The following is a 277484-nucleotide window of genomic DNA, read 5'->3' as shown; positions in this document are numbered from 1 at the left end:
TCTCCAGTCTTTACTGGCTGGTAAGACATCCCGTGGTTCCTTAACAGGTCTGGCTTTCCTACCTGCAGGACTCTGCCTTGCATGAAGCTCTGGTGACCTTGCTGACATGCCAGGCCATTTGTGTTAGGAGACAGCTCCTAAATCTCAGGCTGAGGCCATGCCCTAACGCTGACACCTAATATCTACCGAGAGCTTACTGCGTGCTGGGGACCACAGAAGAGCTCCGTGTGCTTTATCTCTTCACATCTGATCTTCATAAATAGTTAAGACAGGGAGCGTCATCATCCCCACTTTACAGATGAGGAAATCGAGGCTCAAGCCAATTCATTTATCCAGACAGTAAGCAGCAGAGTCAGGATCTGACTTGTAACCAGTGCCTGCCCTCACTTACGAGAGCTACCGTGGGTGACCAAGGGCTTACTTTGGGAAGCATCTGGCAGCTTCCTGTCCCCTGTGTCAGCGGTCCCCACCCTTTATGGCACCAGGGACCAGTTTCATGGAAGAATTTTTCCACAGATGGTGGGGGGGAGGGGGCCATGGTTCAGGCGGTAATGTGAGTGATGGGGAGCAGATGAAGCTTTGCTCACTTGCCCGCCGCTCACCTCCTGCTGTGCAGCCCGGTTCCTAACAGGCCGTGGACCAGTACCAGTCCATGGCCCGGGGGTTGGGGACCCCTGCCCTAGGTGACACACAGGTCATGGCTCAGAACCGTCAAGTTTCTTTGCTATAACTTCTCAAAGCGTAGATTTCTACACAGTTTCCACCAGTAAGGTAGCATGTTCTGGCAGAAAAGTTCATGAGCTTTGGAGACAGACTGAACTAAGCAAGATTCTGGCTTTCTGACTGAGTAGTGACTTAATCTTGGACAAATCACTCTCTCTGAGCCCACTTTCTCATCTACAAAATAGGTGTGACACCACTTGTCTGCAGGAGAGCTGTGAAGCTCTACTGAGATAAGGTAAATAAATAAAGGCTGGTTCTCTCCTCTTCTCTCCTCAGCCAGGAACACTGAGGGGCAGGCAGGACCACGAGGAAGCTCCGTGGGAACCCCGAAGCTCAATAATGCTGGAAACGTGTACTTCCTGCCCGCGTGCAGCTCTTGTGCTCACCAACCGCCTGCCTAGCAATTCTGGCCTGCCTTCCTCACCTTTAGTGGTCCTGGCCCAGTCTGGGTGATGGCCATTCTGATCGGATTACAGCTCCTAGGGGAAAATTCCTCCAGTGAGACTACCCTCCTGGCAATGTCGAAATCTTCTAGTCCTAGAGCTAAACACTTTCAGCTAATTCATCCTAACATATTATTTCTTATGCGTTATTAGTTTGTCAACTAAAACGATCGTGGAGACTGTAGAAATACAGAAAATGTTTGCTATAGTGCTGCATGAAGATAAAACCTATGATTGTGACCTTGTAAAGCTCTATAAACGTATGCCTGTGGATTACACGAGAAGAGACAAAATTAAAATAATTGTGTGAGGGCTGGGGAGTTGTGATTTTCCTTTTTAAAATACTCTTTAATATTCAATTATCCTTCAGTTTACAAAGTGAGCATTTTAGAGAAAATCTGATGAGGATGCTGACTCTTAAGCAGCACGCCCACACCATTCCTGCCCACTGCCCTCATTCTGCCTGCTGGGCCTTTTGAAGGATTCCACTCAGGGGGCTTGGATCAGCTTCCCTTGGCAGAAAGAACCATCCCAGGTTGGAAGGGGGAATTTCACTGGAACAAAGCCCTGGGTCACCCGGGGAGCTTTCCACACAGCATGCAGAGCTGGCTGCCCCTCTGCACTGAGCTCACTTCTGGCTGAAGCAACGAGCTGGCACAGTCGCTTCCCCTACAGTGCCCTCCTGTGGAGCCAGAGAAAGTCAGGCCCGAACACCGGTAACTTAGACAAAACGCTTTGAGGCTTAGAACGGAACCACAAGGTCTTAGAATGAGACACACTGAACATTTACATGTCCTCAGGAGAGAGGCGGGTCCACCACTGGAGACAGGACCAACGGTCTGGGTGGGCTGAGCATCTAAGGAGAAGCAGGACATCAAGGCCAATACCCATCATAAGCAGTGAGCATCCGCAGACAGAGGCCAGGCAGGCAGTGGCGCTCAGCTCAATGTGGCTTTTCAAAGAGGTATTCGAGATCTGGGGCCCGCAGTCGCTGCTCTCTGTTTTTGTTCTTAGCAAAGTCTCTCAGCAGGGCCATGACTTCGTTTTCAAATATTTCTGGGGCTGGTTTTGCTTCTGCAAGAGAAGGATGGGCAAAAAGAATTACGTGGGTCAGTCAGTTGTCAGTTATAAGAATCTTGAAACTCGAAACTCTGGCCTTGGCCAAAAACCACAGTGGATACACAGAGCAGCTCCATTCTTCCTCTGAATATACACGGCAGCCTGTACCGCGGGTTGGCAACCTATAGCAGCCAGTATTTGTAAAGAGCTTTATTGGGATAGCTGCTCTCACTTGTTTACATACTGTCCGTGGCTGCTTCTGTGCTACGATGGCAGAGTTGAGTAGTTGCCACAGAGACCATATGACTGCAAGACGATGACATTTACTATCTGGTCTTCCATGAGCAATTTTGCTGACCCCTGGCCTGTCCAATCTTGGCCGTACTGTTTTGCTCTGCATTTGGTTCTTCAGTTGTTTTCTGAGTACTGTTTTCCCTTCTAGCCTATATACTTCCTGAGGCAGAAATCCTTGGATGTAAGTGACAGTCACTGATAACTCTAGTAAACTTAAGCATAAAAGAATTTACTGGAAAGCTAATAGAGGCCCCCCAAATTAACATGAACCTGGAGAACCAGATTTGCATGGAGAGGCAACAAACGCACCGAGAGCAGAGAGATGAGGATGCCAGCCTCAGGCCAGAGGAAGAGAGTCTGGCAGGATGCTGCTCACCTCCGATCTTTCTTTCCAACCGTGAGATGCTCAGTTAAGGTTCAAATTACAAGCAAAGCCTCCCACTGGGAAACCTTAGGTAATATGCTTTGGAATTACCCTCCTAGCAAGACTAAGTACAATGCTAGGAGAGGGAATTCCCCAAAACAAAGTTTGACTTCCCCTCACTTGGCAGAGAGCCTGGCATCTGTTGGGCCTGGCATCTGTTTTTTTGTGTGTGACAATCAGAATAAGATCAAGGAGGTTTAGGCTTCCCCCTAGGATGTTGAAAGTTAGAAAGAACATTATACTCATCCCAACAAGAAAAAGTCAGATAAAGTAGAACTATCATAACTTTCTGAAGTCATCAGAGAGCTGAGGTCACAGGGCACCCAAGAGAATAAAATCTAAGCAAAGAGAGCCCCCTCAAAGGAGAAAATGGATATGAACACATGCTCACTTGAGACAGGGCACAGGAAGACGAGGCGCTGGGCACAAACAGGTAAGAAGAATTTAGCTAAAATTGTTCATCAACTGCTGAAAGCCAAGTAGGCTAGCCTGAGAGTACAAAATCTCTGGGAGCCACAGACACAAGGAGAATTTGCCCCAATGTGCAGGTTCTTCTCAACAATCCCCCACTAAGTAGGCGCATGACAAAGACTGTGTCCAGAGCAGGAAGCTGGAGACAGCCTCCCTCAGTGATACAGGCCAGGAGGAGGGGAGCAGCCAATACTGCCCGCCCACCCAAAAGAGCATAAGGGCCAGCCTGGCCCTTCCTTCTCCGAAGAACAAAAGCCTCAAGGGGCTGGGAGTAGATCAGCGAATCCTGTCTCCTACAGGGCACATGTGAGGACACATTTGGGCTGGTGGAAGGGTAAAAGAAAAAAAATCCTCTACCCTGATGGGACCAGCAGGATCACTGAGAAAGCCCACCCCCAAGACCCATGGCCACAGGGACCAAAGCTGGACCAGAATAATAGAGAATACCCTCTCTTCCCCAAACCAACAAGCACCAAGTGGAAATCAATAGGTATCTACAGCTGGGAAAGGGCAAGAGCATGGAGAGAGATTTCCTTTGAAGCACAGAAATACAGGAAGATGCACATGGTAACAATAGAGGCTGGTGGTGAACTGAAGGGAACCAAAGCAATAACAAAATCCAAAGTAAGCTTAACTCCTAACTAGGCGGACTCGATTCCCATTCCAACAGCCCGGCAGAAGAATCATGCCCATTTCTAAGCACAAATACCATTTCCCTCAGTTTTTACTGTCTGACTCATGATGTCTAACATTTAATCAAATGTGTCTAACACACACACAAAAGAAAAGTGAGAAACAACACACTGTGAAGGGACAAAGCAATCAACAGAAACAGACTCAGGGATGATGCGGATGTTAGAACTATTAGACAGGGGATTTAAATAAAGTAACTATGACTATTATGTTAAAGGTGCTAGTGGAAAAAGTAGGAAAAATGCATGAACTGATAAGGAGCTCCAGCAGAGGTGGAAATTGTAAAAGTCAAATGGAAATGTTAAAAATAAAAACAGAAATATAGTAGCCCATAAGCAAAATGGACTCATCATAAGATTTAATGGTCAAGGAAAGAATTAGTGAAGTGGAAGAAAGGTCAATAAATATTATCTAATACAAATTACTCAAACTAATACATGAAGAGAAAAATAAGAGTAAAAGACACAAAACACAGAATCCAAAAGCTGTGGGACAATATCAGTCTAAACTAAGTGTAACTGGAATCCCAGAAGGAAAAGAGGAAGAAAATGAGGCAGAAGAAACATATGAAGAGATAATGGATGAAAAATTTCCAACAATAACATAAGGCAGAAAACACAGATCCAAATCCAGCTCAATTCCTAACCAGACTGACTCGATCCTGCATACTAACAGCCTCACAAAAGAAGAGGGCCCATGTAAAGTGCTGAAAGAAATAATCGTGGGGACTTCCCTGGTGGTGCAGTGGTTAAGACTTTGAGCTCCCAATGCAGGGGGCTTGGGTTCAATCCCTGGTCAGGGAACTAGATCCCACATGCATGCCGCAACTAAGAGTTCGCATGCCACAACTAAGGAGCTGGTGAGCCGCAACTAAGGAGCCCACCTGCCACAACTGAGACCCAGTGCAGCCAAGTAAATAAGTAAAATAAATAAATAAATAAATAAAACATTTTAAAAAATAAAAGAAATAATTGTGAACCTGTAATTCTATATCCACTGAAAATATCTTTTGAAAATGACAAACAAAAGCTGAGAGAATTCATTATAGCCAACCTACACTAAAAGAAATATTAAAGGAAGTTTTTCAAGCAGAAGGAATATGATACCAGAGAAACATGGATCTACGTAAAGAAATGAAGATCTCCAGAGATGATTAAAATGAAGGTAAATATAATGTACTTTATACATAATATGTGTTATATGTTACATACATATTTATATATGTGTTATAATTTACATATTTACAAATACAAAATACAATGTATTCTCTCCCTTATTTTAAATTGCTCTAAAGATAACTGTCTAAAGTAAAACAATAGAAATGTAGTGTAGACTTACAATGTAAGTAAAAGTAAAAAGTGGAACAACAAAAGCACAAAACATGGAAGAGAGAAATTGGAGTGTACTACTGAAAGTTCTTACATTATACATGAGGCAGTATACTATTCTTGAAGGTAGACTATGATTAATTAAAGATGTATACTGTAAATCCTAGGGCAATCACTAAAAAAATTATAGAGAGATATAAATGATAAACCAATAGTGGAGATAAAATGAAATTTCAAATACTCAAAAAAAAAAAAAATCCATGGAAACAGAGGGGGAAGAGAACAAAGAACAGACAGCAGAAATAGGAAACAAAAAAAAAGATGGCAGATTTTAGTTCAACCACACTGGTAATTTAATTATGTGTAAATGGCCAAAACACACCAATGAACAGATAAAGACTATAAGACTGGATAAAAAAGAATGATTATATATGCTACCTATAAGAAGCTCAATTTAAATATAAAGACAAAGATAAATTAAAAGAATGGTGTGGTAAGCAGACTTCTAGGTTGGCCCTCAGTATCTCCCACTCCCCTGTGTACAAGCCCTGTGTAATCCCCAGGACTTTGAATATGATGATCTTCACACCCATGACTGGGTTATGTTATATGGCACAGTCAGGACAGGAAAATTATCCAGGTGGTTCTGACCTTATCACGTGAGCTCTTTAAAAGCAGAATTTTCTCCAGCTGGTGGCAGAAGGGGAAGTCAGAGAGATTTGAAGCATGAGAGGGATTCCACGTGAGGGAGGATCTCCAATGCTGAGACGGAGGGGCCATGTGGCAAGAACCCGAGAGCAGCTTCTAGAAGCTGAAAGACATTAACAGCAAGCAAGACAACCAGGATCTCAGTCCTACGCCTCAGGGAATGAATGCTCCCTGAAACCTGAATGAGCTTCCGGGCAGGAATGTAGAAGAGATGATGTTGATTTCAGGCTGTGAGATCTGGGCACAGCTTCTGACCTACAGGACTGTGCGCTAATAAACGGTTGTCGCTTAAAGTCACTAAAGTTTGTGGTAACAATAGAAAACTAATATAAATGGAAAAATATATACCATGCAAACACTAATCAAAAGAAAGCTGGAGTGACTACTATCAGACACTTTGGAACGATCAGCAATAAAGATAGACATTATATAATGATAAAGGACTCAATTCATCAAGAAAATCTAACAATCCTAAATATGTCTTCACATAATAACAGAGCTATAAAATATATGAAGCAAAAACCGTGAGAACTGAAAGGAGTAATAGACAAATCCACAATTATAGTTGGGGATTTCAACACTCCTTATTAATTGATAGAGAGTACAGACAAAATCAACCAGAATGTACAAGACATGAAGAACGGTATCAGCCAACTTGACCTTGTTGATATTTACAGAAAACTTCATCAACAACTGCAGAACAACATGTTGTGCTCAAATAAATGCACATGGAACATTTATTAAGATATACACCTTTCAGGCTTCCCAGGTGGCGCAGTGGCTGAGAATCTGCCTGCCAATGCAGGGGACACGGGTTCGAGCCCTGGTCCGGGACGATCCCACATGCCGCCGAGCAACTAAGCCCATGCGTCACAACTACTGAGCCTGCGCTCTAGAGCCCGCGAGCCACAACTACTGGAGCCCGCGCACCTAGACCGTGTGCTCCGCAACAAGAGAAGCCACTGCGATGAGAAGCCCGTGCACGGCAACGAAGAGTAGCCCCCACCGGCCACAACTAGAGAAAGCCCGTGCACAGCAACGAGGACCCAACACAGCCAAAGATAAATAAATATATTAAAAAAAAAAAAAAGATATACACATTTCAGGCCATAAAACAAATTTAAAGAAATTTAAAAGAACTGAAATTATATAGCATACATTCTGTGGCAACAATGGAATCAATAACAGAAAAATACCTGGGAAATCTGGAAATATCTGAAAATTAAACATACTTCTAAATAACTCACAGGTCACAGAGGAAGTCACAAGGGAAATTAGAAACTATTTTGAATTGAATGAAAATGAAAACACAACACATCCAAATTTGTATCATAAGGCTAAAGCAGTGCTTGGAAATTTACAGCATCAAATGCTGGTAGTGAAACAGAAAACAAAAAACCCAATTAAAAAAAAAGGCAGGAGGAAGATTTAGGGACACAACACCAAAGAGGTATGAATGGCAAATGACTTGAAAAGACCCTCAGGACTTCCCTGCTGGTCCAGTGGGTAAGACTCCACGCTCCCAGTGCAGGGGACCCAGGTTCGATCCCTGGTCAGGGAACTAGATCCCACATGCCGCAACTAAAAGATTCCGCGTGCCGCAACTAAAAGATTCCGCGTGCCGCATCAAAGATCCTGCATGCAGCAACTAAGACACAGTGCAGCCGAATAAATAAATAAATATTAAAAGAAAAGAAAAGAGAAGAGAAGACCCTCAATATCCTTAGTCATTAGGGTTGTGCCAACTAAAACTACAGTGACACATCACTACATACGTCTTAGAATGGCTAAAAACAAAAACAAATTAAACCCTGATAATACCAAGTGTTGGTAAAGATGTGGAACATCTCCTCCTCCCCTCTCACTCCGTCCTGGGCAATCACTGGTCTGTTTTCTGCTATGTAGTTTTGCCTTCTCCAAAATACCATATAAATGGAAATCATACAGTGTCGAGTCTTTTGAGTCTGGCCTCTTTTACTTGGCATAGGAGTTGACAAACAATGGCATACTGCCCATTTCTGTATGGTCTGTGAGCTAAGAATGATTTTTAACTGGTTGAGGGAAAAGAGTCAAAAGAATATTTCATGACACATGAAAATTATACGAAATTCAAATTTTCATGTCCATCAATAAAGTTTGCTATAATGTTAAACATACATTTACCATATGACCCAGAAACCCTTTTCCTGGGCATTTACCAAGAAAAACTAAAACCTACATTCACAAAAACCTGTATGCAAAGATTTACAGTTTAGGCTTTATTCATAGTTGCCTAAAACTGGACATATCCTAATGTCTTTCAACTGGTCAGCAGATAAACTGTGGTACATCCACATGCTGCAATTCCACTCAATACAAAAGAAGGAACTACTGGGACTTCCCTGGTGGTGCAGTGGTTAAGAATCCGCCTGCCAATGCAGGGAACACAAGTTCAATTCCCGGTCCGGGAAGATCCCACATGCCGCAGAGCAACTAAGCCCGTGCGCCACAACTACTGAGCCTGCGCTCCAGAGCCTGCATGCCGCAATTACTGAGCCTGCGAGCCACAACTACTAAAGTCTGCATGCCTGGAGCCCGTGCTCTGTGACAGAAGAAGCCCATGCACCGCAACAAAGAGTAGCCCCCGCTCGCCACAACTAGAGAAACCCTGAGCGCAGCAACGAAGACCCAATGCAGCCAAAAAAAAAAAAAAAAAAAAGAATGAACTACTGATACAACAACATGGATGAATGTCAAATGCACTATGCTAAGTCAGGGGCAAATATTTTCTATAAAGGGCCAGATAGTAAATATTTTACACTCTGTGGGCTTTCTAACGGTTATATAAGCCTCTAGACCCTGTAATATCGTCACACTTCACACTTGGAACCTATAGAATAGCTTCTATTTTAAGGTTCAAATATTGAGTGGAAACACAAAAACAGGAGATGCAGAGTGACAGAAATGGATGAGAAGTCTCCTAATATCTATTCTCCCATTTTCCTTGATAATAGGATCCCCAATTTAGCTGGGCACGTGGAATAGGCTACATTACTTCTTCCTTATGGTGAGGTGTAGCCATGTGACTAAAGTGTGACAGGTGGAAAATAAGTGGAATTATGGTGTACAATTTCTTGAGAAGGATCCATAAAAATGGGGTGTACTCTCCTACTCTTTTTCCCTGGCTGAAATATGGACATGACAGATAGAGCCTCAGCAGCCATCTTGGGTCATGAGGTAGCCCTACACAGGCGGAGGGTGAAGGAACAGCAAGTCAAGAGGAATCTGGCCTTCGTGACTCTGAAACCCCTCTGTGCACTCTGGAGGATCTACCTCTGAACTTCTGTTACAAGAAAGAGAAACATAGTTCTGTCTTCTTTAAGCCATTATTGTTTGGGGTTTTTTTACTCAAAGCCAAATCTAATCCTAACTATACACAGTGAGAATTCATTCCTCACAAAGGTGGTGCCAGAGTGAGACTCCTGAAGACCTCGTGCTATGCAGCCTGAGCTGTCTCTCGTTCCACTGCATTCCTGGCCTGGTTTTCTTCAACCTTCCCTTTGATACTGGGAGCTTCCCGTACAATTCCACTAAATTCCCTTTTTTGCTTAAGTTAGACAGAATAGGTTTCTTTTGCTTGCAAACAAAGAACCTTACCTCATAAAACAAATTTTGCACGCTTTGGAAAAATTTGAAGAGTGTTTGGGTTGAGAGTCTACTACATGATAAAAGAAAAAAAAATTGCCCAGGATACCATTCCAAACTCAAATCAGCCCAAGTCATCCTATTTTTCACCTTATGTTGCTTATCATGCCCAGTACCTGTAGCCCAGTAGTAGATATCCCAGTCATTACTGGGTTCATTAATCAGGCGATCGTAGAGGTTCAGTTGTTTCTCTGTCATGTGGTGCAGATGTGCCTTAGCAAAGAGGCTAGAAACAAGAAAGAAAAAGAAGTTGAAAAGCCAGTCTCTAGTCAAAGAGAAGTGACATCCAGACTCCTATCCCCCTACCTAAGTAGGATGCAGTTTTCCAGCATTCCCCTCTTTCTACTCTCATAGAGCAGCCGGGCTCTTTTGGTTTCTATGGATTCATCAGTTCGCTCCCGCCACGGAGGCAAAGGGATTTCAATCATGTCCTTCTGGGAATCTGTCGGGCTGTCACCTCTGTAGCAGCGTCTGAATGATGTCACTCTGAGTGAAGGAGACACTAGGTGGCGCCTTGACAGAGCAAGCATCTGAAACAAATAAGCCACAAATATCACACTTTTTTTTTTTTTGGCCTCAGCATGCGGGATCTTAGTTCCCCGACCAGGGATCGAACCTGCGCCCCCTGCAGTGGAAATGCGGAGTCTTAACCACCGGACCGCCAGGGAAGTCCCCACAAACAACTTTTTAACAAGGACGACCATCCTTGTCATTCACTCAACACTTACTACGTGCAAAATGCATTTGATCTCCTTCAGCCCTTAAGAAGTTATGCTGATTTTATAATAACTATAAATGGAGTTTAATCTTTAAAAATTGTGAACTACTACGTTGTACACCTGAAACTTATAAAATACTGTAAATCAACTATACCTCAATAAAAAAAAAAGAAGTTATGCTGATACCGTCCCCGCTTTACAGCTTAGGAAGCTGAGGCTCGGAGAGGTTAAATGACTTACCAAGATCACCCAAATAGTAACTGCTGTGAAGACTGGAACCCACCCCTGACTGCAAACATGTTCTTAACCAGTGTCTTTCCAGAACCTCTCCAGCAGAAATATTTTCTCCTTCCTTTGCATTCCCTTAAAATTCTTACAATACGGTTTGCATTCTAATCACCTGCCTGGGTTAAAATCTGAGCATACAGTGATGGTATGGTCCCTAATTCCCCAAAGTCTCCCAATCTAGAGAAGGGCAAAAACTATCAAGACGCAATGAGAAGGTGGTGATGTCAGCAAGATGGTGGAACAGGAAGTCCCACACTTTCCTTCTCCCATGGAGACACAAACTACCCAACAATACACCAACCAATTCCCTTTATGAGAAATCCAGAAACCAGCTAAGAGGCTCCTGAACCTCAGGTGAGCACAAAACCAGCTGCACTACAGCTGGAAGAAAAATTTATGGTACTCATTCAACATAGTCCCTCCCCTTGGCTTAGCCCAGTGCAACTGGAGAAAATTCTCAGCTCCTGGCTTCTCCCTGGGAGGGAAAGAAAAGACTGAAACATACACCCAATATGCAGCCTTTCAGGGGGATGCCTGACTAGTTTCTGTCTTGTCTGAATCTAAGTGTGACGGAAAAGGTGCCAGGTTGGGGGCTGCTGAGAAATAGGTGAGGGTTTGCACTAGCATACACTCACTCGCCATCGTCCCTACCTGTGGCTTAGCACAAAACAAGCAGAAGAAAACCCCCAATTCCTGACTTCTACCTGGGGAGGAAGAGTTAGAATGTGTGTCCTACGTTCCAGCTTTTTGGGGAGCTGCCTGAGAGAATGGCTTCTGTCTTGCCTGTCTCAGAGCACTGACAGGACCCAGCATACTCTAGATATTTGGGGGCCTCTGAAAACCAAAGAGAGCTGGGCGGCTTGCTGCTGCTTCTGAGGACCTATGGTACAGCAGACAGAGGCCAATGGAAAGAAAGGAGGAGCATGCATCCGAAACGCCTGCTTTTCAAGGAGCTGCACAAGGGACTGGTTTCCATCTTGGCCAACCTGCAGCGCTCATGGGACCTGGGATACTCTGAAGCCTGGGGGCTGCTGAGAAGGAGAGCTGGGAGGCTTGCGGCAGCTCCAGAGAACCTGTAGTACCACAAAGAGACACCAGAGGGAGCAAGAGATTATGAGCGCCTGAAAAAAGAAGCCAGCAAATCCCTCTATTTGGGAATCTACATGCACAAGTCTAGAGAAGACATTTCTACACAAAAGGTTTGACAGGCCCCTAGATTCTCTAGCTGGACCGATTGGCAAAGGTCTTTCCTTGTACAAAGTCAGTCCAAAAAGACTGGAAGAGGTGGTTGTTTTTTTCAAATGCATGGATCTAAGCACAAAGTTGCAAGGCGCATGAAGAAATGGCAAAACAAGGCCTAATCAAAGAAATAAAACAAACTTCCAGAAACCAACCCTGGAAACAGAGGTATACGAATTACCTGACAAATAACTCAAAATAACTGTCATCAAGATGTTCAATGAGCTGAGGAAAACAATGCAAGAACAAAATGAGAATATCAATGAAGAGAAATATAAAAAAAAAAAAAACAAAACAAATTTTGGAAATGAAGAATACAATGACCAAATTGAAAAATTCACTACAGGGGTTAAATAGCATACTTGATCAAGCAGAAGAAACAGTGAACTCAAAGACAGTTTATTTGAAACTACCCAATCAGAGGAAGAAAAAGAAAAAGAATGAAAAAGAGTGAAGTACGCTTAAGGGACTTATAGGACATCATCAAGCTGACCAATATAAATATTATGGGAATCCCAGAAGGAGAAAAAAGAGAGAAAGGGGCAGAAAGCTTATTTGAAGGAATAATGGTCAAAAACTTCCCCAATTTGGGGAAAGAAATGGACATCCAAATTGAAGAAACCCAAAGGAGACAAAGGATGCTAGACAGTAACACAAAAGCATATGAAAGCATAAAACTCACTGGTAAATGTATATATAGGACAAACACAGGATACTGTAACACTGTAATGATGGTGGGTAAATCACATTTAATTCTGGCTTAGAAGTTAAAAGACAAAGAAAAAACTATAAAATACGCTAATGGATACACAACAAAAATATGTAATTGTGACATCAATAAGGTGGGAGGAGTAAAAGAGCAGCTTCTGTATGAGATTGAAATTGAGTTATTATCAGTTTAAAATAGATTATAAAATGTTTTATGTAAGCCCCACAATAACCACAAAGAAAACACCTATACACAATAGAAAATGAGAAAGGAACTGAAGCATGTCTCTATAGAAGAAAATCAATGAAACACAACGGATGACAGACAGCAAAAGAGTAAAAAGGGAAACAAAAGCTACAAGACAGATAGAAAACAATGAACAAAATGGCAATAGTAAGCCCTTCCCTATCAGTAATTATTTTAAATGTAAGTGGATTAAACTCACCAATCAAAACACATACAGTGGCTGAATAGATTTTAAAAACCCCACAAGATCCAACTATATGCCTTACAAAAAACTCATTTTAGATGTAAGGGAACATGTAGGCTGAAAGTGAAAGTCTGAAATATATTCCATGCAAAAGGTAACCAAAAGAGAGCAGAGATGGCCTTACTTAAATCAGACAAAATAAACTTTAAGTCAAAACAGTCAAGAGATTTTAAAAGGACATAATATAATGATAAAAGGGTCAATTCACCACGAGGATACAACACTTACACATGCAACCAATATCAGAGAATCCAAATATATGAAGCAAATATTGACAGAACTGAAGGGAGAAATAGTAACACAATAATATTTGCAGATTTCAAAAGCCATTTTCAATAATAAATAGAACATCTAGACAGAAGATCAATAAGGAAGTAGAGGACATGAACAACGCTGTAAGCCAAAAGGGCCAAACACACATATACAGAACATTCCACTAAACAGCAGCAGAATACACATTCTTCTCAAGCACACTGAGGACATTCTCCAGGATAGACAGCATGTGAGGTTTCGAAACAAGTCTTAACAAAAAAGATTGAAATCATACAAAGCATCTTTTCTGACCACAACAGAATGAAACTAGAAATCAACAGCAGAAGGAAAACTGGAAAATTCACAAATAAGTGAAAATTAAACACACTCTCACTCTTGAACCACCACTGGGTAAAAAGAGAAATCAAAAGGGAATCAGAAAATATCTGGAGACAAAAACACATCACAAAACTATGAGATTGAGCAAAAGCAGTTCTAAGAGAGAAGTTTACAGTGTTAACAGCCTATATTCAAAAAGAAAAACGATCTTATGAAACTATGTGAAACCATGACAGATACTAAAGACTTAAAAAGAACAGAGAGACTTAAAAAAAGAGAGAAGGGGCGCCCAGAGGCTGTCGGGCCAGCTCCACCTGGGAAATAGGTGAAATCTGAATTGGGTCTCCCACGAAGACTGACGGTTCAACGATATTACGAGACAGACACACAGTGGGCTCAGGCAAGGGCGGATGCAACCTGAATCTCCCTACGTTGCAAGATCGACCTCTCCTTGGGTCTGCGCTTGCCCTGGGCTATCAGGCAGTTGGACGCTTCTCTCGGCCTCCACTTCAGAGGAAGACAAGATACAATTCTCACTGCGGCCTGCCTAGGACCCTAGAACCCCCACTCGCCTCACCCGCGTAAGGGCCGGGAACACAGCGGCCACCGCCATTTTACCCGACCCGCATCAGAAGCCTGAGGCCCGGCCACTTCCGGGAACTTCCGGGCACCAGTCCCGCAGACAGCGGCTCTGAGGACCTGAGCCGGAAGATACGTCCTCGCGTATGGCGGAAGTGGCTGTGCGTGTGACGCCAGCGGCGGGGGACCTGGGGCAGAGAGCGGTTCGCGCGCTTCGGGCCTAGTCCGGACTCACCGCCGCCGCCGCCATATTCCCGGTAACGGGGGCGCGCGGCCGGGGGCCGGCTGGGCCGGAAGAGGGCTCGGGGACGGCGCTGAGGCGGGGAGGGGGTCGGTTGAGTTTGGGGTAGCCAGAGTTGGCGGGCGGCGGGAGGCGCGGGCCTTTGAGGGAGCGGGCCGAGGGCGTCGGGCCGGGTCTGTGGGGAGGGAGCGCGGCGGGCCTAGCCGGGGGACGAGGACTAGGCCTGGGTGGGGAGCGGAGGTGGCTGGAGCTCCGGGACCCGCAGGGACTCTAGCCGGGGCCGCTTGGGGCCTCGGCAGGTGCGGCGGGCTGTGGCTGCGGGCTTCGCCGCGATCGTTCTTCGCAGCGCCATCCGAGGGCCCCTAGGAGCAGAGGCCTGCACTTCCTTGTCGCGCCCCAGGCAGCTGCGGCGCAGCTCCGGTCGGGCCCGAGGGTGATGGGCAGCGAGCCCCGCGAGCCCCGGTGGCCTGGGAGAGCGAGGGGCGGCGCGAGGCCGGGGGCGGGGCGGGGCGGAGCGGGTGGGGCAGAGCTCGGGCTGCCGGGATGCTGCGTCTCTGGAGACGGGAGGTTGGCAACCAATGCCCTCATCCCACCCTGGGACCTTTATGCCTTCTAACTCTTGTTTCTTTCTGGATACTGCAGTGGCATCTTTCTTACCCTGTCCATTTTCCGGGCTCGAGATCTTCCTTCCGGAGCCATGTCAGAAGGAGTGGACTTGATTGATATATATGCTGACGAGGAGTTCAATCAGGTGAGGGGTCATCGGGAACATTGGGATTTTCCTGTATCAGCTGAGGAATCACTTGCACCAGACTTGCTGTGGTTCCAGGCTATGTCAGTCCTTGAAGATTTTCTAGGCCTAAACACCCCTCTGTCAGATCTAAAATTTTCCCTGTAGCACAGACTTCCAAGATTTCTGACCGTTCTGCTTTACGTTAACTTAAGCCTCCAGGTTTAATTTTAAAAGCTTTGATTTAAGAGTAAATAAAAATTAGGTTTAATAGAGTGATGAATCAACCTGTGGAACTTGCTCCCCCAGGAAGCCAAAGTTGGATGTCAGTCTCTTCGAAGACTAACCAAACTTAAAAATCAGAATTAGGTTTGCTATAGTATTCATGAGGACGATGTTGATACCTGTTCTTTTGAGATTCTCTCAAACTGCCCCGGGAGAAATGTAGTCTCCTCCCCCATAAGGCAGTGAGAGGCACAGTATAAAAGATAACTTTAACGTTTAATTTCAGCTGCATTCCAGTTGTTTTCTATCTTCCTTTCTTTCAGAAGTAGCTTGACTCCAGGCTTGAGAAGTCCATAGGCATTTTAGTGTAATAAATTTTATTGATGAATCTGCTTGTTTGGTGGGGGGAGGTAAAGGTGTTGGACAAACCAGTTACGAAGCAGATATAGACCCAGTCACACACTCTTAAGTTGGATTTGTTGGTCTCTATGTGATATGTCAAGAAATATGATACAGTAATCTCCTTTGAAACAATAATCTCACATACAGTTAATTTCTGAGCTCTTGAGGTCAAATCTCAAGAGTGTCCCAAAATCTCTATTTAAAACTTCCTAATATCTTGCCTGGATTATTTTCAGCACTATTCTACTCGAGTAAGCTGGTTCTTCCTATTGGCATCTTTCAATGACTACATGTAAGGACCTGGAAAGAGAATAAAAAAAGATAGGCTAGGGAAGGAAAGTGCTCTGATTGGACCCTGACTTTGATATGAAGCAACAGAAGAGGTTGATATATGCCATTTCTTTCACTTGACATAAGTTAGTCATTTTCCCATGTCTTCTCAGGCAAACTGAAGTCAGGTACATGTGGCTGCTGATTAACTTAAATACATGAAGATTTTTCTTTAAATTTCAAACAAGTCATAATTATTTATGGATGAAAAGAAAGGTTTAGAATATTTAGTTACAAACCATTGTTTTCCTGAGTTTTTCATATTACTTTGAATCAGACTTTTACTACTTTTTACTTTTTTTTTTTTAGTACAAGATGGCAAGAAAAGAAGGCTCCCTTAGTTGTTTTCAATTATTAATTTAAAAAACTTCTTTTCCCCTAATTTCCTTATCTGTGGGTTGGTAACAGTGCTGCTGATTCACTTTGGGAAATGGGTAGAACAGGGTCCTTGACCACAGGGACATTTGGTCTGAGAAATGAGATTCCATAATTTCTTAAGCAGTGCAGCTTGTAGGTCATAGGCAAGACATAGGCCTCATCCAATGGTCACTGCTTTGTCAAGGTAGAAGTCATTGGCCTCAACAATTTGTTCTCTGGTCTCTTTAGTTAAACAGGACTTTTTTATGGGTCTAAGATAGGCCAAAGATGGTGTGTGAAATCAAGTAGACATATTAAATGGACAGTATTTGATACTTAGTAAGTTGAAGAAAGTATAGATTTTGAATGTCTTATGTCTGGGGGAAGGTCAGGGGAGGGGTGCTTTTTTCCCCACAAGTGAGTTAATTTTTAGCAAAGCTGGTTTTAGTATATTTTGGAGGCTGCTAAAGGAGTGGTAAAAGCTCTGTTTGGCTAGGATTGTTAGAAGCAAGCTTAGACTGAAGGCAGCGAGTACACATTGTGTTTTAGAATGTTATAAGAATGTTATTGATTCACCCCAAGCTTACCCATGCACAAGAACCTTGTCACGTGTACTTTGCTCCCCGGGGAAAATAAGCACTGTTCCTAGATGGAACCCTATCGTGCTGACTCCCGGATCTCTTAAAACATGTGCTGCAAAAGCCTCTTTTGCAGAGCTACTTCACTCCTTTTACAGTTGGAATCTTAGGATTCACAGCTGCTCTCTTAGGCTGGGGAGAACAACTAGAAAAGAGACTGAGAGCTGCCATCCTGCTGAGTGTTTTGTCTCTGTTCTGTTCCTTGTGCTAAGACAGGCACTTTGCACAATATGCTCAGTTTTCCTCATTTTTATCAACAAGTATTTATTGAGCTACTTCTGTTTGCTAGGCACTGTGTTAGAAGTAGTGAGATCAAAGGAAAAAAATGGATTTCTTTGCTCAAAAGAGGTTCCATTCCTGGTGGTTGAGAGCAGTGGACAGTGACGGAAGGAGAGTGTGAGGTGAGAACTGTGGAAATAGTAATTACAAAGCCAAAAACTGGGCTTTGGTTACAGTTAAAAGAAAATTATATCAAATAGGTTGCTTTGAGAAAAATAAATCCTAAGCTTTATTATTCCCCTTAGATATCAGGAAAAGGGCTGGCAGGTAGGAACATTGAGCAGACAGGTGGGGAAGTTCTCATTTAAATTCATAATCATGCAAGTTCTCTTTTGTAGACCAAGAGGCTTCATAAAATAATCACAGTTATTCCTATGCTATTAAACGCAGAATTGTCCCTGGTATTAATTCAGTATTAAATACATACTTCTTTTTTAAGCTCCCTGAAATGAATCCCTTGACATCAATGCCTGTAAAACATTGTATTTTTCACTTAATTTGTAGAATTAGATTTTTCTTTAACTGCGTAAAACACCAGCTCATTTGGTAATCTGAAAGACCTCAGGCCCTATCTGTTTTTCTGTCTTAGCAACTGAAGAGTAAAATGAACTGATGTTGCTAGCAGATTTAAATCCAAACACAACTTGATACATTGTTTCTTCAATAAAATCTTCAGCAGAATCCTCAACAGGTCTGTGCATCAGAATAGTTCCCACAAACTTCTTTGAACTGAGGCTCTGTGGCACAGAGAGACCATTTGAATCTTGTGACAATTTTGCATTCATTGAATCCTTTTGTGTTTCTTAAAGTGGTAAGGTAATCCATCCACCAGGGTCTTCCAGGATTGAGTCTGTCATATTCTCTAAGGACCCCTGAAAGAGTAGGTTGTTTGCCGAGGCTTACAGTATGGGGGATTTCCTGGTGATACGTTTGATCTCTGAGCTGCCCAAGTCTGCATGTCCTCTACCCAATTATCAGCAATAATTTTTGTATTACAACTTTTAGACACACATCTCTGAATCACAGATACTGCACGGAAGGAATTCCAGTTTGGTTCCACTGACCATCCAAGATGGTGTGTTTCCTTATTCCCTTTAAGTTCCATTTCACAATCCTTGATTTATTTAAAAAAAAAAAAAAAAAAAAAGGCACCCTGGTTTGAAGTGTGAAGTAGTGTTGTCCAAGGATTAGAGCGTTGAAGAGGACTGAGTGGTTTCTAAGTTCCTTCTCTACCTTGAACTACAAGGGCAAATCATGCGTAGTACATGAAGAAACAAATAAGTGGTTTGTCTAGAGTTAAGATTGTTTGAGATACAAGGCTGTGAAATATTTTACACATAAAATGTTGAGTTATTAGTCACAGCTTTCTTCACCTTTTTAATTTATTATCCGCCCTGTGCTCTCCAGTGTTAGCTTCTCCCCGTTCTTCACATACCCATCCTTTTTTATGCAAGGTCCTTGTTTATAGGTTTGACTACCTAAAATAGTTTTCCTGTGCTTATTTGCCTCACTGATTCCTTTTCTTGCTTTTAAGTTGCCCCTAAAAAGTTTACTCCCTTTTGCCATTCTCTTTGCGAGATTTTTACAAGGTTCAAACTCCTCTCCTATGTGGCGTCTTAAGAGTATTTGTAATATTTGAAGCTATTTACATGCCTCAGGAAGTAGAATCCTTTCCCCCTCAATACCAGAACAATCCAATAGTATTATCATGGTGTGCATGTTCTTCCCTTGTACTTCAGATAAACTGAGAAACTAAAAGATTGTTTCCAAAAGTTTCTGATGGTATGTAGGTCTAAGAATGCATTTTGTAGTTAGTCTCTTCTCTCTAGTCGAAGTTCAGGATCAGCAGTTCTCATGATGGTATTGAAGGGAGAAAGTTACTGGAGCTTCCTGTCCTGAGTTGCATTCGGGGAAATGATTCTCCTTCAGGCAGTTAAGTTACCTAATACAGGTTCTTTTATTCCCTTAGTATAGGCTCTTTCTTTATTCCTGTTTTTAAAAGACAGCAATGACGTGAATGAGCTATAGTTTCCCTAAAACACTCTGAATGTCTCCCTGTATCTCTCATTTTGGCAGTATCCTCTTTAGCACTGTTTGGATGTTTTAGAATGTTACCTGAAAATATACTTGTCTGATCCTTAAAATAAAAGATCCTCTCTGAGATAATGACATTGCAAAATCTGAAACATTAAGGTCCCTTAGTAGTAGTTCTTGTGATTTTAGGATTTTTTGTATAAGTGTTAGCTTGGGCTGCTGTAACAAAGTAACAAAAACTGGGTGGCTTACAAACAAATGTATTTCTCACAGTTCTAGAGGCTGGAAAACTGAGATCAAGTTCATGTTCTGGTGAGCAGCCTCTCTCAGTTGCAGACTGCCAACTTGTATCCTCACATCATGCAGTGCAGAGCAGAGCAGAGCAAGCAAGCTCTCTTGATTCTTATAAGGGCACTAATCCCTTTCATGGGCTCTACCCTCAAGACCTCATCTCATCTTAATTACCTCCTAAAGGCCCTACTTCCTAATACCATCACATTGGGGAGTAAGGTTTCAGTGTATGCGGGGTGGAATCAAACATTCAGTCCATAACAGTAATATATCACATAGGTAGAAAGTATATTTTGCCTATCTTGCAGAATACACGTTCATATTTGAATGCTTACTATAACACAGCTTATGATATCGGTGCTTGTCCTATTTCCTGACCTTTATATTTTAGAGAACTTCACTGTTTTTGTGTATCATTGGACATCTCTGGTATTGCTCAAAGATGTCTCATATAAATGTCATGGTAATGTATTGGATCCGCATGTCATTTGAGAAATAGAACTTATAATGGAAAATCCCCCTGTTACTCACTTCCCTTTTGTTTTATTTTTTATATTTCTTTGATGGTTAATGGAAAGATGGGATTATGTACTATGAGTTTTAGAGCTTCTCTAAATCATTTGTGTAAATCAAAGAGTTTAAACCAATAACTCCCATTCTTTTTTGTGTTTTGGTTCCCACTTTAACATGCTTTTCCCCTGATTTCCATTTTTAAATAAATATACTCCCTTCCTTCCTTCCTTTCTTTCTTCCTTCCTTCCTTTCTTCCTTTCTTCTTCCTTCCTTTTCTTTCTTCCTTTCTTTCTTCCTTTCTTTCTTCCTTCCTTTCCTTCCTTCCTTCCTCCCTCCCCCTCCCCCTCCCCCTCCCCCTCCCTCCCCCTCCCCCCTCCCTCCCCCTCCCCCCTCCCTCCCCCTCCCCCCTCCCCCTCCCTCCCCCCTCCCCCCCTCCCTCCCATCTTTCTTTTTTCTTTCTTTCATTTTTGGCTGTATTGGGTCTTCGTTGCTGCACATGGGCTTTCTCTAGTTGTGGTGAGTGGAGGCTACTCTTCGTTGCGGTGCATGGGCTTCTCGTGGTGGTTTCTCTTGTTGCAGAGCACGGGCTCTAGGCACATGGGCTTCAGTAGTTGTGGCTCAAAGGCTCTAGAGCGCAGGCTCAGTAGTTGTGGGGCATGGGCTTAGTTGCTCCACAGCATGTGGGATCTTCCCGGACCAGGGCTTAAACCTGTGTCTCCTGCATTGGCAGGAGGATTCTTAACCATTGTGCCACCAGGGAAGCCCTACTCTATTTCTTATTAAGTAGAAGAGTAAGTTTTGTGTAACTCTTGATTTTGGAAATAGCATAAGATGTTGAAAATAAATTTTCATTAGTGTATCTTAGATGTGGTCTTGAGAAGCTGGCCACATTGATAGCAGTAGCAGATGCATCTCTGTGCATTCTTAGTTTGCTTGTTTAATCATCATGTACCTTTTGAGTCTCACAGTTGATTAAAGCTAGAAACACTATAGACTCCTAACAGGGTCTTAGGAGAAACACCTACATAAGTATAATTAAATGTTAAAATTGTTTTACATGGGGAAGTTTTTCCTCCTAGTTTCCTAGAGTAGGACAAGGAAGTTTTGTATATTTTATAAAATATTTGACTGTGGATTGTAAGTAAATTAGAGTAAAATAGAATAAACAAAACGAAAGGTTTTCAAACCCACCTTTGCCAACCCCTCGTCTCTTAGGACCCAGAGTTCAACAACACAGATCAGATTGACCTGTATGATGACGTGTTGACAGCCACCTCACAGCCCTCAGATGACAGAAGCAGCAGCACTGAGCCGCCACCTCCTGTTCGCCAGGAGCCATCTCCCAAGCCCAATAACAAGACCCCTGCAATTCTCTACACCTACAGTGGCCTGCGTAATAGGCGAGCTGCTGTCTATGTGGGCAGTTTCTCCTGGGTGAGCATGGGTAACCAAAAAGGCTTGTGGGTGGGCTGGAGGGAGAGCACTGGGAGGAGATGGCATTTTCAAAAACCACTGTTGCACTGTTTTGTGCTCTGATGGGGTTGGGTTTCTTTTTCCTGGGATCAGGTTGGATTGATCTCTGAAAGAGAACTATCCTGAGGACGTACTGGTGCCGAAGAAAGCAATGATTATGTGGGTAGTTGCTTTTTCTGCCATCTTGTTACCGCCCCTGACCCTGGGGCTTTTATGTCTACCAGGGTCATCTGTGGGATGAGATTTCAGAGTGAACACCTTGAACTCTTGGTGGTCATTAGATGGTCCTATGATAATGATGGGTGAGAGGGAGCAAAGACCTTGATAGCTGTAGTACGCTCGGGGTAGGTGGTGATTGTTGTTCTGCAAAAGTTATTGTATAACATGTTTTTGGGCTGGTGATGGGAGGTGGTGTTTTCAAATTAAGAAATGTATATACTGAGGGGAAAGTTGCTGTCAGTGATCAACTCTAGCCTATCAGATCTATAACTAAAAGCTGCTAGTAATCACTGTTTGAGCTGATGACCAGCCAGCCCAAGTGGCAGTCAAAGTTAAAATAGGTTTTAATTTTCTTAGTCTCAAAGATGGGGATTGGGGCAGGGGTGGGTGGTTTTGGAATTCTGTATGGGTGAGGACAATAGGAAAAACGTGCTCTAATTGAAATATTGATGGCCTTCTGGGTTTCCTGTGGGAGGTCATGATTGTGACTAGAATCCTAGGTTTGGGGGAAGGGTTTGGGACATTCTGGGGGAGGGGAGTGTAGCTCTTGACATTTCTTCCTTTTCCATTTTGCCGGCCCCAGTGGACCACAGACCAGCAGCTGATCCAGGTTATTCGCTCTGTAGGAGTCTATGATGTGGTGGAGTTGAAATTTGCAGAGAATCGAGCAAATGGCCAGTCCAAAGGGTGAGGTCTGGATTTGAGAAGCCCCTTTTAGTTTGTAACCATTGGGATGACAGATCTGTACTGTTATTTTGGCCCTGTAATTTAATCCATCCCACCCCTGGCCCAGTGTACTGCCTTGGTTTTAACAAACCACCTTAGAATGGGGACCTAGCTGCAGTGTAGGAGAACATCCATCCATTGAGAGGCAAAGAAAGCTGATTTCTAATTTGAAATAAATAGGAAAATTTTAGCATGACACCTGTTTGTTTTTAGTAGTTTTGTGTGTTTAATATTAGAAAGATTAAAAAAAAAAAAAATGGGACTTCCCTAGCAGTCTAGTGGTTAAGACTTCGCCTTCCAATGCAGGCGGTGTGGGTTCGATCCCTGGTCTAGGAGCTAAGATCCCACATGCCTCACGGCCAAAAAACCAAAACATGAAACATAAGCAATACTGTAAAAATTCAATAAAGACTTTAAAAATGGTCCACATCAAAAAAATCTTTAAAAAAATATATTAGCAAGGTATCCTTGGCTTTACCAGTTTTCACTAAAAGTGGAAGAGAATTTCTGTGTTTCTCTCTTGGTTGTCTAGTAGATTTCACTCATTTTTAATTTTTCTTCCTCAAGGTATGCTGAGGTGGTGGTAGCCTCTGAAAACTCTGTCCACAAATTGTTGGAACTTCTGCCAGGAAAAGTTCTTAATGGAGAAAAAGTGGATGTGAGGCCAGCCACCCGCCAGAACCTGTCACAGTTTGAGGCACAGGCTCGGAAACGTGAGTGCGTCCGAGTCCCAAGAGGGGGTACGTGGAGACCATCTGTATGAAGGGGGGGAAGTTTGTGGGTTTGTTTTCTGTGGTGTAGGCTTGGCCTACGATGTGGAAGAGTTTGAGAGAGGGTGGTGGTGATTATGGGTGGCAGCATGGCAGTAGGTAAGCCAAAAAACAAGGCTCATGTGCTAGGAGTCAGGTAGGTTCAGGTTATGGCTCAGTTTTGCCACTAACTCATTATGTGACCTTGGGCAGGTCACTTTACTGCTTAGGGCCTACTTCCCCATTTGAACTAGACACACGACATATAAAGTTCCTGTCAACTCTAAATTATGTGTTTCTATCTAAAAAATCAAGTGTATAGCAAATGAGCTTAATTGTAAGACATGTCTCTATAAATTATTAAGAAGCAACCACCGTAAAATATAAATATGATGCATAAAGATGGCTGTAATCTTGTCGTAAACATACACTGGAAGGGTGCTCTGTAAGGAATCAACCAGGAGGAGTGCTGGAGAGTAAGAATTTAACAGTGTTTCTCCAGCATTGACCAGGGGGGTGGGTACCCTTTCGATTACCTGCGATTTTAGTTTGCTTGGCAAGTGTTTCCCATTAGTAAAGAAAGTTGCATCATGCTACCTTAGCTTGATGATAGTATGCCTTAAGCTCACCTTATTCCCTTTATTCTGACCCTGTGCTCACCAAGCCACCTTCTGATACTAATTTGGTTTCCCAACTAGGCTCTCCTACTGGGAAGAGAATGCGCTGACCAGCCGACACAAGTATTCCAGTCTGCTTGGCAGTTATATTTCTCATTGTAAATTAATAAATTGTCATTCTGGTTTATGAATCAGTCTCTTGTGAGTTTGGATAGTGTGAATCAATCTCCTAGGGTCCAGTCACCCCTGGGTGAACTGTTAAAATCAAGTTTCTGAACCTGCGAAACCTGGGGACCAACCGTGGATTGTCCTGACCTCAGAAGGTGCAGCCACCCTGCAAGGCCCTGCCTGAAACAGTCAACTGCCATTACTTTCCTTTTACTACAGTGGGGGTATGGCAAAGTTTTCGTTACCCACTTTCTGTCACTGCTTAGGTCCTGCTCTCAAAATAGTGCCTTGTATTTATTGATTGGGTAGTCCACTGGGACCTTGGATAGGTTGATTGAAGGTGGAAATATGGCCACTCAACTCTTGCATAGGAACAACTATGTTCTTATAACTACATTGAGAGCCTAGATGGAAGTGGTGTGAGCTATTGCTCTGGGTTAGAAGGCACATACTTTTCTTCCTTGATAACCTGAATTTTCAAAGTCCGTTGTGTTTCAGAGTCTTTCTATGATTCACGCCTCTTCTAACTTTCTTAAGATGTATAATTTTACAGCTGCGTTGAGCACCTAACAGTCCTAGCACCACTTGGCTGTTTACTCCTTGATGTTACCTTTCTTTGCTGAAGTGATGGTGCTGACTGAGTGGTGTTTTTCTGCGCTGTCATGTTGATGGACTTGGGCTCTGTTAATTCACTAAGTAGCTGGTTGACTTAGTCTGCTTAACACTGGTTGCTACTCTTGGGATTTGTGGCCATAGATACAAAAAGAACCCTTGCTAATGTGGGAACAGTAGCTGGGAAGGTAGCTAACTTTCAGAGGATTACACTTGCTAATACCTCTTCTTTCTTCAGCTTGAGAGAACTCAGGGAAGAAGCACGTTGACATGTGTGTGAGACATGAAAAGCAAGGGAATGCTGTGGTAGGCACTGGTGATATACTGTATTAGAGAAACCAAGGTGGTTGCCAAGGGCATTAATTCCACCATGTGCTTTCATCAGGAGTTAGTGTTCACTAACAAGTTTTTGTTTAAGGAGCACTCTTCTTTCTGTCCACACTTGTCTCCTAATGGCATCTTTCTACCTCCAAGACTCCAAAGGCCATGTGATCACATTCTTCTGTTGGATTCCACATTAACCAGGCTTAGAGTAGACTATTAAATTGGAAAGAGGAAACAAGTTTAACCAAATGACTTGACGGTGTCAGAACCATGTTTCCAGCTGTATACAAACATGTCTGAGCCCCTGTTTTGCACAACACCATACCACCGTTCCACGATGATGTTCCTAGTAGGCTGCCCTGTGGGGTAGAGGGTTTGGGCCATTGAAATGTAGGGGGAGTTTCCCAGGTTTCAGGCATATTTTGTACCAGGCTTTTGCTAGGAGTCCCTGGTGTCAGCTGTGTGCTACCTGCTCATTCTGTGGGCAGATCTTTCCTTGGCTTGTCTCCCATTTTTTCTCATTTAACCTCCAGTCTTCTACTCTTTGTTCTGTGGCTCTTCCCCATCCCAGTTACCAGTTTTGGTACTTGGATGGAGGAAGTGTTATCCATCCCCTGCCCTTCCCTCCCTTCCCCCAAATTCCCTGGCCAAAGAGCCATGACAAAGAGAAAATTTCAAGTATATAGCAGGATAAAGAAGGTTAACTATTACTAGTCTAAGGAAAGAGTCCCTGAACTCCTACCAGAGAAAATGGGATTTCGAATCAGCTTGAATCCAGCTGAACAGTAATGAACATACTTCAGCACTGTCATTTTCTCATGGGTTATTAGGATCCTTCTGCATTTAAAAATAGAAAACAAATCTAAGGGTGACTTAAATGTGAAGCACTGAGAGTTCTAGATAAAGAGCATTCTTTAACATACAGAATTTAGGGTGGTTTTGCTTCCTGGGTTTATGTCTTAACTAGGTTGCCTCTGAGCTTTCTCTCTGAGGCCAAAGAAAAACAGTAGGTGATTTTACCTTCTTTCTCAGCTACCTGTCACCTTCCTTATTATGGTGTCAGATGACTTGCTGAAGGATGACCTGGTCCCGTGGTTATGTTTAAAGGTTGGGCAGTAACAGTAATTCTGTTTTGTTTCATAGGAATACCTCCACGGGCCCACTCCCGAGATTCTAGTGATTCTGCTGATGGACGGGCCACACCCTCTGAGAACCTTGTACCCTCATCTGCCCGTGTGGATAAGCCCCCCAGTGTGCTGCCCTACTTCAGTCGCCCTCCTTCAGCCCTTCCCCTGATGGGTCTGCCCCCACCCCCAATTCCACCCCCACCACCTCTCTCCTCAAGCTTTGGGGTCCCCCCTCCTCCTCCTGGCATCCACTACCAGCATCTCATGCCCCCTCCTCCTCGATTACCTCCTCATCTGGCTGTACCTCCCCCTGGGGCCATCCCACCTGCCCTTCACCTCAATCCAGCCTTCTTCCCCCCACCAAATGCCACAGTGGGGCCTCCACCAGATACTTACATGAAGGCCTCGGCACCCTATAACCACCATGGCAGGTAAGGACTATCTTGTTCCTTTCAGATCTGAGCCAGGCATAGTGGGGTAGACAGTGTTTTAAGCATTTTGTTCTCCCTGAGGAAGTAAGTGAGCACTGAATTCTTGTGTTTTCCCTTGTGGAAACTGTTGTCATAGTATTGAGTCCTGGGAAATAGTTAACTATTAGAGAATGTTTTTGTTTGGTATTTTGTTTGCGTCTTACCTCTCAACCCAAACCATGTCCTTCGTATCCCTTTTTAAGGCAGTTGATTAAATGGAGTGCTATAAGTCACTGTTAGGAATGCTATGAGTGTCTAGCACTGTTGGGTCATGCCAGAATTACAAAAGTATATGACATAAATCCTGTCTTTGAAGAGAACATGAACATATAAAACATGTGAACAGGCTGAGAACCATTTAAGACATTATACAGGAGAGCATAGTTAAATAGCATAGTACTCTAGAGTATGGTAAAGTTAACAAGGGGTGTGGGCAGTCAGGAGTGGTATTATTTCTGTGTGCAGCCGAGATTCGGGCCCTCCGCCCTCTACAGTGAGTGAAGCAGAATTTGAAGAGATCATGAAGCGGAACAGAGCAATTTCCAGCAGTGCCATTTCCAAAGCTGTATCTGGAGCCAGTGCAGGTAACTCATCCTTACCGTTGCTGCCTTCTCCTTACCTTTCGTTTTTCCATTGTTTTGTCATTTCCATTGGCAAGAAATTCAACAAGATAAAGTTGGAGCACTAGTAGATTCTCAAGAGTGGCACATTTTGAAAAGCAATATGGTAACCTGGTTTCCTGGCTTTTGGGGAGCTCCACTGGTGCTGTTTATTTAGCCTGTGTCTAGACCTGCCCCATGAAAACCAACTTAGTGCCTAGAATATAAATAACTAATACTATCTCATTGTGGTGTTTGTTATAGAATGAAATTCCTGCCTCACGGAGATCTTCATCTCAGTCGTTGATCAGTGGATCTAGTGTCTATGTAATGAGTCCAATGCCAAGTGTAGACCTTGGGTTTTTAGAACTGATGATGATGGTGGATATGGAATCTGATTACATTTGGGGATCGAGGCAGAGCTGGTGGCCTCCATGTAACCTATCCTAGAAAGGGACAAGTCTGTTGGGTGTCAATCTTAAGGCATAATATACTCTTAAACTAACTTTTGCCTTGCTGTCAGTATTAAGTGGGCAGAACCAGAAGCCATGCCTTTGAGAGCCAGGGGAACAGAACCTTTGGTTCCTAAGAGAAGAGAATATAGGAAGTTTCCGGGTTCTGGTCCAAGTTTCACATTATAGCACTAATCATATTCACTTCCTTCCTGTGAGTTTCCTACATGAATGTAAATATAGATTGTCAGATCTCCTAAGAAATAAGTTAACTCTATTATCGTCCGTTTTCCATAATTTCTCATCTTTGACTACAAAATTTGAATGCAGAGTGGACGAAAGACAGAAAGTATGTATATTTTCTCTCTTTTTTTTTCCACCAGAAACCTTCATTGACATCTGAGTAAATCTCTTTAAATTAAAAAGTAATCTATGCTCATTGTAGCAAGTCAGATATACAGAGTATAAAGAAAAACAATCATTGTTCTTCTCCACCCGTTCCTTCACACTGAGATGATCAAAAACTGAACCTCTGTCTCCTCCCTTTGTTTTGTTCTCATTCCAGTCATTCAAACCACAAATATTTATTGAATGCCTACAAAATAGGCAAAAACTCCCTACTCTGGTAGAGCCAAAATCCTGGTGTTCTTAGATCTCCACAGAATTGCAGGTCCTTCACAGTCTGTGTTCTGTTCTTAACTGCCTTGCACAGAGGAAGCTCCCAGTCCTCGCTGTCACTGGACCCCTGCCTGGTTTCATGCTTTCCTTGCATTGTCTTGTCCTTAATGCTAAGAAAGCTTTAGTTTGGAAAAGCATTGTGCAAGTACCCACCCTGACCACTATCCTTGAGTCCAAACATTGCTCAGATGTGAGGAATGAAGGAGCTGGTTCTTGATGGCAGCATAATTAAAAATATGTGTGTGTGCATATATAATATATATATACGCACGCACACACACAACATACATGTCTTAGATATCTGTTACTTGTATGTATATATGTATTTGGTTATAGATTTAAAATAATCCAGACAGAAATGTGCAGTGTTAATAAATGAAAGGCTTCTGTACGAGGACCATCAATAAGACCACCTTGTACAATTTAGTGTCCTTCAGATTTTTTTTCTGTGCATGTAGCAAAATATATATGTAATTTTGATTGTTTTTACAAAAATGGAATATTGTTTCACAGCTTTTTAAAAATACATTCTGGACATCTGTTACATCAACTAATACCTAACGTTTATTGAGCCCTTACTGTGTGCCTGGCACTGTGCTAAGTGCTTTACATGGATTGCTTTGTTTACATACAGATTTACCTCATGCTTTTTAACGACTATGTAGTATTCTGTAGAACCAATGTTCCATAATTTATATAGCCAAACCCTACTGAAGGAACTTTAAGTTGTTTTTGATTCTTTAATACAACAAACAATGCTGAAACAAACATTGTTTAAATTATATACTTGTGAACAGAAGTAGAAAATTTTTAGATGTGCTGGGTCAAAAAGTATGCACATTGTTTATTTTAATGGATGCTGTCAGATAGCCCGCAGACAATGGCGTGCCGGATTATACATCCACTAGCAGTATCTGAGAGTATCTGTCTGATTCCAGACCACTAGAATATAGGTGCCATACAGTTTTATACCTGCCACTTCTGCCTCATCCATTTTACCGTGGTTCTGTGGGACAGCTAGTTACTCTTGGTTTGTGTCCTCCTGAGTTCTCCTTTTCATCAGTTAGTTTACTGCCTCTGCTCATCCTTGGCCTTTCCCATCCATCCCCTGTCAGGGGATTACAGTGACGCGATTGAGACGCTGCTCACAGCCATTGCTGTTATCAAACAGTCCCGGGTCGCCAATGATGAGCGTTGCCGTGTCCTCATCTCCTCTCTTAAGGACTGTCTTCATGGCATTGAAGCCAAGTCTTACAGTGTGGGTGCCAGCGGGAGCTCATCCAGGTGAGTTGATGATTGCTTCAGCAGCCTGCCAGCCCTGAGCAGCACTCTCCAGGGATTGGCAGGGGGAGGAAAGGAGCCCAGGGTATCTGGCAAGGACCTGGTTGAAAGAGCAGACCTAGCCCTCATGTCCTTAAGGGGAAAAAATTAAACGTTTACATTAATAAATGTTGTAATGCCTGAAATCTGTGTTTGGTGAGGCAGTGGGCTTATTTAGGAAGAAAGACTGATGTAGTTCAGAACATGGGCTTTGGAGCCATACATTCTTGGATCTGAATCCCAGTCCTGCTCCTAACTACCTGCATGACCCTGAATATGAAAGTTACTCAACTTTCCAAGCCTCATTTTTCTTATTTTTAAAAAGGGGACAATAGTAGTACTTACCTTACAGACCTGTTGTAAAGATTAGGTGAGATAATGCATGTAAAGCTCTTAGCACTGTGCCTGATACGTTAGTAAGATCTCAACAAGTTTAATTGCTATTAATTTTCCAAAAAAGACTAGGGGCCATGATAGAGTAACAGAAGAGTGGTTTAGACAAATAGTAGAAGACACCAAAACACAATACTCTTAGAAAGAATGGGGTAAGCCCTCTGAGTGAGGCTGAAAAGGATCCTTCTAATAGGAAAAGACATCGGTCCCGAGAGAGGTCACCAAGCCGGTCCCGGGAAAGCAGCAGGAGGCACCGGGACCTGCTTCATAACGAAGATCGGCATGATGATTATTTCCAAGAAAGGAACCGAGAGCATGAGAGACACCGGGATAGAGAACGGGACCGGCACCACTGAGAAAGGTGGGATGAAGCCCCATTGCTGGCTGGTTGATGATCTCTTATGAAAGAAAAATTATTGATAGTAAAGATTTCTCTCTCTCCTTTTAAAACAAGAAAAGGGTATGGGAAGACTTCCTATTTAGGTAACCAAAAATTCAGGAGGGAAGGTTTTCTGCTTGTTGGTGAGGAGTCTCACCCTGAAATGGACCTGAGACTAAGCTATTTTTGCTTGTTTTTTGACTGCTTTCACCTGGTATCTGAGACAACATGGCATAATGGCTAAGAACACAGTGTCTGCAGGTAGATGCCAGGTTATGAATTCCAGCTCCTCCAGCCATATTACTTTCTGTTCCTCAGTTTCCTCATTTGTAAATGAAGATAATAAAAGCAACTGTCTCATTGGATTGCTGAGTATTCAGTGAGCTAATCCATATAGAGCATTTAGCACTCATAGTACCTGTCACATAGTAAGTTCTCAATAAATGATAGCTATTGTTATTATCATTGTTATGTTTTATTTATTTATTTATTATTTATTTATTTTCTTTTTGGTTGCGCCGTGTGGCCTGCGGGATCTTAGTTCCCTGACCAAGGATCGAACCCGTGCCCCGTGCATTGGGAGCACGGAGTCTTAACCACTGGACCGCCAGGGAAGTCCCTCATTGTTATACTTTAACCCCACCAAACTTTCAAATGAAAAAATCAGGAAAATTGACCAAGACAGAAAAGTAAGACCATTGCCTACTTGTAAGTTTTCAAGGTGCAACATTAATGATTTTTAAGAATTAATATCTATTAAAAAGATTTTGAAAATCAGGATACTTTAGTCAGAGAGGAGAAAGCTGATCTGAAAAAAAATTATCTTTAAAGCTTTAGAGACTGTGGAGGATATTTCAGTGACAGGATATATTTGTTTTGGAAAAACTTACTAACAGTGATTTTTTTTTTTTTTTTTTTTTTTTTTTAATAAAGCAAAACAAAGGCAGGAGAGTTAGGGGTGGGGAACTATCTTAACTCAAGTAACTGAAAAGTTGAGTTAGGCTTGGCTGGTTCAGGGGCTTCAGCTCTGTTATTTTCATTCTCAGGCTCCAGGTTACATCCCACCAGCTTGGCAATCCCAACTGAAAACAAGCTTCCAACAAAGATTGTTTCTAGTATATAAGCAAGCAAGAGCAGTTGTTGACTCTGTTTCTTTGGAGATCTGTAAAAGTAGTCGAGACTCTGGCGGGGATGGTATGTTTGGTTCCTGAAGGCTATTGCATGACCCAGGTGACTTTGGGGTCTCTTCTCAATTTTGTGGCTTCACATCAAGTACATTAGGATAATGTCCTTGGTGTTTGGCTGATTCGGTTGGTCTGAAGTAATGGTAATTGTGGAAGGTGAGTAGGAATAGTTCTGCTTGGTATCTTTGGGGTGGATAGATGGATGACTGGATGCAGAAAGGAAAAGAAACCCTCCCCCCTTCTTGTGAGTGCCTGTAGTTCACAAGCGGTAGCTGGACTGTAAACTGTTGCCTAGTGACAACCTACTAAACAAATAAGAAAGGAGTCTTGTTATGTTTGGCTACTGCCCTCTACTTTGTTGTTTGTCATCTGCCATTAAGCGGAGTTTTAAACAGCTTTGGCCTAATTGAGTCTCAGGGAGTGGGCAGGAGGGTGGGTAGAGTGGGTCTGTGATGGATCTCATCCCTCCTGTAGCAGTAGCAGCATTTCCCTTGTTTGAGCTAGCACAGTTGATAGTGTTGCTTGTACGTTCAGTATCAGTCACCACCCTCCCCCAATCCTGCAGCGCCCCCGTGTGTGTCCTTTGGAGCTGACTAGGGTAAGAGTGACGAAGGAGGTAGTACTTGGTCTGTGCATAGCATGAATTATAATCTCTGGGGCCACATAGGTTAGTAGTCGGAACATGTAACTGCATGTCACTGTTCTTGGCGGCTTTGCTCCTAACAGCCTTTTGATAGAAAAATTGTGAGATCCTCTGATCATTAGAACTTTGGGGATTGAACATCTGAACCTGAGACTTTAGCTGTCATCTTGCTTCATTTTTTTTCCACCTGTAAAATGGGACTTTTCTTCCATTATGAGGATGATTCAATTTGAAAAGCTCTGAAAAATCCTATAACCCAGTAGTTCCCAGAAAACAGTCATTTGGCTGGTGCAGGCCTGTGACAAATGAGGAAAATTAACTCTTGAGGCAGGTTTTCCAGTTCCCCACTTTTCCTAGTCACCCCTTTAGATATGTTGGTTATTCCTTCTGGTTAATTAGTCCAAAAGAACTGAATTTGACCCCCCAAAAATGTCCATTTCTCACATTCTCATCCTGGGATTCTTAACTTCATCTGCAGTTACCAAGTTGTGACTTAGGAGATGTCACGTTGAGGAGATGGTGCCTGGGCCTCATTTACCTTGATAACTTTGCAAGCTCTGAGTACAATACCTTTTAGTTAGAAAATACTAGTATTTATACTATACGGAGAGCTGTTCCCTGAGAGCAAAGGGTATGTTCCATCTAGGGGCAGCAAAAAACAGGAGCCTTTTTTGTCCATCTTTCCTCAGGATGGGCACGACCTCTGGGACCTGAAGTCTGATTGACCCACTTTGTCCTCTGTCTACATTCAAACATTACCAACAACATGGAGTGATAACCTCTGAGAATTGGGTGCTGTTCAGTTGACCCCTGAGCGGTGTAGGGGTTAGGGGAGCTGACCTCTGCGTAGTCAGTAATTCGAGTATAACTTTATAGTCAGCTCTCCATTTCTGCGGTTCTCCATCCACAGATTCAACCAACCTCAGATTCTGTTGTACTGTAGTACGTATTTATTGAAAAAAATCCGCATATAAGTGGACCAGCGCAGTTCAAACCTGTATTTTTCAAGGGTCAACTGTAGTTTACTTCTGATGCATTAGTTATCCTCTGAGTCTTGTTTTGTAGCAACAGTTCCCAAATTACATCTCTTTTGCCGTATATGTGTGTACGCTTTGCAGTTTGAGGATATTCTTAGGTTATCTGTGGCTTCGACTTTTTGTAGTTGTTGGCTGCTGTCTCATTATTTTAGGAAATTATCCTGCTTGAAATATAGTCATTCTCACCTCATTGCTATCCTCCTGGTCCAGTGAAAACTGAGCATTCTGTTCAATTTTGATCTAATGCAAAGATTCGGAAACCCAAATGGTATGAAATTGAGGAGTCACTGAGGGTTTTAGTTTTCTCTTACAGAAAATGAGAAAGATACCTGCCTGCATAGATGTTTAGAGAAACCAGAGGCCGTGACAGATTCTGAGGACCCCCGGGTGAAATGGTGCCATTTCAGAGTGTAGAAGGATCAGGCAGCTTATGGATGTATTTTTTCTTGCATAGCTCCTCCAGGTTACAGAAGTGCATACATTAAGGGTGAGCATTTATGTATAGGCCATGTTGCCAGTTTGGGCATTAGTGGAAATCCGAAGCCTGAATTTAATTCCCCCTTTTCCTTTTCGCTATCAGTTCTATTTTGTGTGGTAAGATTGAGCAGGCCACCCCCTGCAGATTGATGTTACAACGTTGGAAAGAGGGCTGAGTGTACTGGGGACCTTCAGTTAGATCGAGATGTGACAAGTGGCTTAACAGTCCTTCACTGCTCAGCAGAAGTTGTTAACCGTGCTTTTAGTTTTCTTGGATGGTGACTACTGATTATCTTCTCTGACCTCCGTGCTCTGCTTTCTGCTCTGGCCTGACCACATCACTCCTGCTTGGTGTTACTATGCTTCTTGGCCCCTCACCCACACCTGTCATCTGGGGAGGACTTAGAATCTCTTGAGTGGTGGTACTTGGAACATCTCTGGCTCTGTGTGTATGTGTATGCTGCTTTAAAAGAAGGAAAAAAGTTTAGTTTTCTTGTGTGAGTACATGCTCCCTGCAAGGGCCTCTTGGGTATTTGGGGGTTAATGGATTTGGTTATGTACACACTTGTTTTCTTACCATTGTACTTCCCATTTCCAGATTTTTCCCCTTCCCCTTAAGGTAAGCTATGACTTGCTCAGAATAGATTTTCTGAAACAGTATTTAAACTCACCATGCTCCCTTAGAGCAACTTTTCTTGAAATGTAGTAGTTTCCATACTTTTCCAGCCAAAGTCTCCTTTTCAGTCAAACTGCTTTGATGCCTCATTTCATTGTCTATGTTTTTCCCCCTAACCTTAAAGTAAAATGTTACTCCTATTTCCTCTGTTCTCCTCCAACCATTCCCTCACTACTCACAGTGCCAAACACTTCCAGACAGTTCTGCTGTCTTTTACTTTCCCAGGCTTGCATTCTCTCTGTCTGCATCCCCTACTTCATACGTTTTAACTTTAGAAAATGCCAGTATAATTTATATAAGCCCCTGTTAATCAGAAAGTAACCTCTAACTTGTATTTTCTTTCTTCTCTTCTGATGTTCTCATTGCAGGAGTCTGGTTGGAAGCAAATGTTTTTTTAATGGACTTGCATCTCCTCACCTTGATCAGGACTAAAGGACGGAGGCCGCTCCACCCCTTCCCCTTCCTCCAAGCCCCTAACCCCTTCCAGACACCCACAGGGAATACCCTCTGCCCTACAAGATTGAAGATTGCCTGGCGGCCCTCCCAGTCCCACTCCTGTTTCCCAGGGTAAAGAACCTAAAGACTTCATGTGGTTGGGAGGGTGGCAGACAGGAAGAAACCATGTCCAGGTCCCTGGTCTCCATAGAGAACGGTGCTTTGTCCAAGGAAACGTATGAGTTTCTGATTCTCCAGGAGCAGTTCAGTGGTGAGGTTGATGGGAAGACACCCTTCCCAAAGAAAACGGATCCTCCCTGTGGGATCTAGGAGAATGACTGGGTGTGCCAAAATATGCCCAGGGTCCTGCCCTCAGCACTAGGTTTGGTGGGGCGAAGAGGGTCCAAACCCCTTGCTAACGTACCACTTCTTTAACTCCTTTACCTTCCCAGCCCTTTGAGGAGGGACCATGAGAACAGAAATTACTTTATGGAAAGCTTCTCCTGTTCTTGCTTTTCCCTCTTACTTATTGACGGTTTGTTTCCCTGACCTCCCAGGGGGCTAAAACCCTTTTAACTCCCTGCTGCCCAGCCTGCTCAGTGGACTTGCCCCTCCTAAGCAGAGAAGGCCCATGAGGTTGCTTTCTGCTGGGGAGCCTGGCAGAGCCAATTACCACCCTCTACTGCTTCTTGCTTGGTTGCCTCTTGCAATAACCAGCTCCAATAGATGTTCCCTTTCCCTGGGGCTTTTCCATTTCACATGTGGAGCCCTTCCCCCAAGAAGGCTGCTTCCTTGTTTTAGAGGAAGGTACTGCCATTGGGAGTCGGGGACATCGGACCTCAGCAGTGAAGAACCCTTGTGAAATACTAGGAGTGGGGAAGGAGGCAAGTTGGGCAGGATATGGCCTACTTCCATAGGCTTTTCTTTTTTCAGGTTTGATGTGAGCATGGGCTTGCATCCTCCAGGTACATACTTTTACTTATTGTGGGATAACCTGGCACTAGTAGGTAAAGTCACAAATTTGGTATTTTTTCACCTTTTGAATTTTGACTCAATAGCTCCCCTCGCTCTGCCTGGAGGTACTTGCTGCCTCGCATAAGGAGCAAGGAAGAAGTGGAGCCTGACTTTAACGAGCTCAGCTCAGAATTCTAAGGACCACCACCCTGGGGGCCATTTTCCACACAGGCAAATGGAATTGCTTTTCCCATAACATCCAGATTGTGAGGCGCTGCTGCTCAAAGCAGCAGCAGCAACAGGGTCCTGCGGTACCCACGGGGCGACGGATGCTACTTCCGCGTGCATCTGTGGGGCACGCGACATCGAACAGGAAACGTGGCACGTGGGATGTAGGGTCGCTGGAGACCCTTCTGGCTCAGAGGGGAGACTGAGCTGGACCGAAGCCTGCACGTTTCTGACATAGCCCTCGCTCAGTCACTGAGGGAGTCCCCCAGGGTTGGAGAGGCACATTCCCTTGGGACAGAGGCTACAGGTTTGTAGCTTTTTTCCCCCTGTCCCCCAACCCCATCCCCACCTCCACTTCAGAATATGGCACCCCGCCCAGCCGGCCAAGCGTTAAGTGATGTGCTTATCCTCGAGAGCAGCTCCGGGTGTCTTTTTAATGTAGAGAAAACCAAGTAAGGTGACAGTTTAAGGAGAAAAAAATATATAGAATACCAGAAAAGCCGTTTACCCGGAGAATTTTTTTCTCCCCATTTTGTTTTTACTCAATGACACAATTTTTAGTTTTATTTCCTGATAGCAAAAGGAAAAAAACCCAACCCTCAAAAAGGCCAAGGCCCCGTCCCCCTGTTGTTGGTGATTTGTTTGTCTTTCCAATAGGTTGAAAATTGTGTAATAAACTTGATGACACTGTCAATCTTTTATACTGCATTGTATTTTTTTTCCTTTTGTAACAAAATATTTTTAAATAATAAATGGGGTGTGAGCTGTTTCACGGATTCTGCATTGAATAGATTTGTTGAGGTGTCTGGGACATGGGTGCGGGCTGCTGCAGAGGCTTTGGGAGGGGAGTGAATCCCCGAGTTCTCCGCTGGAATTGCACGGTGGGCGTGTGTAGTGCGGGCGGTACACCACCTAGGAGACCTCGTGCGAACCTTTGGAGGTGCCCCTTGAGGTTTAGCTTTTTTCCCTTAGCCATCTAAACAGCCTAGTTAATTCCAAGTCATCTTTTATCCTTCCAGGTTCCTAAGATTTATTCTCAGAATAAATGTCCTACCTTGTACAGTTCAATTCCGATGTCATCAAGTTGATAAAGGGAAGAGTCCTCTGCTAGGCGTTAGAAGATATGCTGGCTAGCGCCTCCTTCACATCTAAATCTGTCTAACCATGGACGAGCAGTACAACCTCAGTCTCTTTCGTTTGTAAGATGAAAATGATAGCTGTTCTGCCTTCCACATTGGGATGTCTGAAGAATCAGATAACAAATGTGAACGTGTTATGTAGACTGCACTGCTATCTAAATATAAGGAAGTACAGATTAGAAAGCTTAGCAAAGGGCTTCCCTGGTGGCGCAGTGGTTGAGAATCTGCCTCCTAATGCAGGGGACACGGGTTCGAGCCCTGGTCTGGGAAGATCCCACATGCCGCAGAGCAACTGGGCCCGTGAGCCACAATTACTGAGCCTGCGCGTCTAGAGCCCGTTCTCCGCAACAAGAGAGGCCGCGATAGAGGCCCGCGCACCGCGATGAAGAGTGGCCCCCGCTTGCCGCAACTAGAGAAAGCCCTCGCACAGAAACGAAGACCCAACACAGCCAAAAAGTAAATAAATAAATTAATTAAATTAAAAAAAAAAAATTAAAATAATGTTTAAAAAAAAAAAAAAGAAAGCAAAGTGTTGCAGGTTAATCCTTGGGATTCCTGAAAGCTGGCTTTTTAAAAAGTTGGGTGAACAAGAGGAGAGTCAGCATAATAAAAAGATGAACCAGCAACCAGATGACATATAAAATGTTACTGAGACCAGTAAAGGCAAGAGCAGTATAAAAACAAGTAACCCTTAGTAGAAGGGAAATTCCCTGAGGGTCTATGATGTTATTAAACTTGAAGGAAAAAAAATAGTTGGAGTGCCTCTCAGAACTTAAACCAGCGTTCTCAAGTTGAGTTCCACGGTTGCCTGCATCTCAGTTATGTGCCATGCTTGCTAAAATGCCTTCCTGGCTGCATCAATCTCTGAAGTCTAGAAATCTCCTTTTTATGCTCCAGATGACTTACGTAAACTAAAGCGTGAGGACTGCTACTTTAGAGAAGCAAATACATTCTTGAGTTTCTCCTAGGGGTTACCATGGCAGTATAGGAAGGGAATGACCTTTGGGTCACCTCTGTGTTCCTGAGTGCTTCCTGAAATGAGCCAGACCTCAGCCCCTAGAGACCACCACTGCAGTCATCTGACAGTTCTAGGCATGAGTGTGGGTATCCTAGCAGGCCTCTGCCAGCTCTTGTGACCAGGGCCTGCTCCTTGGCTCAGTCCTCTCACTGTCCCAGAATGTTAGTCCTTCAGGTGTGTATGGGGTGTAGTGGCTTCCCTTGACACTACAGTGAGTACAGCCTCTGACACATTAACCCTGAAAGACTAGATGTGCTGATTCCCATCCTCCACTGCCTCAGTTTCTGTTGTATGATGTTCTACTCTGGTGTGACTAACTGCATCCACACAGCTGGCTCCAACAAGCATCAAGAATAAGCATTTATGGGACTTCCCTGGCGGTCCAGTGGTTAAGACTCCGTGCTTCCACTGCAGGGGCCACGGGTTCGATCCCTGGTCAGGGAACCAAGATCCTGCAAGCTGCACGGCGCGGCCAAAAAAATAATAATAAAATAATAACAGTAAGAAGAAGGAGCATCTATGGAGCCACGCCTGGGAAACACAACGCACTAAGCTTCCAGATACCCATGAAGAAAATGCAAGGACTTCCTGTTCTAATCTTAGCCCCATTTTCAATCATTCATTCTTATACTCACGTGGTACCTGTTCAGGAATGGAATTTACTTGATCCAGATTGAGACACGTAAGACAAATTAGTAACCAGTTGTATGATGCTTGGCTATGTTACTTCCTCATCTCTAAACCTGCCAAGCTGGGGATGAGATTAAGTTGATCTCTAAAGCCCCTTTGAATTATAAGCCACCTCTAAACTTTCAACTGAGCCTCCCATTCATTTTTCTGTGTTGCTGGGAGGGGGACCTTAACCAATGAAACTCTAAATGAAATAGAGAGGCCATGGAGAATGAGTTCTTCTCCAGTTTGATGCCAGCGATTTCTTCAAAGCAGGGCTAGACAAAAAAGCAGTGTGAGAAGCAGCAGAAAATTAAGATATTAGTGGGATATGTGATTGAAATGTCAGGGAAGTTCCTATTGGGTTTTTTGTTACTGTTTCATGCTTAATCAGACCTATTAATCGTCTTTGGATGGACCCCAAAGGCAGCTCTTAGGCAAGGACACGGAGGGTTAGGAAATAAGAAAAAGCATCAGTGCTTTGGAAAGTGGAAACCTACATAGGATGAGAATGAGCCTGATCACAGGAAATCAGCAGTTAAAAACCAGCATGACATTCTTAAAGGCTAATTAGTTTTTACTTTGAGTAAGAGCAGATATTCTAGGGTTCATCTGATAGCAGATGGGCCATATGGCTCAAGGTTTCCTAAAGTGGCTTCTGTTATGGCTTCTTGGGGCTAAAGAATGGCTGCTATCATGCAAGATGAGAAATAGTTTTAAAGACGGTTACTTGGAGAAGGGAATGATTCACTCATTTAGGGCAACATGCCTCCAGCTTAAAGAATAAAAGTATGTGTTCCTTTTATATTAACTTGAAATTTTAAAACAAATGACCAAAAAATATTGGTAAGTTTAGAATATGTTCCTTCCAATTACTCATGCCTCATCCTGGAAAGATGACAATTATATGAAAGAGGAATGAGAGACAAGATGCTGGCTTTGGGGCACAGGTGACGAATGTGAGCAGTCAGGATGACAGATCTGAAGAAGACACAGAAGCTGGCAGGGCCTTTAGGGATTAATTGAGGCTGGAGCTGTGGGAAGAAACTCAGTGGGACACCTTCATCACTGCCTCTGCGTCCACACTGAATCACCAAGCACAGCCGAGAACAAACCGCTGGGATAGTCTCTACCTTCTCTTAAAGCGGAAGAAACTCTAGGGACGGGTGCCGTGAGGAAAAGGCTACTACAACCTCCGCCACAGAAAATACATCTTTATTATAAAATAATGTTTTGTTTCATAATCAGAGTAGAAAAATAACACTATGAGCTCCAGAGAAAGTTCTGGAGCTCAGTCTCTGAGAAATGGGATGAGCGGCTTTTGCATCACTCTGGGAGCACACCCTCCTGAGGTGCCCCGTGCTCCTGCAGGATGTGGGGCACAGCACACACACGGAGTGTGCAGCTCAGGTCCTGCTGGAAGCCCAAGGAGCCTACACGGTCCACACAAGATGCTCTGGCCACGATGATCAAAGAGGAAAACTTGAGGTCAGAAGGGAATTAATTGGTTCTGAGAAGGGCCAGGATGGCGACAGCCTTGCCCCTCCCTATACCGGAGTGTAGAAGAGTCTCTTGGGCTGATGATCCCGGTTTAGAAGATGGTGCCCAGTGGCCTTATGCTCGGTTTGTTCCCCAAGGTGTCTGTGCTGAGGAAAAGCTGCAACCTTTCCCAGGACAACGTGACCCACCGTTTCTCACTGGTATGGCTAAAGTACCAGAGGTATGTGTGGTCTCAGCCTGTGAGGGCTGCTGGCTGAAATTTTTGTACTTCAAATCCTGTCCATACTGATGGCAGAAAGAAAGAAAGAAACAAAATGTTAAAAGACCAGTGAATAAGAGCAGCTGGCTGGAACTGTTCTATATTCCAAGCCTCTTGGCCCCAAAGAACGAGGAGAATATCTGCCCTAAGTGGGAAAGGCAGTCCCACGGACACCCTTTTCGCCCTTAAAAATCCTCTAGACCCCTCAGGCTTTAGACAAACAATGAATCCCCCCCTGGGATGGGAATCCAGCCCTCAGGTGATGAGAAATGGTCCCTCAGCAGCAGTACCTGGAGAACGCAGCCAGGGTGAGCACCTCAAGCAGCAGCTCTGAGCCACAGAAGAGGAGCAAGATGCCGTTCATGATGGCTTCCAGGCGGAGCACGTAGGTCTGCAGCAGCAGGTAATAGGAGGCCATCATGGCAGATGGGAAGGTCAAGGCCATGCTAATACCAAGCGGCATCTTCCGTTGGCAGAGGTTTCCCTTTGTACCTGTCAGACACAGCCCATGGAGTCACCTCCAAGTGGCCTGCTTTCCTTGGCCTCAGAGGAAAGGCAGGTGGGATGGGATGGGCTGGCAAGCAGAGGAAAATGCCCCTGAATGGGGGTGTGTAGGTTTATAAATGCGGCCCCACTGTGTCAAAAACTAGAGGCTTAGGAGCAGCTACAGCATTGCAGTCATTGGCCGAGAGGTCCTGCTTCCAGCCTGGCTCCCAGGCAAGGGACAATGGGCTCTTTATTTGAGGAAAAATTTTGTAAATCATAAAAATAATATATAATCATTGAAAACTTTTCAATTAATGTAGAAAATACGGAGTTCCCTGGCAGTCCAGTGGTTAAGACTCCAGGCTTCCACTGCAGGGAGCATGGGTTTGATCCCTGGTTGGGGAACTAAGATCCCACATGCCGTACGGGGCAGCCAAAAAATAGAAAAAAATATATAAAAAATCATTTTAGAAAATATAGAAACTAAAAGACCACATGACTCAGCCCTTAGAGATAGCCATTATTACAGAATGACGTATACTGTTTCAGACTTTTTTATGTGTATGGTCACATATTACTATTTATTATTCTAAAAATAGAATCATACTCTGCATACTGTTTTGCAACTTATTTAACCATTTAACATAGTTAGACATCTTTCCACACATAACTACCTTACCCTTTTTTAACGGCTATGAACAATTTCACTGAACCAATGCCATAATTTATTTAACTAATCCTGTAATGATAGATGTTTAGGTTGTTTCTAATGCTTTGATGTTAAAAAATACATGGCAGGGGCTTCCCTGGTGGCACAGTGGTTAAGAATCTGCCTGCCAATGCAGGGGACATGGGTTCGAGCCCTGGTCCGGGAAGATCCCACATGCCGCGGAGCAACTAAGCCCGTGCGCCACAACTACTAAGCCTGTGCTCTAGAGCCCGTGAACCACGACTACTGAGCCCGTGTGCCACAACTACGGAAGCCCGCATGCCTAGAGCCTGTGCTCCGCAACAAGAGAAGCCACAGCAATGAGAAGCCCGTGCACCACAACGCAGAGTAGCCTCCGCTCACCACAACTAGAGAAAGCCCGTGCGCAGCAATGAAGACCCAACACAGCCAAAAATAAATAAAATTTAAAAAATAATAAATTTATAAAAGAAAAATACATGGCAATAAACGTTCTCATACAGATATCTTAGCATATCTGTAGAAGTATCTGTTTTTTTCAACCAGTTTTGGAAGGGAAATTGTTAGGTCTAAGAATACGAATTTTACCTGGTAAAACTATTAGCAAAAAGGTTGTACTAATTTATATTCCCAAAGGGTGTGGGAATATAAATACCCACAAGAGTGTGAGACCATAGAGACCTGTTCCTCACAGCCACTAGAATACTGGGAATTTGGAAACCTTTTTAATCTGATGGGTGAAAATGTTACCTTGTTTTTTCAATTTGCTTTTTGTTAGTGAGTCTGGGCATTTTATCATGTGTATTGATCCTTTGTAATTATTATGTGAATTGCCCATTAGCGTCCCTTACTAATTTTTTCTTTTTTTTGCTAGTGATTTTTTTTTTTTTTGATTTTTACTGGAGTATAGTTACTTTATAATGTTGTGTTAGTTTCTACTGTACAACAAAGTGAATCAGCTATACATATACATATATCGCCTCTTTTTTGGATCTTCTTCCCATTTAGGTCACCACAGCGCATTGAGTAGAGTTCCCTGTGCTATACAGTAGGTTCTCATTAGTTATCTATTTTATACATAGTATCATTACTGTATATATGTCAATCCCCTTGCTAATTTTTAAAACTAGGTTTTTTTCTTAGCACTTTATGTGAACCTTCTTTATCCTTTGTTATATGTGTTGAAACTATTTTTTTCCCCTCAGTGTGTGTTTTAACACCGTTTTCAGGGATGAGATATTCTAACTAATAAGGGCTTGCTCTGTATTTCTGGGGATATAAAACTTGTCCTAGAGAAATCCTCATTCAGAGAAGTGGAGGGGATCTTAGTGCTGACCTGTGCAGGCGTCTACTGCCCTGGATAGGCGTCTACTGCTCTGGACATGGAGTTACAACTGAATCTATTCTCCCAAGCAAACCAGTGAGAGGAACCAGGAACTCTTGTAGCAGCTAGACAACTGGGAAGGAATTATCTAATATCTCATGTCACCACCTACTTCTGGCCCTGCAGAGCAACAGACAGATAAATCCTGACCCAAAATATGAAGCAGCTTGAAACTTCAGAGAGGGAGTAACGGGATATACCACCAGATCCAATCTCTTATGGTGAGCCTAGGTTATGTATTGAAACTTTTCCTTGTTAATCAGGTTACAGATACCAGCTCGTCTCATATAAGGAATGGAAATATTCTCTGGACAACACTCACCAAAAAATAGTCGAATTACTTCAATTCCAAGATAAAGGAAGAGCATCACCACATCCAGTACTAGATTGGCTGTTGGATATGGTAGCAGGAGACCTGCCAATACAAAAGTCAGAGCTTGCAAACAACATAGAACAGTACACACAAGAACTCCCACACACCTGGGAATAAAGAGAACACGAGTCTTATCAGCTTTCCATGAACTACTTAGTGAGATGTGGGCAGGATCTGTTAACCTGCTGCAGGATCTGTTAACTCCTGGTGCGGCTACGTCTGTTAGAAGCAGGCTCATTATTACGGGGTTTTACTCCTAACTCGGAGAGTCTATGGGGACTCCGCTCTCCACAGTAATCAGACGTACATGGGTACACAGGCTGCTGAAGGTCACCAATGGGCTTAAAGTGGAGTTCAGCAAAGAGGTGATGGGGGAGAGTCAGAATGGAAAAGCCCACATTTCCCAAACTCAAGAAAATCTTGCCGAGGGGCTTCTTACTAAATCATTCTCAAGGAAGTCACCTGATGAAGAGACTTCCACCGTGCAGCGAAGAGGAGCCCCGGGGGGCAGAAAAGAATGAAAAACAAGAAGGCTTTTGGTGGCAGCTGGCTCTGGGCTGAAGTGGGGAAGGGATGTTGGGGCAAGGGCAGTCAAACCCCAGGCCTTACCTTTATACAGAAATACGAAGAGTTCCAGCAGGAAACAGGTAGCATAATACCACCCGTTCAGAAAGAACAGGATTTCCAGGGGGGTGGAGGACAACCGTTTACCTGAAAATATGAGCACAGAGAAAAGAGATGGGCTGGAGGGCAGCTCAACCTAAGTTATTTCAATGGTTCTGTGTCTAACTTGGAGGAAACACGAGGTCGCAGCTAGTGGAAAGGGCCACTTGGGGGCACTTCTGATTGCTGATGAGGAGTGCGTGTGTATATACGGTGTGGAGGGGGGTTTCCTTCAATCCCCTTCTTTCCGGAATACCGTCAAACTCGACTCCTTCGGCTTTGGGGCTGAAAGTCAAAGCCTCTCTAAGATCTAACCTCGTCACTATTTGGGAAGGGAAATTGGGGCTCAGAGACCAGCACTGGCCTGTTTAAAGTCACGCTGCAAATTCGCAACTGAGCTGGCCTAGAATAGGCCCAGCCAAGGATTTGGGGGTATCTGAGACCCGCACCTCGAGACCTTCAGGCACTCAGGGTGGGTGAGTCCGCCAAACCCTGCTCCGGACAAGTGAGGAGTGATGTCCCTAACACCCGAGAATGAAGGGTTTAGGTCGAGCACTGGGAGAGAAGGTTGGGGGGCGGGTACTGAGGAGAGCAGGACCAGCGACTCACACACCTCCGGAATCTCACCTCGCTGCGCCATCTTCAGTCCCCATGGAAACTGCATACGCGGCTACAGCTACTCCTGGAGCAGCGAGGCGTTGCCGGAAGCTGGGGACGGAGCGGCCCTCAATTCTGGCCTCTCTACCCGCCTACCTCACTCTATGGTTACGTGGTGCCTGGGCTGTCTCGGTGCCGTCCGCGCGTGCCAGCAAATTGCTTTCGCTGGGGTTTCGGCTGCCGACTTGAGAGAGAATAGTGGCCGCCCACCGAGTAGTTGTCCTCAGGACCCCGGGGGCGGGAGCGGCTCTTGGGCTTCCCCATCCCAGGTTTACAATGAGTCGTCTGAGTGTAGCCAGTAGTGGTAATGTGACCGCAGGATTGGCAAATAGGCCCCGGCCCCAAGATTCTCTTTACTAACAACGGTCTGAAAATGAGAGACGGTGTGCACGACAGTGCTATGCAAATGCGCGGTGGGGTTTGGGGTCTTTTGTCTAGCAAGCAGTCTTTTTTTTGGGGGGGGGGAAGGGTAGTAGGGGGTTTTGTGCCTCCGATTTATGAACCAGGTAGTTAGCAGATACCAAAATTAATCGGAACTAGAGGCTCCTTTCAAGGAGCGTAAGTGAGACAGGAAGATGAAACATGATCACCAGGTGACCCGTGACGTGTATGGGAGTTGAGAAAACAAAGTACTTTGTGTCTGGCGTAATTTCATTTAGCATGTTTTCAAGGTTCATTCATGTTGTAGCATAGATCAGAACTTCATTCCTTTTTATGGCTGAATAATATTCGTGTGTGTGTGTGTACGCCACATTTTGTTTATCCATCTGTTGAGAAGTGGACACGGATTTCAGTCTTTGGGCTAGAAAAATGCAGTGAACATCGTTATAGAAGTATCTGTGGAAGCCTCTGTTTTCAGTTCCTTTGAATATATATCTAGGAGTGGAATTACTGAGTGTTTTGGTAATTGTATGTTTAACTTTTTGAGGAACCGTCAAACTATTTTCCACGGTGTCTGTAACCATTTTAGATTCCACCAGCACTGAACAAGGGTCCCAATTTCTCTGCGTCCTCACCAACACTTTTTATTTTGTTTTTAAAATTGTTATTATCACTATCCTAGTAGGTGTGAAGTGATACCTCATTGTGGCTTGGACCTGGGATCCTTTGCTGGAGTGCTTGCACCTGGACAAACATCTCCCCAAGCAAAAGAATACAAAGAAACTATAAGGGACTGAAAATAACTGCATGCATGCACGGTTTGGACAAATTATGAACAATAAGATACAAAAAGGCCAAAACCCAACTGCTGCTTTTGAGTTGGGGGGGGGGCAGAAGCAGGGTACTGCGCATGATCCCTGCACACAGCACCACCGAGGGGGTAGGCAGACCACCAAAGCCACCCCTCCGGCCGGACCCACCCCTACCCTCACCCTATTTAAGGAACCAGCTCACTCACGCCCCCTCTTTGGGGAGTGAGCAAGGGCATCTGTTTCTTGTTCTCACTCCCTCATGCTGCAGCATGAGTTCCAGTAAAGCTTTGCCTAAATTCCTCATCTGGCCTCTTATCAATTTCTGTTGATTAAGGAGTTCAAGGACTCAAGTTGGTAACAGCTGCACCAATTTACATTGCCACCAACAGTGCAGGAGGGTTCCCTTTTCTCCACATCCTCAACATCGCTCGTTATTTGTTGTCTTTTTTTTTTTCTTTTTTTGGCAGCATCAGGTCTTTGTTACAGGATCTATCTACGTCGCGGCATGAAGGATCTTCCAGTTGCAGCATGAGGGCTTAGTTGCCCCGTGGGCTTAGTTGCCCCGTGGCATGTGGGATCTTAGTTCCCTGACCAGGGATCGAACCCGCACCTCCTGCATTGGAAGGCCGATTCTTAACCACTGGACCACCAGGTAAGTCCCTGTTGTCTTTTTTTTTTTTTTTTTAATTAATTATTTATTTATTTATTTTGGGCTGTGTTGGGTCTTCGTTTCTGTGCGTGGGCTTTCTCTAGTTGTGGCAAGTGGGGGCCACTCTTCATCGCGGTGCGCGGGCCTCTCACTGTCGTGGCCTCTCTTGTTGCGGAGCACAAGCTCCAGACGCGCAGGCTCAGTAGTTGTGGCTCACAGGCCCAGTTGCTCCGCGGCATGTGGGATCTTCCCAGACCAGGGCTCGAACCTGTGTCCCCTGCATTGGCAGGCGGATTCTCAACCACTGCGCCACCAGGGAAGCCCCTGTTGTCTTTTTGATAATAGCCATTCTGACAGTTGTGGGGTGATATCTCATTGTGGTTTTGATTTGCATTCTGAGTGACTAACCTTTCAGACAGTGCTGTACTCCTAGCTAGTTGGGGTGGAGGCGAGGGTCAGTAATTGTTTCTTCTGGGCTGAGAGGAGAAGCAGCAGAAGCAATTCCCTGAAACTGGGGAGAGTAATGTGCATGGAGGAGTCCCACCAGGAGCTGTGAAAGTCTGAAAAACTGGTGAATTTATATCTGAGCTCCTCCCCTCCCCTCTCCTCTGCGCTCTGATCTCCACTTGTGCCTCCTCTTGGAACTGAACTGCAAGCCTGGCGGGCTTTCTTTAGTGTCAGCGGAGCAAGGCACACAGCAAGGCTGGGAGGGGTGGAAAGGGCTCCTGGAGCCAGCACATCTGCCTCCACTGCCTGCTAGACAAGAGTTAGGCAAGTTCCTTCTGTGAACCTCAGATGTCCAACTCTAAAAGGAAGGTGGGCCAGCTGTTTGTTTCTGTAAGTAAAGTTTTTGGGGGGAACACAGACACACCCACAGATTTACATTTTGTATACAGCTGCATTCATGCTATAGGCTTTCATGCTAAGTTAAATAGTTGCAACAGAGACTGTATGGCCCATGGGCTTAAATACTTACCATCTGGCCCTTTAAGAAAAACTTTGCTGGGGCTTCCCTGGTGGCGCAGTGGTTGAGAATCTGCCTGCCAATGCAGGAGACAGGGGTTCGAGCCCTGGTCTGGGAAGATCCCACATGCCGCGGAGCAACTGGGCCTGTGAGCCACAATTACTGAGCCTGCGCGTCTGGAGCCTGTGCTCCGCAACAAGAGAGGCCGCGATAGTGAGAGGCCTGCACACCGCGATGAAGAGTGGCCCCCGCTTGCCACAACTGGAGTAAGCCCTCGCACAGAAACGAAGACCCAACACAGCCATAAATAAATAAATAAATAAGACTTTAAAAAAAAAAAAAAAAGAAAGAAAAACTTTGCTGACTCCTGTCGTAGAGGATGGCAAGGATTAACATGCCACAACTCCACAGGTGCTACAAGTAGGCAATAAGATTGAATTACTCATAGCACAGCAAACAGCAGGAGCATCATCATGGCAGCCTGTTTCTCCAGTACCCAAGTCCTATGAGCGACACAGTGAGCCCCAGTGGTGGTGCACACAGTGGGTTATGCCACATCTGAGGAGCCCAGGGCCAAGGGCTCAGAACATTTTTTAGCAAGCAGCAAATAAGCCAGGCTCCCCCTACTCTGGGGCAGGGAACAATTACACTGTAGTCACACTGTGGTGGCCTTGGCCTACCTAATTGCCTATGTGCTCAGTGTCAGGAGACAGGCCTTTTGTTTTGGAGTTTTCAGCAAAAACAACACGCAGATCATTGTTGCTTTTGTTGTGGTCATCCATTTACAATGCTTGGTGTCAGTCTATTTATCTCTTGTAAAAATAAAATACAGTGTGTGTGTGAAAAAAAAAAAAAAAGACCCAGGAACTAGGAGAAGGAAAAGGTTTATGATGCTTCTATTTTTAAAAAAAAAATTTCTTTTGACTTATTAGTAAACTATAAAGAAAATTGAAAAAATAAAAAAATAAATAAAATAAAATGGATAACCAACAAGGACCTACCGTATAGCACAGGGAACTCTGCTCAATGTTATATAACAACCTAAATGGGAAAAGAATTTGAAAAAGAATAGCTACATGTATATGTATAACTGAATCACTTTACTGTACACCTGAAACTAATGCAACATTGTTAATCACCTATACTCCAATATAAAATAAAAAGTTAAAAACAAAAAAACAAAAAAAACAACGTGCAGGGGCTTCCCTGGTGGCGCAGTGGTTAAGAACCTGCCTGCCAATGCAGGGGACACGGGTTTGAGCCCTGGTCCAGGAAGATTCCACATGCCGTGGAGCATCTAAGCCCATGCGCCACAACTACTGAGCCTGTGCTCTAGAGCCCGTGAGCCACAACTACTGAGCCCACGTGCTACAACTACTGAAGCCCACGCGCCTAGAGCCCATGCTCCACAACAAGAGAAGCCACTGCAATGAGAAGCCCGCGCACCACAACGAAGAGTAGCCCCTACTCGCCGCAACTAGAGAAAGCCCACGTGCAGCAATGAAGACCCAATGCAGCCAAAAATAAATAAATAAAATAAATAAATTTGTAAAAAAAAAAAAACAAACATGTGCAGGGATGCTAGGGCCCAAGGCAGGCTGCCTCTCCCAATATCCAGTGCCCTTGGTAAATCAATTATTTCTAGTAGGCTTTTGTGATTCTTTTGGGTTTTAATGTACATAATATCACATTATCAGAAAGTATAGTTTTACTTCTTCCTTTCCAATCCCTGTACCTTCAATTTCTTTTTATTACCTTATTGCACTGGCCAGGACCTTCAGTATAATGTTGAATAGAAGTGGTGATAATAGATATTCTTGTCTTACTCCTAACATCAGGGGAAAGTATTTATTTATTTAATAAATTTATTTTATTTTTGGCTGCATTGGGTCTTCGTGGCTTCGCGCGGGCTTTCTCTAGTTGCGGTGAGCAGGGGCTACTCTTCATTGTGGTGCTTGGGCTTCTCATTGCAGTGGCTTCTCTTGTTGTGGAGCATGGGCTCTAGGCACGCCGGCTTCAGTAGTGTGGCATGTGAGCTCAGTAGTTGTGGCTCTCAGGCTCTAGAGTGCAGGCTCAGTAGTTGTGGCACACGGGCTTAGTTGCTCCGCAGCATGTGGGATCTTCCCGGACCAGGGCTCGAACCCATGTCCCCTGCATTGTCAGGCGGATTCCCAACCACTGCGCCACCAGAGAAGTCCCTGATACATTTTATTGATACTGTCTCTGCATCTGTTGAGATGATCATATGCTTTCCTCCCTTTATTCTGCTAATGTTATGAATTACATTGATTTGCAAAGGTATAATCAACCTTGCCTTCCTGGAAAGAAACCAATATGGTTGTGATATTGAACAGAAAAGAGTTGACATAGCAGGCCTGAGACCGCTATCCTTAGAAAGTCCTACTTGCAAGGTTGGCCTTTGCCTGGGTCTGGGAACTTGTATTTCAGAAGGGTTTCCACCAATCCAAAGCGGCTCACTGTCTCTAAAATGTTAGTACAAACTATGTGGTTTATGCTGAACACCTGCTTCCTTCTGGAGTCTGGAATTTTGGTACATGCTAACTATTCTTAGTTTGCAGAGAATTTTTATCATGAATGAGTGTTGAATTTTGTCACAGATACAGCTAATTAATGATCAAATGTTTTTTCCCCTTTATTCTACCGATTTGGTGAATTTCACTCATTGATGTTTAGTTTTTTTTTTTTTGCTGTGCCATGCAGCATGGGGGATCTTAGTTCCCCGACCAGGGATGGAACCTGTGCCCCCTGCAGTGGAAGCAGAGTCTTAACCACTGGACGGCCAGGGACGTCCCTGATTTTTAGATGTTAAACCAACCTTACATTCCTGGGATAAACTCCACTTGGTCAGTCTAGCTGAAGATTAATCAACTAACTTTTCAAAGAATTAACTTTTAGTTTCGTATATTTTTCTCTATTATTTACCCATGTTCTGTTTTTTTCTGGTTGTACATTTAGCCTTCTTTCTTTCTACTTACTTTGGGCTTAATTTGCTCTTTTTCTAGTTTAACGTGAAAACTTAGACCGTTGGGTTTTAGATCTTTCGTCTTTTCTAATGAAAGCTGCATCATATGCATTTAAAATGTATTTTCATCACGATGTAGTTCAAAGTACTTTCTAATTTCTCTTATGGTTTCTTCTTTGATCGATGATTATTTACAAGTGTATTATTTAACTTGTAAATATTTAATGGTTTCCTAGTGTGGCAGTTATCAACATATGGCTCCTCAGCTCCAGATAAACACTTCGGTACCTGTTCTGCGGTAATGGACTAGACTGGAAGCACTTCTCCATTACAGCGAGCACAGTGTTAGGCTCTGTCAGTAGAGGGCCCTGGATGGACGCTGCGGAAGAAAGGGGCTTTTCCTCCTGGTGCCAGCGTGCTGTGTTGTGATTTTTCTTGCTCCTGCTGCACAGCCTGTCAGAGGTGCATGTGTGTGGGGACTTCCACTGGTGCTCTGCCCCAGCTGCATGCCAAGGGGCTGTGGGGCTCACTGGTCTCCTAGGTGATCACCTTGCCTCTGCCCCACACCTGCAGCGGCATCCTGATCCCCTGTGTGCCCCTGCCCACCAGCCTTGGCTTGCTGCACCCCAAAGGGTTGTTTCCCAGGGATTTTCTGGTGTGGACACCACACTCTCCAGACTCTGCCTCTGCAGCAGTGCCCCAGTTCCTCTGTAACCCGCCCACCAGCCTTGGGTCACTTCATAAAAGTGAAGTTTCCTGGGGTCCTCCCAACAGAGACATGGTGTGTTCCTCAGGGCATTCTGCACAGCATTGCATCTGACCAAGATCCTCATTTCACAGCAAAGGAAGTGTGGCAGTGGGCTTATGCCTGTGGAAATAACTGGTCTTACTACACATACTTTGTCACCTGGAATAAGGTGGTTTAATTGAAAAGTAGAACGGTTTACTGAAGACTCAGTTATGGCACCAGTTGGGAGACAACACCCTGAAAGGATGGGGCTTCTAATTTACAGAATGAAGTATGTCTTTGAATCAGAGACTATTATATGGTACTGTCAACCCCCTGGCCAGCACACATGGGTCCAGGAATCAAGGGGTGGGAGAGGAATGACTCCTCTCACTATTATACCTAATAACCCACCCACAGAGTTTTTGCCTCTTATCCTGAAAAATTTGAGCCTGCTGATTTGGAGATCTTAGTTCCCAAGTGAGTAATATTCCATAAGGGGACACAACAATGGTACCACTGAATTGGAAAATGAGATTGCCACCTGGCCAATTTGGGGTCCTTATGCCACTAAACCAATGGCCCCCCCCAAAAAAGGGGAGGGGGTTCCAACCTACTGGTTGGAACGACTGATCTGAGTCCCAAGGGGAAATTGGGCTGCTGCTACACAATGGAGGCAAGGAGGACTATGTCTGGAACCCAGAGGATTCTCTGGGGCACCTATTAGTATATCCATGGCCGCCCCCAGAAGTAGGACTCAGATCATTTAGGAATGGGGGTTTGGGTCACTCTACCAGTTAAAGATCCCATAGCAGCAGCAGAAGCTCTAGCTGAGGGCAAAGGAAACACGGAATGGGCAATTGAAGAAGAAAGCCATGGATATTAACTATGACCTTGTGAACAGTTACAAAAGTGACCAATTACAAAAACGAGGGCTGTGGCAGCTTTGTGTATGTTTCTTTGCTTCTTGTATGCATGTGTTTATTTGTATATACTGACCATTTTCTCCTTTTTACCTCTCTATTTACAATTTGTTGGAGGTCAACTTTATAATTTTTTTTTAATAATTTATATTTTACTTATGTATACTTGGCTGCGTTGGGTCCTCATTGCTGCACGTAGGCTTTCTCTAGTTGTGGCGAGTGGGGGCTACTCTTCGTTGTGGTGCGCAGGCTTCTCATTGCAGTGGCTTCTATTGTTGTGGAGCACGGGCTCTAGGCACACGGGCTTCAGTAGTTGTGGCACACGGGCTCAGCAGTTGTGGCACGTGGGCTCAATAGTTGTGGCTCGCGGGCTCTAGAGCGCAGGCTCAGTAGGTGTGGCGCATGGGCTTAGTTGCTCCACAGCATGTGGGATCTTCCCGGACCAGGGCTCGAGCCCGTGTCCCCTGCATTGGCTGGCGGATTTGTAACCACTGCGCTACCAGGGAAGCCCCAACTTTATAATTTAATCTTTAGGTAATAGAATATTTAGTGGGACCAGGACAAAATTTGTGGAGTCATTAATATAGTCAGTGATGGATACAGTGACTGTTGGGACTGTATGTCTTCTCATTTTGGGGGAGGAGTGAGAACGTCACTTTTAAGAAGGATAGATATATGTTGTTAGTAGGAATATGGAAGTTCAAATATGTGTAGAATGGTGCATGAAAAAAGATGGACATTAGCTCCACATTCACCTGCAGAACCTGTCCTGTGATAGCAGTACTGGAATCAGCATTTCTCCCTTACAGTGAGCACAGTGGTAATCTCTATCAGTAGAGGGTGCTGGAGGGATACTGAAAGAAGGAAAGGGCTTGTCTTCCTGGCTCCAGTGAGCTCCGGTTTGCTTTTCCTTGCTCATGCGCCGTGGTCTATTAGGGGTGCAAGTGCGCTGTGTGAGGGGACATCTAGAATATCGGGTGATGCTCTCCTTCAGCCACATGCCAAGAGAGGTGCTCCCTCGGCAACCTCGCAAACCTGGTCCACACCCGGTGACCACTTTGCTGTGGCCCTCCTGTCAAGGATACTGCATGCTCCAGGCCTTGTACCCATGGCAACTCCCTAACTCTGTGCCCTTGCCCCCTCAGCCTTGTTTATCTATGCCCTGGATTGTTTTTCCCAAAGCCCTCCAGGCATGGACAGCGTGTATGCACAGCGGTGCCCCAGTTCCATGTGTCTGTTCACCAACCTTGGCTTTTCTCCCCAGAGGGTAGATTCCCATGGTCCTCCATGCCCTGCGTGGACATCATACACTCCAGGCCTTGAGCACACAGGGCACTCCAACTCTTTTGGTGCACCTGCCCAACAGCCTTGGCTCACCTGTGCCCTGGACGGTTGTTTCCTGGGATCCTCCCTATGTGGAAAATGTGTGCTCTGGGCTTGGTGCCTATAGGTTGTGTCCCTACGTTCCCTGTGCGCCTGCCCATCAGCCTCAGCTTGCCTGTGTCCTGGAGGGTTGTTTCTTGTCTGGCAACTGTGAACCAGCTCTGGCCTGGGCAAACCAGTGAACCTGTCCACCACCCAGTAGGCTGCCATGAGGCCTGAACCCCAGCCTTGGGGGTGGGGGACCTATGAAGTTTGTCCTCAGCCCTCAGGTACCCTTTTAGAGTTCTCTTTACATTTTTATAGTTCTCCTCGTATAATTTAATGATTGTATATATTAACCCTGCCATGTTTAAATTACTGGGTGGTTCTATCTCCTGATTGGACTTAGACTGACCCACCAAGCTATCTTACTGTTACTAATTTCTAACTCAATTCCATTATTGTCAGAGAACATACTCTTTTTTTTTTTTTTTTTTTAAAACCTGACTTGAGAACCTGCACGAGGAGCTACTTTATTTTTTTTTTTTTTTAATTTTTATTTATTTATTTATTTATTTATGGCTGTGTTTGGTTTTCGTTTCTGTGCGAGGGCTTTCTCTAGTTGCGGCAAGTGGGGGCCACTCTTCATCGCGGTGCGCGGGCCTCTCGCTGTCACGGCCTCTCTTGTGGCGGAGCACAGGCTCCAGACGCGCAGGCTCAGTAGTTGTGGCTCACGGGCCTAGTTGCCCCGCGGCATGTGGGATCTTCCCAGACCAGGGCTCGAACCCGTGTCCCCTGCATTGGCAGGCAGACTCTCAACCACCACGCCACCAGGGAAGCCCGAACATACTCTTTATCCTTTTAATTTATTCCTTTAAATGTACTGAGAATTGTTTTATGGCTCAGCATGTGGCTTATACCGAATAGTCTGTGTACTTGAAAAAAATCTGCATCTTATATTCATATGTATTATAAAAAAATTAATAGGAAAAACATTTAAAAATAGTCTTTATATTTACTCAGATACTATTTCTGATGTGCTCCATCCCTTTCTGAGGATCTGAGTTTCCCTCTGTTATCACTCCCCTTCAAGCCAAATAACCCCTTTAACATTTCTTACAGCGTAGGATTGTTGGCAATGAATTCTCTTAGTTTTATCTGAAAACGTCTTTATTTCAACTTCTTTCTTGAAGTATAGTTTTGGTAAATTTAGCTTTCTGAGTTGACCTTCTTTTTCTGGTAGCATTTTAGAGATGTTGTTACACTCTCCTCTGGCCTCTGATTTCTGGTGAGAAGGCGGCTGTTAATTGTTGTTCCTCTGTATGTGGTGTGTTGTTTTTCTCTTGCTTTCAGGATTTGCTCTTCATCTTTAGCTTTCAGTAATTTGACTATAATGTTCCTAGATGTGGCCTTTCGGTGTTAATCAAGGTGGCTTTGTGGAGTATCTAAAATCTGTAAATTTCTTTCATCAAATTTGGGAAATTTTTGACTGTTTTTTAAGTATTTTTTCCTGCTCTCTTCCTTCTCTTTGCCTTCTAGGACTCCAATCACATATCTGTCAGACTGTTTGACCTTAACTGGTCTGTGAGTCTTTTCTAAAAATTCTGTTTTCCTTTGTCCTACAGCATGGGTAATTTCTATTGGTTTATCTTCTAGTTCATTGACCCATTCTGTAATCACCTCTTTTGCTGTTAAATCCATCCATTTAATTTAAAAATTTTCAGTTACTGTGACTTTTATTTCCGACGTTTCTATTTTTCAAAAGTCATTTGTTTCTATGCTCAGGTAGGTAGGTTGCCTATCTTCTTATTCACTGAGAACATACTTTCATTGCTGCTTTAATATCCTGGTATGTTAATTCCAGTATCTGGATCACCTCAGTGTTGGTGTCAATTTTCAACGTTAAACTGTGGAGACTCTGGTTTCTATTATTTGTCTCCAAAGAGTGATGGTTCCTTCATTAGGCAATTAGCTTGGGTGGATATACAGTGCAAATCACACTTATGGGGTGGCAGCTCCAATCTTAGTTTAGATTTTCAGTCTTTAGCTGAGCTGCCTTGAGTCTGATCGGCACATTTGTGGTCCAGAGTTTGGGCAGAGATGTGGGCGGACAGAACTTGGGGATTCCCCTCTCTCTGGCTCTTCCCTTCTGAGACTCCCATCTTTCCCTCCAGGGGCTTCAGTTGCCCTGGCTCAGTACTCGTACTGCGATTTTCCGCCAGCATATTGTACCTACCACTTTGTCACCTGCTAAGTTACAAGCAGCAAAAACAGGGAACTTTCTCTGCACAATCCTCTTCTGAGTGTGAACTCCCCACCAAACTTTCTGCTTCCCTTCATTCTCCAGTGTCTTCAAGTAGCTGTTTTTCGTATTATGTCCAGATTTTACAGTTGTTGTTTGTGGAGGGGTCATTCCCAAGCATCTTACTCAGCCATTATTAGAAGTCCATAGGTGTAGTTTAAATATTTAATCTATTTCCTCCATATTTCCCTCTATTTCTTGAGCGTATCAATCATAGTTTAAACTCCTTGTCAACTTTCTCCAATATTTGGCTCACCTGTTTCTATTTTCTACTTTTGCTCTGGTTTTAAATAATATCTCTTGACTTGCTAGTAATTTTTATTAGATCCAGAAATTGTGTATAAAAAAATCAGAGCATCTCTAGATGTTTTTTCTTCCACTCTTTCCTCTGCTGCGCAAATAGGATGGGGGCCGATCACCTTAATCCACTCAGGGACTACGTGGTTTGCAGCTACACTGTGAGTTTGATAAGCCTCAGTCTACCTGTTTCACCTCCTTCCTAGTAAGGAGCCCCCCTGAGCTTGCAACTGAAGCCCTGTGTGTTCACCAGTCCCCTCCCCCTGGTGGGTCCTGAATTCTAATCATCAGCACAATAAGCCTGCCAAAAATTCGATTCTGCTTTTCAGAGGTTTGAGGCTTAGCTTTCCATAGCCTCTGGCCCTACACAGCTTCAGAATTTGGTAAGTATCTTGAACAGAAAATGTGTTGTTTTTAAGGCTCTTCCAGTCCCCAGCTTTGTTCCTCCAGTGTCATGAGAGCACTAAGCTCAGCTGGCTTCTCTGGTCCCCGGCTGCAACCCTCTTGTCTGGGCAATGCTTGGATTCTCAGCCTCTTGCTCAAACCCAGAGTCAGCAAATGCTCCCAGGGGAAAATGTGCTGCAAACTGTCAGCTCACGTCTCTATGATTCGCTCTACTTCAAAATTTTAGGCCCTTTAATCCTCTTTCCTTCAGCAATTCTCTAAGGCCTTTTATAAAGACAATTTTTATATTTTATCTGGTTTTTCTAGTTCTTGAGTAGAGCACTGGGCAGCCAGAAGCAACTCCATGCTACTAAAAGTCTCTAAGCACTTTTAAAGTGTTTATTTTCTTCCTCTGATCTTTGAAAACTGACTGTCTCCAAGCAGTCAATTTATATCACAACTTAAAAATATATTCCTGGGCTTCCCTGGTGGCGCAGTGGTTGGGAATCTGCCTGCCAATGCAGGGGACACGGGTTCGAGCCCTGGTCTGGGACGATCCCGCATGCCGCGGAGCAACTAAGCCTGTGAGCCACAACTACTGAGCCTGCGCGTCTGGAGCCTGTGCTCCGCAACGGGAGAGGCCGCGACAGTGAGAGGCCTGTGCACCGCGATGAAGAGTGGCCCCCCGCTCACCGCAACTGGAGAAAGCCCTCGCACAGAAACGAAGACCCAACACAGGCATGCATGCATGCATGCATGCATGCATAAATAAATAAATAAATAAATAAAAAATATATATTCCTACTGCTAAGTGAAAAAAAAAAGCAAACTATGTTATTGCTTATTCCCCATAATCACAACTGTGTATAAAATATGAATACATACTGTCAAAGATTTGAAATAAATAACTGGGGTTGGATATGGCAGTTTTTTTCTTTTGTAAAAATGTTTCTGAAATGTTCTATTGTCTATAAGAGGTATGTAAGTAAATGTAGATTGTCAAGGAGGGGAGGGAGAAGGAACTCGGTGGTTGAAATATAGCCGTGGGAAGAATAACTGCATAGAACTTTTTATAACTTGAATTTTGTATCCCATGAATGTATTAACTATTAAGGAAAAGAAAGAAAGGAAGAGAGGGAGGGAGGGAGGAGGGAGGAAGGAAGTAACACCACCCCTGCCCCGAGACTGCTAGGGCCACAAAGTGCCATTTATACTGTGAGTGAGGAAACAGGCATTTGGTTGTACTCACTAGCTGCAGACTACAGAGAACGGCCTAGCCCTGATTCCTTTTGGGACACAGAAAATGGCCTATCTTTCAGGGATTGTGATGAACAAAGGAGATTATAATATTCCTATTAAGAGCTTTTATGAAAATATTTTAAAAATTGGGCTATTAATTGTCATTTTTTTGTACAGATGAAGGTATAGTTAAGTATAGACAGTAGCTTTGTTAGGACTTTTTAGATCACTTCTTCCAATTATAGGATATGGGATCTTAGGTATTTTCTTTGAACGCTGTACCTTTTTAAAAAAATAACTGATAAATCTGGACAGCATGGCTGATTAACTAGTCTCTCTTTCCCCAGAACTTCATTCTAGCCTCCTAAACCAGGGGTCAGCATACCATGGCCTGGGGGCAAATCTAGCCTGTTTTGTATGGTCCTCAAGTTAAGATTAAATTTACATTTTCACATGGTTGAAAAAAAAACCAAAAGAAAAATATTTTGTGACACAGGTCATTCATTTATGTATCATCTCTGGCTGCTTTCATGCTACAAGATGTCGGAGTTGAGTAATTGCAACGGAGGCCACACAGCCCTCAAAATCTAAAATATTTACTATTTGGCCTTTTACAGAAAGTTTGCCAACTCCTGGGCTAGAGTATCTCCAAATAATAAGTTTCACAGAGCAACTTTCTGGGGGGGTAGACTGACTGAGTTAATGGCCCTCTCTGTATCCATGTCTTTTTTTTTTTTTGTATCCATGTCTTCTGCCAGGAAACTTTGTAGCACTTTCCCAGACACTGGGCTCAGTCACATGACTTGCTTTGACCTATGGGGGTCTGGAGACACAATACAAGTAGAGGCTTGAAATGGGATTGCACCCTAGGGCTTGTTCTCCAGCTCCCCTGCCACTGTCTGTAAACAGACCCAGGCAAGTCTGCTGGAGGATGTCATGTGAAGCAGAGTCATTCCAGCTGAGGCCAGCCTAAGTTAGCCAAGAATCAAGGATCTCAAGATCATCACACATGCCTGGCTGACCCACAGCTGACCACAGACACATGTGCAAGCCCAGGAAAAATTACCCAAACCCAGACAGATCAGCTGAACCCCGACTCAAGAGCCACGGAACTGTTTATTGTTATATGCCACTTAAGTTTGGTGCTGGGTCTGTTACACATTATTCTGGCAGTAGAAAACTGATACTATGGGCACACAAACTTTTAAATTTCTTTTGCCAAAAGAGTCTAGGGAACATTTTTACTCTTCTGAGGGCAACTTAGCGCCCTGACAGGGGGAGAGATGAATAAAACACAGAAGTCTGGAACTCCAGGGATGGGCGTGGGGCATCAAATTACATCCTGAATTTCATCTTGTACTTACAGTGGGATTCAGTAAATATCCGTGTCTGCTCTGTGGCTCAATCTGCCACTGGACCGAGTAGATGCTAAGGCTGGGACTTGGCACGCCTCTTAGCCACGAAGAGATCTAGTGAGGCAGAGACTCCATCATTTATGGGAAAGAATTTACTTCCTATTTATAAAATGTAGAAAAAGTACCTTGGGTATAAAATCTAAATGTCTGAGGTGTGATCAGTCAGGAGCCCAGAAAAGTCACTCTTTGCATCCTTCAGTCATCAGTGTGTAGTGCAAACGGAACAGGGGCTGGGAGTTCCTCCTGTACCAGGCTCAGTGGAAAGCTTCCCCAGGATAAAGCCACAGAGCCCTCTGTGAGGAAGAGGGGTAGAGAACAGGAAAGGAAAGGGGGCAGAACTGCGGCAGGAGGCCGGGAAGGGATGATGTACGGGAGTCTGTGTTAGGGAACACTTTAATTTGCTAGAGGGAGGATCTTCCTTCTCAATTGCTGAACACAACTGGCCTGGGCCTGTCCGAGAAATGTCAAGCTGCTTCCTAGTGCACAGGGCTGACCACCCCCTCTGCAGAGCCCCAAATGTGGCTTCTGTCAGGAAGGAAAGGCGTCCATCAGTGTGACAAGAAGTGGTCACCTTCGGACTTGCATGAACTCCTTGCGCAGCCATAAGGAGTCCTGGTAGAAGCGAGGATCACCCAGTCTCACAGCTGTCTGTTTGTAGAAGTAACAGTATAACACTGCCGCTGTGGATAATAAACAGAAAAGAAGCCTCAGGGATGCTCCTGAGTATTTGTTTCAGGGTAAGAACATAACCGGACGAGGCTGAGGGGCCCTGCTTCATGATTTCCCAGTGACTCCCAGAAAGGGCAGAGGGCAGTGGTCGCTCCTGTTCTTGGTGTGGCTGTCCCACTCATCCCATGCTGGTTGTGATGGGCTGGGAAGCCAGGATCAAGGCCCTGGCTGCCAGAGCCACAGGTGGGACCAAAGTGAGGCCTGAGGATGCTCTGGTCCTTACCTAGTCTCTGGAATACAAATAACGTTTGAAGTCCATCTGTCCAGACAAAGCGGTTGGAGTTTTTCCAGCGTAAGTTCTGAAGGAGACATGAGTACACAGAGAAATGTGAATGGCTAGATGAGGCCCTCACATCTCCAACTTGGTTAGCTGCAGAGATGCCACCTGGTTTAATATCAGGCTAATCTCACCCCCGTTCTTTCTTTCCACAAGCCCGAGGAGTGCTTCTCAAAGGAACCTCAAGTTCCCTTTTTTTGCTACAGAGGGAAAATTCTTGTAACTCTGAGGGAGGAAGTTTGAACTAAGCCATTTATTCCCTTTCATCCCGTAGCCTTTGCCAAGGAGAAATGATACACATTATCTCAGGAGTTCAGTATGGTCACTGTCTTGCCTTGGAAATCTCAGGCTCAGTTCCTGTCAGATAAAGGCTTGGTGCACTCAGGGCTTAATCAGATTAACAGCTTCACAGTACAAAGCCAGGACTATTTTGGCCCCAGGAACCAGAGCAGAGACAATCCTCTCCGGGAAGCACCTTGAGATTTCGGCACTGCTCTGCTTCTTCCCTGTGAGCTCCCTGTGATTCTCTCTGTGGAATCACAAGGGCAACCTAACGGGACGTTTGGTCTGAGAAGGTACCTTTAGTAAAGAAATGACTAGAGAACCCTGAGGTTTTAATATGTTCCATAAAATGAGTACATGAGAAGCACATGAGATACCCAAAGGGATGGAACAATTTGTGAGGCAGAAGAAATCTGAGGGAATTCCCTGGCGGTCCAGTGGTTAGGACTCCATGCTTCCGCTGCAGGGGGCAGGGGTTCAATCCCTGCTCAGGGAACTAAGATCCCACAAGCCATGCCGCGTGGCCAAAACAACAACAACAAAAAACAAATCCGAAACCATGAAAACTGGATCTGCTCTGAGGCCTATGTTAGAACCAAAGGGAGGCATCTTGGGGGTCGGTTCTCCTAGCGTAAGTGATGGGGATGCATCAGAGGGCATGCAGCACTAAAGGGCCAGCGGCACTCCTGCCTGGCTATTTCCCATGGGACACTGATGCCTAAGAATGTGCTGTACCAACACTCACCTGCCCAAACAGCTAACGATGAAACAGATTCAACTTCCTGTTTTAGCCCTGGCAGGCCTTTTGGGGCAAAAGTGAATTGAATGTTCCAGAAGTGTCCCTGGACTCTTGGATAAGGCTGTTCTTCAACATATAAGGTTGGATAAAAGTGCCTTATGAAATTCTCATGTGTCTAGCTTCAGGCTGGACCACATTCATTTCACCTGTTTCTTATCAAGGACTCTGTGAGATATAAACATCCAGAGATTCTGGGTTCCCACAGAAAAGCATTCCTAGCCCTTTAAGGATTCAGAGCCTCACTCTTACCATGACCCAGACATGAAGGGAGATGCTGAGGGCGAAGTACACAGCTGTCAGGATGATGGTTCCTTTGAACTTATGGAAGAGGAGGTTGACCAGGCCAGCCTGGAAGACGAAGGTGTTGAAGAACATGAGGAAAATGATGATGATGTTGAAGAGGACTGCAATATCCTGGATGCTGCAGACACAGAAAACAAAAGGACAGCCAAATGGAGGCCTGGGGAGGACCCAAGAGCCAGCCCTGAGCCCTAAGGGACACCATGGAGTCTGTCCTTCCTTGTTATATATAGTCCTCTGAAACCCCCCCAGAGGTAGTTTGGGTTTTGGACCCCAAATGACATGAAGCTAAAACTACCCGCTGGCGCCATCAGTTGAGTGGCAGTCTATGGACCAAGGCTTTCCTGCTGACACTCCCAACTCAACAAAGCTCCCAGGCACCTGTGAGAAGCAGCTAGTTTCCTCCCTGTATCCAGAAAATGCCAGCCCTGTCTATCACATAACCTAGTCCTGTCAGACGTTTTCCTCTAGCAAGACAGCAATGCACTTTCCCTCATCTGTGCACGCCTGGCTGCCTTAGTGCCATTCATGTCTCAGTGCAAATGTCCCCTCTTCAAAAAGACTTTTCTTTCACCCCACTACCTAAAGTAGCCTTTCCCTCCCCACCTCAGGTACTTTACATCCATTGTATAACATTTATTACTATTTGAAATTATCTTTACTTTTTAAAATGTATTTGTTGTCTCTCTCCACTAGAATGGAAACTTCATCAAAGGAAGAACTTGTCAGGTTCACCACTGCAACTAGAACACTGGCAGGCTGATGAACACTTGCTGAGTGAAGGAAGACAGTGTCTAAGACTGTGGTTTTCTGTTTAGAACTTGCCTCATGGAGACTAAAAATCACTGTGGAGGGAAAGTGCCAATAGCTTCCATCCTACGGGATGCATATGTTATTAATATGATTATCCTTACGTGGGGCCACAGCAGTGAAAGTGCCGAGTACAGCAGTGAAGACCCCGAGTCCTAACCAGTGGACCGCCAGGGAAGTCCCTGATTACCCTTTTTACCTGACATTTTGTAACCCTCTTTCATGGCACTGTAAGACAGTATTTCTACTCGAAGATGGAGAAAATGACAGTGTCAGCAATCTGGCCCTCATTTTCAATGTGCACTGCTCCCTGTGTCCCAAACCCTTGTTAGAAGTATATCAAAACAGGCCCACGTCTATGGACCACGACACGTCTATAGACCATGGAGCACCCAGGACAAAGTGCAATTTTATTCTCCCTGATATTTCTCTATTAATAACTTTAAAATGCTAAATTATGATTGTTGGGGACTTCAGACTGCTTGGGTTGAGCTGTCCCACCCACTGAACTTACATGAAGAGCACCAGCTGTATGACAGGAGCCATTCGGAGTAGCTCCGAGAAGGAGTTGACAAAGAGGTCATAGGACAGCAGCAGGAACTGCAGGGAGAGCACCAGGCTATAGTTACTGGTCTGGAGCATCTTCCTTCTGCTATCTTGGGCCCCCAAGGGCACATTCCACAGTTCCCAGAAAGCAGTCCTAGTACTCTCCCAGGCACTGAGGGAGAAGCTATAGTTCCTCAGAATCAGAGCTGTTTCTCTTGCTCTCAGACAAGGGCCTACTGATGCCAAAAAAAAAAAAAAAAAGGAGGTTAGAAATTCATTAATACATATTTACCGAGGACTTATTATGTGCCAGGCACCATTCTAGGTGCTTGGGATACATCAATGAACAAAACCAACAACAACAAAAAAACCCCAACTAGTCACTCCTTCCAGGGACCCTCACCCTCAAACCTTTTTCCATGCCTGGAACCCTCTAAATGTAGAGCTCTTTCTAAACACTTTTGAGTCCAAAGGAATCTAGGGATACTACACACAGTGACTGTCTGGTCACGTAACAATACTAATTCTATTACTAACTGCAGCAGCAAAACCTTTATATATCACTTACAATATTGCTTACAATTCTAAGCATTAACATTACTTAAATCTCTCAATAACCCTTGCGGTAGAAGACACACTATTACTCTCCCCATTTTACAGAGGGGACAATTGAGGCCCAGGGAGGTAAAATAATTTGTCCAAGTTCACATTGCTAATAAGTGGCAGAGCTAGCATTCAGATCTAGGCAGTCTTGGTCCAGAGCCTGTGCTCTTAACTACTGCACAAAGCTGCCTCTTACATAACTGACAGGTTTATATGTAACTAGGCGGGAAAAACAAACGCTGGCATAGGAGAAGTGGGAAGTGGTGTAGGCAGAAAAAGCTGAGAGGAAACAGTGCTCTCCTAACGTTTATGATTATGGTAGCAACACAGTGGCACCAGGTAAGGGGAGCTGGGCTTTTATTTTCATTTATTCCAAGACCCAGAAGCTGCTTTGGGGGTGTCCTGTGACCCCCTCCAGCTGGATCAAATCTATAAACAAATTTCAAAATGCTTCGAAGTGTTACAGAATGATTAAATTAACATCGGTAAAATGTTACAGTTTACAAACTCTTCATATTCATTTCCTCATTTAATCCTACACCCATCTTGAGACGTAGCGGTTCTTACGCTTATTACCCCACTTTACACAGAGGCTCTGAGAAGCTGCGGAATTTCGTCCACCTCACCTGATGGAGAAGTCCCACTTCAGTGGATGTACGAAGGTGCTTTTCTCTGAACCGAGTCTCCTTATTCATCAAATAATATCGATAGCTATCACCTACATACCAGCACCATGATAAATTTGTCAACCAAGACAATTTCCTTTAATCCTCGCAACTACTCTGCAAGGTGGGAAAGAATTATCCTCATTCTACAGGCAAGGACACAGGGTCAGAGTTCAAGTCGTTCCTCCATGTTGCAGGCGAGCAGAGCCAGGTTTCACAACTAGGTGTGAAAACAAAGCCCGTGCTCTTAACTACTACTTCACAGGCCACCACAGAAGGCTGCTGTGAGGATCCGTTATATAGAGCCGCCCACCGCCATCTCTACGGGAAGGATGACCATCACCTCGGGTTAGGGCAGCGGTGATTCCCAAGGTAATGAAGCGCTCTTCGCAGTTTGTCCACCGCTATCTGCCGCGTTCTCTCTGTCCCCTGAGTAATTTTCCTCACCCTTCCTAATCCACTTTAAAATAGGGCTGCCTTAGCAAAAAACCAAAACCAAAGCAATTAACAAAATTCCGACTTCTGGCCACTTTACCCACTCCTCCTCAGCGCTCTCACCTAGAAGGCCCAACGTCGGTTGTCACGGGGACACCGTCCTGGCTTCCGGAAACCGGTTTTAAATTCCGGAAGTAGATAGCTGACGCGGGCTCCGTCTGCGCCGTGCTACCCGCTTGTCCTCGGCTTTTTCTCCCCGCTCTATGGCCCGCCCGGTCGCCATGTTTGGGCCCCCGTATTCCTGGGCCCGCCCCTCTCTTAGCGTCGCTGCGCCCTGTTCCAGGGCTCCCAGCTGCGGGCCAAGGCGTCCCGCCCACCCGAGGGCCAGCCCCTGGCCAGAGGCTTCGCGTCGGCCCGAACATTTCCGCTTCTACGGAATCGAGGGGGTGGGGGTGAGGGACAGGACCGATCCGTGACGGCGTTCCTGGTTCCTGGAAGCCCGGGCTTGGGGAAGAAACGCCCGCGGAGGAACTGGAGTTAGTGTCAGCACCTTGTCTGCCGGCGACCCCGCGGCTCTGGACTTCACTTCCCAGGCGGCCGCGCGCGGCTGCGCGCGCGACCGGAAGTGCTATAAACCTATAAGGTGATGGAGCGGCCCGGGTAGTTGGCTGTAGAGCGGCTGTGACTGGTGATAGCGGGCGTTTCTGAGAGTCTCTCACTCCATCTCCCAGGAGCCTCGGGAGCGGCGGGTCCGGCGCCGGGTGGCAAGAGGCGGGTCTTGGAGACCACAGTACCCCTGCGTTCCACTGTGGTTCGGGGGTGAGAAAGAGCCCGGGCTGGGAGTTCAGGGACCTGGGTTCGAGTGCTGGCTCTGCTACTGCCTCGCTTCGCGCTGTCGCGATCCCTCGCTCGGCCTCAGTTTTCTCTTTTAGGAAATGGACATCGTTCTCTGTGCCCTTCCTTCCACAGGTGGTGGAAGGAAGCTCTTTGGAAAGCACAGAAGCTCTTCGGAAGTCGCAGTCAGCAGGTGGAGCCCCTCGCCTTAATTTGCACCCAGGGTTAGCTGGGACCAAGGGTTCTTGGTCCCGGCGGAGGAGTCAGGGATCGGTCCCCGGGTTCCTGGAACCCTTCTCTGGACACCTGAGGCCGACCAGAGCGCAGTACGAAGGGCGGGGCTGTAATCACTCTGGTGCTAAGGAGGGCCTTGCTTATCTACCCCCTGAGTGGAATTTAGGGCCCCTCACTCCTGAGTCTCTGACTTTACGGAAGCTACGTTTGGAAGTGAGGAGTCCTTGGAGCACAGGGGGAGTGAACCTGGAGCCTTGTACCAGCTCGGCCACTCACCGTGGCCAAGTCACTTTCCTTCTTTGCGACCGAATATTTTTGATCCGTAAGAGTTCAGGACTTGAGCCCTAAATCTGGTTCTCAGGATTCCTAAAGCCCGCACCATTCATCCGAGAAGTGGGAGCAACAAACAGACTTCCTGTTCCTTCATCTATTTGCACTTCTAAATAACTGTGAAAGGGTTTGGAATAGAGCCTTTTCCTAAGGCTAGGGCCAAGTAGGATATACCCATTTCCTACCCCAGGGCCTGATCTGTTTTAGTGCAGCCTGGGAGAATCTTTTTTGCTAAGGGAGTGAGAAGTGTATTAGGTTGGAGAGTAGACTCCTTAGATCAGGGTCAACAAACATGACCCACAGGCCAAATCTGGCCGGCCTAAATGGTTTTTACATTTTTCAGTGATTGAAAAAAAAAAGAAAAGGATATTTTGTGACATGTGGAAATGATATAAAGACTGAAATTTCATTGTCCATAAATAAAGTGTTTTTGAACATAGCTCATGTTCGTTTGTGAAGGTATTATTTATGATTGCTCTTGCAATACATCAGCAGAGTTGATGACATAGTTGTGACAAACCGTATGGCCTGCAAAATCTAAAATATTTACCATTCTGGCCCTTTACAGGAGTTCGCCGACTTTTGTCTTAGAATGCGTCTCTACAAGTGAGGGCAGAATAGGACTGGTGGGCACATCCTGAAATCTTAGCACATCTTGTTCTCTTGGAATAAATGAGAGGATATTCTTAGCATTTGGATTGCAATTTTCACTGCATTCTTCCTTTTTCTCTCCTTTAGCTCTCTATTTCGAGCAGAGGGAGGGCTCGTCTGTGTACTGTTGGTAAAACATTCCAGCCATCTGTCAGGGAAGTGTCCCCATTGTCTTTTCCAAGTCTGTCCCAGAGCAGTAATCCGGGACTTCTTCTAGGGGGGTAGATGTGGTCCCTTTTGGATTATATTTTCTTTTTTCCTCTTGCAAAGGGGGAAAAAAAAAAAAGTAGATATTATTCAGTGGATTGAGCCTGCTGACCGAGAGCTCCTTTGTGCTGACACTCACTGGGGGGATGATTGAACCTCTGGTGACCTGAAACTTCCGCTGCCCTTACAGGAACTAAGGGGATAACTCTGAGGCTGGGTAGCAAATCTCTGAGCTCAGTAGCTAAGGCAGAAAGCTTCCAGAAATCAGGTGGCATGATTTTCTCCCTCCAACCTCCTGGAAGCTTATTTTTTCCCCCAGACCTCAGATCTTGCTTTCTCAGAGATTACTGCCACCTTGGATCTCTTTGTGAGAGCTCAGCATCTGTTTGTGGTTAGGTGGACACCTGGCATGGAGAGAGCTGGCACGACATGGAATTGGGGCCACTGAGAGACCTGGGCAGCCATGGGGGCCATTAGCTTGAGGTTTTTGGTAGTGGTTAGGATGAAATGCTGTAACAATACTAAGAAAATTATAATACTGTACTCTCACAATGTGCTTACATATATTTTCTCGACCCTCTGACAACCTGTGGTCAAATTAAAAACATGGGCTTTGAAACCGAATAGACAAAGGTTTGAAACTCCCTGCCCACTTACTGGGTCCTATTTAATCTGTCTGAGCCTTAGTCTCCTCATCTATAAAATGGGGATAACTCCTCACGGGGTTGTCAAGATGAGTAGATGGGATCATGTGTGTAAGGTTCTGGTGTGGTGTCTGCTCATAGCTGCCTTTCAGTAAGTTATATCCTATTGCCATGGCTTTCTTTCAGATGAGAAGACTGAGTCCTACAAATATTAAGTGATTTGCTCAAGGAGCCTCAGAGCATAAGAATTGGAGTCCAGGCCACCACTCTGTCAGCCTGCCACTAGGTATAAAGGTGAGGGTCAAGTGTTTTATCTCCTTGGGAGTTCTTCGTGATTTCAGGGGCGTCTTCTCTGTTAGCTGGTTCAGATTGAGGGACCTCAACTGCAGGAAGCCACTGTGTCAGCTTCTTGGCCTGAGTCCACGGGGCAGTGTGCCTGTCTTGAGAGCTGTGCCCATGCTGAAAGCAGGGGCGTCCTGTGGCTTTGCAGACTGCCTGCCAACTCACGCCCACTTGCCTGGCTTTTAAGAGCAGCTGCTTAGGGGGCTAGGCATTCACCATGCCTGAAACCAGAGTTGGTTTCTGAGTTTATCAGGTACACGTGGAAACCTCAAGATAAACTCTTGCTTTCTAGATCATGAGTTCTTGCTTCCTCTTTTCTCCTCTGGACTTTCCCCAGAGAAGAGAAAGCAGAAGTTTCAGGTCTGGAGACAGCTGGGGGCTTTTGCTCAATTAAAGGTGTGGCGAATGGGGACTCTGAAGACCCCACCTTACCTCCCAATGGGAGGATTAGCCCATAGAGGTCACAGTCTGGGGAAGAACTTTGCTGCAGAAGTGGGATCCTATAGCACTTTCTCCCAAGTGGCCTAATAGCAGTGTGAAGATTGTGATTTTTGCCTCCTTACGTTAGAACTGAAGGCCTGGGCATTTGTGTGATCTAGCCAGGATTTTGATTTCAGTCCTTTCTTTTCATGGGGAATGGGGTTATAATTCTTTACCTTCTGGTCCTGTGAGGGGAGACGCATCCTAGGGCTCTGGATCTAGAGCCTTGGCATCCAGCCACAGCAGAGAGGCCTCTCTCCAGGGCCAGCCCTAGGCCCAAGCTGGCTGCACTGTATGCTGCCAGGTGCTGGGGCGGGGCCTCACTCATTGTTCATAACCAGAGATTGGGTTCACCCAGCCATCAAGGCTTCATGGGACAGTGCCCAGGCTGATGGCAGGGGAACCACCCTTCCGGCCAAGAGCAAGGTCAATGTTACCTCCTTTAGCCTGCGTGTGGGGTGCACCCGAGCCAACAGGGACGTGTGATTTCTGCTTCCTCTAGGAGTGCTTGATCAGAATGGCTGTGGGATGGTTTTATCTGTCCGTCATGGCGCTGTGCTCCCTGGGCTCGATGTGCATCCTCTCCACCATCTATTGGATGTGGTACTGGCAAGGTGGCTTTGCCTGGGATGGCACCATGCTCATGTTCAACTGGCACCCGGTGCTCATGGTTACGGGCATGGTGGTGGTCTACAGTGCTGGTGAGTACAGGTCAGCAGAGGAGACGTGGTGTGGCCCGGGCCCGTACAGGGCAGCGCTGTCCCTCTCCATCCTGGCCTTTGTTACTGTCGGGTTCAGGGCTATGGGGGTCGGGTGGGGTGGGTTGTTTTGGGGCCCAGGTGTCATTTGGAGGAAGAAGTCGTGCGAACGGGAGCATCTGAGAAGGGTAGCTTCATGGATACTCTTGGACAGGGGTTGGCGGACTTTTCCTGTTAAAGGCCAGACAGTAAATACTTTAGGCTTTGCAATCCCTATGATCTGTGTTGCAACTACTCAGCTCTGCTACTGTGTTGTGAGAGCAGCCATGGACAACACGGAAACGTGTAGCTGTGTTCTGATAAAACTTTATTTATAGTGGTGGGGGGAGGAGAGAAATAGGTGAGGGAGATCAAGAGGTACGGACTTCCAGTTGCAAAACAAATGAGGCACAGGTACAGTGTAGGGAATGTGGCCAATAATTATGTAATATCTTTGTATGGTGATGATCATAACTAGACCTATCATGGTGATCATTTTGAAATGTACAGAAACATTGAATGACTATGTTATGTAACAGGAAGTAACATAGTGCTGTAGGTCAATTATACTTCAAAAACAAACAAACTCATAGTAAAAGACATCAGATTTATAGTTACCAGGGGTGGGGGGAGGGGGAATTGGATGAAGGCAGTCAAAAGGTACAAACCTCCAGTTTTAAGATAAATAAGTACTAGGGATGTAATGTACAACATGATAAATATAATGAACCTTGCTGTATGTTATATATGAAAGCTGTTAAGAGAGTAAATCCAAAGAGTTGTCATCACAAGAAAAAAGTTTTTTTCTATTTTTAAAATTTTGTATCTATATAAGAAGATGGATGTTCACTAAACTTATTGTGGTAATCATTCCATGCTGTATGTAAGGCAGACCACTATGCTCTACACAAATTTATGCAGTGCTGTATGTCAGTTATATCTCAATAAAACTGGGAAAAAATAAGTAAAATTTTTAAAATTAATGTTATTTAAAGTATTTAATATCAAATATAATTTGATAATAGCATCCATAAGCATTAATTACCTAGGCATAAATCTAACAAAAGCCATATAAGGTTTCTACAGAGAAAAATATAAAACTGTATTGAAATTAAAGAAGCCCTAAATAAATGGAGGGATATACTACTGTGTAAGTGGATTGGAAGACTAAACATTGTAAAGGTGTAAATTCTCCTGAAATCGTTTTGTAGGTTAATTTCAACCCCAAGGTCTCAGTGCTTATTTTTGTGAAAACTGACAATCAGGCTGAATTATCTTGAAATGCAAAGGGCCAAGATTAGTCAAGTAGGTTTTGAAAAAGAGCAAAGTTGGAGGGCTTACTCTCCCATCTATTCAGGTTTATTATAAAGCTACTGTAATTAAGACAGCGTGGGACCTACTGTATAGCACAGGGAACCCTGCTCAATACTCTGTAATGGCCTATATGGGAAAAGAATCTAAAAAATAGTGGATATACATAAATGTATAACTGACTCACTTCGCTGTACACCTGGAACTAATACAACATTGTAAATCAACTGTATTCCAATTAAAAAAAAAAAGTGTGGTAGTGATAAGTGAATAGACAAGTGAGGAAAGGTGGCTTTGCAGAGCTGTGGGACAAGATGTTCTTTTCAATAAATGATGTTTAGTCATATGGAGTAAAAACACTTTATTCACAAAAATCGGCAGCGGGCTGGACCTGGCCTGTGAGCGGCAGTCCGCCAGCCCTTGCTCTAGGGAGCAGGAGGCTGAAGCCTCTCGTGGCAGAGTCAGGTCCTTACCTGAGGGATCTTCTTACTCCTGCCAGACCCATCCTTGCCCCATGCATTCAGAGGCAGGCCTTGGGGCCCAGGTGAGTCTCATTTTCTCCACTTGTAAAATGGGAATAATGATGACATTGATAATAGCAGCTTACCCCGTGTACTTTGGATACATCCTCCCATTTTTGTTCTTACAGGAAGCTTGTGAGGCGGGCTTTATTGTTGCCTCCATTTCACAGATGAGGAAACTGAGATTTAGAAAGATGCCAAATAGCTGAGAGGAAGAAACTGGATTTGGACCTCGGTTATCTAACCTTAAAGCCTGTGTCCTTGACAACTCACTTCAGTTTTGAGAATTCATTTGGTTAGATGAAATAATGAATGTGACATTGCTTTTCAACCTGTAAAACTGTATACAAGTGGCATTTATTATTGTTATGACAGAATGGCAAGTCCATGAAACCTGTTCTACCCCCCCGACCTTTCTTAAATTGAAGTATAGTTGATTTACAGTGTTGTGTTTTCTGGTGTACAGCAAAGTGATTCAGATATATATATATGTGTGTGTGTGTATATATATATATGTATATAGACATATATTTTCAGATTCTTTTCCATTATAGCTTATTACAAGATACTGAATATAGTTCCCTGTGCTATACAGTAGGGACCTGTTTCTTTTATATATAGTAGTTTGTATCTGCTAATCCCAGACGCCTAGTTTGTCCCTCCTCCTGCTCCTCCCCTTTATCATGGTCCCTTCTCTCCCCACTTCATGGCTGATGGCATACCAGAAATGATGCAAGGATGGAAGATGCTGAGGAGCTGACACTGACATCCTAGCATTTCCTTCTTCTCTTGTTGGGAGGCTGTCTGGGATCACGTCAGGGTAATTCCCCTAATGCACGGGTGAGCACAGGGGAAGAGGCCGCGCCCTGGGACTGCTCTCTCTCCTACAGCATCGCTGGTCTACCGCCTGCCCCAGTCATGGGTAGGGCCCAAGCTGCCCTGGAAATTCGGCCACGCAGCCATGCACCTGCTGGCCTTCATCCTGACTGTACTGGGGCTGCATGCCGTCTTTGACTTTCACAACCATAGAAAGATCCCCAATCTCTACTCCCTGCACAGCTGGCTGGGCATCACCACCGTCTTCCTCTTCGCCTGTCAGGTGGGTACGCTCTGTTCTCCTTTGGATTCCCACAGCTGCCAGCTCTGGTTGGGGCTTCACTTGCATCAGCACCAAATATCCCTTGTGCTTACTGCCTGGAGACGGTCTTGCAGGGCACATCCTGTAGGATCGGCAGCTTGAAGGGCTGTGGGAGATTGGTGGTTCCCGAATTCACCCTGTTCCTGCTCGTACCCCTCACACGGCCCACCTGTGGTGCTGGAGCGCTCTGAGCTAACTCTGTCACAGCACGCGCCACACTGACTCTAAATCATCTTTTCCGCCCTCTTCTCTCCCCGCTTTCTGTGAACCAGAAGCAATTCTGGAAGTAGTATCCGTATTCTGATGTCAGCCCTGTACAAATGAGGAGTTTTGTGAGCCAGGACAGGAAGGAAGCAGAGACAAACAAGGATGGCTGGGTTTGCGGGAGACCGGGGATAGCTAAGCATTTCATGTAGGTAACATTCCTACGTTCCTTTGTGTAAGACAAACAGACCCCAGTGAGGAGGCTAGGTGTGGTGCTGGGGCAATGCCTGGTGGGAGGTTTGAGCTGGGAGAGAAGGGCAAAGGTTCACTGATGGGTAGGAGGCACTGGTGGGTGGGATGACCTGGCGTGCCTTTGGTCACACACGGTACAATCAGGTACTTCCTGTGTCCACAGTGGTTCTTGGGCTTTGCGGTCTTCCTGCTGCCCTGGGCGTCCGTGCAGCTGCGCAGCCTCCTTAAACCCATCCATGTCTTCTTTGGAGCCTCCATTCTCTCTCTGGCCATTGCATCTGTCATTTCCGGCATTAATGAGAAGCTTTTCTTCAGTCTGTGAGTGGGACGGGGCCCCCAACTCTAAGGTGGAGGGGAAGGAATAGGGTCTTCAGAAGATGCACTCGATGATCATAGGACCCATCCAAGGGAGGAAAGCTTTTGGGATGGGGCTCATTCCTGATCTGGAAGGTTAATGGAATCGGTCTTTCTTTAGGCTGAGATTGGTAAACTGGTCAGCAAATACTTACCCAGCATCAAAGTGATTTAGAACCTACTCTGTGGCAGAAACTATTCTAAACATCTTAAATTTAATCCTCTAACTGCCCTACAACATTTGTTGTCATTGCCACTTATACATTAGGGAACAGAGGCACAGAGAGGTTTAGTAATGCACCTAAGGGCACACAGCCAGTAAGTGGCAGAGCTTTGTGTTAGGGCTAGAGCCTGCATGCCTAACCACTACCGTTCTCCGTTCTTTGAAGTAGTGGGGGTGCAGTGAAAAGCAAACAAGATTTGAGGTCAGACCTGGGTATAGATCTTGGCTGTGCCATTTCCTAGTTATGTAACTCTGGACAAGTTCATTTCATGTCTGAGAGCTTTAGTTTCCTCACAGGGAAAAAGCATTCTGCAGACACTTGTCATGGCAGAGACTTGGAAAGTATGTTAATATTCCAGGTCACAGCAGGTCCTGGGAAGCTTTTCTCATCCTCTGTTAGTGGCACTGAGTCTCGCATTGGGCAAAAACAGGTACAAAAGTTTCTTGAGCGCCCACATTGTTTTGTCATCCTCAGGAAAAATGGCACCAACTCGTACCCCAGCCTGCCCAGTGAGGCTGTCTTTGCCAACTGCTCTGGGATGCTGGTGGTGGTCTTCGGGCTGCTGGTGCTCTATATCCTACTGGCTTCGTCTTGGAAACGCCCAGAGCTGGGGATGCAGGCCGAAAGACAGGTATGGGGTTTTGGTCTCCCATTCCAGGTTGGGGTAGGGCCGGGTCTAGGGAAGGGTCACCCAGTAAAGACTTGGGCTTTGCCGGGAAGACCAACTCAGTAACGTGGTGGGAAACCAAGTTGCTTGAAGGTGGGGTTAGGCTGGCTGATGGGGAGCACCGGTATCAACCCAGCACCTCCTGGCCGTTGCAGCAAGTGCAGCTGCTTAGGCTCAGGCTCCTGGGGGCCTGTCCACTGGGAGAGGATGGGGGTTACTCCCCTCCCCAAATTGCTGTGGTTTCATGAGGGGAAGTGTAGCCTTATCTTCTCCAAGGACGGGCTTGAGCATGATGAGGGGGGTATGGTAATTTCTACTTCTTCAGCTTTAGGGCTCATCTAGTGGGATGGGAGCTTATCTAGTGGGTGCTTGGTGACAATTTGAGTGCTTGGAGCAGGTTTTGCCTGTTCTTGGCCACGCAGGCACCTGAGGGACATGGTGAGATGGGGTGTGTATTGGCTGAGGGGACTTCCGAGCTTCTCTGAAAGGTGTGGTGGCATGGGCTGGGACTCGCCCTGCAGGTTGGGGTCTGAGCATTTCAGGCCTGGCGTGACTCCTGCAGGTCAGGGGCCATTTTGACGTTATGCCATTAACCTGCGTGCATCTGCCTGTCTTTCCAGGCCCTGTTGCACGGCGGGGAGTGAAGCAGGAAGGGGCTGCCAGGAGCAGTCGGTGGTGCGGTCTGGACTCCTTCAGCTCTGCTCTCCCTGGGGCTCTCGTCCAGTCTCCCCTCGCCTCTGTGGTGGACCTGCTCTCTCCACAGCTTGCTGCCCAGATGCTTTCCTTGGTGGCTTTGGCTTCTCCACCTCTTCTTGGCACTGACTTCTCAGGTCGTTCGTTTACCCCAGGCCCTCCTTGCCCTGGCTGCTCACGCCGCTCCTGCTCGTATGAAGTCAAGCTCGTTTTCCCTCACACCCCTAGGGATGTGGTAGAGAATCCCGAGAGCTCAGATGACCTGGGAATCAAGTGCAATCCATACCGTGAAAAGTGAGGGAGCCGATGCTTCCTCGGCTTTCCCTTGAAGTTTAGGCCGCTGCCCCGGGCCAGGCTTCATCTGCTCTGTTACCTCCATCCAGCCATCTGGACACGAGGCTGGGCGGGAACACGGTGAGGTGATGGAAGGACAGGGGAGAACAGCAGAGCTGCTTCTGCAGAGGGGAAGCTGAGGAGCTGGCCGCTCGCTGTTGTTTCCCGTCGCTGCATTCTGTGTCGACGTGTGTTGTATGTGCCCTTCTAGCTGCTGCTACAACTGGGGCCTGGATCCCGGCCCTTCCCTATGACGGACGGGCGGTCAGACAGCCTTATGAGCCCTGGTAACCTGCTCTCCCAAGAACAGCCTGTCCCACGGAGTAGTAGCAGGGGTGCCTCGAGCCTCCTTTCCTTTCCCTCATCAGGTCCAGGCTTGCCTGCCTGTCCCCGGGCAGGTTCAACCTTGCTCTCTCGGCAGGGCACTTGCTCAGCTATTTTCACTCTCCAGCTTGCCATGAAACGTGCCAAAGTCGTGGTGCATGGTACCCAGCAGAGCCCTGGGAGCTAGGCCACCTCCAGAGGCGTTCCTCACTGAGCGTCCAGGTGCCTCACTTGCCCCCACGATGGCTACGTGCCTGGCACACCCAGTCTCGGGTGTGATGCCAGAGTGTGCCGCTGCTCTTCCGACGAGACTGTGGTGGCGTCTTGCTCCTCTCCTAAGTGTTGGCACTGCCCTCTCCAAACAAGCCCTGCCAGGTCCCAGGCTCCATACTCCTGTGCTTAGGTGACAAGCAGCATGACACCTGGGGTCCCGAGTGGGCCTTACTCCCTGGCAGGGGCCATGAGGCTGACTGTCCACCCCACCCCATGTGGCCAGATGCTGGCAGGAGGACTATGACAGAACTTCTCAAGTGGCTGAAGCCCTCAAAAGCCACTGGGATGACTGCCAGGCACCTTGGTCATAGGACCAGCTCCCCCTCTTTCCGCATGGGTAGGCATTTCACTTACGAAGCTTGATTTTCATTAAACGTGTTTTTAAGAATCAAAGCCTTCTCCGCTGAAATGACACTGTGGTTAAGTGAGTTCTGGGCAACTTGCAGAAGCCTCGGGCTAGTTCTGACCCTCAGACCCGGAAATGGGCAGACCTGAAGACACCAAAGAACCGCATGACTGTCTTCTCGGAATCGCATGTGACTCTTGGTTCGTGTGTGTGTCTTTAATAGTGAATGGCCCTTGAGCACTTGATTATCTTACAAGGAAGGAGATGTTTCCTATTTCATAATCTGAAACACAACACTCAAAAAGGGTAAGTGACTTGCCCAAGGTCACCCAGCCAGGAAATGGCAGAGTTGGGATCCACAGTCCAGGTGCCTGATGCCAGTTTCCTTCCCAGCTGCTGGTGTGTGCATCTGTGCACACTGATAACTGTGCCTTGTGGTCAGGGACCTGTGGTGTGGCTGATGGACAGGGGACCCTGGGCAGAAAAAGGGAAGCCGAGGGGTTGAGGAAGCCTGCAGCCAAGTTTGGGCAAGTAAGTGGTGGCCCCCTTCCAAGTGTGATGAGCTGAGGCCACCTGGTGGTGGAGCAGACGACTCAAGGAGTTGGATGCACGTATCGGTGATACTGGTTAACTCCCAGTGAGTAAGCACCTGGACTGCTGAGGCCTTTATCTTCACCAGTTCATTTGAATCCTTTCCACGTGCCCATGAGGTGGGCACCATTCGGATTTTACAGATCCTAAGAGGCTAAATAATAGGCCTGAGTTTATGTAGCTAGTCTGAAGCAGAACCAGGATTCTAAGTCATATCTATGTCTAAAGTGAATCCATGCCAGTGCCTTTAACTGCCCCCCTGCGCCAAGTATGGGCCAGGTGTGCACCGTGCGGTCTCCACCAGACGCCACGTAGACTCAGCAGCCCCTCCTGCTCTCCCAGGGGCCATCAGTGATGGCTCTAGAGAGACCCATGGGCTGGCCTGGGCACAGTTTCTGTTCTACCGCGGAGCCTTAGAATATGGTGATTTCTTTTCCTTTTGGAGACCCGCCTGCCCATTTGACTCCTGAAGAATCAGTGAATTCTGTTGGTCTAGTGCTGAGAAAAGCACACCCATCAGGTGTGTGTGCATTGGAAGCACAGGAATGGGGACCCCAGTGGAGCTGGCCCAGCTGCACAGACCCTGCCTTTGGGTCTCAGGCGGTAGGAGATGGGAGATGAGCATTTCAGTGGTGGGGTGAGGTCTCAGTCGGGGGCGTTAGTGGGCCCACTTGTTCACACGCTTGGATAAAGGTCCCTTAGAGGAAGCAGCAGCTCTTTTGCTTCAATGTGGTTTATTGGCTTGCTTTTTCACACTCAGTTCAGGTGCAGAAGACCTTTCACAGGGAGTCTTAAAACCAAATTAGCGTTGCCAGTTAAAGATTGTGCTGCCACCTAGGGAAAAGCCTTATCATCGAAGCTCAGAATTGGCTGGGGGCAGAGCCGGGTGACCCTAGGACTCCCCCTTCCCTGAAGAGGGAAAGGTCAGTGACCCACTCTGGGCCTGCAGTTTCTACAGTGGAGGAATTCTGCAGGCTGGTTGAGGAATTCCTGCTGAACTCAGAAGACAGGCCCCGAGGGCAAGAGGTGCGCGGAAGGGCGACAGTTCTAAGGCAGAAATAAGTGACAGTGGCCGCTGGGCATAGCAGTGAGTGAGGCCCTGAGGCCCAGCGAGGCATTCACGCATCCTGGCTCTGCAAGACCTCCAGGATGGCACGGAGAATGGCCGCAGCCGCCACCGCCCCGGGGTCTGGCTGATCCAGGCGCGCAGAGCTGATATAACTGGCTCGTCCAGCTCCAGCTTCCATGTTCCTGGTGGCCTCAGCTGCGGCTTCTGCACTCTGAGGGGTGGGGGTGTGGAGTAGGTTCAAGAAGCAGCCACACCGGGCTTCCTTCCTGCCATGGACCCTGGACCCTTCTGTCCCAGCACCGTCACCAGGGTGGAGAGGTCACATCCCACACACTGCTAGCCAGGCAAGGGGCCACCATTCACCAAGGGCCTGCTATGTCCCAGACCCTGTGTGGGCACCCTACATATCTTTTCAGTCCCGCAGCAACCCTCTGAGGCAGGTGCTCTCCTCCCTTTGTAAAGAAGAAAACTGAGGTACAGAAAGGATATTAACTTGTTCAAGGTCGCATGGAGATGGGAGCCTGGTGGTTCTGAGTCTGTCTCCCTGGGTGGCTGGGCCCAGCCTCACTCACCTTGACTGCCTTGGTCAGGATTTGGAGATTAGCCCCTGGGCTCTTCCAGGCTTGGAGCTCCTGTCCTGCTGCCCACAGAGAATCCAGCTGGACAAGGTGAAGGAGAGGGGCTGAGGACAGGCCCTGCCACTGAGGGTGGCCTGCAGGGCTTCTACGCTCAAAGGGGGAAGGGCTGGGCCAGATACATACCATAGTCCTGTCCCCTGGGGCAGCCTTTCCATACCTGGCAGGGAAGAGAACAAATGAGGCTCCCTGCAGGGAATCACTTTGGGGGTGGGTGACATCAACCACCTCCCCCAGCCCACCCCCGGTCTAAGGCCCAGGTCCCTGGCTCACTTCTGCATGGCCTCCAGGCCGGCATCCATGGCAGCAGACCAGGCTGGAAGGTCAGTCTTGGCCTTGAGCGGCTGGGCCGCCGCAGTCAGGAAAAGGCCATAGAGCTGGGGAGGGCCAGGATGCTGAGCACACGGGGCTGGCCCAGGCCTCTGCCAACCCAGGACCCGTCCATGTCAGCTCTCTGCCCCCGGGGGCTGCCGGCACTCACCGCCCCGGATGAGCCTCCCATCTTCTCCAGTAGCAGGAGGGACAATTTGGAGAGTAGCTGGGCAGGGCTGGCAGGGGGTGGGCCCTCCTTCAGCCACCCCTGAATCGCTGCAGGCAGAGAGAGATGGTGAGGAATTCAGAGACCCACCCTCCCATCTGCCTGGATTCCAACCAAGTACCCAGGCCTCGCTGCCAGCAGGAAGGAATGGGTGCTGGGAGGGGCTGAGGGAACCAACATGAAGAGACTCCCAGGCTCCCTCTATATCCTGCTGCAGTCTGGAGAGGGGTGGGAACAAGTCAGGGACAGGGACCTCGACGGTCACCCAACAGGTGATGATGCTTCCTCACGTCCCTGCTTTTTTTTTGTCTTTTACTGATTTACGTTGATCATGGTTTGTCTCTCCTACCACAACATAAGCCACGAGGGCAGTGATTTTAATCTGCTTTGCCCGCTGTTTTCTCCATAGAGTCGAGGGCAGCACCTGACCTGTGGTTGGCACTAAATACATTTTTCTTGATTCAATGATGCTGGATAATTAAGAACTTTTACCTAGTCTGGTTAGGCTGAGAAAAATAAGAACAGAATGAGTTTCCCTTTAGAATAATCTAAAGTTTTTATTCACTGTAAAATATTACATTTTATTCTGCGATAACAACCTTCCTACATTTGTAGTGTTAGAAGTGTCTCTTTATGACAACAGGTGAAAGGGATGCTAGGTTTTGTGAACGACCTCTCTTGGCAAAATAAAAGTTGCCAACCCCACGTGAGCACTCCAGATGTTTTTGAAATCCTTCTGGTTCATGAAATGCCAAAATGTCACCATCAGTGTGCCACACCACCCCCTCTGCTGCCCCAGGTGGGTCCTGGCACCAACCTCTGGCAGCGCAGCTGTGGGTGGTGCCACAGTCCCCGTCGCCGGCGGCGCGGTCCAGGGCGTTCAGATGTTCCTCCAGGCCCAGGAGGGTGGCGCACACCCGCTCCAACACAAGCACCATCTGCTTCGGGGCTGCGCCTGGAGAGGGAGGACAGTGGGAAGGAGGCCTGCCTGGCCCTTCTCACAGCGGAACGTGACCCATGTGGGAGGTATGGGTGCCAGGGCCCCTCCACGCCCCTCTGCACTCCCTGCACCCTTTAGGCCTCAGGCCAAAGCCCTGGGCCACCCTTCCCAACAGCATGGCTTGTACCTCCTGCAGCAGTGGAATCAGGGGCCTCCAGGGGCTTGGCGGGGGCAGCCCGGCACCGCTTCCGCCCAGTCACCAAGACCTTGGCCACGTTAGGCCAGGCCGAGGCGGTGGTCTCAGCATCTAGGGACAGCAGGATGACTCTCTTAGAGACAGGCTGGCCGGCCAGGGATCAAGTGGGGCCTGGACTCCCCACCTGGTGGCCCAGTTCCCTCCACTGCAACAAGCAAGTACTGAGTGCCTACTGTGTACAAGGGAAAGGGGAGGGTCCCTGGGGGAGGATCCTAATACCAACTCCTTCACAGTCAAGTGAGAGCTGGAGAAGGCTGGGGAAGCCAGAAAGGGCCTCTCCACAGGGTCCTGATTGTCATGGTCAGCCCTGATGGGGTCTCTCCAAGTCCCCTTGGCTCCTTCCAGCTCCAGGGGCCCCTGGCTTCGCTGACCCCAGCTTCCAGGTCTCACCTATCAGTTTCAGGAGGGGCTCATCCACCAGCAGAAGAGTGAGAGAAATGCCAGGCATCTCCAGGGCTGACATGAAGGTGCCCACCAGGGCACGAGCAATCTTCACCCCTCGGCCCTCTGCAGTACCAGAGCATGGAAGTGTGTGAGAAAAGGAGGGAATGACGGGCACTTCCCCCCAGAGCATCAGAGAAAAAAATAGAGTAAGAGAAAAACAAGAACTTTGGGAGTTGGGGTTCTGAGGTCAGTAGGGAGCCGGTCAGATATCCTTGGGGCATCCCTCAGTGATGCCCTGAATGACCACATTCCCTGGAGGTGTCCCTTCTACAGGGGCAGATAAGTAGTCTCAGTTACTGCGTTCTTACCAGGTCCCAAGTACCGTGTTAAGTGTGTTACATAACGTTTAATCCCATTTAATCCTCACAACAACCCTATAAGGCAGGTACTATTATTATCCCCTCTTTACAGACAAGGAAACAGGCTCAAGGCACCCAGCAAGTAAGTGGCAGAGGGACCGTCGTCTAACTTGGGCTTGACAAACGTGTACAGCCCATGCTCTGGACCATTGCAAGATCCTATCTCAGCTGCTTTTCTTTTTCTTTTTTTTTTTTTTTTAATTTCCACCACCACCTCCCCTTCCTAGCTTTTTTTTTTTTTTTAAATTAATTAATTAATTTATTTTTGGCTGTGTTGGGTCTTCGTTTCTGTGGGAGGGCTTTCTCTAGTTGTGGCAAGTGGGGGGCCACTCTTCATCGCTGTGCGCGGGCCTCTCACTGTCGCGGCCTCTCTTGTTGCGGAGCACAGGCTCCAGACGCGCAGGCTCAGTAGTTGTGGCTCACGGGCCCAGTTGCTCCGCGGCATGTGGGATCTTCCCAGACCAGGGCTCGAACCCGCATCCCCTGCACTGGCAGGCAGACTCTCAACCACTGCGCCACCAGGGAAGCCCTCAGCTGCTTTTCTTACATCCAGCTTCAAAGGGTTGGAAGGAAGAAGCTCTGGGGGTCAGGAGGTCCCCTTCAGTGTGGGGCTCACCCAGAGAGCGGACGGCGGCGTCGGCTATGATGCCCAGTTCCAGGAATGACAGGCCACCCAGGTTGTTGACCATCAGCACCACTGAGGAGCCTGTGGGCAGACACGACACCTAGGTGAGACTCTGGGCCCCATTCCCAGAGCGGGAGGAAAGGCTGGGAGACAGTGTGACTGCCCCTCACCGGACTGCACAGGCACGTGGGACATGTTGGAGGAGCTCGTCATGTGGTCCAGCATGAGCTCCACAATCTCGTCGGCGGTCGCCATCTGTCAGAGGGAGCCGGGAGTGAGCTGCGTTGGGGGCCTTGGTCTTGGGCCAACCTTCGCCAGGAAGTCCACCTACCTTTATCCGGTGCACGCCAGCCTCCCCGTGGATCCCTGTGGATAGATGCAAGCACTGCTGACCTGCTCGGGGCCTGGGGATTCGCTCAGTGTGTTCTGGTCAAGGATTTTCTAAGTGCTCAGCACTAGGCTAGGCATGTGGACGTGGGGAGTGCGGGCTGGGGGGAAACCGACAAAATAATGAAAAATACACCATCTCTGGCTTGGTGGTGGAGAGAGCCAGAACTGTACTTTTTTTTTTTTCTAATTTTTTTTTTTTTTTGCTGCCCCGTGCAGCATGTGGGATCCTAGTTCCCCGACCAGGGATCAAACCCACGCCACCTGCACTGGAAGCGCAGAGTGCTAACCACTGGACCGCCAGGGAAGTCCCCTTAACTTTTAACTAGTTAAGTAGCTTAACTAGAGGCAGTCAGAGAGGCCAGCTGAGGCTTCTGCCCATCACTTGGGAAGCACAGGAGAGGAAGAGGGAAGGTTTTGCAGCTGGGGTGGCCTCTGAACGGCTCTTGAAAGAGGGGCTGCATCTTGGCAGGGGCAGGGGTACCTGAGAATGGTGGGAGCACAGGCAAGGAGGTGGGCAAGGCACAGAGCCCCTGTGGCCAGAGCCCTGCGTGTGGAGGGCAAAGCTGGTAGAGATCAGGCATGTTGGGCCAGAAGGGCCTCATGCACCCACTTAAAAATACTAAGACCCCCTAGGCGACGGCTCCACGTGAGGAGAAGGACCAGGTACGTGGCTCCCAGGGCAGAAAACAGGGAAAAACCCAGGGAGCAGGCATGGCTGGACCGGGGAGGGGGCGGAGGTCACAAGCTTACCCAGGCCCAGCTCCACCTCATCGGCTGAGAGCTCAAAGGTGGGTTTGGAACCGGGGACACTGCAGGAGGACAAGCTCACTCCCAGGGTTCCTAAGAGAAATGAGGTATGAAAGGGACGACCGCTGTGCTCTCGGCGTCAGGCAGCAGCAATGCCTCGGAAGCCTCTTCACCGAGACAAGCTGTCAGACTCTTCATCTCAGTGATAGAAGAGAAACCTGGCTCGGGGACCCAAAGCTGCTGTTCTCAGGAGCTCCCGCAGGGAGACCCTCCCTCAGCCCCTGGGGAGTGACTTGGGAGGCCTCCTGTCCTGCTGCCAGGAACCTGCTCCCGGTCCAAGGGGGGCCTCGACCTCCCCTGCCTCCTCCCTGAGCCCTGGGCCGGCACTCACCCATGGCCTTGGCGACCTTGCTCACCCGATCTGTGATCTCCTCCAGCCCCGCACCTGCCTCAGCCAGGGCACCCGCCACCTGCACCCACACAGAGATAGGCCCCCAACAGGAAAGGAGTCACTGTACCACTTGAGGGCAGAAGACAGGCTGGGGCTGAATTTCTAGTTGGGAACAGGGAATCTCTTCATCCTGCCACATCAACCTGGCCCACCATATTTAGGGCACCTGCCAGGAATATTCAAGAATCCCAGAGCCAGAGGAACTTTACAAATGGAGAGATGGGCCCAGAGAGGGGAGATGATTTGTCCAGTGTCACACAGTCAGTTGGTGGCTAGTTTCCCAATTCCTAGCCTACAGTTCTTTCTCCATGGCATATACACCGTGGCTCACTTTACCCACCTACCCACTTTTTCGCCAAGCATCTAGTACGTGCTGAAAAGGGGGAAAGAGACGTCTAAGTCACAGTCCCGACCTTGAAGGAACTCGGTCTGGGAAGGGGTTGGGGAAAGAGACAACACAAACTGAACATGTCATGTGAGGTGGCAAATCCGACGATGGACAGGTGTTATGGGAACACTGAGGAGGGGTCCTAGCGTGCTTGGTGTGGTGGGAGGGAAAACCTCCCAGAGGGAGACGTCAGAGGTGGGCCTCCACAGAACAGTAGGACGTAGCCAGGCCAAAGGGGGGTTGGACAGGGAAAGGATTTTCGAGGCCAACGACTCAGCAGCAGCAAGGCCCCAAAGGTGAGCCACAGCCCAGTGGTACAGGGAACTGGTGTTAATGGAGCACGAGGGGACCACAGGGATGATGGGAGAGGAACTTGAGGGAGGAGGGGCAAGAGTGTGGTGGGCGCCTGACCGAGGAGCCTGGGTTGACTCTGGGAACCCTGGGGGGCTTTCTGTAGGGGAACAACCTGGTCAGATACACATTTTCGAAAGACACCTCTGGGGTGGTGTGGGGAAGAGACGGGGGGGCAGGCAGGAAGCAGGCAGGGGAGCCGGCTGAGGAGGCAGCTGCGGCCACCTGGGTGCGAGCAGATGAGCAGTGAAGCGAGGCTGAGACAGGAAGGGCAGGGCTTGGAGGAGGATGTGTGTCTGGAGGCGCTGGGGAGCAGGGCCACCAGGACGGGGCGATGGTTGCAGGTGGGGAAGGGCAGGGAAGGGGCCGGGAGGATGAATGCCTGGATCCGGGCGGACGTGGTTTTGGGGACGGTGGGGCCCTCCTGGATCAGGGAGTGCTGGGGAAGGAGTGGCTTCTTGGGGGGCGTGGGATAGATGGCTGGAAAGGTCCAGCACCAGGTGCTGCCTGGAGAGACAGGGCTGGGACGGGCTGGCCAGTGGTGTCCCAGGAGGGGACCCTCACCTTGTGTATGAGCACTGTGCCACAGAGCCCACGCCTGCCTGCCTTCTTCAGGACGGTGAAGGCGCTGTCATCCCCGATGACCACCATCTCCACAGGGATGCCCTCCGCCCGGGCCTGCTCCCGGGCCAGGCCAAAATTGAGCCGATCCCCAGTGTAGTTCTTCACGATGAGGAGGGTCCCCACTGCGGGAGCAGTCGGTAGGGCCCCATCAGCACTTGCGCTCCCCACAGCAGCCCCTCCCACATGCCAGGCTTACCTGTGCCTGCCTGGGCCACTGCCCTGATGGCCGCCAGGATGCTGCCCACTGCCGGGGAGGTGAACACGGCTCCCGCAATGACCCCTGTCAGCATCCCCTTCCCTACGAAACCTGAGACAGACAGGTGGGGAGAGGATGTTGGGTGGGGACCTGTCCCTGCAATCCCTGGGGCTCCCCACGCTCCTGGCCTTCATGGTTTGGTGAGCCCTACTGTGCACTTGGTGCAGAAGAGTACCTGCGCTGCTCTCCCCAGATCTATCATCTCCTTGGAGAGGCCTTCCCCGACCTCCCAACTGAAGTAGTCACTCACCCATGCCCAGCTACTCGCTGTCCCTTTACCCTGCTCTCCTGTCTTCACTACCTCACTCACATGATCTGGAATGATCTCTTTCACTTATGTGTTTACCTGGTTTCTGTCTCCCCAAAGGAGAGTAGAAGCTCCATGAGGGCAGGCGCCTTGTCTGTCTGGGTCACTTTTGCACCCCTAGTGGCCAGACAGTGCCAGGCACACAATAGGTGCTCATGAATGTTTGCTGAATGGATGGATGAATTTGCCAGAGAGAAACAGGAAAGATACAGAGGATACAAAGCCTGGTCCCTACTCCTCCCCATGCCCCCATCCCCGAGCTCTCATGGAGAGTTCACATGCCTGGCACTAAACAGGAAACAATCCAGGACTGTCCATGTTGAATGTGAAAATGCACGGTGGGAAGAGGAATACTGCACTAGGCTGGAAAAGTCAGGAAGGCTTCATGGAGGAGGGGACGGCAGGTCAGCTGGGCCTGGGAGGCCAGCAGGATTCACGGAATCACCGACTGTCAGAGCTGGAAAGGCCTGAGAGGTCATTTGGCCCAACCTTGTGCTTTTACAGATGTAGAGACCGAGGCACAGAGAGAGGCCACGACTGGCCCCAGATCACAGCTCAAGGGAGTGGGAGAGCCAGAGCCAGGACTGGGCTCCTGACTCTGGGCCAGCCTCTGTCCTGAACCTCCTAACAGCACCAAAGATCTCCCAGGAGCCCCCCGTCCACTCTGCCCAGAGCCCACTGCCACCTCTGGCCCAGGGTGCTCACCGGCATGGGCGGGCTCATGGCCAGAGCCCCCACCCGACAGTAGTGCCACCTGGCCCTTGAGACTGTCCAGGTCAGAGCGGAGGGCCACACGGTGGCCTTGCAGGAGCTGCAGGTTGGGGTTGCAGGCCACCAGGCCAGCAAGGGCATCATCGGCACAGCCTGCCACCGAGTTCACTAGCTTCTTGGAGGTCTGCGGGAGAGGAGTGGGAGGAGTTTCTGGTAGAGTTGGCAGGGTACCCCCATCCTGCCCAGCCACGTCGCTATGACTAAGACCCCTAGCCCACACCCACCCAGGAACTCCAGGCAACAGTGGTTCCTTGAATTAGGCATCTTTTTATAAGGTGGATGTTCCCATGATTTCTTATTTTGCAACTTCTTATTCAGTAACTAATTTATGGCTTAAATTTATCCTGCAGAATGGTTTTGATACAAAGAAAATGGGGTAACTGGAGTCCCGAGTATAAAAAAATTAATAAAACTGGGGGACTTCCCTGGCGGTCGAGTGGTTAAGACTCCGAGCTTCCACTGCAGGGGGCACAGGTTCGATCCCTGGTCAGGAAACTAAGATCCTGCATGCCGCGCGGTGCGGCCAAAAAAATAAAATAAAATAAATAAAATAAAATAAAATTTAAAACTGGGGCCCAACAGCCTTCTGTCAAAGGAGGAGAAGCTCCAGGTTGGCGCTCCTGTGCCAGGGGAGGGGGCCAGACAGGGCCCACACCCATCTGCTTCCTCTGCAAAATAGGGATTTAATAAACTAGAGTATATGCCCGCTATATAGCAAAAACTGAATGCAAAGGAGCCACTCCCTTCTTCAACCAGCTCTGAAAAGCTGGAGCTAGCTGAATGAGGTCTGTAGACTGTGTGCAGCTTCTGCCTTTGTCCCAAACAGTGAAACTGGTGCCCAATAGGGTCAGAGAGGGCCAGGCTACCAGCACCACCTGGTGGCCTGGGGGAAGCCTGCAGCTGAGCTTTCCCGGAGGCCCCTTCCCCAAGCCTGCCAGAACTCCGTTCCTTCATGCAAACTTTGGCCTTTCCTGGGTCTGGCGGGGCCAGAGCAGTGCCTGTGAGCCACACCTCGTTCTATGTGCTTTTAAGCACATCTCATTTAATCTTCCAACAACCCTATGGAGGAAAATTAGCCCAGTGAAGAAACAGGCAGATTTACATGACTTTGCCCAAGGTCACACAGCCAGCAAGTGTCCAGGTCCACCTAGCTCCAAAGCTGGTTCCATTTTGGCCTTATCATGCTGCTCTCCCCAGGGGCTGAAGGGAGGCTGGGAGTGGCAGAGGTCCTGTCCTAGGGAGGGCACGGGCTTGTGGCTCTCAGAGCCTGCCAGGGACTGGAATACGCAATGAAGTTGAGAGTGGGTCTCAATTCCAAGCCCAGTCTCCAGCACCACGACCCTCCAAGAACGTGCTCCCTCGCCATCCCTGACAGTCTGTCCTGCCTGGGATTTGCAACCATTCCCAAACCAGAGCTAGAGGAGGGCTTGGGGTCCAGTGCCATCCTTGGTTCCCAGTGCCCTGAGGGGATGGAAAAAGAAAGAAAAGTCGACCCGGCAACTATGGGAGGCCCCTAGGACCCTGGTCTGATCAACATCTCACCTTTTAAACTGCAGATGAGGAAAGAGGCTCAGAGAGGTCAAGTCTTTGGTAAAACGTCACACAGCTGGTTGGTGGTAGGCTGAAATTTGAACCCAGGTCTGCCCAGGCCTGTTTTCCTCCAGATCAGTTCTAGAAATGGGCCGGGGGCATGCCCAGGGGCATGCTGAGCCTCCTGCAGTGAGTGTAGATCCCACAAGCCCACACATGCCCAAGGCTCTGGAACAGGCACCAGGTCCTTCTTCACGACTCCTGTGACTGGTAGTGTCTACTACAGAGTAGGCAGCTGTTAATGTTCTAATCTAAAGGCATGACCCAGACCAGGGGCAGATGGGCCCTGGAGGGACTCAGAGGCTGCAGCCACAGGCCTGGCTGGGCCCAGCTGGGAAATGAAGGGAAGTCAGGCCCTGAGACGGAGGATGACCCTCTCTCTTAACCTCAGGAGGCAGCAGCATCTCTTGGTCAGGGAGCAAGGAACTCCAACATGCCCAGGGCTGGCACCCCTACTGCCCCAAGACCATAGTGCCCTTCCTCTGCCCTGGCCCTCATGGGACTCACCATGGTGGGGAGGCTCTGAAGGAAGTTGAGTTCACACCTTCACACTGCTGCTGGAGGATGGGCAATCCCGTGGGTGCTACCGGGCCTGAGCACAGTGGTGGCAAGCAGTATCTGCAGGAGGGGGTAACAACATGAGCTGCTGAAGGCACTTGCAGCCTACTGGCACAATCATGCTTTCAGGGCCCTAGTAATTAGGGAGCTGCCCCAGACTTCGATCCAAGTCCAAACTCTAGAATGTGAGCTAGGGATGGAGAGGAGCATGGGGCTGACCAAGGTTCATGCCTGCACCTGGCTGCCAGAACACTGACTGATCCACGCTGGGCGCACGGCTGCCTTATGCTCAGGAGTGGTGCCCACCTTATCACCAAGCGGCAAAGTTACCCACAGAGTAACTTCATCTATTACACAGGCCTCGCATGCAGTGAATACATTCATACAGATCCTCACACACTTGCTCTTGTCAGTGTTGGGACCACACCAGGAAGGTGACGGCTGAGTCTGACTCCATTTTGCTTTTGGGAAACCGACCCAGAGAGCTCTAGTGATGTGTCCAAGGTCATACTATTAAAAGCCAGGACTCAAACCTATGTTTAGTTTTTCTGCAAATCCCGTGTTCTTTCTACTGATAATTCAGTGCCTCTAAAGCAAGGCAGAAAGTCCCAGATGCGGAAAACCACACAGTAAACCACAATGGCGTTTTAGCTCCTTTCGGTTCAGTCAGGTTCAGAGGTGTCTTGGAGTCATCCAGGGTCTTGGGCTCACTGCATGTGTCTGCAGTGGAAAGAACCCACACCTGCCTCGGCACCTAGCTCTGTCTCTTACTGGGGGATCTTGGATAAACCAGTTCCCCTGAGGCTCAGCTTCCTCATCTGTAAAATGGGGGTTGCCTCCTCTGTGGCCTTGCAGTAGGTGCTTCAAGCCACGTGGTTCTCCTCCTACTCCTTGCAGGGCCTGTCTGATGTGGAGTGGCTTGGAAGTTGCAGGGCTAACTGACTGCTTTCCTGGGTCACTAAGGTTCTCACCAGGGAATTTTTGGTTTTGTGTTTGAGGTCAGAATTTGCACAGCCACGGGGGGACTAATTGTGTTGGGCAAGTGGCCTGCTGGGCCCTTGAAACACAAAGTCTCAAACACAAACACAAGTTCAGAGGGGAGAGGGGAGAGCCTAAGTGCCTCCCCCCGCGCATGCCAGGTGAAGCGGAGTGATCGGTCAATCTAGGGTCAGGGCACGGTTGGGTTTAGAGGTACTGGGAAAGCTAGGGGAAGGGAGGTACAAACCTCGGTTCTAGTCTGGGAGGTGCACAAATTGATGTCACCTTCCTCCCCTCTCTAGGCCTCTGTAGTACCTTCCGGTTCCAAAAGGGGGAACAACCCCGAAGGCTCCTGGAGCAAGGAAGATGGAGTGGACGGGGTCTGGGAAAGGGCGAGGGGCGCGGACTAGGGATGAGGTCGGCGGGTCAGCTCCGGAGGAGGAGGAGGCGTCGGCGCACCTCCGCGACCAGCTCTCGCCCGCGTCCACCACCTCAGAAACCGCCGCTACTTCCCAAAGACCCGACAGGGCGCCCTCATCCGGGTACTCCAAGCTCGTGTAGAAGATGGGCGGGGCCTCTGGGGGGCGGGGCCTCTGGGGGGCGGGGCCTCCCTTGGTTGGCCGCCTCGGCGCCTTGAGTCCTCCAAGAGGCCAGGTGAGCCCGTCCCGTGATGCCCCGCGCCCCGGCCGCTCTGGCCTGCAACGTGTCTCTGGGGCGGAGACAGCGGCGGTGGAGTTCGCTGCGCGCGGGGTGGGGGGGCTCCCTGTCTGTTTGCTCGTGTCCGTCTATTTTTTCGTTTCGCCTGAGTCCCGCTGGGCTGCCCCAGGTCTCGACATGTCGTACAACTACGTGGTAACGGCACAGAAGCCCACCGCCGTGAACGGCTGCGTGACCGGTGAGGCTGCCAGGGCAGGAGACCCCGGTGACGGAGGGAGCTGGGGGGAACCGAGGCCTAGGGAGGCCCGCGGCCCCCGGGTTGCCGCCAGGACCGGGCCCAGGGAATGGAAGGCGCTGGCGGCCGAGGGACCTCCCACAGCCCACGGCTTAAAAGAAGCTGTCTCAACACGCGCCTTTGGGGGAGTAAAAGCTCCTCTTGAGGGTCCCCTTTCGTTCTCGGAGGTCACTTGGCCTCGAGGACAGGGACGCGCCCAGCGGGACAGAGAGTGGAGTGTGAGTTGTTTGTGCGGTGTTGCTTGGGCCGCGAGATTGGCCTCGTGTGGTTAGGGGGGAAGGGGCGGTGATGATGGCGACTTTGGGGCAAGAGCCTGGGAGGTGCAGGAGGTGGAGGGATGTGAGGAATGTCCGTACTCACCCGAAAGAGAGGAGTCCGCTTTGCCTGGGGCTGTTGTTTACAAGAGGGAGCTGTTGGAGAAGAGGGTTTAGAATGGCCCAGCCCAGTGCTGGGTTTGCCTTGTTTGTTTATGCAAGAATTGTTAAGGACGCAAATGTCCAGAACCCGGGAATAATCATCTTGAACCAAGTTCTCAACAGAATATGAAGCCTTCAAACTTGTATTTTTATGTAAATCCGAATCACGATTCCAAAAGAAAACTGTTGTTGGAGAGTTGGAGGCTCTGAAGGAGTGTGGATGGGGTTTTGGTAGACTGCTGGGAGGGCAAGAGGTGCAAACAAAACAAGGTTTTAAGATAAAGCTCTGAGAATTCTCTTGGTTTGATCTAGTCTGTTTGGTAAAGATTTTGTGAAAATTCAAATTTGGACTGAATAGGGAGGAACACTTTCTCCAGCATCCCTTAATTAGAGTATGAGTCGGCCACTGCGATAGGAAAAGTGAAATTCGACGGCACAGAGCCATCTGAAGGGTTTTCACAGTCATTGGCAGTTGAAGGACATGCTACTCTTAGGCCCAGTCCAGTTTCTTAATCTGATGAGGGAAGTAGCGTTCTTGAATGTGTGAAGTGAGACTGAGGATTTGGTGAGAAGGGAGTGAATGGAGGGAACCGGAGAAATATGTGAAGTAAATCGAGAATTCAGGAGGTTTTAGGTAGAAGTGATAGGATCACTTAGATAGTGCTTTGGCTTTAAAAATTAGAGGATCTGTTCTTTCAGGACACTTTACTTCAGCTGAAGACTTGAACCTGTTGATTGCCAAAAATACGAGATTAGAGATCTATGTGGTCACTGCTGAGGGGCTTCGGCCCGTCAAAGAGGTGGGCATGTATGGGAAGATTGCTGTCATGGAGCTTTTCAGGCCCAAGGTAAGAGCTCTGGGTTGGTTGGTCACAGCAACAAAGGGAGAACTATTAGTTGTAGTCGGGTTTACGTTGTTTTATGTCACTGCTTGCTTAGGATGGGTGCAATATTATGGCTTAGGAGAGAAACTCTTCTCTTTTTGAATGGCAGATTTCAATTTATATTCTTATTTTAAAAGCTTCCAAGAAATAGAAAGAGAGATTTGCTAGGGAAAAATTTATCAAGTTGACTTTTTTTTTTTTTATCAAGTTGACTTTTTAGAAGGGAATATTAAAGCAGTTTGAAATGTGGGTCACCATCCTGTGGGTCATCATAATGATTCAGAGAGTAGGCTCTAGAGTTAGGGCAGTACTGGCTTTATTCCTTATTAAGTCTAATTTTGGGTGTCATCTAACCTTTCAGAGCCTTATTTCCCCATCTGCAAAATGGGGATAACAGTATCTAGTCCTCTGGGTTATTGTCAAGATTAAGTGATTCAGTAACAGGACGTAGCACATAACAAGCATTCACTGTTAACACATCATCAAATTATTATTGTTATTATAATTCGACTGTTTCCATCTGTAAGTGAATCTGATGGGGAAGCAGTGGGTTCAAAATTTAAATTATAACCCTTTGAACAAAATACTTTGTTGGGGTCTGTGTTAATAAGTAAGAGAGACTTTGTAGATGCACTTCAGCTTCCTTTGTTCACATTTTTTTTTCTTTTTCCAAGTACTTGGAGGGGATTAGAGGAGGCATTACATTCATCTTTCAGAATTTGAATGGAGTATTGAGATTAGCTGACGTGGAACTAGATGAATACATTATATGTAGAGCAGAGATGAAGAATCATGAAAGTGGACTAGATGTTTACCAGCTTCAGTTCTGGCCTTTCTGTACACACCCTTAGGGTGTGTGCGTAACTAATGTGTGTTACATACTTACCATGGGGTTTTTTCAGGGAGAAAAGAAAATTCTTGAAGAATTTAATATGCTTAAAGAATGATTAAAGGCTAGACAAGTATTCCTGTTTTCAAAAGAAACCTCTTTTGATAGTATGATGTTGGTTTCCAGGGGGAGAGCAAGGACCTACTGTTTATCCTGACAGCTAAGTACAATGCCTGCATCTTGGAGTATAAGCAGAGTGGCGAGAGCATTGACATCATAACGCGAGCACATGGCAATGTCCAGGTGAGGTGGCTGCTTCAGGCTGATGAGAGTTTTCCAGGTAGGGTTGTCATGATTTGGTGAAGAAAATTGTAGTGCTGGGGCAGCTCTTTCTGTGTGATCAGAGAAACAAGGGGAAAACACTAAGGACTTCTGTAGCTTACTCAGAGTCCAAGGGAGAAGGTAATAATTCACTGAGATTCAGTGTTTTGCAAAAAGGCGTACACTGGCATTTGGGCGTCCTGACATGTCAAAAAGACGCCACTAGTTTTACTGCCACTCTTAAAATCATCCTGGGAAGGTGGTGCCCAGCGTTCTCTGTTACTCTAGGTGTTTGAGGTTCTTCCCTAACCCCAGTTTTATTTCTCAGGACCGAATTGGCCGCCCCTCAGAGACGGGCATTATTGGCATCATTGACCCCGAGTGCCGAATGATTGGCCTGCGACTCTATGATGGCCTTTTCAAGGTTATTCCACTAGACCGGGACAATAAAGAGCTCAAGGCCTTTAACATCCGTCTGGAGGAGTTGCATGTTATTGACGTCAAGTTCCTATATGGTTGCCAAGCACCTACCATCTGCTTTGTCTACCAGGTACTGGAGCAGGAGGAGAGAGGGAGAAGCTGTATGGTTTGGCACAGTGGGAGTTCATTTTTGCTAATCAGAATGTCTGGATGTCATGGTAGGGTAGGCAGAAGTGTTTAATGTATTTGTCCTGAAGTGTTTTGAATGATATAATTAATATGTGTCAGGTTTTGGTTGCACCTTGAGAGAAGAAGTACTTATCGTGGAGGCAGGAAGCAGTCTGGGGCCTGTAGCAGGCTTTAATCCTGAGATTACTCTCTGGTTGTGGGCCTTGGAGATTTTATAGGGTGACCCAGTTTATACTTTGTCTCTTATTGGCATGCTAGGGGATTATTAAAACTTAGCTGTAAAGAAATGATCTGGAAATTCCCTTACAAGCAATGAGAAAATGTCTTGGGGATGCTTTATGTGTCTTCCAAGAAGAGGTACATTTTGATCAGCACTCACTTTCTGGTGACCGCTGGCTCTTGACTTCTATTTTAGTCTGTGCCTAAAACTTTCGTAGAGCTGATCCTGGGCAGCTGTTCTCTGGGCTAGATCTGTTGAGGGGGTGTGGGGTGGGGGCAGGGTGGCAGAGCACCAGATTAATATGCTTGTATCTTGGTAATATCTCAGCCTTTTAACAAAGGGTCATACAGTATGAGGTTATTTCACTAGCATGTGGTTGAATAAATGATGGAAGAAAGCTTAGTCCAAATCTAAGTACTGTAGTACTGTGTGTGGGCATGTAAACACTTTTTAAACACTGTGTTAAGTATTGGAAATGCTGATGTATTTTTGTGTATTTCGTAGTGTCACAGTAAGTGCTGTAGTTTTGAGGCTGGTTGATATAAAGTTCATTTGAATAGGTTGAAACCAGTTTAGGAGATTTTGTTTAATCTTATTTACAATACATTAAATATCAGGTCTGAAATAATAACTTGGAATCTCTCTCACTTCTTCAGTTTTGTAAATATCAGGTCATTAAAACATTGATGTTGGTTATTCAAGGCTGACTCTGTGCAGCCTCAGGGCTATGGGTTGTGAATGATCTTCATTTCCGTATGTGTGTCTCAGAGGCCCAAATCCAAACCCCAACTTGAATTTATGGTGAAGTTGAGTCTTACCCCTGATCATTGATGGGAAAATCTTTTCATCAACTAAAAATGAGTTTTTCTCCTGTTTTGTGCCCAAAGGTCAATTTGAAAAATACCACGTGAGGGAGTTCCTTGGTGGTCTAGTGGTTAGGATTCAGCGCTTTCACTGCTGTGGCCCGGGTTCAATCCCTGGTGGGGGAACTGAGATCCGTCAAGCCACGTGGTGTGGCCAAAATTTAAAAAAAAAAAAAGAAGGAAAATACCATGTGAAAGGTAGTCATGCAGAGTGCTTCAGGAGCTGTAACAATGATGAAGATGTGGGCCCTGCCCTGAAACACACTGTCGGATTCCTTCCATAACTTCTTAGAGCTTGGTCTGGCCTTTGATGAGGCCACCCTCCACTGGCCCCATGCCGGCTCTTTTAGTGTCTTAAAGGTGTCTTTGATAGCTCCAGGTCTGAAGTGAGTCATGATTCAAAAAAAGGAGGGGAAGATGGTGTTGACAGTGTCAGGATTGGAGGTTTCTACTGACTTTAGAGGAGCAGCACGCTCTGTTCTTTACCGTCACCCTATCGGAATGCATCTGAGAATTGGATCAAACGGATTTGTTTTTTAGACTGTAATTGATTTTTATTTTTATTTTATTTTTAAAAAATTTTTGTTGGAGTATAGCTGCTTTACAGTGTTGTGTTAGTTTGTACTGTACGGCACAGTGCATCAGCTATACGTGTACATATATCCCCTCTTTTTTGAACTTGCTTCCCATTTATGTCACCACAGAGCATTGAGTAGAGTTCCCTGTGCTATACAGTAGGTTCTCATTTGTATCAAACAAATTTTAAAAATTTGTTAGATGTGTTTCACTTCTCAGTGTGTTTGTTTTTCCTCTTTAGCTATTTTATAAGTTCCTTGAAGATAAGGACCAGAGAATATATATATATCTTATATATGTATGTATACACACACAAATGTACACATATGTACATTATATCTCTGTAGTGGTTAGTACAGCGTGACAAGTTCATTTTTCTAATTTTTAAATCTCTCTTTGTTGGTTCAATTGTTAGAAACAGTTGGCCTCAGCCACAGTCTACCCAGACTATCACAAGCTCAGCTGGTGGCCGTTAGCATGCTGATGGATAAGGTTGGGAAGGCTGGCGTGACAGGAGTGTCAAGATGCTGTGCCTTTCAGGGCCCCTCTCCAGCCCAGGGCACCCTTCGTAGGGACTAACGATTCTACCTTTCCTCACCTAGGACCCTCAGGGGAGGCACGTAAAAACCTATGAGGTGTCTCTCCGAGAGAAGGAGTTCAATAAGGGCCCTTGGAAACAAGAAAACGTAGAAGCTGAAGCTTCCATGGTGATTGCAGGTTTGTTGGGGGATTTGGGAAATTTGCCTCTGCCCCACTTCTGGGCCAGTTCCCTATTGCTCCTTCCTCACTTTCTCTGCCCTTCATCTCAGCGCTCCAGTGCTGTTGAGCACATGCATTGTTCAGCCCTCCCTTATGTCTCCTATCTGTAAATGTGCTTCTCTTTGTTTTTTGCATTTCTGTCTTTGGGATTGTCTTGTTTTTTACCCTTACCCCAAAAGTATAACTTTCCTTTATTTGGGGTGGTGAGGTTAACTAAAACAATGAGATTGATTTGCAGAGTGGCATATGGAAGTTAGTCTCATTATTTTATTGTTGGGCAAAAATTAAAAAAAACTGAAGGGGACCAATAGAGCTTATTTTATCTGGCTCCTTTATTTCATAGATGAGGAAACAAGGCCGAGGGACTTGCCCATGCCTGTGCCTCACTGACAAAGCCTAGGCTGGAATCCAGACATCTTTGCTCTTTATCCTATATTCTTCCCCTAACACTGTTGTGTGTTTCACCTAGTAGAGAAGTTTTAAAACTATTAAGTGCAAATTGGCTCTTCTATATGGTAGCCCTGATAATGGGGGAAATGAACCTAAGGAACAAGGAAAAAAATCTCAGAAACTCCGAAAGAGTGGCAATAAAAATACGACCAGGAGTACAGAGTGGGCAGCCTACAATTTCTAAGACAGTAATCTCAGAAAAAGGTTATCATGTTCCCTGGACTTTGATGTCTAAAAAATGATTATCTTCAAGTTTGCCTCAGAGATAACTGGATCAGTGCCCTTGCTGCCTCAGGGTTTGGCAGGTCCCAAATGCTGAGCATTTTAATGCTACTCTTTCTCCTGCAGTCCCGGAGCCTTTTGGAGGCGCCATCATCATTGGACAGGAATCAATCACCTATCACAACGGTGACAAATATCTGGCGATTGCCCCTCCCATCATTAAGGTGAGCAGCATTCTTCTCCCTTTTTCTTCTTTCTGTTTGTTCCCCCCCTTCCTTTCCCCACCATTTGTCAGAAGGGGATTCAGAGTTATCTGTCACATTATTCACTATGTATATAAGATGTTGTGTTGGTCATTGGGAATACAAAGAGATTGGCTTGGTGTTGCTTACAAAGAGCTTGCTTGCTAACTAAGGGAGAGAAATAATAATCAAAATTTGGTTTATCCTTTCCATTCATTGGGGCAATTTGAAGAACGGAAAAATTTCGGGAATTCTAATGAATGTTAATGTTTTTAGAGCTCAAATCAGGTAAATAATATAGTGAAAAATTTATATAGACTTAAAAAATTAGTCATAAAAAATTTCACCTTAAAATTTCAAGTCATAGAAATGAAGGCTTAAAAGCTTAATTATATTTTCTTTTTTGAGGATAAATAACAAAATCTGTGGTAGTATTCATGGTAGGAGGTAATTAGTGTTAGTGAGGATAAATAACAAAATCTGTGGTAGCATGCATAGTCCAGTCAATACTTACAGCTGCCTCCTCTTTTATGTATTTGTTTTCCAGTAAAATAATATGTGAGTAAACATTTAAAGTATGTTGAGCTCCTCAGAACATTGTCTTCAAAATAAAACGTCCTCATTTTTGATCACACATGTAATGTGAGCTGAGTGGATTCCTTGCTCATGAAGTGGCTGGGTTTGGTAAAGGGAATGGTCTGCTAGGGTTTATTCTCTGGTTGTGGAGGACGCTTAATCTCTAATGACTGTGTCTTCCCTCTTGGCAGCAAAGCACAATTGTGTGTCACAATCGCGTGGACCCCAATGGCTCCCGCTATCTGCTGGGAGACATGGAAGGACGGCTCTTCATGCTGCTTTTGGAGAAGGAGGAACAGATGGATGGCACCGTCACTCTCAAGGATCTCCGAGTGGAACTCCTTGGGGAGGTAGGCCCTGTCCCTACTCTTCTACATTCTCCTCAGTGCCTAGTGACCCCAGATGTGTGGTCCCAAACTGCAACTGGGAATTATATTACTTAACACCCAACAACAAATGCTCAGTCCTGCCGTGGAAGTTGGTTTTTGAATGAGTAGATTCTAGAGACTCTCACAGGCAGTGGGGTACTACCTCCAGTATTAAAAAAAAGAGAAACAAAAAGGATACACTGTAGAATTAAAGGTTAATCTAAGGCTGATTCTCAGTTATGGGGGGACGTTCTAAAAAAGTATTGTTACGAACAATGTAGCAAATATTAGAGGTATCTAGCTATTTTGAGGAGACTGGAGCTGTTGGGATTAAAATGATCATTTGGAGCAGGCACCTGCAAGACAAATTATTGATTTTTCTGACTATAGGGATGTGATAAATGAAAAGTCACAAACTTCAGAGATTTAGGAATGATTGTTTTTTTTTTTTTTTTTTTTTTTTCACATGAAACATTTTATTTTGCATTTTTGTGCATACTACTAAACTATTTTGTGCCAGTAAAATGTCATTAAATGCTTTATTTTGTCAAGAATTGCTTCTTTCAATAATTATACACTTACAGTATTCAATATAATAAAAGCCGTGAAAGATAGCTAGGATTGTCCTAACACCAACGAGGATGTGAAGATTCATCAAAATTAAGCAACTTTCGCAGAGTATCATCTGGGGAAGACTCTTTTCTGGGAACTATTAGATAATCAATTGTAAAAAATGTTTAAAGACTATCCAAAGAAACTTTAAACTGGAAGTGGTAACAAGTGTTTCTCTGTCATATATGGCATTATTTTTTTTTTTTTTTTTTAAACATCTTTATTGAAGTATAATTGCTTTACAATGGTGTGCTAGCTTCTGCTTTACAACAAAGTGAATCAGTTACACATATACATATGTTGCCATATCTCTTCCCTCTTGCATCTCCCTCCCTCCCACCCTCCCTAGGAATGATTGTTGAGTGTGACCTGGGGATTTGAAATGGAGAATTGTTTTGGGAATCATGACTGCAGGCGTGATTTTTCTCAGCACATGTCTGAGAGGTGGGTAGGACGGTGTCTGGATCCCACGTGAAGTCCATTCTCATGTCTTTCATGCCCTTGATTTTCTTTTAGACCTCTATTGCTGAGTGTTTGACATACCTTGATAACGGCGTTGTGTTTGTCGGGTCTCGCCTTGGTGACTCCCAGCTTGTGAAGGTGAGAAGACATTTTCTTCTTTCTGGCTTCTTTTTTGCAGTCTTCACTGCTTCTTCATTAAGTTCTTTCTGTGTTTAGTACCTCTCAGAGTTTCTTCAGTTCATGCATATGCCTACTATCCACCTTTCTATTTGGTTGATTTAGCATCCCACCCTGACTAGCTCTTTGTCCTAAATGTTCATTCAACAAATATGCCAGGCAAGGTGCTAGGTACTATGGATACAATGATGAACAAGAACTAGCTTCTACCTTCAAATAGGTCATAGTCTAATGTATTTGATCCCCTCTAGAATATGAGAATTTGAACCTTCTCTGCAGAAGAATGCATGCAAACATTTTACATTAATTTCCAGCTGTTCCTCTGAAATCCATCCATGGGATGCCAGATTAGCAATCCCTGGCTGGTTAGTGGGTCACCTGTAGCATAACCATGTTCCTTAACAGTTCCCTTCTAGAAGCATCCAGTAGAGCATAAGAAGCATCCGTAAGAGCATAAGATCTTAGAGCATAAGAAGATCTACTAGGGTTGAGTTTCTTTTGGATGATAACTCTCTCTTTAGGGTGGGTCTGGAGCATTCTAGGACTAGCATTGTTCTTTCTTTTTCAGCTCAATGTTGACAGCAACGAACAAGGCTCCTACGTAGTGGCCATGGAAACCTTTACCAATTTAGGACCCATTGTGGACATGTGTGTGGTGGACCTGGAGAGGCAGGGGCAGGGACAGGTAAGGGGGTCATCCTGGAAAGGGATAGTTGGTATGCCCACTCAAACTGTGTCCTCCTCGGTCTGCTTAGCTAGAAGGGGTAGTGTGCACTGCAGATAACTTTTAAGAGCCTCACTCACTAATTCCAATGATGTGAGGATAACTACCATTTATTGAGTGCCTATCTTGGTCTGCCAGGCACTTTACATACATTATCTATGATCACACAAGCACTGTGTTAGATTGGGATTCTTGGCCATTTCAGAAGTGAGGAAACTTAAGGCTGAGGAGGATTAAGCAACTTGTCCAAGGTTATATAACTACTAAATGGCAGGTATGTCTGCCTTCAGATCCTGTGCTCTTTCCAGTAAACTAGGTTCCCAGGGTGGAAACAAGCTTGCTAGGAATAGTGGTAGGAGCCTTTTGCTTCTTGGACTAGGACATCCTGTCTGCTTGATAAATTTGAGAGACTTTGGAGATCAACCTCTGCTAAGTCTGCATCCTCAAACCTAGCTCCACAACAAAGGGTCCTTGGATTTAGGTATAGCTTGTTTACTTTCTGAGCATCAGTCTAGTTGCCCCAGTCTGGAGGGGCTTATTTAGAAACCTTTTCTCTACTTGCAGCTGGTCACTTGCTCTGGGGCTTTCAAGGAAGGCTCCTTGCGGATCATCCGGAATGGAATTGGAATCCATGAGCATGCCAGCATTGACTTGCCAGGCATCAAAGGTACCCTTTTGGTGGACATAGGATGCAGATCTTATTTGAGTGACTTTGGCCTCATTACATGTCATGAAGACACTTCCGGGGGGAGCTAGAGGAAAGCAGATCAAATGAAGAGTAAAAAAAGTCATAATGCCAAATAAGCGGTAGATGCTTAAATATATTGAAAAGTTCCAAAGTAAACTTAAAGAGAATATTGACCAAAATTGGATAATGGAGTAGAGGAATGGTGGAAGAAAGATTACAAGTGAAATTTAATGTTGTTTATGTAAGGGAACTGATAGAATCCCTAAAGAGAGAGGAGACTGAGAATATCATAGAAAGATGTACATGTAAAGGTAACTTCTAGAACAAAAGTACAGATCTTTGTAAATTCCAGGAGAACTATAATAATCAAAAAGATCAAAGAAAGACTACATAGTGAAAGACTTTTATAATATACAAACAGTAAACATAACCAAAAATAATATGACAGAACTGATATCAAACACATGTATGAGTAACTCATGTAGCAGACATCTGATACCAGTAAACATAAATGGGCTAAACTCACCTGTTGTAAGAAAAAGATGATCAGATTGGATCATAAGGCAAAAATTAATTCAAAGTAGTATATAAGAGGCACATCTTAAAAAAAAGTAATTCAGAATATAAAAAAGTAAGAGGATGAGAACATATTAATAAAAAAATAGAGGTTTATGAATTAGGAAGAGATCATAAAACTACAAAACTCAAGAGAATCAACTGAAAAGCTAACTACAGACAATAAGAATTCATGAAGGTAGGATATAAAATTAATGTACTGAAATCAATAGTTTTCATGTAAAAACGCAATTAGAAGGTGTAGTAGAGGGAAAGAGCCAATTTACAATAGCAATAAAAAGATAAAACACCAAGGAATAAGTTTAACAAGAATTGTGCAAAATCTATGTAAGGAAAACTTTAAGATACTCTTAAAGGATTAAAAGGATAGACTGATCAAATGAAAAAGACATGCCAAGGTCTTATAAATTAACATTATAAAGCTTTTTTCTCTGATTTTTATATTTAATGTATTTCAATAAAAATATCAATAGGTTTTTTTTCTTTGGCCTGGGCAAGTCAAAGTCCAAATGGGAAACAGAAGCAGCAAGAAAAGCTAGGAAAACTTAAAAAAGAGCAATGAGACGGGCCTAGTCCTACCAGATATAAAAACGTACTATTAAACCTTAGAAATTAAAAGTGTGGTTTTGGTGCACGAATAGGCAAGAGTCCCATGGGCAGACTCAAATGTTCCGAAATAGACACAACTGGATGTGGGACTTTAGTGTACGATAGTGGTGGTATCTCGAGTCGGTAAGGTAAAGATAATTCTTTTGAATAAATGGTGTTGGGATGACTGGAGTCATTTGGGAAAAGATAAGTTTGGATCCATACTGTGCAATGTATATCTTGCTAGACTCTAAATGGATCAAAGACTTAATGTAAAAAAATGAAGCCATACAAAAGCTAAAAGAAAAAGGTGGTGAATTCCTTTCTAATTTTGGAGTGGGGATAGTCAAACAATGACTCAAAAGTACAGAAGCCAAAAAGAAAGATTAATAAATTCATCAGCATAAAAATAGAACACTTCTGCATGGCAAAAACAAAACACTGTAAGCTAAGTTAGAAGAAATGGCAAATTGGATAAAAACATTTGTAGTTCATCTTATAGGCAAAGGCCTAATCTCTCTTAATTCATAAAAAATTTCTAGAAAGACCACGAAATTTCCTGCCCCCAAATTAGCAAAGTACATGAATGGACAGGTAACAAGCCTAACTTATAATAAGAGAAGTGTGAATCAAAACAAAATAGCGATACTATACTTTACCAGATGCCCAAATCCAAGTTTGACAACGCATTGTGTTGGTGAGGCTGTGAGAAAATGAGCATGCTCACTGAAAATGTCTACGGAAACTACAACTGCATTTAGTGATTTGCCGCGCAAGCCCAATTCTGGGCATCTAGCCCATAGACCTTTATATGTATAAAATGACATAAATACAAGATTGTGGCCTTGTATATTGTGGCAATATACTGAAAAAGGGTCCATCAGTGGGAACTAACTAATAAACTGTTACATCCATACAATTAAATACTGTGCAGATGTCAAAAACAAGAAACTTTTCTGTTCTGATAAGGGCTCAGGCATATATATTAGATGAAAAAACGAGGTGCAGTTTGTGATAGGCTATTGTATATGTTGGCTTGCAACACAGTGTTTACCTATTTTCCTAAATTAAAAAGAATTGGAAGGATAAACTATTATTGTTTACTTATTTGGGGGCTAGGTTGGAAGGAGAGGTATAGGGGTGAGATTTCTGTGTTAAATATTTAAAAAATAAATTTTGGGACTTCCCTGGTGGTTCAGTGGTTAAGAATCCGCCTGCCAATACAGGGGACACAGGTTTGAGCCCTGGTCCGGGAAGATCCCACATGCCATGGAGCAACTAAGCCCGTGCACCACAACTACTGAGCCTGCGCTCTAGAGCCCACGAGCCACAACTACTGAGCCCACGTGCCACAACTACTGAAGCCCGTGTGCCTAGAGCCCAAGCTCCGCAACAAGAGAAGCCACTGCAGTGAGAAGCCCGCGCACCGCAACAAAGAGTAGCCCCCGCTCGACACAACTAGAGAAAGCCCGTGTGCAGCAACGAAGACCCAACGTAGCCAAAAATAAAATTTTAAAAAAAATTAAAAAATAAAAAATAATTTTTGACTTTGAGTCATGGAAATGAATTATCCCATGCAAAATCAAATGAAAAACTTAAAAATATCAGGCTCAAACAGCTTTAAAAATATCTAGCTTCTTCAGAGTCTTAAAGCCAGGGAGGAACAGAGTGGGTATTTCATCTCAGGACTGACGCCAAATTTCTCGCTCTTCCCGTGAGGTTAGGCTGCTCCTTCCTTAGATTGTGGGAGCCGAGTGTTGGTCTGTGCTGTGCCTCTTAATCTTTGATCTTTGTTCCAGGCCTGTGGCCCCTGCGGTCTGATCCTAATCGGGAGACTGATGACACTTTGGTGCTCTCTTTTGTGGGCCAGACAAGGTAAGATGAGTCTGGTGCCAGCTCCAGGTGCTCGTGAAGGTTGCAAGGTGGGGCAGCTGGTCTGGCTGACCCTGGCCTTCTGTTCTGCTGCAGAGTTCTCATGTTAAACGGAGAGGAAGTGGAAGAAACCGAACTGATGGGTTTTGTGGACGATCAGCAGACTTTCTTCTGTGGCAACGTGGCTCATCAACAACTCATCCAGGTAGTAATGGGAGAAAAGGGCGGGCCTCGTTTACACTTGAATTTGATCTGGAGTGCAGTACAGAGTACCACCGGATTTTTGAAGTCAATTTTTATGGCTCTAAAAGTAACGTAAAAAGGCTAGGGAAAAAATTGAAATTACCTAATCACCCACTACTGAGAGCAACTTAACTCTTTTAACTTTGGAGTTGTTCCTTTTAGCTTTAATTTTTCTTTGCACATGTATGTACGGTCGGCCCTTTGTATCTGTGGGTTTCGTAATACACGGACTCAACCAACCGTGGATCAGAAATATTTGGGGTGGGAATTCCCTGGTGGTCCAGTGGTTAGGATTTGGCATTTTCACTTCCATCCCTGGTTAGGGAACTAAGATCCTGCAAGCCAAGGGCACGGCTGAAAAAAAAAAAAATGGGGAAAACAAACTTCAGAAAGTTCAAAAAGCAAAACTTGAATTTGCCGTGCACCAGCAGCTATTTACGTATCATTTACACTGTATTTACAATTATTTACATAGCATTTACATTATATTAGGTATTATAATTAATCTAGAGATGATTTAAAGTACACGTAAGGATGTGAGTAGTTTATAAGCAATTATTGTTTCATTTTATATAAGGGACTTGAGCATCTGCGGATTTTGGTATCGGCTGGGGGATTCTGGAACCAGTCCCCTGCAGATACTGAGGGATGACTGTATATTGTATTTATTCACATTTTCTTTTATGGATGGGATCATTATATATATATTTTTTGGGGGGTGGGCAGGGGGATATCATTTTCACACTAATTATATCCTGTCTTCTGAGACACATTTTTTCCCCGTGTTATAGTAGTAGTTAGTATATACTTACTTGGAGAATACTGAAAAGCACAAAGAAGAAAAAAAACTAGTCATAGGCTACCGTCCATATATGACTTTTGGCAGCACTTACAAGGTACTGATTATTATAACCAGAGTTCTAACTCTGTTCAGATCCTCATTTTTTAAATCTTTCTGTGATATGGGGGGCATATAGCCTTTTGGCACTTTTGTTAGCTGTGAGAGCCTGATTTGTTCGCACCTCTCAACGCCTGGCTGTCTTTTTAAGTTTGGAGTGACCATGATGCTCTTGGTTTTTTGCACACCCTCCTCACCTTTTGAGCCGTTCTCCACACTGAACAGAGTCAGTGATTTGCCTGTGGCAGGTATAGCACTTGAGGGCCTGAGGACTATTGAACTGTCTCTTATCTTTTTATCCTCTTGGTCTTCCTTTTAGGCAACAGGCAGTGGTGGGTTTGGTAAAAACCAGAGGGAAGCTTCTGTCAGTTTGTTGAACAAATGTGGGAAGTGCCCAGTTACTGACTCATCGCTTTGTCAGTGTTTTCTAACTGGTGGCCTGAATACTGGCCCCAACTCACATATCTGTTGTTAAAGGCCTTTCCTTTTTTTTTTTTTTTTTTTTGATTTTTAGAATTATGCTGCTGCCCTGGTTTTATAATTTACACTAGACCAGACCCTTCAAAAGCTGATTTCCTATTTTATACCAGCCCAATTATTACTAATGATGAGTTTCTTCTTTTTTTTTCAAGGGCAGTATTAGGTTTTTAATTAAAATCTTTAGTCTTCCCCATTGAAGCTTCTGAAACACCTTTGTTCAGCCATCAAAAGGACCACATTTTCTGTGTATGAAACCAGAGTTCTGCTTTCTGATCTCTCCCAAACTAGAGCCTTTCCTTTCTCAGAGCTGTGATCCTGCAGCCTCGGCTTGGCATCACACCCTGTCCTTGGTCCTCTAGACCCTGCACTGGGGCTTGAAGACAACCACCCCTCCCCCTTTGGCTCCTCTAGCTTTGAATTACACGTAGACCTTGCTGGCCTTAAAAAAATAAAAAAATACCTTCTAGACCCCAGGACTTCCCTCCAGCTATTGCCCCATCTCCGTCTTCATCTAGATTCTGGAATCAAAAAAGTCTGTCTACACTGGCTGTCTTCCTTCTCCTATCTTCACTGCAGGCTGCCTGATACGACCTCTCCTACTAAATTGGGTGCACATTCCAGTAGCTGCTGCCTCTTTCTTGAGATGTGTCCTTCCTGAGCTTCTGTCTACTTCCCTCTTTTCTAACTTTCTTTCTAACCCTCTAAATGAGCCTTCTCATGTACTTTTTTTTTTTTTTGAGGCCTGTCTTTTTTTTTGAATTTTATTTTATTTATTTTTTTATACAGCAGGTTCTTATTAGTTATCTATTTTATATATATTATTGTATATATGTCAATCCCAATCTCCCAATTCATCCCACCACCACCCACCCCCGGCCACTTTCCCCCCTTGGTGTCCATACTTTTGTTCTCTACAATGATGGGCTTCTTTACCAAATGGAAAGACTAATAACCCTTTGAAGTATTACGTAATCCCATTGTAGTTCATTAGTATGAATAATAGCTTGTAGTGTTTCTGCATCCCCCATAGTGTTTATAATTCTAAAGGGCTTTCCTCTTTAAGTAGAAACTCAATTTTGATAAGTAAGGTATATTGATACATAATAGTGTTATCAACCTGTTTTTTGTTTTATTTCAGTGATGAAATAAATGTATAAAATGTATTCATACATAGTAAAGAACTTGTATATTTTGGATATTTTATTTATTTTATTTTATCTTTTTTGGCTGTGCCGCGTGGCTTGCAGGATCTTAGTTCCCTGACCAGGGATTGAACCCGCGCCCTCGGCAGTGAAAGCGCGGAGTCCTAACCACTGGACCGCCGGGGAATTCCCAGAACTTGGATATTTTAGAGGTCTGATTTTTGGGTTGAGAAAAACAGCTAGACTTGTAGTCGTAGGTCTTACTCCCTCGATACCTTTCCATAGGGTGTGTTACCCAAGCCTTACTCAGAGTGAAACAGGCCTTCTCTTTTTCTGCCTGTAGGTATGTAAGCTGTAAGCTGCTTGAAGCCAGTCTTCTTCAGGGCTTCAGCTAAAAATGACATCTTCATGTAATTAATCATTGCAGAACTTTGGAAAAATATATCTATATGGCAGAGGAGCTTATTCTTAGGGTTCCACCAGGGCAGCATTTACCACCTTCTCACCCCTGTATAGATCCCTGCAGGGGCTTGGAGACATTGCTCTTCTTTCTCTAGATCACTTCAGCATCTGTGAGGTTGGTCTCTCAAGACCCCAAAGCTCTCGTCAGTGAGTGGAAGGAGCCTCAGGGCAAGAACATCAGTGTGGCCTCCTGCAACAGCAGCCAGGTAGTGGTAGCCGTGGGAAGGGCCCTCTACTACCTGCAGATCCATCCTCAGGAGCTCCGACAGATCAGGTGTGTGTTTATCTGTCTGCTCTTTTTGCCCTCCCTGTTCTCTGGGACTTCTTTGATCCTTGGATTCCTTCCTCTGCCATATTCTTCCTTGTTCAGCCACACAGAGATGGAACACGAAGTGGCCTGCTTGGACATCACCCCTTTAGGGGACAGCAATGGAATGTCCCCTCTTTGTGCTATTGGTCTCTGGACAGACATCTCAGCCCGAATCGCGAAGCTGCCCTCTTTTGAGCTACTGCACAAAGAGATGCTGGGTGGAGGTGTGTTTCTTCTAAGGACCTGGGTTGGGATCAGAATCAGAATTTGGAACAAGAACTTAATGTACCTCTTTCCCACAGAGATCATTCCTCGTTCTATCCTGATGACCACCTTTGAGAGTAGCCACTACCTCCTTTGTGCCTTGGGAGATGGGGCGCTTTTCTACTTTGGGCTCAACATTGAGACAGGTGAGACTAGCACTTCGAGTGAGGGGCTCTTCGGAAAATCTGGAGTATTGGAGTTGGCAGAGTTCTTAGCCTCAGGGTGCTGCTTTTGAAGCTTCACAATCCAGCTGTGTGTCCTGTTTCGTTTCTTTCCTTTTTTCTCCGGATGCCGTTCTTTCTGTAGGCCTGTTGAGCGACCGTAAGAAGGTGACTCTGGGCACCCAGCCCACCGTATTGAGGACTTTCCGTTCTCTTTCTACCACCAACGTCTTTGCTTGCTCTGACCGCCCCACTGTCATCTACAGCAGCAACCACAAATTGGTCTTCTCCAATGTCAACCTCAAGGAGGTGAACTACATGTGTCCCCTCAACTCAGATGGCTACCCTGACAGGTGAGCCTCTTTTTCTTTCCTCAGCAAGAGCCAGGAGTGAGGACATCGTGTTGTTTTCCTCAGACCCTCCCCCTCCAGCCCTTTCCCAGTGACAGAGTCAGTGACCAGCTGAGATGGGAAGTATAGAGCAGAGGTTTGCAAATCTTGGCTATGCAGTAGAAACACCTTGGAAGCCTTTTTAAATGTACAGAATTGTTTTTGAATCCTTCTTAGAGTTTGATTTAGTGGATCTAGGGTTGAGCCCTAGATCTGAATCTATATTTTTAGAAAACCTCTTAGGCGATTCAAATGATTAGTCAAGTTTCAGAACCCCTGATGCAGAGATCTTTATGTATACCCCTGGAGCAGGGTTTCTCAAAGTGTGGCTCCTCATGGCAGCCACAGCACTACCTGGGAACGCATTAGAAATGTAAATTCTCAGGCCTCACCCATGGATCCACTGAATCAGAAAGTCCAGGGTTGGGCCCAGCAGTCCAGTTTAACAAGCCTCCTCGCTGATTCTGATTACAGCATGGTTTGATAGTTTGAGCATCACTGTTCTATATTCGAATGCTTTAGTATTAAATTGTTAGCTGTTAAAAATCTCAGCCTGGGCCCAACCAGACCAATTAAATAGGAAAATCTCAGGGGCAGGACCTGGCATGTTCCCCAGGTGCGTTTTAGCATAGAGTCATAGTTGAGAACCACTACCCTGGGGTAAGCTAGCGTAATTCTGCCTTGTTTTCCTTCCCCTTATGGAGTTGCCTCGTAGAATCCTTTCCTATCTTGGGTCTACTCAGTCTAAACCCAGAACCTTCTTTCCAGCCTGGCACTGGCCAACAACAGCACCCTCACCATTGGCACCATTGACGAGATCCAGAAGCTGCACATTCGTACAGTTCCCCTCTACGAATCTCCCAGGTGAGGGCAGGGTAGGGGAGCTGCAGGGGCAGGGGTGCCCTGGGGGTTGGTGTGGAGCGCCTCAGACTTCTCCTGAGGGGGCCCTGTTGCTCTGTACTTGTTCTACAGGAAGATCTGTTACCAGGAGGTGTCCCAGTGCTTCGGGGTCCTCTCCAGCCGTATTGAAGTCCAGGACACGAGTGGGGGCACAACTGCTCTGAGGCCCAGCGCCAGCACCCAGGTGAGGGCAGTGGACAAAGAAAGATGGTGTGAGAGCGGGGCAAACTGTTCTGTAAAGGCTCAGCTAGCAAATAGTTCTGGCTTTGCAGGTCATATGATCTCAGTCACAACTACTCAACTCTGTCTGCCATTACAAAGGCAGCCATAGACAACAGGTGGGCATAGCTGGGTTCCAATAAAACTTTATTATTTATTTATTTAAGAAAAAAAAATTTAATTAATTAATTTATTTTTGGCTGCATTGGGTCTTCATTGCTGTGCACGGGCTTTCTCTAGCTGAGGTGAGCGGGGGCTACTCTTCGTTGCGGTGCACGGGCTTCTTATTGCGGTGGCTTCTCTTGTTGCGGAGCACAGGCTCTAGAGCGCAGGCTCAGTAGTTGTGGCGCACGGGCTTAGTTGTTCCGCGGTATGTGGGATCTTCCCGGACCAGGGATCAAACCCGTGTCCCCTGCATTGTCAGGCGGATTCTTAACCACTGCGCCACGAGGGAAGTCCCAAAACTTTATTTAAAAAAAAAAAAAAAAAGTATTTATTTATTTATTTATTTGGTTGCCCTCGGTCTTAGTTGCAGCAGGCAGGCTCCTTAGTTGCGGCTTGCGGGCTCCTTAGTTGAGGCATGCGTGTAGGATCTAGTTCCCTGACCAGGGATCAAACCCAGGCCCCCTGCATTGGGAGCACGGAGTCTTAACCACTGCGCCACCAGGGAAGTCCCCAATAAAACTTTATAAAAACAGGCAGTGAGCTGGATTTGGCCCCCTCATTAGAGGCTTGAGAAGAACTTTGAGTAAGCGTGGCTGTCAGTGATTTTGCTACTTGGTAGCCTTGCCTGATGAATAATTCCTTTTCTCTTAACATCAGTTTGGGTGCTTTGTGTAGGGTATGGGTAACAGTGCAGTATAATAGGTAAGAGCATGGGATTTGGAGTCTGACAGAATTGGCTCCGAAGTTTATTGCTAGCTGCGTGACCTTGGGCAACTTCAGTTTTCTCATCTGCAAAATGATAATAGTGGGACAGTATGGAGCCGCACATCACAGACCCAATGGAGATGTTAGCTGATCATTTTATTCCACGTATTCTCTGCCTTCGTTGCTCGCAGACGTCTGTGGTGTGGCTTCTTCCCTTAATCCAGAGTAGAAGGTCTTTACATTTTTCTTTTTATTTGCAGTGCTCTCCTGCTCTTCCCATTGAGAGAGGTGAAATCCTGTCACTTTACTAGGGCGCCTGAGTTTCTCGATTGTCGTAGCATCACTGTTTTAGTGCTCTTTAATGCCCTTGGATTCTGGCGGTGTTTTGGATTGCTGTGTCAATACCATATGGAACTTGGATCCTTAGCCTTGGTCCCTGAGTCCTCTTGGAAGCCCTCTGTTCTTTAGGCTCCATGCAAGCGGCCAGCTTTAAGGTTTCCTCGTTCAGACTCAGCCACTGTTCCCTGATCCTGCCTGATGCTCACTCTGTTGTTCCCAGCACCCGTTCTGCTTTTGAGAGGGGTGATGTGTGTTCTCTCTGTTCCCAGGCCCTGTCCAGCAGCGTCAGCTCCAGCAAGCTGTTCTCCAGCAGCACAGCCCCTCACGAGACCTCCTTTGGAGAAGAGGTGGAGGTGCATAACCTCCTTATCATTGACCAGCACACCTTTGAAGGTGCAAATGAGCTCTTTCTGTCATTTTGTACGTACGTCCTCCCTAAGCTAGGCTCTTCTGGGCTCTGCTGTATTCCAGAATTTGATAGACACTGGCAGACCATCCTAGGAGGAGCAGAAAGGGGTGGGGCCTCTGAGTTGGCCATGAGTCCGGAGTGCTGGGCCTCCTCAGGTCAGAATAGGTTGGTGAGGAGACAGGAATAGCAGGAGGCAGATCTGCTTCGAGCCGAGCTGTGGGCCTCACAGAAGTACAGAAGCGTGCTTGCATGGGGGTTGTCAGCCAGTCGCGTCTCTTCTCCTCCCTTCTAGTGCTCCACGCCCACCAGTTCCTGCAGAACGAGTATGCCCTCAGCCTGGTCTCCTGCAGGTTGGGCAAAGACCCCAACACGTACTTCATCGTGGGCACGGCCATGGTGTACCCTGAAGAGGCAGAGCCCAAGCAGGGTCGTATTGTGGTCTTTCAGTATTCAGATGGTAAGCGGACGCAGTCTCCGGCTTTTGAGAGATTTGGAACTGGGAAAGTAAGCAGACTCTTTTAGGTTTCAGTCTCAGTTACGCAGAAGAACTTGGGTTAATTGCTGTGACGTGAGACTCACGATGTTTCTCTTAAGCTCTGGATGATCTGAATGAGTTGTGGAGTATGTGAGCAGAGGCACAAATAAAATCTAGCACGTGTTTCTTCCTTTTGTACTCTTTGAAAGGAGGGAACAACGGGGAGAGGTGAACTATGAATAAGAGAACCTGCCGACCAGAACGAGAGTTAGGAATCCTAGTAGGAATCCTAGGTGTGTTTCCCACTTGGCTGCTCAGACTTTAAGGTCCTCTTCCCAGCGTCAGCACTTTGCGTTCACTTCTACATCTTTTCTCATCTCCCCTAGTCAAGATGGTTCTAAAGACTAGCTGTCAGCCCCGAAATCTCAGATTAGATGGCTGAGATGGAATTTGGTCTCCATCTTGAGAGAGAGATCTGGAGTCTCAGGGTGGGAGACACATCCTCAATGCTGTGTAGAATCACTGCACATTTGGGGTTCACACTTCCAGCGGTGGTTAACCCCAGTGTATACTGACTCTTTATTTCCTGCTTTCAGATGAGTGGTTTTGGGGGCAGGAATTAGAGCCAGAGGGGAAGCATGGGATTCTTTTGATTAGTTAAAGTGTGGGCTCATAAAGGAGACTTAAGAGTATCTTTTTTCCCCCAGGAAAACTACAGACTGTGGCTGAAAAGGAGGTGAAAGGGGCTGTGTACTCTATGGTGGAATTTAACGGGAAGTTGTTAGCCAGCATCAACAGCACGGTGAGGCCCCTCCCACTGGTGTCATGCCTTAGGCCTCACACCACTGTCCACAGAACATGTTTCCCTTGTATTTCTTGAAGCTGCACGTGTATCACGATTTTAAGGATAACAAAGTAGTGAGTATGGAGGATGGGGTTGGGAATATGGGGAGCTGGGGTTGGACCGGACAGCAGATTTGGTTATGTGAAGCCCAATCGTATCATCCTAAGCGCTGCGGGAATTGAGAAAGGGGTAAGAGCTGTGGTCCCTGCGCTTAGAATGTGTCGTGACGTGAGAATATTTCGTCTTTGTGGAACAAAATGAGCCAAACCGCATTATCCTGAGTACGTCCCTGAAATGCTAGGCCTGTGAAATATGCCACTTTGCTTCTGGCATGACCCCACCTCCTCCCTTGCAAAAAAAAATGAGTTTCATGGTCAAATACATTTGGGAACTGCTGTATCCTGTATCTTCTTAGAAGCTTCATGGTGCATCTTATCATATTAAAGGTTCTGAGAAGATCCAGAGTAGAGAGACATTATTTAAATACTTTAGATCGACCTTCATTCCAGAAATATTAACTGAACACTTGCAGTATACCAGGCACTGTTTTGGTAGTTGGGATGTAGCAGTAGACGGAATGGACAAAGAGCTAGCCTTCTGGGGCCAGTGAGCAAATAGAATACATATGTGTACCCAGGACGATGAGAAATACATGGTGAGAAACAGAAACGGGACAAGAAGCCGAAGGAGTAACAGAGCAAGCATGGCAGGTGGTGCTGTTTTGTCCCGTGGCCAGGAGGGTCTTGTTTATGCAGTGGCATTCGGGCAGGTTCCTGAAGGAAGGGAGGGAGCAAGCCATGCCTCGGTCTGGGAGAAGACAAGTGCCAGGAGTCCCGGGCCAGCCTGCGCTCTGTGCTCTGCGCTCTGCGTGGGTGGGCGCTGCTGGGTGCCGGGAGATGAGTCCGAGAGGCAGCAGAGGGCCAGCACTTGCGGAACCTGATAGGCCGAGTGTGTAAGGACTTTGGGTTTCACTCTGAGGGTGATGGAGACCTCTAGAGGGTTCGAGCGAATGAGTGACATGACTGTAGTTATATTTCGAAAAGCTCATTGCGCATGCTGGAAAAGGTCGTAGGGGACCAAGGGTAGAGGCAGTGAGATCAGTTAGGAGGCTCTGGTGATGATCCAGATAGCAGTTGATGGTTGCTGGGAGCAGGGTGCTGATAGAGGAGGTGAAAGGTAGTCAGATTCTGCAGATGTTAGTATTGAGGGGCTCTGGTGATGGATTGAAGATGAGACGTGAGAAGGGAATAAAGGGCGAAGAGTTTTGGCCTGAGTAACAAGGATGGTGTTGCTCTGTACTGATGGGGGGAGATTGTGAGTGGAGCAGGTTTGGAGGGGAAAGGAAAACTGTTTCTTTACTCACAACACTTCTGACACCATATGTATGGGGTTTTTAATCCCTATACCAACCGGTTTTCCAACCAGGCGTCCTATAGTTTAATTGAATTCTGACATTAGCCACCCAGCGTTAGTGTCAGACCTCACAGGTTTAAGGGCTCAGTCCCACAAGACTGTCCTTACTTCAAACCCCAGTCCCAAGTAGTGGTCCCCAAACTTCTGTCTGACTTGGTACAAAGTCAGGGGTTCCCCAAATTCCCCACCCCCCTTAGGTTTGATAATTTGTTGGAAGGGCTCACAAAATTTGAAATGTTTACTTATATTTGGTGGCATATTACAAAGGATTTTATAAAGGATACAAATTAACAGCCAGATGGAGAGGTACGTAGGGCAAGGTCCAAAAGGGTCCTGCGGGCAGGAACTTCTGTCTTCGTGGAGTTGGAATGCACTACCCTCCCAGTATGTGGCTGTATTCACCAACCCAAGAGCTCTCTGAACCCCATAGTTTAGGGATTTTTATAGCTGCTTCTGTATATAGGCATGATCCATCATTAATTCAATCTCCAGCCCCTCTTTCTTCCCCGGAGAATGGGGGTGGGGCTGAAAGTTCCAAGCTTCTGTTCATGGCTTGGTCTTTCTGGTGACCATCCCCCATCCTGTAGCTATCCAGGAACCACCAAGAATTGCATCATTAGAACAAAAGACTCCTATCACCTAGGAAATTCCAAGGGATTTAGGAGCTCTGTGTAAAACATTCCTATTAGGAAATTACAAAGGTTTTAGGAGTTTTATGTCAGGAACGGGGGGCAGAGACCAAATGTATATTTCTTCTTATGTTGCAGTGGGGAAACCAGAGGTTTGGTTTTGAAAATGCTAAGTTTCAGTAGTCATCTCAGTGGAGATGTCAGGTAGGTAGGTGGATGAGAGAGGTATGGGTTCTAGCAAGAAGCAGACTGGAGATACCAGTGTGGCAGTTATTAGGTGGCATGTAAAGCTGAGAGTGGCGGAGATCACCTGAGATCACCTACCTGCTGAGAGTGGGTAGAGGAGAGATCTGAAGACTGAGCCCTGGGGCCCTCCAGCCTTTCAGAGTTGGGGCGAGAAGGAAGATCCAGCCAAACAGAGAGGAGGTGCCTAGTGAAGTAGGAGAGGAACCAAGAAAAGTGTCCTGGAAGCCATGGAAAGAAAGTATTTGAAGCAGGAGGGAAGTGATAAACTGCAAGTGCTGTCGGTGGGTCAGGTAACATAAGGATCGAGAAATGGCCATTGGTTTAGCTCTTTTGGTTGAGTGGTGGGGATGGAACCTGACTGAAGAGGGTTCAACCAGGACGAGGAGGCGAGGACAGCTAGGATTAGGAAACCCTTTCCAGGAGCTTTGCAGTAAAGAAGAGAGTAATAGGGTAGCTACAGGGGAATGTCAGCACAAGAGAGTTTTTAATTTTTTGAGTTAGGAAATACTGCTGTACATTTCTAGCTGATGGCAATGGTCCATTAAAGGAGAGTTGCTGGAGCCATGTTTTGAGTAGCTAAGGGGGCTCTAATGCACAGTGTTGGCTTCAGATGGTGGAAGCAGGTGGAAATCCTCCTTTGGTTGTGTCCATCTTCTGTGAGGTAGCTGAGAGGAAGGTTGGAAGAGGAGGTATTAGAGTATTTATTTATTTATTTATTTTTGGCTATGTTGGGTCTTCATTGCTACGCGCAGGCTTTCTCTAGTTGCGGTGAGCCGAGCGAAGGCTACTCTTTGTTGCGGTGCGCGGGCTTCTCATTGTGGTGGCTTCTCTTGTTGCGGAGCATGGGCTCTAGGTGCCCGGGCTTCAGTAGTTGTGGCTTGTGGGCTCTAGAGCTCAGGCTCAGTAGTTGTGGCGCACAGGCTTAGTTGCTCCACGGCATGTGGGATCTTCCCGGACCAGGGCTTGAACTCGTGTGCCCTGCAATCGCAGGTGGATTCTTAACCACTGCACCACCAGGGAAACCTATGGTATTAGAGTTTTGAGGAGAGTGGAGGAGGTATGAATTTAAAATGAGACCAGTCATGCTGGTTGGTGGTTTTTCCTCAGCTTGTAGTTGAAAATTAGAATTTTACCAAAGTCTGTTTTTGTTGGGTGAGCATGATCGAGGGAGAGAGGGGCAAGGGAGTGGAGAATCCGTAAGACAAGGATTGTGGTGATGGACTCTGGGCATCTGAGAAGTAGTAAAACTGGGGACAAAAGATTCTGGAGTTATTTTTAATGACAGGCTCTTAAGGGGTGACCATAGGAATGGACAAGGTACGTGGGGAAGAGGGGGTCAGAAAAGGACAGAGATCAGGGTATTGGAAGGATCTTCTCTGTGAACATTGAAGTCACTAAGAATTACCGGGGTGTTATGTTAGGAGAGAGTGATGGCGTGGGGGTGGAGACGTGACAGTGGGGCAGTTGTTTGGTGGTGTGAACTTGAGAACTGGCATGTTTAGGAGGCAGGCAGGATGCATGGAAGGCTGTCCTCCCTGCAGTCCCAGTGGTACGAGGGACAGTGGGAGAGAGAATAGCCCAGTTGAGAGGGCCACAGAGCCCTTTTGAAAGATCCACGTTTCAGTTAGACTGACAAGGGATCGGCTAGAGAGCAGGCTGCCTGTGACTAGTGAGCACGTATTCCAGAGGGTACAGTGAACAGATGCAGGAAGTGGGAGGGGTCAGATTATAAGACGCCCGTTGCTGTGTAATAGAAATATAGGAGCCACATGTGTAATTTTAAACTTTCTAGTAGCCACATGAATAAAAGTTCAAAGTAGATGAAATTAATTTTAGTAATGTACTTTATTGAACCCAGTACATCTAAAGTGTTATTTCAACATGTAATCAATATAAAAAATTATTAGTGAGATATTTTACATTTTTTTCATACCAAGACTTCCACATCTCGTGTGTAGTTTACACTTAAAGCACATCTCAGTTTGGGCTTGCCACATTTCAGGTATTTGTAGCCATGTGGCTAGTGGCTACCATATTGGACAGTGGGGATCTAGGACCTGTTGGGTTGAGAGTGGTGGTGTCTGACCTTGGTCCTGACTACCTCCACGGCAGAAAGGGAGGCTGGGAGTATGAAGAGGGGTGTGTGGGGTGTGTTCCCAGGAGCGTGTGGAGCTCTTGGCCTCTACTTTACTCCACTCTTGGAGGACTGGAGGCCCAGCCAGGCTGGGCTTACCCCAGTCTGGGGTGTTCTGGGCTCCCTTAACCCTGCCGATGGAGGTGTGGTAGCCATTGTAATTATTATGAATGACTCTTGGAGTGCATACCTGTGGAGCTAGGATCCTTTGGACACATCTCGAGAAATCATGGCTTAATATATTCTGTCCAGAGTGTCTGTATGTGCAGAGGCCATGGGTGGGGCTGCCTGGACCCTGAAGGGTCTGCCAGGGCTGGGCTGTGCCGAGTATCTGTTCATCTGTCTGCTGATTCTAAAGCATCTTCATTCTTTTGGAGCTGTAGTTGTAACTGAAGAAACATTGCAGTGGAGAAGAAAAAAGGGGTATTTTTTTCCCTTTGGGTGGAGGGGTGGCCACAGACTCTAGTGCTTTAGAATCCTTTAGCTTCTGTTGGACTTTTCCATGCTATTTTCTTTGCTCATTGGGTTCACATCAAAAGGTGCCAGGAATGTATGAGTTTTGAGAAGGGGTTAGAAGAGGCAGTTTGTTGGGAGGTGATCTTGTTCCTTTCTGATCAGGAAATTGGAGATGGATCCTCTTTTTCCAGAGCGATTTCTGTAGGTCAGTTACCAAACTTCAGTCACAAAACCATCTCTTGTCACATGCATAGTATTACTTGCGTTACTGTTTACTTAATATTTTTCTTTACCCTGACTCATTTTCTTATATAAAGGAAAACTTTGTATTATTAGTTTCGTGGGCTCATTCTATTTTCATTTTTCATAAATACGTAATACTGAAATTAAAAACGTTCATGCAAGTTCCACACCAAACCACTTCACATCCCACATTGCACCTGGGTAAATGGTGCTGCAGATGGAGGCTTAAGGAGGGTTCGGGCCCCTCGAGTTGACAGAAGTGCAATGCCTGTGCCAGGTGCGGCTTTACGAGTGGACGACGGAGAAGGAGCTCCGCACCGAGTGCAACCACTACAACAACATCATGGCCCTGTACCTGAAGACCAAGGGCGACTTCATCCTGGTGGGCGACCTGATGCGCTCGGTGCTGCTGCTGGCCTACAAGCCCATGGAGGGCAACTTCGAAGAGGTAGTGGGGCAGGGGGCAGACTGCTCCCTTAAGCTGCGACCCCGAGGGTGTTTCTTGGTGGTGAGGGATAATCAAGCCCAGTGAGGGCAGAAATGTCGTCCCTGGAGCCTACATTCTACATCCATTAAGTGTTCTTAGAAACCCCCAACGTGAGCTCTGAGTAGGCTCCATTTCTGGGCTGAGTTGGCCAGAGACTGTGGGGAGAATCTCTCTGAAGGGGTGGTTGTTAAACACGGGGCAGGGCAGGCTCTTGGCCAAGTCCCAGCAATGGCTTCCATGCAAACTGCTGATTGTGTTTCCTTTTGTACCTTGTCTTTTTTAAGATTGCTCGAGACTTTAACCCCAACTGGATGAGTGCTGTGGAAATCCTGGATGATGACAATTTCCTGGGGGCTGAAAATGCCTTTAACTTGTTTGTGTGTCAGAAGGATAGGTGAGTGACCAGCTGTGGGTATGGTCTGCCAGGATTGAGGACGCTGGGTCCTCTCTCAGGCTCCGGTGCTCCTCTTCACAGAGGGTTAGGGTTTCCATGAGACAGGCAGGCCACAGAGGTGAGCTCTTCAGGCTGGATCCTCTGCTGTGGAGCGGGTGGGCTCACCGGGGAATCTGTCTGCTGCACGCAGTCCTTGTCGGGGCCCCGTCGGGGGGGACAGAAGTCTGGGTAGTGAGTTTCTCGCGTTGCCTCGCAGCGCCGCCACCACTGACGAGGAGCGGCAGCACCTCCAGGAGGTTGGGCTCTTCCACTTGGGCGAATTTGTCAACGTCTTTTGCCACGGCTCTCTGGTCATGCAGAATCTGGGCGAGACCTCCACCCCTACACAGGGCTCGGTGCTCTTCGGCACGGTCAACGGCATGATTGGTAAGCGTGACCTCTGTGGGGCACACCCCGTGCAGGCCTCCTTCCTTAGAGCAGCGTTCCCATTCTGGGGGACGAGGGAGAGCAGGGTTTCGCGGCGGAGCCTGTGGCCAGCTCGTCCTTCCTCGTGCTGCTGCCTGGGCTGCCCTTGGCGGGCAGTGCCCGCTCTGCAGCTCCCTGTTCCCTTTGCTTCCTCAGGCCTGGTGACCTCACTGTCAGAGAGCTGGTACAACCTCTTGTTGGACATGCAGAATCGACTCAATAAAGTCATCAAAAGTGTGGGCAAGATTGAACACTCCTTATATCCTTCCCAGAGGTGCCCCCTTGCTAGGAAGCATGTCCTGACCCAGGCAGAGAGCTGCATTACCCTAAGCGGCCTCTGGAAACTGCTGTCCGTTTAGGAAATGTCTTGACTAGGTTCCCGTGGGGAACAGGCTTTTCAAAAACCTTTTCTTATGGAAAATTTCAAACACACAATAGTGGAGAGAACGGTGTAGTGAATCCCCATGTACTTATCACCCAGCTTCACTGGTTCATCTTGAAAATGTACATTTTTGTTCCTGAAATGTGTCTGCCTCTGGCCTTTCTGGTGTTGCTTGTCAAACGTAAGTTTAGATCACAACTTCGGAACATCCTTTCAGAGATCTTGTTGGAGGCAGTAGTGTCTGAGGACCCTCACTAGAGAGGCTAACGGAAGAAGAGGGGAAAAGCAAAGAATGTGCAAACTCCAGAAGCCCAAGGATCAGCCCCCGTGGGACACTTAGGATCCAAGTACTGCTGGAAGTTTGTTTATTACGGGAGAGAGACAAGGAGCCCGAGGGAGGCGGGAGGCGGGAGGGGCAAGGGGCTCCTGCTATGAGTCTGTGAGGGAGGAGGGAGGCTGATGGGTTGGTTTTTGCCACAACCCGCAGGACTTTCGGCACATCTCTTGTCTTAACTGAGCCTCAGTTTGTTTGTTTGTTTATTTTTGGCTGCATTGGGTCTTCATTGCTGTGCACGGGCTTTCTCTAGTTGTGGCGAGCAGGGGCTACTCTCTGTTGCGGTGCGCGGGCTTCTCATTGCGGTGGCTTCTCTTGTTGCGGAGCACGGGCTCTAGGCGCGTGGGCTTCAGTAGTTGTGGCTCGCGGGCTCAGTAGTTGTGGCTCGTGGGCTCTAGAGCGCAGGCTCAGTAGTTGTGGCGCACGGGCTTAGTTGCTCCGCGGCATGTGGGATCTTCCCGGACCAGGGCTCGAACCCATGTCCCCTGCATTGGCAGGCAGATTCTTAACCACTGTGCCACCAGGGACGTCCTGAGCCTCAGTTTATTAATCTGTGAAGGTCAAGGCTAGACTTAAAGAGTGGTTCTTCCCAGGCAAGCATTCAGTTCACATGGAGCACTTGTAAAAAAAAAAAAAACCATCCATACACGTCCAGGCTCTGAACTAAGAGTCTTATCTGTATTTTGTTTTTATCTATATTTTTTTATTTTTAAATTTGTTTTAGCCTCGCTGCACGGCTTGCGGGATCTTAGTTCCCCAACCAGGGATCGAACCCACACCCTCGGCATTGACAGCACAGAGTCCTGACCACCGGACCACCAGGGAATTCCCTGTATTTTTTTAAATGTTATTTTGACGATTACTCCAGTTAAGAACCATTGGATGAGGTAATAGCTTATAGGTCTTTGAAATTCTAAAACTGTCCCAAAAGCCGTGTGATTTTTAGTTGAAAATGTTGTTTCCTGTTTATCCTGGTGATTGTTTTAGATTGTGGTCTTGTGCACCTTGTACAGAGGTGCACCTTGTGCAGAGGTGGGGGTGACTCATAGTAAGGGTACTTATTTCCAGATAATTGGCACTTTCCTTAACTCACCTGTCCACCTGGAGATCCTTTCATACTGAACGGAAGACAGAACCAGCCACAGGCTTCATCGATGGGGACTTGATTGAGAGTTTCCTGGACATCAGCCGGCCCAAGATGCAGGAGGTTGTGGCAAACCTGCAGGTGAGCTGCTCAGGGTTTAGCCCTGGGCCAGTTTCTCAAGTCCCTTGCAGGGCCGGGCATACCAGGAGGCCGGCAGAACTCCGGGGCCTCCCCTCACTTGGTCCCCACGTGCTAACGGCCCTTTTCAAGTTGTCTTCTACCCACACGGGAAGGTGGGGTCCAAGGGCAAGGAGATAAAGCTGAGGCTCGTGGGTTCCCCCATCAGGCACCAAACACTGTAACTTTAGCAACGAGGGCACATTTGGGCATGTCTGGGATCTCTGGCAGACCCATAGGAAGGGGGCAGGGTCAGGATCCTGTAGGGAAGAGAAGTTTCCATGGTGCTGAGGTTTGGGGCATTGCCCACTGGACATGGTGCCTCTGGGGGAGTATATACTGGGTGGCAGGCTCCGGGCAGCTTTGCTGTCAGCAGACCTTGCTGACCTGAACCCCCAAGGAGAGGTGTGGGCTTCCGACTGTGAGTCCTTCCTCCCTGCCATGGCAGTGGTAGAATGGGGCGCCTCCCTTGTGGTGGGCATCCCCTTCCCCAGGGGAGGGAGAGCACCCTCTCGGCCCTCACAGCCTCTCCTCCTGCCCCTTCCTCGTTGCAGTATGACGATGGCAGCGGAATGAAGCGAGAAGCCACCGCGGATGACCTGATCAAGGTTGTGGAGGAGTTAACTCGGATCCATTAGCCGAGGGCAGGAATCCCCTTTCCCAGGCCCTCTGTGAAGGCTTTGCCCTCCTGCTCTCCTCCTCCTCCCCTGCCATTGTCTCTTGGCCATGGGAAATCTTTCCCTAGGCCAGCTGCCCTAGAATCCACGGCCTACCTGTGTGGAAACAGGGATTTTGTAGAACTAAAACCAGTTCGCTGGAGACCTGGGAAAGGGCTGAAGGTGAAATATTTTCTCCCTGGATTTTTACCAGTCTCACATGATTCCAGCCATCACCTTAGGCCACCAAGCCTTGACTGGTGTAGCCAGTTGTCCTCCTTCCAGGGAGCAATTTTGCAGCTCTTTGGCTGAAAGGAAGCTCTGTGTGTGTGTGTGTGTGTGTGTGTGTGTGTGTGTGTGTGGTGTGTGTGCGTGTGCGTGTGTCTCCCACACTCATGCATTGTCCTCACTATCTTTTTATTTAGGTTGGGGGTGTGGGGAGGTTGTGGGTAGCAGGGAGGAGGGGCGGGAGGGGTTCGTCGTCTTTGAAATGAGAGCTTCCTTTGCTTTCTTCTGTTGCCTCTGAGAGCTTTGGTCTGGAGGGCTGACCACCAGACAGTGGGCTGCTTGAGTATAAAACCTGCAGATGGTGGAAGATCTCCAAGCCACAGCCTTTTTGTCTCTGGGGAACTGCCTTCTTCAGAGGGAAGGAGGTGGGGGGACATGAATTGGTGGTTAGTTTCTGAGTTTTACCTAATAAAGTAGAGTCTAAGAAGAAGGATCCATTTGTTTCTGCTTTTCTTCCCCTGCTCGGCTCTCCAGCATCCCAGTCACTCTGTGCCCAGTTTACTGCAAGCTCCATCCCCTCCTTCACAGCCACTGCAGCAGTCCCTTGTCCTTGCTGCTGGAACATTCCTTTCAAGTAGCGAAATGTCGTCTGTCCATCTCCTTTGTCAGGTGATCGCTCTTGGTGGGATCCCAAGGATGATGGATGTCAGGTTTTTGAAATTCAGTGGTCTTTGGTTGCCCTTGACTCTGTAGTCATCGTTTGATTCCCAGGTGCCTGTGTTAGTAATGTGCGGGGCCTGGGGGTTGCTTGGCCTGCCTTTCCTTATGTCATTTTACAGCCAGTTGTATATGGAACGTTCAGCCAACTAGCCCCCCAGGCACTGCTCCTCATGCACTGCCCAGCTTCCTGTTGCCACATGGGCTTTGGATTCTGATTTTATTTCTTCTGGTTTAATTGAGTAAACCTTTGGTGCCTTAGGTTTGAAAATACAGGAGTAGGGCACATTTGGGGTTCACCCTTCTATCCAGCACACAGAGCCTGTCTTCTTTCAGCTCAGTGGGTCAGAGTGTCTGGGCCCATATTTCCACCAGTGATCCAGTGGGAATAAAGGCTGCTCTGTCCCAACAGTGGAGCAGGGTTGATCCCAGGCATATTGGCTGGCTCCTTTAAGACCAGCCTTTGATACAGTGTCAGGAAAATTGTGGTTTCAAGTTCAAACTGTGGTTTTGAGAGATTCTAGCTTAAAAGGAAAAGAGCAAGGAAGCATCTCTGCTTTGGGGGTCTTCCGGAGTGAGTTTCCTTCCCTGGAGGCATTCCTTGTGTTTCTTTACCGTTCTTTTCCCCTTACTCTCCTGGGGTTTCTGAGGGTGGAGGATAAGGGTCTTAGGGGAAAATATAATCATCTCTCAAAAACCACAGTTTGAACTTGAAACTCAACACTGTGATTTGAATTCTTCAAGTCATGGTTTGAATTGAAAAGGCCTGCCCCCATGCCAGAGACCAGCTTTAATGAGGCAGGCAAGCAACGGTCTCCAGATTGTGATTATTTAAAAAATTTAATCCTAGATGGGAGGATTGACTATAAGGTGCCAAGGTCAGAAAAACAGAATGTGGTGGGATTATTATTCTGATGCTTTTCAGTGGTCTGACCTGCAGCCACGGAGACCTGCTACGTTCAGTAGAAGGTTATTACTTAACCAGTGGCTTCAGTCTTGACTTTGGAAACTGGAGTCCTTGCAGTTTTTTGTTTCCTACAATCTTGGGTATATTCACTCCGGATTGAATTCCAGCAATCCTTTGGAAACTGATGTTCTACTGCCACACTCCCACATCCCCTCTTAAAACCATTAATCACCTCTCCCAGGGTGAAAGGTTGCCTTTGGAGCTTTGCTACAGCCAGCTGGAATGGCTCCTTTCCATGTAGGCGCTGATGAGCTCGCCTCACTCCAGGCCTCTGCACGAATGGACCTTTGGGAGAATAATAGAAACACTGACTCATCACATGACCATTTGGAAGGGTCACAAGCCAGAGGCCTTCTTTCTACAGCCAACAACAACTTGAATCCTCCGCCCTCGGTGGAGGGTCCCTTTTGTAACTGAGAAGCCACAAGCCACAGAACTGGGGAGGAAACACTGAGGAACTAATAAGCGCCCAAACTAGTCCTTGAAGATGAATGATATTAAGTGAGCGATTCTCAGGGTCCAAACTTTGAGAAGCCTCAAGGGCAAACAAACCAAAAGACAAAAACAGAAAATGGTGAAAACCAAACTAAAGACACAAACTTGATGGGAGGAGCAAGGTGAATGCCATAAGGTCGAAGAAATGGGAAATGAAAGAAATGTCAGGGGCTGTTTAGAAAGTTTCTTTCAAAATTCACTGGTAGGAATTTAGTCTTAAATGTCCTGAGCTCCTCCTCCTGAGGGTAGATGAGGATTTTCTTTAAGCACAAACTTGCATCTCAGTCATTGCAGCTGCCCACTGACCAATATGGAGCAAAGCCTGCCAGAGTTACAGGGGTGAGATATGGAGGGCTTGGGGCACCATAAAGTAGTCGAGTTCAGAATGGAGAAAGCCGAGGTGTGCGGAAGTGTGAGAGAAGATGGCACAAGGAGTGCCAGGTGTGTGAAAGGAAACTTGTCCTGTGTAAATGCGTTAAGAACTTGTGGGTAGCTTCTAGGGCCAGGAAGAATGAGCACCTATTTGACATTGAGTGGTGGTCTAGGTAGGAATGATAAGGGCAGTGGTGCGATAGATTTTGCAGGCTCAAGTGAAGGAAGGGCTTTGTTTATCCCTATTGAATAATTCAGGGCTAGATTTCTGACTCTGGACCTTGAAGGTGGGCATTGAAGTACTTTGTAAGTGACAGTGAGGAATGCAGTCTGAGCGGCAGAGGGGGAAAGTGCACCTTTGGATGTTTGAGATAAAAAGGAAAGACGCCCTACGGGTCCTTAGGACTCAGAATGGACATAAATATGCAAGTAGCATTCATCTCAAGATATGGAGGATTTTGGCAACCTACTTGTTGAAAATGTGTTACTTAGATGGGTCAAAACTAACAAGGTGAGATAACAGCCCTAAAGTGAACATCTGCAAAAACTCAACCACACAGGTTAAGGTAAGGAGATCAGCTTAGTAGCTTGTGTTTAATAACAAAGACATGACAACAAAAAGCATCTGAGGCTTCCCTTTACTGTAAACTTTGTTATGAACTAACAGCATCATGGGGTTGCCAAAAAAGCCAGGTAATATTAGACTGTGTTGATAGAAGTATGGCATCTGGAAGGAAGGAGGCAAGAGTCCAGACCACTGTTGGCACACCATGTTCATTTGTGGCCACCAGTGTTAAGGACCTTAGTGACAGGCTGAGGTACCCAGTGGGGACTGCAGAGGTAGAACCAAAGGAACTGGGGTTATTCAACTGGGAAGAAAAAAACACTTCCTAACAAATGGAGTTATTCAAAATTGGATTGGGCTGCCTTTTGATAGGTCTTCATCCCTGGAAGTGTTTAAGCAAAAGCTTGACTGATGGGGTCTGGGCGGCTAGGGAAGGTACCTGCACAGAGCTGAAGGTAGAATTTAGTCAACCTTTCAGCTTTCTCCCAGCTGGATAATCCTGATTTTCATCCGCCACCTGCTCAGCACTTCCCTGCCTACCATCTCTGACTGTGGCCTGAGGCAGCTGCAGAAGGGGACAAGGAGGAATCTGTGGGTTCAAGACTGTCTAGTGCCCCCTGACCAGGGAGCAGGGGGACCCACTGACCGGCGCACCCAGGGTTAGGGTGCAGACCTGTTGGCAGGCTGGCGGCCAGCCTAGAAGTGCTCAGCAGCGAAACAACCTAGCGTCCCACCTTGTCCAGCACAGTCATCTCGGGATCCACCTAGACCAGCAATGCCCGGGGCGCGCAGCCTCCTGCTCCAGCCTTGTTCCCCCCGGAGTCTCTTTCCTCCCCGGGCCTCAGTCTGACGCCCATAGCCCTTCGCAGGAAGCCGACTCCCAAACCCGGGCAGGGGGTGTGGGCCGAGGACGAAACCCCGCCCCCAGGGGTCCCTGATCTTTGCCCCCGCCCCGGGCTCCGCGCCTCCCCTGATGGCCACCGGCGGGCGGGCGGGGGGGCGCCTTTGCCTTTTGTGTGTTTCGTTCCGAGGTGCCAGAGACCCCCCGCCCAGCCGTCCGCCGCGTTCCCTCGCGGCCCCGTGCCCCTCCTCTCGGCGTCCCCAGCCCCCCTGCTCGGCTCCGCGTGCCACCTCGGGGCTCGCTGGTTCGCTCCCCGCGGCGCCAGGAGGAGGGGCGAGGGCCGGCAGCCCCCTCCCCCGCGCGCGGCGCCAGAGCCTAGCCGAGCCGGGGGGACCCGCCGCCGCCGGTCATGTGGGCCGGACTGCTCCTCCGGGCCGCCTGCGTCGCGCTCGTGCTGCCGGGGACCCCGGCCCGCGGCTACACCGGGAGGAAGACGCCCGGGCACTTCGGGGCCGAGAGGTAAGCGCCCCGCGCCCCTCCCCTGCCCCTCCGCGGGAGCGCTATACCGGCGCGGTGCGGGGAGGCGCGGAGGGGCGTCCCGGAGCTGCGGGTCGGGGCGCCCCCCTGGGCCACTGTCCGCGCGCGGGCGCAGCCCAGGAGGTCCGGACAAAGGGACAGCAGCTTGTGCTCTGGGCGGGTGCCCGTTCTGCGCCCCTGGCCGCGGCTGTCCTGATTGGGATCTGGCGGGGGGAACGGAGATCCAGGCGCTAGGTGAGCCGCTCTGAGTCCCGTGGAGCCCCGACCCCTGGCGAAGGGACCCCGGGACGTGCCACCTGGTCTCCGGACTGGCTGGCTTTCGCTCCCGAACGTGCCCGTGGCTCTGCCTAGGCAGTGCCTGGCCAGCCCCGCGGCTCTGGCCGCTCTGAGGCTGGGGGCTTTCCCTGTGTCCAGGCTCTGCGCACGCCGTGGACCTTGTAGCCGCCGGGGTCTCTCTGGGTTATGTTTCGGTTTCCGCCTGTGTGTGCGCGCGGTCGGGGGTTGGGTGTTTTGCCCCTTTGCTCTTTCCCGATTGATGTCGCCCTCCCCTAGCGTTTCCTCCCGGCGGAGGCCGGGCCGCCGCGGGCCGAGCGCGTGTGTGCGTGATGCTCCGAGCGAGGGAACACGGTGTCAGCGGGCGGCCTGGCCCGCGGCCACGGCCTCGGGGGCGCGCAGGGGGGCGGCCCCGCCAGGCTCGCAACTCGCACGTGTGTTCCGCAGCCACCGCCAGTTCCTGCTCAGATCTGCCCGGCTCCGCGGCGTGTCAGAGCCTTCCTGCCTGCCACCTGTCTCCCCGTCACCGCCCGCCCTAGGCTCCTTGGGGTGCTCTGGCGGGGGCTCGGCCCCTGCCCACCTGAGGGTGAGGCTCCACCAGCCTCCCGGGAATCCTTCCATCTGCCGCTTTGGTGGCACCCCAGTCCCTTTGAGAGCCCCATCTGAGGAGCAGGAGCTGCCGCCTTCTCCTTCCCAGGCTGCTGCCCTAATCGCTCCAGCGAGGGCAGCGGGTGAGACATCCCTGCTGCATCCCCCAGCCCCTTCCAGGGCCCCTTCTTCTGTGATGACTTCAGAGAGCGAAAAGGCTCTTGGAGGCTCCAGGGGCAGTTTTCTGCAGACGTTTCTGTTTTGCCATGTGCCCTGAGTTTCCCTTTCTAGAATATTTGTCACTTTTGACACAGATTATTCTCCCGCAGAGCAGACTGGGTCTTTCCATTCACGTCCCCAGTGCCTGCTGCCGTGCCTGGCACATCATGGGTGCTCTATAGACTGCCTGACTGGCAGTATCAGCTTCCAAACACGGGTAGAACACAGTTGGGAAGGGTTTTCTTTTTCTTTTTCTTTTTTAAAAAAAAATTAATTAATTAATTTATTTTTGGCTGCGTTGGGTCTTTGTTGCTGCGCGCGGGCTTTCTCTAATTGTGGCGAGCGGGGGCTACTCTTTGTTGTGGTGCCCAGGCTTCTCATTGCGGTGGCTTCTCTTGTTGTAGAGCACTGGCTCAAGGAGCTTGGGCTTCAGTAGTTGTGGCACGCGGGCTCGGTAGTTGTGGCTTGCGGGCTCTAGAGCGCAGGCTCAGTAGTTGTGGCCCACAGGCTTGGTTGCTCCGTGGCATGTGGGATCTTCCTGGACCAGGGCTCGAACCCGTGTCCCCTGCATGGGCAGGTGGATTCTTAACCACTGTGCCACCACGGAAGTCCCTGGGAAGGGTTTTCTTGTCCCTATTCTTTTGCAGCAGGATTCCCAGTTCAAACCAGGCTGGACTTCATCATCCTCTGCCCAGCCCATCCCAGAACCAGTTCTAGTCATCGTCTCTGTCCCCCTCCAGGCCCGTGCACATGCAGCTCCTGTCTAGAACATTCCTCCATTCTCACCGGCTGCTCCTATTCTCTCTCCAGCCTCAGCCTAGGAAACCTCCCCTGAGCTCCTTGGGCCTCCATAGCCTGTAACGTTCTGGCACTTGTCACGCTATGTTGTTATACCTGGTTCCTTGTCCGCCCCTTGAAGGTGGGGAAAGTGGCTTGTTCGTGGCTGGACTGCCTCACCCAGTCTCGAGCGCACTGGATTCCCCTTCACTCCTTTGGGCAGCTCACCAATGCCCCCTCCCCCATCCCAGAGATGTCACCTGGGGAATGACTTCTCTCCAGCTCCCCCCTTTCTCTTTTCTGTTGGCTTCCCTTCTCAACCTTTCCCTCAACAGCCATTTATTAAGCACCTATGATGTGCCAGGCGCTACCCTTGCTGCGGAGTTGAAGAAAATAGATGAAGCCCCTGTCCTCAGGGAGTGGTAGGGGAGCCAGGCAATGAACAAATCAACAAACTAATAAGTAATTTAATGTCCCAGGAAGTAAGTGTTATGAAGCAGAATAAAGCAAAGTAAGGGTGGACAAGTAGGGCCTCTCTGAGAAGGTGACATAAGCAGAGAGACCTTTTACAGGAGTGGGGGAGCTGTGTGTGTCTGGGGAAGAACCTTCCTGACAGAGGGGACTGCAAGTGCAAAGGCCCTGAGGCAGCCATCCGTGCGGCTCTTCATCCATTGCGGTCTTCTATCCTCAGCTCTTAGACCCTCTTTGCTCTGTGTCCACGTGGCAGGCATCTGTAGGAGACTAGTGTCTGTTCTCTTATACCTTTGTCTTTGTCCTGCCTCCAGAAGGGACTGACTGTCTGAGTCATTTTTCTATGGAAACTTCCCATTGTCCTCCCGGGGAGTGGGAGTGGAGGAGGTCTCCAGAACTGTTTGTTGACTGACGTACTGACTGGCTGGGAGGCTTTCACTGCCCAGTAGGTGAATCCTCCCCTTGGTACAGAATGTGGAAGGTGCTCTCTCCTCTCTTGCAGACGCCGGCTGGGCCCCCACGTCTGCCTTTCGGGGTTCGGGAGTGGCTGCTGCCCTGGCTGGGCGCCCTCCATGGGCAGTGGACACTGCACCCTTCGTAAGTGCCTGTCCCCGTGCCCCAAACATCCTCCACAGCAGGGCGCTCATTCCCTGGGCTTGCCTGAGGGACAGACTGGGGGCCCCAGTCCCCACTCCCTCGCCTGTCTTTATCCTCTCAGCCCTCTGCTCCTTTGGCTGCGGGAGTGGCATCTGCATCGCTCCCAATGTCTGCTCCTGCCAGGATGGAGAGCAAGGGCCCACCTGCCCAGGTAACTGGGGGCGGGCAATGGCTGATGGGAAGAACTCTATTTACACTGAGAATGTGCCAGGCACTGGGCAATTGTGCCCTAGCATATCATTTTCAAACAACCCTATTAGGTAGGCATTCTCATTCCCATTTTATAGATGATGAAACTGAGGCACAGAAGCTAGTGTCTCGCCCAGGGTTACATGGCCAGTAAGTGGCAGAGCTGAATTTAAACTCAGGCCTGTTTGCCTCCAGAGCCCCCTTCCCAGCAGAATTTAGGAGGAGCCGGGGAAGGCGGGGGCGGCTGGGACTGTGGAGTGGCGCATGCTCACAGGTGCGGTGCCTGTTTCAGAAGCCCACGGACCCTGTGGGGAGTACGGCTGTGACCTCACCTGTAACCATGGTGGCTGTCAGGAGGTGGCCCGAGTGTGCCCCGTGGGCTTCTCGATGACAGAGACAGCTATCGGCATCAGGTGTACCGGTGAGAGGCGTGGGAGCAGCGGGGAGGGGGCGGGCGGGAATGAGGTCTCTTCCCTGTCCTCCCAGGACGGTCTCCGGAGAGATGCCAGAGCAAAGCTGAGCCACGAGCAGCTCTGAAGTTTAAGAGTGGGCAGGCAGGCAGGCAGGCAAACACAAGAAATATGCCCCTTCTGCTATCTCACAAATACTTATTGAGCACACCTCATGGACCGGGGACTGAGCTGGGGCTGGGGTTACGAGGGCAGTCCCTGCTCTTATGTTACTTCAGAATGTGAGGCAGGGAGACAAGTAAGGACAATGACAGTCCCCCCATAATGGGGCCATCACCTGTGGAGTGCACAGTGCCAGGGCCCACAGGGGCACAGGGAACCAGACTGGAGGTGGGCTTGACCGCAAAAAGCCTCCCTCAGGAAAGTGACATTTGAAAGATGAGCCAAGAGAAACTCAATAGTTATTTTGTAAAAGTATTATTGGTTCACGATTTTAAAAATTTCCTATGCACAGTCTGTTACTGTCCCCAGAGGCAGCCACCGTGACCAGTTTCTTACCTATCTTTCCAGAGAGCTTGAAAGCCTTTTTTTATTTTTTTAATTTGGATTTTGTAAAAATAACCTTTCTTCCCCTGAATATAAAAGTAAAAAATAACTTCTTTTGGAACATTTGGAAACTAAAAGAAGGGTAGAAAGGTGAAAATAAACCTGTCCCAGAAGTCCCTACCCAGAGATATTTGTTACTAAAATGAAGTTATTTTTTTCCCTGCCCTGTCCCCTGGGTGTGTAGGTGTTTGTGAGTGTGTATGACTGTGGGTATATGTGTGTCAGGCATGCCTATCTGTCTGTTTTATAAAATTGGGATCATACCTTATCTATAGTTTTCGTTCATTATTTTTCTCACTTAACTTTGTCTTGGGAGTAGGAAATAGTCCTTATAACATCATTTTTTTTTCCAGATAAACTATTATAGGTTTATTTAGAACTTAGTTCTCACCTTGAGTATGCAAAATACAAACTACACAAAATGTTCATTTTTTTACTTTGTAGTTTACAAATATACAAAATAGATGTTTGCTTAACTTTATATTACATATTTATTAGGGCAAGGAACTATATAGAAAAAAACATTTGTTCTGCTTAAGGCATACTTGGGAATAAACCATTGTACAAATTATTGCACATCTGAAACCACAGTGCATAACAGACTGTCTGCATAAAAAGGTTAAAGTAAACCATGTGTATTTACCTGACTTAGGTCATAAATGTAGATCGGAAGACAAAAATAGATTTTCCTTGTCAAAGTATGCAGCAGTTTGAGAACTTTGGCCTCATTTGGTACCTTTAGAACCAGGACTCACCAAGCACCATCGTTTAGGCTATTAAAACACATTTTCTGTACCTGAATTTCTTCCTCTTCTTCTAAGATCGTAATAATGGCTTTTAGAAGGCAAAGAGAATACAAGGTGATCTCTATGCATATATTGCATCGAAACAATTCAAGGGATTCTGGTCTTCCCTCCCCCCAACTCACGGATCTAATTTATACCCTGATATCCACAACTTCCAGTCACCCCCTTGGCGTTTTGTAAGTCCAGGAATATATATTCAAGTTGGATTTAGAATTGGAATGATAGAAGATCCAGTCACAGACCCCATCTGTGCTTTGTTGTGTGATTTCCTCATGTCTCCTGATCATCCATTCACAAGTTGACTTGTTGCGAACTTGACCATGATTGTAGTGCTTTCCGGCTGGGTTCCTCCCCTCACCGGGAAGACAGTGTGAAAGGTAAAAAATACTGAATTCTCGTCTGGCAGTGTGGGTCATATCCACTGTTTGGGGATTTTAAAGTGCCTCTTCATGTGTAAGGCGAGGTGGTCCGACCTCGAAAATGCCCGGTCGCGCTAATGGCACTGGAAGGGGCGGTGCCCGGTGTGTTTGCCGTAGTGCCTGGTCAGTTCATCTGAGCGGGCAGGTTTCCACCCACGACCGTCCTAGTCACAGTGGTAAGGTTTCTCACCTGTGTGGGTTCGCAGGTGTGCCTTGAGATGAGAACTTTTCTGGGGCCACGACCTTCTCCCCCTCTTTGGCTTGGGCTCCTGCAGCATGCAGGAACCGGGTGGCATGAGCTCTTGGTAATGGAGCGGTGGGACCTGCGGCTGCATCTGGTCGGGCAGGAAGGGAGGGTAGTTGGGCCCGGGTTGGGGATGGAAGCCTGGGGGTAGTGGCAGGGCAGGATGACAGTCCCTGCTGCTCAGCATACAACATCATTTTGAACGGCTGCAGATGTAGCTGCTATAATCTAAGTACCCAGTTCTGTGCTATCCATCCTTAGCTTGTCTGCAGTGTTTCACTGCTACAAATAATGCTGCGATAAAGAGGCTTCTTCTCAGCCCCTCTGACTATTCCCAGAAAGAGAACTATTGGGTCAAGGGTCCCATGAAGGAGTTTTGGTGCTCGCCTCCCCCCCCCCACCCCTTCCAGAAGGTTGAAGTACTTTCCAGACACACTTCTCATTGCAGAGGCAAACTGGACCAAGGAAAAGCCAGAGACCAATGTCAAAGCAAGTGCAGGGAAGTGGGGCCCTGGCCACCATCACAAGGGGCCCAGTGGGATCGGGTGAATCAGGGTGGGCTTCTTAGAAGTGGTGGGGATGTGGTCCCAAAGGTACCTGCTGTGGGAAGAGCAAGAAAGGAGAACGGAGGTGACCAGCAGGCATGGGGGCCAGGGGGTGGGAGGGAGGCTCAAGTGGGCAGAGTAGACTGGAGTGGGCGGAGCTGACCTCGTAGGTCCTCATGGTTCTGAAATAGGAAGGGCTGCCTTGAAGATCTGTCTCCCAGCCCCCCTCCCCCCTCAGGCCTGAACCTCCCTAAAGCACTACTTGGATCCAGTCACCCCACCCTGGGCAGAAGCCTCGGGACTCCTTTGCGCTCTATCGCTGAGCCTTTACCCACCACCTCTCCAGCTCGGCCTCACACTGCCCCGACGGGAACCTGAGCTTCAGCCAGACTGGGCCCCCGGCGGTCCCTGTGCTTCCCGGAAGCTTCTCAGACACTCTCCACTCTGTGGGCCCCCCTCCTGATGCCTCCTGGTCCTCTCAGCCCACCTCTCTTCCAGCACACACCTGCTGTGGCCGGGCGGTCCCTGGTAGGGCACATACCGCCGGCCGCACGCGGGCCTCTCGTGGCTGTGTGTTGTGGCTCCTACGTTCTCAGGCTGCAGCCATCTGGAGAGTCAGCACTGTGTCTTAGTGACATTTGTGTCCTCGGCAGCCCGCCTTCCAGGTCTGCTGCACGCAGGCGGTGCTCAATAAGCATTTAAGGGAATTTAATCAGCCTTCCTGCCCACTCCCCCTGCCCTTTCAGGGTTGCCCTGCAGGTGGGACCATTGGAAATAGTTCTGTCTCAGCCAGCCTCTCCGTCGTCTGTTCTGCGTGGGTCAAAAAGAGACCTGGCCCCTCGGCTGCTTCTTTCTGGGGGCATCCCTAGAGCTGTATGACTTACCTGGTGCCTTCTTTCTTCCTGGGGTGGGGGCGGGTTCCACCCTGCTGAGGGCAGGCCCCGTGTGGGCACAGGGTCCTCGCGGGGTGCATATTCTCCCCACACCCGAACCACGTTCAGCGTGAGCTATGCAAGAGTGTTTCCTCGCTCCCCAGACATCGATGAGTGCGTAAGCTCCTCTTGTGAGGGCCACTGCGTGAACACGGAAGGCGGGTTCGTGTGCGAGTGTGGGCCGGGCATGCAGCTGTCTGCTGACCGCCACAGCTGCCAAGGTGAGTGGCTCTGGAAGGGGTAATGATGGTGCCGTCGCCACCGCTGCTAGGCTCTGATGCTGAACTCACGGCCCTGCCAGGCCCAACGCGTGCTCTCCAGGCATGATTGCGTTTGACCTTCACCACAGTCCTCTGAGGGAGATGCTGTTCTCATCCTCATATTCTGGACGAGGCTTGCCCAAGGCCATTCTGTCAGTAGGAGGAGGAGGAGTCGGCTTGCGTGCGGCACGTCTGACGCTAGGGCCTTTGCTCCGGACCACCACTCAGTAGAAACTGCTGCTTTCATCACTGTAGGGTAGGGGGGTGGTGGGGGTGAGGGAGAGGCCGAGGGGAGGGCTAGGGTCAGGAGAGCAGACTAACCGGAGGGAGGAGGCCGCTGAGCTGGGGGAGGGCTGAGGGGACGGGTGACACGTCCCGGGGGCTCTGTGGGAGAGCCGTGCTGTGATAGAGTCACCTCAGCCACCTGCCCTGGTGCTGGGCCAGGCTCTGGAGACACACAGCCAGTAAGAAAACATCCTGCCCTCCAGCGACCTCCCCACTTCCCCCACCCCCAGTCTGGTGGGAGGGGAAGGACAATGAGGTTGGGTCGAGGGGCTAAGTGCTGTGGGAACCCAGGGGAGAGAAGGAATCTTTTCTCCTAAGTGAACAGGATGAGCGAGACCTTTTAAAATAATTACTCATTCCTTAAAAATGATTTTTATTTACAGAAATTATGCCAGAAAACATTCTCTCTTTAACAAGGCAGCTAAGACAGAAGCTCCCCTTGATACTGTGGTATCATTTTCTGGGTGTTTGAAATTTTCATAAATTATTTTAAAAGTTTTAAAAGTCATGGCACTAGCCCCAGGCCGTCTCTCCCACTCCCAACCTCTATGCTCCCTAGAGAATAGCCCTGGTGTCTTAGTATCTGCTTGGGCTGCTATAACAAAATACCACAAACTGGGTGGCTTAAACAACAAAAATTTATTCTCATAGTTCTGGAGGCTGGGAAGTACAAGATCACAGTGTTGGCCCACTCAGTTACTGGTGAGGTCTCTCTTCCTGCCTTGCAGACAGCTACCTTCTCTTTGTGTCCTCACAAGGCAGAGAGAGAGCAAGCTCTCTCATGGCTCTTCTTCTAAGGGCACTAATCCCATCATGAGAGCCCCACCCTCAAGACCTCATCCAAACCTAATTACGTCCCAAAGGCCCCACCTCCTAATATCATCACATTGGGGGTTAGGGCTTCAATTTATGAATTTGGAGGGAATGCAGTTCATCCATAGCACTTAGTTATCAATCTGATGAGTGCCCTGCCTGCCTCTCCCCAGTATGTGTACATACACACATGTGCACTTACAGAGATATGATGATAAGAGATGAGTGGCTAACAGTTGTTGAACTCCTGTATTCCCAGCACCATGCTAAGCATTTAACATGCATTTTCTCAATTTCATCCTCAAAATTGTCCTATGAAGTTGGTACTGTTTATTTCCATTTTCCTGATAGGAATACTGAGGCTTAAAGAAGTTAACTTTCTCAAGATCACATTAGAGCTTCGATGTGAACCCAGTCATTCTTCTGCCTGCTTTCTTCCCTTCAACAATCTGTCATGAAAATCTCTTCACATCAGGGTCAATAGACTTGCTTTATTCTTTTCAGCTTCTGCCTGGTACTCTGCAGTGCAGATATCCCATAGTTTACTAACTCTTCTCTTATTGATGAACATGCAGATCGTTTCCAGCTTTTTCCCAATTTCAAACAATGGCTTGGGGAAGCTTTGACAGAGGAGGTAGTGTAGAAGCTGAGTTTCGATGTATGAGTAGGAGTTTTCCAGCCAGACAAGATGGGAAGGCATTCCAAGCAGATAGGAGAACATGGGCAAAGGGGGAGGGCCACAAGAACATGGTGCCTTTGGAAGATGGCAAGAATTTGGGCCAGAGTAAAGGTGAGGGGCAAGGAGAGAGGTGGGAAAGGCAGCCCAGGACTCGTGAGCTATGGTGCTGCATTTTTGCTTGTGGGAGCCTTGGAGGGATTTTAAGCAGAAAGTGGCCTGATCAGAGGTGCCCTTTGGTCAGAATATCCTGGGGGCTCTGTAGAGGGTGGCTTGGGAGGAGCACAGGGAGGGGCAGAGAGACACACAAGGCTGTTGTTATCCTCTAGACCAGAGACAAAGCCCAGGGCACCTGGGCTAGGGTATGGCAGTGAGGGTAGAGAGAAGTGGGCTGGTCCAGGGAGGACTTAGGAGTTGATAGACTGAATGTGGGTGGTGAGAAGGAGAGGGGTTAAGAGTCGGGTAGGGGATAGTGATGAGAGAGGTAGGCAGAGAGGACCACATATTTCCAAAACTCTACGGGGAAATGAGCTCCAGCTGTGTCCTGTTCCCTTCCAGACACTGATGAATGCCTTGGGACCCCCTGCCAGCAGAGATGTAAAAACAGCATTGGCAGCTACAGGTGTTCCTGTAGAACTGGCTTCCATCTCCACGGCAACCGGCACTCCTGTGTAGGTAAGGCAGGGGACCCTGTTGTCTTCACACTTAGGCTGCCAATCAGGAAGACTGGACAGGGCGAGCCCAGGGACAGGGAAAGGTCAACAGTCCAGACCTCCTGGTTCCCTGGAGCCTGCAAGCGCTTGAGCCTTTGCTCAGAGCCTGCCTTTCCCTGGGGTTGGCGTGGCTCCTAATGGAAGACCCCGTCTTGGACTTTTCCTGGCCACATGCCACTTTCATCCTGTTATGTTTCTCTTCCACCCTCTCCCAGATACACCCCAAGGATTCCTCTCTGCTCACCCATTTTCTTGGCTGCCTTTGCTCCCCTTGGTAAATAAAGCACGTTATGTCTTGGTTCCTCTGGTTTAGAAGGAGACCCCTGTTTTCTCCGCCCATTGCAGAAATTTCCAGAAAGGGATTGGCATGTTTGGCTTGAGCTTGGCTCATGGGTTGAAGGTGGGGTCCCATGGGCCTGAAAAGAGACCTTGTTCTAGCAGAGTTGGGTGTTTGTCCTGAAGCCTGCCCTGAGCAGTGTGGTGATTTTTGAGACTCTTTTTTCAGAAGGGCCCATAGCACCCGATGCCCAGCAGTGGGTTGGTGGAAGGTTTGGAGATGAGATTCCCAGTGGGGCCCATCCCCACCAGCCAACACTTAATCATTGCTGCACAGTGCTGGGGTATGAGTCACTGGTGCATCCATTAAATGCCTACTGGATGTATGAACGTTCCAAGGAGACTAGCACTAGATTTCAGCCCCATTCCCAGACATCTGAGTCACATTGGCACCCTGGGGCAGGGAAGGACCCCATAAGAACATGGCAGGGAGACTCCCCCAGCCTTTTGGGGTAAGGGATGGGGGAAGAAGGACTCGGTAGCCCCGATAAGGCAGCTGTCGGTAGCGAGGCTCTCCCGCAGATGTAAACGAGTGTCGGAGGCCACTGGAGAGGCGGGTCTGTCACCATTCTTGCCATAACACCGTGGGCAGCTTCCTGTGCACCTGCCAACCTGGCTTCAGGCTCCGAGCTGACCGAGTGTCCTGTGAAGGTGAGCGCTGGGCCCCGCCCCCCGGTCCCAGGCCGCGCCCCCCGGCCCCAGGCCCCACCCTCCCGGAGCGGGCCCTCTTCCTTCCCCCTGAACTTTTTTTCAGTTCATCTCGTTTGTTATTTCCAACATCCCCCTTTCATCCTTTGTGTCTTCTTCCACTTCTTTATCCATTCTTTTATTTTCATTTCACTGTTTCCCCAGCCCTACTGTTTCCCCCCAAATAGTAAAAGGAAAAAAAAAACAAAACACCAAAAAACAATGATAGAGGAGCATGTGATGTAGGAGTCCCAGTAACCTGGGCTCCGAGGGACACTTTGGACAGTGTGGTGTCAGATCTCTGCCATGATTTAACAGCGTGCCTGTAAACGTCCATATAATGTCGTGTCAATACCGAAGGCATTCTTTCTAGTCCAGGGCCAGTTTTCCATCGTGTAATCGCCCGTGATGGTCTGAGCTCAGCCACCCCGTTTCCCCCTCCCAGCCCAACCTGTTTTCTCCCCGTCTCACTCTGATTTGTGACTCTCTTCCTTTTTCCTATCTCTCACCCTTGCCCCTCATCTGCCTCCTTCGCCACCCTCTTGTTTTCGGACTCTCTCTCTCTCTTTCTGTCTTTCAGACTGTTGGGCAGTTGGTGTCCATCTGCAGGGAAAATGTGCACTGTTCCTAAGTGTGTGTGTGCGAGTGTGTGTGTGTCTCAGGGGAGGCATCCTCTTGGAAGCTGGCCTGTCTGCCATGGGCCCAGAGAGGACCCTGGGCTCTTCCTCCCCCTGAGCCTCAGCCTCTCCTCCCGGGAAACCACATCTGGATGGGAGAGTAGGGGACACACTCCTGACTTGTCAGGAGTAGGGAAGGGTCACTCCCAGGTCGGATCCCTGAGCGCTTAGAGAAGGTCTGCCTGGTTCAGGAAAACCCGAGTCTCCTTTGTGGCCAGCGAGGAAGGGAAGGGAGAAGACTCTGATTTTGCTGCGTCTGAAGCAGCTGGACCTCCCGCATCACCAGCTTGTAACTTCGGACTGCTCGTGGTACTTTTTCATCAATCTTCTCCCGTGATCGTCACCGCAGCCCCATTAGTTTGAGGTTGAACTGGTGGTATTAGATCTATCATGTTGATGAAGAAACTGGCCCAGAGACATTCAGTGATTTGTGGTGGTGGGCCTGAGTCCACGCCCCTCGAATCTCACCTCCTGCCCCTGCTGCCTCCCTGCAGACACCTCTGTGTTTCCGTTTCAGCTTTCCCCAAAGCCGTGCTGGCCCCATCTGCCATCCTGCAGCCCCTGCAGCACCCCCCTAAGATGCTACTGCTGCTTCCAGAGGCAGGCCGGCCCGCCCTCTCCCCAGGGCACAGCCCTCCTTCTGGGGCTCCAGGACCCCCAACTGGAGTCAGGACCACACGACTGCCACCTCCCACACCTGCACTGCCCACGGCCTCCGCTTCTGCCCTGACGCAGCTGCTGTCCACCCCAATGGCCACCCCAGTGCCTAGTCCCTCTCTGTTGGGGACCCTCAGACCTCCCTCACAAATCCAGGAGAAGGTGGTCGTGACCCCTTCCTTGCCCAGGGGCCCTGAGGCCACACAGCTGGCACCAGGGCCCTCTGCCTGTTGGCATCTGGGAGCCATGCATGAGTCCGGGAGCCGCTGGACAGAGCCTGGCTGTTCCCAGTGCTGGTGCGAGGTGGGTGTGAGGGGTCCTCCGGGCTTCCCTGGTCTGGTGTCTGGGGCATTGTGGTGGCTGGAACTCCAGTTTCTGCTTCTAGGATGGGGAGGTGACCTGTGAAAAGGTGACGTGTGAAGCTGCTTGTTCTCACCCGGTTCCCTCCGGAGATGGGGGATGCTGCCCATTGTGTACAGGTGGGAGCTGGTCTGGGGAAGGCTGTGAGTTTCTCACATGGTACTGCCTCTTCCCTTTCCGAGCCTTTCTGCAGCTGAAAGGCTGTTCTCCAACTTTCGTGTGTCACCTGAAGGGTGATCCCTGGGCCCAGCCCCCAGAGCTTCTGATTTAGCAGGTGCTGGGTAAGGCCCGGGAATTTGCATTTCTAACAAGTTCCCAGGTGATGTTGACGCTGCTGCTTCGGGGACCACACTTTGAGAACGACTGGTCTGTGCTCTCAAGGGGAACTTTGGACCTTCCGGGGATCCTTTTTGAACTTCGTTCTTTCATTTATTCCTTCATTCAGCAAGTTTCTCCAGACCCACTCTGCAGTCCCCTCCCCTGCCCCAGTCCCCCTCCTACTGCAGGAGGAGTAATCGTTTATAAATTCTACCCCCATTCTGATTCCCTCCCACAATCTACTGACAATTTTTCATTTGCTTCCCATTGCTGTTAGGATAAAGACCTCAAATCTTAACAAGTCCTTCTGCAGAGCTCCTTAACACTCACCCTGCACGTGAATCGCTGGGAATCTTGTTAAAATGCAAATTCTCATTCAGTAGATGTGGGGAGGGGCCTGAGCGGCTACATTTCTATGAGGCTCCTGGTGATAAGATGCTGAGGTTGCTGCACTTTGAGCAGCAGTGAAAAAGTCTTCCTAAGGGTTAAAGTGAAAATGCAACTTACTGATTTTCTTAATGATAATTGTGATCTTTCACTGTGTCCCTACTGTGTACTAAGCCCTGAGTGTAAATTGCTGTGTACATTACCTCTGAGGTTGTGCATCCTTCCAAGTCCCCTGCAGGGCATGTGGTGGTAGTAGTTCCATTTTACAGTAAAGACAACCGAGTCCCAGAGAGGTTGAGTGACACGTCCAGGTCCGAGGCCACTCAGGTGACAGGCCAGTTTTGGAAGCTGGGGCTGTCTGGCTGCCTTTCCTGCCTTATGGGAATAAAATGCCATGCTTTCAACACAGTTCTGGGTTTATCAGACATAAATGGGACCCTCCCAGGGCACCCTGTGTGGGTGTCTCTTGTAGTTCTCCAGGGGTCTTGGGACCACACCGTTCTGAGTACCTAGATCTGTCACTCCTGGGGCATCCGAGCCAGTGAGAGAAGGTTCCAGGTACATTGTGCCTGGCAAAGTAATGAGACCTCAAGCTTCCTCTACTTTGAAGAGGTCTGATGCCTCCACTCCTGTTTGTCTTTCAAAGGCTGTTTTCACAGTGGCGTCATCCGGGCTGAAGGGGACGTGTTTTCACCTCCCAACCAGAACTGCACTGTCTGTGTCTGCCTGGTGAGCATCACAAGGTCCTTGAAGCCTCGCGGGTGTTTTCTTAACCTTTGGGGGTTTTAGAGGAAGGGGGAAAGACCGGATGTTAAAGGTGAGCTCGTTGAATGGAGGGAGAGTTCTCAGGTTGTGGATTTTGGTCGGAACCTGTGGAATTTAAAAGCGTGGGGGATGGGAAACCTGTAGTCTGTGGAGTCAGGGAGGCTTTTGCTGAGCAGAAAAGAGCCAACAGGCAAACAGGGTCCATCTGTCTAGGAAGGGGAGGGGATGAAACTCCCTCGGAAACTTCCTACCAGGGAGGCAGTTTTTCTCTCCAGGCAAAATATTTGCCGGCACAATAAAGGTAGCCGCGTTGGGAGGGAGAAGGCTCATTACCAGACTCAGCTTGTTAAGAGTATTTTGCTTGAGGAAAATTCACTCCTCCAAGAATAGTTATTAAGTTCCTACCATGTGCCAGACCCAGCCAGAGGCTGTCCCTTGGATTGGATCATGAGCCCCCAGTGCATACCAGGCAGGGACTTGGTATTTTCCATCTAGTTCCTCACCCGAGGCTCCTGGCGGCTCTTCAGGGTCGGCTTTGCAGTCCCCATTCTACAGGTGAAAAGACTGAGTCTGGGAGGTGGCAGAGCTGGGATTTGAGCCGCGGTAGAAAGCCCAGGCTCTGCGCACCAACCCTCACTGCCTCTCATCATCTTTAAAAGCAGCCCTGGTCTGGCAGTGATGGCGGAAGCTGTAATGTACAGGCGGGGGGCGGGGGGGCACGTAGATCGCTACCGCCACCCTTATTGAGCCCTTCCTGTGCACCACACTTGTGAAGTGGCCAAGCGCTTTCGTGCCTGATCACATTTCACTCAATCCTCAGCAACCCCAGCAGAGGTGCCCTTTCCAGCTCATCTCACAGATAGGGAGACGGAGGCTCAGAGAGGTGATATACTTTGCCCAAAGTCACACGACTTGGAGGAGCAGACCCTGGACCTCAGGTCTGGCTGACTCCAAAGCCGGGGGCTTTTTTGTCTTAACTTCAATTTTTAAAAATTGAGTTTTAAATTTAACTTCTTGGCCGGTATTAGTCACTTCGTTCAAAACTCAGATGCACGGGAAGGTGTGTCTGGTGGAGTAACCTCTGTTCTCCACTTCTCAGCATCCTTCCAGAGCTTCTGTATGCCATGGGAGGGAATGCCATGGTGGGGGCAATGCCATGGGGGGCAGTGCCATGGGAGGCTAGGCTCGTCCATTTTCATGAGGAAGGCAGCGTGCTCTGCTCTCTGGTCCGCCCCTCGTCTTGGAAAGGGGGATGTTGGAAACTACACCATAATAAACCCTGGTACTGGGTCCCAGCACAGTATCCTTGTGTGACCATGGTGGCATTTAAAGGTCTTGGATGGCTTCCCTTTTTTTTTTTTTTTTTTAATATTTATTTATTTGGCTGTGCCGGATCTTAGTTGCAGCATGCAGGATCTTCATTGCGACATGCGGGATCTAGCCCTGACCAGGGATCGAACCGGGGCCCCCTGCACTGGGAGTGTGGAGTCTTAACTACTGGACCAACAGGGAAGTCCCAGGATAGCTTCCTTTAGGAGGCTTTCATGTGGGACAGGAATCCTGAGGGTGGTGTGAAATAGGGAACAAGCTGGTCTGTTGGGCCTGACGGTCTACCCTCCCCCAACCGTACCACCTCTCACCTCCTCAGGCTGGAAATGTGTCCTGCATCTCCCCCGAGTGTCCTCCCGGCCCCTGTCAGGCCTCCCCGAAGTCAGATTGCTGTACTTGTGTGCCAGGTAAGGGACTCTTTGTGGGGAGAGGACAGGGTGAATTTATGACAGGGGTGGAGCGGTGTCTTTAGAGTATGTTTTTTTTGGGGGGGGGTGAGTGGAGGAGAGAGGAAGGAGATTGATTTCTGCTTTAGAAACTCAGATCAAATGAAGCATTTCAAAGTGCCTGTTTTAATTGAGCACCTACTGTGTGCATAGTGGTTTGGATGCTAGATTGGGCTCACAGCCCAGCCTGCCCCCCGCCGGGGTTGGTGCCTTTAACACAGACAGGAAGGGGTTTGGGTCCACCCTTGGCGTGGCTCTGTCCCGAGACTGGGAGGGGGTCTCCCCTGCCCCACTAATGAGTTGGTCCTTTGTTAAAATGTGGTTCTCTTTCCTGAGATGACCTCATGGCCGTCACTGCTGGCTCTGGACCATTGCTCTGTGGGGCCCTTGCCAGTCCTGATCTCATTGAATCCGTGTGGCGCAGCCCTGAGGGAGTACTATTCTTAGCCCCATTTTATAGATGAGGAAACTGAGGCTCAGAGAGGTCATCACTGCCCAAAGACACACACCAGTGAGTAAAGGAGCAGAGCTTGAACTCAAGCTTACATGATTTCAAAGCTAGTGTTCTTATTAAATACTATTTTTCCCTTGACTTTTGAAGGCTATTTTAACTTTATTTATTTATTTATTTTTGCCACACTGCGCGGCATGTGAGATCTTAGTTCCCCAACCTGTGCCCCATGCATTGGAAGTGCAGAGTCTTAACCACTGGACCGCCAGGGAAGTCCCGAATGTTATATTATTTTTAGTTAAAACATTTTTTGAACAGGCAATATACTCCCTGTGAGGTAGGAACTGTTAATCCCATTCTACAGATGAGAAAACTGAGGCTTAGGAGAGCTTAAGTATCTTGCCCGTAGTGAGTTGTGTAGCTGGGATTTGAACCCAGTGCCCTCTGACTAAAGCCAGGTGGGCCCTGGCAGGTTTTTAAGGTTGTTTTTACCAGCAGGGATGGGGGATCTTCAGATGAGAGGATCTCACTGAATCCTCCCTGGCTCCAGGGGCTGGCAGCATTCCCAGACCTTGCCGTAGGTGTCTGGGGCCGCCTTTTTTCATTTCTTCTTTTCTCTTACTCTTTAGTTATTCCGGGCTTCCCTTCCTTCTTGGTTAAGGACCTTAATTTGCATGTGGTTCATTCTCTGTCAGTTTTTTTTTTTTTTGGCCGCACCGTTTGGCATGTGGGATCTTAGTTCCCTGAGCAGTGATTGAACCTGTTCCCCCTGCATTGGGAGCTCGGAGTCTTAACCACTGGACGGCCAGAGAGGTCCCTCTCTGTCAGTTTTTAACTACCGGTTTACCTTTAGGTGAGGGTTTGGAGGGGAGCAGCAATTGGGCTTTTGGGTGTGGGTGTGCCGTGGAATATTGTGGGGGTGTGTTTTCTTCCCAGAGACCCCCCCCACCCATTTGCTCCCCCTTTTCTTTAGCTGCCCAGAGACCTTGAGCTGCCTCTTCCTTTCTCCTCCGCAGTGAGATGCTATTTCCATGGCCGGTGGTATGCAGACGGGGCTGTGTTCAGTGGTGGTGGTGACGAGTGTACCACCTGTGTCTGCCAGGTAGGGGGCTGAGTGGGTGGGTGCTGGGGAGGGGCAGGGCACACGACTTTCCCAGGATGCCTTGACCAGGAGAAGAGGAGCCGCCATGCAGCAAAAGGGAAACTGAGGCGGGAAAGAGACTAAAGGGGCCTTAGCATTCGCCAAGGCCTTCCCGCAGTCTCCTTGAAGTTCGTCCTTCAGCATTGCTATTTATAGAGCACCTACTGTGTGCCTGGGACAATGCTGGGCGCTGGGGACGCAGTTGAGCACAAGACAGCCCCAGCCGCCTCCGTCAGGGGCCCACAGCTAGGTGGGCAATGGACAGGGGAGTGGGGCTCTTAACCAGACTGTGGGCTTCAGGGAAGCCTACTCGGAGGGAGGGATGCTAAGCCGAGACCTGAAGGATGACTAGGACAACCCGGTGAGGAGCTGAGACAGGTGTGCCTGGCAGAGGGCACTGCGTGAGCAGAAGCCTGGAGGCGGGAGAGAGCAGGGCGTGTTCTAAGGCCTGGGGGTGTCCATCCTGGCTGGAGCCCGGACTGCGAGAGGGACTGGAAATGCGGCTGAGGCGGGGATCCTGTTTGGGCTGAGTTCCAAGAACAGGGCCTGGGGTGGGCCTCTCGTGTAAGTGGTTTTCTGAAGGAGTGCTCTCGGGAGAGACTGGCTGGGGAAGCAGGCCAGGCAGGGGGAGGGACCATGAGAAGAGGGGTCTCGGGCTGATGCCACGGGGAGCTCTGGAGTGTGAGTGGCACCGCAGAGGTGGGTGTGTCCAGAGGCCAGGGAGCTGGGCTCTTCTACCCCCAGCATCAGGTGGTTGTAGGTACTTCCTTGCTCCCCGGGGAGTGGGGGTGAATGAACCATCCAGGCACCTGGAGGACGTGACCCTCATCAGCCAAGGGCAGTGCTTAGGGGAAGGGGTCTGTGAGGGGGCAGCGATAGCCTCTGCGTCAGTCTCAGTCATGAAGGGCTTTGCCAGCCAGGCAGAGGGTTTGGACTTGGCAGAGCTGCCAAGGGTTTTAAGTGGTGGAGTGATGTGATCGGATTGGTGCATGAGAAAGTTCTCTGGCTGCAGGTGAGAGTGGATTGGAGTGAGAGCAGAAAGCTGTTGCAGAAGTGAGAGGAAGAGATTCTGGAGGCTGCAGCTAGGGCAGCCGGGGACCCTGCAGCCACGCAGCCGGCATATTCCTGGGACCCTCTCCCAGCCCCGCCCCAGCCCCCAGGGAAGGACTCGCCGTTCCTTCCACTCTTGCTCCCTGGAGATTTGTCACTTTTAGGGGGGTGACGGCAGCCTGCCGGCCTCCTCTTTGGCCCTCATTCGTTTGTGCCCCCTGGCTCTCTTCCAGAACGGGGAGGTGGAATGTTCCTTCACGCCATGTCCAGAACTGGATTGCCCCCGCGAGGAGTGGTGGCTGGGCCCTGGGCAGTGCTGCTTCACCTGCAGGGAACCCGCACCCATGACAGGTGAGGGCCGCTTAGCCCTGCATCCCAGGCTGCACCCAGCACCAGGCCTGGATGCCCGAGCCGGGGGAGGCTGAGCTTCACCTGCTGAGACTCTGTGTGTGTGTGTGAGTGCTCTCTATGTGTGTTGAGTGTGTCTGTGTTTGTGTGTGTGTCTGTTTGTGAGTGTGTATATTTGTGTGTTTTAAGTTTGTATATGAGTGACATCTGTGTGTGAGCTTGTGTACATGTGTCTGCGTGTTTGTGTGTGAGTGGTATCTGTGTGTGTGTTTTTGAGTGTGTGTGTCCGTGTGTTTTTGTTGTGTGTCCGTTGTATCTGAGTGCATGTGTCTGTGTGGGAGTGGTTTCTGTGTGTGTGAATGGGTGTGTTTGTGGGTGTGTGTGGACGTGTACGTTTGTGTGCGCGTGCCTGTGTATACCAGGCTCATGTCAGGCAGGAAAATTCACTAACCGAGGGAGCCAGGCGGCAGCAGCAGGCAGCTCTGGGCCCAGTGGGTGGCTGCGTGGACTCAGTGTGAGTGAGCAGAGGCGTCTGTCTGTCCTTGCTGGGTGGTGCTGTAGGTCCCGCGGGCATTCAGGACCCTCCTCGGCACTTCTGCCCACTCGTCCTTTCTCCCCCGCTGTCCCCTGGCCAGGCTGCTCTCTGGACGACAACGGGGTTGAGTTTCCGGTTGGACAGATCTGGTCTCCCGGTGATCCCTGTGAGTTATGCATCTGCCAGGTGAATGACAACCTGCGCGCCTTCAGCTGCTTTCCCCACCCTTCCCCGTCCCGGGCCGGGCAGCCCTGCCCCTGCAGAAGCGGGGCCACCTCAGGCCTGTCCCAGTCTCGCTTCCATGCTATCAAATCCCGTTTTTACAGAAGGGGCTGGGATCCAGGTTGTTCTGTCCTCGGTAGATTTTCAGGATGACAGAGCTTGGCAGTCTGTCTGTCGTAAGAGTGCTGTGTGACCCACCGTGCATGTGCGGGGAGCTGCTGGCCTATGGAGCTGGAAATAGGATTCCCAGGAGCAGGTTTTCGCCGGGCACGGATAACAGAGGGAGCTGGGCAGCCCGAGGCCTAGTAGTTAAGGCCTTTTCTGTGAAATTGCGAGGCTTCCTCCATTAATGTGAGTCACGTGACCTCACCTCATCAGACGTGGGTGAGGGTGCGTGAGTTTGAGAGTCAGATTGACAGGCATGCAAACACAGCTATTTGCCAAGAAAGGCGATCGTTTTAGCTCATGTTTAAGTACGGTTGGCTTTCCTTTCTACTTTAAGAGAGTTTTTAGTCGCTTGGAGCTTAGAGCTTTATTTCTCAAAATGAGGTCCCTGCACTGGCTGTGTCGTTGCCATCACCAGGGTAGCCTTGGTAGAACCTCAAGGCTGCTCAGGGCTCGGACTCAGAATCTGCATTTTAATCCCCCGGTGACTCGCGTGCACATGAGCGCGTGAGAAGCGCGGCCTTCAAGTCCCTTTGATGCGCCATTTGTTTAAAAAAGCCTTAGACCCTTAGAAAACTTGGAAACGTTTCATTGGAATTAGAGTGGGGAGCAAAGTACATCCGCTGCCTTTTTGCTCCTTCAGGACTGATCTAGGGCACTCATATTACAAGAAAATAACACAAAACTTCAACTTCTTACGAAAAAAAAAAAAAGAAACTGTATATGGCGCTTTCATCTTCTGAAAGACATTTCCGGTGGAATAGCTTTCTATAAAAATAGGATTTTATTGGACTCCATAGATTTGGGGTGAGCCAGGGTTTCAGGGAAACTCGGAGAAGAGTTTGGATGAGGTTGTGGTGCAGCCTTGGCTGCTGCGGCGAAGGGACGGGAAGCCGAGGAGACCAAAACCCCAGCTCCGACCTTCCCCCTCTGGGATATGGGAAGGCTTTTTTCTGGAAGGCTCACACCCCCTTTCCCAAGTAGCCGGTCCTCTTTGGGGGACCCCTGCCACCTCCCAGCTGCATCATGGCGCCTCTTAGGGCAGGCTCCGGCCAGTTTGCAGCACTACCGTTTCTTTTGGGGGCCTGTGGGGTGGGGAGGTGGGGGCTGGCATGGCAGGTGGGACCTTGGTGAAGTTCTTCCTCCCTTCAGGCAGATGGTTCAGTGAGCTGCAAGAGGACAGACTGTGTGGACTCCTGCCCTCACCCAATTCGGATCCCCGGACAGTGCTGCCCCGACTGTTCGGCAGGTAAGGCCCTGCCTGGGGGGCCGGGGACGGCATAGCACCACTGGCCCCCACATCAGGGGTCACCCTGTATCAGGCTTCTCTGTGCAAAGCACCACACATGCTTCATCCCTGCTCATCCTCACAACAACCCCATGGGGCAACCCCATTTTAGAGATGAGGAAACTGAGGCTCAGGGACGGAAAGCAGTTTGCTCAAGGGAGGCCCTGTCTGGGTGCTGGAAGCAGATATGAAGATATGCAGAGCTTGCAGCCTAGGTGGGGTGATAAAGGAACATACCTGTGAGACAATTAGAGAACAGGGAGAGGAAATTAAAGTGATCCTTTATGTTTTAATAGTAATTTTCACCTTTTCCATTATTTCAAAAGTGATATTTTATTATAGAACATTTAGAAAATACAGAAAGCAAAGAAAAAAATTAAAAAGGACCCATTATCACTGTTAACTTCATGGTTTTATCTTCTTTGTCTCTTTTTTGTGATATAACATCAGTATCTATATATACCTCTATCTCTATAACATATCTGTAACATGCATCTATATCTATATATCTATCATGTCATAGATATATAGCATATCATAGATGTATGTTATATCTTTTTTCTTCTTTTTTGGCCAAGCCACACGGCTTGGGGGATCTTAGCTCCCTGACTAGGGATGGAACCCGCACCCTTGGCAGTGAAAGTGTGGAGTCCTAACCACTGGACTGCCAGGGAATTCCCTATATATTTTTTCTTATAAAATGTTTCTCTACTGTCCCATCACCTGCTTTTTTTTTTTTTTTTAATAAATTTATTTATTTATTTTTTATTTTTAGCTGCATTGGGTCCTTGTTGCTGTGCGCGGTCTTCCTCTAGTTGCGGCGAGCGGGGGCCACTCTTCATTGCAGTGCGCGGGCTTCTCATTCCGGTGGCTTCTCTTGTTGTAGAGCATGGGCTCTAGGTGCGTGGGCTTCAGTAGTTGTGGCATGTGGGCTTCAGTAGTTGTGGCATGTGGGCTCAGTAGTTGTGGCTTGCGGGCTCTAGAGCACAGGCTCAGTAGTTGTGGTGCTCGGGCTTTGTTGCTCCGTGGCATGTGGGATCTTCCTGGACCAGGGCTCGAACCCGTGCCCCCTGCATTGGCAGGTGGATTCTTAACCGCTGTGCCACCAGGGAAGCCCACCATCACCTGCTTTTATACGTACCAGTATGTGATAAATATCATCAAGGTGGCAGCACTCAGATGGGGCCTCTGTGGGCTTCAGGAAGCAGAGAGGGGAGCTGTAGGGGACCCTCCTGGAAGGTGGGGTTTGGGATTCGACTGAGTGGAGAGGAGCAGAGAGGATGGCCGTGGTGCCTGGCACCCAGGTTGAGTCTCCGGGTCCCTCATCCTGATCCTGCCAAGTGAGGGGGTAGGAGGAACGGCTCCCTTCCCTGGGGGAGAACCTTGAAGTGAAGACACTATGATCCCTTTGCTGAATCCAGCGAGAAAAAAGTCAGCACCCAATCCAGACATATGTTCTGTCCCTTCCCCAACCCCCTGGGCAAGTGTCTAGAGAGGCCGTTGGCCTGACCTTTGCTGCCTAGAAACACCTTGGACTTTCTTCCTGGCAAAGGCCAGCCATCCCCTGGCTGGCCCTCACCACATGCTCTCTCTGGCAGGCTGCACCTACACAGGCAGAATCTTCTACAATAACCAGACCTTCGCGTCCGTGCTGGACCCGTGTCTGAGCTGCATCTGCCTGGTACGACCCCACAGACCTGACCCCTGTCTGCGGAAACTCCCCAGAAATAGCCACCAGCTCCTGAACCCTGGAGGCAAGATCCAGAGACCTCCAAGAGAATGGTCACTTCTGGATCATGGTGAAAGCCGGCTCCCTTCAGCCCTGCCCGGGGTGACTCTTTACCCAGGGCCAGAGAAATACTTTTAACCCTGCCTGGCAAAAGTCCTCTGCTTCTGGGTGACCAGGGAGGGTCTTGGGGGCCTTACGGTATAAAATATGGCCCAGGGATTCTCCCTGAGAGCGGAGGTGAGGAACGCAAACCCAGGACTCTGTACGGAATCTTTAATATACTCACATTCTCGAGCCCCTGCCATGTGCCAATCCCTGATCTCAGCACGACCTGTTAGTCCACGGGGAATCCTATGAGGTGGGTACCTCCATCCCCAGCTGCTAGGTGAGACAACCGGGCACAGAGACCCCGCAACTAGTCAAGTGAAGTGCCAAGAATCAATTCTAGTATCCTGAGTCTGCTTCAGAAAGCACACTTTTACCCCTAAGCCATACTGCCTCTCAGTCTAAATGACAGGAATATCATTTAGTATTTGGAAAATGTGTAAAAAATAAGTCCTTATTGCTTGTCATGCTAGAAATGTTTCATGTCGATGGGGCTTCTTTGCTGGCGGTGGGTGAAAAGGGACGGGTCTGCAGAAAGATCGAGAAACTTGGGGTGAACATCTCTGGCCTCTGAGTGGCCCTGTTCATTCACAGCCATGTGCTTTGGGGAGCTTTGGCTTCTGGGTCCTTCCCCCTAAGTTTTTGGTGCTCAGCTTCCCTGGGAGGTTCATGGATTTGTTCGACAGGTAGCTGTTGACAGAGGAGCTCTGAGGACAAGGCTGGGCCTGGGGGGCTTGCGTTCTAGTGGGAGGACAGACTCTAACTCAGTCTGTTCCCTCACCATGGACCTCTCACCTGACCTTGATGGCTCCGATGGGCACTCAGTGGCTATGTGATGTGTCCTTCACGAGTGACCCATCAGCCCCCCAGAACAAAGGGCCTTCAGCGTTTTCTGTGTCCTGCAGCTGGGCTCGGTGGCCTGCTCGCCTGTGGACTGCCCCATCACCTGCTCCTACCCTTTCCACCCTGACGGGGAGTGCTGTCCAGTGTGCCGAGGTGAGTGGGACCAGCCACCCCTCGTGCAAGGCCCCTGAGTGGACCTTGGCTCTCACGGCCCCTGTCTCCTCTGCCCCTGCAGACTGCAACTACGAGGGGAGGAAGGTGGGGAACGGCCAGGTGTTCACCTTGGACGATGAGCCCTGTACCCAGTGCATATGCCAGGTGAGCTGGGCCTGGGGACCCTGGACCTGCCGGGCCAGGGGCTGCTTCTAGCCTTTTGTCCCTTTGTGAAACTCGGAGCCCCTTAGCCAGTGTACGCCCGTCTTCGGCCTGCCATTCTTCAACTTTAATTACCTGCGGGGATACCTTCGGATCTGATGGTGTCCTCTACCTTTGTTGTTTCCTTAAGGCGGCCCCACTGTGTTTGGCTTCACCTGTTGTTCAGGTGAGGGTCAGGCCCTGCAGCTTCTGCCCCAGATCTTTCCATGGGTCCAACTACTGGTGTAATAGGTCCTTGAGGGCGCTGCTGTGGAGGGGTGAGATGCTCCGGGCTTCCTCACGTGTCTCCTTCTGCTTCCCCAGCTGGGAGAGGTGAGTTGCGAGAAGATGCCCTGCCGGCGGGCCTGCTCGGACCCCTCCACGCCCCCCAGGGACTGCTGCTTCTCCTGTCCAGGTAAGCGGCCTCTGCATCCTGGAGCCTCACCGCCGTCCTTTTCCACTTTGCTCTTCCGCCCAGAAACACAGAACTTGTACAGGGCTGGATGTGAGAAACCCAGGCTCAGAGAGGGAATGTGGCCTGCTCAAGGTCACACAGCCAGCACGTGGTGCGCCCAGGCCCAAGCCTGGGCTTGCTGACCCTCGTCAGTGCTATGGCACGCTGTGCCGTGCCATCTGCCGAGTCTGTTTACTGTTCCTTTTTCTTCTTCATTTCCTCCTTTCTGAATCTCTTCCTCTGCTTTCTTCCTTTTTTAAAAATTAGAATTTAGGGACTGAATCAACTTTGCAGAAGAATAATTGCTGATATGTATTGAGTATCCATTATGTGTCAGGGAACATCATGTATTGAATGTTATTTCTTTTTTTTAAATTGTGGTGTAATTGACATGTAACATTATATTGGTTTCAGGTGTACAACATAACGATTCAATATTTGTATATATTGCAAAATGATCACCACAGTAAGTCTAGTTAACATCTGTCACCCCACATAGTTACGAAATATTTTTTTCTTGTGATGAGAACTTCTGTGATCTAATCTCTTAGCAACTTTCAAGTATAGTATTTCAATACAGTATTATTAACAATAGTCACCATGCTGTACATTATATCCCAATGACTTATTTATTTTGTAACTGAAAATTTGTGCCTTTTGACCCCCTTCAGCCATTTTGCCCACCCCTCTCCTCCCACCTCTGGCAACCACCAATCTGTTCTCAATATCTGTGCGCTCAGTTTTTAAAAAAAAAAGATTCCACATGTAAGTGAGATCATATGGTATTTATCTTTCTCTGATTTATTCACTTAGCATAATACCCTCTAGGTCCATCCACGTTATCGCAAATGGTAAGATTTCATTCTTTTTTGTGGTTGAATAATATTCCATTGTGTATATATATATATATATATACACCACATATTTATCCATCTTTATCTGTTGATGGACACTTAGGTTGTTCCCATGTCATGGCTATTGTAAATAATGCTGCAGTGAACCTTGGGGTGCATATATCTTTTTGAATTAGTGTTTTCATTTTTTTTTTGGATATATACCCGGTAGTGGAATTGCTGGATCATACGGTAGTTCTACTTTTAGTTTTTTGAGAAACTTCCATACTGTTTTCCACAGTGGCTGCACCAGTTTACATTCCCACCAACAGTGCACGAGGGTTCCCTTTTCTCTACGTCCTTACCAGCAGTTGCTGTGTCTTGTCTTTGTGATGATAGCCATTCTGACAGTTGTGAGGTGGTATCTCATTGTGGTTTTGATTTGCATTTCCGTGATGATTAGTGATGTTGAGCATCTTTTCATGTCCCTGTTGGCCATCTGTCTGTTTTCATATGTCTTATTTTATTTTCACAGCAACTCTTGATGATAGATACTATTAGCATCCCCATTTTCCAGGTGAGGAAACTGAGGCACAGAGAGGTGAAGTGAGGTGCTCAAGGTCACACAGCTGGCTGGCAGTAGAACCAGGATTTGAGCCCAGAGTCAATGCTTTTAGCTACTCTGCTACATTGACTCCTGAAAATGATTCACATCTGTTTGTCTTTCTCCATCATGAGTGTTTGTCCATGTGCATCTTTTTGCAGAGGTATAAACAGGACATGGACAACCTACTGTAACACACAGTTTCAAAATATTGATGTAACCCACAGCTGGCCATTTAAAAAAGCTCCCAAATATTATGGTTTGCTTACCCCTTGCCTTTTTGGTTGACATTTAGGTGGTTTCTTTCTTCTTCTTTTTTTATTTTTCTATCCATAATGGACCCACTGTGAAAAGTCTTTGGTCAGACAACTTTTGTTTTCAAATTTTGTGAGTTGCATTCAGACCCTGTGGTTAATAGGTGCAGTAACTAGGTCACAGGGTGTCGGGAGTGGTTTGGTGACCCCTAGGGCATGACAGCACGTTACCAGATGGGGTTCTAGAGAAAAGGGAAACTTACAGAGATGTAGCTGGTGCCCCATATGCCCACCAACTCTACACTGTGTGTTTTGAATTTAATTTTTCCAGTTTAACATGTCCATAAAGTACCTTACCGGTGGCTATTGTACATTTTTTAAACTTCCAGGAAGACAGTGAATTTTTCCACGGATTTGTGGCCTGAATTTCCTCTTGTATAAAATACCTCTTTAACTCCTTTGACCTTTTGAAGAGGACATCCTGTATTTAGGGCAGCTCTTCAGTTCTGTGGATGGAGAGCTGCTGTCAGGACTGGTGGGGCTGGAAACATCCTGATCCCATACAGTCATTATGTTGGGAACTGTTGAGTGATTATAGATTCGACCTTAACCAGCACAAAACCCTCTGCAAGCTGATGGATATTATTCCCCTGCTTTCTAGAGACTAATCGTTAGCTAAGGTGCCAGGCAGTGTATGGAGCATTTTACCTGTATTGTCTCATTTAAATGCCCCAGGAATGTTTATGCATGGGTGCTCTTATTGTCTCCATTTTGCAGATGGGGAAATGGAGGCTCAGAGAAGTTAAGTTTCTGTCTTTTTAAAAAGAATTTATTTATTTTTAAATTTTTTTTTGGCCGTGCCGCACAGCTTATGGGATCTTAGTTCCCCAACCAGGGATGGAACCCGGGCCCCATGCAGTGGAAGTGCCAAGTCCTAACCACTGGGCCGCCAGGGAATTCCCAAGTTTCTGTCTTTAAGGCCACGTTCTAGGTGGTAGTGTCATCGGACTCAGGGCCAGGTCTCTCTGATTCCTCACCCCATGCTCGTTCCCATTCTGCTCTCCTGCCTCCTGATGGGGAAACTGAGGCCCAAAGAGGTGAGATGCAGAGCCCACCTCCTTCTCCTGGGGCACCTGCCTCAGCTGCGTTCACCATGTGTGAACTCGTTTTAAGAAGAAATGCTTTTTATTGAAATACGAGGTGAATTGTTTCCTTTTGATAATTAAAAAAAAAAAAAAAGAACAGCTTTCTTGAGATATAATTCACACACCCTCTAAGTCACACGCTCAAAGTACACAATTCAGTGGTTTTTGGTAAAGTGGTTTTTGTGATTATCCTTTTGATGGTTTATATATATATTTCAATTGAGGTATATTTGATGTACAATATTGTATAACTTTCAGGTGTACAGCAGGGTGATTCACAATTTTAAAAAAAATTATAGGTTATCTTTTGATGATTTTTAAAATGTAATCATTCCAGTTTGTAATGTGTTTACCAGCCTCCGTCTCCTCCCTGATCATACCTTTCTCCAATATTCTTCCTTCCTTCCCTTGTTCTCCCGCCATGGATTAAGCCCTTATGATGCGCTGGCCTCCAGGCTGAGACTTAAAAACAAATTTTTTCAATAGACTTTTTTTTTTAAAGCATTTTTAGGGTCACAGCAAAATCGAGCAGAAGGTTCGGACAGCTCCCTGAATCCGCCCCCGCCCCACGCACAGCGCCCCCTGCTGTCAACATCCCCCACCAGATGGTACATTTGCTACAATCAATGAACCTACTCTGACACATGATTGTCACCCAAAGTCCAGAGTTTACATTTGGGTTTAGGCTGAGACCTCTCAGGCTCCGTTTCATTCAGTCCTCATTGCGTGGCCTATGTGGTCATCACTGTTATTATGATGCCCATTTTACAGATGGGGAAATGGAGGCCCAGGGGAGTTATGTGCTTCACACAAGGTCACACAGCCAGTGCCTTGGTGAACTGTCTCTCTCTGCTCATGGTTCCTTTTGGGTCTTCCCTTCCTGGAGGCAGGAGCCGGCGGGATGCCCCAACCCCAGCTGCCGGTGCACAGGGACCCTCAAGGGACAGAGCTGGGGCACTGTCCTCAGTGCAGCTCATCCCAGACCTGCCTCAGTCGTAGGGAAGAACCATTGAGCATCTTCTTGCCCCGCCCCCTCTCTAGATTCCCTGGAAGAAAGCCGGGGTCCCTCCCCTCGTGGAGACTTTGAGCTCAGCAAAGTGGCCCGGACCCCCCGTGGAGACCCCGAGGCCCTGCTCAACTGCAGCTCCTGCCCGGGGCCCCCAGCGGTGTCACCTCAGAGGCCAGCGCTCCAGCTCCTCCAGCTCCTCCTGAGAACGAACCTGTCTAGCATGCAGACTATACCCGTGAGCCCCTCAGGAGCCCAGGCCTTACCCTCACCCCCTTTGGGGCCAGGGGCCATGTTCCCAGGGGAGCCCGGGGCCTCCCAGCCCCCTCGGCCCTCATCAGGGCCTTCAATCCCTCCAGGAGCCTCCTCTCTACCTCCGGCCTCTCCCGGGGCTCCCGGGCCACCTCCTGTTACTCCAGAGCCCTCGTCCTCAGCCTCTGGGGCCCACACAGCATCCAGACAGCCTTCTCTGCCTGCCACCATCCGGCGTAGAGCCTCAGCCCTTTCCGTGATGGGCCCCAGCCCCTCAGAGGCCCCTGTCACTATCCTCAGGCCTCACAGACTGTCTCCAGCCACCTCCAGACTCTCTGCAGCCCTTGCAGCCACGGCCAGCCCTGGCCCCCAGGAGCCCACCATGGGACCCTCACAGGAGGAGGAGTCCACAGTGTAAGCAGGCCTCCATTTCAGGGCCGTGCCCGGGAGATGCCAGACAGAGAAGACTCTGCCAGAGGCGCTGGGAGCTTGCAGGGCGGCTCTGAGGGCCAGTGAGGCTGCGGACTCCTTCAGGACCCCTGGTGGGGATGGAAAACCCTCAGGGCCCAATGTAGCCTTGCTCCCAAGAAGCATCTGGGATGTGTTGTGAGAATCCAGCAACACGTTCTCCACCGTCAGCATCCTCCCTGGACTGCGTGGGCCGCCTGTCTTCTGAGAAAGGTTGGGGCAGCTGAGTCCCTCCTCTGGAGGAGGAGGGTCCGCGGGGCCTGGGATTCCACTGGGATTGTGCCACCAGCTGTCATGTGTCCTCACCCGAGGTTTCCTGATTAAAATCTGTCTCGGTCTCCCCCAGGCTGCCCTGCTCATTCACTTCTCGCCTTTGGAAAGGTGGGAAAACATCACTGCAAGCCCACAGGTGCTGAGCTAGTGCCCACCTCAACCCCCAGCTTGGGAGAAAAGCCTGCACAGACCTGGGGCTAGATTGGGAGGGGTCTTAGGTAAGTACCTGGTGGCCTTTGATGCTAGGAGACTTCTAAAGTGAGGATGGAGAGGCCTTCGCAGGTTGGGTTCCCTGGGAGGGAATAGTAGGCAGGTGGAGTCTTAGGGCCTGTGCTTAGCTTTAACATCTGTGGGCCGAGGGAGGCAAGCAGGAGGCAGGGGTGGGGCCCGGCAGTGGCACGGTCTCAGCCAGCCCCCTGTGGAGCTCTGAGGCTGGGCTGGCCTTCAGAGTCAGCCTGAGTTGGGGCAAGGGGACAGGGCTTTGTGCCCCCATCTTGGCCAGTAATTCTATCTGTGGGGAGCAGGCCCAGGAAAAGGGTGTCAGCCAAGGCAGTTCCCTGTGAGGGCTGGTGGCTGAGAGCTGTCAGTCAACAACCTTCCCTGCGGCTGGGGTAATAAATGCGTCTATCCTGAAGGGGGCATCTGGACGGTCTGGACGGCAGCCCAGTTTCCATGACAGCTGGAAAGAGGACAGTGCTAGCATTGATGGGGGAAAGTGAGATGGGGGTGGAAGACAGAGAACTATGCTGTCACCATGTCACCAACTTGCTACCCCTGAAACCCAAGGGGGCTGCACCTACACTGGCGCAGGCCATACCCCCCTCGCCTCTTCTCTGCCCTGCTGCTCATCATGTATCCCAGTGGGGAGCGTCCCCAGTGGGCACTGGCTGCAAAGGCCATCTGGGTTATCCACCCCAGGTGTTAGTGTAGGGAGGGGTCCTAATCCAAGCAGGATGGCAGGAATAATGAATTTGGAATTAGGAGCATGAAAACCAAAGACTTTAGGGATGCAAAGGACTTAGAGACCATCTTACTTAGAGACCAGTTAAGACACAAAGGGTGTGATTGAATGAGGTCTGGGGTGCCATGAAACCCATGTTTGAGCCCTACTCGCTGTGACTAGCCGTGAGACCTTAGGTCTCGGTTCCCTCATCTGTATAATGGGATCACAACAGTCCTTCCTCATGGAGTTGAGATGATAGCATATAATACAGACTCCGTTAAGTCTCGGGGCTTTGTGCTTGTGACCTTGTGCAGCCCGCCCAGCTTCATGATGCCACTTGGGATCTAACTTCAGGATGAAAGTGTAGAACACTGACTGGCTCTGCTCCTCAAACAAGCCAGCTCTCGACATGGTAGAGGCTCAGAGTCAGGGCCAATTTTCTCACCGCTATCCCTCTTTTCAATAAAGGATGCAATTCAAGTTTTAATACTAGTCTCCCCTCTCCATAGAACTCAGGTAAATGGTGTTCATTTTGAACATTAAAAAAAAAAAAAAGGCTGGGGCGGGGAGTTCCCTGGTGACCTAGTGATTAGGACTCCGCACGTTCACTGCCAGAGCCTGGGTTCAGTCCCTGGTCGGGGAACTGAGATCCCGCAAGCAGCGCGGCGTGGCCATAAAAAAAAAAAAGAGGCTGAGGGGTGGGGGGCGGGAGGACAGCTGTAGACACTTCCCTCAAGTCGGTCCAAGTATAAAAACATGATTATCTGAGACACTCCCATCCCCCGCTTACAGCTGAGACCACAGAAGCCCAGCGAGGTCAGGAGAGTGTCTGAAGGTTGCACAGATTAGGAAGGCTGATCTGGGTGGCGGGCTCTGGGCTTTGGACTCCCAGTCTGGGCTTTTCCCCTTCAAGTCGCATTTGGTTGGCTTGTTCCGTTGGAGTTGCAGAGAGACACTTGATGGCTGCAGTTTATTCAAGGTGCCAAGACTGCCTTATCTTAGTTTGAGCTCCCCAAGGGCAGACCCGGAGAGAGAGATTTTGATGAGAGTCGCTGCCCCGGAAGGTGATCCCAGAGAGCACGGTGAGGGAGGGGGAAGGGAGACAGAGAAGGGAAGAAAACCAATCAGCTTTTGTTAAAAAGGTCACTGCCATGGGCAATTGGCACCCCTTCCTTCTGCGGACCCTCTGGGAGGTCATGTAGCACACACCTCAGAATTGTCCCCCGAAGGCTTGAGGATGCCACTCTTGTCCCTCTCTTGCTCTTGAGCTCCTGTCGGCTCTCCAGCATGTCCAGCTGGCCTCACGCAAGGATCACGCCTGCCTCCTGTCTGCTCGCTCTGGGCCTAAGAAGACCTGGGGGATGGGGTTGGGGAGGAGGTGCAGGAGCTGCCTCCAGAGCACCCCGTGGCTGGGCCAGGGCTCTCACCACCCACACCGTGGTCACCACAGGCCCTTCTCAGGACCACTGAGGGCAGCTCGGAGCGCTCCTCCTCCCCCTCTCCCCACCCCCCTGACCCCCCACCCCGTGAATAGGTGGTGCCATTGTGACACGTTGGGAGGCCTTGGTGGGACCCAACTTGGTAAGAACATGTTCTGCTTGCGATAAGCCCCAGTGTGACACCCCCTGCCCAGCCCTGACTGGCACCAGGAGGCCAGAGGACCACTTTCAAGACCCCAGATGGGCACAGAGTGCTTTTTTTTTTTTTTTTTTTTTTTTTTTGCCGCACCACTCGGCTTGTGGGATCTTAGTTCCCTGACCAGGGATCGAATCCTGGTTCATGGCAGTGAAAGCACCGGGTCCTAACCACTGGACCGCCAGGGAATTCCTGGGCACAGAGTGCTTTTAACGAATGCATGAGCTGGTCTGAATTCTTAGCAGCCTGGGCTCCAACAAGCAGGTGCGTGTGTGCGGGGTGTTTGTTCTTGGGGAAATACACCCTGCATTTCCCCCTAGCTAGGAGTCCATATGTCGGGTTCTAGGAAGCACTAGAGCAGTGGTCCCCAGCAGTTTGGCACCAGGGACCGGTTTCGTGGAAGACGGTTTTTCCACGGGGTGGAGCTGGTGGTGGTTCAGGCGATGACGCAATCTCGATGCGGAGCGGAAGATGAGGCTTCGCTCGCTTGCCTGCCGCTCACCTCCTGCTGTGCGGTACGGCCCGTGGTTCCCGGGGTCGGGGACCCCTGCAGTAGAGGACGCGGAGGGTGGGCTGGAGCCTGTTCCACAGGGTCAGTGTCACTGGACCTAGGAAATTCCTGACGGGCCAAATGATCGGACCCGGTTCAAGAGACCTGCTTTTGGAGTTTATCAGATAAACGGGCTTGAGGACACACCACAGTAGGTTTCAAGTTAGGATAAACTTTCAAAGGTTTAAAAATGCCTTTCATTAACTTATTTTGAATGTGTAGTACATCCCATCACTAGAAATAAAGACGTGTAAAATTGTTTTAGTGAGGGGTCTCCCCATCCCCACATCCACCGAGGCCCCCCCCACCCTCCCCACCACTTTTGTGGTGTCTGGTTCTTGGGTACCCTTTCTCTGTTTCTTTATTTATGTGCAAGCAAATCTTATTTTCTTTATAATTCAAAGATAAAATAGCATAGGCTCTGTTATCACCCGTTTTTCAGTTTGTTTGTGGTTTTTCACCTAACAGTCTCTTCTCAAGATCTTTCTGTCCCAGTCCCTAGCGAGCATCTTCATTTCTTTGCTCTTCGCAGCTGCGCAGTGGCTCCTGTGCGCACACAGCAGAAGTCATTTAACCATCCCCGGGGGGCGGACATTTGGGTTGTTTCAAATCTTGCTCTTACAAAAGATGCTACAAAGAGTAACCTCGGCCTTACATCATTTTGCACGTGTGCAAGTCTATCTTTAAGATAAATTCCCAGAAGTGAAGTTACTGGGCCAAAAGGTATACACATTTCTCATTTTGATGGATAGTGCCAAATGGCGCTCCTTAGGGGTTGTACCAATGGATGCCCCCTCCAGCGATGTGCAGGAATCCACGTTCGGCAGGGCCTGGGTTCCACAGATCAGAGCAGAGACCTATGAGATGAAAATAACACTCCTGGGGAATTCCCTGGCGGTCCAGTGATTAGGACTCGGCGCTTTCATTGCCGTGGGCGGGGGTTCGAACCCTGGTTGGGGAACTAACATCTTGCAAGCCGTGTGGTGCAGCAAAAAAAAAAAAACCCCAAAAAACAAAAAACAAAAAACACCAAAACCACTCCTGGAAGAGTATGAGTGGAAAAGATGGATTGAACTGAGCTTAGACCCCCGAGGCCCTCAGGAAATGGGGAAAGATGGATGGGGAAGAGGCCTGAGACCGTAGAGAGGGAATGTGAATCCACCTTATCTTGTGGAGCAAAGTGTCAGATCAGATATGTTAACGTGGGGTTTTCTAGTATAAATGAGCTGTCTAATGGGGATCCTTTTTAGATTCTGTCTGGATCCAAGAATCCCAGGGTTGAGGGGCTGTGCTGCAGCTGCCGGGGCTGAGAAGGGGGAACACGGGGTGGGGGGAGGGGATGGGGCCAGGAGCAGGAGAGCAGGAAGGGTCTGGCGAGACCTGGCTGCATCCCTGGGGCCTGGAGTACTGCCTGGGGCATGGCGGGTGCTCGGGGAAATAGCAGAAACACAAACACAGCAAAGAGCCAGGACATCATGAAATTCATCCCCAGAAGCCTGAGAATCCACCTGTTGGTCCCATGACCAGGTATGACTAGGACAGAATGTCAGTGGGGGTGAGAGTGGACCCGTCTGTGGTCTTTTTTTATTTTTTAATCAATCAATTTATTTTTTGGCTGCATTGGGTCTTCGTTGCTGCGCGCGGGCTTCCTCTAGTTGCGGAGACCAGGGGCTACTCTTTGTTGCAGTGCGCAGGCTTCTCACTGTGGTGGCTTCTCTTGTTGTGGAGCACGGGCTCTAGGCACGTGAGCTTCAGTAGTTGTGGTGCACGGGCTTAGTTGCTCTGAAGCATGTGGAATCTTCCCAGACCAGGGCTTGAACCTGTGTCCCCTGCATTGGCAGGCGGATTCTTAACCACTGAGCCACCAGGGAAGTCCCCCATCTGTGGTCTTAACCATGGCCTCTCTCAAATCAGATCCACTCTTTCGTCTTATCCTAGTTGCTTTCTTTTAAAAAAATTATCTTGAGGGAATTCCCTGGAGGTCCAGTGGTTAGGACTCCATGCTTTCACTGCTGAGGGCACAGGTTCGATCCCTTGTCGGGGAACTAAGATCCCACAAGCTGTGCGGTGCAGTCAAAAAAAAAAAATTATTTTGAATTCATCACTCAAGTCAGCAAATATCTATTGAGTACCTCCAATGTGCCAGGCCCTGCTCTTGCTGCTGGGGCTTCAACAGTTAAATGATCACAGTCTCTGCCTTGGTGGATCTGACACAAACACTCCCACTAAGGCATCATCTCCAGCTCTGCCCAGTGCCATAAAGGAAAGGAGGGCCACCCCATGAGAGGGTGGTCAGGGAGGGCTTCACAGGGAATTGATGTGTAAGCTGACACCTGCAGGATGCTAGGAGTTAGCAGGTCAAGAAAAAGGGAACAGCAAGCAAAGGGAACAGTGTGTGCAAAGGCCTGGGGGTGGGGAAGAACTTGGGTATTTGTGGAGGTGGGCGAAGGCCAGGGAGGTGGAAGCTCAGGGTAAGAGGGATTAAGGTGAGACAGGGAAGGTCCATGGGGACCAGAGCATGCAGGGCCTTGAAGCCACACCAAAGATATAATGTCTTATTCCAAGTGCAATTGCAGAGCATTAATGAAAGGTTTGAAGCAAGGGAGGGTTGTGATTGAATTTATGTTTTAAAAAGATTGCGCAGCTAGATAGGGTATAAGTGACATTGGGAAGACCTGGGGCATTGGGTAGGAAGAGCTCACCTCACCCTTTCTTGAGCCTAATATCTCGTATTTATGTGACAAATTACAAATTGGGGGATGATGTGACAAGAATTCCTAAAGCCATCTTGTTCTGGGCACCCGGAAGTCAGTCCGCCTCAGCAGGGAGGCCCAGCTCCAGCGCTCAGGCCGGTATCTCCAGCGGACAGCCTGGAACCCAGCAGAAGCAGGCGCTATGGGAATTTTTCCAACGTGCACGCCGAGGAGCACAGGACTGGAATAGGTTCACCGGCAGAAGAGGAATTGGGATCAAGCTGAACTGAGTCAAAGTGAAACAGATCATTTTGCGGCAGGAGTTCTCAGAGCCTTTGATTGGGAACTGTGCCTTGTGAACCTCGAAGAAGGGCCTAGAATGTGGCCTGTTCCATACTTATTTTGAAACTTTTTCATTGAACATTTTGCTACCAAAACCCATTCTGAGAAATGCTGCTCTAGATATTTCCTGGCTGCCTTTCTAGGGTAGGTTTGCCAAAGGCATGTCAGCTCCCTCTCTCAACCTCTCCTTGGGGAATGGAAAACCATCCTCTTTCAATCACCAATGGGGAAATGGATCAGCTTGGTGTCCTGCACCCAGAGTATTGAGGGGCTCCCAAGGGTAAGTCTGCATCAACCAGCTCACCACAGGACAGCCTGGTAGATTTTGGGGTGTCAGCTTCTCTCACCACTCTGGCCCATGTCTCACGGTCATTACCACCCTGCCTGCCCTACTTAGGAAGTCACCATCAGTGGGCACCTCTCCTTAATCTTTCTCCTTTTCTCCTTATCTCTTCTTGGCTTTGGGGAAAATAAGAAGTTACTCCCTCAACCAAGAACTCAGGTGCTCTCTTCTATGAGGAGGCAACGGGCCTGGCATTTCTGGTCCCCAACTTCTTACATGATGCTCCCAGCTGGCCCAACCGAGGCCCATTCATCTTCCCGGCTCTGTTACAAAGAGTGTGCTGCCACTGGCACTGTGTTTGGTGCTGTCCAAATGCATGTGGTCAGTTCTGTCCCCCTGCCCTGGCATTCTGACCCCAGTGATGTAAAGGGGAACACTGACAAAGAGACGCAACCCCATAAAGCATTTTCCAGGAGGTTATGATTTATTCTATGTTATTGGTGTGACAGGGAACGGCCAAGATTCCACCTCCACAGTCCCAGAGGAAGAACAATCAGGAGAATTATCTACATCGAAGAACAAACAGGCACAGAAACCAGGGCGGGATCTTCCTGGGAAGTGGCCGGAAAGACTCGGGCTCAGGCCACGGGAGCCAGGCCGACCTGGTTGTTGGCCCTGTCAAAGACAGTGTAGTACTGGCGGATGAAGATGTCACCCAGAATCCAGAGCTCTCCGGAGGTGGTGGGGATGTTCATGCCCTGGAATCCGCTGGAGCAGCTTCCCTGGCTCTGGAGGAAAGGAGAATAAAACTGGAGCTGGGACACAGACCCAGCAGTGACAGGCGCTGGGGCGTGAGCATCCAGGGCCATGGTCCCCTGCCAGGCACGTGCAAGGAGGAGCTTCCTGGCTCGTGCCTGGGGACTTGGCTCTTCCTGGCCTGGGATCTGCCTGTATAAGGGGCTTACTGCACTCTTGGTTTCCAGGGATTACCAGACATTATCCAGTGTTTCTGGCAGATGCATACGCCCTGACGTCAGCATTGCAGCTAAGGGCTTTAGGGAGAACTCAGCTGCCGGGAAGGATTTTGAAAGCCCTGGTGACACAGCCTTTTCTCATTATTCTGATCCTGACCAGTGGCAAACCGGATCAGCTGTTCGTCCTTTTCATTCACTAAGTCACTGGGCCAGCAAACTTGGCTGTGTATTAGAATCACCTGTGGAGCTTTGACCCCCCCCCTGTGCCCCACCTCCCACCATGGCTCAGGCCCCACTCCCTCCTAATTAATCAGCATCCCTGGGGGAGGGGCCTGGGCCTCCCTACTTCTTGCTGAATAACATCTACCCACTGGGCAAAACTAGTTTTCCATCCGGCATTGTAATCGAAGGCAGAATTTTCCTGTGGCTTATCTGACTAAAGATTTTTATTTGGTAGAGACAGTAGGAGCATCATAAGCCCTTACCCTATGGAAGCTGTGATTTCTATTTGCCCAACCCTTTGTAGCTTTGATGTGGCCAATCTCGCGTGATTACCCTAACCACACCCTGAGCGTGGGGAAAGCTCTAGCTTTTAGACAAGGAAACTGAGGCTAAGGAAGGTTGTAACTTGCTCAATATCTATGGGCTAGTAATTGAGACCCAGAGCTTGGACTCTGGTGTCCAACTAAAAATCTTCTTTTCACGCCATCAGCCCTTGCCTTGCTTTTTCCCCCTGGGGGTGTTGCATCCCAATTCTCAATCATGCATTTATTTTTGAAGTGTTCTTTTTCTCCAGAGGGTGTCCAGAGCAGATGTTAGCTCTAGCTTGTGGAAGTGCACTTGCCCTTGTGCCAAGGGGGAGTATGTGGCCACATTCTGTGCAGGCACATCTAGGTGGAAGGCTCAGAGCCCCCTTACCTGCAGGATGTAGGCCGTGGGGGGAACAGGGTACTGGACGCCATTGATTGTGAAGACGATGTCGGGCAGGCTGTTGATGCTGGAGCAGCTGATCGCCATCTGGAAAGAGTGAGGATTAGAAAGGCTTTCATCCCTCCTGTGTGGCAGATCCACCATCTGGGTCTAGAACAGGGCAGTCAGGGCTGGACTTACACTGCCATAGGAATCCTCACTGGCTCCAATGTAGCTCTGGATGTTGGCAATGGCATTGGTTGGGCCGGCCAGCAGAGAGGTACCGGTGTCAACGATGGCCTGGCAGCCATTGCTGCAAGCGATGGGCTCTCCACCCATGGTGATGCTGAGGAAGAGATGCAAGTTAGGGTCCCCTGAGCCCCCAGGGAGTACATCTCCCAAGGAGGAACCAGGTGACCCTGGAGGGTCCCTCTTCCCCATCCATTGGCCGATGCATAAAATTTCAGCTTCTCTCATTCACACACTCATTCATTCTATGCATTCATGTGTTCTACAAATATTTACTGAGTGCCTACTCTGTGTTAGGCACAGGAGATGCAAAGCCAAACAAGATGGGTGCACGGTTTCTGGCTGCAGGGAGCTTCCACTCTAGCTGGAAAGATAAGTTATGATCGAGGAGGAGCAGGGAACAGGAACACAAGCCGGGGTGAGGGTGGTGGTGTGGAGCAACCAGGGAAGGCTTCTCAGGGAAGCAGACGCCCAGAGGTTGCTAGGGAGGTGAGGAGTTGGAGGAGGACATCACAGGTAGAGGGGACAGAGGGTGGGGAGTGATGGAGACACTGGAGTGATGGCCAGGTAAGTCCAGCCCTGACTGCCCTGTTCTAGACCCAAGGGGAGCAGGGGCAGGAGTTCGAGGAACTGACGGGGTGTTAGCATGGCTGGGGCAGACGTAGGGTGACCAGTGTGTCCCAGTTTGCCTAGGACTGTCTTGGTTTTAGTACTGAAAGACTGGCATCCCAGGAAACTGCTCACTCCTGGGCAAACCTGGGCAATGGGTCACCCTAGCAGGCCAGCTGGGGGCAGAACAGCCAGAGGATGAGGCTGCCTGGGGGCAGACAGGCTTTGAAGGGGAAAGTGGGAGGAAATGGTTTGAAACAACTTCTCTGCCGTTTTGCCCTGATCCTAGACCAAAAGTGACAGGCCCCCTAAATGCCGAGATGTATGGACAGGGGGGGTCCTCCCCTCTCCCCAGGGATGCTGGTAGATTGTCCTGCCTCCTTGCTCAGAAGGGAAGTGGCTGTCTCATCCTTGCAGAGTGTCTGGGGGTTCCTGACAGCGCTCTTCCTCCTGTGACGTGCCCTTGTCAGGGTCTCTCTGGCTCGGCCAACCTCCGCCTTCTCCTCCTGGAGCACGTTTCCCTGTGCTGCCTGTTCCAGGGGGATCCTGGAATTCTTAGTTAACTATGAGTCTGTAAAGAAATGGGGTCTGGGGCCCATGCCAGGATATTGCCCATCCATGGTGACCTCACCTGTCCACGGTGATCTGCCAATAACCCTCAACAGAAATAGGCACCCAGTTCAGGGTTCCCGTGTAGTAAGAAGAATCGATGCCACCGAACTGCACCACGCTGCCGCTCTCATCATCTCTATGGAAAGTGGAGGGGAAAAGGCAGGAATTCATTTGTTCATTCATTCATTCACTCATTCAACTGAACATATAAACTGTGGGCATTCTAAGAGCTACTCTTGATCGGACTCTTGCCGGTGCCAGGAGCCACGCAGAGTGTGTGACCCACAGGGCTTCCTGTAATCCTTACACCAAGATCCATGCCATAGTCACTATTGTTATTATTATTTCTGTTTTACAGTGAGGAAACTGAGGCTCAGAGAGGTGAGGCAATGTGCCCAAGGTCACACAGCCAGGGAGCCGCAAAACCAAGATTAGAACCCAGGTCTTTCTGGTTCCGAAGTGTTGTGTGGTTTCCACCAAATACTCTCTCTCATTGCTGCGGGGACCTCAAGAGAAATGAATGAATGACAGTGTCTGCTCTTAAGGCCTTGATAGTGTAGTTCATGGTTTGCCAACGTCTGGAGGTGTTTTTGATTGTCATGATTGGGTGGGGGTCGGGGGAGCCCCTGGCGTCTAGTAGGTAGAGGCCGGGGAGGCTACCAGACATCCCAGGACAGCCCCCAACAGCAAGGAATCATCTGGTCCAAAAATGTCAATAGTGCTGAGATTGAGAAACTCTGTTCTAGTCGGCCCCATGTGAAATATCTAAGTGCCCATAAAAGCAGACTATGTTTAAGAGCTGAAACTTGAATATTAAGTGGCCAAGAGGAAAAAAGGATAAAAGGGCCCTCCTGCTGTAAACTGCAGGAGTCCTGGTTACTGGAATATTCGTTGTCTAAATCTCTGCAGTTTTCGGTTAGATAGGGAAACAAATGTAGATGACAATAAGAAATTAATCACTGAAGAACTGGACACAGACAGAACGTGACCCCAACTCACCCAACCCCACCCTGCCTTCCCTGTAAACATCTGACAGCATCTGTGACACAATGAGATGATAGCAGAACAGTCAATAACTAAAGGGAAGCACATCGATGGTGACAAATCGCTTCAAGAGAGAAGGATGTGAATGTCAGAGGAAAGTTGAGTGTCTTGGGAAAGTCGAGGACACACCCTCAGATATTCTGGCATAAACTTCTACTCAGCCAAAATCAAGACTTTGTAATTCCTTTTTCTTAGAATTAACTCATAGTCACACCTGGAACCTAGATTTTGTTAACTAATGGAAGAAACTTGCTTTCATCATTTAAAAGTTTCACTGTTCAAGATGTAAGTCCCAATCAAATCTTCTTTTCATTTTTTGCTATGGACTTTTGGCCCCAATTTTAAGTGGATTCACTTTAAATGGTGGTCTTCAGGAGAGCAAATGGCTAATGATATTTGACTTGTGTAAGGCAAGGTGACAAAGACTCTCGCTAGTAAAATAAGACGAATGAAGGTGGTTCATCAGAGAGGAATTTGGCACCATTCTCTCCAAAGATATACCTTAGAGAGCCTTAGACATTGACCTTTCCAATCCCCGGCTTGCCAAGACTCTCTCCAGCCCACCCAGCCTTCGACAGCCCCCTGCTGGACCAGGTGACCGCAACTTCCTTGCCTAACTTACTTGCTCAGGTAGACGGAGAAGAGGTCTTGGGAAACCAGACCCTGGTTCCACATGTTGTCAAAAACAGGGGTGGCCCCGGAGGAGGAGATGCTGGGGTAGGCCAGACCCAGGATGCCATCGAAGGGAGCGTAGTACAGGAAGGAGCCGGGCTCTGTCTCACTCAGGCCAAAGATCTGGTTGGTGTCGGAGATGCCTCCAACCTGGGTGGGGAAACCAAGATGTTCACAATCAGCTTGTGCTGGCTGAGCACTGCGGGGTGCCAGCCCCGGGCCCAGAGCATCCCTGGTTCATTTCGTGTAGGACTTGGCTTCCGGGGCATCAGGCTGGAAGGAGAGGAGAGGGATTATCCCTGGGAACGCTTGTTATTCCACTGGAAGTAACAGTCGAGGCTGATCTCCAGATGGGCACCGTCTGCAACTTGGTGTGAGAATTTGCTGCGGAACAGATGGTCACCATGTGTTTGTGTTTCTGAAGATCGGATGCAAAGCAGACCCCAGGCAAATCAGAGCCCTTGACCCCTGCTGTGCCCTGGAAAATGGGGGTGCTTGTGGAGATTTTGTGACTCGAGGGGGCCGTGGGTTGGGGGGAGGAGGAAGAAGAGGAGGTGCTAAAAGAGAACTGAGGCATTTTCTCCCTTCTCGCTGCCCCCTCCATAGCATTCAACTTGGGTGACTCTGAGGTTGGCTTCTGGCTCCAGGCACCCACCCCCTTACCACTGCTGCTCCTCCGCTAGAAATGTCTGTGGTGTCTCTGCCACTTTCCGCATGCCCCAATCAGGTTACTTTTGGGATCACCGAGACCCGTATTGCTTGAATGACCTGGTTCTGGGGCGTGTGCTGTCCCTGGAAGCTGGCCCCAGGGCCGGGCAGGACGAGGTGGCTGGCCAGCGGAGGCTCACCTGGACTGTGTCGTATCCAAGGATGCCTGTCATGCTGCCGGTGCCATAGGCGACGGAGAGCGTCTTGCCGGTGCCCTTGAAGGTGGAGGACTCCTGAGGGTTGAAGCGGTTGTGGTTGGCTGTGAGGGCAAGAAGAGACATTGTCAAACTTCAAAAGCTGAGCCAGAGTCATGGGCTGGGGGCGTCTTCCTGGGTGGGTGCCTTGGTTCTGGGCGGGGCTTTGGAGGAGAAAGCTAACTCATCTGGCTAACCATTTCACTGACTGAAGGCCCTCCTGAGGACCCCCCAGGTTAACGCCGAGTGGAGCAGGCCCACAGCTGCCCGTGGTGATGTGCAGCTTCACACTCTCTCTGCCATTGGACTGAAATTTCTGCGGGCTGGAACCACGTGTGAGTCCCCCCTTCATCTCCCAGGGCACCTAAGCCTAGTGCTTGGCACATAGTAAGTGCTCAGTGAATGCCTGTTGAGTGGATCCCTGAGTGACTCCAGCAGGCTTGAAATCGGACCTATTTGAGGCCCCTGAGTGTTCAGGGCTCCTAGGTGACTTGGTGCTGGGGGCCCAGAGAGGGCAGGGGGGCACTCACTGCAGGCAGAACTGGAGCAGTAGATGGAGGGCACCCACAGGTTGGAGGAGCCGGTGTCAAAGATGACGGTGAAGTCCTGGGCGGGGGTTCCGATGCCAATGGTGCCGAAGTACTCCATCTGCCAGGGTGGGGACAGCATAGCTCAGTGACTGGGGACTCCACAGCCTGGCCTCCCCGGGGACTGTCTCTGGGTCATCTCAGCCACCTCCCGCCTTCCCCTTCACTGGCCTCCTTGCCTTTGTCTCTCTCTCCAGTGTATCCATCCTTTAAGGCCCAGCCTGGTCTCCCCTCCTCGTTGAAGTCTTCCCCTATTGCTCTCCTGTCACCCACTGACTATTCTCTCCCAAGCCTCGTTAACACCCAATAATAATCTGCTGTCCCCTCTTGCCTTGAGTGTCTTAGTCTTGCCATCCTAGAGGATGTACACTCTTGGACAGGAGTGGAACCTTACAGCACCCAGACGAGTAAATGCTTAAGCGCTTTTTCATTAAGTTGTTGAAAGGGAGATAAACAAGTCACCCACCTAAAGGCGGAGACCCCTTGAGATATCTTATTCCTAAATCTGGGTGCGTACAATGGGTTTCAAGAAAGGATGTCCTCAGGCTTTTTATTCTTAGTGGCAGCAGTTTCTCCCTTGCCAGCTCTGTCCCAGCTACGCTGATGTGGCTCTTCTTTGATGACCAGCTCATTCCCATCCCAGGGCCTTTGCACTTGCTATTCCTTGTGCTAGGATAATGTTTATTCTAGATCTTCTCATCAATCCTTCTGTGCTCTAGTCAAATGTCACCTGCACCAAGAGGCCCTCCCTGACTACTATATCTAAATTCACCCCTGCCCCATTCTTCTTCTTCCCCTTACTCTAATTAATTAATTTTTCTTTGTGGCACTTGTCATTACCTGGAATTATCTTACGTTCTTATTTGTTTGTCTCTTATCTGTCTTCCCCTCTAGAATATAAGCTCCAGGATCTTTGCTCAGTCACCATTGTTTCCCCAGCTCCTGGCAGAGAGCCTCTGACACAGGGTAGGCCCTTCATAAATATTTGTTAAGTGAACAAAGGGGCTAACTTTATCAAGCTTTGAACAAGCTCTTACCAAGGGCCAGGCCCTGTGCTAAGCACTCCACAAACAAACAAACAAAAAACCCCCAAACCTACATTATTGCATGAATTACTTGAAACAAGCCTCTGATGGTAGATAGTAATGGTTCTGTCTTACAGATGAGGAAGCTGAGTCTCACTCAGAGAATTTAAATGACTTGCCCAAGGACCCATGGCTCGGAAGCTTTAGACCCTAGATCTGCTCCAGGTCTGGCAAATTTCACAGGCTAAGCTCTTAACGAGAGGCAGCGTTGCTTCCTAACCTTGGCCTTCACACAGGGGACACACTATCTACTGAAGGGATTTGCGTCCCAAACAGAAGAGTCAAAGGGATCTTCCTGAAATTCCCTAGTTAAAATGATGCGGTGGCAATTAGGATGGAGACCCTTATCCCAGACTCTGGTCTGGCTCCACCCACTGACCCCCGCAGACCTCGCTTTGAAAATGGACACTGGCTTCCTTTCCTCAAATACACTCTGCTCCCCAGTGTCACAGGGTCTAGTGCAAGTTGTCCCACTCTCTGGGACCCTCTCCTGTCCTCTTGGAACCCCCGCTGTCTCTTCATTGCTCCAGGGAGGTGTCCCTGCCCGCCACCTGCGACACACTCAGTGCGTCACATCCACTGCGTGGCCTCAGCCTGGTTGTACGTGTTACGCTTTGTGAGGCTCTCCTACGAGACTGGGGGCTCCCTGAGGTTCATTCACTGCTGCTTCTCTGGGCCCAGCACAGTGCCTGACACATAGAAGGCGCTCCATCCATGTAAGCACTGAATGAATGAATGAATGAATGAGAGCGACAACTCTGACTGTGAGTTCTCCTGCCCTCCCTGTGCCTCTGAGATCCAGGGAGCAGATCCCTGGGTTACTGCTGCCTGGGGGCTTGGAGCGCTGGCCCATCTTCCCAGACCCCTGGGACCCCCTTCTCTCCACTGGGCCAAGTCCTTGGAGCGGGCCCACTGCCTGCCCACGCACTCACATCCAGGTAGTTCTGAAGGGGCTCGTCGGACATCAAGGTGGCGGCCTCCGAGGGAAAGTACTTGCTGCCTATGTTGTATTGGTGATTCTGCAGAAAGTCCTTCAGCTTGCCATTCTCGATCAGGTTCTGCCTCAAGGACTTCTTTCTGGTGAGCGAGACCCTGTGGCGGAGCATTTGCAAACAGATGGTTTGGAGGAAGAAGAGTAATTAGCCAAGGGGCCTGCTCATGGGGTGCCGTGGAAGGCCTGGAAGGAAAAGAAAGCTGGCTCAAGAGCGGAAGAAGGAAGTCGAGAGGGGAGTTGCTCCCATTTTGGGCACAGTAATGCAGAGAGGGTACGTGGTTGCCCAAAGTCACCCGGCCCAGTGCTGGAGCTGCGGACCCAGCCCGGGCTGGACTGAAGGGTCTGGGCTGTTAACCACATCTGCCGTGTTGTGTCCCCAAATGAGCGGAGAAAGTAGGCTTGGGACGGTTGAAGAGAGAGGAGGAAGGGAAGAGGGAAGAGGAGAAATACGGGAGGAAAGAAAGGCAGTGGGAAGGGCAGCAAAGAGAAATAGCCCCTGGGAAGCTGCTCTTCGTGCAGCGCGTCCCCCAGACTCACTTGTAGGTGGTGCACTCGGAGAGCGCCATCAAGGTAAGCAGGAGCAGCCACTTCATGGTTCTTCCTGGCTCCCGAGACTCCAGAGAAGGGAAGATGGAAAGGGGTACAGCAGCAGGAAGGAGCTGCTCCTTATATACAGCCCAAGTCCTCAGGCATGGCCTTATCAGCCGCTAAACGTCACTCTTTACTCTCACCCCAAACAGAAAGTTTCCTGATAAGATTGTCCCTGCCCTGAGCCATGTTCTGGGAAGTTTCCAGTTGAGTAGCTTTCCACTGTAACCACATCCTGGGTTGGGATGGCCCTGCAGAAAGCAAGTGGCGAAGTGGTGGCTTATTTCTTAAATAATAGAATGCATCCAAACTTGACAAGTTGAATATTTTGACGAAATTGGTCCAAAGTGCACTTAACGTTGAACAGATGTCAAAGGAGCTCCAGGCACCCTGATTTGTCCTGATGGGACAGACAGCTGGGATCCTCGGAGAGCAGCAGTTCTTTCAGTGATAGGCCGTGTCCCTGGAGCTGCTTTCCTCAAGCACGTTCATAGGTCCGTAGTTTGGGACTCAGGACACATTTTCCCCATGGAAATGTCGTTATATGGGGTTGCTGGATGTCTAACTAGCCTATGGGCCTTATTTTGCTCTTGCTTCTTATGGCTGTTGGGCTGAGTCTTGGGAAAGTGGTGTGTACAGTACAGAGGAAGGGGATGGAGCGGAGAGGGAGTGGAAGAATGCTTCCTTTCCTGGAGGAAGCAAACTTGAAACAGGCCGAGTTCGTCTTTGGAATCTGTGCCCCTCACTTTCTGTGCCCCCTTTCTTCCTACTGCTCCTCTCCTACCCTCTCAGTTACTCAAAGCCTCCACCTTTGAGACCCCATCTGGGTCTGACTCCCAGGTGCTCCGTGCTTAAAACTTGGCTGAATCAGCTTGCAGTGAGCAAAGCAATCTGGGGAAATTCATACTAGGGTGTGAATGACTTAGAAAAGTTCTCTCTCTCTCTCTTTTTTTTTTTTTTTTTTTGGCTGTGCCATGTGGCATGTGGGATCTTAGTTCCCTGACCAGGGATCGAACCCATCCCCCCTGCTTTCCAACCCAATGGATTCTTCCCTTCGTGGGGTTTATTCAGTGGACAAAGTGGAGTGAGAACTTCTATTCAGGAATTGTGGCAGAGGGGGGTATGCAGGAGGGAGGTCGCCAGTAGGTGGCGAGACCTGTCTGCGGATTTTGTTCTGAGATAGTATTCCCTGGGCCACCCCTGGTTTTTCCAACATTGGGAGACACAGATTCTATAAAAGCTCCAAATTTCCCCCAGTGCTTCTGGATGAGTACGGAGGGGTGGGGAGTGTGGATCAAGTTTGGGACCAGTGGTGGTTAGTACAAAGCATATTGGCATTTCAAACTCACCCATTAAGACACCTTTGTGCCCCAAATGCGGATCCTTGACCCGTGTTTTCCATTTTCACATCTTTTGATACCTGCTTTCTCTCTGCTCTCTTTTCCTCCCCCTCGAGCGTTTCTCCTTTGATCTACGCTATCACCTGTGGGCGGATCTCAGCCCTTCTGTGGAGGAGCTGGTGGTCCTGAAGATGCCTGCCTAGGTCCTGGGAGCAGCAGATGGAAAGCCTGGCTCAAGGGTCCCTCCTGGAGGGTGGAGGGAGGGGCATGTGCTGGGGGCTCTCCGGGGCCTTCAAAGGTACATGGTGTCTCACGCTGGGCATTGGGTACATGAGTGCTCATCGTGATTCTTTACCCTTTATATATATGTTATGCATATATGAAATTGTTCATGACACTTTAAAAAACATAAAGGAGGATCTGCATACTTTCCAACTTAGAAATGGAGGCAACTGAGGTTGGGTCGAGTAGGGTGAGTCAAGGAACCCTCAGGATTGAGATGTGGGGCAGGAACCATGAAGAACATTACGTGTGTTTTATTCATCTTTCATCTCCCTCAGTGAGTTATATGGTGCGTCAAGTGTTCAACATAGTGTTTTAATTAATCCCATGTAAACTCAGCTTAGTTAAGAGCAATTTGGGAACGTGCTCAGAGTAGGGCCATGATTTTGTAATTGGCGGTTTCTGCCGTTTGCCAGTCATTGCAGTAACTGACACAGAACAACACCGTTCACGTGTTTCTCTTCCCTGGCAGTGAGCGGAGACAGGGGAGCTCTGATTCACTGACCACTGCTCTTGGCTCATTGTGTTAAGTGACGTTATTATCCCCATTTTACAGATGAGGAAACTGAGGGCCAGAGAAGTTGCGCCACTTGCCTGAGGTGACATAGGTAAGAGGTGGTTGAACGGGGGCTTGAATCCGGGTCTCTGTCACTCCCTGTGCCTGCTCCCTTATGTACCCACGGACTGAGGTGTACTGGAGGCTGTGGAAGAATCTCAGGAAGAGCCCTGGCTCCAGGTTCTGGGTTTGAATCCCAGCACTGCCTCTGAATAGCTGCAAGACCCGGGGCTGGTGATCCAGTCTCTGAGAGACTCAGTTTTCTCATCAGTAAAAGGGAGATAAATAGTACCATCAATTCCATGGAATTGTTGTGAGGATTAAACACAGAGCGCTCACCAGCCATACACATACAGCGGCTAAAATGAAAAGTACTGATGAGGATGCTGAGCAAGTAGAACTTTTCTCTACTGCAGGTGGGAAGGCGAGGTGGTACGGCCACTTCGGAGAATAGTTTAGCAGTTTCTTTTATTTTTTTATTTTTTAAATGTTTTATTTATTTATTTTTAAAATTATTTATTTATTTATTTATTTTCTTTTTAGCAGTTTCTTATAAAGTCAACACGTACCTACCATTTGGCCCAGAAACTCCCCCTCCTTGGTATTTACTGAAAAGAAATGAAAAACATATGTCCGCACAAAGACCTGGACCCAAATGTTTATAACCGCTTTTTTCATAATTGCCCCAAACTGGAAACAACTTGATGACCTTCAGCTGGCCCCTGGATAAGTGAACAGTGTATGGCCAACGATGGAGGACCATCAGCCATAGAAACAGATGAACTACGGGATGAATCTCATGGGCGTCATGCTGAGTGAAAGAGGCCAGATGCAAAGGCTACATGTGTAGGATTCTATTTATATGCCATTCTGGAAAAGGCAAAATAATGGGAACAGAAAACAGGTCAGTGGTTTCTAGGGGCTGGGGTCAGAGTAGGAGACTGACTACAAGAGGGGATGGGGGAACTTTGTGGGGGGATAAAAATAGTCTATCTCTAGATTGAACACCTGAAGAGGTAAATTTCACTTGGTGACAATAGCCCAGACACATCTGACTTTACAGCAGGTGAAGTGCTCAACCACTGATGGCCAAGAGCGAAGGCAAAATTGTGTACTAGGCTCTGCCCAAGGCTGTGGAGGCCTTGGAGGGGACACATTAGATTCATTTCAAGTAAAATGATGTAATCCGACTAAAGAAAATGAAAAAGAAAAGAACAACCAGTCATCATCCCTGCTTCCATTTTGGTCCTTTGAACCATGAGTAAAATCTGTCCACGCTCCGTGTCTTATGGCAGGGGTGACAAGGTTGGCAGGCTGAGGCGAAGCTCCAAGGAGCTGGGTGGGGACTGTGAACGTTTCTCAGACCCCTGGGTGCTGGGCCATCCAGATGGGCTCTTTCATTCTATCCTGGGGGTAAGGGTGGGGTGACCAGAGTTCATCTAGGAGGGATGCTCCCCTGGGCATCCTGGAGCTGGCTTGCAGTGCTTGGAGCCCAAGATTAGGCATCAGTTTGCGGGGAACTGCTTGTCTGTGGGACCCACATGGGAATTTTGGATAGAGGAGAAATACGTTTGGGAAGCAGACCCCCAAGCAGACTCCTCAGGCAGTAACCTGCAGGACACATGCACACATTCATTCAACATGTGTTTATTTTGTACCTGCTCTGTTCTGGGTACGCATGTTCTAGTTGCTGGGGGTGCATCCACGAGGAAGATGGAACTAGGCCATGCCTTCGAGGAGTTTGTGGTCAGCTCAGGAGAGGACAGAGGGGGAGGCCCCTTTCCTTTCCACCTGGAGAGGCCTTTGGATCACACTAATGGGAAGCCCTAATGGGACTGGTGAAGATACTGAAGTTTGGGGAAAACTTCATAAGCGGGAGGCTGACACGCTTGATGTCACCAATTCCCAATATATGGCAGACTCTATGATGGCCCCCAATTATCCTCGCCTCCTGGTATTCATGCCTCTTGTAATCCTCTCCCCTTGAACATATGCAAGACCTATGACTTGCTTCTCATCAATAAGATATGGCAAAGCAGATGGGGTGTCACTTTTGTGATTACATTATGTGAGATTGTTACTTGGGTCTTGCCAGCAGACTCTTTGTGTAGACTTTCTCCCTTGCTGGCTCTGAATAAGCAAGCTGCCCCATGAGGAGGCCCACATGGCAAGGAATGGAGGGGGACCTCCAGCCTCCAGCCAGCAAGGAACTGACGGCCCCAGTCTGACAACCCCCAAGAAACTGAATCCTGCCAATGACCCTGTGAGCCTAGAAGATGACCTTCTCCATTCGAGCTTCAGATGAGACCACATCCCTGGCCGACACCTTGACTGCAGCCTTATCAGAGGCCCTGAAACAGAGGACCCAGCCAAACAAGGCCTGGATTCCTGACTCACAAAGACGCTGAGGTAATAAATGTGAGGTGTTTTAAGTTGCTAAGTTTGTGTTAATTTGTCACCAGCAATGGAAAGCTAATACAGGGCTAGAAACCTCCTAGAAAACTCCACAAAGATCCACCTGGCTGCCTCATGCTTTTCTCCATTTGGGGGCCATTTCAGTGTTCTGCAAGGTGGTTTTCTGCTCAGGCAATACAAGTGACCTGAGAAGGAGGGAGTTGACATCATTGGTCTGCTTATCTGCAAACCCCCATCCATACAACCAGGACTGCATTTCTGTGGCTCTTCATGCTTTTCTGAATGCTTTGAGATACATGATCTTTTGAAAACGTATTATTCCTGCATTATCCCCATTGACACAGTTCAGAAGAGTTAAGTGATCAGTGCAGGTTCACATAACTAAGTAGTGACACAGGCAGGACTAGAACCCGGGTCTTAGAGGGCTCTGGTCTTGGGAGGCTCTTGTCCCGGGCCGGGCTCTGAAGCCACACACATCCACCTGGTTTCTGTGCATTGGTTAGAGTGTACAATGGACATTCCGTGATGGCTGCCACCCATCACACCCCAGGGGCACTCAGAGAAGCCATCCTATCCAGTCCCCAGAGGAACTCTTGGGAGGGAAGGTGGAATCCTGACTCTAGGACTGAGCGTTCTTCATGAAGTCTGATGTCAGCCAGGGCTGATCCGTGACTGCCAGCAGGGAAACCACGTAATCTCATTGTGCCAGACTGGCTTGGCAGAAAGATTAGATAGCAACATTTACTTTGCCATTAGCCTTACCTGGCATTTGGCTTTGAGGGGCCTTGGGAACTGCACTGCTAATGCATGGTACCCCCTGCCAAGGGCACAGGTGTTCAGAAATGTTCCGTGAACATATCAAATCAAGCAATGGAAGGAAATCTAAGGAAGTGAATCATGGCAAGGCTGGGACGGAACATTAAGCACGATAAGTGTTACTGAGCTGGTCTGAGAGGCCTTGGGATGGCTGGTCCCCTGGGAGCTTTCAATCAGGGTCTCACCCCAGGCACGTGGTCATCCAACAATACAGAGAACATTTTTCCACTCCCCAGTCCCAGATCTGTGGAGTTTCTCCAGGTTTTAAAAATTAAAATTTTAAGAACATTTTTGGGCCCAGTTATTGCAAATAATGTATGTTCATTGCAGATATTTATAGGTTAATAAAAATTTTTAAATGACTCAACTCCACTACCCAGCGCTATCCACCATTAATGTTGTAAATGAATATATTTACTTACTTACAAAAATGAGGCCATACAATACCGTATACATTGTTTTACAACCTGATATTTATTTATTTATATTCCAGTTTTATTGAGATGTAATTGACATACAGCCCTGTGTAAGTGTAAGGTGTACAGCATCATGATCTGACTTACATACATCATGAAATGACGACCACCATAAGTTTAATGAACATCCATCTTCTCATATAGATAGAAAATTCAAGAAATAGAAAAAAAATTTTTTTTCTTGTGATGAGAACTCTTGGGATTTACTCTCTTAACAGCTTTTATATATAACATACAGCAGTGCTAATTAAATTTATCAAGTTGTGCATTACATCCTTAGTACTTACTTATCTTATAACTGGAAGTTTGTACCTTTTGAGAGCCTTCATCCAAGTCTCCCTTCCCCTAATCCCACCTCTGGTAACCACAAATCTGCTCTCTTTTTCTCTGAGTTTGTTTCTTTGTTTCTGAAGTATAATTGATCTACAGCACTATGTTATTTCCTGTTACACATGGTGCTTTGGTATTTCTATACATTTCAAAATGATCGGCACAATAAGTCTGGTTACAATATGTCACCATACAAATATATTATATAATTATTGACTGTATTTCCCACACTGTACATTTCACACCTGTGACTCATTTATTTTGTAACTGGAAGTTTGTACCTCTTAATCTCTTTCACCTATATCTTTCCTTCTCCCACCCTGCTCCTGTCTGGTGACTACCTGTTTGTCCTCTGTATCTATGACTCTACTTCTGTTTTGTTATGTTTGTTCAGTTGTTTCATTTTTTAGATTCCACATATAAATGAAATCATACAATATTTGTCTTTCTCTGTTTCACTTATTTCACTAAGCATAATACCCTCTAGGTCTGTCCATGTTGTTGCAAATGGCAAGATTTCCTTCTTTTTTATAGTGGAGTAATATTCCATTGTATGTGTGTGTGTATGTGTGTGTATATATATATTGCACATATATCTATGTCACATCTTCTTTATCCATTCATCTATTGATGGGCCCTTAGTTTGCTTCCATATCTTTGTTATTGTAAATAATGCTGAAGTGAACATAGGGGTGCATATATTTACTAATTTCTTAAGTTCAGATGCATTTTAACAACCATGCATTTTACTCCCCACCACATGTCTACTGTTTTTGACATCATATTTTACATCTTTTTGTTTTGTGTATCCCTTAATTACTTATTGCAGCTATAGATGATTTTATTACTTTTGTCTTTTAACCTTCCTACTAGTTTTAAATGTGATTGATTTACTACCTTTACTGTATAATTGCCTTTACCAATGAGATTTTTCCTTGTGTAATTTTCATGTTTCTAGTTGTGGCCTTTTCTTTTTCGCTTAGAGAAGTCCCTTTAACATTTCTTGTAAAGCTGGTTTGGTGGTGCTGAACTCTCTTAGCTCTTGCTTGTCTGTAAAACTTTTGATCTCTCCATCAAATCTGAATGAAAGCCTTGCCAAGTAGAGTATTCTTGGTTGTAGGTTTTCCCCTTTCATCACTTTAAATACATCATACCACTCCCTTCTGCTGAAGAGTTTCTGCTGAAATGTCAGTTGATAGCCTTATGGGAGTTCCCTTGTATGTTAAGTTGTTGCTTTTCCTTTGCTGCTTTTAATATTCTCTCTTTATCTTCAATCTTTGCCATTTTAATTACAGTGTGTATTGGTGTGGTCCCCTGTGGGTTGATTCTGTTTGGGACTCTCTGTGCTTCCTGGACTTGGACGACTGTTTCCTTTGCCAGGTTAAGGAAGTTTTCAGCTATTATGCCTTTTTTTTTTTTTTTTGAATTTGTTTTGTTTTCTTGTCTGCGTTGGGTCTTTGGCGCTGTGCACAGGCTTCCTCTAGTCGCAGCAAGCGGGGGCTACTCTTCGTTGTGGTGTGTGGGCTTCTCATTGCGGTGGCTTCTCTTGTTGCGGAGCATGGGCTCTAGGAGCACAGGCTTCAGTAGTTGCAGCACACAGGCTCAGTAGTTCCAGCATGTGGGCCCTAGAGTGCGCAGGCTTCAGTAGTTGTGGTGCATGGGCTCAGTCGTCATGGCACGCGGGCTCTAGAGCATGCAGGCTTCAGTAGCTGTGGTGCGCGGGCTCAGTAGTTGTGGCACACAGGCTTAGTTGCTCCGCGGCTTGTGGGATCTTCCAGAACCAGGCATCAAACCAGTGTCCTCTGCATTGGCAGGCAGATTATTGACCACTACCCACCAGGTAAGTCCCCATTATGTCTTTAAATATGTTCTCTGCCCCTTTCTCTCTCTCTTCTCCTTCTGGGACCCCTATAATGGGAATATTAGTGTGCTTGATATTGTCCCTTGAACTCTCCTTATTTATTTATTTATTTAAAAATTTTTATTTTCTATTATTTATTTATTTATTTATTTATTTTTGGCTGTGTTGGGTCTTTGTTGCTGCGTGTGGGCTTTCTCTAGTTGCGGCGAGCAGGGGCTACTCTTTGTTGCAGTGTGTGGGCTTCTCACTGCGGTGGCTTCTCTTGTTGCGGAGCACGGGCTCTAGGTGCGCGGACTTAGTTGCTCCGCGGCATGTGGGATCTTCCCGGACCATGGCTTGAACCCGTGTCCCCTGCATTGGCAGGTGGATTCTTAACCACTGCACCACCAGGGAAGTCCCTCCTCATTTCTTTTCATTCTTTTTTCTGTTAAGCTTCAGTGATTTCCACTACTCTGTCTTCCAGCTCACTGATCTGCTCCTCTGTATCATTTACTCTACTGTTGATTCCTTCTCATGTATTTTCATTTCAGTTATTGAATTCTTCATCTCTGTTTGGTTCTTCTTTATATTTTCTAACTCTTTGTTACACACGTCTAACTTCTCAGTCTGTTCATCCAATCTTCTCTCAGTTTCTTTGATTATCATTATGATCATTACTTTGAACTCTTTATTGGGTAGGTTGCCTATCTCCTCTTCACTTAGTTCTTCTTCTGGGGCTTTATCTTGTTCCTTTGTTTGGAATGTATTCTTCTGTCTCTTCATTTGGCCTAATTTGCTATTTTTGTTTCTATGTATTTGGTAGGTTGGTAACATTTTCCAACTTTGGAGAAGTGGCCCTCTGTAGAAGACGTCCTATGCGTCCCAGCAGTGCACTGCCCTACAGTCCCAGAGTTATATGCTCTAGGGGTGTCCTCTATTTGGGCTGTGTGGGTCCTTCTGTTGTGGTGAGCTGACTACTGTGGGTGGTCTGGTAGGTGTGGATGGCCCCCGGTCTAGTTGGTTGCCTGGCCCTGCCTTGTGCAGAGACTGCTGGCCCCTGGTAGGCGGGGCCAGGTCACAAGGCTGCTGGCTGCAGGGCCCTGGAGGTCCCAGGGCTAGTGCTCGCCTGCTGGTGGTAGGAGCCAGGTTCCTGGGTCTCTGGTGGCAGGGGCCTGGGGGTCCCAGAGATGATATCAGCCTGCTGGTGGGTGGGGCTGGATCCTGGGGCAGCTGGTTGAGGGACCCAAGGTGTCCCAGAGCTGGTGGGCAGGGTCAAGGCCCAGGGGATCCTAGGGCTGGTACCCACCCACCGGTAGGTGAGGCTGGGGCCTGGGGCTAATGCAAGCCCAGTGGTGTGTGAAGCTGGGTCTTGGGGTTTCTGCCTACAAGGTCAGGGGGTTCCAAGGCTGGCGTCAGCCTGCTGGTGGGTGGAGCTGAGGCCCAGGGGGTCCAGGGGCTAATGCTGGCTCACTGGTGGGCAAAGCTGGGTCCCAGGGTCTCTGGCTACAGGGCCCTGGGGGTCCTGGGGCTAGTGCTAGCATACTGGTGTGCGGAGCCAGGTCCTGGACCCTCTGGTGGACAGGGCTGTGTCCCAGGGTGGCCGTAGGCTCAGAGGGTCTCAAGGCAGCATGCTTGCTGGTGGGTGGGGCTGTGTCTCCAACTGGCTAGTGCAACCTGATTTTAAAAGAAAAACTAAGTGTTCGTGTATTTTCCAAGTGATTTCTTAAAAGTTTACATCATCATTTTTTAAACTTAAAATATAATATGCACACAGAACAATGCATGTCACAGGGAATAGGTTGATGAATTTTCACAAATATATCCATGTAACTGCTATCCAGATCAAGAAACAGAATGTTACAAGTACCCCCAAAGCTCCCCCAGGCTCCCTTCCAGTTACAAACCCAGCCCCCAGAACCAAGTGTAATCACTGCTCTAACTTCAAACAGCAAAGATTACTTTGGCCTATTTTTGTACTTTAGATAAGCGGCACCATGTAGCAAGCATGTTTTGTGTCCAGCTTCTTTGCTCAAAATTATGTTTGTGGGATTACACCAGTATTGTGTATAGGTACAGATCGGTTATTTTCATTGCTGTATATATTTTTCCATTGTGTAAATATACATTATATTTATCTCTTCTCTGGTTGATGGGCATTTGGGTAGCTTCCAGTGTGGAGTTCTTAGGAATAGTGCTGCTATGAACATTCTAGTACATGCCTTTTGGTGAACATATGCATGCATTTCTGTTGGGTATAGACCCAGGAGTGGAACTGTTGGAGCACAGGGTAGGCAGATGTTTAGCTTTAGCAGAAACTGCTAAACAGTTTTCCAAAGTTCTATCATTTTGTACTCCCACCAGCAGCATATGAAAGTTCCACTTGCTCCACATCCTCGTCAATACTTGGTACGTTTGTCATTTTAATTTTAGCTGTTCTCGTGGGTATAAGGAGGTATCCTCTTGTAGTTTTGATTTGCATTTCCTGATGGATAGTAATGTTGAGCACCTTGTCATGTGCTTATCGGCTCTTTGTATGTCTTCTTTTAGGAAGTATCCGCTCAAGTCTTCTGCCCATTAAAAAAAATTAGGGTGTTTGTCTTTTGTTACAATTTGTAGGAGTTTTACAGCAGAAATTTAATTTGTTAGGAGCCAAATATCTTTTCCTAAAACATTATGTGCACGTGATGCCATTATAGAAAAAGGAGGACAACTGAGTTACTCAGGCAGCAGAGGGGATGAAGACCCACCAGCCCCACAAGACGTCTCTAGGGAACCCTTGGGAATCAAAGGAACACAGTTTGAAAACCCCAGCGCAGTCCATCTCCCTGGGGCAGGTGGAACAAAGCCCCTTCCACCCAGACAAGTCACTGGGACAAGGAGGCAGATGAGAGCCAGTGGCAGTAAGGCCTAGGTGCCCGGGAGCACGATAATGGCTAACATCTATAAAGGCACCTGTGTGATGTGAATTAAGTCTCATTTCAACAACGCTAGGAAGTAGGTACGCCGGTTTTAATGATGGGGTCCAGAGAGGTTCAGTAACTTGTTAAAGGGTTACACAGCTGGCAGGGGGCAGAGCTGGGGTTCAAACCCAGGCTGTCTGGTTCCTGAGTCCACACTTGTGCCTCTTTTGCTGCCTCTTAGAATGTGGCATCCCAGGAAGACACACACACACACACACACACACGCGCACACACACACACACACACACGCCCAGTTTCAGAGCTCCCAAAGCCCATCCCTGGGGTCCAGCCTTGAGCAAATGGAGTTGTTGACCGTGGATAAGGCGACATACAGGCAGTGAGCTCTGCTCCATGAGAGGTATGTAAGCAGAGGCCGAGATGCCATCTAGCAGCTGGTGCAGAATAGATATTCCATACAGATTAATTAAGTGAATGAATGAATGAATGAGTTTCCCCCTGGGGACAGCAGGAGCCTGCTCGCCTTCAGGGACAAGGACCATGGGGAGTGAGAACCATCCTGGGCTTTGATAACCCCAACTCTGTGGGTCCTTGACTAGCGGGGCACGGGGCACTGTGGTCCAAGCTCTTGAGGACAGGCAGGAAGCAGAGAGGAGGCAGTAGTTCCTGGGGCAGGAATATACCCACGCAGAGTCCAGGGAAGGGAAAGGCATAGCCAGAGCCTCAACCCCAACCTCCCACGACCAGGCTGGTCGGCCTTCAGAAAGGGTTCTGACACTTGCTTTGGGTAAAATGCAAGAGAAGGCCTTGGGGGAGGCAGAAATTTGAAACTGGGCCGAGCAAGGGTTAACTGGAAGCAGACAAGGAAATGTTTGGAAACTGGGAGTGGGCTGGCGGGGGATGGAGTTATTAACCAGGGTACGGAAAATTCCTGAGAACTGGAGCGTAACCAAGGAATTGGCTTGAAGTCCCACAGCAGGGACAAAGGGATTCTCAGAAGGCCCCCGCTGCCCCTCGCAGCCCCTCACTCCTCCTCATTGTGCCTCCTCTGAGCTGGACCTGCCCAGGGCTGCAGCACGAACCTACTGGAGATGGTGGCCTGGGTGAACCCCACTTGGGGACGGAGGTCAAGGTTCGTTCTGCTGATAATGGGTCTCACCCCACCGGCCCCCATCTCCTTTGTTCTCCGTATCTCTAACGCCACATTACTCCCTGGTGAGCACAGCTCTGGACCTGATCCTCTATGCATTTTCTGATCCAATCTGATTTGACGGAGGCCCTGTTCTTTCTCGCGATGACCTGGGTCCTGGCTTCTGACTGGTATCTTTATCATGTTTGGTTACAGCGGAGGGAGCTGGGTGTGACAGGGTGGGTATTTAATGCGTTCCTGCTCCAGATGGACAAAGCCATTCTTAAAGCAGCCGGGGGACCCAGCCCTCCCTGCCCAAAGGGCCTGCGGCAGCAGCAGCTTCAGGCGACTTCATGCCTTGGCTGATTTGGGGGATGAGGCCGCAGTCGAAGTGGAAGGCTTTGCCATCTTCTCATGCCCTCCTGCCTGCCTTGCACCACCCACCGTGGCTGGGTTCCTGAGCACCCAGACACCTCACGATTCCTTTGCCTTGTTCATCTCTTCATTCATTCATTCATTCCACATGCGAGGCAGTAAGCTCAATAGAGGTGAATCAGCTGTGAATTTTGCTCTTAACGGGTTCACATCTGAATGGGAGGAATAAGACCCATTTAAAAATCATTGTAAGACAGAAAATGACAGTAATAGTTAACTAGAGCAGGATACTGAAAAGAGACAAAGTGCTATCGGTCATTTAGAAAAAGGAGTTCACTTCCAGGGTGCATCCAGGAGGCTGCCATGGAGGAGGAGGCATTTGATCTATCTTAATAATGTTTGGATTGGAAGTTAAAATCCCCCAGGGGGAATCACATTTTCACGGGGATCTGGACTTGGCACACGTTGGGCTAATGGTTGAGCATCAAACACCCCAGCTGACCCTGTGGAATGAGCTTTGGACCGCTAGGAAAGGTAGAGGAGGGTTCCGAGCCTGGCTGGAGGCTCCGAAATCACATTGCTGGTGTACAAGCAACAGCAGCCTCGCAAGTTTTCGCAGCAGGAGGCAGACCTGTGTTATGGGGAGTGGAGCCCTAGGCCTGCCTCCTCTGGCCCCTTTGACCCAGGCCACGGCCCCCATGGTTGGCTCAGGTAAGGCTGTAGGCAGACCTCTACCAATGGGTCATACGGGCAGGGGTGGTGGATGGAGGGACGGGAGGTGTCACAGTCCCAGTTCAATGCTGAGAGCTGTGACTTGGGCTGGAACAGCTTGCCTTCCAGTCTTCCCGTAGGTCAGCCTGGGCCATTTGACTCCTAGTGGGCGGCACCCTCCCTGGCCTCTGGGCCTTGAAGTATGCTGTTCCCTTTGAATGCGCTTCTCTCTCCTCACCTAGTACAGGGGTCAGAGTCCTTGCAGGAAACCGATGGCCACCCAGAGGTTTGATTGAAGAGACTTAGGGAGGGGTTGTGTACAGGGGTGGGGAGCAGGGTGACCCCAAAGAGGGATACTGAGAGGCACAGGAGCCAGCGGCACTGGGAGGGGGGAGGGGCCAGGGAGGGGGCAACACCACCAGAACCTGGGGTTCTTAAATATCTATTTATTTATTTGGCTGCGCCGGGTCTCAGTTGCGGCATGTGGGATCTAGTTCCCAGACCGGGGATAAAACCCAGGCCCCCGGGCTTCCCTGGTGGCGCAGTGGTTGAGAATCTGCCTGCTAATGCAGGGGACACGGGTTCGAGCCCTGGTCTGGGAGGATCCCACATGCCGCGGAGCAACTGGGCCCGTGAGCCACAACTGCTGAGCCTGCGCGTCTGGAGCCTGTGCTCCGCAACAAGAGAGGCTGCGATAGTGAGAGGCCCGCGCACTGTGATGAAGAGTGGTCCCTGCACCACGATGAAGCGTGGCCCCCGCTTGCCGCAACTAGAGAAAGCCCTCGCATGAAACGAAGACCCAACACAGCTAAAAAAATAAAATAAATAAATAAATAAAGTAGCTATTAAAAAAAAAAAATTATAAACAAAACAACAAAAAAACCCAGGCCCCCTGCATTGGGAGCGTGGAGTCTTAACCACTGAACCACCAGGGAAGTCCCAGAACCTGGGGTTCTGAAGGCAGAGGGATGCAGGGGCTGGGATCACAGAGCACAAGAGTGAGTGTCTGTGCCCTCCCCACCTTCCGATCTCCGCTAGGGCTTCTAGGCCCACCCTAGGGGCCTGTGGGCAGCCTCCTGGGCTCTGAGCAGGGCAGATCCCTGAGAAAGAATCTGGAGGCCAAGGAAAAAAAGGGCCCCTGGTAGCTCCCATCTCCCTTAGGTTTTAGCACCATGCCCCTCTGCTGTCCTGTCCCCCAGCACTAAGCACCTGTGGCCTGACCACATGCAGTGGACTGTGAACCCAGGACAGGGACGGGGTCTTCCCAGCCTTTCATGGCAGCACCTGCTCCGGCCTGGCCCAGAGCGTGGAGAACGTAAAGACAGAGCTGATAAACAGGGGTCGGGCCTTGGTTCAGCTCCTGCCTCCTTGTCAGTGACCTTGAGCGACCTTTCTGTGAGCCTCACTGTCCTCATTTCTAAAACGGGCATTAAAACCTAGCCTGTTGGGTCATTGATAGAATGAAATAGGTCCATAGTTGGCAACCGAAAAATGTAGGGCCCTTCTCTCCTCACTTCTGTTGTGGGAAGGAAAGAAATGTGACCTTGTTATGGTCAAAGCACTAGAACAACATTATGAGAGATGAAATCATTCATAACTTCCCCTTCTTAAGGTAAGTCTTTTTTCTTTTTTAAGTTTTAAATTAAAAAAATTTTCTTGACAAGAAGTTGATTTACAATGTTGTGTTAACTTCTGCTGTACAGCAAAGTGGTCCATATATATTCTATTTCATATTCTTTTCCATTATGGTTTATCACAGGTATTGAATAGAGTCCCCTGTGCTATACAGTAGGACCTTGTTGTTTATCCATCCCGTGTATAATAGTTGGCATCTGCTAATCCCACACTCCCAGTCCTTCCCTCCCCCACCCCCCTCCCCCTCGGCAACCACAAGTCTCTATGCCTGTGAGTCTGTTTCTGTTTTGTGGATAGGTTCACTTGTGCTGTCTTTTAGATTCCACATATAAGGGATATCATATGGTACTTGTCTTTCTATTAAGGTAAATCTTTTCTTTTTTGAATATTCCCTTCATTTTCTTTTTGTTGGCAGGAAACATCTAAAATTTTAGAAAAACTTTTTATTTTTTTAAGTTTTTTGGCCATACCGCATGGCATGTGGGATCCTAGTTCCCCGACCAGGGATCGAACCCGCGCCCTCTGCAGTGGAAGCGTGGAGTTTTAACCACTGGACCGCCAGGGAAGTGCTTAAAAAAACTTTTTGTTTTGAAAATATTTCAAATCTACAGAAAAATTACAAGAATAGGGCCACGAACTCCCATATATACTTCACCCAGATTCACCCATTATTGACATTTTACCATATTTACTCTGTCTCTGCGCGCGCACATACACACACACAGTTACTACATTTGGCTCAGATAATCTGAGTCAGTTGTAGACATGATGACCTTTCCTCCTGATCTTTAGTGTGATTCTCCAAGGAACAAAGACATTTGCTTACAGAACCATAGCACAATGATCAGATTCAGGAAATTTAACACCGATGCAACACTATTATCTAATACATGGCACATGTTCAGATTCCGTCAATTGTCCTAAAATTGTCCCTTTTAGTGATTTTTCTGCTCCAGGATTTTCCCAGGGTCACATATTATTTTTGGCCATCTCGTCACTTCACTCCCCTTCAGTCTGGAATGGCTCCTCAGCCTGCATTTGTTCCTGATGCTGACAGTTTTGAAAAGTGCAGGCCAGTTTTGTAGAACGTCACTTGATTTGGGGTTGTTTGATGTTGTCTTACCGTTAGATTCAGGTTATGTGTTTTTTAGCAGGAATATCATAGAAGCAATGCTGTGTCCTTCTCAGTGCATCATATCAGGAGGCACATGATGTTGATTTGTCCCTTTACTGGTGACATTAACTTTGATTACTTGATGAAGGTGGTGTCTCCCGCCAAACTTCTCCACTGCAGTTATTGGGCTGTGATTATGAAGGTATTCAGCAGGGAGATACTATGAGAATGTATAAGTAACCTGTGGCCCATCTAATCTTCACTCGAAGTTTAAGCAACCATTTCTGCCTGAATCAATGATTGAAATGATGCTTGTAGAGTTGTAATTTTCTGTTGTTTCTTTTACATTTTATTTATTTATTTATTTGGCTGTGCCATGCAGCATGCGGGATCTTAGTTCTCTGACCAGGGATCAAACCCATGCCCCCTTCAGTGGAAGCATGGAGTCTTAACCACTGGACCGCCAGGGAAGTCCGTACATTTTTGACATTGTCATTCTTTGGTAAGGAAGAGCTCTCCTTTCATCTTATTTATTTGTTTGTTTATTTATCTGTTTATATTTATTGATCGGTATGGACTCACAGGTTCTTGTTTTAGTCAGTGAGTTATAATCCATTATCATCATTATTTATTTTCATGCTGAAATTTCCCATATCTGGCCCACGGGAGTCCCTTAAGCTGACTCCTGTATTCTCTTGACACATCCCAGGGTTTTTTGTGTTTATTGGTGTTATCGGCTGAATCATGTCCCCCACCCCCCAACAAATTAATATGTTGAAGTCCTAACTCCCAGTACTTCTGAATGACTGTATTTGGAGGTAGAGATGATTAAGATTAAATGAGGTCACCAGGGTGGACCCTAATCCAATCTGACAGGTGTCATAAGAAGAGGAGATTAAGACACAGACACACACAGAGGAAACACCCTATGAAAACACAGGGAGAAGACTGCTGTCTACACGCCAAGGAGAGAGGCCTTAGAAGAAACAACCTTGCAGACACCCTGATCTCAGACTTCCAGCCTCCAGAACTGTGAGGAAATAAATGTCTGTTGTTTAAGGCACCCAGTCTGTGGTATCTGGTATCGGCCCATGCAGACGATACAGTTGGCAATGTTTATACCTCTTGCTTTTGCAGAGTTGTACTCAGCACAAGCCAATGACATGGTGTTTTCTTAACATTGATTTCACATAAATTTGTCACCAAAATATTTATTGACCATCTATGATGTCCCAGGCTCTAGTTGAAGCACTGGAGATTCATCAAGGATCAAGACAAACCCAAATCCCTGCCCTCATGAGTTTATACTCCAGGGAAGGAGACAGATAATCAAATATAAAGAAATAAATGATACAGTGTGTGAAATGGTGATGTGGGAGGAAAGTGAAATCAAGGGAGGGGGCAGGGAGGGTTGACATTTTAGATAGAGGAGGGGTCATTTGCCTATAGATCTGAAGGAAGTGAGGAAGGGAGTGTAAGTGTGTTTGTGACCCGAGATTCAGGCTGCAAATCTATGGCCACAGTCCACACTCATCACTTTAAGAGCCAGGAGCTGATTTCTTCTGGGTGGTAATTTCCCTGATGTTAGAATCTAGGGTGGTTTCCAACTTTTACTGGTATAAATCAAATCCCTGGGACAATATTTATAACTAAATATATATATTTGGAATCCATTTGTCAAAGTGTGATTATCAGATCTAAATGTGGGAGAGTTGATGTGACAGTGGTTTCATGTTGCTAAATAGCCCTTACAAGTATCAGTAGTTGGAATCAATGGACAGGTCTCCCGGCAGAGTGGTAAGACCGTGTGGAATGTGCCTGCAATATCCATCTTGGCCACTAGATGTCAGTGCTTCACCACCCGTTCCTGGATGCTTTTTCTATGGGAATCAATTTGCTCCCTCAGGCAACTCCAGCAAAGAGAAGGTCCTCTCTTTGTCGGAAGCCTCTGTCTTTTATAGAATAATGCTCAGCTTTACCCTGATCTTAAACGCCATTCCTGAAAAAACTAAGACAAGTATAAGATAAGGGGAAAAACTGCCCATATTGCTACCATCTGTATATATCCACTGTTACACACATTTGGTCCTTCTCTGGTGTACGAGTGAAAGAATAACAGCTCATGCTACTGCGTGTCAGGCACTGTCCTAAAGGTTTTCTATAGATATTAATTTAATCCTCACTATAGCTCTAGAAGGGTTAGGGACTATTCTTTCCTGTATATCTATATGTATATATCTGTCTGATTGAGTTGTATTTCAAATATCATAATTTCTACCATTTAAGGTGTACAGTTTAGTAGTTTTTCATATATTCATGAAGCTGTACATCCATCATCATGATTTAAATTTAGAACATTTTCAACACCCCAGAAAGAAACCCTGCACATATTGGCAGTCAAACTCTACTCCCTTCCCTCCAATTAGAAAGGACTATTCAGGGCTTCCCTGGTGGCGCAGTGGTTAAGAATCCGCCTGCCAATGCAGGGGACATGGGTTCAAGCCCTGGTCCAGGAAGATCCCACATGCCACGGAGCAACTAAGCCTGTGTGCCACAACTACTGAGCCTGTGCTCTAGAGCCCGTGAGCCACAACTACTGAGCCCGTGTGCCATACCTACTGAAGCCCGTGTGCCTAGGGCCTGTGCTCCGCAACAAGAGAAGGCACTGCAATGAGAAGCCCGCGCACCACAACGAAGAGTAGTCCCCGCTCAGCACAACTAGAGAAAGCCCACGTGCAGCAAGAAAGACCCAACACAGCCATAAATAAATACATAAAGAAATAAATTTATAAAAATAAAATAAATTGCATTTCTTTGATTAAAAAAAAGGATTATTCATTTTTAAAAGGTATTTATGTGTTTATTTATTTATTGTAGTAATAACATTTAACATGAGATCTACTGTCTTAACAAAATGTCAAGTGCACAATACAGTATTGTTAACGATAGGCACCAAGCCGTACAGCAGATCTCTAGAACTTACTCAGCTTGTGTAACTGAAACTTCATACCAGATGAATAGCAACTCCACAGTTCCCCCTTCCCTGACCCCTGACAACCATCATTTTACTCTCTGCTTCTATGAGTTTGACTATTTTAGATAACTTATATGGGTGGAATCATACTGTATTCGTCCTTCTGTATTTGTCCTGCTTATCTCACTTAGCATAACGTTCTCAAGTTTCATCTATGTTGTTGAAAATGGCAAGATTTCCTTCTTTTTTAAAGGCTCAATAATATTCCATTGTATATCTCTACCACATCTCCTTTATCCATTCAACTGGTGATGGAGTAAGTTGTTTCTACATCTTGGCTATTGTGAATGATGCTGAAATGCACATGACAGGACAAAAATCCCCTTGAGATTATGATCTTAATTTTTTGGAATACATACTCAGAAGTGGGATTGCTGGATCAAATAGTAATTCTCTTTTTAAGTTTTTGAGGAACCTCCATTCTGTTTTCCAGCGGCTACACCATTTTACATCCCCGCCAACAGTGTACAGGGTTCCACATCCTCGTCAACACTTGTTATCTTTTGTTTTTTGATAATGACCATCCTAATAGATGGGAGATGGTATCTCATTGTCATTTGATTTGCATTTTCTTGATGATTAGTGAGGGAGGAACTATCCTTATCCCAAATTTACAGGATAGGAAACTGATGTCCAGAGATGAACTTATCAAGGTCACATGACTGGTAGGGGCCAGAGGTGGGATTTGAACCCAGGCAGAAAAGCTCCAGGATGTACATGCCTGGCGAGTACGCTGCACTGTCTCCCATATGCTTAGCAAACCTGGGATCATGCTGTTTTGTATTCTGTTCTTTTCTCTCAATGTCATATTGGAATGATTTCTCATAACATTAAATATTCTGCTGAAACACAATTTTAAGACGGTTGGTTGCATGATGGCCTATCTATGCTGTGGACACTTTATGTTTAATGGGCCTGGGATGTCCCAGATTTTCCCTTTTGTAAGAGACTCTGAGGACTACATCCCTGCTTACTTATGTTTGAAGGTGCTTCTGATCATCGCTTTAGCATAAACCTTAGAAGCAAAATTACTGGGACAAAGACTATACATCTTTTAAGAACAAGTCATCTCCAAAAAGATTGTACCAATTTACACTCTTTCAAGAAGGTTCAAGATCTATCTTTCCCTGTTTTTTCTACCTTTTCTCTCACTGGCGGCTATAAATCTCTTTGGTCTGCATTGGGTAAAGGATAAAAGTGGAAGGTGGGGGAAGATTGTTGTTTCGAAGATCAGACTTTGGGACTTACCTGGCGGTCCAGTGGTTAAGAGTCCACGAATCCAATGTAGGCAATGTGGGTTTGATCCATTGCCGGGGAACTAAGATGCCACATGCCATGCAGCTTGGCCAAAAAAAAAAAAAAAAGTTGATGAAGATCAGAATTTATCCTCACGTTGGTAGCACAGGCTACAAATATAGAGCCTCAAGAAGAGTGGGCTCATTAGCAGACACAGCTCCAGCCCTGGCCTCAGGCTCATCTAGGGAAGCAAAGCCTGACTTTTTCTGCTTGGTATTATGGCAGTAAGCCATGCTGACACCATATGTCTCCCGACATGGATGCAGCAGTGCGTTCTAGTGGAAGCATCTATTAATTCATCCATTCATTTATTCAACATGTATTTATTGAGGGCCTACTATGTGCCTGTAACCAGTACTGGAGCAAAAGATTGGAGGAGACTTCCTTCATCTGTACAATGGGGGTCAGGCCCCGCAGGGGCTCATGGGGAGACAGTGAAATGGCATATGTAATTAACCAGAGCTATTATTCTTACTCTTATTGGTAGTTTCTCCCCAATAGAGACATTGCTTATGGTTCCATGAAGACCACTTGGAAAATGAGTTTGACAAACTGTTCACTTGAGTCTCCATTAAGCCCAGTGCATGATATTTACTGTTTAAAAAATAAAGCCATTTCTGCTCTCACCTCTTCCCCCTTTATCAGCTCTGCAACCAGTCCTCTTTCACCCCCCTCAAGCCGATCATAATCCAGTGCCATCCCAGAGGGACCAGGCACACGTAACCGTGGACATACGGCAGATCTGCACAGAGAAGGTAACGGCAAGGCTTAGGGGTGTGTTTCAGGGTGGGGTGACAAGACTGAAGTTAATGCCCCCCTCTCGCCCTACTGCAGCCTTTCCCTGGTCCCTGAAGAGGAAGCCCCTCACTCCTCTGGCCCCCTACCCACACCTGTGTTGTTTTCTCCATCTGGCCCTCCGCATTGGGGGTTGTCTCTTTATCTGTCTCCATGAATCGGTGGTGGGTTCCTAACCCAGCCCTCTATCCCTGGGGTCCACCACAGCACCTGGCACATAGTAGGTGCTCAGTAAATTTGTCCTGAATGAAAAGACGAGGAAGGAAGGGAGTCGTCCCTTTCGCTGATTTGTCTTGCCCGAGTAAAGGCCCATACTGTGCATTGCGTCGGGGTGTGTTTTCCACCTTGTTTATTCTTTCCTGCCCCTTCTCTCATGTGGGTCTCCCTCCACCTCTGACCCCTGCTGTCCCCAGCCTGGGCCTCTGCTTCCAGGTGGGAAGAAGTGATGCTTCCACTCCAAATGTGCCAAACCATGGCAGCTCGAACCAGTGGTTTGTGGCTCTGCCCCTGGAGGAAGCTCAGAAAGGCTGAAGGCTTAGTGCACCCTGGGGCCCCTTTACATGCGTGGCATCCTCCACAGCAGCCTTGGAGGCCAAGGGAAGGAGCATGCTGGGTCCTGGAGGGGTGGGCATGGCTCAGGGATCCACACGGCCCGTCACTTGGGAAGTGGGACTGGAAAGGACACTGCAGGTGTGGGTGGCAGAGAGCTGGTGACTGGGGTGGGGGGACAAAGGGGAACCATCTCAGCTTGAAGGGCCTCACCCAGAACCCCCCTGGAGCAGAAGGCCACTGCCAAAGGACCTCTGAGATGGGAAGAGTAGAATCTATTTTTATTACCCGTTACCATCCCTCGGAATGAGGAGGGGGCGCAGTTGGTGGGGGCCATCACAAACTCCTCCACAGTCTAGAACACCCCCCGCCACTTCCTTTGGGGCTGCCTCGCCCCAGCTGCAGTCACGTGGTGCTGGAGGAGACTGTCAATCACGTTGGGCAGGGCCACGTGATCAAGTAAAGCCAATCATAGTACCCCAAGCCCCCTGCCAGGATGGTTGGTCCAGGGCTGGACACATGATCTGAGGTGGACCAATCAGAGCCCTCCTTGGTATCCTGAGGTTTTTCTGAGCTTCTTTCCTTAGGGATTAGACGCGTTAGGGATATATGTGTAGAAGTGTGAGGGAAGAAAGTTGTCAGGCTAAGAGGATCAAAGACGAGAGACGGGAAAGAGTGAGGGAGAGAAAGCGGGAGCTGATGGCTTCTGATCTCTTGGGTCCAGTCGCTGAGATCTTTGCATCTGCTGTGGTTCCTGTGTCCCGCATCCCCAGTGTCCTTCCAGTAAGTCTCCCCTTTCCTTGAAGCCAGTTGGAGTTGGGCTCCTCTCACTTGTGGTTCAGACTAGGTTCTAGATCCTGCCCGATTATGATGCACCTCCCCGACCCAAAGAGAGGCACCCATTTGTATTAGCACCGTTGAGAATGGAAACTTTTATTCTTTGCTGAGAATGGGGCTTTGCAGAGCACCAAACACGGTCCACCTCCATCCCTGGGTGGGAGTGCCCTACGTGTGAGTGAGTGTGTGTTTGCAGGGCGCTTGATTGATTGCTGGAGCGGCCCCAGCCTTTACACTGCGGGAGCCAGGCCAACCCTGTTGTTTCCCCGATCGTAAACCGAGAAATACAGCCTCAGGAAGACGTCGCCCAGGATCCAGGTCTCCGACCGGCTCATGTTCTCTGTGCCCCCTGCAAAGCTGCTGAGGCAGACGCCCTGAAGGTTCTGGGGGAGACGGAAATGCACACCAGTCAGCCTGAGCCCTTACCTGCCACCCTCTGGGCATCCAGAGCCGGCAGCTTCTCGGTTTTATTTCCCTCCTTTGGTAAGAACCAAGTGGCTCTCTCAGCAGCTGCGGAAGTGGGGTGCCCATCCAAGACCAGGAACGGCCAAGACATGTGGTTGCCATGAGGGAGAGGGGGTGGGGGAGGGGAGGATTGGGAGTTTGGGATTAGCAGATGCAAACTACTATAGAGAGGATGGATAAACAAAAAGGTGCTACTGTATAGCACAGGGAACTCTATTCAATACCCCGTGATAAACTATAGTGGAAAAGAATAAGAAAAAGAATACAAATACATGTATAACTGAGGCAGTTTGCTGTACAGCAGAAATTAACACAACATTGTATATCAACTATACTTGAATAAAATTTTAAAAAAGAGAGCAAGAATGGCCTGTAATTCCCCTCATACTGTGCTGTTTCTTTCCTTCTGACCCATGCTCGCTGTTTTCTCTGCAGGGAATGCCTTTGCTTCTCCCTCTTCCCCACAGCCCGTTCTTAGAGACTGTGATCAGCCCCTCTAGGAAGCCTTCCTGGCCCCACGCTCACCCTCCCTGGCCACTCCAGGCCGGGTTGGGTGACTTACCCTGGTGCTCTCCTTGTGTATAGCCCTCATCACTCTAATCTGCGCCCGGCACCCCTTGGCTCAGCCCCCGGGGGTGCCATTTGCATGGGGTCCAGTGTAGATTTGCCTCGACCCATGCAGGCCTCCTCGTGCCTCCATGAGGCTGGGGGTTTAGAATGACTGAAATTCCCTCTCTTCCTCAAAGCCTTCTTTGAGCCCATCAGCCTCCTCTGAACTCCCATAGGGAGCTGACATTAAGCCTCACCCCTGTGCAAGGGCCACGCAGTCAGTGTGTACCCTTCATTCACGTGAGCGTGCAGCCTCCCCACAGAGGGGTCTGGTACCCCAATGCACAGAGCGGGAACTGGGGCTTAGCAAGGGGATGTTGCAGGTGAGGACTAGGGTAACCATGTAATTTGTCATCCAAACCAGGACACTTTCGAGATGGGAGGGAGACCGTTAACCATCATGGTGGGACCACACACTGAGACTGTGCCCACCCACCCCACTTGTCACTTGGCCTATTGCAGGGATTGCTAGAGCTGACTTTCCGTGTTCATCCATCTGAGGGCTCTGGTTGAACTGAAGCTCTTTGAGGGCAGAGGCCCTTAGTGTTCCCTTCTCCTAGTGCCTCGCACCAGGCCGGCACGGGGTGGTGTCCCATTTATTTCAGGATGATGGAAGTCCCAGACTGCCCCTTACTCTCAAGTGGTTGGTTTTGTGGGAGGCACTGGCCCAGCCACAGGGGCTCCGCGGCATCTGCAATGGTGTGGCTTGGCCTGCAGAGGGCCCCCTCCTGCAAGCAGGAGCCCAAGGGTTCCTGCAATTCCACCAGGGTTGGCCCTTCACCTTTCTGATGTAGGCTTCAGGGGGCACTGGGTAGTTGTTGCCGTTGATGGTGAAGACGATAGTAGGCAGGCGAGACACATAGCCACATGAAACCGCATACTGTTAGAGAAAGAGGGAGAGAGGTTGGCCCAGGTGATCCCTGGTGTGTGGAGAGCCCCGGAGTGACCCTGTGGCATGACCCTTCACCTCGTGACCGACAGGGCGGGCGCCGATGAGCATCTGGATGGTGGTGATCATTCTACTTGGGCCAACTAGCAACGAGGTCCCAGTATCCAAAATGGCCTGGCAGCCGTGGAGACAACCAAAAACCACACCGTTCATGGTGATGCTGAGAGACAGTGGGACAAAGTGGACACCAGGATCACTCTGAAGTCTCCCCCCACGACTGGCCCCCTCCCTGACTGTCTCCCTTCAGCTCATGCCCTGACTCTGTTTTCCTTTGCTCTGGTCACGTAACCTTCGTTGACTTCCTTTCAGTTCCTGAATGCATCAGGCTCTTTGGTGCCTCAGGGCCTTGGCATGTGCTGGTCGCCCTTCCTAGAAGACCCCCATCCCCTTCGTCTAGCTAATTTCTCCTCATCTTCCAGGTTCCAGCTTACTTGTCACTTTTTCAGGGAAGTCTTCCCCCCCAGACTAGATCGGGCTCCTGTCTTGGTCACTCTCTGTAGACTCTTCCTCATTTCTAGCATGTACCGAAGTGGAAATTCATTATTATGTGTGTGACTCGTTTCACGTACGTCTGCCTTACTAGATGTTAGGGCAAGTTGTAGCCTCAGTGCCTCTCTCAAGTGCCTAGCACACAGCGGATGCACAATGTATGTTTGTTGAATGAGTGAATGAATGAAAAAATGGATGAGGAACAACCAGAGCCTTGTATCTGCTGTGTCACCAATAATGGGTCAACCCACACGGTGAAGATGGAGGTTCTCCGGGGCAGCAGATGCTGAGAGTAGGGGTGTCGGAGACACAGACTGCTCTGGGAGTGGTTGTCTCCCAGCAGGGCCCACTCACCCAGCTCAGACACTGAGGCCCCTGGCCAGGCGATGCCTGAGCTAGCCCGGGGGGCCTCCAAAGCACATGTAAGCTTTTGTCTGAGGGTATCACTCAGAATCCCATTAATTATCGCCCCTCGTTCTCAGGCTACTCCTGGATCCCGGCTTCCTGATTCTCTCTGTCACAGCCCCTGCCCCACTGTGTGCCCGGGATGGGGGGTGGGTGGCTATGGGTGGGGGGAGTGTCTCTTTGTATGTGTTGCTTTCAGGTCTCGAGAATGCAGCCAACCTCTCTCCACTGCCAGGGAGTTTCTCCCTAAGGAGACCAGTGTTCCTGGTTTGTCCAGGACTTTCCCTGTTTTGAAACTGGTAGTTTTGTGTAGTGAGAACTCCCTCGGTCCCGGGTAGCCCTAGACAGTTGGTCAACTTATCACAACCCTGTTCAGGCTGGTGAAATCCTCCCTGATCCTCTTTTCACTGCACTTTAGTGTCTTCAAACCGTGCTCCCTGCCTCACAGCGTGGTGGGTGCAGCCCTCTTGGGCTGCACACGTCTCTCTGAACCCTGTTCAGGACCCTGGTCAGAGCCCTGGTCAGGGGCCTGGGGAGATTATGAACCCATGGGTAGTGTGTGTATCTGTGTGTCTGTGTGTGTGTATGTGTATCTGTGTGTGTGTTTTTGTGTGTATCTGTGTGCCTGTGTGTGTTTATATGTGTGCCTATGTGTGTGTTTATATGTGTGTCTTTGGGGGTGGAGCGTATGTCTGTGTGTGTGACTGTGTGTCTGTGCATTTATTTGTGTGTGTCTGCATGTGTCCGTATGCACGTGTGGTAGCATCACGTGGGGTGGCCCTCAGAGGGAGATGCTTACTGGTTCATGGTTATCTGCCAGTAGTGGGGTTGGGACACTGGTATCCATTGGAGCTCTCCTTTGTGGTAGCTGTGGTCCAGCCCGCCAAACATCACCATGCTGCCATTCTCCTTCCGGCTGAGGAGAGAAGGAAGAGGGAGGGCTCGCTGTAGGAGAATAATGGCAGGCACTGTCTGAGGGCTGTGCTTCTCCACCCATCCGAGGCACTACTATGGTCCCCATTTTACAGAGGCGGAAATTGAGGCCCGGAGGGATTGAGGACCTGTCCGAGGTCAGTCACCGACTAATGAGTGGCACAGAAGGGGTTCGAAGCTGGGCAGCCTGGCTGGGCTCCGACCACCCACCCTTCTGAAGAGGGCCCGGTCCCCTCCAGCAACCAGAGTGCTCAGAGATACCCTCCGAGGACACCGTGCCGGAGGGGTCTGGCTGCCCCCTCACCTAGCCTGTCATTGTTCAGAAAAGCCGAGGCCCGAGGGCGCCAAGGGTGTGGGCTCAGGCTCACCCAGGGTTGGCTTCACCAGCGTGTGTGACCTGTGCCAGCCATGGGGCCTCACACTCAGCAGGGCCCTGCGCCTCTGCTATCCCTGTCTTGAAATTCCTAATACTTTTTGAACAAGAGGTCCCACGTTTTCATTTCGCACTGGCGCCTGCGAATTGTGTAGCTGCTTCTGGGCTCCTGGTAAAATGTTAGTGAGGAGGAAACATTCCCGCCATCCCTCTCCTTCCTTCCATATCAAATCCATCAGCACATCCTGTTGCCTTTTCCTCCAACCTGTATCCTGACACCTTCCACTGCTCTCCCTCTTCCCTTCACACCCCCTGGACCAAGCTGCTGGCCCTGAGCTCATGAGCATGGGTGTGTTCCCATAAATCTTTATTTACAAAAACCAGTGGCGAGGCCAGATGTAGCCCTGGGGCCATAGTTATCCTGGGCTAGACTGTCCCTCAGGAAACTTCTGGATCAGGTGGCTACAACTTTTCGTGCAACTGAAAGCATCTTACAGCTGACTTAGGGAGAGGGCTTGTCCAGTTCAGACTTACGTGCTCAAGTAGAAGGCAAAGACAGGCTGAGAAATGAGGCCTCGTTTCTTCAGGTTGTCGAAGACGGGGGTGGTCCCTCGGATGGCGAGGCTGCGGTAGCCCAAGCCCAGGACGCCATCGAAGGGTGCATGCTCCAACCCAAACTGCGACTGACTCAGGCCAAACGGCTGGACCACATCGACAAGTTTCCCAATCTATGGGAGAGGGGAGTGTACCCACATAATGGTTTGGGAAGTGGGGCTGGGACTGGCCTGGGGTGGAGATGCCATGAGCACCGCAGAGAAGAACTGAGGCCTGGCTGTGCCCTGGGTTGACCTCAGATGGTTAGGCCAAGCTGGGACAGGAATTCGGGTTCCATTTGTGCGGGGCTGTGGCTTTTAACTAACACCTGCCCCTCCTGCAAACACTATCTGAAGTGAGTCAAATTCGCCTCATGCCTTCTGTGCAGGTGGGGAAACTGAGGCTCAGGAGAGGACCAAATAGTTCCCACTTGAGGACAAAATGAGTAGAGAGCAGGGTAGTCTTCTCTTTGGCATCCCTATGATCTGATGACAGAAATGGACTGAATTCATTGCAGCTCATCGTGGATTCTGCATCTGCCCAGGAAGACAGAAGCCCATTATACAATGTCGCTGCCAGGGTTCTTATGAAAATTCTGCCTGGGAAACACGCTTTTGGGGATGTGCGTCTGCATGTGTGAGAGAGAGAGAGAATACTCAGGCCCTTTGGGGATGCAGGCTATAGTTTTTACTAGACTCACAAAGGCCCCCACTCGGGGACCCCCATTTATCAGGCCCCTCCCACATCTGTGGCCCCCCGGTTTCCCTGTCTGGATTCCCGAAGCCCTCAGTTCCCCCCAAGGGCCCAAGATCAGTTTTATCCTCTCCCCAAATACCGCACACCTGCATGAATCCTGACTGGCCAGCCCAGTTCCACTGCTTACCTGATGCCTGACCTCGGCAAGGCCCTGGCTTTGTGCACCTCAGTCCCCTCATAGGGCTAATGGAGCTAATCATAGCACTTGCCATGTGGGGTTGCTGCAGGATTAAACGAGTTGTTACCTTGAAAGTACCTGGCACAGCCTGAGGATATAAGAGTGGGTGCTTTTTTCCCCTCTCTCCCTGCTCCCAGCAAAATGAACCTTGAGCAGCTCATGAGCAAAGCAGCTGCAAATCCACACCCCAAGCCACTCTCTGGGTCAGCCATTCTGGGAGTTTATGCGTCAGCAGGGATACTGTCTCCCCAGGGACACAGCACTGTGGGGTGGGCGGCCAGCCACTAGGGGACTTTGGGAAAGACGGGCCCTCCCAGTTGGCCCTGCATCTGTTTTGTAAGCAGCGGTCGTTCCCAGGGCCAGCCCTGACTCGGCTTCTGGTTTCCAGTTACCCGAACAGTGTCGTAGCCAAGAAATCCAACCATCCTCCCAGAGCCGAAGGTGAGGTCGACGGGCCGGCCCGAGAGCCGGAAGGTGGTGGACAAGTGAGGGTTGAAGACCTTGTGTGTATCTGCGGACACAAGAGATGTGTGCCCGTCAGGTGCCAAGGATGGGGAAGGGGGTGGGAGGGGGAGAACAAGATGGGCGGGGGGGCAGGTACTCACAGCAGGGGACACTGTCGCAGTAGACGGAGGGCACCCACAAGTCAGCTGAGCCGGTGTCAAAGATGACCTTGAACTGCTGAGGGGGCGTTCCAATGGTGATGCTGCCCACATAGGCTAGCTACAGGGGCCGGGGAGGGGTGATTTGGTCAGACCTGGCTGCCCTGGCCACCCTCGATTCCCGGAGTACTGGTTCCCTCGAGGTGTCCCGTGTCTCCTGAGATCACTTTCCAACCGCCCCACCTCACAGCCTCTGCTCAGACTGGTGCCTTCATTTGGTTTTTTTCTTTTTTTCCCTCCATGCGGGCTCTTAGTTCCCTGACCAGGGATCGAACCCGGTCCCCCTGCAGTGGAAGCACTGAGTCTTAAGCACTGGACCTCCCGGCAAGTCCCGGTGCGTTCATTTGAGCAGCTACCCAGTCTCCCCTTTAAGGCCCAGCCTGTTTCTTTCTCCAGTTGGCCCTCCTAGGTCACCCCAGGCCACCTCCTCTAAACTCAGACCATGTCCTATCACCACCACGCTGCTGGCCCTGTTATTTGACATGTATTTACTCCTTGCCTATCACTCAGGCTGTCCTATGCATTCTTGATGAAGAGACGAGACCTTTTTAAAAATCAATTACAATAACCATAGTGTTAGATTTTTATGGCGTCACAGGCCATAGGGGCTCAGTAACTTTTTACTGGTGTCCTTCTTGGATCTGCGGAGGCTGAACTTTGTCTGCCTGGGGTTTCAATCTTGATTTGCAGTTGGCTTTATCTTTCGATCAGACATGGCTCACCTTTCATCTGTAACTCAGTGGCTCACTTAGTTCAGGAGGAACAATCTCCCTGAAACTAATGACATATCTTTGGCAAGAAATGGATGTTTACCTGCCACCTGGTCATTGCTGGGCCCAGTTACCACAGACCAAGAGTTGAGGATGAGAATGCCTTCTTCTCTGGGAATGGGGTCCCTATTCCCCAGTGTTTCTGCTTCCTGCAGGAGCCCTAGCCCCAACACGCTGCCTGGCGCCTCCAGATGAACCCCAGTGCCAGGCCAGAGCACCAGGGGGCGCTGTAGACTGCCATCCGCCCAACGCACTCACATCCAAGTAGTTCCTCAGGGGATGAAGAAACAATTTCGGGTCATGAGCGACATTCTGGGACCTGTCGTCATTGTTCTTCTCCAGGAAGTTTGTCAGCAAGTTTTTTTCCCTGAGGGTTTCTCGCATGGTCTTGATCTTTGTTAGAGGGATCCTTTCACCGAGCATTGGGAAAAGGAAACAAAGAAGGGGCAGCAATCAGCTGTCTGTGTTATAGTATGACTGTCATACCTTGCATTGTAATGGCACTGTGTATTTTCCAAGCATTTTTTTTATGACTGTCCTCTTATTATCAGGACGCTATGCAAAGACGATGGCAAATACCTAGGTTTGAATACAGGTTCTGTTGTGTAATCTTGGGTAAGCCATATGACAATTTGGAGTCAGTTTCCCCATCGGTAGGTAAAAACGTGGAATATAATAACCCCCATCGCGCATATAGAATGTTTTGGGTTAAGTGAGATGATGTATATAATGTACCTGATATGTAAGAAGTGTCAACAATGACAGCCATTCCCATTGGTATTGCCATCCCACTGTATCTTTTTCTAAGAAGTTCTGGGATGGAGTCCGAAGGGGGATCATTATCCTCTTTTTACAGGGGAGGAATTTGAAATGCAGGGAGTTTGTGACTTGGCTGTGGTCACACTGCTTTTTAGAAGTAAATCAGCCTAGAAGTAGCCTCCCAGATCTTTCTCCAGGGCTCAAGCAGAAGAGAGGGGTGAGAGAGGAAGCCAGGAGATGGGGAAAAAATTAGGGAAATTAAGAAGCTAGAGAAGCAAGGAAGAGTCAAAGTAGAAAAAACAAAACAAAACAAAAAAACTGAAAACTCAGAGAGTTCTGCATGCACAGAGACATCCAAAGAGGATGGAGAGATAAAAGAGAGAGATACAGAGATGAAGACACAGACACATACACACAGAAATGGAGAGAGAGTAGAGAGAAGACCTAGAAGCAATCACAGGAGAAATGCTGTTCCATAGGACCACACTTACAGTTGCACAGGTTGTGCACTGAGCAATTCCAAGGAGTGCCATTTTCACATAAGTCATGATATGACTGGCACCCCCAGAGTTGTGCAGCCCTGCAGGCCTACCCCAAGACCCTTGGGCCCCATGTTGCCCGTGGCAAGGTACTCATCAATAAGTGAGAGGTGAACTTCAAGACTGTCAGGGAATGATTACATTCCCTTCTAACCCTGATGGGTGGAAGAATAAGAGGATAAGGAAAACCCCCGAAAGAGAGATGATGCCACTTACAGTCCCCGTACTTACATGACTAGGCTCTCTGAGAGGGCCACCAGCCCAAGGATCCCAAGCCACTTCATGCTTCTTTCCTGGGTCCAAGTACTCAGGAAAGAGTGAGTTCTGAGCATGCAGTGGTGGCCAAGAGCTCCTAGTTATATGTGCTCTGACATGCCCTAATTGTCCCCTTTAGGCCACTAATGGATCTGATTAGAAATACGAACCTCTCGATAAAATCTTTACCTCCATCAGTGTCTGTGGGGAGTGGACTTGGAAAATTCTCAGAATACAGAGATTTCTACTGTAATCTCTTCCTTGGGGCTTGGCTGAAAAACCAAACTAAACTGCACGGACTAACTAAGAGTGGGGAGACTCTTGCCAACTTGGAGATAAAACATTGTTAATAATGTGATAAAAGTAAATGCTAGGGGCCATGCTTGACATTGACGATCTCATGCGGTCTTCCGAGCAACTTCATGAAGCATGTGTTGCTGTCCTCAGGTGGAGAGGAGATTGCTAGGAGGAAAAGAGTTCAAATGGCAAAGTGAAGACTTTAGGGGCAGCCCAGTGACATACGAGTGGCTTTACGTAGTGGGACAGATAGCACAGATCAGGGGCACCTAGGATGTCAATCCGCATCAAAGATCTGGGCTAGAGTAGTATTACAATTGCACAGTTTCACTATTGAGAGAAATGTGATACATGCATCCACAAGATGCTTTATATCGTCCAACAAAGGTACACGGAGGACCCTGTGTGCTAGGGTCTGGGTTAGATGCTGGAAAGTTAAAGTCAAGTAAGACACAGGAGGTCCTTATCTTCAGGGAGCTAGCAGTCTCGGGCAGTTCTCACAAACTCATGACCCAGGAGGCAAGAGAAATAAATGGAAGGGCTGGGCGGGCATCAGAGACAGGACACAGGGCAGCACATGCCCTACCACTAGGGGCAGTCTCTCCTCAGCTCCCACCAGCGTCTGCCATCCTGGAAAGCAGGCTGGTTGGCCAAGTTTTCAAGAGAAGTCAGAAGTCTGGATATTTATGTAAAATCCCCTGATTTTAAATGTTAGCAACGAAATTTTTTTTTTTTTCAAAGAAATAGTGTGAGCCAAACCTCAAACAACTAACTGTGTGCTGGATTCAGCCTGCAGGCTGTGCAGGTTTTTATTTCTGGCCGAGAGGTGGGAGTAGAGAGGGGACAGAGAGGGGGTTCAATTCATGTTGGTCGAATGAGTAAGAGACCGAATGCATCTTAACCATGTTAATTTTCCTTCCTTTTGTAAAGAAAGATTACCAGGGTCATATAAACCAATGAACTTAATAATGTCCACTTGCTGAGCATCCGATATAATTCCCCACTAGGATCCATGCCTTGAAACATTTTGTCTAGCAAACCAAGCATGCAAAGAAATAACTTCTAAGTGTCTTATCGGTCAAAGAAGACAAAAAAGACCACTCAGAGCTCCTGCTCAGCCTGAGATGAACAGGGCTACCTGTTAAACTGTTATTCCAGCCAAAGTAAAGATGATGCAGTTTTATGGTTCCTTCCAGGATTCCCAGGGCCTGGGTGTTCCTGCGTGAGATCTATCCAGGCCTGTCCCTTGGGTAGAACAACGGGAGGCTGGCCTGGTCACCAGGTGGGCGATAGATTGGGTGCTGCGTCTTCCTACTCATTTTTGCACATTGTTAAAATTCAGTTTTGGTGGTTCAGTCCCTACGGAGGGGATCTGACGGCAACTAGCAAGTGACACACACTATACCATTTAGCTCAGCAATTCTACTTCTAGGGATCTATCCCAAAGATACACTGGCAAAAATACAAAAAGACATATGTACAAGCCATTCACTGCAACACTGTTTGTAAAAGCAAAAGATTAGAAACTTACCTGTAGTGACCATCCACAGGGGAGTGTTGAATAAGGCATAGGGCATCCGAACAACCGGGCATAATGCAGATGAAGGGAGGCATGGAATGGGTGAGATCTTCAGGGTATACTGTATAGTTTTTTAAAAAGGGGAACCGGAAAAGTGCTTATAATTTGTTACTTTTACACACACATATATGTCAATTTTCAATAAGAAAGAGTGGAAGAATAAACCAAAAACTAAAAAAAAAAATTGTAATTTATGGGGGAGGGGCAGGGACAGAAGTGTGATTTTTCGTCTTATAGTTTGACTTTGCAACCATGTAAATGTGTTACAGAATCAAAAAAGAGATAAACAAACACATTTGTTGAAATTGAGAACTAAGACAAATGAGCCTAATTCTATCAAGTTGGTGACCTAGCCTGCACACAACAAAGCATTACTTAAGTGGCTTTAAAATGCAGAATTTTGACCTACATTCAGAGTGGGATATCTTCCAAGGACAAAGACAAACAAACACACAAACAAAACATCCTCCCTCCAAAACCAAACCAAAAACAAAAAACCAAAGAATCTGAAACTTTATCCAACACCTTATTGTTGGTGATATTGCTACTGTTATTTTGAAAGTATCTTATGTATGTTACAGGTTAAAGCAAGTAAGTAACTAATGCTAATGTTGTCATGAAGCACGACTTCCAGTGGAAGAGAGAAAAGATGTTTACCTATAAAACAAAAAGCTTAAGTAAAACCTTGCAGTCTGAAAACTTGAATTGGAAGTATAAGTTTGTACCAATTAATTATTTTTCTTTCTTTTTTTTTTAAAACCTGTGCTTCCTGGCTCTGCCCTCGGAAAAGCCTAGAAGCAATGGCAACTTGATAACAGTGACTAAGTGACTATCCTGAGGACTAGCTTGTGGCCTCTAAACACCATTTCCCACCAGAGGATCCAGAGATTCTTCAAGAGATGGTTGATTTCAGGGCTGGGCCAAGAAATGCACAAGATAAGCCTGGGAATCTTGAAGGACCAGAAAGGTGAGGGCCTTCAAAGATCACCGAGGGCTGGACAAAAAGTTTAGGAATCCGTATAAAGAGGCCAAAGTGGGACAATTTTAGCATCACATCAAATCAACTGAAACAAAATTAAATACATAAAAAACCATGACTGGGACTTCCCTGGTGGCGCAGTGTATAAGACTCCACGCTCTCAATGCAGGGGGCCTGGGTTTGATCCCTGGTCAGGGAACTAGGTCCCACATACCACAACTAAGAGTTCGCATGATGCAACTAAAGATCCTGCATGCCGCAACTGAGAATCCCGAGTGCCGCAACTAAGACCTGGAACAGCCAAATAAATAAATAAATAAATATATTTTTTTAAAAGGCCGAATAATATTCCATTCTATGTCTCTGCCACATTTTCTTTATCCATTCAACTGTTGATGGAGCTAAGTTGTTTCTTCATCTTGGCTAATGTGAATGATGTTGCAACGTACATGACAGGACAAATATCCCTTTGAGATCATGGTGTTAATTGTTTGGAATGCATACCCAGAAGTGGGATTGCTGGATCAAATAGTAATTCTCTTTTTAAGTTTTTGAGGAACCTCCATTCTGTTTTCCAGCGGCTACACCATTTTACATCCCCGCCAACAGTGTACAGGGTTCCACATCCTCGTCAACACTTGTTATCTTTTGTTTTTTGATAATGACCATCCTAATAGATGGGAGATGGTATCTCATTGTCATTTGATTGCATTTTCTTGATGATTAGTGAGGGAGGAACTATCCTTATCCCAAATTTACAGGATAGGAAACTGATGTCCAGAGATGAACTTATCAAGGTCACATGACTGGTAGGGGCCAGAGGTGGGATTTGAACCCAGGCAGAAAAGCTCCAGGATGTACATGCCTGGCGAGTACGCTGCACTGTCTCCCATATGCTTAGCAAACCTGGGATCATGCTGTTTTGTATTCTGTTCTTTTCTCTCAATGTCATATTGGAATGATTTCTCATAACATTAAATATTCTGCTGAAACACAATTTTAAGACGGTTGGTTGCATGATGGCCTATCTATGCTGTGGACACTTTATGTTTAATGGGCCTGGGATGTCCCAGATTTTCCCTTTTGTAAGAGACTCTGAGGACTACATCCCTGCTTACTTATGTTTGAAGGTGCTTCTGATCATCGCTTTAGCATAAACCTTAGAAGCAAAATTACTGGGACAAAGACTATACATCTTTTAAGAACAAGTCATCTCCAAAAAGACTGTACCAATTTACACTCTTTCAAGAAGTGTTTAAGATCTATCTTTCCCTGTTTTTTCTACCTTTTCTCTCACTGGTGGCTATAAATCTCTTTGGTCTGCATTGGGTAAAGGATAAAAGTGGAAGGTGGGGGAAGATTGTTGCTTCGAAGATCAGACTTTGGGACTTACCTGGCGGTCCAGTGGTTAAGATTCCACACTTCCAATGCAGGGGACATGGGTTTGACCCTGGTTGGGGAATTAAGATCCCACATGCTGCGCAGTGCAGACAAAAAAATATAAATAAAATTAAAAAGTTGATGAAGATCAGAATTTATCCTCATGTTGGTAGCACAGGCTACAAATATAGAGCCTCAAGAAGAGTGGGCTCATTAGCAGACACAGCTCCAGCCCTGGCCTCAGGCTCATCTAGGGAAGCAAAGCCTGACTTTTTCTGCTTGGTATTATGGCAGTAAGCCATGCTGACACCATATGTCTCCCGACATGGATGCAGCAGTGCGTTCTAGTGGAAGCATCTATTAATTCATCCATTCATTTATTCAACATGTATTTATTGAGGGCCTACTATGTGCCTGTAACCAGTACTGGAGCAGAAGATTGGAGGAGACTTCCTTCATCTGTACAATGGGGGTCAGGCCCCGCAGGGGCTCATGGGGAGACAGTGAAATGGCATATGTAATTAACCAGAGCTATTATTCTTACTCTTATTGGTAGTTTCTCCCCAATAGAGACATTGCTTATGGTTCCATGAAGACCACTTGGAAAATGAGTTTGACAAACTGTTCACTTGAGTCTCCATTAAGCCCAGTGCATGATATTTACTGTTTAAAAAATAAAGCCATTTCTGCTCTCACCTCTTCCCCCTTTATCAGCTCTGCAACCAGTCCTCTTTCACCCCGCTCAAGCCGATCATAATCCAGTGCCATCCCAGAGGGACCAGGCACACGTAACCGTGGACATACGGCAGATCTGCACAGAGAAGGTAACGGCAAGGCTTAGGGGTGTGTTTCAGGGTGGGGTGACAAGACTGAAGTTAATGCCCCCTCTCGCCCTACTGCAGCCTTTCCCTGGTCCCTGAAGAGGAAGCCCCTCACTCCTCTGGCCCCCTACCCACACCTGTGTTGTTTTCTCCATCTGGCCCTCCGCATTGGGGGTTGTCTCTTTATCTGTCTCCATGAATCGGTGGTGGGTTCCTAACCCAGCCCTCTATCCCTGGGGTCCACCACAGCACCTGGCACATAGTAGGTGCTCAGTAAATTTGTCCTGAATGAAAAGACGAGGAAGGAAGGGAGTCGTCCCTTTCGCTGATTTGTCTTGCCCGAGTAAAGGCCCATACTGTGCATTGCGTCGGGGTGTGTTTTCCACCTTGTTTATTCTTTCCTGCCCCTTCTCTCATGTGGGTCTCCCTCCACCTCTGACCCCTGCTGTCCCCAGCCTGGGCCTCTGCTTCCAGGTGGGAAGAAGTGATGCTTCCACTCCAAATGTGCCAAACCATGGCAGCTCGAACCAGTGGTTTGTGGCTCTGCCCCTGGAGGAAGCTCAGAAAGGCTGAAGGCTTAGTGCACCCTGGGGCCCCTTTACATGCGTGGCATCCTCCACAGCAGCCTTGGAGGCCAAGGGAAGGAGCATGCTGGGTCCTGGAGGGGTGGGCATGGCTCAGGGATCCACACGGCCCGTCACTTGGGAAGTGGGACTGGAAAGGACACTGCAGGTGTGGGTGGCAGAGAGCTGGTGACTGGGGTGGGGGGACAAAGGGGAACCATCTCAGCTTGAAGGGCCTCACCCAGAACCCCCCTGGAGCAGAAGGCCACTGCCAAAGGACCTCTGAGATGGGAAGAGTAGAATCTATTTTTATTACCCGTTACCATCCCTCGGAATGAGGAGGGGGCGCAGTTGGTGGGGGCCATCACAAACTCCTCCACAGTCTAGAACACCCCCCGCCACTTCCTTTGGGGCTGCCTCGCCCCAGCTGCAGTCACGTGGTGCTGGAGGAGACTGTCAATCACGTTGGGCAGGGCCACGTGATCAAGTAAAGCCAATCATAGTACCCCAAGCCCCCTGCCAGGATGGTTGGTCCAGGGCTGGACACATGATCTGAGGTGGACCAATCAGAGCCCTCCTTGGTATCCTGAGGTTTTTCTGAGCTTCTTTCCTTAGGGATTAGACGCGTTAGGGATATATGTGTAGAAGTGTGAGGGAAGAAAGTTGTCAGGCTAAGAGGATCAAAGACGAGAGACGGGAAAGAGTGAGGGAGAGAAAGCGGGAGCTGATGGCTTCTGATCTCTTGGGTCCAGTCGCTGAGATCTTTGCATCTGCTGTGGTTCCTGTGTCCCGCATCCCCAGTGTCCTTCCAGTAAGTCTCCCCTTTCCTTGAAGCCAGTTGGAGTTGGGCTCCTCTCACTTGTGGTTCAGACTAGGTTCTAGATCCTGCCCGATTATGATGCACCTCCCCGACCCAAAGAGAGGCACCCATTTGTATTAGCACCGTTGAGAATGGAAACTTTTATTCTTTGCTGAGAATGGGGCTTTGCAGAGCACCAAACACGGTCCACCTCCATCCCTGGGTGGGAGTGCCCTACGTGTGAGTGAGTGTTTGTTTGCAGGGCGCTTGATTGATTGCTGGAGCGGCCCCAGCCTTTACACTGCGGGAGCCAGGCCAACCCTGTTGTTTCCCCGATCGTAAACCGAGAAATACAGCCTCAGGAAGACGTCGCCCAGGATCCAGGTCTCCGACCGGCTCATGTTCTCTGTGCCCCCTGCAAAGCTGCTGAGGCAGAGGCCCCGAAGGCTCTGGGGGAGACGGAAATGCACACCAGTCAGCCTGAGCCCGTACCTGCCACCCTCTGGGCATCCAGAGCCGGCAGCTTCTCGGTTTTATTTCCCTCCTTTGGTAAGAACCAAGTGGCTCTCTCAGCAGCTGCGGAAGTGGGGTGCCCATCCAAGACCAGGAACGGCCAAGACATGTGGTTGCCATGAGGGAGAGGGGGTGGGGGAGGGGAGGATTGGGAGTTTGGGATTAGCAGATGCAAACTACTATAGAGAGGATGGATAAACAAAAAGGTGCTACTGTATAGCACAGGGAACTCTATTCAATACCCCGTGATAAACTATAGTGGAAAAGAATAAGAAAAAGAATACAAATACATGTATAACTGAGGCAGTTTGCTGTACAGCAGAAATTAACACATTGTATATCAACTATACTTGAATAAAATTTTAAAAAAGAGAGCAAGAATGGCCTGTAATTCCCCTCATACTGTGCTGTTTCTTTCCTTCTGACCTATGCTCGATGTTTTCTCTGCAGGGAGTGCCTTTGCTTCTCCCTCTTCCCCACAGCCCGTTCTTAGAGACTGTGATCAGCCCCTCTAGGAAGCCTTCCTGGCCCCACGCTCACCCTCCCTGGCCACTCCAGGCCGGGTTGGGTGACTTACCCTGGTGCTCTCCTTGTGTATAGCCCTCATCACTCTAATCTGCGCCCGGCACCCCTTGGCTCAGCCCCCGGGGGTGCCATTTGCATGGGGTCCAGTGTAGATTTGCCTCGACCCATGCAGGCCTCCTCGTGCCTCCATGAGGCTGGGGGTTTAGAATGACTGAAATTCCCTCTCTTCCTCAAAGCCTTCTTTGAGCCCATCAGCCTCCTCTGAACTCCCATAGGGAGCTGACATTAAGCCTCACCCCTGTGCAAGGGCCACGCAGTCAGTGTGTACCCTTCATTCACGTGAGCGTGCAGCCTCCCCACAGAGGGGTCTGGTACCCCAACGCACAGAGCGGGAACTGGGGCTTAGCAAGGGGATGTTGCAGGCGAGGACTAGGGTAACCATGTAATTTGTCATCCAAACCAGGACACTTTCGAGATGGGAGGGAGACCGTTAACCATCATGGTGGGACCACACACTGAGACTGTGCCCACCCACCCCACTTGTCACTTGGCCTATTGCAGGGATTGCTAGAGCTGACTTTCCGTGTTCATCCATCTGAGGGCTCTGGTTGAACTGAAGCTCTTTGAGGGCAGAGGCCCTTAGTGTTCCCTTCTCCTAGTGCCTCACACCAGGCCGGCACGGGGTGGTGTCCCATTTATTTCAGGATGATGGAAGTCCCAGACTGCCCCTTACTCTCAAGTGGTTGGTTTTGTGGGAGGCACTGGCCCAGCCACAGGGGCTCCGCGGCATCTGCAATGGTGTAGCTTAGCCTGCAGAGGGCCCCCTCCTGCAAGCAGGAGCCCAAGGGTTCCTGCAATTCCACCAGGGTTGGCTCTTCACCTTTCTGATGTAGGCTTGAGGGGGCACTGGGTAGTTGTTGCCGTTGATGGTGAAGACGATAGTAGGCAGGCGAGACACATAGCCACATGAAACCGCATACTGTTAGAGAAAGAGGGAGAGAGGTTGGCCCAGGTGATCCCTGGTGTGTGGAGAGCCCCGGAGTGACCCTGTGGCATGACCCTTCACCTCGTGACCGACAGGGCGGGCGCCGATGAGCCTCCGGATGACGGTGATCATTCTACTTGGGCCAACTAGCAACGAGGTCCCGGTATCCACAATGGCCTGGCAGCCGCGGAAACAGCCAAGATTCAACCCGTTCATGGTGATGCTGAGAGATAATTGGACAACGTGGGCACTAGGATCACTCGAAGTCTCCCCCCACGACTGGCCCCCTCCCTGACTGTCTCCCTTCAGCTCATGCCCTGACTCTGTTTTCCTTTGCTCTGGTCACCTAACCTTTGCTGACTTCCTTTCAGTTCCTGAATGCATCAGGCTCTTTGGTGCCTCAGGACCTTGGCATGTGCTGGTCACCCTTCCTAGAAGACCCCCATCCCCTTTGTCTAGCTAATTTCTCCTCATCTTCCAGGTTCCAGCTTACTTGTCACTTTTTCAGGGAAGTCTTCCCCCCCAGACTAGATCGGGCTCCTGTCTTGGTCACTCTCTGTAGACTCTTCCTCATTTCTAGCATGTACCGAAGTGGAAATTCATTATTATGTGTGTGACTCGTTTCACGTACGTCTGCCTTACTAGATGTTAGGGCAAGTTGTAGCCTCAGTGCCTCTCTCAAGTGCCTAGCACACAGCGGATGCACAATGTATGTTTGTTGAATGAGTGAATGAATGAAAAAATGGATGAGGAACAACAGAGCCCTGTATCTGCTGTGTCACCAATAACGGGTCAACCCACACAGTGAAGATGGAGGTTCTCCGGGGCAGCAGATGCTGAGAGTAGGGGTGTCGGAGACACAGACTGCTCTGGGAGAGGTTGTCTCCCAGCAGGGCCCACTCACCCAGCTCAGACACTGAGGCCCCTGGCCAGGCGATGCCTGAGCTAGCCCGGGGGGCCTCCAAAGCACATGTAAGCTTTTGTCTGAGGGTATCACTCAGAATCCCATCAATTATTGCCCCTCGTTCTCAGGCTACTCCTGGATCCCGGCTTCCTGATTCTCTCTGTCACAGCCCCTGCCCCACTGTGTGCCCGGGATGGGGGGTGGGTGGCTATGGGTGGGGGGAGTGTCTCTTTGTATGTGTTGCTTTCAGGTCTCAAGAATGCAGCCAACCTCTCTCCACTGCCAGGGAGTTTCTCCCTAAGGAGACCAGTGTTCCTGGTTTGTCCAGGACTTTCCCTGTTTTGAAACTGGTAGTTTTGTGTAGTGAGAACTCCCTCGGTCCCGGGTAGCCCTAGACAGTTGGTCAACTTATCACAACCCTGTTCAGGCTGGTGAAATCCTCCCTGATCCTCTTTTCACTGCACTTTAGTGTCTTCAAACCGTGCTCCCTGCCTCACAGCGTGGTGGGTGCAGCCCTCTTGGGCTGCACACGTCTCTCTGAACCCTGTTCAGGACCCTGGTCAGAGCCCTGGTCAGGGGCCTGGGGTGATTATGAACCCATGGGTAGTGTGTGTATCTGTGTGTCTGTGTGTGTGTATGTGTATCTGTGTGTGTGTTTGTGTGTGTGTCTGTGTGTGTGTGTGTATGTGTATCTGTGTGTGTGTTTTTGTGTGTATCTGTGTGCCTGTGCATGTTTATATGTGTGCCTATGTGTGTGTTTATATGTGTGTCTTTGGGGGTGGAGCGTATGTCTGTGTGTGTGACTGTGTGTCTGTGCGTTTATTTGTGTGTGTCTGCATGTGTCCGTGTGCACGTGTGGTAGCATCACTTGGGGTGGCCCTCAGAGGGAGAGGCTTACCGGTTCATGGTTATCTGCCAGTAGTGGGGTCGGGACACTGGTATCCACTGGAGCTCTCCTTTGTGGTAGCTGTGGTCCAGCCCGCCAAACATCACCATGCTGCCATTCTCCTTCCGGCTGAAGAGAGAAGGAAGAGGGAGGGCTCGCTGTAGGAGAATAATGGCAGGCACTGTCTGAGGGCTGTGCTTCTCCACCCATCCGAGGCACTACTATGGTCCCCATTTTACAGAGGCGGAAATTGAGGCCCGGAGGGATTGAGGACCTGTCCGAGGTCGGTCACCGACTAATGAGTGGCACAGAAGGGGTTCGAAGCTGGGCAGCCTGGCTGGGCTCCAACCACCCACCCTTCTGAAGAGGGCCCGGTCCCCTCCAGCAACCAGAGTGCTCAGAGATACCCTCCGAGGACACCGTGCCGGAGGGGTCTGGCTGCCCCCTCACCTAGCCTGTCATTGTTCAGAAAAGCCGAGGCCCGAGGGCGCCAAGGGTGTGGGCTCAGGCTCACCCAGGGTTGGCTTCACCAGCGTGTGTGACCTGTGCCAGCCATGGGGCCTCACACTCAGCAGGGCCCTGCGCCTCTGCTATCCCTGTCTTGAAATTCCTAATACTTTTTGAACAAGAGGTCCCACGTTTTCATTTCGCACTGGCGCCTGCGAATTGTGTAGCTGCTTCTGGGCTCCTGGTAAAATGTTAGTGAGGAGGAAACATTCCCGCCATCCCTCTCCTTCCTTCCATATCAAATCCATCAGCACATCCTGTTGCCTGTTCCTCCAACCTGTATCCTGACACCTTCCACTGCTCTCCCTCTTCCCTTCACACCCCCTGGACCAAGCTGCTGGCCCTGAGCTCATGAGCATGGGTGTGTTCCCATAAATCTTTATTTACAAAAACCAGTGGCGAGGCCAGATGTGGCCCTGGGGCCATAGTTATCCTGGGCTAGACTGTCCCTCAGGAAACTTCTGGATCAGGTGGCTACAACTTTTCGTGCAACTGAAAGCATCTTACAGCTGACTTAGGGAGAGGGCTTGTCCAGTTCAGACTTACGTGCTCAAGTAGAAGGCAAAGACAGGCTGAGAAATGAGGCCTCGTCTCTTCAGGTTGTCGAAGATGGGGGTGGTCCCTCGGAGGGCGAGGCTGGGGTAGCCCAAGCCCAGGATGCCATCAAAGGGTGCATGCTGCATCCCAAACTGTGACCGGATCAGGGCAAATGGCTGGACTATGTCAACAAGGTTCCCGATCTGTGGGAGAGGGGAGTGTGCCCACATAAAGGTTTGGGAAGTGGGGCTGGGACTGGGCTGGGATGGATATGCCATGAGCACCGCAGAGAAGAACTTAGGCCTGGCTGTGCCCTGGGTTGACCTCAGATGGTTAGGCCAAGCTGGGACAGGAATTCGGGTTCCATTTGTGCGGAGCTGTGGCTTTTAACTAACACCTGCCCCTCCTGCAAACACTATCTGAAGTGAGTCAAATTCGCCTCATGCCTTCTGTGCAGGTGGGGAAACTGAGGCTCAGGAGAGGACCAAATAGTTCCCACTTGAGGACAAAATGAGTAGAGAGCAGGGTAGTCTTCTCTTTGGCATCCCTATGATCTGATGACAGAAATGGACTGAATTCATTGCAGCTCATCGTGGATTCTGCATCTGCCCAGGAAGACAGAAGCCCATTATACAATGTCGCTGCCAGGGTTCTTATGAAAATTCTGCCTGGGAAACACGCTTTGGGGATGTGTCTGTGCGTGTGCGTGTGTGTGTGTGCGTGTGACAGAGAGAGAGAGAGAGAGAGAGAGAGAGAGAGAGAGAACTCAGGCCCTTTGGGGGATGCAGGCCATACTTTTTATTAGACACTCAAAGGCCCCGTCTTAAGGCCCCCCATTTATCAGGCCCTTCCCACATCTGTGGCCCCCTGCTTTCCCTGTCTGGATTCCCGAAGCCCTCAGTTCCCCCCAAGGGCCCAAGATCAGTTTTATCCTCTCCCCAAATACCGCACACCTGCATGAATCCTGACTGGCCAGCGCAGTTCCACTGCTTACCTGATGGCTGACCTCGGCAAGGCCCTGGCTTTGTGCATCTCAGTCCCCTCATAGGGATAATGGAGCTAATCATAGCACTTGCCATGTGGGGTTGCTGCAGGATTAAACGAGTTGTTACCTTGAAAGTACCTGGCACAGCCTGAGGATATAAGAGTGGGTGCTTTTTTCCCCTCTCTCCCTGCTCCCAGCAAAATGAACCTTGAGTAGCTCATGAACAAAGCAGCTGCAAATCCACACCCCAAGCCACTCTCTGGGTCAGCCATTCTGGGAGTTTATGTGTCATCAGTGACACTGTCTCCCCAGGGACACAGCACTGTGGGGTGGGCGGCCAGCCACTAGGGGACTTTGGGAAAGACGGGCCCTCCCAGTTGGCCCTGCATCTGTTTTGTAAGCAGCGGTCATTCCCAGGGCCAGCCCTGACTCAGATTCTGGTTTCCAGTTACCCGAACAGTGTCGCAGCCAAGAACTCCAACCACCCTCCCGGAGCCGTAGATGAGGTCGACGGGCCGGCCCGAGAGCCGGAAGGTGGTGGACAAGTGAGGGTTGAAGACCTTGTGTGTATCTGCGGACACAAGAGATGTGTTCCCATCAGGTGCCAAGGACGGAGAAGGGGGTGGGAGGGGGCGTAGAAGATGGGCGGGGGGCCAGGTACTCACGGCAGGGGGGACTATAGCAGTAGACGGAGGGCACCCACAGGTCACCTGAGCCGGTGTCAAAGAGGACCTTGAACTGCTGAGGGGGCGTTCCAATGGTGATGCTGCCGACATAGGATAGCTACAGGGGCCGGGGAGGGGTGGTTTGGTCAGACCTGGCTGCCCTGGCCGCCCTCGATTCCCAGAGTACTGCTTCCCTCGAGGTGTCCCATGTCTCCTGAGATCACTTTCCAACCGCCCCACCTCACAGCCTCTGCTCAGACCGGTGCCTTCATTTGATTTTTTTCTTTTTTTTCCTCCATGCGGGCTCTTAGTTCCCTGACCAGGGATCGAACCCGGTCCCCCTGCAGTGGAAGCACTGAGTCTTAAGCACTGGACCTCCAGGCAAGTCCCGGTGTGTTCATTTGAGCAGCTACCCAGTCTCCCCTTTAAGGCCCAGCCTGTTTCTTTCTCCAGTTGGCCCTCCTAGGTCACCCCAGGCCACCTCCTCTAAACTCAGACCATGTCCTGTCACCACCACGCTGCTGGCCCTGTTATTTGACATGTATTTACTCCTTGCCTATCACTCAGGCTGTCCTATGCATTCTTGATGAAGAGACGAGACCTTTTTTAAAATCAATTACAATAACCTTAGTGTTAGATGTTTATGGCGTCACAGGCCATAGGGGCTCAATAACTTTTTACTGTGTCCTTCTTCGATCCGCGGAGGCTGAACTTTGTCTGCCTGGGGTTTCAATCTTGATTTGCAGTTGGCTTTATCTTTCGATCAGACATGGCTCACCTTTCATCTGTAACTCAGTGGCTCACTTAGTTCAGGAGGAACAATCTCCCTGAAACTAATGACATATCTTTGGCAAGAAATGGATGTTTACCTGCCACCTGGTCATTGCTGGGCCCAGTTACCACAGACCAAGAGTTGAGGATGAGAATGCCTTCTTCTCTGGGAATGGGGTCCCTATTCCCCAGTGTTTCTGCTTCCTGCAGGAACCCTAGCCCCAACACGCTGCCTGGTGCCTCCAGATGAACCCCAGTGCCAGGCCAGAGCACCAGGGGGCGCTGTAGAGTGCCATCCGCTCAACACACTCACATCCAGGTAGTTCCTCAGGGGATGAAGAGACAATTTCGGGTCACGAGCGACATTCTGGGACCTGCCGTCAGTGTTCTTCTCCAGGAAGTTTGTCAGCAAGTTTTTTTCCCTGAGGGTTTCTCGCATGGTCTTGATCTTTGTTAGAGGGATCCTTTCACGGAGCATTGGGAAAAGGAAACAAAGAAGGGGCAGCAATCAGCTGTCTGTGTTATAGTATGACTTTCATACCCTGCGTTGTAATGGCACTGTGTATTTTCCAAGCATTTTTATGCATGTCCTCTCATTATCAGGATGCCATGCAAAGACCATGAGAAAGACCTAGGTTTGAATACAGGTACTGTTGTGTAATCTTGGGTAAGCCATATGACCATTTGGAGTCTCAGTTTCCCCATCGGTAGGTAAAAAGGTAGAATATAATTCCCATCGCCCATATAGAATGCTTTGGGTATTAAGTGAGATGATGTATGTAATGTACCTGATATGTAAGAAGTGTCAACAGTGACAGCCATTCCCATTGCTATTGCCATCCCACTGTATCTTTATCAAAGAAGCTCTGGGAAGGAGTTTGAAGGGGGATCATTACCCTCTTTTTACAGGGGAGGAATTTGAAATGCAGGAAGTTTGTGACTTGGCTGTGGTCACACTGCTTGTTAGAGGTAAATCAGCCTAGAAGTAGCCTCCCAGATCTTTCTCCAGGGCTCAAGCAGAAGAGAGGGGTGAGAGAGGAAGCCAGGAGATGGGGAATAAATTAGGGAAATTAAGAAGCTAGAGAAGCAAGGAAGAGTCAAAATAGAAAAACAGAACTAAACAAAAATGAAAACTCAGAGAGTTCTGCATGCACAGAGACATCCAAAGAGGATGGAGAGATAAAAGAGAGAGATACAGAGATGAAGATACAGACACATACACACAGAAATGGAGAGAGAGTAGAGAGAAGTCCTAGAAACCAATATAGGAGAAATGCTGTTCCATAGGACCACACTTACAGTTGCACAGGTTGTGCACTGAGCAATTCCAAGGAGTGCCATTTTCACATAAGTCATGATGTGACTGGCATCCCAAGAGTTGTGCAACCCTGCAGGCCTACCCCAAGACCCTTGGGCCCCACGTTGCCCATGGCAAGGTACTCATCAATAAGTGAGAGTTGAACTTCAAGACTGTCAGGGAATGATTACATTCCCTTCTAACCCTGATGGGTGGAAGAATAAGAGGATAAGGAAAACCCCCGAAAGAGAGATGATGCCACTTACAGTCCCCGTACTTACATGACTAGGCTCTCTGAGAGGGCCACCAGCCCAAGGATCCCAAGCCACTTCATGCTTCTTTCCTGGGTCCAAGTATTCAGGAAAGAGTGAGTTCTGAGCATGCAGTGGTGGCCAAGAGCTCCTAGTTATATATGCTCTGACATGCCTTAATTGTCCCCTTTAGGCCACTAATGGATCTGATCAGAAATATGAAGCTCTCGATAAAATCTTTACCTCCATCAGTGTCTGTGGGGAGTGGACTTGGAAAATTCTCAGAATACAGAGATTTCTACTGTAATCTCTTCCTTGGGGCTTGGCTGAAAAACCAAACTGAACCGCATGGACTAAGAGCGGGGAGACTCTTGCCAACTTGGAGATAAAACACTGCTAATAACGTGATAAAAGTAAATACTACTAGAGGCCATGCTTGACGTTCGTGATCTAATGTGGTCTTCCGAGCAACTTCATGAAGCGTGCATTGCTGTCCTCAGGTGGAGAGGAGATTGCTAGGAGGAAAAGAGTTCAAATGGCAAAGTGAAGACTTTAGGAGCAGCCCAGTGACATACGAGTGGCTTTAGGTAGTGGGACAGATGGCACAGTTCAGGGGCACCTATGATGCCAATATGCATCAAAGGTCTGGGCTAGAGTAGTATTACAATTACACAGTTTCACTATTGGGAGAAATGTGATGCATGCATCCACAAGATACTTTATATCGTCCAACAAACATACACGGAGGACCCTGTGTGCTGGGGTCTAGGTCAGATGCTGGAAAGTCAAAGTCAAGTAAGACAAGGTCCTTATCTTCAGGGAGCTAGCAATCTAGGGCAGTTCTCACAAACTCATGACCCAGGAGGCAAGAGAAATGAATGGAAGGGCTGGGCGGGCATCAGGGACACGGGACAGCACATGGCCTACCACTGGGGGTAGTCTCTCCTCAGCTCCAACCAGCGGATGCCATCCTAGAAAGCAGGCTGGTTGGCAAGTTTTCAAGAGAAGTTAGAAGTCTGGATATTTATTTTTAGTCTGGTAAAATCCCCTGATTTTAAATGTTAGCGACTAATTTTTTTGTTTTTTCAAAAAACATAGTGTGAGCCAAACCTCAAACAACTAACTGTGTGCTGGATTCAGCCTGCAGGCTGTGCAGGTTTTTATTTCTGGCCGAGAGGTGGGAGTAGAGAGGGGACAGAGAGGGGGTTCAATTCATGTTGGTCGAATGAGTAAGAGACCGAATGCATCTTAACCATGTTAATTTTCCTTCCTTTTGTAAAGAAAGATTACCAGGGTCATATAAACCAATGAACTTAATAATGTCCACTTGCTGAGCATCCGATATAATTCCCCACTAGGATCCATGCCTTGAAACATTTTGTCTAGCAAACCAAGCATGCAAAGAAATAACTTCTAAGTGTCTTATCGGTCGAAGAAGACAAAAAAGACCACTCAGAGCTCCTGCTCAGCCTGAGATGAACAGGGCTACCTGTTAAACTGTTATTCTAGCCAAAGTAAAGATGATGCAGTTTTATGGTTCCTTCCAGGATTCCCAGGGCCTGGGTGTTCCTGCGTGAGATCTATCCAGGCCTGTCCCTTGGGTAGAACAACGGGAGGCTGGCCTGGTCACCAGGTGGGCGATAGATTGGGTGCTGCGTCTTCCTACTCATTTTTGCACATTGTTAAAATTCTGTTTTGGTGGTTCAATCCCTATGGAGGAGACTTAACAGCGTGTAGCAAATGACACACACAAATACCATTTAGCTCAGCAATTCTACTTCTAGGGATCTATCCCAAAGATACACTGGCAAAAATACAAAAAGACATATGTACAAGCCATTCACTGCAACACTGTTTGTAAAATCAAAAGATTAGAAACTTACCTGTAGTGACCATCCACGAGGGAGTGTTCAATAAGGCACAGGGCATCTGAACAACCGGGCATAATGCAGATGGAGAGAGGTGTGGAATGGGTGAGATCTTCAGGGTGTACTGTTTAGTTTTTTAAAAAGAGGGACCAAAAAAGGACTTATAGTTTGTTACTTTTACATACACATATATATCTATTTTCAATAAAACTAAAAAAAATTGTAATTTATGGGGGAGGGGCAGGGACAGAAGTGTGATTTTTCATCTTATAGTTTGACTTTGCAACCATGTAAATGTGTTACAGAATCAAAAAAGAGATAAACACATTTGTCGAAATTGAGAACTAAGACAAATGAGCCTAATTCTATCAAGTTGGTGACCTAGCCGCACACAACAAAGCATTACTTAAGTGGCTTTAAAATGCAGAATTTTAACCTACATTCAGAGTGGGATATCTTCTAAGGACAAAGACAAACAAACACACAAACAAAACATCCTCCCTCCAAAACCAAACCAAAAACAAAAAACAAAGAAATCTGAAACTTTATCCAATACCTTATTGTTGGTGATATTGCTACTGTTATTTTGAAAGTATCTTATGTATGTTACAGGTTAAAGCAAGTGAGTAACTAATGCTAATCTTGTCATGAAGCATGACTTCCAGTGGAAGAGAGAAAAGATGTTTACTATAAAACAAAAAAGCTTAAGTAAAACCCTGCGGTCTTAAAACTTGAATTGGAAGTATAAGTTTGTACCAATTAATTATTTTCCTTTTTTTTTTAAAGAAAATCTCTACTTTCTGGGTCTGACCACTGAAAAGCCTAGAAGCAATGGCAACTTGATAACAGTGACTATCCTGAGGCCTAGCCTGTGGCCTCTAAATACCATTTCCCACCAGAGGATACAGAGATTCTTAAAGAGATGGTTGATTTCAGGGCTGGGCCAAGAAATGCACAAGGTAAGCATGGGAATCTTGAAGGATCAGAAAGTTGAGGGCCTTCAAAGACCACCAGGGGCCTCACAAAAGTTTAGGAATCCATATGAAGAGGCCAAAAGTGGGATAATTTTAACATCACATCAAATTGATTGAAACAAATTAAATATATAAAAAGCCATGACTGGTGGCGCAGTGGATAAGACTCCGTGCTCCCAATGCAGGGGGCCTGGGTTCGATTCCTGGTCAGGGAACTAGATCCCACATGCATGTCACAACTAAGGAGCCCGCATGCTGCAACTAAGGATCCCGCCTCCCACAACTAAGACCCTGTGCCACCAAATAAATAAATAATAAATATCAAAAAAAAAAAATAGCCATGAGTTCCAAGTGGTAATATACAACATCTAATTTGTCACTGTGACAGATTGCCAATGCACCAACTCACTATTCTGAACACTGAAAGAGGGAAATAATCATCAATATGTATGCTATTTTTGTATGAAGCATATTTCATGTAACTACAAATAGTCGATGAAGGACTATTCATTTTAATTGAAGAATTCCAGTAATTAAATTCAGAAGAAATGGTAGAATCAAGAAACCACTGTTTTGCAACATCCTAATGAAAAAATGGATCTAGGCAAAGATCATCAATGGATGCTAAAACCATAAGATGAAAGGTCGAAGGGGAAGTTTATAATGGATGGATGAGTTTGGCAACATCAGGACCCACTGATCAATCTCAACATCTATCAAAGTGGGGCAACTAGAAATTATGAGCCTCTTGATGTGATGCCATAAGAAATATATGGAATTACATATGAAATATTCGAATAAAAAGTTTTGAGCTCACGTCTAGATTTAACTACCAGTTTTCAAGGAAATACATAGATAAAGGAACAGAGAAGCAATCCTCTAAACCCAATACTTGGGAATTCTATAGGACAAACAACCCCACCTCCTCCCGCTTTTTAAACAAATAAATGGCGTAAAAATGGGGGGAAGAGACTGTTATTTATTAAAAAACGTAAAAGACAACAACCAAATGCAACATGTGTGTACATTCTCTAGATCCTGATTTGAATAAATAAACTGTTAAAAGGCATTTTTTTGAGAGGATCAGGGACATTTTAATATGGACTGGATATTAGACGTTACTTTTGTTTGGAACAAAATAGCATTGTGGTTATATATATTTTGTGACACGGTAATCTCTTCCTTAAAATACTTCAGCAAAAATGAATAAATAGTAAAAAAAAATGTTAAAGTGAAGGTTTAGATTAAAAAAAACGATTTGTGTAGTCGCTATGGATTGAATTGTGTCTACCTCCAAATTCATAAGTTGAATCCCTAACTCCCAATGTGATGGAATTAGAAGGTAGGGCCTTTGGGAGGTACTTAGGTTGAGATGGGGTCTTGAGAGTTTGGCCCTCGTGATGGGATTAGCGCCTTTATAAGAAGAGCCACCAGAGAGCTTCCTCTCTCTCTTTCTCTCTCTCATTCTTCCTCTCCCTCCCTCCTTCCCTCCCTCCCCCTCCCCTACCACATGTGAGGACACAGCAAGAAGAGAGCTGTCTGCTAGCCAAGAAGAGGGTCCCCACCAGGAACCCAATTGGCTGGCACCTTGATCTGGACTTCTAGCCTCCAGTCTACGACAGCCTGGGCCGACTAAGACAGTAATGTAATTCTTGATGCTGAGTGATGAAACACAGGGTTCATGATACTATTCTTTTTAATTTTTGTTATGTTTGAAATCTTTTTGTAATAAGCTTAAAAAACTTCCATTTGGAAGTTTCTGTCTTTAGTGATACCCTGAGGGGCCCAAGAAAAGCAGACTTGGACAGGCCCCCACTGGCTGAGTGGTGGCAGTCCCCACCTGCTCATAACTCCAGCTCGTCTCGTGTGATCTGACCGTCACCAACCCCCCACCCCACACTCTGGGCTGCTTGGTCATCCAGCTGGACACTTTGATGAGCCAGGTCAGGGCCTGGAGGTAGAAGGAATGAAGACACTTTTAGAAAAAATGGACTGGGCATCCCCCTCCCTGGGGGGGGGGGTGCCATCTGCAGGTGAAGGATAGGGCTTAGGTAGGGAGGGAGCCAAGGAGCGAGGCTGTGGGGATATTTGGAAGGGAAGGAAGGAGGGATTCACAACCAAGTAACCAAGAGGAAGACAGCTTGCTTAGGACCCAGGAAGGAAGAAGCACTGAGAAAAGAATGGTACCTACCAGAGGTCCAGATCCACCTGGGTCTTCCGGTAAAACTTGTTGGAGGGCACGATCTTCCTGCTGGAATTCCTGCTCTGGACATGGAGGTGATAGAGCTATACTCCCTGCTGGTGAGCCCCGGGAAGAGGGACAGCCACACCCAGGGGCCCTTTGATTACACTCTAGCTGTTGGCATCATCCCAAGCTGGACAGCAAGACGGCAGCTCATCCAAAGCATTTAAAATAATGTCTAATTTATCTAACCTTCCTGGCATGTCTTGTACCCAGAGTTCCTTTAGGAGAGGTGATTCATCAGCCTAACTTGGGTTTCTACTGAAGTCTACAACCTTCCCAGTTGGTAACTTTTGCTTTGTAACTAACTGATTTCATCCCACAGAACCTGAGTGGCAGAATGTTCCAGTGGGCATGGCGCCTAAGGTCCTCTGGCTCACAGCAGCTGTGTGCCAACTGGTCTGCCACTCCCCGTTCTGAGTCCAGCATTGCCAGACATCGTCAGGCAATCACGGCACCCTGACTACCAGATGTGGCCTCAGCATCCTGGGCAATGGGCACCTCTCAGCCACTTGTCCACTAATTGGCATTGACCTTCAGTCTGGAACAACTGCTCTGGAGCAAGTCTAGTCTCCCCAATCCCAGAGATGGGGAAACTGAAGCCCAGGGTGTATGACTTACCCAAAGGCTGCAGGCAAGTTAGTGAATCGCTGGGACCCAAGGCCTCTGGTTCTTAGGCTGGGAGAGCTCCGAGCAGGGAACGATCAGAGAAAGCGCAATTGCAATCCACTGCTGGGAAGCTTTCAGAAGTCTGCAGGTGCCAGAGCGGAAGTCCTTTCCCCTTCTTCCTCAAGTCTGGCTCCGCTTCTATCACCAGACCTGCCATTGTAGCAGGAGGAAAGCAATACTGGGAGCTGGCTCTGCTGGGTGCCAGGCAGAGTGGGGGCACCCCCAGCTGGAGTGGCACCGGCAGGCAGTCGTACAAATAACGCCCGACTCACGCCCAGCTCAGCAGCCCTAGGGCTCCCGCTTCTCGTTCACCCAACACAGACCCTCGCGAGATTGGGTAATATTGACCTGCATTCACAGTGAGGAGCATTTTCTGCTCAGCCCTTTGGCAACTTAGACGCAATGTCTTACTCTTTCTTCAGGGAACACCTGGCTGAGAGAGGCTGGGCGTGCTCAGACAAGCTTGGATTCAAGGGACTTGTTCCCTCTTTGATGCTCAAAAAGACCTTGGAGCTTCGAAGGCCTTGACAGGGGATGAAACCACTCCTGTTCTATGGGGACTTTGCTATACGGATCTGGTTAGAGAAAAAGGACAGATGCACAGGGCAAGGCTAAGCATCCCTGGGTACCAACTGATTGTGACTTGAGTTCCAGCCACCCGGCCTCAGGGTCAGGTGCTAATGCTGGTCCCCATGGCCACCTCTCGAGAAGGAATGGAGGAAACAGATTTTGCCCAGAGAGCAGTGTGGTCTGGGGACACCGCGATCACACAGGGGAAGGTTAGACAAGAGCGTTTACTTCCCTCTTGGCTCTATCAGTGCCCTGGGGATTCCACCAAGGAGGACAAGCAAACGGAGGGGGTCAGAGTCACTGGTGGTACCCCTGGCACCTGATGCCCCTGGTGATAACTGTCTCGTCTACACAGCCCCGGGCCCAGAGCTGACTCAGCCCCATGACAGCTCTGGGGTTTCCCTTCTGGAGAGGAGGGAGAAGGCTCGCTGCTGGTAACTCACAAGTGAATTGTGTGATGAGGTCATGGTTGGTGACCTGTGGCCTAGGTTCAACCGTGAAGGAAGATTGAAGGTGGAAAAGTAACCATTAATTAAGCTTGGTTACCTTGGGCCTTTGCAATGGCTATTTCCCCCATCTGGAATGTTCTTCTCCCAGCTCTTTTCGTGGCTGGCTCCTTCTCAACAACTAGTGTCATTTCATATGTTCCCCCCCCCCACCCCCTCCCGCAGGGAGGCCTTCCCTGGCCACTCAGGGCCTGTGAGTGGTAGAGCCAAGATTTGAATCCAGGTCTGTCTGACTTCAAATTCCAGCCGCTCTTTAGTCCTGGGCTTGGGGGACCAGGAAGTGATGCAGAGGAGACGAGAGTGTTGGGGATGGAGGGGGTGACTGGGAAAGGATCTCATCTATTGGGAAATATTCATTCCTTCAGTGAACCCTTCTTCACGGTGCTCTAAGCCAGATCCAGAAAATCCTCGCTGCGTAGATGGAGCCTGGAGGGCAGGGACAGCGTGTGGACTGTGCCAAGAACACAGATGCTGGGCCCAGGGGGAAGGTGGCCTGAAGCCTAGTTCATGATCTTTTGCCACGAGCCAGTCCCCTTGGGAGCTTGTCCATCTGGAGGGCCAGCTTTTTCTGAATGGGCTAGCAGTGGCCTTGTAGTTCAGGAAACAAAACTTCAGAAAAGAAATGTGACCAGGCTGTAACGGAGACATGCTCCTGGCGTCCTGGGAAGCGGATGCCTAATGTTGCCTTGGGTGGAAAGTTAGGAAGGCTTCCTGGTGGAGGTGGCAACTGAGCTGTGTCTCGATGGATAAAAGGACTTTGCTGAGTGGGTGTGGGGAGGAGGGAATGCCCATCAAAGAGGGCAGCACTGGCATTGTACTGGACTCCAGGGATTGTCAGTCACTTGGCAAGCTTAGCCCTAAGGGATATATTATATTAGTCTGGGCAATATGGGCAGTAACAAGCAATGCCCAAATTAAAAATAATAACTTTTTTCTCTTACTCTCTCTGTCTGTCCATCATAAGTTGTCTGGGGCTCTGATTGGAGACATCTTCTCCCGGGGATGCAGACTGATGGAGACGTCACCGTCTGCAATGTCACTGTTTGCTGTGGCAGGAGGAAGGGCGTGTGCCAATTCATGTGCCGACTATCGTGAATGAAAAGTGTTGCCTGCCATATCAGTAAACAAAGGATGCTGCAGCCATCAAGCCATCACATTACAGCTGCCCCCAATGGTGAGTCTTGAGGGAACTCAGGAGGAGAAAAAACAGGATACTTGCCCTAGATAGCTAAGGTGCAGATCAAAGGAATGATTTTAATGAGTCCAGACTCTTGCACCTTCCCGTACATCAAAAAGCACAAAATTCCTTAACTTGAGATGTTTGGTTTCCTTTAATTAACAGTAATCCTTTGATGTTCCAACTACCTGGTTTTTGTTGCAAAAACTCCTGTCTATCCTGGCTCCTCCTGTACCTCTTCAGAGTGGTCCCTCTGAGCCATCTGAGAGGCTGCCTCCTGGGCTTGAAGTCCTCAGAAAGTCTGCCAAATAAAACAGAATTCTCAACTTTTAAGTTGTGCATTTTTTTTTCAGTTGACACAATCAAAGCATTTGCCAGGAGTGACCTGTGTCACTGCTACCTACATTTCACTGGTGTAAACAAGTCATAGGGCCACACTGAATTTTGAGGGAGTATGGAAGTGTAATCCAGCATGAGTTTAGGACGAAGACTTGAAAATCTGGACAACAGCACTAATAATGCACAGGACAATGTAGAAAAGGAGAACGAAGAGCGGGTCCCAGGGGCGGGGTGGGGCCTTGAATACCACGTTCGAGAGCATGGGATTTATCCTGTGGACGATGAGGATCTTTGAGTAGGTGAGTGAAATGTCAGACTGCAGAGAATGGAGGAGAAAAAAGGAAAGAGAGGCTAAAACATCAGAAGGATACAAGAGATGAAAGACGTTAAGAGGAAGGAAGTACATTAAAAAAACCCAGAAGCTGTAGAAATGGGGCAGGGGGAGCATTTGGACACTGAGTGAAGGTCATGGCTGCTAGCTTCCAACCCTCCATTTTGGTGGGAAGAATGAGCGTGGACAGATATTTTGGAGGGTTGTTTGTGCTGGAGAGTCAAGACTTTGGCGGGGGCATAAGGAACCACCTCAAGACTCTAAAAGTTCTTCATAAAAACAAAGGACTAGACTTACTCTATGGTGAACTTTCAGAGTAGAACAAGGACAAAGGTTAAATGGGAAGAAGGCAGATTTAACTTTAATTTGATAACAACTTCTGTCTTTAAGTTACCATTGTTATTCCAACGGTTTGCCAAGCACCTTGCAGAGATAGGGGTGTGTGTGTGATGATTGGAAATGTTAATTTCCTTCCTGTTCTCACAGCGGCAGGAAAGAAGGAATGGAAAGGTAATACTCTAGGCCAGGAGGAGGGTGGTAGTTAAAAGCTTTGTGGTGTTCTAGAACTACATTGAAGGAAGCTCCCACCCCTGCTGGTGTTTGGAAGGTGAAGTTAAATGAAGTTAAAAGGGGAGATAGGCAGAAAGAGTAAGTACCAGGATGGAAAGGAGGAGGAAGCTCTCTCTGGGGAAAGAGGGGTGGTCCACACTGAGGTTCGTTCTCCTCCTGTCACGTCTGCAGGATGGGGCAGAACTTCTGACCAGAGGTCGGTGGGTACTGTAGTCTGATCACTGAGCATGTGGCCTTCAGAGGAGCTGGTGTGATCCCCTAGGACTGGTCCTTGCTCCAGCCCAGGCCTTGGGAGGGGCACCTCTGTGACCTGCCCAGAGACAGAGGGCACTGGTATGTCATCTTGCGGCTGGGGGATCTGATGGAGACACCACAGTGTCTGCACAAACACACCCCCCCCTTCATTTTTTCTTTTGACACCACAATAGTCTGGAAATCTCAAAGGATTCTATGGAGGAGTGAAAAGAGTGGGATATAAGTTCTCTCTGGCCTGGAGGGGAGAGAAAATTGAACTTGAGTTAAAGATAAAGGTATATGACATGGCTTACAAAATGAGGATGAGCAGAGCATAGCACTTAAGAATGCAGGGCTTCCCTGGTGGCGCAGTGGTTGAGAGTCTGCCTGCCAATGCAGGGGACGCGGGTTCGGGCCCTGGTCTGGGAAGATCCCACATGCCGCAGAGCAACTGGGCCCATGAGCCACAGCTACTGAGCCTGCGCGTCTGGAGCCTGTGCTCCGCAACAAGAGAGGCCGCGATAGTGAGAGGCCCGCGCACCGCGATGAAGAGTGGCTCCCACTTGCCGCAACTGGAGAAAGCCCTCGCACAGAAACGAAGACCCAACACAGCCAAAAATAAATTAAAAAAAAAAAAAAAAAAAAAAAGAATGCAGTGCTGGAGCCAGATGGCCTGGGTTTAAATCCCAGCTTGGCCATCTACTAGCTGTGTGACCTTGACAAGTTACTTACTCTGTTTGTGCCTTACTTTCCCCATATTTAAATAGGGGATAATAACAGAACCAAATGTTAATATGTGTAGGGTGCTTCGATTCATGGTAAGTGCTACATGAGTTTTATATGAAGGTGTTGACTGAAAAAAAAAAGCACGATGTGAGAGTTGTGAGTTAGGTTTTATTGGGGGCAAAGTGAGGACTATAGCCTGGGAGACAGCCTCTCAGATAGCTCTGAGGAACTTTGCCGAAGAGGTGGGTGGGGGGAGAGGTTAGTATATATGTGATTTTGGTGAAGGGGGTACGTGCAGTCAAGCACACATTTTGGCAGAGACTTGCTGCTAGTCACGAGGAGCAGGCGTCTCCGTTAATGATTTCAGTGCTTTTCTAGATACGAGAAGATGCAAGAAATCGGGCTCATAAAATCTCTTCCTAAAAATATTTATCTGAAGGCTTGTTCTGTCAATTTTCCCAGAGCACAGAGTGCCTCATTCCTGAGCTCCACCCTGAACTCCTTTCAGGGTGTGTTGAAGGTCAGCGACTTCAGTGGCTAGTGACGCCATCCTTGTAGTGCCAGATGGCGAGTGACAATTTTTAGTTGGCAAAGGTAAGCATGTATTTTGGACTCAAATTCGTACCTGTTACACCTGCTTTATGTGGGGAGCTTGTCCGGGATTTAGGAGCTGCCTCAGTGTCATGTAATGATTTGAGGGAACATCTGGTTCCATCTCTGGCTTTGCAGATGAGGAATCAAGGCCAAGAGAGCTGAAGGAACTTGGCCAAAGTCACTCTAGACCAAGGAATTTAGTGACAAAACAGGGACTGGAACTCGGGCAAGTTGGAGTCGTGAGTCAGCCTCTTGCCAGCTGTGTGATCGCTGTGCGGGGCTGTCCAGCTGTGGGATGAATGGGCTGCTTTGTGGGCCTCCAGGCCTGAGTGGGAGCCGGTGGAGGCGGTCTAACCTCCAGCTGGTCTGGGGGCTGCTTGGAGGAAAGGCCGTTTTTTCCTTCTGACATCCAGCTGGCCTGAGGGGTTGGGGAGCTTTGTTTGACCTCCTGGAGCCTTATCACAGCTGATGCCAAGGTCAATGGGGATGAAAGTGGGGGGCGGCTGCGGTGTGACACCAAAGGGGACCCAAACTAGAGATGGAGCCTGGCCTGTCTTGACTAAGCGCTTTATCAACAATCACACCAGTTCCTGCATCTTGCTCTTAAGAAACTTGTGCGTGTGTGTGTGTGTGTTGGGATGGGGTGGGGTGGGCAGGGATTTAAATGCCATGGTGAGATGCTCTCCACTGGGGTGAAATGCACCACTGCTCCAGCTGGTGGCTCATCCTGGTTCATCAGAAATGGTTTCCTCGAAACAGAAACAGATTCACAGTCTTCGAAAACAAATTTATGGTTACCAAAGAGGAAAGGTGATGGTAGGGGGAGGGATAAATTGAGAGTTTGGGATTAACATGTACACACTACTATATATAAAATAGGTAATCAACAGTGACCTACTGTATAGCACAGGGAACTCTACTCAATATTCTGTAATAACCTATACAGGAAAAGAATCTAAAAAAGAATGGGTACATGTATATGTATAACTGAATCACTTTGCTGTACATCTGAAACTAACACAATATTGTAACTCAACTATACTCCAATATAAAATAAAAATTCAATTTAAAAAAAAGAAAAGGCTTCCCTGGTGGCGCAGTGGTTAAGAATCTGGCTGCCAATGCAGGGGACACGGGTTCAAGCCCCGGTCTGGGAAGATCCCACATGCTGCGGAGCAACTAACCCCGTGAGCCACAACTACTGAGCCCACGTGCCACAACTACTGAAGCCCGCGCGCCCTAGAGCTCGTGCTCCGCAACAAGAGAAGCCACCGCAATGAGAAGCCCATGCACCGCAACGAAGAGTAGCCCCTGCTCACCACAACTAGAGAAAGCCCACGCGCAGCAACGAAGACCCAATGCAGCCAAAAATAAATAAAATTAATTAATTAAGTAAAAAAAGAAAAAAGAAAAAAAAGTAAAGATTTCCTCTAGAGACCAGACAGGGCTCTTTCCCCTCGAGGGATTCCTGATGTGATGCTGGAGAGGGCAGAGCGGGTGCATAACACCTTGACATCATCTGGGATCGCATTTTTCCCAGCTTTGGTGTGTTTTACTTCTAGTGGCCCCTTTGACTTGTCTTTGGAGGATCTAATACAAGGGCCCCTAGACACTGCGTGGCCGTTAGTTGAAGCCTGAGAGGTAGGGGCCTGTGGGAGTGGGAGAGCCCAGCTCCTTATCCTTGGGTTAGGGCATTTTGAAGGCACAACTTACATTCCAGAGTTCGCTGGGGGAGCAGGCTGGAGCTTCCCTCTCCAAGACTTGCATGAAATCACAACCAGCCTTGGTTTCATCCCTTTTCCTATTCTTGCTTCCTCTGTGCCCTCACTGGTTTCTCTGGGAGCAACTTTGAAATAAATCACTTGTACATGAAACCTCTCATCATGCGCTACTTCTGCGGAGGCTGACCTAAGATGGTCCCTTCTTCAGGCAACCCACTGAGACCCCGACTGATATAGGTTCCCCTCCCAAGTGTTCCTAGAGCATCTTGAAGCTGTCCCTACCATGTGGCTTTGCCCTTGCTTCATTTTCTGAAACCCACACTAGACCACGTGTTCCAGAGGGCAGGAATCTCACTTGACTCACTTGTAAGTCCATGTAAGTAGATCTTGTCTCTATCCACCAGACTCCAATTGTCAAAACAAGACTAACACACAGATTAGTTATTAGGTTATGGGTATTAGGTTACAGGTTCAACTGCTGTAATCAAAGCCTAAATAACACTGTCTTAAATATAATTTCATTTCTCCTCCATGTAATAATAGTACAGGTCGCTCCACAGTGATGGGGACCCGGTTCTTTCCTGTTGCTCTGCCATCTTCAACATGTGATATTCACCTCTGGTCTAATATGGCTGCTCCGGCTCCTGTCATTACATCTGCATTCCAGCTAGCAGGACAGAGAAGGGGAAGCAGGATGTGCCCCTTTCCTTAAACGGCATAACCAGAGGTTATAAAATTACTTCCACTCATTTGTCATTGGCTACAATGAAGTCACAGGGGCACTTTTAGGTGAAAGAGAGGCTAGTATATGGACTTTTTAGCTGGGTGGCCCTAGACTAGGGGTTTAATTACCAAATGAAGAAGGAGACAATTAGGAGTGCCTGTTATACCCTCCTGTTGCAGTGAAGATAAGCTGAGTTACACTATGAAGACATAAAACCCCCAAATCTCAACGGCTCAACATAACTAAGGTTTATTTCTCACTCACATCTCAGGTGGGTGGGCAGGGAGCCCTGCTCATCACAGTCTCTTGGGGAGGAAAGCAGATGGAGGCTCCCTCTGGATGCAGGGGAAGGGAGTGTGTGGCAAATTGGACTCTGGTTCTTAAAGGCTTCCACTTGGAAGTGACATATCACCTCTACTCACATTCCATTGGCCAAAGTAAATTCCATGGTCATGGCAAAGCTGGGGGTGGTGGGTACATAGAAGGGCAGGGGCAGTGTGACCCTACTACAGAATATTTATGATAAGTAACAATGGCCACCACCCTTCATTCATGTGCCTATATTTTGTTCTTCTTTGCTTCTCCCCACCCTGCTCCTCAGCCTTTTTTGGGCTGTAGATACGGATTTGGATGAGATTATATGAGAGGACATATATTAGGCTGTTAATTAGTGGGGAAACCAAGCCAAGAAAGAAAGAAAGAAAAAAAGTCCAAAAACTATAAGAAAGCATGTTTGTAATCACAATTTTGCATTTATACAAGATTAGGTGTATGTGTGGTTTATGCATAAATTTAATAAAATAATAAAGGAAAGAAAAATTTAAAATATAAATTCATTTACCAAACCCAACAAAATAATAATAATAAAACTGTACAAGAGTAACCACATAGTAGTATCAGGTTTAAGTTTGGATGCACGTTACAAAAAACCTAAAAGAACCATAACTTTAACAAGATAAAACTTGATTTTTTTTTTCTCCCACTTAAACAAATCTGGAGGTGGGCCATCCAGAACTTGACTGGTTTCCACCTCCAAGGTCACTTCATGGTCCAATACAACTGCAGGAGTTCCAGCCATCACATCTGAAATCCAGACAGCTGTTTAAGAAGAAGGCGGGGAAGTCAAAGAGACTCATCTCCCAGCTGAATCAGCTCCTTTAAAGCAGCCTTCCAAGAAATCCCTCTTATACATCTGCTAATATCACAAAGTCACCAGTCATGACTAACAGCAAAGGAGATTGGGAAGTGCAGTCTTTTAGCTACTGGGCACATTGCTATATAACAAAATACATTCTATTTTTAAGGAAAACCCAAAAATGGCTAATTCTGTAAGCAGCTACCAGCCTCTGCCTCAGAGACACAAAACCTTTCTGGATTGATCAGGCCAAACTACTGGGCATAGTGTGGGAGCCAGGAGGAAGGAGTAGGAGTGAGAAACCGGCCAGATGGATCTGACTTGTGAGTCAAAAAAAAAAAAAAAGAAAGTCTTCACTGGAGATCTCCTGAAGACTGAATTGGGGGTTATACATACCACATGGCCAAACTTCTTTTGAAAACTGCTTGTCCAACTCAGTTCCCAAATCTCTCTCAATATCTTAGCTTCTTAAATATCTTGTCTTTGTTACCTCACATTCTGACCTACCTGTCTGCCATCCTTACTTTTGTTCACATCACTTCTCCATTCAGTCCACCAGCATAATGAAATCCAGTACTGAGGAGCTAAACAAACACTTTTTAGAAGTGGGTAGAAACACAATGACCATTTCTACTTTAACATTTTTTGTTCCTGATCAAGGTCGTCTGAAGGACTGAGATGTCTTGGAATAGTGAGATCCCTTGTTTCCTCTAAAATCCCAACCAAGAATGTAACTTCCTTGATGCTGGAGATGGTGTGTTTACTTTTGTATCCACAGGTCTTAGCAGTACAGGTATTCAGTGAATGTATGTGGAATGAATGAACAAGAGAAGAGAGTAAGGAGCTGCCTTCTCTTTCTCTCCCTCTCGTTTTTTGCATGTATGAGGGCCACTCTGAATTATGAATGACATTGGGTATAACCGAGGCATGGTATATGGGGACATAGGTGCAAGTGATAGGGGACAAGGATCAAAGGGGGTGGGACTAGAGCCAGGGGAAGCTGAAAAGAGCCAGAAGTGGAAAATAGGAAGAAACAAGGTAGGAAGAGCAACTTTTTCTAATGCCACCTGCCTCAGATGACTTGAATCTCTTGCCATGTTTCCCCGCCCCCCTCCTTTGCCCTAATTCTCTATCTTTAGTTATTCAGAAGTGCCAGCATCACCCTCCCCCTGCCCCACCCTAAGATGACTTGGCAGTGACCCAGCTGGTTCAGAGAGCAGTTTGTCATTTCCTCTCAACACCCTCAGTGGAATCACTGTGTCTGTCACATTCACAAGTTATTATTGTCATTGTTTTAGGAGTTTCTAGGATCTGCATAAAGAGATGTATAAAATAGTCTTTGCCTGTCCTTATAGAAGTTGCTATCTAGAGGGAGTGAATGTTCAATTACAGAAAAATGTAGTAAATGCTAAGAAAGGAAAAAAATATTGGGTGTTTGAAGAACATACAAGGGCGGACACTTACCCAGTCTTGGGGGTACAAGAAGGGCTTTCCAAAAGTGGAGTCTGAGACCTAAAAGAGGTGAGTGATAGGAAACCTAAAACAACAGTGGCTTACAAAGGTGGTTTATTTCCCTTTCCTATAATAATCCAGAGGTGGGCATCCAGCAGTGTCATGGGGCATGGGGCTCCATGGTGTCAGGACTCAAGCTCATTCTATTTTGTTGTGTGGTCAGGTATGGCCTCCTGTCTCATGGTTGCCTCATGGTTCAAGATGACTACTCTAGCTCCAGCTTTTGCACCCACATTCCACGGTCCAACACAGTACCAGTAAGTGAAAGGACTGCTGAATATAAACTCAAGCTAATCCATCAGTAGGGTCTTCTAATTTTTTACCCCCAAAGTAATACAAATACAGGATTAAAAATTATATAGCACAAAAGGGTTTATAACAAAAGGTTAAGGTCATCTGCCCTGGCCCTCCCCATCCTCTAGGAACAGTTTCAGCCCAGCTTTCTGGCAGCTGCTGTCAATGGGAGCCACTCTGACATTATGTTCAAAGTGAAATGTTTGTAAAACCAGCCATGGGATCCCTCAAAATAGTTACTGGTGTCTCAGAAGGGTCAGTACCTTGAGACTGCCTTCCTCACTGATCCCTTCCGTGGTCTAACAGGTGACCTCTCGTTGGAGAAGGGTGATCACCTGACCCAATGGCCGTTAAGTCTTAGGAGGCCTGGCAGCCTATGAGGAGGCAAGAAAGAGTAAACTCTGCCCAATAGGGGCTAACGGTGATTATCTTAGCCAATCAGATCCACTCTCTCTAGAATTTGAAATAGAAATTTGACACTACTGAAAGTGTTACCACAAAGAAAAAAGAACAGAGTCAAATAAGAAGAACGAGACCTAGAATATTGCTGTTCCTGGCACTATCACCACCCGTGGATTTTATTATTATGTGACCCAATAATTTCCATTTTGCAGAAGCTGTGTGAGTTGGGTTTCTGTTACTAGAGACGATGGTCTTAATTCAACATCCCAATAAGGTTTTGAATTTGGGTGGCACGATTTCCTTGGTCTAAGAAGCTCTTGTTCTGGGGTCCCATTTTTACAAAGCTGCAATTTATGGACGCTGCTGAGAGGCAGACAGGGAATGGGCTTCATCTCCAGGCCTGGTTGCCCAGTACAAACTGCCTAGAGAAGAGAGCGCTAGCATCAGGCCCTTGCTTCAAGGCACCGGCCTCATGATTCTGCCCAAGTGAGGATGCTTAAGGCCATCTGTTATTTTTAAAGCACTACCCATACAGAATGGACTAAATGTAACCTAGGGTCTCGGGAAACAGGTTACTTTTCGGGAAGCTACCCAAGTGTTGTTTTGAGGAGCCCGCCAGTTCCAGACTGACAGCCACTGCTGTTTGCCAGGGGACACTTAGGACTGCGATCACTCCAGTCCCGGCGTGGGGGTTTCGCAGGCTGAGCTCAGACCATCTAGGGAGTCCCTCGGTGCTGGGATTCCATTTGTTTCCTTTCGGGTCTCCTTTGGGCCACTTTGAGCAACACCCCCCAAGGCCGAGCTCTCTTAATACAGGAGACCCTCTCCAGCCTACCAGAGAATCGGCAGACGCTTGCGCAGGCGCACTCGCACAGGGCGGCTTGGGTTCCGCCCAATGGGCGGTGTCCTCTCTGGGGGCGGGGCAATGGCCTGCGAGGGGCGGGGCCGGGCTCCACCATGCGCTGAAGGGATCTCGAGGGCCTTCCCGTGGGTGTGGTCCCGGGTGGCAGCGAAAGTGTGTGTTGCGGGGACCGGGGGACGGTGTCGGGGTAACTCAGAGGCCCCCGGCGCGCACAACGTGCTGCGGGACGAGTGGCGTGGACCCCAGCTCCCAGCGCCCGGACGTTGGAGGGGGGGGTCACATCCGGCGGGAGGGGGCGGGCCTCGTGGACCCCGGAAGTGTGGGCTCCGGCTGCGATTTAACCCGCGACGGCGTTGGCGGCGACGGCGGCGGCAGGGGTAGGTGAGAGGGGTCCGGGGAGGGGCAAGGACGGGGATGGGGGCGGCGCTGGCAGTTGCTCCCGGCGCGCCTCCGCCTGCCCGCCTCACCTGGCAGAGGCTGGTGATTGGGCGCGAGGGGCGCGTGACTCCAGCGGAGGGCCGGAGCCCCTGCCTCTCGCAGTGGGAGGGCGGGAAGGAGGGAGGCATTGCACGAGCTCCCCGCGCAGGTCGCGCCTCCAGCACCCCCCCCCCCACCCGCCACCGCCACCTTTCACCCTCCACCCCGTACTTGAGCGCCCTGCTGGTCACACTTCTGGTGACGTTAGAGCCAGTTTGCCCATTGTATAGGCGGGGAAACAGCCTAAGAATGGGGTCTGACTTGCCAGAGGGAGTCCAGCGGCAGAATGGGGTCTGAGGGACGCTCTGGTCTTTTAACTCTCTGGGCTGTACCCTTTCTCCAGGGCAGTGAGGTTGTGGCTTTTCAGCCTTGATTCTGTTCTTATCCTTTATTCTGGACCCGGACTTGGGCTGCCCAGCATCACTGACCACTCCCTAGTTCTGGGCCTGCTGGGTACAAAGGTCATTGGTGTTTGTGAATCTCCAGTGTGTGCCTGGTTCCTCCTGAATTTAGAGAGCAGTGGTGTGTGTGTGTGTGTTACTGGCAGAGTTGACTCTACACCTCAGGGTTTCAGTCCCTGAGACTAGGCAGTGCTTTCTCAGCTACACAATGTCTGGGCTCACTCACCCTGGGAATGTCCACTCTTAGCTCTGGAAACTTAAGGAACTCACTTCCCTTCACTTCAGCAATATCCCAGTAGTACTGTTGCTGACTCAGGCCTTTTCCACCCTCTTCATTGGCTCCCTGCCTCTTACCCAGGAGTCCCATTTCCTACTGGTGCACCCAGGATGCTGCCACCTGACTGTCAGGCTGTGACTGTCAGCCCTAGAGCTGGAAGTGGTGGTGACCAAGGGATTTGGAAAAGAAAGACTTTCTTTGGCTGTTGTCCAAAGCTGCGACTCTGTACAGGCCTGAACTCTGGTTCTGGATGGGAGTGAGGACTTGGAGTGAAATACTGGACCCTGAAGTGAGAGTTCTTGGCCGTCATAATGTCCAGAAAAGCTTTTTTCCTAGATTATCTGAGAAGTCTGGCTTGGTGCCTTTGTAGTTTCTGTTAGGTAGAAATTTTTCTTTGTAGATTTCATCTGGGCAGCTTCTGGTGGCTGTGTTTTTTTGTTTTTGTTTGTTTGCTTGTTTTTAAGGTAGCAAAAGCTCTGATTTCTTGCTTGGCTGCCATGTGCTATTGGCAGTGTTCTGGGGGCTTTGTGAATATACTGGATTCTGGGAACACTCAAGGTAGGTGGTGAGCCCATTTTGCAGATGAAGTAGGTGGGTAATAGAGATGTTAGGTAGGGTGCTACGGCCAGTAAATGGCCAAGTTAGGATTTTTAACCCGTCAGTCTTATTTCCAAGCTAATGTATTTGCTGGATGTTAAGAATCATCTGTGATGCTTGTAGAGATACAGAGCCTCACCTCTGGATATTCTTGCTTAGATTCTGGAGAGGGACCCAGGAATTTGTATTTTTAACACTTGCACTGGGTGATTCTTACTGTAAGGCAAGTTTGGGAAGCACTGCCTTAAGGAGTTTGTAGATTTGCTGAGCTTGGAAGTGAAATTATTTCTAAGGCTTGTTATTTTTTTGCTTATTGCTGTGTAATTTGTTAATCTGCCGTTAAAAGGGCATTGGGGGCTTCCCTGGTGGCGCAGTGGTTGAGAATCTGCCTGCTAATGCAGGGGACACGGGTTCGAGCCCTGGTCTGGGAGGATCCCACATGCCGCGGAGCAGCTAGGCCCGTGAGCCACAACTACTGAGCCTGCGCGTCTGGAGCCTGTGCTCCGCAACAAGAGAGACCGCGATAGTGAGAGGCCCACGCACCGCAGTGATGAGTGGCCCCCACTTGCCACAACTAGAGAAAGCCCTCGCACAGAAACGAAGACCCAACACAGGCAAAAATAAATAAATAAATAAAAAACAAAACAAATGTTCAAGTACAATTGGTGTCTTAAAAAAAAAAAAAAAAAGGGCATTGGGGTAGCTAGCTGTATGAATCATCTCTTGAACACTGTTGGCCAGTCCTAGTAGGGTTTTTCCAGACTGACCTAATCAGGTCAGCAAAGACCTTGTTTTAATCCGATTGGATTTCTGTTCGGAAATTCTTTTAGTTTCTCCTCAGAGTCTGGAGTTTTCAGAAGGTTCCAGTTCGTTCCTGGATAGTTGCCCCTTGACAGAGAGATCTCTGTAAAGGCGAAAGTCTGTGAGGTTTTGGGAGCTTTAAAGGCATGTTTATTTAGCAGGTGTTTCCTCCACTGCATTTCTCTCCTCTTTCAGTGGTTTATGTCAAAGGCTTGAGCAAATACCAAACAGTTTTGTTTATTGTGATTTAGCTGGGGCTGACAAGTGGAGTCCCTGGGGCTTAGGATGGGCCAGACAGGGGAGGAGAGGGGACACTGAACCATGGAAGTCAAACAGATAACCCAGGTCAGTTATGCCTAGCATTGAAGACATGTTAAGTACTGCTAATTTATCTGCTCCCTCCTGGGCAGAATTAGAAGTAGTGAAAGAGGCAAAGTCAGCATTATGCTGTTACTTTATTCTTCCTCTGTCCAGTGAACACTGATTTCTAATTTAATTTCTTTGTAAACAGAGGATGTACTTTGTATGCTTTGAATCGTTTTAATTTACTGTTCCATACATAAACATTTTGGGGTGTTATGTTCTTTTGATGAATTGACCTCCTTTATCATGAAATGACCCTTTTAATCCCTGATAGTATTCTTTGCTCTGAAATCTACTTTGTCTTGTTTTAATATAGCCAGTCCAACTTAAAAACAATTTAGTGCTAATGGATTGATATCCAGAATATTTGAAGAATTCCTACAACTCAACAGTGAAAAAACAAACAACCTGATTAAAGTGGGCAAAGGACTTGAATAGACATTTCTCCAAAGAAGGTATACAGATGGCCAGTAAGCACATGAAGATACTCAACATCACTAGTCATTAGGGAAATGTGAACCAAAATGACAATGAAATACCACTTCACACCCATTAGAATAACTCTTGTTAAAAAAAAACAAAAAACACCAGAAGTATTGGCAAAGATGTGGAGAAATTGGAACCCTTATTTATATTACTGGTGGGAGTGTAAAGTGTGCAGCTGCTGTTGAAAACAGTATGGCAATTCCTCAAAAAATTAAAGATAGAATTACCGTATGATCTAGCAATTCCAATTCTGGATATATACCCTAAAGAAGTATAAGCAGAGACTCAAACAGATATTTGTACACCAATGTTTCTGGCAGCATTATTCACAATAACCAAAAGGTAGAAGCAACCCAAGGGTCCACTGACGGATGAATGGATAAACAAAATATGATACATGCATACAATAGAATATTATTCAGCTTTAAAAAGGAAGGAAATTTTTGACAACATAGATGAAACTTGAAGAAATAATGCTAAGTGAAACAAGTCAGTCACAAAAGCATAAATATTGCATGATTCCTCTTATATAAGGTCCCTAGAGTAGTTAAATTTATAGAGACAGGAAGAATGATGGTTGCCCAAGGCTGGGGGAAGGGAGGAATGGAAGTTTATGTTTAATGGGTACAAAGTTTCAGTCTGGGATAATGAAAAAGTTCTGGAGGTAGATGGTGGTGATGGTTGTACAACAGTGTGAACGTATTTAATGTCACAAAACTGTACGCTTAAAATGTTTAAAATGGTAAATTTTATGTATGTTTTACCACAATTAAAAAAAATTGATAGGGATTTTTAAAAATTAGTGTGGTATATCTCTTTACATCCTTTTACTTTTGGACTATTTGTGTCTTTATTTTTAAAGTGGGTTTCTTGTAGGCAGCATATAGATGAGTTTTGCATTTTGTGAAATCCAGTCTTAAAAATTCTGCCTTTTAATTGGGATGTTTAGACCATTTACATTTAATGTGATTATTAGTGTAGTTGGGTTTAACTCTCAAGGTCCTTCTACTCCACCATCTTGCTCCAGATCATATGTTTTAATTTAACATGAGCATGTCACTTGGGCTGTTTCCCTTGCAGTTCCCTCTGACAGCTGTGCTCTGAGTCCAGAATGTGCTCTGAGTCTACTTGTTGGGTAGACATCCTGTCAGAGGTTCCTCGGTGGGGTGCAGTTGCCTGAGGGGCAGGCCTTGAATCTGAGACACATGGGGTGCTGGGCGCTGGGCCCTGGTGGGCTCCATCTCTGCTTTAGAGCACAGTGTATGGGGGATCTGCTTGCGTCCGGGGCCCAGGTTACGTCTCCTACCCGGGTTTGCATCTGAAGGGTTAACGACTCTAGCTGGATTATCATCTTGCTGCTTGTTTTCACTCTGTTCCATGCTCTTTCTTCCCATGTCCCTTTTTTCCTGACCTCCCTGGGATTGAGCAGTTTTTATGATTCCATTTTATTTCCTTTGTTAGTTTATTAGCTGTAACTAACTGTTTTTTTTTTTAAAAAGTGGTTGCTTGGGAATTCCCTGGTGGTCCAGTGGTTAGGACTCAGCACTTTCACTGCCGTGACTCTTCACTGCCGTGACTCTTCACTGCCGTGACTCAGGTTCAATCCCTGGTCGGGGAACTAAGATCTGGCAAGCTGTGTGGTGCAGCCAAAAAAATAAAAAGAACAAGAAAAGAAAAAGAAAAAGAGTGGTTGCTTTAAGATTCGTAGTACGCATTTTTTTTTTTCATTTTATTGTGCTTCACTTTATTGCGCTTTGCAGATACTGTGTTTTTTTTTTAATAAATTAAAGGTCTGTGGCAATCCCACATCAAACAAATCTGTTGGCGCCACTTTTCCAACAGCATTTGCTCACTCACTTCATGTCTCTGTGTCACATTTCGGTAGTTCTCGCAATATTTCAAAGTTTTCCATTTTTATTATATTTGTCATGGTGACCTGTGATCAGTGATTTTTGATGTTACTACTGCAAAAGATTATGATTCACTGAAGGCTCAGATGAAGGTTAGCATTTTTTTAGCAATAAAGCATTTTTAATTAAAATTATCTATTTTATATGTAATATCGGCCGCTATTCTTGATCACTTCAGGCAGGAGGGGAATTCTTTTTTTTTTAACGTCTTTATTGGAGTATAATTGCTTTACAATGGTGTGTTAGTTTCTGCTATATAAAAAAGTGAATCTGCTACATATATATATACATATATCCCCATATCTCCTCCCTCTTGTGTCTCCCGCCCACATAGTATGCATCTTTAACCTGTCACAATCTATCATCAAGTGATCTTGTACATCACTTTACACTAACAATAGTATACTCTCATTTCCTCCCTCCTGGCCTTTATGCTGTTGTTGTCACACGTTTCACTTCTATGTGTGTTATAAATCCCGCAATACATTATTACTGTTTTTGCTTTAAACAGTGAATTATTTTGTAAAGAGGTTAAAAAGAAAGGAAAAGCTCTTTTATATTTACTTTTTAATATATATTACATGTTTATCATTTCCAGTGCTCTTTATTCCTCTCTGTAGATCCAGACTTCCACTTCGTTTTACATTCCTTCTGACTTGAGGACTTTTAAAAAACATTTCTTATTCTGCTGGTCTGTTGGTAATGAATTCTTTTAGCTTTTGAATGTCCGAGAAAGTCTTTATTTTGTCTTTGTTTTTGAAAGATATTTTTCCTGGGTATAGAATTCTAAGTCAGTTATTTTTCTTTCAGCATTCTAAGATGTGGTTCCAGTGTCTTCTGTCTTACATTGTTCTATGAGTAATCTGCTGTTGTTCTTATTTTTTTTTTCTTCTATTCTTATGTGTCTTTTTTCCTTACGGCTACATTTCTTTTATTACTGGTTTTAAACAATTTAATTATGATGTGCCTTGGTGTAGTTTTCATATTTCTTGTGCTTGGGTTAATTGAGTTTTTGGATCTGTGGGTTTAAAACTTTCATCAAATTTGAAAACTTTTCAGCTAGTAATTCGTCAGGTATTTTCTCTGTTCTCTTCTCTCTCTCTTTGGGGACTCCAGTTACATGTATTTTAGGATGCTTAAAGTTGTTCCACAGCTCTCTGATTCTCAATTTATTTTTTCCCCCATCTTTTTTTTTTTTTTAATTTGTGGTTTGTTTTGCGTCGTTTCTATTGCTCTTTCTTTAAGTTCACTGATCTTTTCTTCTTTAGTGTCTAATCTGTTGTTATTTCCACCTGTTATACTTTTTATCTCAGACATTTGTAGTTTCCATTTCTAGAAGTTTGATTTGGGTCTTTTTTATATTTTCCATGTCTCAACATTCTCAATCTTCTTTAGCATCTTGAATATATGGAATACGGTTGTAGTAACCATTTTAGTGTCCTTCTCTGCTAATTTTGTTATCTGTATTTTTGAGTCTGTTTTACTGATTGATTTTTTTCCTCATTATGGATCATATTTTCTTGCTTCTTCGTATGTCTGGTAATTTTTGATTGGATGTCAGATGTTGCGAATTTTACCGTTGGGTGCTGAATATTTTTGCATTTTAATAAATATTCTTGGCATTGTTTTGGGACACTGTTAAGTTATTTGGAAACAGTTTGATCCTTTGATGCCTCACTGTTAAGCTTTGTTAGCTGGGACCAGACCAGCCTTTAGACCAGGGCTAATTTTACCCACTGCCAAGGCACTACCCTTTTCAGTGCTCTACTGATGTCCTGTGAGTTAGGAAGTATTTCCACTCTGGTGAGTGGGGACACAGATTAGTCTTGGCTCAGTTTGAGGCCCAAGGATTGTTCCCTCTAATCCTGACCAGTACTGTAAACACTCAGCAGAAAACTGGAGGGGGACCCCCTGCAGATTTCCAGAGTTCACGGTGTAGCTCTCTCCTCTCTGGTATTTGACCCTGTGAACTCTGGCTACCTTGGCCTCCCTAGATTCCCAACTCTCTCTTCCCAACTTGGGGAGACTGTCAGGCTCTGCCTGGGTACCTCCTCCCTATGCCATGGCCTGAAAACTCTCTCTAGGCAGTAAGTTGGGGCAATTGTAGAGCTCACGTCATTTGCTCCCCGCTCCCATCCCCTGCTCCCACCCAGGAATCCATCCTCTGCTGCCAGATATCCAATATCTGAAAACTGTTGTTTCATTTATCTTTTCTCGTTTGTAGTTGTTTGAGGCAGGAGAGTAAATCTGGTCCCTGTTCCTCTAAGTTTGCCAAAAAGGGGAGGTTCCCGTGCAGTCAGCACTTGCTGAGCACCTTGTGTGTGCTAGGCATTGACCTCGGTGCTGGGATGCAGACATGAGTGAGACGTGCACTGGGCCCTTGGGGAGCTCCCAGTCTTGCTGGAGAAACATGCTGATTCCTACGTAGTAATTGCTGCGTGGTACTTACAGGGCACAGTGGGAGGGCAGGACGAAGTCTTTGGGAGAAGGAGCAAGGAATGCTTCCCAGAGAGCTGACAGTGAAGGATCAGCAGGCAATTTCAAACTAGAGAAGGTGTAGGAAAGAAATTTTAGGCAGAGGGAATTGTAAGAGCAAAGGCAGGGCAGCAGAGCTGGGAACTCCCAGAGGGCAGGATCCTTGTTGTATTGATCTTTATAGAGGTGGAATATTTGTCAGGTGATTGGAAGCATGTTGTTTGTTCTGGGAATAGGTAGAACAGAGAGTCAGGATGAAGTCCGCAGCCTATGGGGGAGAGGAGGGAGGTCTAGCCGGAAGGAGAGGCTCGGGGTCTGCTGGTGCAGGGCCTTGTAGGCCAAGCCAAGGAGCACAAGATTTTGAATGTGATCCTAAACACTGGTTTGTTTTTGTTTTTGTTTTTTTGGCTTCATCAGGTCTTAGTTGCGGCACGTGAGATCTTTCGTTGCGGCACGGGCTCTTCGTTGGGGTGCGTGGGCTCCTCTCTTGTTGTGGTGCGTGGGCTCCAGAGCGCATAGGCTCTGTAGTTGAGGCATGTGAGCTCAGTTGTGGTGCGTGGGCTTGGTTGCCCGGCGGCATGTGGGATCTTAGTTCCCCGACCAGGAATTGAACCCGTGTCCCCTGCATTGGAAGGTGGATTCTTAACCACTGGACCACCAGTGAAGTCCCAAACACTGGGTTTTTTAAAAAAAAGTTTTCAGCAGGGTGCAAGAGCTTTGATCGACTGTGTTCTCCGGAGATTACTGGGGGATGTGGAAGAGGGCTGGCGAAGGCTGAGTCTGCTGGAACCAGGCAGGCAGCTGCTGGAGAGGCTGGCTTGTGGTGGACGTTCTGCACCAGGATGGACACGAGTCCAGAGCTGAGTGCGGCCGCTGGTACGGCATTGCCACCTCTAGCCTGTTTGACGATAGCCTTTGTACAGATTCCTGCCTGAGTCCAGAGTAGATTGGAGGAGGCTCGGGCCTGGTTTCTCTTTTTCTGTGGCTACACTGTTGCCCCCCACACACCTGCCTGCCTCTGCTGGAGCCAGAAGTTCGTAGGGTCAGACATTGCTGGCAGGGGTAGGGTCTGGAGCTGTCCCGCTTTATACTAGCCTAGAATGGCCCCAGATCAGCGAGGAAATAGAGTCTCATCATCTCGGACTTTGAACAGACACGCTTGAGTGACCCCATACAGACTCCTGTTATTTGTCCTGAGTGTGTCTTTGGCTTGACCTTAATCTTGATCCTTCCTTAAAGATGGTTGAACCTATTTGGTCAGCTTGATCTGCAGATTAGAAAGTGTGGGGTGGGGTGGAGGACTGACAGCTGCAGTGTGAGATCCCTTCTGAGTCATCTCAACAGTTGGGATGGAGGAGAAACAAATGGAAGTTCAATGGGAAGAAGCTTAGGATGGTTTTCTTTTCAAGTCAGAGCCAGGGACCAGACAACGAGGAGGCTTCTCTAAGTGGCTGGGTTGTGTTTTACTGTCAGGAAGTTTCAGGAACAGGCTGCTTGTTAGATGACCTGTTTCTTGGCCATCGTCTTGATTGAAGCTGAATGCTGTTGATCTGAGTTATATCCAGCCATCTGAGTTCCGTCGCTCTGTTGACTGATGTGGTCTCTGGAGGAATCTTAAGTTTTCTCTCCTTAGTGTCCACGTGGGAAGGGCTTGAGTTTCAGAGGTAGGAATGGGCTGAGTGTGTGAGCTTAGCCACGGTGATGAGAATCATGACCCTTTATTGAGCCCAGCCTGAGAGCCGGGCATTAGACTTCCTGGGCACTAACTCATTTCATCCTTATAAAAGTTCTCTGTTACTGAAGAGACTGATGTATGGAGAGATTAAGTAAGCTGCCTCTGCCCTTTCTTGCTTCGTCTCCCAAAGACTCGTCCTGTCCTGTGCTCTGTGAGTACACGTAGCATTTACTACGCAGAGCCCTCCTTCCCTCCCTCTTTGCCCTGCTGGTGAGGCATCACAGCTGCTGGTGAGGCATCACTGCTGGGGGCTTGGGCAGGGGATGGGGCGGGGAGTGTTGGGATTAGCAGAGGTGAGGGGTTAGGGCAGTGGTTTTCCAGCTGCCTTTTGGCAAGGTGCCTTGGGGGCCCCCTTGAGGTCAAGGGGAAGACTGAGCTGGGAGAGTAGGGCTCTCCCCCTACCCCTTTGCCCAGAGCATGGCCTCTGTGATCTGTTCCGTGCGCTGGGGGTTTGAAAAAGTTTCGGAAAACAACAGGAGTGGGCACACCAGGCAAGTGGGAAAAGAGGATGGCGGCGGCACGTCTTGACAGCATGGCAGGCTGTGCTTAGATGGCTCCCAGCTGGAGGGTCAGGTTGGGGGGAGATAAGCAGAAGAGGGAGGGAGGGAGGGAAGAGATGGCTAGCTTCAGGGAAGGTTGGAGGGAGTTGGAAGCAGTGTTTTAAAAAAAAATGAATCCAGAGGTGCCTGGCATATTAGAGGTGGGAAGACCCACTTGGAGTTTGTGGAAGGGCCGGGATGGATGCACCTAAAAGACATTGGAGCAACGACTAGATAAAACCTGGTAGTGGACATCAGAGGTGAGGGAGATGGCCTGGAGAGTTAGAAGTTAGGGTGAGAAACTTGAGGGTGCTGATGGAAGTGGAGGTTGGGAGGGGAGTCTAGTTTGAGGAGAAAAAAGGTGATGCGAGTGCCCCCTGCACTTGGCCCCGTAAGCGGCTCGTCATTCTGGGGTCTTGTCACTTGGGGGCCTGCCTCTGGGAAAAGAGGTGTCAGGTGGAGTCATTCCGTGAACTCGAGGAGGATTCGCTCATGTAAATATCAATGTAAAGATGATACTTTCCTTCGAAAAACCTTGTCCTGAGAGATTGTACATCCCTCCCGTAGATGGGCCCCCTGATACTTGTGGACCTTTGTTCAGATTGGTCCGGAGCCCGTTTCAGAAAGCCACACCCTTTGCTTCCCTCTGGGACCTTTTCTTTCAGAGTTCTCCCCCACGAGCCTAACTGGGTGCCTGGCAGGGTTGTCAGGCAATATTTTACAACAATAAGTTTTAAAAAGGTGTGAGAATGTATGAATTGATGCTACCTAGCTCTTGCTTGGTGGTTTTCCTAGCACCTCCAGAAGGTTTCGTGTTTATTTCTTGTTAAGTCCTCGTAACCAGCCCATGAGGTTGGTAGAGTTAGTCCCATTCTACCAATAAGAAGCAGAATTAGGAGGCTGAATAACTTGCCCAAGGTCATGTAGCTAGTAAAAGGTCAAGCTGGGGTTTGAATCCAGAATACTGGGCTCTCAAGCCCTGAACTCTTTCCACTGCTTTTCACACTGTCTTAACTGTTCAGCATTGGGGGCTATGGAGGGAGCTCCAACTCCAATCCCAACCCCAGAAATTCCTTAGAAAGAATGAAAACTAAAAAAGTCTCCCTTCTGGAGCACACACACCAACTTTTCAGATTGTTGGGGCAGGTTAATTCGACGGTGTTTTGGGCCAGGTGAGAAGCGCATGATGGTTGGTTTGCTTTTATCAACTCCTGTGGGAAGTTAGGTGACTGAAGGCCTGGTTACTTGATCGCGTGGCTGGAATCATCCTGGGAAAAGAAAAATAGATCAGGTCAACACGTATTTCCTCATTAAGCAGCAGGCTTAGAAAGGTTTCTAAGGCAACCACAGGTGTTTCTGACAAGAGGGGTGGGATGGGGCCAGTTCCGTATAACATGTGCAGATTGAACTGTGCAGGTTGCTATGGTAACAGCTTCTTATGCTACCATAGGGAGATGTGGGAAACTTACAAGAAACCAAAGGCCTTTGCAACTTTCCTTGCAGTGTGATTTCAGGCTTGAAGTAGCTGGCAAGGAAAGGTTGGCTGGTAACGGAGAGGAGGGGTGTAATTGGAGCCAGTGCTTTAGCTCCTGGTGGAGTCAGGAAAACGGAAGCGCCTGGCTCAGTCACAGTTCTGTGTCATGGTTCAGTGGTAGCGGTCATTTTGCTTGACTCAATATTGAGCCCCGGGGGTGTCAGGAGTTGCCTCTAATCATCGGATTGCCCCCCCCCCCACAGGAGGCAGAATAATTAATACTTGTTTAGGGCGCAGGAGCTTGCAAAGCCCTCTCAGGGCCATTTGCTCATCCCAGGCACACATGCGATCCCCAAGGTGGGATTATCATCATGGTGCCCATTTTCCCGATGAGGAAACTGAAGTTAAGGGACTTGATCAAGGTCACACAGCTAAAAAGCTGAGGAGCCAAAACGCAAACCCAGGGCATCAGTCCTCAAATTCTGTGCGTTTCTACTCTGCACCCAGCCAGGAGAGAGCTGGCACTAATTGTTTAGGCAGAAGCAAGGGACAAGGGGTGCTGCAAGGCATCTCTAGGACTGGTGCACCTTAACTCTGATCTGAGCACCCTCACACTTAGAAAATGCTGCGTTTTGCTTTCAGTCTTTACTTTTTTTTTTTTTTTTCTGAGTTTATCCTTGCATAGGATCTGATATCAGTTGAAACTATTTGTTGTTGAGCTGAACAGTCCCGGGATAGATCCCTGTTGAGCAAGAGCCATCAGTACCTTGCTTTCTTTTCCACCTGTTGAGGTCAGATCTGGGGGGCTGTCCTGAGGTGAGCGCTCGCCAGCATCCTCCCCCCACCGGGACATTCTGCAGCCTCCCCCTCGGGGAGTGGTGAGGAACGGCACCGCTCTGGCCTGGATCCACTAGGGGTAGTGTAGTTGCCTCTGGGCCTCACTATCTTCCACTAGATCGTGTTCGCCGTGTCCGAGGTATGCGGAGCTCGATTTCGTCAAGATAGAGAGTGGTGGAAAGAAGTCGAGGCCAAGAGACGCAAGCAGCAGGGGCCAGTGGCTGGAGACTTCGCGTCCCCTCCCAGTGGTGTGTGGCTTCCCAAGGCTCAGGGGCTGCACCTGGAAACTGCCTCCTTGGTTCTGGCTGGCGCTGCTCTAGCTATGTCAACCCCCGCACAGTGCTCTGTGACAGAAGGTGGGCTCCAGGACACCTGAGAAATGTCTGTCACCTCCCCCCTCCCCTCCCCCCACCCCTCCTGTGGAATCTCTCCTCCTCGCATGTGTCTCTCTTGGAGGGTATGGTGTTGATTTCAGGTGACAAACCACAGCCCACCCTGTGTTTGTTACAACTTTGAATTGGTTACTGAAATTTAAAAGTGGGGAGATGTCACAGGGATCGGGATTTCTAGCCTCCTTTGGAGACCCGGCAGGTCTGGCAACGCTGGACCCACCCTCCTACCTGCAGGAGGTGCCTGAGCTGGGCTGGAGCCCGTGCTTTCAGGAGACACGGTGTCTGACATGCCTGCCTGGCCTGTGTAGGCATCTGGGTTTGTGACCTCTGTGGAGGTGAAAGCTGCAGAGGAGACAAAAGAAAGGAAGGAAGGAAGGAAGAAAGGAAAGAAACAAGAAGAGAAAGAAGGAAAGAAAGAAAGAAGGAAAGGAAAAGAAAAATGGGAAGGAAATCTAAAAAAGAGGGGCTATATGTATACGTATAACTGATTCGCTTTGCTGTGCAGCAGAAACTAACAACATTGTAAAGCAACTATACGCCAGTAAAAATTAATTAAAAAAAAAAAAAGAAAAGAAAGTTTTTTTCCCAGGGGTTGTTAGTGAGGAAACGGTGATGCATTTTCTCTTTTTGGTGGAGGGAACGCAGATTAACGCCTGCTCGTTTCCCACCTCGGTCCCGGTCTGATCTCCTTAGAGTTGGTGGTGTCGCCCCGCAAAGAGCTGTTGTCTCTATACCTGTGAATGCCGTGCAGCTGCCTCCCCCTTCTCAGCCCTCCTCACCCCGTCTCCGGCCTTGAGCATCTGCAGTAGCTCCCACGACGGCCCGGCTGTCGCCTGCCCCTGACCTTCTGATTCCTGTCCCAGCACGAATGGCTCCAGCGACGAGGACCTGTGGGCTTCTCACGCCCCCAGCCCTCAGAGCTGACCCCCTCCCCACTTCTCACTCTGCTCTCACCTGGATTCACCATGATTTGTTGTGAAGTGTTTCATTTTTTAAAACCAAACTGAGTTCCTAGAGAGTTAGCACCAGTTTTTACATAAGGCTGTGTCTGACACATAGTAAGAAGTCAGTAAATATTTATTTCCATCCCTCTGCGCCTATTTATCCTTCCTCCCTTTATCTGGGGCCTTGCCCTGTTCTTGGCATATAGTAATTGCTCATTAAATGTTTATTCAGTGAAGCAGGAAGAAATGAATGAAGGCTGAAAAAGTAGAAGCAGCCCCGTCCTCGTATCCCTGTGTCTCGCCCACCAGCTGACTGCCTGGCTCTCTCCCTGCCTCTGGCTGTTTTTCTGCAGGCATTACCCTGCGCTGTCTGTGTGCCGGCCTCTGCCGGGCCCTGGAAATACAAAGGTGAACGAGAATTCTCCTTGCCTTCAAGGAGCTTGCCTCTCCTCACTTCAACTCTTCTCCCCTGGGGCAGACCCCGGGTACCACCCGAGAAGTACCCATCATCCTCCTGGGCACCGTGGTAACTGGGAGGGGATCCAGCTCAGGGCCTGAGTGCCCAGGGCTGAGGTCGTTGGACTTGTCAGGCCTCCAGAAACAAAAGTGTATGGACTCTGCGTCCCTAAATAGCTTCGCAGTAACCCCCCAGTTCTCTCTACTTGGTGGCATCCCTGGTGGTCGGGGCCACTTTGAGAAGCTCTGGTTTGGATTTTTTCTGCCACCTTGGATGATCCAGAAGCAGAACACTGACGGCAACAGATGCCCAGACTTTGGGGGCACCTGCTTCATGGGCCTTGGGCAGAATATTGTCCTGTTCTCACCGCCCCCAGCCTCCCAACCTGTTTTTCAAATTATGAGAATTGCTTGTTGCTCTCAGCCTCAAGCCTCATCCTTGGGTGACGCAGAATCAGGTGATGTCTGTGGCCTTCTGAAAGAAAGGCACCGGTAACTTCCAGGGGTGGACAGTGCTGTGATAAATCTCGTAAGATGGAGCTTGCCCGCTCCTCGGGCCTGAGATGTTGTCAGCGGGCACAGATGTGAGCCACCTCCACCCGGGAGGCAGGCACCGAGGAGGGCCCAGGTGATCGGTGACTTGCACGGGCTTGTAATCTCTGCATCTTGGACGACCTTATACCTAAACTCTACCCTCATCGCTCCCCTGTGTCGTTTGTGAAATCAAAATACCGGAGATGGGAAGGGACGCTGGCCTCTGGTGGTTCGACCCCGAGAGTTTGTAGGACCTTGGGCAATACAGCCGTTTATAGGACCTTGGGCAATACCCTTACTGTTTCTCTCTGGCTTTCATTTCATCTCTGAAGTAGGGGTGATTATGCCCTGTGTTCACTTTACTTACTAGGCTGATTATATAAATTAATGGGAGAGTTTGCAAAGGGCTTTGAGCTGTGGGACCATCAAGGTCCCATTTGACAAGTAAGGAAAATTGAGTGGGGCACATTTGGGTGCGGGATCCTGAGCACACCTATTCCAGAAGAAATGGGGGCATGTGGCTCTTCCACATGCCAGCAGCCTCTCGTGGAGCAGTGTGAGTGGAGGCGGCTGGGTGGGCAGAGTCTGGTGGAAGGTGCAGTGGGCCGGGTCAGGGCTCCTAGCTCTGGTGTCCCCTCTCTTGTCTCCATAGGCAAGTTACATGCCACTCTACCTTAATTTCACCACCTGTGAAATGGGCATCGTAGAATTGAGAGGGATGTTGAGTTAGAAACCAGAAAAGGTGGAATAAGAAGAAAAGCACTACAGCCCACATCCCACTATGGCCGAGTACATTTCACCTGAAAACTCGCTATATGGAAAGAGGTCCGCTTCCAGTAGTGTCGAGGACTTCGGAATATGCAGGCTGATCTTGAGAGTTCATTCTAATGACCTGCATGAAATGAAGGTATTTCATACCTGAAGTTCTTGAGGCATTTCAAACATGCATGGCCTGCTTTGAAGTCTGCAATGAAAGGGAATTGACACAGGAGAGAGGCTTTTTATGACCACAGGGCTGAGATGGTCTTTCTTCTTTCTGTATTTGAGAGTAGCCCTCTTTCCCAATCAGGGAATGGCAGAGATAGTCATTCCAGAAGGGTGGAGGAATGCCAGGTTCAAGGCTTTGGCGCATACCAGCAGAATGGAATCCTCTTCCCTGGCCCGGGGGCCTGATCCAGGGAGATCGTGGTCTAATTAGGGGAGCTGTGGGTTTCATTCCTTGCCCGTTTGGGGTGAGTTCTCGCTGTCTAAAAGACACGTGATTATCCAGATCACCAGGTAGATAGATGTTTCAGGGATTTTTGCCGCGAGGAGTTTATTTTTTTGTAAACAACAGTTAGTTTCTTTTCTTTCTTTTTTTTCTTTTTTTTAATATTTATGTATTTATTTATTTTTTGGCTGTGTTGGGTCTTCGTTGCGGCTCGTGGGATCTTTCATTGTGGTGCATGGGCTTAGTTGCCCCGCGGCATGTGGGATCTTAGTTCCCGGACCAGGGATCGAACTGTCATCCCCTGCATTGCAAGACCGATTCTTAACCACTGGACCACCAGGGAGGTCCCACCACGAGGAGTTTAAAGCCATCAAACAGAACCGGGTGTGGGGCTTCAGCTGGCAGAGGAGCGTTATCATTTGGGCCGGTGGTTGGAGGGGAAGGCATCTCGGGGCCGTGTGTAGTGGTACAGGGGGTCACACACTTCAGCACACCCTGGAATCGTCTGGGGTGCTCCCTTGCTTATTTATTTCTTGATTGGCCACCATTCTTTATTGAACACAGGAAAGTCCCGTTTCTTGCTAAATATCTACAGTGACTTATTACCAGACTTTGATGAGTTACGTCCTTGCCGCTGCCCCTGTCCTTGTGGAATCAGCAGCCTCACACAGGTTTTAGCAACATCAGGGACTTTGTGTGACCTGGGACTCTCAGGCCCAGGGGGAAGGCTTGGCAGCTTTGTCTTCACAGACTCACCTGCGAACGCCCACGTGCACTACAAGTTCAAGAAGGGTGGACGTGCACACCGGATGCACAGGGGCATCAGTACTACCCTTTGGTCAGCCCCATTAGTACAACAGTTCAGTATGTTGTAAAATACTTGAAAGTTTTATAAAGATTTTGTTTTGGTGACTTTAATCAAAACATTTCCCTTTTGGGGAGGCGGGGGGAAGTGGCTTGTGAAGGCAAGCCCGTCAGGGAAGCCAGGCCCCTCAGGGGGCTGCAGGGTGGGTCCTACATCAGCACCTCCTGTGCAGTCAGATGAGCTCCCTGGGCCTTCTGGGCTGAGAGGCCCAGCGTAGACCCCCTCAGCCTCGCCCTGCCTCGGCCTGCATGCAGCGCGGCTCTCCTGGTCTGCTCGAAGCCTGACGTTGTGGCGGGTGTGCTCGTCGTATGGATCTCCCCGTGCAGGTGGCAGAGCTTGGGCTGTCCTCTCCAGACTGTAGCCCCCACGTTCTGCTGGTCAGTCTGGACACTGTGGTGGCCTCACCTGGTGGCGCTCAGTGTCAGGCCCTAGGCACCTGAAGGGTAGTGCGTGTGGGGTCCTGGCGGAGACTCGGTAGAAACGGCACAGGGGGATTGAGCCCCCGATTCTCATCCTGCCTCTGCAGGGACTCGTTGACAAATCCCTTTCTCTCCGGGGTCTCTGCTTTTCCTCTGTCAGATGAGGCTACACTCACCTGAGTGCCCTCAGAGAGGAAGGGGCAAGAGGATGACAGTTGCTAAACTAGCTGGACACAGGTAGCTTAGTAAAAAGGAAAACTTCATTAAAAATTAAATTAGTTAAATTATTATGCTAAGTGAAATAAGTCAGGCAGAGAAAGACAAGTACTGTATGATTTCACTTACGTGTGGAATCTAAAAAACAAATGAACAAGCATAACAAAACAGAAACAGAGACGTAGATACAGAGAACAAATAGGTGGTTACCAGAGGCAGGGGTGTGTTGCGGGGAGGAGAGAAATAGGTGAGGGAGACTAAGAGGTACAGACTTGCAGTTGCAAAATAAATGAGTCAACGAGTATAAGATGTACAGTGTGGGGAATATAGTCAATAACTAAGTAATATCTTTGTATGGTGACTGTGCGTAACTAGACTTACCCTGTTGATCTTTCTGAAATGCACAGAAACAAATTACTATGTTGTGTAACAGGACTAACAGTGTTGTAGGTCAATTATATTCAAAAACAAACAAACATACAAATAAACTCATAGAAAAAGAGATTCGTGGTTACTAGAGGCAGGGGGGTGGGGGAGGGGGAATTGGATGAAGGCAGACACAAAGCACAGACTTGCCATTATAAGATAAGTAAGTACTAGGGATGATAAATAGATCATGATAAATATAATTTATAACAATTTTATAGGTTTTTACTTATAAAAGTGTAATTTATAGAGGCAACATGATAAGTATAATTAGCACTGTATGTTATATATGAAAGCTGTTGAGAGAAAATCCTAAGAGTTCTCATCACACACAAAAATTTTTTTCCTATTTTTAAAATTCTGTATCTGTAGGAGATGATGGCTGTTCCCTAAACTTCTTGTGGTCATCATTTCATGATGGATGTAAGTCAGATCATTACGCTGTACACCGTACACTTATACAGTGCTGTGTGTCAATTATATCTCAATAAAACTGGAAAGAAGGAAAGGAAGGAAGGAAGGTGAGAAGCTTTCTGGACTAGTTAAGGCACTACCACTTCCTGGCCTGGTGACCTTGGGCACCTCTCAGAGCCTCGTCTGTGAGGTTGGATAATAGCGAGACTCACTGTGTAACGTGGGTTTGAGGGTCCTGGTAACGGCAAAGACCTACGTAGTGCTCACTACGTTCCAGGTACTGCCGTTTTACAGGTGGAGAAACTGAGGCACAAACATTAAATAACACACCTAGTAAGTGGCAGAACCAGGCTTCAAATCCAGGCAGTCTGGCTCCAGAGTCCATTCTCCTAACATCTAGGCCAGTGGTTCTCAAAGTGTGTTCCAGGGACCCCTGGGGGGGGTTATCTCTGAGACCCTGTCTGGCCACCTATGAGGTCAGAACAGTTTCCACAACCTAAGACGTTATTTTTCTTTTTACTCTGTTTCTCAAATGAGTACACAGGGGAGTTTTCAGAGGGTTCACGACACGACATCCTTCTGATGGCTAGTGTGTGTGCTTTCATATTGTGTTTTTTAAATCTCTCACTTTAATTTTGATACATATATCAATAGCTAAAATCCACAGAAATGAAAACTCTTTGGGGTCCTCCGTAATGTTAGGAGTGACAGGTGTCCTGAGACCAAAAGGTGTGCCATTGGCTCTTGAGGCTGCGCGGCCTTAAAGGTGGTCTCATCGAGCATGGATGTGGTAAGTGGTTGGGGAGAGTTGGGGCCCGTCCTGGGGAACTGCGGCTCTACGTGGGGCTCTCCCACCGGGTGTGCGGTGGGCACGTCTGGACCTCCCAGGGCCCTCGCAGATGGCGCTGCTGAGCGTGCTGTTTGTGTGCAGCCAGCCAGCTGCCCACCCTGGAGCTTCCATCCTCAGTCCAGGAGTATCTCCGTGCTCAGCCCTGACTGTGGGAAGGAGCAGACACCCTTCTGTGGCAGGTCCCGCTCTGGGTGGAGCCAGGACGGGTGCCGTTGAGGCCCAGCAAGTTTGGGCTATGTTGGAGGCCTCAGTAACAAATCAGTGATTTCTGTGGTGTTGGAGCCTTTTGCCAGCATTTGTTCTAGGCCAGGCCTCATGCTGGCCAGAGCTTTGCCTGTGTTGACCGTGGCACGAACCCATTTTACAGATGAGGAGCCTGAGGCTCAGGGTGGGTCCACTGTGCAGGGCCCCACAATGGCAAGTGGCAGGGCCCAGGACTCAGAGGTGAGTCTGATCGAGTCCAGGCCCCTGATGTTCCAGATCTTCAGAATGTTTCTCCGTTCCTCTTGCGTGTCCAACTCGTGGTGGACTCACTGGGTTTGCAGTGTAATAGGGTGGGCCTCCCCATTTCTGCTCCTTCCCCAGGGCCCTGCGGTCTGCTGTTCCTCTGCCCCAACGTTTAGCCCAAGGGTTTTGGGAGCAGCAGGGTGAGGTGTAGACAGAGTGCAGAATTTTGACTCTGCCATTTGTAACCTTTCTGATCCCCACCTGCCAGTGGGACAGTGCTGCCCCCTTGCAGGAGTAGGAGAGACAGCGCATGTAAAACTCACGCTGCGATGCTCAGTAACCAGTGGCCTCCGTTTCACATGACTAGCAACAAGCTGTCGTCTTTCTCAGAATCTGGCCCCACATCAGCTGCATCAGCATCTCTGGGAGAGCTTCTGGATTTCTGGGCCCGACCCTGGCCTACGACACAGGGCTCTGAGGGTGGGGCTGGGGCACCTGCTTTCTCAGCAAGTGTCCCCCCAGGTTTAGGGGCCCATCGAAGCTTGGCATTCCTTGTCTTGGAGTTTGGGGGCGACATTCAACCCTCAGTAGGTAATAGAAAGTGGGGGTGACCCTGTTTGGGTAGCTCTTTATCAGTAGGGTGACCATGGAATTTGATGTCTAAACCGGGACACTTTTTATTTTTTTTTTGGCCATGCCGTGCGGTAGGTGGGATCTTAGTTCCCCAACCAGGGATTGAACTCACACCCCCAGCAGTGGAAGCGAGGAGTCTTAACCACTGGACCGCCAGGGAAGTCCTGGGACACTTTTGAGCATGAATGGGGGCACCTTTTATAGCTACACCGGGACATGAGGGGTAAACCCGGGCCTTCCTGACAAATGGGGTCGTGTGGTCTCTGTTTATTGGTTTCTCCTTCATCTTTCTGCCGCCCTGGGAGATGCCTTCCCTTACTAGTCCAGACGAGGAAGCAGGCCTGGAGGTCACCTCTGGCTGCACAGCCATAACCCTGGGCCTCGATTCCACAGTGGCCCCTCGGCCCAGTCGTCACTCCCGCTGAGCCCTGGCGCCAGGGGTGGGGGGCTCTGGGGTTCTGTACTGTTGGAATCTTTGGAAGATTGACAGAGCCTCTGTAATGAGAAATGAGGACTATAAAACGCACGTCTAGAAAAGATAAAAACAGATGAGAGGAGAGGATCCTGTCAGCAGAAGGGAAGTGAGTCCTGGTGCTTCCTCTTCTCGCTGGGGCTCCGTCCTGGGGCCTGGCTGTGACCCCTGTGTCACACAGACATCGATGTTCCTCTGGGCAGAGCGACAGGGAGAGGACCGCTGAAACCAGGTTTTCTGTCAAAGCAGGCGTCCCATTCAGGTCGGTCGATTTCTTTTCCTTCTGGTGGCTGTAGGGCCAACTTGGTGGTGATTTTTTTTGTCCTTCTCTGACGAGGGCACGCATGTGACAGTCTGTTGTTGTTTTTTAATAAATTTATTTATTTATTTTTGGCTGCATCAGGTCTTCATTGCTGCGCGCGGGCCTTTCTCTAGTTGTGGCGAGCGGGGGCTACTCTGCGTTGCGGTGCGCGGACTTCTCATTGCAGTGGCTTCTCTTGTCGCGGAGAATGGGCTCTAGGCACGCGGGCTTCAGTAGTTGTGGCTCGCGGGCTCTAGAGCGCAGGCTCAGTAGTTGTGGCACACGGGCTTAGTTGCTCCGCGGCATGTGGGGTCTTCCCGGACCAGGGCTCGAACCTGTGTCCCCTGCGTTGGCAGGCGGATTCTTAACCACTGCGCCACCAGGGAAGTGCTGACAGTCTGTTTTTGTGGCACGTGGAGTGGATGGCTGTTGCAGAGAATGCTTGAGGGAAACCCAAGGTGGTTGGTGTGCGCTAAACATAACCGGCAGGGAGGCTCCTGAGCCTGTGATGTTAAAGCCAGCAAAGCCCCCATGTGGAGGGTGGGTGTATTTAGGGTTCAGGCAGAAATGGACACCTCCCAGAGCGTGTGCTGGCATCAGGGCTCACAGGCGGCCTTGGGCCAAGTTTAGTCTCTGTCCCTGGCTGTCAGCCTCCCTCCTCCTGCCTTTGCTGTCTGCTCCTTGGGGAGCTTCATCTGGCACCGCCAGGAATCATGGTTTTGCCTCTGACTGCCCAGTGCCTCCGTGTAGCCTGCTGTTCATGGTTTGGGTGGAGGAGCTGTTTCTTGGTCTCCCTGGGGACGGGGATGGTCAGGGTGGCCGGACTCTGACCCTCCTTGGTCCTCCCTGTGGAATGGAGGCATCGTTGGGAAACTCCAGTTGGTCCTTTGACAGATGATGAATATGGGCTTGGGGGTCCCTACCCCCTGAGCAGTCCCTTCCTCACTTCAGTGTCGTTCTGTGCTCCCAGGGAAAGATGGAGACCCTGAAAGACAAGACCCTGGAGGAGCTGGAGGAGATGCAGAATGACCCGGCGGCCATCGACCGGCTGGCCCAAGACTTCCCTGAGGTAGAGGAAAGCTGTCATGGGGCCAAGGATAGCAGATGGGACTGAGGCCCTTCTTTTTTAAATTTAATTTTATTAATTTTTATTGGGGTATAGTTGCTTTACAGTGTTGTGTTAGTTTCTGCTGTACAGCAAAGTGAATCAGCTATACATAGACATATATCCCATCTTTTTTGGATTTCCTTCCCGTTTAGGTCACCACAAAGCACTGAGTAGAATTCCCTGTGATATACAGTAGGTTCTCATTAGTTATCTATTTTATACATAGTGGTGTGTATACGTCAGTCCCAATCTCCCAATTCGTCCCACCCCTGAGGCCCTTCTTAAGGACACTGGCTTGTTGGGGGTTTGGGCCGAGCTTACCTGCCTGTTCTGTGGCCTTCACCCTGGCCAGGCAGAGGAGCCCCTGGGGTCTCAGTCTAGTTCCTGGGCCCTCTGGGAGTTCCGGGGGCGCAGTGCCAGGAAGTCCAGGGCCCCCGCGCCAACTCTGGCGCCTGGTGCCTTCGGGGACCCGCATGCCCCAGGAGCCCCCCCCCCCCCACTGTTGCTCCAGCCTGGATTCTGGCCCTGCATCTCCGGGAGGAGGCGTTCTGGGGCTGGGATTAGGCTCGTCTCCTGCTTAACCCCTTCCCTATCATAACAGACACCTGACCATCTCAGTGCCTAATCAGGGTCCTCATGGGAATAAAACAACCCTTCTGAACGTGCAGCGCTTTACACTTTATAAAGGGCTCTCCCCACCCTTTCCGTCGCCTTGACCCCGTGACTCCCCTGCGAGGTCGGAAAGGTCAGGTGACCAGATGCAGCCGCAGAGCTGGACGTGCCCACGGTCACTCCTTGAGTGGCCGCAGCCTGTCCGCGGCTCCGCACACTGCCGCCTCCCGCCCCCGGCGCTTGGGAGACACAGACACAAATAATGCCGAGCTCGTTGGTTGGCCTTTGGAATGTGTTTCCGTTTTTGCCGATGAATGGGCATGGTGTGTCTCTTCTGCACATTCACAGTATCTGACCCCTAAAAAAGGGAAGGCTCGCCATCCATCTTCTCCTGCCCATGCGAACCACTTCCCTCTCCATGAGGGGTTGTGCAGCCCGGACGTGGTCCTTGCTCCTTCCCGACTGGTGCTCTGGCCGCTCCCACCGCCCCTCTCCCCGCCAGGAGCAGCCTTTGCTGGGGCTGGAGGGCACGGAGCACAGGGCGTGGATGTGGTGCGACCTGCTGCCCCAAGCTCGTCCAGCGAGGGCGTGAGCAAGGCTCGTCTCGGTTAAGCTCCAAGGCTGCCTCTCCGGGTGGGTGAGGCAGTGAGCTCAGCCAGGGTCCGGCTCTGAGCTGGCTCAGTGCTGGCCTTCACCCCCTTGTCTAACACGGTAAGCACCAAGTGCTTCTCGAATCTGCCACGAGCACAGTGTGCTGGGAACTCCAAGGCCTGCTCTCAAGCGCAGAGAACTTCATAGCAACTGGCCGAATTACATAATTATATAGAATTTGTTGACTTCCGAGCTAGACAGGCTGATGGAAGGTGTGGCGAAGCGCAGAATGACGGAAAACGTAGGCAGAAACAAAACCTCGGGCAAAAGGCAAGTTGAGTTTTGTGGTGTGCAGCCGGGCCTGACTAATCGATGTGGATTCTCTGAGGGGAAGAACACTCGTGAGATCAAGGGAAAAATGAAGGAGGGCGAACTCCGTAGACTTTCAAAGCCCCTTGGACTAGGTTCCTACCACGGGCTATAAGATGGTAATTGAGTCGCCATGGGATTGTGAGGAGAGATGGGAGCTCTCTGAGTTTGGGGTGTGGACTTTGCTCGGAGAGAAGAGTAGGGGACCTCTCTCCATGTGGAAGAGTGTGAATATCGGGGTCTTCTGGTGGGGTGCTTGAACTGTCTTATTGACCTATTATAATAGGGGTCAAGGGCTTCATAGTGAACCCCTAATGGAGAAAGATTTGGGGGAGGCTCTGGGGAAAGGGGGCAGAAACGGGTAGGACCAGGTTTAGGGGAAAGTGACATGGCATAGATTTACTGGTTAAGATCCAGGGAAAAGGCAGCGGAGGTTTACAGAGGACATGTCCACTGAGGATCTGGGGCCCCGTAAGGGGCAGCTGAGCAGGGGGCTTCAGGCCCCCCGCTCTGTGTCAGACACAGAAGAAAAGAAAAGCTCTCATAGCTGATGAAAGGGAGACTGGGACTCCACAGTGCGGGCGTCCCTGAGTCAGGGTGCTTGCTCAGTGGCTGCAGAGGGTATTGGTGGCAGCAAGGCAGACAGCCCAGGTGTGGGGCAGACCTGAGAGGCCATGGCCAGGCCCCATGACTTCTGGTAGCCGTGGCGTCTCTCCTTCCAGTCTGGAGCACAGAGAGCAGGCTCCAGGCCCACCACAGAGGAGAGGGCTCGAGGCCCTGTGGCTGGGGACCGGCAGGATGGCAGCCCCCGGAAGCCCCCTCCTCCAGGATGCCCGTGGCCTTCCTGCGTCTGATTGGGGACGAGACAGTCAGGCTTGGCTCGCCACATGCCGACTGTGGCGGAGAAGCTGCCCAGTGGCTCCCGCGTGGAAGCTGGTCTTGCCAAGCTGTGCCCTGAGCCCTGCTGTGGGTGTTGGTGCCACTGGTGCTGCTGGCGTTCCCGTTCCCTCAGGGGTGTGGGTCTGACTCTCTGCCCTCCTGTCAGTAAAGAGGACTCCCCGACACATGGACAGGGCTTCAGGTCAGAGCGGGTCTGGGAAGGGTTCCCAAGGCTGCCGCCTCACCGGCTGGTGACAACAAAGGACCTGGCCGAGGGGAAAGTGCTGCTTAGCTTGGGGGCATGCTTTCAGTGGGGCACATCCAGGTGCAAAGGTTGGCATCAGAGCCTCGGGGGCCACGGGTCGCCTGTGCTGGTGGGAGTCCTCAGCTGGTCCTGGGGCCTCCCCTGCAGTTCTTGCGGGGCCTGTCTGTTAGCTCATCTGAGCAGCTTCTCTGTAGGACACACCTGTGGAGGAGGCAGGGACAGGTCTCTCTGGAGTCGCTGTCACGGGCTGGCCCTGGCATTCTCACTCCTCACACTAACTTTATTTGGGGGCTTCGTTGCGTGTCTGGCCTGTGGTCTGGTCTGGGCCACATCAGTGCACCTCCGAGGAGGTCTCTTGACTCCGAATCCCGGGGACAAGTGGTTGGGACTTGGTCCCTTCCCTCCTAGGAAGGCTCTGACTTTCTCCGCCCCCCCTGCCTGGAGCTCTGCCCAGCCCACGGAGGGTCTCCTCCCGCTCGTCACGTGGCCCTTTGCGTGCATCCACCACGTAGGCTGTGGGGTTAAGGATTCGGTGAGGTGTCTGGTTTGGAGCGCTTTGCTCAGAGTTTGAACCTGGGTCCGTCTGACTCTAGTTGGGGGCTGAGTGTCGCCCCGCTCCCCCATGGTGAGTGACGGGTCCCGGAAGCCCCAGGTCCAGCCCCCCGCGAGCTGAGTGGTGGTGTGGTGGGTCTCACGGCCAAGTGTCCTGCTCTGTAGGTCCAGGACCTGCAGCTGGAGCGGGAGATGGCGCTGGCCACCAACCGGAGCCTGGCCGAGCGGAACCTGGAGTTCCAGGGCCCCCTGGAGATCAGCCGCTCGAACCTCTCGGACAAGTACCAGGAGCTCCGGAAGCTGGTGGAGCGGTGCCAGGAGCAGAAGGCAAAGCTGGGTAGGCGACCGGCCCCGGGAGTGTGCGCTGGGGGCGCCTCTGTCCACTCAGGGTCCCCGTTCCCGGTGGGGCTGGGGGAGCTGCTGGAGTCACGTGGAAGGACAGATCCCCTCTCCCTCCCCAGGACAGGAAGGGGCCGGCAGTTACTGTGGGTCACCACGTCCCTGGCCCTGGCTAAGTGCTTTAACAGCCATCTAAGGGTAGCTACTGTCGTCATTCTCATGTCATAGTTGAGAGGAGTGAGGCTCAGGGAGACGCAGGAACGTGGCTAGGGCCCCACAGCTACGCAGAGGCGGAGTTGGGATTTGAATGCAGAGAGCACGTGTCCTGAGCTGCGGCTGGCCACTCGGCCAGCCCCGCTCTGGTGATTTGTGGAGCTGGCCCGGGCTCTCTGTGTCCCAGCCTGCTGTCTGTGAAGGTGAGGGGCTGTCCTGCTCCTGAAGGTGGGGGACTTGACGCTCGGGCAGATGAAGTGACTCCCCGAGAGGAAGAACAGGACTGGGGGGTGGGGGTGGGTGGGCTCCGAAGCCTGAGGTCTCTTGCTTCCTGGGTTGGCGTGGATGGGCTCAGCTGAGCTCCTCTCTGCTCAGGAAGGGAACCGACCGGAAGGGACTCCGCTGCGGACCCCAGGGCGGTGGCTGGGCCCCCGGCACACGGAACTCTCGGAGAGCCTTGCAGAAACCTTGGCCGCCACCACGGAATCCAGAGGCACTTTTGAAATGTCAACCTTTCTGCCCTTCCTTCCAGAGAAATTTTCTTCAGCACCGCAACTAGGGGCCTTGTTGGACCTTCTGAAGATAGAAAGCATGAAGATTGAAGAAGAGTCTGAGGTGAGATGGCCGTTGACACCCCCTCTTCCTTGAATAGTTGGCCCCTGGAGCAGGAGCCCTCGTCCTGAGTACCAGCGTCTGCAGGGCGTGGGACCAGGGCTTTAGTCGACGGCAGCGGTGAATGGCACCTCCACCGGAGTCCCAGTGGAGGCCCTTTTGGAGGCAGAGAACAGGAACCTAACATCACTGGCTGAAGCAGAAATGGGCGACAGACAGCACAGCTGCGGGGCAGCTGGCAGGCCTGGGTGGGAGGGCAGTGCAGTAGGAGCCCTCGAGGGCTGAAGCCAGGCCCCCAGCCCCTCCCCTCTCCTGGCGCTGCCAGGTCTCTCTCTTCTGCTTCCCTCTGAGAGGCCTCTCTTCACTCTCTGTGGGCAGACTGGCTCTCTCCACATGTCCATGCTCTGGGTGGAAGATGCTCCCAGGTCCCACAGCCCCTGGGCTGGGCTGGGCTGTGCTGGGCTGTGCTAGTGACCAGGGGGCCAGTGTTCATCTGGCCAGTCGACACCCCGTGCAGCAGCTGCTGTGAGCCTGGCCCGATGCCGGGGTGGGGGCGGCGGTGGCCATGACAGGTGGTCCCCGCCCTCTGGGAGCTGATGTCCTGGTGAGGGAGACAGAATAAATAAACACGCGCTTGTATAATATATCAGCAGTGAGGAGGGCCATAGAGAGAAATTCCCAAAGCGGGGGGCGGGCCAGAGAAGACAGGCAGCTCCTGAGCCTGGCTGGGGTGGGAGGGCCGCAGCTGAACTCTGACCTGGGGGTATTCAGGTGGCCTCGATCCCGGCAGACCCCTGTTGCCACTGGAGCTTATGTCTTCCAGGCCATGGCTGAGAAGTTCCTGGAGGGCGAGGTGCCCTTGGACACGTTTCTGGAGAACTTCTCCTCCATGAGGATGCTGTCCCATCTGCGCCGGGTTCGCGTGGAGAAGCTCCAGGATGTGATGAGGAAGCCCAGGGCCTCCCTGGAGCTGGCTGGGGACGCCCCTCCTCCCCGCCCGCCTCCCCCATCTCTCCCGGGCCCCCAGGCGACGCCCCCTGTCGCGGAAGATCAGCAGCCACCGGCGGCGGTCCCTCCCTACCCGTTGCCCTACAGCCCCTCTCCAGGCTTGCCCGTGGGCCCCACCGCCCAAGGGGCGCTCCCGCCGGCCCCGTTCCCTGTGGTGTCCCAGCCCTCTTTTTCCTACAGTGGGCCTTTGGGTCCCCCGTACCCGTTGGCCCAGCCAGGACCCAGGGCTGCCGCGGGCTACTCCTGGTCCCCACAGAGGAGCACGCCGCCCCGGCCGGCCTATCCCGTGGCCCCCGCTGGTGCCTCCGGCCCTGGGTACCCCGTGGCGGGGGGCCGGGCCCCCGGTCCTGGTTATCCTCAACAGCCCCCCTACCTCTCAACAGGAGGAAAACCTCCGTACCCAGCGCAGCCCCAGCCCTCAGGCCCCCTTCAGTTGCCCTATCCCCCTGGGCGTGCCCCTCCCTATGGGTTTCCACTGCCTCAGGGTCCTGCCTGGCCTGGGTATTAGGCACGGTCCTGGCCCTTGGCCCTTCCCTACTTCCACCTGTACCACAACCTTTGGCCCACCCCCTGCTGAGATTCGAGGTTCAACTGGAAGTGGAGTTGGCTCCCCGTGGACTTGTGTCACGCGTGGGGGCCTGGAGGGACCTGGCTGGGAGCACACAGGCCTGGCAAGGCACCAGGCAGTGTGACTGGCTTGGCTGTGCCAGACGGTCCCAGTGCTTGCTGGCCTCCTGGGGGAAGGGCGCGCCTGGTTTCGGTGACTGGCTTTGGCTTTCCTGGTTCTCACCAGGCAGGGAGCTCGGTCCTCTCTGTGGGCGCCCGGTTGGGGTGCCCGGCTGCATGCGTTTGTGGACATCTTGTGGCTGCACTCACTCAACGGACGTCTGAACCAAACGTGGAGTTATCTCGGTGACGGGCTGGCTGGCTGGCCCCTGCTCACCCCCTCCCTCTCCTCTGGGATCTGGCACGTTCGACCGTGGTACCCACGCTAAGGGATGCAGCGCTCTGTGTCTCTTGGGTCCATTCAAGGATGGCCTGCCCCACGCACCATGGCAGGGTTGGATCAGGGGGAGAGAACAGAGTTAGGAAAAATACTTAATGATTTTTAAGTCACGTAAAACCATAGTTGAACTCTGATAGGCTGATGTCAGTTAAGCTTGTCCTGTGTGCTGGTTTGCACGACAGCAGCAGAGCCAGCGCAGTGGGCAGGCTGGGGATTGTGGAGGCGGACCCCGGACCTTGCTCGCCCTGGTTGGAGGATCCGGGGGCTGCCTTGGAGCCTCTGTCTGGAGGAGAGGGGGCAGTTCTGGCCCAGGAGACTGTGGCCACATCGGGAGCTCATTTAGGAGTGCAGGGCCGAGTCACCTCCCCAGCCACCTCTCTTGTCTGGAGTGCCCTGCTTCTGGTTGACTTCTGAGGCTCACCCCATCCGTCCACTCCTTCAGTGCCTTGAATCTCATTCACAGCAGCCCTCACTTCATCCCCTTCCTTTGGCTGCCTGATGTAACTCTTCCCCACCCCCAAAAGCCCTCCTAAGAGAGACATCAAAAGATATCCTAACAGTTACTTCCCACGTGGTGCTTTGTAAAACGCCATCACTATGTCGGAGCGTTTCTTTGCATCTCTCTTGTCTTCAGAATGTAAAGCGCAGGGATTGTGACTCCGAGCCACATGCAGCCCCCAGCACGTTGGGGATTTTCAGCACATTCAGTAATAAAAGTGACAATAGACCAAAGGGGGGAAGCATTACCTTGGTTGCTGCAGATGTGAACCAGGTCTCAAGGGCAGACTCTGGAGCTGCTATCTGTTAGGAAGTCATATGTGCCTTGAATAGTCCACTACTCAAGTACCCAGCATCTGGTGGGCCTGGGGTGCTGGGGGCCAATGAGGAAACTCGACCTTCTGGTGCCTGCCCCCCTCCCCGGCCTGTGTGCCATCAGTGGGTGCGTGCGATGAGATGCTCGATTAGCCCTGTCGGTCCCTGACCAGCTGTGCTTGCTTCTCATAAGTTATTTATACAGAGAAATCACTAATGGACTCTCCTGGTTCGAGTGCTTCTGAACTGGATGAACGATCGCCAGTATGTTTGTATTATATAATTAATTGCCATAATAAACTTCGATGAGTTAAAAGTAGTGTTGTGGTTCCAGTGAATTTGAGAAGTGAAGACATGGCTGCCAGCGGGGGGCATTGATTTTGTCGACTGAAAGAAAAATGCACAACGTAAGACTCGTGGATTTCAGTTTTATTTGGAGACCTTACTGCGGACTATCGCCTGGGGAACAACCTCTCAGTAGCTCTGAGAAGCTGCTCCAAGGAGTTAGGGGGAGAAGCCAGTATATACATGATTTTGGCTAGGGAATAGGTGCAATCAGGCACCTCTAGGTGTCACCCGAGAGTCGTTTCAGCTCTTCTATGTGTCCCCGTTTCTCCCTCTGGCAGTCTAAAACCACTGTGGGCACGCAGAGCCCTGGATGGCCAATCCCTATGTGTGGGTCCCTGGATGAGCTAGTTTTTAAAATTAATGAGTGGGTTTCCCTATGGGACTGCTGCACGGTATGAGGATTCGCCTTCACCGCTTCCGTAAATTTCTCAGTTGCCTGAGAAAGTCGTAACTGGCCGGTGAGAGCCGTGTCCGTTTTTGGAGCCGAAAGCTCTCATCTGGTATCTTCGCTTTTGTCCTGACAAACCCTGTTAAATTGCCAATTTGATGAAAGACGTCAGGCCAGCCTCCTGCCTAATCACCCAGTCAGAACCTTCCCGGTGTCTTTCAACTGGATAGTTTTCTGAGTGTCTTTCAACCGAGCACTTTCTCTGTATCTTTCAACTGAGAAGTCAGGTACCTTTTTTATCTACTACCGAATGGAACTCAGGATTGCCAACCAAGATGGGAGCTCTGAGACTCAGGAGAGACTCACCCAGTCGTCTGGACTCACTGAGGAGGCAGAAGGCACAAGGGGCCCTCGTTGGTACCAGGGCTCCAGATCCTTGGAGAGTTCAGGTGAAGGAGAGAAGTCTGCTCTGGGTCCCTTTGTGGTCACCAAAACTGTCAACTGAAAGAAAAACGCACAGTGCGAGAGCTGTGGGTTTCAGTTTTATGGAGGGACCTTACTATATATGGACTATTGCCCAGGAAACAGCCACTCAGTAGCTCTGAGAAGCCAGTATAGATATGATTTTGGCTAGGGAGTGTATGCAGTCAAGCACACATCTTGGTAGAAAATGACTGCTAGTCGCGAGGATCAGATATCTCAGTTAATGATTTTAGTGCTTTTCTATGCATGGGAAGGTGCAAGAATCTGGGTTCATTAAAATTTTTTCCTGAGGTATCTCTATCTCAGGAGCTTGTTTTTCCAAAGCATAAGTGCCTTTTTGTTTTTTCATCCTGAATGCATTTCAGGGTGCACTGTCCGTCAGCGACTTCACTGGCTAATGACTTGATCCTTGTAGAGCTGGATGGTGGGCAACGTTCTTTGTCTTGCGATTTCTTCCGTAGCCTTCAGGATCATGCTCTGCTGAAAGGCCTCTTTGGTTCATGTTCACAAAGCCCCATCTTTCTGAATATTGTCTCTTGAGCTGCTGCCCTCCCCTGCCCCTTCACCCCCGGGGCCTGGCTCTGACAGCATTTCCCTTTCCACTTTTGCCTCGCTTTTTTTCCATCTGAGGCATTTTCGCGCTGGAGCCTGCACATTTACCTTGTCCTGGCTGGAGAGCTTGGGCGGTGCAAGGCCACAGAGCCCCACTAGGGGGCATGCGAGCCTCAGCGGAGCACAGGTGGGGCCCCATTCTTGCCACCTGCTGGGCTGGCCGGGATTGTCAGCTTGTCCAGGAAGGACCCCCAGCTTGGGTTCGAATCTTCGCACCCGGTTTCTAAACGCGGATAGAGGGGCAGCAGGCTGCTACACTGGCTGTGGAGCCAAGCGGTTTTCTGCCTTACCCAGCCTGCCTCCCTCTCCAGCTCCCGCTGAGCTCAGCTGCTCATCCTGAGGCCTGGGAGGGTGTCTTCTTCTTTCAGCAGGAAGGGCAGCTTCAGGGGAGTCAGGAGACCAGGTTTCTAATGGACCCCTGAGTCAGCCCTTCTGTTTCCTTCCCTGCAAGGTGACGAGGGCAGGCTGCCTGTGGATGATGCCCAGAGGTGCTGAGAATCACCAACATTGAATACTCAGCGGGGCTGCACCTTGTATTAACCTTTGATGTGCATCCTCTCAGCAGCCCTTCAACCCCCAAGTTTAAACAAGGGGAGGAGACTGCAGGGTGGGTAGTTCAGCGGGTCACTCAGCCTGGGGAGGTGGGGACAAGACTTGCACCTGCTCTGATCTGGCTGCAGGGGATCCTCTGAGATGCCACTGTGGTACCAGAAATCATCAGGCTTCAAGAGGCCACGGTCCTGAGAAAAGCTTGGGTAATCTATGCTGCGAATCCCCCTGGACTCCGGTCAAAGGGTTACTGCCCTTTGCCCCCTCCTGAACTCTGACCTTGCCTTGCAAGCGTATCAGGGGCTGAGGACGCAGGACACCAGGGAGAGCTAGGAGACCCCTGGGCTTTGTAGGAAGAAGCTGAAAATCTCACGGGCTGGGGGAGGGGGCACAATCAAGTCGGTGCTTTGGGTTGGTCCCAGAGTGGTGGTCGGGGGTACCAGGGGCCGAAGAGGGGAAGCAGCACTTCCTAAGCAGCTCGGCGGAGAGCTGCTCTAGCTGGTCACTCAGGGCGTGCCACCCCTGCTGCTGTTCCCTCTCCTTCTCCCCAGGCCCTCCCCACCCCTTCCTCCGTGTCCTGGCCCCGCCACGTGAAATCACTGGGCGTTCTCTGCCAGACCGCAGTGGGCTTCTTGCTGCCGTGTGGGCTGCACGGGGACAGACCCTAATTGTCAAGTTCAGAGCCTCACAGAGATTCCTAGCTTGGTGAGAAGGACGCTTAGCTGCAGCGAGGCCGTTTGAAATGCCCTTTCAGTGCCACTCGGTACTCCCAGACCCTAGCGGCATGACAGGTTTGAAGCTAGACCCGGTCCTTGGTAGGGCGAGTGAGCTTTCCTTTTGGGGTCCCCAGTTTCCTTGACTTAATGTGCGGAGAACGTGCTATAATCAGGTTGCCCGTGAGGGTCAGGTAGGCAGCATGATTTAGGGGAATGGGCTGGGGCAGATGAGTGCTGCCCTCTCTGGCGGAGGTAGAGGGTGTATCCTCTGCTCTGCTCTGGGCTGGGGGTGGAGGGGTTGGGGGCCGCAGGCTGGAACGTGGCCCCGGGGTGGGCCCAGGTCTCAGCAGGGCATCCTCTGCGGCTGAGGGAGACCATGCAGTTGGTCCTCAGAGGAGCGGTGCCGACCAGTGGCCTGTGGGCTGTGTCTTCCCACCGAGGCTGGAACTTGACAAACGTGCCTCCGAAGCTGAGGTAGTTCCTATTCAGTTGCTTAACCAAACATCTTTTTGGAAATGCATCACCCAAGCCCACCACCACTTGCAAAACAGTTTTGTAGAGAGACATTCTGCTCAGCGCAGCTCTTTTTTTGGGGTGCTGTGTTTTTAAGTAGGCCGTGGTGGCTGTGAGGCCACTGAATGGTGGCCAGACTAGAGATTCAAGAGTTTTTATCCGGAAAGGGGCCGGTGAGAGACATTTGGTGCCTCGGGCCCTTTGCCCCTCCCTGAGAGCAGCCTCCAAGTTCCCTTTTGAGGAGCCCCTTCAGTATAGGAATCTCTGCCAGGTGACTCCTGGTACCCAGGTGACTAGGTGTCCCTGTTTCCGGATTCCCTGCATGGTCAGGGGCAGGGCCACACCCTGGGCTCTCTCGGGACCGAGTCCTGAGCAGGGGGTGGGTGAGAGGTCGGTTGGAGGGTGTCAGTGGGGGCACTGCACTTGTGCCACTGCAGCTCCCCGATTCTGTGAGCACCCCCTCGTCCCCACCATATCCTTCTAGGAGCTTCCTTGCTCTTCCAGAGCTGCTTCCGTGGCTCGGACCATTGATATCTCCCAGTGGATGTGGGGCCAAATCGAGTGGAGAAAGGCCCCAGCCCCGAGATGCCTTCTCAGGGCACAGTGAGGCCCGGCCAGTCCTCTCCCTTCACTAGACCCTTAAGTTGCGAGTCAGATGTCCTCCTCTGGCTCGTCGTTAAGGAAACCCAGGCACTGCAGGATTAGGTATGTGTCCAGGCTTGCTGGGGAGTCGAGGGGACTATTTCAGTTAAGGGAATTACTTAACCCACGGGAATGTTCAGTCCTGGTCTCTTACTCTCAGGTTAGAAGGTTAACTGATTGGCTGAAACGACTTGAGCTTTGGACTTTTAACAGCTGTGTGAGCCCAAATCCCAAATCGGCTAGGATTTACTAGGTACCCACTTTGTGCAGGGCCCTGAGGTGGCACTGGTGCCCTTTGGGCTTGACAGCCAGTGGTCCCTGCTCTCGGTCAAGTGAGGGGCTGCGAGGGGAGGGGGCACAGATGGAGGGCTGGTGATGAGGCTCTGGGTCGGGCAGCCACACGTGCTGGCTGGTGGCTGCTGTGCTGTGCTAGGCGGTCCTGTGTCAGGGTTGCACCCTCTGAGCATGAGGCTGCAGAGCCCTTCGCCCCCTGGTAGGTGCCCCTTCCCAGCGGCACCCCCACAGGGATCCACAGGGGTGGACCCTGGATTGAGGAGGCCGGGCACTCTAGTTCTTAGGAAGCAGAAAAATCATTATTTACAAAGAACATATTAAAAATGCACGAGAGAAATCAGCCCTTGCCTCCCACCACCCCCAAGCTGTGAGCATCCTTGTGGGTCCTCATGAGTCAGAGTTGGAGAAGAGAGCTGATTTCCACAGACGGGGGAAGGGGCTGCCCGGGTCTGGACCCCGTGTGTCTCTGCTTGGGAGGGATGCTTGCTTCGGGGCTCTGCCCTTTCGCAGCTTCCACACCTGGAGGGGGGCCAGCTGAGCTGCGTTGGGGTCTTCGCCTGGGCTGGTGAAGATTCGGGGAGATGTCCGAGCTGGCCTGCCTCTGCAGGGCAGTAGGATATGTTGGAAAGTCACATCCATGGACCTGCCGGGCAAGGACCTGGACGTTGTTTTCCAAGCAGTGACTGCAGAGCATTCTCAGGACAAAAGGTCTGGCTCTTGATGTTTGTTCCTGGGTCCCGGTTCTGTGTGGTGAGAAGGAAGTGTGTCGGCGGAGGAAGCCTCATACTCTGGAGATGGTTCAGGGAGGTGGGGGACAGGCCCAAAGCCCCCAGCCCAACGTCAGGGAGAGCGGCTTCTCCTTCCTGCTGGTGTAAGTCCATCAGGATACTCTCAGGGGTGCTTTTTAAAAAAAATCGAGGTATAGTTGATTTACGATATTATGTTAGTTTCAGGTGTACAACATAGTGATTCAAAATGTTTATAGATTATACTCCATTTATAGTTATTATAAAATACTGGCTATATTCCCTGTGCTGTACAATACATCCTCCTAGCTTATTTCTTTTATACACAGTTGTTTGTACCTCTTAAACTTCCCCTACCCTTAGGGGCTCTTTTATGTAGTCTTCTGAGATGGAGTTTAAGGTCCATGGCCCCTCTGCTCAAGTGGCCAAATCGGCTCCCGTCACCTAAGTTGCTGATGCTTACACTTTTCCTTTACAAGAGTCTAGATGCTCATCCCCCACCCCCCACCCAGGTCATGGATGGGCAGGGTGAGCAGAGGTGAGGAGCCAGGTGGCTGGCGCTTATCCCCAGGGCTCTGCCGGGGGCCAGGCTCACCTTTTACAGCCTCTGGGCCCCGTGCAGATCATAGTCACTGTCAGAGGAGTTATCGGGCTGGGTGGAGACGCGATGCAGGGCCCCTTCCAGAGCTGTGGAAAGAAAGGAGGCCATTTGAGCAGGTTTATCCCTCCAGGCTACACAGAGAGAGCCCCTCAGAGCCAAGAGCCCTGCGGGAGCTGGAAGATCACAGAGGCTTTCTGAGCTGGTGGCTCAACAGCCCTGAAACTGTTGTGATCAAATCAGCTAGTGTCCTCTAATGATGCTGAACGCCAGGCTCCCTGCGGCTTAATTGTCAGTGCCAGTCAGGGAGCATTCGATACAGGGCTCTGCGGGCCACTGATGGATGCTCTGTTCTGCCTCCAAGGGATCCGAGGGGCCTCATTTATTGAGAAACAGGTCCTTTAGGTCACAGCAGTGCTGGGGTTAATGACATCCCGGCACATTCTTCTCTCTAGCCGAGTGGCCCGTTAAGGCTGTATCCCGTCCATACCCTGCTGTGACCGGCTGTCAAAGGGGCAGTTTGATCCTTCTGCCCCCTGCTCGGCCTCCCTTCTTTCTCCAGGCAATCATGTGACCCTCTGCTCGGCCCTGCCGTCATTCCTAGGAGCGCCAGCTGGTGCTTACCTGGAAAAGCTGAGATTTGGGAGTTCCTGGGAGGCTGACTGTATTCGTTCTCCAGGTGGGAGGCCGTGGGGTTCTCAGCCTGGGACCGGACAGTCACCGTGTGGTTGCGATGGAAAGACACTGAGCAGTTGTGGGAGATAGAATCATTAGACATGATGCTCTGTCCTCCTCCTCCCCAACGGGGGCCCAACTCGAATTTCCTGTTCCCGTTGTGTAACGTGGGGGGGGGGGCCAAGGGCCTCCTGAGCTCCTTCAGTGCATCCCTTTTTCCCTTTCTTCCCGGGGAGGCTCATTCTAGCAGGGCTCAGACTTTTAGAGCAGCTTTGGGTTGGCTGGCAAGCTGACTGGCGGGCAGGCCATCAGTCAGACAGTCAGTCAGTTATCAAACATTTATCAAGCAGGGAACTGGAACACGAGTGACAGGGCAGATATGGTCCCTGCCCTCCTGGAACTGAGGGTCTTTATATTGTAAGAAAGACTTGACAACACAGAGCCTTCTTGAAGGAATTGGCCCTTGACACATAAAGTGGGGGAGAAGGTGGAGTAGAGGCAGGAGGTGGGCTGTGGTTCTACCCACAAAGGAGGCTCTGGCTGTGGCCAGAAGGAGAGAGGATGGAGACCAGGGGTGGGGACAGGGCCGGCTGCATCACAGTGTCTTAAAACTGGCCTTGTAAAGTTGTTCCATGATAAAGACATTCCACGATAAATCTAGCTTGGACAACCCTTCTTAACATATGTCAGCTCTGGAGATGAACCACGCAAAAATGCCCATGAAGGTTCTGACAAGTTCTGAAGTAAAGAACCGTGTCTAGCTCTGCTTAACTCACTGATTTCCAAGTCTCTTTGATCATGGAGTCCTTCTCTCTGAGTACCACCTGTTAACACCTGTGGCCACAGTCACACCTTAGACGAGCACAGTGGAGCTCAGAGGCCTCAAGCAGCCACTGGCTCTGTCCATGGTCGGCAGTGACCCGTGACCCTGCTCCACGGCCTCCTTCCTGAGTGCCGTGGCTACTGGCCTGGGCCGAGGGAGGATCCTGCCTCCGGGGCTACTTACTGTTCTGGTTCATTCCCGTCGGGCCAATCCACTGGCGCTGCTTCTTCTGGCGGACTGGGTGACAGACAGAAAAGGCACATCGGGGTGGGGGAAGGGGAGGGGGGTTGAGACAGGAGGGGGCAAGGGGGGGCGGGAGCCAGGGAAGGAGGGAGGAGGCGACAGGTGCGTGCTGAGGGGCCGGTTCTCCAGGAGAAACCACCTCGGGGTGTTTAGAACCAGAATTAAGACCTGGGAGGGCACCAGGGACCCAGCCATCACTGCCCACCTCTGGCAGTGGGCATCCTCTCTAATCTCACACCCTTGTCTCCGAATGATTTCCTCTCGAGTTCTGCAAGGCCAGGATGATACCCACTACGTTCACAAGGTCTGCGGTCGCCCATTTGTTGTATGAGGAAACCAGAGCTCAGAGAGGAAGTGGCTCGATTAGCTGCTAAGTGGTGGAGCCGGCCTGGGACACGTGTCTTCTGGGGTCAGACCCTCTGGACCCACCACAGTCTAAAGAATGCCCATACCCTCCCTTTGGGCTGGAGTGGGTCCCAGCTGGGCCCTGGATGTGGGCGAATCAGTGGTTTTCCTGACTTTCTGTTTGTTACTTGGTGCGGAGAAAGGCCGGTGGGCAGGAGAGGGGCAGGGCTGGGTGGTGAAGCAGAGGTGCTCCCAGCTGGCTTTCTGGAGGCGGGAACCCTCCCCTGTGGGGCTCGTGGGCAACCCGTCCAGTCTCCCCACGCAGGGGCTTGAAAGGGAGGAGGTTCGGGGCACCTACACCTACATTTCTTCACCAGCTTCTTGTAGGCGAGGGGGCCACACACGACCAGCAGCACTACCGCGAGAACGAGGGCCAGAATGATGCTCGTCACTGTACCTGCACCCAGGCCCGCTGGGCTTGAGTTCTGGCCTGCAGGAGGCAGAGCTAGGTCAGTCCCAGCCTGGGAGGCATCAAAACTGTCTGTTCAGAGGGAAGCTCCCGGCTGGCTGGCTGGCTGGCTGGCTGACTTCCCCCAGTAATTCACCAGCATGTGCAGAAGGCAGTTTTCTATCTGCTGTCTCTCCACCCATCTCTGAAATTCTCTACTACCCGTTCATTTATCCACCATTTACTATCTAACAGTTGATCATCCGGCTATCATTTGCCCCTCCTGTGACCAACTCTTTACGTTTCCACCATTTTCCAGTTACTTGTGAGTGATCACCTTGCCATCATATACAAATAGCCATCCATCCATTCATCTCTCTCTTTTCTGTGTTAGGCAATTACCATTAATGTAGCAGATATGTACCCCTCTCCCTTACTTTTCTATTTTCCATCTGGAAGCGCAGAAGACGGAATGAGAGTTCTGTCATTCATTAGCTGCCTGACAATGACGGCCGGTCTCCTATTGATGGTTCGTGCTCACTGCTGTCTGAGCACTCTTGTCCCCTCTCCCCTCGTTTGTCATCCCTCCATCCTTTCCTAGGGCTCTCTCTTTAGTTCCTGGTGCCTGTTCTTCAGAAATGTGCTCATTGACTGAGTCTTAGAAGGAAAATCCAGAACTGCCCTCCACCCACCATGGGCTGGGCCCAACTCACAGGTGACAAACACTCTCTTGCAGTGGGATTTTTTCTGCAGAAGCTGGTGGCACTGGGACAGCTTCCCCGGGGGACAGAAGAACCCCCCGGAGGTCTTCTCGCCGGTGTCCAGCAGCTGGTAGGAGCTGACGTTGCCGCATTGCTGCTCCTGGCACACGTCCTCCCACCTCGCCACGCCCTTGGCTGAGGAGCTATCGCACAGGGCGTCCCACTGCTTGCCCTGGCGCACCTCCACGGAGCCTTCACACGTGCCGCTGCCCCCCACCAGGCGGCTCTGCACCTTGGGCTGGAAATCTGGGGGGAGAGCAATGGGAGGTGAGGTGGCAGGCTCGGCGGGAGCTCCCTGGGCCCCTAGCCTGCATGCCTGGCCACTGGGACCCCGTGACACTGGCAAAGTGGGGGCCCTGGCAGGGCCCGGCTCTCGGGGGTCTGGGTACCACGTGGGACTGCCTTCCTTTCTGCCTTTCCCTTCTTCCGGCATCCTCCCTGGCATTTTCCCCATCAAGCCCTGTCCCTGGCGCCTCTGGGCAGCTGCAGCAGCTTGGGCACGTTCAGTGAAGAGGCTGGCAGGGTGGCAGTGCCCGTCAGCAGCCACCAGCAGGGAGTCGCCCCCCACCCAGGTGGCAGTAAGAGGAGTGGGGAAATAGGCTCCACCTGGGTCCGCTTCCCTCTTTGAAACATCCTCTCATTCTCTTGCTGCTCCTTGAGAGCCGGGAGGGCTTTTCAGAGAGGGGAAACTGAGGCCCAGGGATGGGAAATACCTCCTGCTCTGAGTCCTGGAGATTCGCAGGTGGGACTGAATCCAGGAATCCTGCTGCCCAGGCCTCAAGCCTGGAGGGACCAGCTTTCATAAAAGGGCCTGGTCCAACAGAGACTGATTCATTTCTGCTTATCAGGGTTGGGCCTGGAGGCCCACATGTGCTCGGGTTAGAGCGAGTTGTGATCTCAGCAGCTTTGGCCAGTTTCTATAGCAACATCCATCTTCAAAGCTCTAGTAAATCTTCTATTTAGAAAAAAAAATTCAAAGGCAAGACTTCTGGGTATGGTTTTGCAGGTTGTAACCTACAGGAGGGCTCCTAGCAGAGGGGTGGGTGGGCCTGAGAGCCAGCCAGGTTTTTCCATCAGGCCAAGCCCTTGGGGGCTGCTTCTGCCTGGAGCGGGCAGCATCTTACTAATTCACACCATGTGTCCAGTGGTTTGGGGGCATCCCTGCCTGCAGGATAGCCCAGTGGTCCAGAGCAAATGCTTCCCAGATGTGTGCACATGAATCCCTGAGACTTTGCTAAAAGGCAGATCCTGATTAGTAGGTGGAGGGTGGGGCCTGGGAGTCTGTATTCCTAACCAGCCAGATGAAGCCGATGCTGCTGGTCCAGGACCACACCTGGAGCAGCCAAGGCTTACACAGCAGGCTCTGGAGTGATGCTGCTTGAGGGGAAACCCCAGCTAGTGCTCTATGACACTGAGTAAGAAATTTAACCTCTCTGAGCCTCAGCTTCCTCATCTGTAAAGTGGGGATAATAATAGCACCCACCTTCTAAGCTTGTTGTGAAAATGAAGGAATGCCCTGACTAGTCCCCAACGTGATGTAAGCACTCAGGAAGTATGACTTCTTAGAGTCTGGACTTCACTAGACCATTTGGTGATAGGAGCCCACTACGTCCCAAGGCATGCTGTGATTATCCTTATTTTGACCTGTAGTCCCTTTCCCCTCAGTTTCCCCATTGATCCTCGTTTGGGGATCCCCCAGACCAGCCTCTGGGCTCCTGCCCTCAATCACACCGGCATCGCCAGTCTCTTCTGGTTGGTGGCCTGTGACTCGGGAGCCTCCGCAGGAAGCCCTCTGGGGCCCTGCTCTGGCCTTTCTCTACCTGCTGTGCCTCAAGGACCTCCTATGTCTCACCATCGTTCCAACATCATCTGTCCCTGGGATTTATAAACTCCCCTCCTGCAAGACTGGTTCCCTCCAAGCGCTCCATCCTGCTTGGGCCCTTGACACAAGCTGCAGTCTGCCAAACTCACCAGCAGACCGTGCCTCCTCCTGTAAGTCCTGCCACTTCCCCGTGTGGCAGCCGAGCATTTGGGCTTGTTCTGTGTTACTTTGCAGAGATGCCCGGGGCATGGGGTGTGAGTGTGGCCTCCCTACCCCATGGCCACCCTACCTCTTAGAGGCCAATGATCAGCCCTCCATGTCCCTTGTGTTCTCCGTAGCGCTAGTGCCCTGTGCTGCATGTAGGGCTTTCAGGAACGTGTGGTGACTGACCACATGGGGGCGCCCGTGAGTCTTGGCCCGGTCCCACTCACCAGAACAGATGAGGCCGAGAGCTTGGCCTCCCTCCTGGGGCTGAACTTTTCTGAAGCACTGCTCTACGGAGGCACATCTTCTGTTCTGGATCTTCCACCGGATTGGCAAGGGACCGCTCTCTTCTGGCTCTAGTGTCCTGGCTGCCTCGGTCTCTGGCAGAGGCTTCAGGAAAGAGCCACACTGGACGGCTGCACAGATGAGGTTCCCCAGGTCCTGGATCCCGTCCTGGGACTCGATGCCGACGGTGCCACCCAGGCTGCCGCTGTAGAACTCCACCAGGCCTGCACACCGCAGGCCCCCAGGTTGCGCCACCAGCTGCAGCCTGGGAGGAGCTGGGGAGGTGGGGAGGGACCTGAGTGCTGATGACCAGCAGCAGGCTCTTTCTTGCTCTGTGGTTCTAACACACAGACGAGTGAATGACTGGCCGATGGCCCTGGGAGGTGGTGAGGTCCCAAATATTGGATGGAACATACGCTACAACTTTTCATGCTTATCTGAAATTTAAATGTAACTGAACATCCTGTGTTTTTATTTGCTAAATCCGACACCCTACACCCAGGGCCCTCAGAATCCTTTTACCTGTGGGCTCCGGAGTGGTCATGGGCGGGGGGCTCGTGGGAAGAGGTGTTGTCCTCAGTGGCTCTGAAAAAAGATGCTCTGGTTAAGGAGGGGGCCGGGACCCTGGGAGGGAGGAGGGAAGAGTAGGGGGTGTGGGGAGAGTTGGGGGCAACAACCGGCCATGTTGAGAAAGACCTGGAACTCATGATGTAAGTACCACGGGCCCCATTAAGCCCACCTGACCCACACGTTGTGTCTAAGCCTCCTGCGAGGCAGGCAGTACTGGCCCATTTTACAGTTGGGAAAACAAAGGTTAAGAGGAGACAATGAAGTTAACCGTTGGCAGAACCAGCTCCTCGACCTTTTCCATCCCCGGACAGGTGCCAGCACGCCCTCAGTACTCCCCCTCCAGTTCCCCAACAGTGTATGTTTTTGAGAGGGTAGTTGTAAATCGGGGACCCCTTCCACCTGCCTGCTCAGGCCCCAGATCACAGGCGTGGGCAGCCTCCTCGGGGCTGGTGCCCAGGCCCAGGGAACCCACGGGGCCAGCTAGTTACCCACCTAAGCAGATCAGGGCCAGAGGGTCCCCCTGGTTTGCCTTGCTGTCGCTGCAGTTGGAGAAGGACCCCAGTTGTCCGCGGCAGGTGATCTGGCTCTGGGGTCGCTTCCCTTTGAAGTGACGGAAGTGGGAGAGGAGCAAGGGCTCCCTGCATCGCAGCTTCTGGCAGAGCTTCCAGGCCTGACCGGGGTCCTCCCGGTGGAACGGGCGCAGGCCCCAGCTCTGGCTGTTCACCGTGTACCACTCGTCCTTGTAGTTGACCTCCAGATGGCCCTGGCACCGCGAGCCGGAGCCGCTTAGTCTCACTGTGAACCCTAGGGGTCGAAGAGGTGGAGGGGGCAGTCAGGCTGGGAAGGGCCCTCCATGCGGGCCCCTCCCTGCACCTTCCCCATCTGGGCCCCACCCCTATCAAAGCTCCCTCTGCCCACGGGCTGCCTGCTTTGCTCCTCTCGTGAGCTTCGTCCTCTGGGACCTTGCAGGGACTTTCCAGAAACTCAGGCTGATGCAGCTCCTGATCCAGGTGGTCCCTTGAAACCAGGCCAGGAGGATGGGGCTTGAGACCTCAGAGCCCAGGGAACTCGGAGCAGTGAGCGAGGGGCTCTCAGCACCCAGCGTTCTGCAGAATCGCCCCTTCCTGGAAATTCTGTTTCAATACACCCCAGATAGGGCCCGGACCCTGATTTTTTTTTCTCTCTCTCTAACTTTTATTTTAGTTTTTTTCCGTTCATTTTTTTTATTGAAGTCTAGTTGACTTACCATGCTGTGCCAATCTCAGCTGTACAGCAAAGTGACTCAGTTATACACATACAGACATTCTTTTTTTAAATATTCTTTTCCATGATGGTTTATCCCAGGAGACTGGATATAGTTCCCTGTGCTATACAGCAGGACCTTGTTCTTTATTCATTCTAAATGTAACAGTCTGCATCTACCAACCCTAAACTCCCGGTCCATCCCTCTCTCTCCCCCTTCCCCCCTTGTCTCTAACTTTTAAAATCAATTTTATCGAGGTACAACTTACATACAGGGACATGCACTCATTTTAAGGGCACTTGTTCAATAGGATTTGACAAATGTATACACACCTGTAGCCCCCGCCATGCTCTAGACAGAGAACATGCCCATTACCTGGAAGTTCCCTCATGCCTCTTCACAGTCGATTTCCCTGAATCCAGCCTCAGGCAACCACTGATCTGCTTTCTGTCACTAGAGATGAGTTCTGCCTGTTCTCAAATGTTACATAAGTGGGATTGTACAGCAGGAATGATCTTGCTAGAGTTTGGAGCTAGGATGCCATTGCAGGCTTCCAGGTCCCGGCTCAGGGCCTACCAAGCCCTCGGTGGCCCCTTCTGGTTGCCTGGCAGCTTCATGAGAT

The 277484-nt window shown here is 48.8% G+C and overlaps 13 protein-coding genes across 36 annotated transcripts in view; 5 read left to right on the top strand and 8 right to left on the bottom strand.

The window, feature by feature from the left end:
- Positions 1-1487: 1487 nt before the first annotated feature.
- On the bottom strand, positions 1488-14565 carry SDHAF2 (succinate dehydrogenase complex assembly factor 2). Of its 2 annotated transcripts, XM_061201839.1 has the most exons (5): positions 14441-14565; positions 10134-10357; positions 9944-10053; positions 6087-6246; positions 2167-2240 (listed from the first exon to the last, which is right to left on the bottom strand). In XM_061201839.1, the coding sequence occupies exons 1-4, from the start codon at positions 14474-14476 to the stop codon at positions 6104-6106; spliced, it is 513 nt and encodes a 170-aa protein (XP_061057822.1). In that variant the 5' UTR covers positions 14477-14565; the 3' UTR covers positions 2167-2240; positions 6087-6103. The 2 variants fall into 2 exon arrangements, with proteins under 2 accessions (XP_061057823.1, XP_061057822.1); XM_061201840.1 differs by lacking the exon at positions 6087-6246 and having other exon boundaries at positions 1488-2240; positions 14441-14550.
- A 49-nt stretch (positions 14566-14614) lies between these two features.
- On the top strand, positions 14615-37121 carry CPSF7 (cleavage and polyadenylation specific factor 7). Of its 8 annotated transcripts, none has more exons than XM_061201837.1 (10): positions 14615-14699; positions 15326-15434; positions 21698-21916; positions 22758-22861; positions 23468-23613; positions 26514-26928; positions 27433-27551; positions 29812-29980; positions 30603-30770; positions 35174-35260. In XM_061201837.1, the coding sequence occupies exons 2-9, from the start codon at positions 15381-15383 to the stop codon at positions 30763-30765; spliced, it is 1389 nt and encodes a 462-aa protein (XP_061057820.1). In that variant the 5' UTR covers positions 14615-14699; positions 15326-15380; the 3' UTR covers positions 30766-30770; positions 35174-35260. The 8 variants fall into 8 exon arrangements, with proteins under 8 accessions (XP_061057820.1, XP_061057819.1, XP_061057814.1 ...); XM_061201836.1 differs by having other exon boundaries at positions 23468-23640; XM_061201833.1 differs by lacking the exon at positions 14615-14699 and adding an exon at positions 14722-14772 and having other exon boundaries at positions 23468-23640.
- Positions 37122-40453: 3332 nt separating this feature from the next.
- TMEM216 (transmembrane protein 216) lies at positions 40454-45299 on the bottom strand. 2 transcript variants are annotated; one of them, XM_061203448.1, is made up of 5 exons: positions 45215-45299; positions 44548-44649; positions 43888-43980; positions 41298-41499; positions 40454-41033 (listed from the first exon to the last, which is right to left on the bottom strand). In XM_061203448.1, exons 3-5 carry the CDS (start codon positions 43931-43933, stop codon positions 41018-41020), a joined length of 264 nt encoding a protein of 87 aa, XP_061059431.1. In that variant the 5' UTR covers positions 43934-43980; positions 44548-44649; positions 45215-45299; the 3' UTR covers positions 40454-41017. The 2 variants fall into 2 exon arrangements, with proteins under 2 accessions (XP_061059431.1, XP_061059430.1); XM_061203447.1 differs by having other exon boundaries at positions 45229-45280.
- A 13491-nt stretch (positions 45300-58790) lies between these two features.
- Positions 58791-65726, bottom strand: TMEM138 (transmembrane protein 138). Of its 8 annotated transcripts, none has more exons than XM_061201829.1 (6): positions 65693-65726; positions 63408-63493; positions 62033-62204; positions 60649-60724; positions 60268-60376; positions 58791-59750 (listed from the first exon to the last, which is right to left on the bottom strand). In XM_061201829.1, exons 2-6 carry the CDS (start codon positions 63437-63439, stop codon positions 59735-59737), a joined length of 405 nt encoding a protein of 134 aa, XP_061057812.1. In that variant the 5' UTR covers positions 63440-63493; positions 65693-65726; the 3' UTR covers positions 58791-59734. The 8 variants fall into 8 exon arrangements, with proteins under 8 accessions (XP_061057812.1, XP_061057805.1, XP_061057804.1 ...); XM_061201822.1 differs by lacking the exon at positions 65693-65726 and adding an exon at positions 65266-65510 and having other exon boundaries at positions 63408-63675; XM_061201821.1 differs by lacking the exon at positions 65693-65726 and adding an exon at positions 65266-65510 and having other exon boundaries at positions 63408-63672.
- Positions 65412-76268, top strand: LOC133098744 (lysosomal membrane ascorbate-dependent ferrireductase CYB561A3). Of its 4 annotated transcripts, none has more exons than XR_009702246.1 (8): positions 65806-65961; positions 68229-68336; positions 69367-69565; positions 72324-72532; positions 73191-73345; positions 74080-74236; positions 74893-75102; positions 75194-76268. XR_009702246.1 is itself a non-coding variant. In XM_061201819.1 (8 exons), exons 4-8 carry the CDS (start codon positions 69382-69384, stop codon positions 74914-74916), a joined length of 729 nt encoding a protein of 242 aa, XP_061057802.1. In that variant the 5' UTR covers positions 65806-65961; positions 66112-66169; positions 68229-68336; positions 69367-69381; the 3' UTR covers positions 74917-76268. The 4 variants fall into 4 exon arrangements, 3 of the variants coding, with proteins under 3 accessions (XP_061057803.1, XP_061057802.1, XP_061057800.1); XM_061201819.1 differs by adding an exon at positions 66112-66169 and having other exon boundaries at positions 74893-76268; XM_061201820.1 differs by lacking the exon at positions 65806-65961 and adding an exon at positions 65412-65785 and having other exon boundaries at positions 74893-76268.
- A 1290-nt stretch (positions 76269-77558) lies between these two features.
- Positions 77559-89656, bottom strand: TKFC (triokinase and FMN cyclase). 2 transcript variants are annotated; one of them, XM_061201815.1, is made up of 18 exons: positions 89357-89656; positions 88081-88191; positions 85918-86107; positions 84846-84956; positions 84590-84771; positions 83227-83305; positions 82839-82928; positions 82030-82064; positions 81869-81953; positions 81690-81779; positions 80661-80777; positions 80202-80321; positions 79892-80029; positions 79018-79124; positions 78810-78913; positions 78663-78696; positions 78474-78560; positions 77559-78112 (listed from the first exon to the last, which is right to left on the bottom strand). In XM_061201815.1, the coding sequence occupies exons 2-18, from the start codon at positions 88081-88083 to the stop codon at positions 77951-77953; spliced, it is 1734 nt and encodes a 577-aa protein (XP_061057798.1). In that variant the 5' UTR covers positions 88084-88191; positions 89357-89656; the 3' UTR covers positions 77559-77950. The 2 variants fall into 2 exon arrangements, with proteins under 2 accessions (XP_061057798.1, XP_061057799.1); XM_061201816.1 differs by having other exon boundaries at positions 89425-89656.
- Positions 89657-89788: 132 nt separating this feature from the next.
- DDB1 (damage specific DNA binding protein 1) lies at positions 89789-121318 on the top strand. Its single transcript, XM_061201814.1, has 27 exons — positions 89789-90004; positions 91177-91325; positions 92377-92493; positions 92840-93061; positions 95382-95496; positions 96337-96434; positions 97220-97378; positions 98525-98608; positions 99216-99332; positions 99936-100038; positions 103023-103098; positions 103192-103300; positions 106416-106594; positions 106691-106854; positions 106933-107040; positions 107201-107408; positions 108213-108308; positions 108417-108528; positions 110042-110165; positions 110474-110638; positions 111364-111458; positions 116899-117069; positions 117393-117502; positions 117759-117928; positions 118124-118226; positions 119785-119908; positions 120499-121318. Exons 1-27 carry the CDS (start codon positions 89944-89946, stop codon positions 120580-120582), a joined length of 3423 nt encoding a protein of 1140 aa, XP_061057797.1. The 5' UTR covers positions 89789-89943; the 3' UTR covers positions 120583-121318.
- A 3859-nt stretch (positions 121319-125177) lies between these two features.
- VWCE (von Willebrand factor C and EGF domains) lies at positions 125178-154714 on the top strand. Of its 4 annotated transcripts, none has more exons than XM_061203440.1 (20): positions 125178-125304; positions 128153-128247; positions 128369-128458; positions 128789-128917; positions 132563-132679; positions 135051-135167; positions 136064-136192; positions 137423-137865; positions 137948-138041; positions 139274-139356; positions 141041-141128; positions 142635-142720; positions 144043-144160; positions 144793-144858; positions 146236-146328; positions 147966-148048; positions 149107-149197; positions 149280-149362; positions 149723-149813; positions 153730-154714. In XM_061203440.1, exons 1-20 carry the CDS (start codon positions 125195-125197, stop codon positions 154362-154364), a joined length of 2841 nt encoding a protein of 946 aa, XP_061059423.1. In that variant the 5' UTR covers positions 125178-125194; the 3' UTR covers positions 154365-154714. The 4 variants fall into 4 exon arrangements, with proteins under 4 accessions (XP_061059423.1, XP_061059422.1, XP_061059424.1 ...); XM_061203439.1 differs by having other exon boundaries at positions 144793-144878; positions 146232-146328; XM_061203441.1 differs by lacking the exon at positions 128369-128458 and having other exon boundaries at positions 144793-144878; positions 146232-146328.
- A 6912-nt stretch (positions 154715-161626) lies between these two features.
- Positions 161627-170368, bottom strand: LOC133099667 (pepsin A). The gene is made up of 9 exons (XM_061203438.1): positions 170308-170368; positions 169709-169868; positions 167635-167752; positions 167051-167169; positions 166153-166352; positions 164506-164622; positions 163218-163362; positions 163026-163124; positions 161627-161921 (listed from the first exon to the last, which is right to left on the bottom strand). Exons 1-9 carry the CDS (start codon positions 170361-170363, stop codon positions 161772-161774), a joined length of 1164 nt encoding a protein of 387 aa, XP_061059421.1. The 5' UTR covers positions 170364-170368; the 3' UTR covers positions 161627-161771.
- A 22668-nt stretch (positions 170369-193036) lies between these two features.
- On the bottom strand, positions 193037-201619 carry LOC133098740 (pregnancy-associated glycoprotein 2-like). Its single transcript, XM_061201813.1, has 9 exons — positions 201519-201619; positions 200248-200398; positions 199163-199280; positions 198950-199068; positions 197564-197757; positions 196523-196639; positions 194848-194989; positions 194662-194760; positions 193037-193189 (listed from the first exon to the last, which is right to left on the bottom strand). Exons 1-9 carry the CDS (start codon positions 201617-201619, stop codon positions 193037-193039), a joined length of 1194 nt encoding a protein of 397 aa, XP_061057796.1.
- A 6637-nt stretch (positions 201620-208256) lies between these two features.
- On the bottom strand, positions 208257-216917 carry LOC133098739 (pregnancy-associated glycoprotein 2-like). The gene is made up of 9 exons (XM_061201812.1): positions 216817-216917; positions 215552-215702; positions 214468-214585; positions 214255-214373; positions 212827-213020; positions 211786-211902; positions 210065-210206; positions 209879-209977; positions 208257-208409 (listed from the first exon to the last, which is right to left on the bottom strand). Exons 1-9 carry the CDS (start codon positions 216915-216917, stop codon positions 208257-208259), a joined length of 1194 nt encoding a protein of 397 aa, XP_061057795.1.
- A 17430-nt stretch (positions 216918-234347) lies between these two features.
- Positions 234348-263873, top strand: VPS37C (VPS37C subunit of ESCRT-I). Its single transcript, XM_061203437.1, has 5 exons — positions 234348-234613; positions 256158-256256; positions 259729-259900; positions 260648-260730; positions 261551-263873. The coding sequence occupies exons 2-5, from the start codon at positions 256164-256166 to the stop codon at positions 262241-262243; spliced, it is 1041 nt and encodes a 346-aa protein (XP_061059420.1). The 5' UTR covers positions 234348-234613; positions 256158-256163; the 3' UTR covers positions 262244-263873.
- Positions 263874-268954: 5081 nt separating this feature from the next.
- CD5 (CD5 molecule) overlaps positions 268955-277484 on the bottom strand; it is a 9366-nt gene continuing 836 nt past the window's right edge. The window contains exons 3-11 of the mRNA XM_061203785.1: positions 276112-276423; positions 275572-275634; positions 274992-275324; positions 272691-272984; positions 271894-272019; positions 271125-271178; positions 270068-270187; positions 269441-269532; positions 268955-268999 (exon numbers count right to left, since the gene is read on the bottom strand). Coding sequence (XP_061059768.1) covers positions 269444-269532; positions 270068-270187; positions 271125-271178; positions 271894-272019; positions 272691-272984; positions 274992-275324; positions 275572-275634; positions 276112-276423 — 1391 coding nt within the window. The 3' untranslated portion in view covers positions 268955-268999; positions 269441-269443. The remainder of the gene's footprint in view (positions 269000-269440; positions 269533-270067; positions 270188-271124; positions 271179-271893; positions 272020-272690; positions 272985-274991; positions 275325-275571; positions 275635-276111; positions 276424-277484) is intronic.

This window comes from Eubalaena glacialis, chromosome 10, assembly GCF_028564815.1.
Source record: "Eubalaena glacialis isolate mEubGla1 chromosome 10, mEubGla1.1.hap2.+ XY, whole genome shotgun sequence".
Lineage (NCBI taxonomy): Eukaryota > Metazoa > Chordata > Mammalia > Artiodactyla > Balaenidae > Eubalaena > Eubalaena glacialis.
Note: the sequence above shows the minus strand (reverse complement) of the source record. Positions and strands in the feature narration are given on the sequence as shown.

What these genes read in the sequence shown, in the direction of transcription:
- DDB1 (XM_061201814.1), top strand. Translation starts at nt 89,944, where the DNA reads ATGTCGTACAACTACGTGGTAACGGCACAGAAGCCCACCGCCGTGAAC. An exon ending in TCAGATGGCTACCCTGACAG is followed by an intron (nt 107,409 to 108,212) that starts GTGAGCCTCTTT and finishes CCTTCTTTCCAG; the next exon opens with CCTGGCACTGGCCAACAACA. An exon ending in TAGCCAGCATCAACAGCACG is followed by an intron (nt 111,459 to 116,898) that starts GTGAGGCCCCTC and finishes TGCCTGTGCCAG; the next exon opens with GTGCGGCTTTACGAGTGGAC.
- LOC133098740 (XM_061201813.1), bottom strand. Translation starts at nt 201,619, where the DNA reads ATGCTCAGAACTCACTCTTTCCTGAGTACTTGGACCCAGGAAAGAAGC. An exon ending in CCCTGAGGAACTACTTGGAT is followed by an intron (nt 199,281 to 200,247) that starts GTGAGTGCGTTG and finishes CGGCCCCTGTAG; the next exon opens with CTAGCCTATGTGGGCAGCAT. An exon ending in TTGGCTACGACACTGTTCGG is followed by an intron (nt 197,758 to 198,949) that starts GTAACTGGAAAC and finishes CCTCTCCCATAG; the next exon opens with ATTGGGAAACTTGTCGATGT.
- VWCE (XM_061203439.1), top strand. Translation starts at nt 125,195, where the DNA reads ATGTGGGCCGGACTGCTCCTCCGGGCCGCCTGCGTCGCGCTCGTGCTG. An exon ending in GTACCACCTGTGTCTGCCAG is followed by an intron (nt 142,721 to 144,042) that starts GTAGGGGGCTGA and finishes GCTCTCTTCCAG; the next exon opens with AACGGGGAGGTGGAATGTTC. An exon ending in GTACCCAGTGCATATGCCAG is followed by an intron (nt 149,363 to 149,722) that starts GTGAGCTGGGCC and finishes CTGCTTCCCCAG; the next exon opens with CTGGGAGAGGTGAGTTGCGA.
- TMEM216 (XM_061203447.1), bottom strand. Translation starts at nt 45,265, where the DNA reads ATGCAGTTTCCATGGGGACTGAAGATGGCGCAGCGAG. An exon ending in ACTGAAGATGGCGCAGCGAG is followed by an intron (nt 44,650 to 45,228) that starts GTGAGATTCCGG and finishes TCATATTTTCAG; the next exon opens with GTAAACGGTTGTCCTCCACC. An exon ending in AGTAATTCGACTATTTTTTG is followed by an intron (nt 41,500 to 43,887) that starts GTGAGTGTTGTC and finishes TGTGTCTGACAG; the next exon opens with GTACAAAGGGAAACCTCTGC.
- LOC133098739 (XM_061201812.1), bottom strand. Translation starts at nt 216,917, where the DNA reads ATGCTCAGAACTCACTCTTTCCTGAATACTTGGACCCAGGAAAGAAGC. An exon ending in CCCTGAGGAACTACCTGGAT is followed by an intron (nt 214,586 to 215,551) that starts GTGAGTGTGTTG and finishes CGGCCCCTGTAG; the next exon opens with CTATCCTATGTCGGCAGCAT. An exon ending in TTGGCTGCGACACTGTTCGG is followed by an intron (nt 213,021 to 214,254) that starts GTAACTGGAAAC and finishes CCTCTCCCACAG; the next exon opens with ATCGGGAACCTTGTTGACAT.
- VPS37C (XM_061203437.1), top strand. Translation starts at nt 256,164, where the DNA reads ATGGAGACCCTGAAAGACAAGACCCTGGAGGAGCTGGAGGAGATGCAG. An exon ending in TGGCCCAAGACTTCCCTGAG is followed by an intron (nt 256,257 to 259,728) that starts GTAGAGGAAAGC and finishes CCTGCTCTGTAG; the next exon opens with GTCCAGGACCTGCAGCTGGA. An exon ending in GGAGCAGAAGGCAAAGCTGG is followed by an intron (nt 259,901 to 260,647) that starts GTAGGCGACCGG and finishes CCTTCCTTCCAG; the next exon opens with AGAAATTTTCTTCAGCACCG.
- TMEM138 (XM_061201822.1), bottom strand. Translation starts at nt 63,535, where the DNA reads ATGCTCCAGACCAGTAACTATAGCCTGGTGCTCTCCCTGCAGTTCCTG. An exon ending in ATACAGCTGGTGCTCTTCAT is followed by an intron (nt 62,205 to 63,407) that starts GTAAGTTCAGTG and finishes CTGTGTCTGCAG; the next exon opens with CATCCAGGATATTGCAGTCC. An exon ending in CCCTTCATGTCTGGGTCATG is followed by an intron (nt 60,725 to 62,032) that starts GTAAGAGTGAGG and finishes TGTCTCCTTCAG; the next exon opens with AACTTACGCTGGAAAAACTC.
- LOC133098744 (XM_061201820.1), top strand. Translation starts at nt 69,382, where the DNA reads ATGGCTGTGGGATGGTTTTATCTGTCCGTCATGGCGCTGTGCTCCCTG. An exon ending in TCTTCCTCTTCGCCTGTCAG is followed by an intron (nt 72,533 to 73,190) that starts GTGGGTACGCTC and finishes CTGTGTCCACAG; the next exon opens with TGGTTCTTGGGCTTTGCGGT. An exon ending in GAGAAGCTTTTCTTCAGTCT is followed by an intron (nt 73,346 to 74,079) that starts GTGAGTGGGACG and finishes TGTCATCCTCAG; the next exon opens with GAAAAATGGCACCAACTCGT.
- SDHAF2 (XM_061201839.1), bottom strand. Translation starts at nt 14,476, where the DNA reads ATGGCGGTGGCCGCTGTGTTCCCGGCCCTTACGCGG. An exon ending in TGTTCCCGGCCCTTACGCGG is followed by an intron (nt 10,358 to 14,440) that starts GTGAGGCGAGTG and finishes TATTTGTTTCAG; the next exon opens with ATGCTTGCTCTGTCAAGGCG. An exon ending in TATCTACTACTGGGCTACAG is followed by an intron (nt 6,247 to 9,943) that starts GTACTGGGCATG and finishes AATGTCTTTCAG; the next exon opens with CTTCTAGAAGCTGCTCTCGG.
- TKFC (XM_061201815.1), bottom strand. An exon ending in CCACGTGCCTGTGCAGTCCG is followed by an intron (nt 81,780 to 81,868) that starts GTGAGGGGCAGT and finishes GTCTGCCCACAG; the next exon opens with GCTCCTCAGTGGTGCTGATG. An exon ending in TCCTGACCAAGGCAGTCAAG is followed by an intron (nt 78,113 to 78,473) that starts GTGAGTGAGGCT and finishes CCCACCCCTCAG; the next exon opens with AGTGCAGAAGCCGCAGCTGA.
- LOC133099667 (XM_061203438.1), bottom strand. Translation starts at nt 170,363, where the DNA reads ATGAAGTGGCTGCTCCTGCTTACCTTGATGGCGCTCTCCGAGTGCACC. An exon ending in TCCGAGTGCACCACCTACAA is followed by an intron (nt 169,869 to 170,307) that starts GTGAGTCTGGGG and finishes GCTCCGCCACAG; the next exon opens with GGTCTCGCTCACCAGAAAGA. An exon ending in CCCTTCAGAACTACCTGGAT is followed by an intron (nt 167,753 to 169,708) that starts GTGAGTGCGTGG and finishes CCACCCTGGCAG; the next exon opens with ATGGAGTACTTCGGCACCAT.
- CPSF7 (XM_061201831.1), top strand. Translation starts at nt 15,381, where the DNA reads ATGTCAGAAGGAGTGGACTTGATTGATATATATGCTGACGAGGAGTTC. An exon ending in CTGACGAGGAGTTCAATCAG is followed by an intron (nt 15,435 to 21,697) that starts GTGAGGGGTCAT and finishes CTCGTCTCTTAG; the next exon opens with GACCCAGAGTTCAACAACAC. An exon ending in TGTATCTGGAGCCAGTGCAG is followed by an intron (nt 27,552 to 30,602) that starts GTAACTCATCCT and finishes TCCTTCTAATAG; the next exon opens with GAAAAGACATCGGTCCCGAG.